At 41.7% G+C, this 288,358-nt stretch overlaps 4 protein-coding genes and 1 long non-coding RNA gene across 27 annotated transcripts; 1 reads left to right on the plus strand and 4 right to left on the minus strand.

Moving 5' to 3' along the window:
* Positions 1-34,820: 34,820 nt before the first annotated feature.
* Positions 34,821-111,403, minus strand: KIAA0586 (KIAA0586 ortholog). Of its 5 annotated transcripts, none has more exons than XM_063333661.1 (31): positions 110,859-111,402; positions 108,997-109,076; positions 107,845-107,911; positions 106,112-106,178; positions 105,261-105,438; positions 104,301-104,534; positions 103,605-103,773; positions 102,930-103,097; positions 101,216-101,336; positions 100,217-100,361; positions 98,711-98,752; positions 96,903-97,129; positions 95,272-95,344; positions 94,691-94,951; positions 94,112-94,286; positions 90,745-90,933; positions 89,620-89,807; positions 88,268-88,375; positions 87,046-87,126; positions 80,763-80,959; positions 80,434-80,552; positions 79,677-79,861; positions 77,024-77,183; positions 76,217-76,442; positions 75,439-75,680; positions 74,884-74,960; positions 72,057-72,191; positions 67,829-68,009; positions 64,481-64,617; positions 60,013-60,100; positions 34,875-35,392 (listed from the first exon to the last, which is right to left on the minus strand). In XM_063333661.1, exons 1-31 carry the CDS (start codon positions 111,169-111,171, stop codon positions 35,247-35,249), a joined length of 4,779 nt encoding a protein of 1,592 aa, XP_063189731.1. In that variant the 5' UTR covers positions 111,172-111,402; the 3' UTR covers positions 34,875-35,246. The 5 variants fall into 5 exon arrangements, with proteins under 5 accessions (XP_063189733.1, XP_063189736.1, XP_063189731.1 ...); XM_063333662.1 differs by having other exon boundaries at positions 34,878-35,392; positions 64,481-64,614; XM_063333665.1 differs by lacking the exon at positions 34,875-35,392 and adding an exon at positions 48,605-48,713 and having other exon boundaries at positions 110,859-111,403.
* Positions 111,404-111,431: 28 nt separating this feature from the next.
* On the plus strand, positions 111,432-119,629 carry TIMM9 (translocase of inner mitochondrial membrane 9). 13 transcript variants are annotated; one of them, XM_063333678.1, is made up of 6 exons: positions 111,477-111,561; positions 112,423-112,534; positions 115,914-115,977; positions 116,319-116,414; positions 116,858-116,953; positions 119,121-119,629. In XM_063333678.1, exons 3-6 carry the CDS (start codon positions 115,939-115,941, stop codon positions 119,253-119,255), a joined length of 366 nt encoding a protein of 121 aa, XP_063189748.1. In that variant the 5' UTR covers positions 111,477-111,561; positions 112,423-112,534; positions 115,914-115,938; the 3' UTR covers positions 119,256-119,629. The 13 variants fall into 13 exon arrangements, with proteins under 13 accessions (XP_063189742.1, XP_063189748.1, XP_063189754.1 ...); XM_063333671.1 differs by having other exon boundaries at positions 111,482-111,561; positions 115,909-115,977; XM_063333674.1 differs by having other exon boundaries at positions 111,492-111,609; positions 112,420-112,534; positions 115,909-115,977.
* A 7,025-nt stretch (positions 119,630-126,654) lies between these two features.
* ARID4A (AT-rich interaction domain 4A) lies at positions 126,655-177,448 on the minus strand. Of its 3 annotated transcripts, none has more exons than XM_063333667.1 (25): positions 177,198-177,448; positions 176,304-176,373; positions 174,631-174,741; positions 171,969-172,034; positions 170,938-171,028; positions 160,273-160,352; positions 160,061-160,155; positions 159,303-159,435; positions 157,325-157,404; positions 155,540-155,616; positions 153,360-153,526; positions 144,877-144,949; positions 142,220-142,314; positions 141,986-142,083; positions 140,265-140,493; positions 138,112-138,362; positions 136,046-136,243; positions 134,702-134,786; positions 134,322-134,523; positions 134,050-134,112; positions 132,045-133,169; positions 131,716-131,820; positions 130,258-130,473; positions 129,887-130,033; positions 126,655-129,396 (listed from the first exon to the last, which is right to left on the minus strand). In XM_063333667.1, the coding sequence occupies exons 2-25, from the start codon at positions 176,307-176,309 to the stop codon at positions 129,293-129,295; spliced, it is 3,897 nt and encodes a 1,298-aa protein (XP_063189737.1). In that variant the 5' UTR covers positions 176,310-176,373; positions 177,198-177,448; the 3' UTR covers positions 126,655-129,292. The 3 variants fall into 3 exon arrangements, with proteins under 3 accessions (XP_063189737.1, XP_063189738.1, XP_063189739.1); XM_063333668.1 differs by lacking the exon at positions 177,198-177,448 and adding an exon at positions 176,688-176,744; XM_063333669.1 differs by lacking the exon at positions 134,050-134,112 and having other exon boundaries at positions 126,659-129,396; positions 177,198-177,445.
* A 3,737-nt stretch (positions 177,449-181,185) lies between these two features.
* Positions 181,186-209,913, minus strand: PSMA3 (proteasome 20S subunit alpha 3). 4 transcript variants are annotated; one of them, XM_063333688.1, is made up of 13 exons: positions 207,427-207,511; positions 205,155-205,668; positions 203,922-204,004; positions 202,718-202,841; positions 201,794-201,895; positions 201,584-201,657; positions 200,915-200,987; positions 199,944-200,009; positions 196,347-196,393; positions 191,466-191,533; positions 191,257-191,321; positions 190,614-190,702; positions 181,186-182,009 (listed from the first exon to the last, which is right to left on the minus strand). In XM_063333688.1, the coding sequence occupies exons 2-12, from the start codon at positions 205,173-205,175 to the stop codon at positions 190,658-190,660; spliced, it is 768 nt and encodes a 255-aa protein (XP_063189758.1). In that variant the 5' UTR covers positions 205,176-205,668; positions 207,427-207,511; the 3' UTR covers positions 181,186-182,009; positions 190,614-190,657. The 4 variants fall into 4 exon arrangements, with proteins under 4 accessions (XP_063189758.1, XP_063189757.1, XP_063189756.1 ...); XM_063333687.1 differs by lacking the exon at positions 181,186-182,009 and adding an exon at positions 182,597-182,787; XM_063333686.1 differs by lacking the exon at positions 181,186-182,009 and adding an exon at positions 209,400-209,913 and having other exon boundaries at positions 190,518-190,702; positions 207,427-207,505.
* Positions 209,914-210,579: 666 nt separating this feature from the next.
* On the minus strand, positions 210,580-219,252 carry LOC134515093 (uncharacterized). 2 transcript variants are annotated; one of them, XR_010070869.1, is made up of 6 exons: positions 219,137-219,252; positions 218,427-218,485; positions 214,391-214,453; positions 213,188-213,373; positions 211,400-211,623; positions 210,580-210,770 (listed from the first exon to the last, which is right to left on the minus strand). It is a non-coding gene; the product is annotated as an uncharacterized LOC134515093 (long non-coding RNA). The 2 variants fall into 2 exon arrangements; XR_010070868.1 differs by having other exon boundaries at positions 210,580-211,623.
* Between the last annotated feature and the right edge of the window lie 69,106 nt (positions 219,253-288,358).

Consider the following 288,358-nt stretch of genomic DNA (forward strand, 5'->3'; position numbering starts at 1 on the left):
GAGGGAAAGTGCAAAGGGAGCGAGCCCTGCGTGCTGGGAGCCTGCTGGGGGATGCAGCTGAGGAAGGGGACTGACAGCCAAGAGGTAGATCCTCAATCTGCCTCCAAGCTGTTGTTTCGAGCTTTCAGCACACTGAGGCAAACGTCACCACATCGCTTTGCTCACTTTTCCAAATGTCACTGCTTCCTCCAACACCACCTTTTTCCTTTTTTTTTTTTTAATTTTGATTTGTTTGTAACAAAAGCTGAAATCCTCCAGAGTGAAGCAGCAGGCACCAGGAAAAGCAGCAAACAAATAAAGAAATCAAAACAAAAACATCTGACCCACATCGCCAAATCCAAGCCTGTTTCCTGTCTCACACCAGGGCCAGTTGCGTCTCAGCGTGTGGAGATCAACTCTTCTCTTGCTCTGGCAAGGGAGCTCCGGGGCTGCTGGCAGGGCAGAATAAAGCTATGAAATAAAAGGCCAGGCTTGTTCCAGGGAGACTGAAAACAAATAGACTGCTAGTTGTCTGGGTGAGAAGGGGAAGTGGTACTCAGGTATCTAAGGCAGCAGGAGGATGTGAGAGCCCTCCCGTAGGCATCGCCAGTTGCCTGGAGGAGGAAGAAAATGAACCTGGTTAAAAAGAAAAGGCAAAATTCAAATAGTCATATCATGGGCCTGCCAGGAAGAGCATCGCTGGAGCTTATTAAATGGTTGCCAGAAGGACAAGAGGAGGAAGGAGCATCCAGCCAAGGGCTATAGAGCCTATAAGGAGGCTGTCACTTTGAGCAACAGAACACCCAGGGAACCGGTGGACCCTTCCTTGCTGGTCATGGCAGTGGGAACACCAGGAAAGTCAGAGCAGGTGGAGGGACCAGTTCACTCAGGCTTCCCTCCACCGCTGCTGGGGACCAATAGACGTCCAGAGAAACAGCTCTTGTCCTTCCCAGGCCGCTAGACTCAAGGGGAGTCTGGCACAAAGACTAAACATGAGACCGGTAATGAGGAGAGACCGGCATGACAACTGCCTTGTGGGTAACACCTGCCTTAAACCTGCCCTGTTAATTAGCTTTCCGCTATACCTGCTCTGAACAAAAGCACGTGGGCTGGAGGCACCAAGCATCCTTCATTTGGGTGGCAGATAAAGAGGCTGCAACAAATGCCCCGTCTTACCAAGCTGGAGGCAGAGATGGGGATATAAGTCACCTGCCCAAGCTAAGACAGAGATGAGTGCAGAGCTGGCACGTGCACATGAATCTTACTAGTCACTGTCTGGCGCTACTATCACAAGATCAGGCTCCTTCACACCGCTGGATGACACACTTAAACAGGTATTCCTCCTGGGAAAGATCAAACTTGGAAAACTTGAAGGAAAAATAAAAATAAAAATAAAAATCAACAACTCCATGCAGCCCAGCAGCACTTTGAGAGCCTGTCATGCTCGGCTGGGCTCAGCCATGTCACTGGGAAGTGGTGCTGTTAGCCCCTTCTCTGCATTTGCCGTTGTGATGTTGAAGTGCACTGGCTCAGCAGATGATTTCCCAGCCTTTGCAAATAGATGACATCCTGGTGCACAAGCTTTCAAAATTACTGCACTGTATTGCAAGAGACAGACACATCACCTGGCACCATTGTGATGAGGCAAGAGCTTTATCTTTTATGGACAGGTATATGATGGCACTGACCACAGCATATTTGAGAGAGCCACACTGATGGGAAGAACTAGATGGCAAGTGTTGGTACAATAACAAGGGTTTGGCTTCTGGGTGTCACTCATTGCCCTGGAGCACTTTCCCTGTCCTCTCCCACCCTGCTCTGTAACCAGAAAAAAATAAAAGGTGGGGAGAGGATGGACCCAGCCCAAGAACCACATCCAGACGGCAGGATGTTGGCTGGATTGTGCTGGTCTGCTCAGACCTTCCCCACCACTCCCCAGATCACAGGTCATTCCCAAGTGGGTACACCAACCCTAAATGTGGGTACAACCCCAGTTTTACCACAGCAGGTGTTTTACCAGCACTTCCAGTTTAATGCACAAAGGGCCACGCAAAGCCCAGATGATTAACACCGGCTTATCCTAGAAGCAGGGGTAAAGCTCCAAAGGCTGTTACACTCTTGTCTTTCCCAGTAACCCACAGCAGCTTATCCAGGGGACTTTTTAACTAAAGTGCCCAAACCCCATCTTTTGTTCCTGTCCCCTGGTACATACACTGGCTTATTTTCTATCCTACAATTAGAGAGACCGTCGGAAACCTGCAGCCCTTGGAGAGCATGCAATGCCTGCAACAGCCACCCTAGGAGATTTATGAGGACAGCAAGCTCTTGGTTTCCCTGGTCACCCTCAGAAGATTTACAGCCCCATGCATTGAGAATGAACAAAGACTTGCTGTTCCTCATCAGAGACCTTATGATTCTGTCCATGGGGAGGAGGCTTCAAACATAGATAACCTTTGCAAAGAGAAATAGCCATTCCTGGATGTAACATGAGAGACAGGCAGAAAGAAAAGCATCCGCAGTGCTCTGGGAAATCTCAGAAAATGAAGCTGGGAGTTTGCGTTATTTGCAAAGGATGAGAAGAGAGGTCAGTTGTGGGGCAGCAGGAGGAAGAAAGGAGGTTGGTAGCAGAGTTTTTTCATGCAAATTTGGCTTCTGGGCCAATTTTCCTTTTGGGTGTGATACAATTAGAAGTTACTTCCGCACAAGACTCAAGTTCCAACTTCTTCTTCTATCTACAGAGCACACAGTGCCTTGAGCGCTGTACCAATAGTCTTGGACTCCCGTTTTTAGTGGCCTGTGCTCTTTGGCATACAGATATGAGACACCTATGGGCAGTTTTTGGAGTACAAGGGCTGATAAACTTTCAAAGGCTTTACTGGAGCCTGTGTACTTTGCCCTTCCATCTGTGCTGGGGCTCTGATCTCCCTGTAATCAAGAAGAGCACTACCAGCAATGCTTTCTAAAAGATTTTTCCTGAAGACCTGTGACCTGTGTGATTTCCCTCTCAGCTTGTTATCCAGTCTTAAACAACTAGCATGAGACTTACACTTAGCCGAAATACTTAATTCTGCTAATGGATCTGCCCATGAATCCCACACAGCTGTTTACTGTACCCTTTGTATTAGAGTCATCAATGAAGGAAGAAGGACAGTAAACAGTAATTACTATGCAGATTTCAAAGAGAAGTGCATCTGTGCCTTTGGTTTCTGCTTGCTTTGTTTGGTGACATATTCACAGGACAAAGTGAGGTTTTTTTCCTTAACCCTTAAACTAGCAAGGGAAGTATGAATTTGTTGTGATACTAATTGTCATATGCATTTAAAAAAACCGCAGCCAAACAGTAACACCATTCCCTGTGACTGAAGGTGCTGCATCTGAGGAAGTGGCTTCCTGCCTGGAGAAATATATCCACAAAGGAGTAAATTCCCATTCTAATTAGAAGGGAATCTCTGAGACAAGCTTTTCCACTTTTGAGCTAGTAGATAGGGACAAGAAGCAGAATGAAGCCTCTGTAAGCCAAAGGGAGACGGTGAGGGACCTGCTCCAACACTTGGACATACACAAGTCTATGGGGCTGGATGGGATCCACCCACGGGTACTGAGGGAGCTGGAGGAAGTGCTCACCGAGACATCTTCTGTCATTTAGCAGCAGTTCTGGCAAATCGGGGAGGTCCCAGTTGACTGGCGTCTAGCAAATGTGACACCCATCCATAAGAAGGGCCGGAAGGATGATCCTGGGAACTACAGGCCTGTCAGTCTGACCTCGGTGCCTGGAAAGGTCACGGAACAGATCATCCTGAGTGCCATTATGTGGCACATGAAGAGCAACCAGGCGATCAGGCTCAGTCAGCATGGGTTCATGAAAGGCAGGTCCTGCTTGACAAACCTGATCTCCTTCTATGGCAAACTGACCTGCTTGGTAGATGAGGGAAAGGCTGTGGATGTTGTTTACCTGGACATTAGTAAGGCCTTTGATACAGTTTCCCACAGCATCCTCCTGGAGAAACTGACTGCCCATGGCTTGGACAGGAGTCCTCTTCGCTGGGTTAAAAACTGCCTGGAGGGCTGGGCCCAGAGAGTGGTGGTGAATGGAGTTAAATGCAGTTGGCGGCTGGTCACAAGTGGTGCTCCCCAAGGCTCAGTATTGGGGTCAGTTCTCTGTAATATCAATGATCTGGACAAGGGCATTGAGTGCACCCTCAATATGTTTGCAGTTGACACCAAGTTAGGTGTGAATGTTCCTAGGGTAGGAAGGCTCTGCAGAGGGATCTGGACAGGCTGGATCAATGGGCCAATGGTGTGAGGTTCAACAAGGCCAAGTGCCGGGTCCTGCACTTGGGTCACAACAACCCCATGCAGCGCTACAGGATTGGGGCAGAGTGGCTGGAGAGCTGCCTGGCAGAAAAGGACCTGGGGGTGTTGGTCACAGCTGGCTGAATATGAGCCAGCAGTGTGCCCAGGTGGCCAAGGCGGCCAACAGCATCCTGGCCTGCATCAGGAACAGTGTGGTAAGCCAGACTAGGGAAGTGATCGTCCCCCTGTACTCAGCACTGGTGAGGCCCCATCTCAAGTACTGTGTCCAGTTTTGGGCCCCTCACCACAAAGAAGACATTGAGGGGCTGGAGCGTGTCCAGAGAAGGGCAACAAAGCTGGTGAGGGGTCTGGAGAATAAGTCTTATGAGGAGCGGCTGAGGGAGCTGGGGGTGTTCAGCCTGGAGAAAAGGAGGGTGAGGGGAGACCTTCTCGCTCTCTACAACTACCTGAAGGGAGGTTGTAGAGAGGTGAGGGTCAGTCTTTTCTCCTAAGTAATAGGCGATAGGACAAGAGGAAACGGCCTCAAGTTGTGCCAGGGGAGGTTTAGACTGGATATTAGGAAAAATTTTTACACTGAAAGGGTTATTGAGCATCAGAACAGGCTGCCCAGGGAAGTGATTGAGGCACCATCCCTGGAGGTATTTAAAAGACGGGTAGACATAATGCTTAGAGATATGGTTTAGTGATGGTTTTTGTCAGAGTTAGGTTGATGGTTGGACTAGATGATCTGAAAGGTCCCTTCCAACCTAGGCAATTCTATGATTCTATGAATGAAACAAAAAGGCAGAGCTGACATGTCTAATGCATATATTAACAGTCACAGCTGCAAAGATGGCTCATTTCTAAGTTTATTTTACAGAAAGTGGTGGGAGGAGTGGGATTTAATAGTCATCTCAGTTAAGCTAATGAGCCAAAACTAATGGTCTCTTCTTGTTTAGAGAGGCCCCAGTTCAGTGGAGCACCTAAGCATGTGTGCAGCTCTCACCATGGTTTCCAAGGGATGCTTTACATCTGCTGGAGTGTTTGTTGATGGGTAGGATGCTTACAGATGCTTGTGGTCTGGGAGGGAGAGGAAGCATTTTTCTGAATGGCAGTCAAAAGCAACTGCGTGATCAGTTAGGATTACCCCATGTTATCATTTCTGTCCAGAAGAGAGGAGATGACTTTCCAGAGAAAAAAAAAAGACAACGAGAAACTCAGTGTCATGAGGAGTTCCCTGCTGTCTTTAAGATCTTAGTGTGCAAACAACAAAATCTCTCCTTGCACTTGCAGGCGATGAAGAGCAATGGAGGGGCTGGCAGGACTCACACCCTGTGCACAGGGCACAGCTACTACAGAGGAGACATCACAAATACAGTGAATTAATTGCATTTAAATTATAAATCAAAATTAAGTAAATCCAGCCTGCCTCCATGGAGGCAGTCCCAGGAAGATGACTGGATCCTGCAAGAAGGCTAGTCACTGAGAGGACTGGGGTTGGGCTTTCTGCAGTGACCAAGTTAAAGACGGAACATCATTCCTCTTTTTCCTCTCTCCCTCTCCTGACCGCAGAGTCTCATCCTCTTCCTAGCCCAGCAAAGCACAATCTTTTTCTTTTTTTCCCCTCAGGTTAGTTTTCTGCTATTTGAACAAGCCAAAACAGCTTTCGAAGGGGTTGGATCTATTCCAAAGGAAAGCCATAGCTACCTTGTAATGGCTCCAGCAGGTACTCCACTGAGACGGGAAGTCAGGAGCCCAGCTGCAGCTCAATACTGGCACAGATGTGTCTGAATCACAGCCCCTCTCTTCTTTTCTAGGCCACATCACTTGAAAGGATGCTGAAAAGGTGCCCAAAGGAGTTTCAGAGATCCCTCCTCTCTTGTAGATGAAGAAAAACAGAAGGTGTTCATGGGAAAGCTGACCATGATAGTGTCAGGCAAGATGGGTGTCATTTGCAAAGCACTTATCTCGCCTCTTCATGAGAGGCTTTAGAGGATTTTGGTAGCTTCCTTCCCAAATTGGAAAGCAATTTTCTGAGGCAAAGACAGGCTGCCTTAGGCAGGGAGGTGTTAGACTAACAACAAAAGGGAAAGGTGCAAAGAGGGAACAAATGGAAACTCATTTAGCACATAATGAAGGTGCTGAGAACAAAATTAATCAAAGCAAAGAAGGAAGTGGAGAGAAATTCTTTCATCACCTATCCACCAAAGGTAGGTCCTGACTAATAAACAGGAATCACTGTTGTATAGGCAAAAATTTGGCCTAGATGGAAACCCGGTGGGAAGCTGATTGGAGCATTAGGAAGGCTGAAGTGGGGACAAGAAGGAGAACTGTTAGCAATAAGATCATGGGTCACTGGACTCCATAGTAAATGAATCTGAAAATTGATGGCTCAATCATCTAAAATAGAAAGCATAAAAGAGACCAACCAGTATCTGTAGTAGAGCACAAAATCAAACCCGCAAACCATCTGAACGTCTCCCTGAGCAGCTGCCAAAGGCAAGGAGAGGAAAAGGGCCAGATTGTCATGGGAAAACTTCAAATGGAGTGAATTCTGCAGGAAAGCTGCCTCCAGTGCTGAAACAGCCTCTGTATTTGTAAAGATGATGGTGATTATTTCCTACCTCAAAAGAACTCACACATCCAACAGGGGAGAATTGTATATTAGACCTTATTTCTTGGCAGGTACAGAGAATTTGATCACAGGACTAAAATTGCACAGTAGCTTAGGTAGGAAGTGATTGCCACTTGAAAACGTTTGTTATGTGCAGACAGGATAAAATCAAACCCAGTAAGACAGAGCCTTGCTGCTCTAACAGGCTGCTGTTACAAACCTGAAAATAATCATGAGCTAAATCAGTTCAGAGAAAGAATTTTAGCAGAAAAAAAAAAAACCCACACCAAAAAAAAGAAAACCCAACTAAAAAACCCAAGAATGATAATTGGGCAATATTGAAGAACATTTCTCTATCCTGACCAAAAGACACAATCCAACAACTGAGAGACTATTACAGTGGTTAAAACAACAGCTCATTCTTCACCAAGAGGAGAATACAAATATCCTTTATGAAACAAATGGGGAACAGGGAAGCTGAAGGCAGTGAATACAAATCAGAAGGTAGGATCTATAGACGATCCATATGGGAAACAGAAGGGCACAAGAAGCAGGAGACAGCCAAGAGAATTAGGGCAATTGCAGCAGTTTTTTTTTTAAAGTACAGGGAAACTTCTTGTTTTCCTTGTGGGGGGCAATAACCCTGCAGAAAAAGAAAGCCTGTAAAAGCAACATTTTTGGTGTGTGTCCTTTGAAAACAGCCAGATGGTAAGGTTACATCATATGGGGCTGATGACATACTTTTCACTCCAGTGCTAGCTAGGGTGATCATTAGGCAGAGGCTAAGTATTTTTAAATAAACAGGTTTGTACAACTTGCAACTAGGCAGAACTCTCTATGCTGGGCTTTTACCTTGAAATTTCCTGCTGCTGTTTTGTTGACATACGAGCAAGGGAGTATTTTGTGTGGAGGCATGGCCAAAAAACTATGTTAGGTAAGAATGGGCAATGCAACACCTAAAACATTGGGAGTAGCCTTACGGTAAATCTCTCCCACATCTCCACTGGTAGATATGAGACAGTTGTACCATTGGCAAACAGATCTTTCCTGTCCTCATAAAGAGCAGTGGTATTTGCCTCCTGAATCCCGGAGATTAAATCTCATGAGGAGTCTGTTGTTGTTGCTGGACATTGCCCTTGGAGCAGCAAGAAAGACCAGGGCATTGGGTGGGACAGGATCTTGCTGACACTCCCATACAGCTCCCGAGCTCGGGAATCACTGTGGGATCAAGTGTTTGCCTTTCCAGCTGGACACTCCCAAACCTACTTCATCTGGGTTTGTTAACAGAGATTGTTTACTGCAAAGCTGGTTTAGAAACTCCATATAAATAATCCTCATCCTCTTCCCTGCTATGTAGAAGAGCTGCAGCCCTCCAGAGAGCTCCCAAAACATCCTCAGAGTTGCCAGAAAGGCAGAGTTAGTCACTGAAACTTTTTACTGATGGAGACAGATCCAGAGGAAGGGTGAGCCCAGGGCAGCTCAATGAGCACATGGCCGGGCTCGCTTCCAGGGCAAGGCGCCTCTCTGCTCTCCACCTCCCTGACTGCGCCCATGCCGACCATCTTCCCATGCGGGTAGGCAGATCCTCTTTTCAGGATGGGGGACTGATGCTTCATGGCACTGCTGTGTGATGATGGTGGCCATCCTCCTATCGACCCACAAAGCTGTTCCCATTTCCACTGCAGCTGCAGGGAAATCAGCCCGTGTAAATGTATCCCGTGGGTCACTGTTGGCTCAACAGTCAATAGCTGAGATGCCCCACTCATGGTACACATGCAGAAGCATGTACCAGTTGGTATCTTCAACTCCCAGTGTCCTAAGAAAGAAGCAAATCTACAGAGAATGGCACAGATCTGTATTTGCACAGCCATGGCAAGACAAATCTCTGAACAATGTCCATACACACCCACCTTCACTTTCCCAGAAAATGCCTGTTACACCACTACAAAAAAAAACCCCTCAGTTATTAACTATTAGTGAAAGCATTCTCCCGAGACGTGGGAAGGAACAGGAAAGATGATGAGACCAACCCATCTTACCAGAGCCAGAGATGTGGGGCATGTAATGCCAAGCAGCAATTGATGCAACGTGAGCAGTCCTGAGCTGGTAAACAGAAGAGACCCGGCCTGATGAAAGAGGAGTCTAAACCCCATCAGTGTATAGCTAGGGCCTGGCTGAAAACTTTAGGACAAAAAGGAAAGAGCAGAGCTACATACCTTGTGTCCACCATGAACCCCACCATGCTCCTGGGTGCTGCTGGCTACAGTATATCAGTTCCTATTAATACAGATTGTTATTTAGCAAGGGAACAAGTCAATGGAATAATATACTCCAGATTCATTACTGTCAGCTCACTCAGAATTATGTGTATTAATGACCAGATTATATCTGTTTATATAATACAAATTACCATAGAGTGACTGCAGGCATTGAAACGCTCCTTGTCTGTTTGACATGCATAAATAACAGAGGAGCTCACGCTGCATTTGGTACACATGACTAACTTTTTATCCCTGGCACCCCGGTGCAGGCAGGAGAAATGACTCAGGTTTCAAATTCCTTGCTCCAGCTGTCATTAGCCTTGCGAAGCATTAGCAAATCGGTGGCTAATTGATGTCCTTATTGGACATTATTTTATTAGTCAGGCCTGGTGAACATCAAGTGGGATTTTAATGCCCTTCTATCCTTGGGTCTGCATGGCCATGAGTGTTAAGGCTTGTAAAGAATCAACTGCACACTAAGAGCAATTTTAGGAAGAGGCAATTAAGTTATCCTGTGGGTTTGGGCTGCTCCAGGTGTTGCGACCAACATATGCTCCTGGCACAGGTGACCTGAGCTCTCCATGGGGTGGAAAGAACAGCCCAGACCTCAGTCCCCCAGCAATGGGGATTCATAGGGTGGTTTATCAATCAGGTCTGAAGTTTACACCATCCTTGGGTGTGGATGGACTTCAGGGAAGCTGCCACGGCGAAAAGAGAGAAGCAGGAGTTTGCAAATAGCCTTGAGAGAACGTTCAAATGAAGGCTCAAGGGATAAACCTGTGCGACACTGCTCATTGCTGCACCAACAATATGCCATTGCATCAAGCTGTCCCCAACATGTGGTGAGGAATAAAGGATTTTCACAAACTGCTGTGAGCTCCTGGCTTGTCTGAAAACCCATGTGCCAGGTCACAGAGGGGTTGGGGCTTAATGCTTGTGTCACTCATCATCCAGGGCACCGAGTGGCAACTCCGTGCTGGTCCTCAGTGCCTTTCGACAGCAAGATTGCAGCTGGGGGCCTCAAGGTGAAATCAAACCCCTCTGGGAGCATAAGGAGGAAGGTTTCGCTTTGGCAGTCTGCACGTAGAGCACGTTGCTTTGAAAGTACTAGCCTTTTTGCTTTAAAACTAAATAACCTGAAAATGAGCACAGATTGATAAACCAAGGACAAAAAAATATTTTTGGTTATGTTGAAATTAAATTTTGGGAATGTTTTCCTTTTTAAAATCTCATCAATTTTTTTTTTTCTTTCTGTGTTCTGACAGCACTGGGAAGTTCACCATAAACCCAGACCTCCCAAACTCACAGCCGGCAATGTCCTCAGTACCACCTCCCCTTCCTTTCCCTCCTCGGCCTGTCTCTCTGTAACCTCTCTGGGGCAGGAATCGTGTCTTCCTACGTGAGTATTCTGCAATTTTTCTCAAGAAGAGCCTGTGATGCAATAGTGCAATGCAAAAAATAAATAATTTAAAATAAAATTTCCATCAGTCTCATGAGATCCTTACTCCAGCCCTGTTTACGTACTGCATGGGCTTTCCAGGAGCCGAGTAAAAATGAACAGAGAACTTGGGCTCACTAGGCTACTCATACATTAGGCAATAATTATAATGTATATTAACTGCCTGGGTGTTGAGTCCCAGCATGAGATTGTTTCTCTAATAGGAGACAGAAGTGATAAAAGACAGTAATAGATTGCCTTTCAGATGTGGAATTAAAAGCAGCAACTCATTAGATTATTTTTTTTCACAGCCTCTAATCGCAAGTAGTTTCTTTTCAAGTCAGATTTCCATTTCCAAGGCTAAGCTCAGCAACACAAACAGAAATTAAAGGGGCGGGGGGGGTGGGTCCTATTCTGACCTCTCCGGCATCACAGGAATGGGGTGCAACTGCTTTCAGCTCAGCAGTGCTGCCCAGCCAGAGTGGGGGCCCAGGAGCCAGCCCACCTAGGCTGCCTTCTGAAGAGACTATCATCAAAAGATCAGGATTTGGCAGCTTTTCTTTTTTTTTTTAAATGCTAGCTGAAGCCACTAAATTTCCTTTTTTTAAGAGATAGCCTAGAAGACAAATAGAGCACTCAATCTAAAACATGAAGTTACTTCAAAGCAGTGGTGGAGATTCTTAAAAACTGACATTTCCACTTACTGATCCAGTTTGTCACTAGCAAGGAATGCTTTCCAGACAATTTTGGCTGCTGTTTTTAAAAGTACAGAAAGCAGGAGAAGAAAAAGCTGGATTTTAGCTGAGCTAGGAAGCACAGTAAATAACATTCTTTATGTTCTCCTGGACAGTTTTAATGACTCAGAGTTTTAAATCATTCATTCAACATCTTTACGGGCCAAAATATAGTATGGTTTCAAACTCAAATCATTTGGCAGGAGTTGCATAATCCATAAAACATTTGAAGGGGGAAGTAGAGGGGGAGAGGAGAGAAGGTATGAAATCAGGCTGGGAATGGTGTTGCTGGTCAAATTGCATCTAAATCAGCTGCAAAGTCTGGTTTTATCTGTATTGATGGCACCTAAAAATAAAGGAGTTCAGAGCACCTCCATCTTCCCACCCCCAGAGCCAGAACGGCACAACCACGTGCACATTTGGGCTGCCAGAGACCCCAAGCATGGGTTAACCAGGTTTCACCGCCCACGTTTATAGTAGCTGAGCTCTTAAATACAGATGGCGATTTGGATCTAGCAGCACAAAAGCTGTATTTTTTTCCACTGTGCTGTCCACCCACCCTGGATGGGAAATAAGCTCTTCAGCAGATGAGGGTTTTCACAAGATTCATGCAGAAAGCCAGGCCTGGGGTTTAGGGCTAGTTTAAGTCTCCCAAAGTGGCATGGTCCGTGTCCCTTGGGAGCAATCCCGCTGCGCCCTCCCATGTGAGGTGCAAATGCTGCTAGACCTGGCAAGGGGGGCGCTCAGGCAGCCGGGACTTGCCTGCACCCCAATGCTGCCCCTGGGGAGCTGGGGGAATTGAAGGCAAAGCCCCGCAGCTTGGTCACAGCTCTCCTCGAGGAGCATGGAGCAGGGAGCACTCGGGAGCTTTTCTAGATCCCAGGTTTTGGGTGCATCCCCATGGGGTGTAGTCACAGCCATATTCTGGGAAGTCCATCCCCTGGGCCAGCTCCACTAGGTTGAGGCTGCTTATGGTGCTTTGTCTCACCCATAGCATGCTCTGATGCCAACTAAAGGGAGTTTTCGGGGCAGTTTAGTGCCTGAAAGGGCAGAAACATGAAGCTCATACCCACGGCCCAGCACAGCTGTATTCCACAGGAGCTTTTCTGGCTGATGGGAGATGTGAGCTCACGTGGCACAGGCCTTGCGGCAGCAGCAAGCAGTGACATGGACTAAGTGACACCAGCTCTGCCACGAGCCAGAGCCCCCCAGACAGAGCAACTGTGGCACAGCTGACTTGTGGCAACCCCCGGACCCCAGCTGTGCCCGCGCCGGGGGTGAAGGGTCAGCGTCCCGGGGGAGAGAGACCTGATACAACCAGGCTGCGCTGTTCCCTGAAAAGGGGTTGCTCCTGCAAACCCTGTTGCACCACCTGGCAGGGGAGAGGGCGGCATCTGGCAGCTGCCTAGGATGGAGAAATTGTGTCAGACTATTAAAGGCAGTGCCAGTGTTTCCCTGGGGGCTGTTTACAGGCATCTCACTGCTGGCCCGGTCCCCAGGGACACACACCCGGCGAAGGGCTCCTTGGGGAAAACATCCTGTGGAGGAGATTTTAAGGAAAGTCTTCAGCATTTTGGGAACTGGAGCACACTGCAGAGGCACCAGCTCACCCTGGGGCAGGAGCCTGGAGCCGAGATAACTTTTGTCATTTTGGTATGAAAGTGCGTGGGATAAGCACGGTCAGGGCCCAGATCTCACCTGAAGTGGTGTAAATCAGGAGGGCATCCACTGCTGTCCACAGGGGCATGGGAGAAAAGCAAGGCTATGCTGTTTGTCCAGATGTGATGAGAAGCAGGGCAGATGCTTTTCTGCACACTGGTTTGACGAACATGGTGTTGTGGTTAAGGTCTAGGAGAGCCCTGTGAGGGGAAGGAAGAGAACATGCAGGATTTCCCGTTTATCAGCTATAACCACCTCTTCCATCTCTGCTGTCGGACAAGAAAGAGTTTGCAGGAAGGTGCTGTGGTCTGGGCAGGAAAGGGATTTCGTCCCTATCACATCACACTGCAGCACATCAGGCCCTGCTGATGTTTTGCCCAGATCAGGCTTGCAGCCATGTGCATTTAATTGCAGTGGCATCGCAGCCATGTGGATTACCCAACATGCTCACCAGCTGGATACCAAAGCTGTCATCAAAACCAAAAGCCCACAAATACAGAGCCTCTTGCCACACTCCAGCTTGGCTCCACTCCCCAACCTGGTTCATTCCTCTGGAGACAAAAGGCTGAAGCCCTGTGGCCGTTTACTTCACAGAAATAGGATCAGGACCTAAGAGTAGCCATTCAAAAAGTCCCCATGGATTAATTTTTGTTGCTAAACCCTATCCCCCTGCTCCCCCTTCCTCACAGTATCCTGTTGCATGGAGAGCTCTAGCACAAAAAAATGTACAGCTGAAAATGAAGCATCCCCCAGACAAAAAAAGGAAACCAACCCAGTAGCGAGCCCTTCCCTTTACTGCCCCCTGTGCTAAATCCATTGGAGACGAACAGTGCAGACGGAGAAACCCCAGGACTTCCCACTCTCTCGCTCTTTTATGATTACACGTCCCCACTACGAGCAGGCAATAAAATCCTCCAGCTGCATCAACAAAATTAGATCAAGCACGGCTACACATCCACATTTAAACCTGATCAAATAACTCCTTGTCCTAAGGAACCTGGGGAATAGCTCTTTATATGGACAGCATGAAAGGAGACAGAATCGAATTAAAGATTCATTCAAATTAAAAGGTTCCATTTTAAAAGAGGCAGGGCCAAGCGAGAAGGAGCTGAGGAACACACTTCTTAATAAGCTCAGTGGCTGGAGTATCTTTAATAATAGATCTGATGGGGGAACCACGTAACCCGGTAACACATGAGGCATTTCCCTCTGCACCACAATAAAATGGGCAGCATGTGTCCCCCCCACACAGGTGGTTGTTAATGGTTTGAGACTGAGATTAAATTTTGGTGACCAAAGAAAAACGTGGCATTGGTTTTATGGACAGTCCTAATGATGCAGTGCCACTAGCACTGGGGAGAAAGTGTCCTAAAAAAAAGGGAAGATAATGAATAGTTATGAAAGAAAATTAATAATTCTAGGGTAGGATGAGAACCCCGGTAACTCATCTGTCCCCCTACCTGGTCCTGATTTGAAAACAAACTCAGCAGGAGAAATGCTGCCTTCTTCCAAGTACGGATGAGGATTAAAAAAAGGGAAGGCTTTTCCCCAGGCTCTGGCCTTAACTGCTGGGGCAACTTCAAGGTTACACTTACAACAAGGTCCACTTACAACATGGACAGGACTTCTGCTTATAAATAGCTCAGGATACATAAGGTGCTCATGAAGCACCTTATGTATCCTGAGGTGCTTCACAGAGCGTTAAAAACATGTATGTATTGCTTAGACACATAATTTCCCCACAATTTCATTTTCAAAATGAGATTTCTCTAGCTTTTTGTAGGTGAGGGACCAGAAAATAAAAGGTAGTTTACAGTTGTTATCTTTTTTTTAAAAAAACTAACCAAATAAAAATGCTTCCACTGCAAGGGAAACACAAGTTTTGAATAAAAAATCTAGTTTAAGCCCCTGGTGAGGGGGCTCTCAGCTGACAGCTTGGGCTGGGGGGTGATGCATCTTCGTGCCCCATTTTGGGATCAGCTCCCCAGAGGCGTGGTGGCTCCTCTGCTGGCTGCAAGCCCCCACCCTCATCAATATCCCTCCTTGTCTGGCTGCCGAGAGCAGGCAATGCTGTGTCACGCAGAAAGGCAAGGCAGGGAAATAGCCCCCAAGAAAAAAAACAAACCACAAAACAAACCACTTGTTTCTAACCCATGCAGGAAGCAGGGTGCAGTTTTAAAGAGCTTCGGCACGTTTCTCCATGGTCCCAAGCCTACCCAGAGGACCCCATCTCTGATGGGGCCCTTTGTCAAAGGCAGTCCCTGCTGGGGACGGGGCGGGGGGCTTGCAGATGGCTCACAGCTTTATTATAGTTATTACAGGCAACTTCAGCTGCATCATTGCAGCTCAGTTCTGCAGCTCTTCGGGCTTTCTTCAGTCCATTGCATCAAAACTGACTGTCCGATATTGCATCCTGAAACAGCGAGAGCTGCAGCCCAGTTGATTGCCGTCTCCAGGCAGGGGGTGCACAGGAGGGGGCAGTGAGAAGAGACAGGCGCTCTTTGTGAGTGGGAGGTGAGATTTATGTGAACAGTTGTGGGAGGGAGGAGAGGGAGGGCTTTGGGGCTCAAGAAAATCTGCAACTGTTTTTCTTCCATGGCTGTCTCCCTCACTGGCAGCACTGCTTCATCGGCAGCCAGCTGCCAGCAGCACCATCGAACTCATCGCTCTTCTGCCATGGCCATGCAGAGGCTTTGCAGGAGGTTCCTGGGCACTGGAGAAGGGAATCAGGCTGCAGGAAAGCAAGTTGGCAGCAAGAATGGGCAAGAGCTTGGCCAGGCAGACAGGCAGGTGGTGAAATGGGAGAAAAACAAAGAGAAGAACAATTCGTGTCCCCACATCTCCAGCAGCAGATCAGTCTATTTTTCCCCCTTGATTTTCTTAGTTGACTTCAGTGTCCCTCTCTTTTCTCAGCAGTCTGGCTCATTTCCCCCACCTAGGGGGTAGATGAACTGCCCATTTCAGCAGCTGCCTGCAGACAGACTGATTGCAACATGTAACACACGCGTACATATGTATGTAAGCATTTATATGTGTATCTATAGATAGTTGGTGCCCTGAGACTCCCTAAGACATGGGTATCCACGGGCATGGTCCCACACCACACTCCACCTCAAACTTCTCCCTCCCTTGCCCTGAATTGGAAGGCATTTCAAGGTCAGGTTTAAGGTCTTACATTGCTCCCACTGCCTTGGAAGACTTCCATGCTGGAAGCAGGGTCTTTGCTGCGGCACCACAGCCCTGGCATTTGCAGGCCCTGCTCTCCCTGACACAGGATCTCGGTACAAGCATTTTACAGAGAAAAATGTAGCAACCCATCTAGGAATGGGCAGGGTCTGGGAAGACGCCCAACCTGGAGCACTGGGGTTTAGATGCTACTTGATGAATAGCAGCCAAATTGGAGCCCAGCATCTCTGTCCTGGGAATGGGGAAGTTCTGCCATGGATGTGGACGGCTGAATGAAGCTAAGAAAAAGCTTAGAGAGACACTGCACCATGCTCAAACCCAATATTTTAAAATGTTAAAACCTGGGATAGCATTGGAGTAAAGGGCCCAGGACATTCACAAAACCCTTCAAAACTAAAGTGGCTTAGGTGCTACCATGCCCTAACGACGTGTCCCGACCTGGGACCATATAGTCACCGGGTCCCACCAGCTGGTGGCCACAAAGAACATCCCGAGTCACTTGGTGCCATCAAAAATGTCACGGTAGTTAGCTGCTGTATTTAGCACAGCTCTGAAGCATTGCCTGCCAGTCTCAGATCACATCACACTAGCTCTCATTAACAAAAGAGAGAAAATCTTTGGCTCTCATAACTGTGGGGGTGAAAACCACTGGATGCACATTAGCCCCCAGATCTGAGAAGCGATCCTGTCTTTACATAGGGATTTTTTTTATCCCAGCCTTACACAGTTTTTCAGCTGTTATTTCTGGAGTGCTACCCTATTTCTTGCTTGGTTTACGATATATGAAACCTGGAGAGTCTCCAAGGAGAGAGTGTCATAATGTCTTTAGGATCTGCCAGGATGGGGACTGAGTGCATAGGATGAATCCTGCAGGATGGCCGGGTCTCCAAAATGCAAAAATCTGACCAGAGCATCAAGGAGCAGCTTTCCCTGCTGATGCTTCACTTTCCCAGCATGACCATCCACTGAGTCCTTGAGCTAAAGGGCATTTTTGTACTTGTTTAAGACTTTTTTTGTTCTCAGCAAAGCACTGTTCAGGGCTCCCCCGTGGGGAGTAGCCACTTCCCGTGAGCTGGAATAGTGCATTCCCATGTGCTGAAATTGCTGCACTCTAAACCAAACATTTTAAAAAGTTTTCGCTGCTGTATGGCAAATGCCCTCAATCCCCACTTGGGGTAGGTCCCTTAGAAAGCAATTTATTATGAGTTTTGTTTTTTTAATTAGAATGTGGCTGCATAAAAATTTATAAAGAGGCTGCTGTTAAACTACACTTTTTACAGCTGCGCCGTGGGGAAAAAGCCCTTTGCTTTAAAGCACAGGGAGGAATCAAGAGGGCAAGAAAGGCGTTAGTTTCCCTGGTGCTCTCCTGATGAACTCCGGGCAGCTGAGCCTGGGGAAAATGCCAAAAGAGGCAGCTCAGCTCCACCTTTCTTGCCTTCACCCACCCCAAAACACCACTGTGCCCCTGCCACAGCCATGCAGCCCCCACCTTCCCTCCTGCAAAGGATCTGCTGCATGTTGACTTCCACTCAATGATGGCTTCAAAAGGCTCGATTTAGCAAGAGGCACAGGTACATGATCAATTGCGCCGTCACCTCTGCACGTGCACCCAATGGTTTCTCTTTCTCTTGCCAGCCCATGATTACCAAGAGCAAACTGAAGAGTTACGAAGAAAAATAACGGAAATTGTTTGTCCCCATTCTGCAAAGGCTCTGGGGGAGTTCAGGGACGTCCATGCAAGTATGGCTGCACTGCTACTGCCACCGGCCTGACTGAAGGTAGGCTTTGCCAGAAGTTAAGCACTGGTGAAAGCTTCAGAAGAGCAGCCGGAGTGCATTTTTCCATCACTGGTCACAGATGCATCATCAGCGGTTCTGAAAAATTTCTCACAGCATTTTTCTTTTATTTTTTTATAGCCTCATAACTACTTAAAACCATTTATTTTGGAGGAGCAGGGGTTTCATTGTTCAAAAGCGAGGACAAGGCAAGGACAACCCCGTTCAAGTGACTCCCTGCGAAGGCATAAAGCGCCTGGATCTACAGCATGATGGAGGCAAAAGTCTTTCTTTGCCGGCTCTCTTTGGAGAAATAAACACAACAAATATGAGCAGCAGCTCACTGCTCAACACAAGGCAGGCGACAGTTCAGCAGTTTCCCTGCTCCTGAAGGTGGGAAGTCTGTTCAGTTACACTCACCCCCTTCCCGAGTTGTTGGTGTATCCCAAGAAAAGCATGATATTTCCGTTTTTCATCTGAACAGCATAATATGACAGAGAGACCTAGAAATCAAGGACCAGCACAAAAGCAATAACTAGCAACCATTCGCCAATTAGCAAAACAAGAGAAAACCAATTCAGCCTTGGGTTTTAACTTACAGGTAGCAACGCCTCTGCTGCAGCCTGGGAAGTTCACAGGCGTTGGCAGCTCTCTAAATTCACCTCCTGTAAACTCAGCAGAAAGAAGAAAAATACTTTCCTGCTCCAGGCAAAGCTGCCGAGAATCTGCAAAATGTCTGAAAGAGGAGTCTGGAGGCAGATTAATGAGGGGATCAATGAAATAGCCAGAGCAGCAAAATGAACTCAGCTGGACATGAGAGCAGATCGATAGGGATATGTGAGCAGCCCCCAGCCCAGCCAGTTAGCGAGAGCTTTGGAAACAAAAACTGCCTGGGCCAAAAGCAGCACTCAGAAAACACTGTCTGGAATCAAGGCTGATCTTATCTCCTGGCTGTGTGAGGAGGAACTCAACACAAAAATCAAAGCACTCAAATCACTCTGGTACTTGGAAGGTGCTTGCATGGCAGACAGCACAGTGAGCACCGCAATATCCTACAAAAGACACACACAAAAGCATGAACAGAAGTTTTTGTGCTAGTAGCTCTCACCCCAGCTGGAGGAAGGTCTTCCAAGTTGAGAATTTAGTTCAGTTCTTGAGCTTCTGCACAGGGAATTCAACATAGAATCACGGAATGGTTCGGGTTGGAAGGGACCTTAAAGATCATCTCATTCCAACCCCCCTGCCATGGGCAGGGATGCCTCCCACTAGACCAGGCTGCTCAAAGCCTCATCCAGCCTGGCCTTGAACGCTTCCAGGGAAGGGGCATCCACAACCTCCCTGGGCAACCTGTTCCAGTGCCTCACCACCCTCAGAGTAAAGAATTTCTTCCTGATATCCAATCTAAATCTCCCCTCTTTCAGTTTGAAACCACTACCCCTCATCCTATCACTCCACTCCCTGATAAAGAGTCCCTCCCCATCTTTCCTGGAGACCCCCTTTAGGTACTGGAAGGCTGCTATAACGTCTCCTCGGAGCCTTCTCTTCTCCAGGCTGAACAGCCCCAACTCTCTCAGCCTGTCCTCATAGCATATGTGCTCCAGCCCTCTGATCATCTTCATGGCTCTCCGCTGGACCCGTTCCAACAGGTCCATGTCTTTCTGGTGCTGAGGACTCCAGAGCTGGATGCAGTACTCCAGGTGGGGTCTCACCAGAGCAGAGGGGCAGAATCACCTCCCTCGACCTACTGGCCATGCTTCTTTTGATGCATGTCCCAAGCAGCAGCTCTGTTTTGCTCTTATTAACTCATAACCAAATAAAAAGTTTTAAATCAGCTTTTAGATGAAGCTTCTGTACCAGTGCTTTTTGGCTGCAGGAGTCATGGGTCTTCTGAAATCCTCTTCACAAAAAGAAGCCATCAGGGACAGGCTCTGCTGCTGCATGAAGCTGGTGGCTCCCCCACTCCAGAAGCTCATGAGAAACCTTTCCTTTCAGTGCGAACATCAAGCCAGCTAGCAAAAAATAAATTATTTTATTTCATATTTTGGCATTAAAGCCAGTCTTCATCAGTAAGAGCAAACGTAATACTGGTGACTTAACGCATCTTGCTGAAGAACAGGCTCCTGATGCTGCTGTCTTTGCGCCTATCATCCTCAAAAAAGAGGGTATTTGGGATTTAAAGAAGGCTGTGCTGCACTAGCTAACTGCAGCCCCAGACTGCTGGGGTCAGAGCAGCCCAAACTGATCTGAGAGAACGCAAAAGCACAAAACCCTGAGCCCGCGTGAAGGAAGGTTCAGGCCAGTCTGAGCACCTCAACACTGGGCAAAGGGCCCAGGGAGCACCAGCACAGGAGGGCAGAGATGATGGCGAACAGTGGTAAAATGGGCTGCACTGGTCACCTAACTACTGCCTTGTGAGAGCCAGTATCTATAACTCCATGGGTATCTGGGCTAGCAGGTAATGGTGACACAGCCCTGGCTTCAGCACTCAATAAAGCACAGTCTACAGGAGATCCCTAATTCTCCAACCAGCAGGGATTTTTTCAGATCTGGGGACCTGCTTTGTTTAAAGGTCTTCTAATGGTCCCCTCTGACTGTTTTCACAGCCAGTTGCCCTCCCATCTGCAGCAGGGATGAGTGGCTTCCTCGCCTTTCCCACACTGGCTCTGCCAGGCTGTGAACGTCAGCAGCTGCCTGCCTGTCCTTGGCCTCTCTTGGCTGAAATCGATAGATGGCTTCACTTTTCAACCCCTCCTCTTGCTTTCAGAAACTCTGGGCCAAACCCCAGCCAAGAACTGGTGTCATCCCTGGATAGCCATCAGCTCCTGGAGCTGCCATACCTCTTGATGGGATGCTGGCAACTCATCCGGGAGCTGTTCTGCCGACCTGATCCATTACGTCTCCAGTATCTTCGATCATGAACTCTGAAATTCAAAATACTATTTTTAAAAGTTGTTTTCCAATGGAGGAGGATATTCTTGTTGAAGCTCGGAGCCAGGCTGGCCACCAGCCTTGCTGTGCAGGGCAATATGTGGTAGCACAGACTCACATGGTGCTGGTCCAGCGGGCAATGGGGGCGCCACTGGGTGCATTAGGCAAGAAACAAGGATGGGTTGCTCCATCCTCTGAGAAAGCACAAACCCAGGGATTTCCAGTTATTCCCCATTACCTCTGGTGATGCCTGAAGGATGCAGGGAAGGACCAGATGATGTTGGCAGGGAGACAGGAGCAGGAGGTCCTTTTGCAGCCATTTCTCAGCTCGGCTGGAGTGGACAGTCGTGGGGGTTTGTCATGTTTGTCCTCCAGACATCACCCGTGAGGGGTGCACAGGGAATGGAGCACAACTCCCTCCTTGTCCCCCAGCACAGAGTGCTCCCACCTGCCGCTGCCATCTGGAGCAAATCCCTCATCTGGGACAGCAGCAGAGGACAGGGAGCGGCAGGAGAAATGATTTTATTTTATCTGCGACGTGAGCATCAGGAATCCGTGTATAAACTGGCTTTGCAGCAGCAGCACCTCTAAAGAAGCATTTGCTGGCTGAGCGGGAAAGCTCTCTGTTAATAAATAGTCTTAATGAAAGACAGCTTAAACCCCATCTATTTCTAATTGAACAACACAAATTCCTAATTTCTGCATACTATCACTGCCCTGAGATGCAGCATGTAATACACCTGTGCATACCGGCATGCAGTCTGAGAGCCGAAATACTATATCCATCCGTTTGTCTGAGGGAGGAAGAGTTATCAGATTAAAAATCAGCAAGATTTAAGAACTGTTTGTGGATTTATCACAGTGTTCTTTGCACTCATCTGCTTTACATACGCAACTGGGATTTACTCGGAGTTGTTACTTTTGGGCTCTGAGGAGGAAGTCCGTGGAGTCTTTCTACGTTTTTCATTCAGTGAGACATCTGAGCCTATGCCTAAATTTATCCAAGAGAAGGGTCTCATTGAAGCCGGTACAAGTATTCATATGCTTAAATGTAGGCATGTGTTTTAAATATCTTGTGAAATTGAGGCTTTGGTGCAGTAATCCAAAATACTTCCACATTTCTAAGCTTGTCCCTGGCCCTGCTCCTTTCAGAGCGTCTGTCAAGTTGCTCAAAACCTTTGCACATTAATATCTTCCTTTTTGTGTAGATACTGTGTCGATTTTACTAGCAGCAGCCCAAACAATTCAAATACGCTCAGGGACAAAGTCACAGTAAAACAGCATTCAAGCAGGTACTTGGGCTGCATCAGAACTGTATGCATTACCTTCATTCTTATTTATTCCTTACTGCAAGAGTTCAGCCTTGCACCCTTTAAACTATCCCATTTCTGAGCATTCTTTTCTTCAGATGTTTCACTTGCCATGCAAAAGTTAAATATCACAGTTAAAAATTCCTGCGACACCACACACCTCTTGAAAAAAAAACCCAACAAAACAACCTTTTCCCTAACAAAGATACCTAGCAAGATACAGAAATAGCTGTAAAAATAACAGATAAAGTGTAACAGCTGTACTGCATCCCTCTAGTTTTGTGTTGTGTTTCTGGTGGTGGCCACCAGCACATGTCCACAGCACAGGAAAAATAAAATCTGTGACAACTATCTCACATTTGCTGAAAACGATCTGAATTTCCAGCTAATTACCTTGTGTGAGAACTGGCCTTCTAAAGCAGCCTACAAAATGCTCTTGCAGACAGGAACTGGGAAGGAACGTTTTAACGCCAGTAAAGGCTTTGCAAGAGCCCCGTGCTTCCCCCACCCTGCCTAGAAGCTCAGATCAGTTTTTCCTCTGCTTCTGTTTAAGAGCAGTGTTCCCAGGCTGCATTTCCAAGAGTTTTTCAGTTTTACAGCTGTCATGACAGTAATTTTCTCAGCTTTGCGAGGTTCCCTCGTATCCTGTTTGAACTGGCTTATCTCTTTTTAGAAGTGATGTTCCTACACAGCGTTCTTCAGGAACAGATATCCCAGATGATTCCTCAGTGCAGCACTCAACGTATTTCGAAATATATCACCCCATTTTGAAATAATTAGCCTGTCACTGTTGAAAGAAACCTAATGTTTGGCTACTTGTGCACTTGTGAAACAAACAAAAGAAATCAGAAGTAACCTATGATTTACACTTTTTCCAAGTCTGCTAAGATGCTCTAAATTTACAGTTCATTAAAATGGCAGCGTGTCCCAGTTCAGTTGCTGGTCCCAAGATTTGTTATCTGGAGAAACAAATCTCTGGGCAAAGCTGCTGGCAAAGAGCTTCCCCAGCCCCACAAGTGACCAAAAAAAAATTAAAAAAATAACGAGAATCTTTTATTTCCACAAATTAAAAGCTAATGAATTAGTGAGGAGTGTTTAGAGCAGTGGCATCCATAGCTTTTGGATCACAGACTGCTGTCAACACATGAAATTTATTGTGGAATACAAGGCAGTCTAATTACTAAGCCTTTAATGGAAGATGGTTTGGAGAAGATTGCAAACACCCAACTGATGGCCACGTACCCGTGGTTGTGACTCCAGTTGTCTGCAGATGACAGCTTGGGAACCATCCGTGCGGGGTGCTAACGCAGACCCAGTAAATCACAAGATGCGGTAAATGGCTGTAGTGCCAATGGAGGTCATGCAGATTTATATCATCTAAGAATTTGATCCCCTATATTAAGCAACAACAATAATACCCACAAAAAAGGAACCTGCAGGCCACTGTAATAAAATGATCTCCCTTTGATCTCATTGAGATTCCTCTAGCTTAGTTCCACTCAGAGAAAGAGATCTCATGGTCATACAGATCCAGACCAAAACGAGTGAGCACCCAGCACAGAGCCCATCTGCTGCCAACACACATCCCCTGCTTGTCCCTATCTGCTTTACACCTTCCTCGGTATGATTTGTAACCCTGCCTCTTGTCATCTCCCTTTTTCCCTGTATCTCCCTTTCTCTTTGGGGTGCACGCGTGCAGCTATGCGGGCTGTTGAGCAGAGCCCAAGCTGGCAGCCCCATCACTGACATTTCCTGGCCAGCACAGGGTGCAGTAACAAGGAATACAGCAAAAAATGAGTTTCCAGCATGAAGCAGCTGCCAGGCCACGTGTCCCTGCTGACATGCAGCCTGACAAGGACAGGTCCAGTCTGCCAGGACCAGTCTGAGCAGGAACAGCATCTCCAGGAGCTGGCTGAGAGCCCAGGAGGGAAGAGCACCTCCGGTAACAGCTCAATAACAGCAGAGAGAGATAGGAGAGAAGCTGAGGGTCAGGAGAGAGCTTGCAACAACCATGAGCTTCAATTTACTGAAAACAGCAGAGGCTGCCTGAAATAAAGCTCCTTCTCATATCAGCCGACACTCAAGGCAACTGCATTTTTCACCATCAAAGCAAAACCAAGAAGCTTTGCTGTCTGCAATTACTCACAGACCTTAGCTGGGAAGTAATCCCGCCACTCAAAATTTTAGCGAGAGAAATGCTTTCTCAGGCTCCTGGAAGGACCACACAGCACAGACATGCCAGAGACGTTCCCAGGTAATATACATGCGTATCAGATGCAAAACTCTTTTCATAAGTACATCTTACTCTTAAGCAGACAGCCCTTAAAATAGGAGTAGCTGAACTGAAGGCTGGGAGTGGAACTGCGAAACGTTTGCAGCGACCCATCCAGGTCACTGCCAACTCCAAATACACATTTAGCAGCCAACATTCCTCAAAGAAAGGTTAGGAGATGACATCTGCTCACTTGGAGGCTCTCAGGCCAATGGTGCTATTGGGAAATAACCCTTGGGGTGGGTTCATTTTGACCACCCCCTGATCCCTGCCATCCAGGGAAGCTGATGACCTGCCTTACCCCAAAGGAGGAGTCTCCAAGAGCAGAGATGACCCGCATCCTGTTCCAAAAACCATAAGGAGGTGCAGAGGGCTAGCAGAGATGTGGACATCTTTGTTGCCTAGCAAACTGACTCCCACCCTCTGCAGAGACACAGCAATAGGACCTCTGTATAGGCTTACTTTTTGGATACACAGAAATAGCTGTTTTGTAATGAAAGGCAAAGCATGGACCCAGCACTTATTCCCCCTGGAATATTCCTACAAGATTCATCAGTGCTTAAAGTGATTTTGTCTCCCCACCACCCCTGCAGGCTGGCCTTTCTGCCTCTGGGTTCTTGCACGTACCCGGGAGTGCAGCACTCAGGGACTGAATTACCACGGTTATAATTCTCGGCTGTGTACTTTTAACTACAGTGAGGCATTGGCAGAGCTCAGCACTCTAATTCACCTCCATGTAAACATGATTATTTTAAATGAACTCCAGATGAGGTTTAACTGTAAAAACATCTCCAGGTTTTGAAGCATTTTTAAGTGTTCAGCTCGGAGTTGTTTTTGTTACGGCAAGAACTTACCCTTTCTTCAGTTTACAAAGAATATTTTCAGAATTAATGACATCCCAACACCCATCCCCACCCCCCAACTATAACATGGTGCTTGAACTAAAGTCACAAGTCTGAAAATTAAGCTGCAGTGGGATTTCACGGTCAGGATTTTCCCTTTCTTAGCTGGCTGTTCCTTTCCTTACAAGCAGGCATGCTTTCTGGTTTCAAAGCCAAGTTGAAGAAGTGAAAACAGTAAGAGGAATTCACTTGGCTGCATTTCTTTCAATGTTTCTGGCATAGGGTTCCCATTATAGCTTGCAAGGAGAAGTGGCAGAAGAACATTGTGTATACATGGTAATGGTTGTACTTTCTCTGAACAGACATGCTTCTAGGAGGCGGCAGATTAAAAACTGGTGTTACTTCAGATAGAGAAAAATAACATCTTGCCAGTTGTCTTTATTTGTAGGGACCCATGATTTATGCTTTCCCATTTGTAGAGGGCTTGAGAGAAATGAGTCACGTGGGCTCTGTTTAGATAATCCCTGAGGAAATTCAGACTACAAGAGGCAAGGAGAGATAGGGTTTGTTCTCGTAGATGAGAGAGGCTGGGAAACGGTAGGGAGATGCAAGATTTCCTCAAGATCCTGGAATGAAGTTCAAGGCTCTGATTTTCTGAAAAGATTGAGTGTGGGTTGTGAGGAGGAAGCAATTAAGATAACAACAAAAATAGTTCAGGTAGGCAGGGATGAGCAGTTCTTTGCTGTTATTTATTGGCCCAGTATAGAGAAAAAAAGTGTTCCTCCCTAAAGGATCTTTACCTGTCAAACAGTACAACAAGAAGACGCAAAACTGTTTCTACAAGCATGAAAGAGGGATCTGTCACCCTCTGACCCACACTCCTGCTCTTTGTTTTCCGTAAGGGTGCTTTTTTGTGGTGCAGTCCCCATCTCATCCATCTGCACCCTCCTGGTTTTAGCAGGACTTGCAGAAACCAGACACTGTCGTCCCTACAAAGGTCTATAAGAACCTAAACAAAACCACTGGCATCCCCTGCCCTGAACAACACCCTTATCGAAATTAGAAGAGGCAAGAGTGCGACTGCTTTGAAAAAGAAAATACTTATTGCAAAGAAGGCTTTAGTTAATTTATCTGGGGAAACAAAACAGAATCAACTGTTCAAAGTTTGGCACTGAAAGAGGCAACGGCACAGCAACCCGAGCACAGAATGGGAAATCCTCCTCAGTCTTGAGCTGCAAAGCTTATCGGCCAGAGGAGTCCCTTACTCTACAGCACCTGGCACCATACTGCCTAGGAAACTGCATTAAACAATCGGCATTAACAGACATTAAGTACTATTTAAGCAGATGCTGGGTTTCACAGCAAGTACCAGGTTTGATCCATGGCTCAGTGCCCACTGCTTTGGCATAGGTGCTGATTAAAGAAACGCAGCAGGGAAGGAGCCACAACTCTGCAGCACGGAAAGGGAAGACAGTATTTATGTGACAGATGCAGGATGCTGAATGCCCTTCTCCAAGGGCATATCACGCAGGAAGAGCACAATTTCCAAGACTGTCAGAATAAAAAGAAGGGGGGTGGGGGCGGTGCGAAAATGACAGGATGCTACTCACCCAGCAAAATCACTGGAAGAAGCATCTCCCAGAACCCATTAAAAATAATCTCTAAGTCATCATTTCAGTGGCCAGATTTTTACATGGTGATGAAACGGTTGGCTATCCAGGTGGTAACAGGCTGCAGGGTAAGTACAACTGGACGTATATTAAGGAACAGGCACCAACTGGGGGAGATTTTTTCAGCTGACAGTAAGAAATCGGTGTGCTGAGACAGTAGAGCAAGGAAGGACCCCACAGATATGACCGCAGTGTGTCCCTGCACGGGGGGCTCTGCCTGCAGCCAGTTAAAGGCAAAATGAAATGTTAGCAACCCTAATTTGCAGGGCTGAGCACTCCTGCCGGGAAAAGACAGAGCCAAGAAAGGGCCTGAAGAGTCAGAGCTGGTGCTCTGCCTGCCCAGGGCAGGCAGGACAAAGACTGCCACTGCTGGCAGTGCCCTGCTTGATGCCTGCCACGATCACTGCCTTCCTCCCAAATGTCCCTCCTGGCAGCTGCCTGGGCTTCCAGCTCATCGGCAAAGTAGACGGCAGTAGCAGGATTGTAGCTTTCCAGTTGGTTTCAGTTTTTTGATGTTTAGTAAAGTTCTTTACTCAGCACCCACTCAACTCTTCAGGTGACTGATTTTTGCATCTCTCTCCCAACTATTTTTCTGAGAACTGCCGTAGACGTGCAATGGCAACTACATGGGCAAGAACTCCATTGGCTTTTAGTTCAAGCTATTTCAGGGTCTTCATGTGTCTTCACGTAACCCATCAAGGTACTCAATGGCTTCAGTGCAAGACCCATCAGCCTAGAAGACCTACAGGCCTTTGGGGCGAAGGGTGCTCAGAACTATGATGCTTCTCTGCCCCAAGCAAGCTCTACAGAGGGGTGATGAAAAAGCACCTCTTCCCAAAATGGCCCTTTCTTGGACTGGAAATACTGGGGAATGACCTTGTCCATGAACAAGGTGCTTCACAGGCTTCTGATTCCACTTCTGATTTAACATTCTGGTTTCTAACCTAGGGAGGAAGCAACGTACAAGGAAGAAAAATAACTCCTAAATCATGAGTCCACTTTCTGCACTCACCTCTGAAGGCAGAGAATGAGACCAAAAGGGGGTTTCACCTTCTACCCACAATACAACAAAAGCTCTAGATGTGGATACAGGATTGTGGGTTTGTATTATTGCCATCACAGAAGCAGGGCCCAGGCCATTATTATGGCCATGTCACCATAGTGAGATCTCAAATTTTTTTGAGATTTCTGACAAAAGCTTCTGTTGAGGTTCCCTCACCTGTTTCTGTAATGAGATGTCAAAAGGACAACCCTGGAGAGGCAGAGAAGAGCCCCATCTGGCTGAAGAAGCCACAAAGAGGTGTCCAGAATTCTTCCTGGCTTAGCATTATCTCAATGCACAAGCACAATAATGAATATTTTAGAGACAACTTTTGACAACATGTATCTAAATCGTGAGTGCAGCAGAAGGGGAGAAAAAAAAAGAAGAGCTCCTTTGGAACACACCTGCCAACCAGTAAAAATAACACAACGCTTATACAACAGCTGTCAGTCCCACACAGAAAACACTGCTAGACACCTGTAGAAAGGATGTCACATCAATTCTGTAGGATACAATCGTCTTGCCTTTCTGTCTTAAACTCTTGTGTCAAGTGTTAACAGCGAGCTGTTAAACAGCTGCAGGATTCCAGCTCTTAAATGGCTACATTTCAGACTGGGATCCAGCAAATTTTTGTACATGTGTAATTTTAAACATCTGAGTCCTTAATTCACAGGGAGGAGGTTGGCACATACATCTTTACCTGGTCAGGACAGAAATAACATCCAGTAGTGATTTGTAAAGCACCTTGCAAGGTTAGCATATGTTTTTAGCAGATAATTTTGGCAACTTCCATCTCTGAGCTATGAAGGGGAACAACAGAAAACTCACTTTATCCGCTTTCCCACAATTCAGGTAAGATTAAGCGTGCACATGACATTTTCTGCTTCCTATACTGAAAACCAAGATAAGTCAGCTGAACAGGGGAAGGGTGACACAGGCATCAGACAAACTACCTACCAGCTTATGGCTGGAGTCCTGTCCCAAGAGCCTGTACTGACCTGGAAGCAGAGATCTCCACTTGTGCCAGGAATTTCATGATGTCCCTGTAGATCCACCCTTTCTCTTTATTGCTGCCACACTCACCATACAGCATCTCTGTGTTTTCTTCAGGGAGGGGGAGAGGATGAGAAAAAAAAACACGTGGATTTTGAGCACCTCACTTCCAAAGCGACAGATTTTGCTCACCAAAGTCAGAAGATGCTCTGCAAATATAAACACTTCTGACATTTCAGTTTTGCACTTTCCTATACTGCAAGTCCAATGTATGAACAAATACTCTCGTTTGAGTGTTTTCCTAGTTTAAGACATGAGCAAGCTTCACCAGGGATTCAGTTGAACCAAAAAATAAAGCCAGGGTTTTGGTTTCCACACTACAATCCTGAAATCCAGTAACACTCTCCTAACCTCTTTGCTGCTGAGAATTACCTGAAATATAGCTGTAAAGAGGTGTTTTTTTAATACTTTTCCTGGATGGAATTCTATTTGATGCTGTTAAGCTTTGATGACATACCCCAATGACTTGCTTGGAAGAAATCCATTTAGCAAGCTTGCAAATCATGCTGTTTCAGTTCTGTGAGTGCCCATGAGAAATGTGCGTTTTCAATCATAAAAGCTGTAGAAACAAAACGGAACTTGGCGAGATGCAGACAGACAAAAGAAAGATTTCTGGAAAGATCGTTCTGGGCATCATCTCAAGGGATGTGGAGGAAAAGAAAGCTATCAGAAGTACTCAACATGGATTCACCAAGGGGAAATCATGTCTGACTAATCTGATAGCCTTCTATGATGGCATGACTGGGTGGATAGATGAGGGGAGGGCGGTAGATGTTGTCCAACCTTGACTTCAGCAAGGCGTTCGACACGGTCTCCCACAGCATCCTCATAGGGAAGCTTAGGAAGTGTGGGTTAGATGAATGGACAGTGGGGTGGACAGAAAACTGGTTGAAAGACGGAGCTCAGAGGGTTGTGATTAGGGGCACAGAGTCTAGTTGGAGGTCAGTGACGAGTGGTGTTCCCCAGGGGTCAGTACTGGGTCCAGCCCTGTTCAATATATTCATCAATGACCTGGATGAAGGGATAGAGTGCACCCTCAGCAAGTTTGCTGATGACACAAAGCTGGGAGGGGTGGCTGACACACCAGAAGGCTGTGCCGCCATACAGAGAGACCTGGACAGGCTGGAGAGCTGGGCAGAGAGGAACCTTATGAAATTCAGTAAGGGCAAGTGTAGGGTGCTGCACCTGGGGAGGAATAACCCCATGCACCAGTACAGGTTGGGGGCTGTCCTGCTGGAGAGCAGCTGTGTGGAAAAGAGACCTGGGAGTCCTGGTGGACAACAGGATGACCATGAGCCAGCAATGTGCCCTTGTGGCCAAAAAGGCCAGTGGCATCCTGGGGTGCATCAAGAAGAGTGTGGCAAGCAGAGATTGAGGGAGGTCATCCTCCCCCTCTACTCTGCCTTGGTGAGGCTGCACCTGGAGCACTGTGTCCAGTTCTGGGCTCCCCGGTTCAAGAAGGACAGGGAACTCCTGGAGAGCATACAGCAAAGGGCTACCAAGATGATAAGGGGACTGGAACACCTCTCTTATGAAGAAAGGCTGAGGGATTTGGGTCTCTTCAGTCTAGAAAAAAGAAGACTGAGGGGGGATCTTAGCAGTGCTTATAAATACTTAAAGGATATATATACAGGAAGGAAATAAATTGAATTTCCTTAAAGGAAATAAATACAGGAGGATGGGGCCAGGCTCTTTTCAGTGGTGCTCATTAACAGGACAAGAGGTGATGGGCACAAACTTGAGCATAGGAAGTTCCACCTAAACATGAGGAGGAACTTCTTTCCTTTGAGGGTGGCAGAGCCCTGGCACAGGCTGCCCAGAGAGGTGGTGGAGTCTCCATCTCTGGAGACATTCAAACTCCACCTGGACACATTCCTGTGCAGCCTGCTCTAGGTGACCCTGCTCTGGCAGGGGAGTTGGACTAGATGATCTCCAGAGGTCCCTTCCAACCCTACGATTCTGTGAACTCCTTATCACAGCTTGGCTGTGTTCATAGAACACCTGCTTACCATTTCAAACTCCGGAAAACTATTTACTAGGATCTGAAATACAAGACTGAATCCAAAAGTAAGAAATAGATAAATTCCTAGAAGATACTTTTTTTTTTCCATTTCAAAGGAAAAATGAAGACTCTGATTAAAACCAAAGCCCCCCAGCCCTGCAGCCTTTACTTTTCCTAGGAATATAAATACTTTTAATAGGCCTATGCATGGGGTGCCAGATTTACAGAGGTCCCCTTTTGTTTATGTGGCAGGATACTTCATTTTGGGGAAGCTTTGGGGAAGGAAAAGCAAATAGTTTGCACTTTTTTCACACCTCCAAAATTCTTTTTGAATGGGAACAGCGGAGGTTGCAGTGGGGATGAACAATTAGCATGTCCCACTGCCACAGTGTAATCCCCACCAGTAGCAGATCTTTGTAGCACAGCGCCAGGCACCCAGAAGCTTCCAAGAAGATCAGTCAGTCATGTTGAGTTGAGAAAGAATGTAACTCTAGGGGGATTTTTAAAATTGATTGAAAATGGCCTTCACTGGGGATTTTCTGACATATTTTCATAAAAACACAGATCATTTCTTCAGGATTCAGTCAACGACAATCACACCACCTTTGACTTAGATGCATTTGTTCCCAAGAAGAGAAAAATAAGAGCAAAAAAAAACTTAGAGCAAAATGTGAGATGCTCAGCACTGCAGACAGTAAAATCTGACACAGTTATATTCCTAGTATGATGAGACACCTGCCTCTCTCACCGGCCAGGGCTGTTTCATCCTTTCCTGTGCACTCTCCTTGCCTGTGTATCCATCTGCTGTCTCCTGTCTCATCCTTAGTTTGTCAGCTCTCCGCATGTCTTTGATTAGATTACTGTACTTTGTTTAGCAAACTGCAGTCCTCATCCAGGCCTACAGCTTTGGACACAAAAACAGTACAGCTCATTTCCTATTTACACTGCAACAAAGGGGACGTAAATTATATATTAGCATCCTAAAAACCTAGCAGATTGACAGAGTGTGTGGAACATAATTTCATGAAGGTTTTCTCTTGCAGGAAAGCTGGTTGAAGAAGCTCTTGTTCTCCCCACTGCATTTCATTATCCTGGCAGTTTTTCTAGCACAACCACTTGATGCCTTGCTGTAGCAAAGAGATGCCGGGTAAAAGAACATCTCCACCTTCCCCAAAAAGGCTACTGTCTTTTAAAGCATTGATTGTGTCAATAGTCTGATTTATAGCGCAATTCCACAGACAGCAGCATCAGCATAACCTCATAGATGCTCGCCTCTGCTTGTGGCTTGTCACAGTGTAAGAATATCTAGAAGCAGCTTCACCACTGCAGATAATGCGTGTGGCATCACATGCTGAAAACCAGCTCCCAGTAATGCTGTCTCACTTGTACCTTTTCTTTTTTTAAAGTGCTGTTGCATGTTGCATGAATCCTGCCATGCTTTTAACCCTCACCCAAAGCCACTATTTACACGTCTGCCAAGACAGACAAGAAATCAACTCTACAACACACTAAAGAGACTCCCTTTAATGTTGAATCCTCTGGATATTACTGACGTGAATGGTTGAAGCCCTTTCTTTTTCCATTTACCTTTGCAGATTCTGCAGCAAGTCAACTGAATCTTGTGGTCAATGAGATCAAAATAAAACCAAGAGCAACTTCTAATCTTTCTCTATTACAGAGAGATTAAATCAGTGCAGGCAGCCTCACCTCTGTGCTTGGGAATATCATGGAACAGATCCTCCTAGAAGCTATGCTAAGGCACGCGGAAGACATGGAGGTGATTCAAGACAGCCAGCATGGCTTCACCAGGGGCAAGTCCTGCCTGACCAACCCAGTGGCTTTCTACAACGGAGTGACTGCATCAGTGGACGAGGGGAGAGCTATGGATACCATCTATCTGGACTTCTGCAAGGCCTTTGGCACGGTCCCCCACAACATCTCTAAGTTGGAGAGATACAGATTTGATGGGTGGACTGTTTGGTGGATAAGGAACTGGCTGGATGGTCGCATCCAGAGGGTGGTGGTCAATAGCTCGATGTCCAGATAGAGAGGGGTGACAAGTGGTGCCCCTCAGGGATCTGTACTGGGACCGGTGCTGTTCAACATCTTCATCAGTAACAGGGACAGTGGGATCAAGTGCACCCTCAGCAAGTTTGACGATGACACTAAGCTGAGTGGTGCAGTCGATCTGCCAGAGGGATGGGATGTCATCCAGAGAGACCTGGATGAGCTAGAGAGGTGGGCCTGAGCAAACCTTATGAAGTTCAACAAGGCCAAGTGCAAGGTCCTACACTTGGGTTGGGACAATCCTCATTATCAATACAGGCTGGGGGATGATGTGATAGAGAGCAGCCCTGCAGAAAAGGACTTGGGGGTACTCATGGATGAAAAGCTGGACATGAGCCGACAATGTGCACTTGCAGCCCAGAAGGCCAATCGTATCCTGGGCTGCATCAAAAGAAGCGTGGCCAGCAGCTCCAGAGGGGTGATTCTGCCCCTCTACTCTGCTCTCGTGAGACCCCACCTGGAGTACTGTGTCCAGCTCTGGAACCCTCAGCACAAGAAGGACATGGACCTGTTGGAGTGGGTCCAGAGGAGGGCCACGAAGATGATCAAAGGGCTGGAGCACCTCTCCTACGAAGACAGGCTGAGAGAGCTGGGGCTGTTCAGCCTGGAGAAGAGAAGGCTCCAGGGAGACCTTACAGCAGCCTTCCAGTACCTGAAGGGGGCCTACAAGAAAGCTGGGGAGGGGCTGTTTGCAAGGGCACATAGCGATAGGACGAGGGGCAATGGCTTTAAACTAGAGCAGGGCAGGTTTAGATTAGACATTAGGAAGAAGTTCTTCGCAATGAGGGTGGTGAGACACTGGAACAGGTTGCCCAGAGAGGTGGTGGAGGCCCCATCCCTGGAGGCATTAAAGGCCAGTCTTGATTAGGCTCTGAGCAATCTAATCTAGTTAAAGATGTCCCTGCAGGGGGGTTGGACTAGATGACCTTTAAAGGTCCCTTCCAACCCAACACATTCTATGATTCTATGGTTCCATAAAATAAGAGTAATGGGAATTGTTCATGGTTATGAGTATCTGCAACAACAAAATGCCTCTTATTAAGTAATGCAGGGAAGTTGTGCAGATGAAGTTATATGCTCTGGTGTCAGAACAAGGTCCAAGTCGACCAGAAAGGAGTACTTTTTCCTAGCTTTTGAGAGATGCCTTCATGCTCCATGTCTTTGAAAGTGCCACAGTATCTCCTCTTTTCCACAGATATCCCATGAAAAGCTCAGACTGGATGAGGAACACAGCAAAAGATGTGTTTGCCCTGTCTGGAGAAGAGCTCCTTTCCTAGTTTTCCTACTGGAACATGTCTAAATTCCTCTTTTTTTGTTCTGCTTAGATGCTGCCTGGGGCAGATGATCCTGCCTTTCCCCATAGCCACTGCTGAATCGACCATGTTGTCCTGATTGAGACAATAAAAAGTTGAGCCATCTCTGGGAGGGTGACTAGAGATTTTCGTGCTTCTGAAGGGTTGAGATTGCAGCAACCAGCTCTGTCTCATGAGAAGGAGAAATTTATATTAAAAAATGTAAACAAATAACCTTACCCACAGAACTGTTCATTCAGGCATGTTTCAAGATGTGAAATCTTTAGGGAAACAAGCATCAAAATGCTGAAAAATTCTTGTAATTCCCCAAAAAGAATAAGAATAATAACAATAATAACATAATAACAATACAAATTCTAATGGTCTCTTTTAGATACAATTTTGAATTACTGACTTGCGATAGCAGTCTTCTAAGGATGAACAAGCTCTGAAGATACATAGAAACACAATTTTCCTGCAAACTTTGGTTTCAAATATATTTCCCTTTGGCTCAACATTTTCACAGTACTGACATTATACTGAGCCAAGCATTTTTTTCCATCAGTGAGACAGACTTTTGCCATGGATTTTAATACTCACCATGATTCTGAAAGAATTGCATTTTATTTGCTTAAAAATATTTGATATATTCACAAACAGAATCATTGCCTAAATTTATAATCATCACAAAATTATAAGAAAAAAAGTAGAAAATAAATAGTACTGAAAGACTGGAATTTTGATGAAACATCCAAGCTATCACAGTGGGCAGACAAATGTACCAATGACAAAATCTTTTGACAGTGACGGACATAAAAAGCCACGAGCTTTAAAATGTATCTGTCCCTGCAAAATCTGAATTGCCACGTATGCTACTCATACTCTGTGTTTCACTATCTATGTCCATGGAAGGCAGCTTCACTGACACCTTGGCCGCAGAAACATGGGAATTCATATGTGAGGCAGCATCCTCTCCTAAAAGAAAAAAAAAACAAAGCAGAACAAAACCCATTATTTGCTGTCTATGACAAACAACTAAACTACACTGAAGTCATCTCCATATTGCATCATTCCATGGAAATACAAAGACACAGATACCCTCACTGTCCACAGTTCTGAGCCATTTCAAAGAGTGCTGTTCTAGCCATTGGAGTTCTCTTTATCAGGTAACAAAGGGATGAATTTCTCTGCATATGTGGACTGGGTTGTATTTACATATAGATACACCATACATACAAACACATGTACATTTATAATCTCCAGTAGGCCCAGAATAATTTCAAATATGTATACTGGTGTTTTCTACAGAATGAAATGACATCCATAGATACTAACAGTATTTCTAAATTCCATCTATATCTGTATGTCCGTTTGCATCAAACTTTTAGAAAACATTCCAATTGTTCAATACCACCTATCTATGTACAATCATAAAGGGCAAAGCAATCCAAGTTGAAGCCATTTGCTACAAGTAGTACAGAGAAAAACACCCTACCAATGCTTCAGCTTCTCAAAACACAGGTGAGAAGTTGTTTTAGCTATTCCCTATCCCCAGTCCATTTCCCTGGCTCATTAAGGGTCCTTCTTGCTGCTCCTTTGTGGTCTATCTCCCTTCTTTCATCCTCTGACAGACTCCAGAGAAAATGTACACAGCCTCCCCCCGGACGTGTGGCTTGCAGGACTTTACAAGTCACATTCATTTTCCAGCAAGTCTGAGATAGTACCTTGCCACTTCCCATTCTTGCTATCTGGATGTCCTGGGAAAGGGACAAGCCCCCATACAGCCCAGCCACCATCCAGCAGCCCCTGAGGGCTGCACAGCTGTGTAAGATCACTGAAATGCTGACAAAGTACTCCTGTCCGGGAAACACTGGAGAGGTAGAAAACAACCTGTAGCCAGATACCAGAGATGGGAATGGAGAAGGGCCATGGGCAAGAGTTACTATATTTAACCAGAGGAAAGACCCAAGATTAATCAATTCACAGAGCAGGGGGAGCAAGACATGAATCAGGATACAGACAGAATAAAGGAGGACAGGAGAAATGGCACTGGATGAATGTTACAACATTCACAAAACATTTTGTGAGTTTTGAAAGAGCATTTTAGCATTTCAGTTGTCCGTGGGACATTTATTTTAAGTGCAGCAGCTACAAGCAAAACAAACATATATGAGACTGTCTGCAACAGCAAAGGCTCTCTTGGATTTTGTTCTTACTCCAATAAGCTGTAACAATTCTCCCTTCCTCTGTGATAGACTAGGTAATTAAAACACTATTTTCCAAATAAAACCAAGAAGTTAGGCTTTCTTTCACCCCAGTTAATTATCTACTATGTCACTGTAGTAGTAACCTGCTTTCATCTGACTTGTAGCAAAGCACACTTCAAATGGCTAATTAAAACAACAAAAACTCACTGCTAAAATAAAATTTCATCTGGTGTTTTTCATGCTAGAACAGCTGCCAACAGCCTAGGAAGTCAAACGTGGATGAGGCCAAAGACAGTAAAGCCCGTACATGCAGCGACCTGTGCCAGACAAGCCTCCTGTCCCTCGGGAAGGCAGGGCTCTGGAGAGTTAGCAAGAGCACAAGTACATTTTTTTGTGTCCCTAGGGCATCAACACGACACCTGCCCGCTACGGTCACTTACGCAGTTTGCAAGAAGCAATATCCATATTTTCACTGGACTATCCTCACTAGTTGGACAGCTTTCGTCACCCCCAGCCCGAACCCCTCTACAAAGCACAGCTGTCAAGTAAGAAGACATGAGAAATCCTACATCTTCTGAATGTGATTCCAAAGGACGTTTATGGTAACACCACAAAGATGTGCAAGCAACGTACATGTTTTGTTTTTCCAGAAGTACTTCCATGAGCTTAGTCTGTAGCCATGTTTGCGTGATAAAAATAGGTTATTCAGAAAGGGAACAGAAGAAAAGCAAAGCGTTTAATTGGTTAGACGTGAAGCTGACACACAGTAAAGACGTGAATGTGTAACGTCCAAGGAAACCTTGTAAATCATCCTAGACGCTAAAGCAGCTCTCCAACACTATATGTAGTTTAATGCTTTCAAAGCTTGACTTTGTTAATAATTTCCACAGTAATGCCACATTCCATGATGTCATTGTTTCAACAGCTGTTTTCAGGTTTGTTAAAGAAAAAAGAAAAAAACGTGTGGTGGTGGTGATGGGGGAAGAATATTCCCTTATCCCAAAGCTCCGTAGTAACTTCCCAAGTATTTGATTCTGGGTTGCTGAAAGAAAGTATCATATTAGTCTACATTCTCCCTAGCACATACTCTAATATATTTTACAGGTATACTATAGTTCGCTTTTATGATAGATATAAAATGTTGAAAGGACAGAATTATTAAAAGAATAATTCCATCTACTTGCTCAACAGAAAAGTTACCAGTTATCTAAATATACCTAAAGAAAAGTAAACATTTCCCTTTTTTTAAAGACAGAAATGTGAAGTCTTTGACTTTGTCAGATGCACACAAAAAATACAGAACCTGGATTTTCAACATTTTAACTGTAAAAAAAATATGGATATCCTATTTCGGCTACAAGGGAGATTCTGCTCCGTGACTGTAACTTTCCAGGATAGAAAGCTGCTAGTCCTGAAACTCTACATTGGCCCAAAGATACAACTATTGAGTAACTTCTGCATGTGCTTTATCATTATCACCTCTTGCTTAATCTAACCTCATGAGTGCACAGTGCATACAACACATTCGTATATACGCATAGGGATGGGTATGTGAATAAATACACAACTACGAGCACACAGGTTTCAATGCTTGTGTTCCTGCTCACATGTATGCTATTTACTGATGTCCGTATTTGCCTTTTGCTGTACATCAGTGATAGCACTTGTATAGTCCCTGGCCTGCTCCTTCTTTAACAATGTGATATTCCATTTTATTTCTTTCCCCCATCAGAGAACAGCTCATAACCAATACTACAATGGTTTCCTCTTAAACATTGAGCTCTTCACCGCCACAACTATGCAAACTGCAATGGTGCTTATAATCTTTTGATATGTCATAAAAACAGAAGGGAAAATTCCTCCATTTACAAAGCTGTGCGGGGCAGGAAGGCAGGTAAACTTCGCAGCTTTTTTCCCCCTCTTGAGAGGCTCTAGAAGTATGCAGTACAATTTTGTAATCATGTACTTAGATGTATTTATAAAATTTTTCCTTGTTAAAATCCAATAAATGGAATACGTGACCTGAGGTGACCTCCAGTTCTCCAAATTCATTGTCACCATCTAATAGAAAACATTCATATAAACTTTGAAAACTGACACGCTTAATAAGTGTGTAAGGGTCCTTGACTGGTAGAAACTCAACAGTGACTGAAAACGTCTTGGTGACCCACTGATGGAAAAGGTCAGATTTCAAATTAGAGATTTTTCCTGCTCTTGCCAATCTATAACAAATTCATGTACAGTATTAAATTTCCAGATCTTTGGTTAACAGAAACATAAAAATGAATGGTGTGTAAACCATCCGGTGACCTGTGAAGGGAGTTTTTCTCTAAGAGGTACCGTCACACAGAGAGAGTATGCTATATACAAGTGTATTGTGAATGTATGCCAAATGGAAAAGGAATTAAACACCCTGAAGGGAGGTTTGGTTACTAATACCATATTGGCAACAGTAAGAACAAAGAAAAATGTTTAAATCTTTCTTTTAAAATTTTTCTATTTAGCAAAATAAAAAGACTAAACGAGGCTGACTTTTAAGCCAAATAAAAATGATGTGCTTTAACTCCTTTGAGTCAGTGTCCCTGCAATAAATAAAACTTCTATTTTTAATCTATCTGGATGTAAAACAGACCCATATCTTATAAGTGAAAAGAGCTATCTTCAAGGGGAGGGATCTGAAGGATCAGGACCCACGTTATTGTTTCAGTACAAGAACAGAACCATAATTACTGTAATTATCTACATACTACTAATTAAAATTTAAGAACAACCATCACTTCACAGCAACCCTGTGACACAGCAACCCTTGACACTATCCTGCACAACATCCTGGTCTCTAAATTGGAAAGACATGGATATGATGGATGGACCACTCAGTGGATAAGGAATTAGCTGGATGGCTGCACTCAAACAGTTGCAGTCAACGGCTCAATGTCCAAGTGGAAATCAGTGATGAGTGGCGTTCCTCAGGGGTCAGGGACCATTGCTGTTTAACATCTTTGTTGGCAAGATGGACAGTGGGATTAAATGCACCCTCAGCAAGTTTGCCAATGACACCAAGCTGTGAGGAGGGAATGGATGCCATCCAGACGGACCTGAACAGGCTGGAGAGGTGAGCCCATGCGAACCTCATGAAGTTCACCCAGGCCAAGTGCAAGGTCCTGCACCTGGGTCACAGCAATTCCAAGCCCAGATACAGGCTGGGAGAATAGACTGAGGGCAGCCCTGAGGTGGAGGACTTGAGGGTGTTGGTTGATGAGAAGCTCAGCATGAGCGGGCAATGTGCACTTGCAGCCCAGAACGCCAACTGCATCCTGGGCTGCATCAAAAAAAAGAGTGGCCAGCAGGTTGAGGGAGGTTATTCTGCCACTCTACTCTGCTCTCATGAGACCCTACTCCAGAGTACTGCGTCCAGCTTTGGAGTCCTCAGCACAAGAAGGACATAGACCTGTTGGAACGGGTCCAGAGGAGGACCACGAAGATGATCAGAGGGCTGGAGCACGTATGCTATGAGGACAGGCTGAGAGAGTCAGGGCTGTTCAGCCTGGAGAAGAGAAGGCTCCAAGAAGACCTTATAACGTCCTTCCAGTACCTGAAGGGGGCCTACAGGAGAGATGCGGAGGGACTCTTTATGAGGGAGTGTAGCAATAGGACGAGGGGTAATGGTTTTAAACAGAAAGAGGGTAGATTTAGATTAGATATTAGGAAGAAATTCTTTACTCTGAGGGTGGTGAGGCACTGGAACAGGTTGCCCAGAGAAGTTGTGGATGCCCTTTCCTCAGAAGTGTTCGAGACCAGGCTGGATGGGGCTTTGAGCAGCCTGGTCCAGTGGGAGGTGTCCCTGCCCAGGGCAGGGGGGTTGGAATGAGATGATTTTTAAGGTCCCTTCCAGCCCAAACCATTCTATGTTTCTATGATAATAAGGCTCCAAGCATATGTAAAAACAATTCCAGTGCAGTGTTCTCCTTTAATAGCACAGGTTGATATGAATGGCTTGTTTCTTCTTCTGCCAGATTCCAGCTGCTTCACTTTGTTTATTACTGACTTCAAAGTTTAAAACACTGTCCTGCCCCAACAAATAATTTAATCCAGATGGCATTATCTCAAGTGTCTGGAGCACTGGGGATAGCACAGCACCTGCAGATCTGTAACTCAGCATCTTAAAACCTTCAATGAAAGTGCCTTTTTTTAAAAAATCTTTGTCATTCCCCCATTTTGCTTTTTCCCTACAAAAAAAGATTTACATCTGGGATACAGTTACAAAGACTGTTAGCAGGGAAACAGAGTTGTCAGAAAATCTTTACGGTAATGACGGTAAAGTAGAAGAATACCTACAAGCCCAAAGGTAACAGAACCGCTATCAGTAGAAACATTTTATCTGCTGCTTTTATGTGTAAATAAAGATGTGAGGTACATATTTGTGCCAATGTGTATCCAATCCATGTCTCCGTGGATATCTATAGGGTACCAAAGAAAAATTCACTCCTTTTCATATGTAGTTGTAACAGGCAAATTACCAAGTACAGCAATCCAAGAAGCAGCATTTTTGTCAAAATCAAAATTATTCCAGACTTACTGGGTGAACATATACTGGTAAGAAACTGATAAATGTTTTGATGTAAGCAATTCTGAAGGCTACACTGAAAGGATAAAATACACTGCAATGTGAGTCATGTTATTAATTATAAGAACAGTATTTCCAGTTCAGACTCATGTCTAGCTATACTTTGTATATTGACTACATAATTCAATGCTTCTGGAATTTAATGGCTTATAGAGTTGCGAGTGGGCATGGTAAGGAACTCGTCACATGTTGGCGATGGTAAAGAATACGACATTCTCAAAAACAAGCATGACCATCAGCGGTGGTTCAAATAGTCCAATTGTTTGGACAAAATTATTCTCCATTCATTAGAAATGATAGCTCCTCCACTTTTCTAGCTCTGGACCACTTCCACCTTGAATCCACGTGTGTATTTATGTTATTGTGGAGAAAGTGTCCTCTCAGCTCTGCTAGAAACGAAGCAAAAATCTTTAAGCACGTGTGCTTTTTAGAGCAGGGACTCTGTTCTCATTATGTAAATGCTTTGCTATGCATAGGGCCCCGGGCTGCATGTCAGACAGCTGCCTTCCACTAGGACAGGAATACAGAAAGCAAGAGCAAAATGGTCTGCAAATGCCTGCAGATCTGTTCTTGTAACTCAAAAACAAGCTGCGCCTAACCAAGCTGGTTTCATGCAAACAGAAATGACTCTAGGCAACCTTAGGCCAAATTTCTAGGGCTGAGTTACATGAAAGGGATAGATTTACAATTAAAACACTTGAGTTCTTTTACAGAAATGGACAGACATCTGTAGGACTTGAGCCAAAAATGTCTGGATTTAGAAGTATGATTCTACTGCTTGAGATGAAAAAGCACAGTTTAATTCTAAAAGGCTTCAGCCAACTCATAAACCTCCATAAGTGGGCCACAGACACCAGTGGAGACAGAAAACTGTATAGTATGAGTTCAGTTCAAGTTTTGACCTAAACTTGGCAAATTCCATCTTCACATGGTGTAATGTACTTACAGAAACTCCGCATACAAGCACACAGAAAATAAACATGCATACACACACTGCTTTCCTTTTTTTGTTTGTTTCTTTAAACCCTGATGTATATCCTAGCTATAAATATTTCTGAAAAGAAAATAAATTCAGATCCTGGGTCAGTAAAGGAGGGCAGGACACAGGCTAAGCAGCCAACAAATTTTTCAAAGCAGAGTATTTGAAAACGATTTTTCCTCCTCTCAAGTCTGAGTTCAAGGTTCAGTGGTTTTCCAAAACATGCTGTATTCCCACCAATAACAACACTAAACAGAACAAAAACTAGAAATACATAAAATAAACTAGAACCAGATTTTTCAAAATCCTAACACAGAGACCAGTAGGGAAGGACAGACAGAAAGCAGCTCCAAAACCATCTAGAAATGAGATTGCAGAGTTTACTAAAATATTTCCTTTTGGTGACTAAAATCTACCCTGCTTCTTTTGATCTGGTGTATTTTGCTCTGTAGAGTATCCCATTGCTTAACAAGTTTGTTCCCTGGCCACAACTCTTGCTATCGTTTCCCAGCAAATCACTTCCAAAAGATGTGTAATGATCTTTCCAAATAACTACAATAATTATTAAAATTAAGAAGAAATATTAGAAGTCAATTTGATATTTCTGTACAGATGCCTGTTAATTTTTGATGTGGAATTGGCTACAAACAAATAGTCTTTTCTTAAATTTTAAGCACTGCTGCTTCTTGACTGTACCATTTTCTTGAGGAGAAATGAGATGTGGTAAACCTTGGAGCAGCAGCTTTCATTTCAAAGTAAAAAAAGGAGAAGGAGTTGGTTCATTACTAGTCCAGAGTCTTTGAAAAACACCAGGAAAATGTGTATCTTGTGTAAGAGCTGGGGGGGGGGGGGAGTAATCTCTAAATCCACAGCTGGTGGAATCAGGAGAATCTGACAAGTGATAATTTAAAAACTGCATACGTAATTGTGTAATTAATATTTTATTTATTCAGTACAACTAAGTGTCACCTACATAGCAATCTTTTTCTCATTTTCTGCAAAATCTAACAGGCAAGTGGATGAGAAAGTAATTTTTAAAGTACAGTTGTATATAATACATTCAAGCTCTGTTATTCACACCTTCATGTTTGGGGATCCAAAAGGCATTTTAATGCCAGTATCTGAAGCAAAATAAAGCAGCTCAAAAAAAAAAATTAAAAAAAATTCAAATGATCAATAGTGGGAATTCATACTAAATTCTAAGATAAAGTTACGCAGACCTCCCTCAGGATGCAGAACTGTTCACTGCAATCCTAGCAGTAGGACTGGCTCTACTGAGACCTCGTATCTTAACAATATTAATTGCAGCAATACCACCTCCAGCTTATCTACATCATACCACAGTGCTAGACATAATAGCTTTCATAGCCTACACGGGGAGTGGCAAGTAAACAAAAAAACCAATCAAAGCATCTTTTTAATTCTTAAAAGTTACACGGCCTGCTTTTACTTAAAAATAATTTAAAAATAATTTACACAAGTAAAGTTGAATGAAAAATTCAATGATGTTTCCTCATAAATAAGGGTTGCAGTGGGTTTGAAAATGAACATCTTTCCAGTTCGCGCTTAAAAAGAAGATGGGTGTCCCAGTGATGGATCCCCTAAGCAAATTATGTTCTTTTGTAAGTTAGTGTACTGGCCAGGATATGTTCTGGGTTACTCTGGAGTCTCCGCCTTCCTGTCTTCAGATCAATTTGGCCCATGCAGCTAAATTACCAACAGTTACTCTAACATGCTGCTCTTAGGCAGTTTTTGATGCGTGGTTGTCCATATCACTTGGGATACACATATAACAATCTCTACTTATCAGACAGGTTCAGTATGTTGCAGATAAAGACTGAACATGTTATCTGCAGTGATGCTTGCCCTGAATACGCTTACTAAGCATCGCACACTATCCAGCCCTATTAACTCCTCAGCTACATGACTATTGAAAAAATTGTTAGGAATGTTAAGAGGACAACTTTCAGTGAATTAGTGACAGAAGTCACAAGCTACTTTCTATCACTTAAAAGTGTGATGGGATGGAAGACCCTGATGAGCTCTCCCTCAAACAAACAAGAGGATTTCCTGGGAAAGGAGGTTACGTACCCTCCAGCCAGGGCAGCGATCAGCACCCAGACTGAATGAAGTCTAGGGGGTAGGCATCAGGAAGAAAACAGAAAACCTTCTGTACTGCACGGCTCTTCAGGCAGTACTGCAGGGCAGAATTTTCTCATTATACATCACTCTTCACATATAACAGGGTCACTAAATGCATTCTTATAATAAAAATTTATATGATATACTAAAAATAAAAAACTGTTCAAAGAGCAAGTGTTTATCTAGATGACCACAAACAAAATAGCTGTATTTCTCTATTCTGAATACTTCTAAAATCTAAATATTCACATGACCCTATTAATTTATTTTGATGATTTTCACTTCCAAAGTCATGGGATTCTCCATATGGAAACAGACTTCTATTACTGTACTACCATTACAAAGATCTGGCATATTAAAATGGTTATACCTACAGCACAATTACTCAATTTTTGTAATTACACCTTTTGAAATGGAGATTATAAATATTTTCCCCAGGAAAAAACAAGACAAGACAGAACAAAACCAGCCCTATATAGTTAGCGTTTTCCAGCAATGTATTCTAATAAACAGTAGGACATCTCTATGCACATTTCTAGCATACATGCCGACAAAGTTGTTAAAAAGACCTCCTTTAAAGATATTTGTTAAACAGCAGAAGATGGCCATTAAAGGTCTTACCATTGGTGCATATCAATTAACTCTGAAAAATGTATTAGGGATAAGCAATTCTAGGAATTTTAGAGAGGCAAGCAGTATTTGTAGTAGTTCAGAAAGAATACCGTTGCAATCTAGATAAGTAAGCATATGTTAAAATAAGGAAAACATCAAATGTCTTTACTGGAAGATATGCTGGTAGCCAGCCATTACGCAAGTGTCCAGACCCTGTTCTGCCAAAGACCATCTAACCTTCTCTTGAAATGAGACCCGGTGTGATGCCAGAACCAAAGACTCTGAAAGGTCTTAAAGTTTATTACAATCTAAAATGTTTAAACTTCGTACAATAGATATAAGCATTCCTCCTTGTAAAAAAAAACCCAAACAACAAAACAAACAAAAACCAAACAACCAAAAAAACCCAAAACACCAATCTAAGAACCTTGGCCTGCTACATGGGAAAGAGTAAAAACAAAATTCCTTCTTAATATGCAGTGAATCTGAGCTCTAAATCAGTAAGCGAACTGCAAAAACATATTGCTCTACATCTATGTTACATATGCAGCACATTACACCACCTTCTTAACTCTGTTATCCACATCGCTTCTGATTTTAATACGACACACACCTCCATCTCTACTGAGCACTATATAAAGAGGGGAAAACACTGCAGACTGCTCCCAGCAACACTATGCTTCTTGAAGATTTCACTACTGACCCAGCGGTTCCCCAGCAGTGACAGTGAAACCGACAACTGTTGTTAGCAATGCAGGAGGTGCTCTGCACAAATCTTCGAGCAGCAGTCAAGCAATGCCTTTTGAGACACTGAACATACTCATTTACATTAAGTTCTCATTTGGGCAGATGTTCTTTACCTCTGAAGCAGTGCACACACACGCAAGTTGAAACTTTGAAGATCCTGACTGCATTAACTGATGGTGGCAACTCTTTCTGGTGTCTAGTGTCAACTTATTTTAGAAAGCATCGCAGCACTTTGACATTCACTCTTCCCAGTTCAAACTATTGATGCCAAACCTGGTTGCACTCAGTTCATCAATAGCTTTCTTCATTGCATTGGGCCACAAGCATGATTAATATAGCTTGTAAGCAGCCTGAATGAAATTCATTTATCAGTTGTCTGGGTTTAAATATTCCTGGCCACAGTACAGGGAAATTTGCACTGGAAGGGAGCGTGCGCAGAAATTCAGTTGGCATGTGTGGGAGCAGCTTCCTTGCGGAGGTGTGTGCTGATGGGACTCGACTTGTGCAGGTGAATGGCACAGATGCCTGGGTCTGTCTGCTGCTCCAGAGCACACACTGCAACTCCTGAATTTATATAGTGCTCAAAGGAAAAGCAATTATGGAAAGCTCCTTAAGAACGCAGCTTTTGCAAACCCTTTGAATACCTGACAATGACATAAACCCAATTATTTAGCACAACCCTAGTCTGTCACAATGACACCCAGTGTGTACCAGTATGAATAGCACAATGGCAAAAAAATCTCATCTTGTGCGTCTCATGGAATTTAAGGGCTCCCCATTATTTTACTTGAAGCAAATTCACCCACATTATATACACACACATGCACTCCCAAGTTCAGGAACACTTACTCTGCAAGTATTAGATAAATCAGTCTGCTTTCTAGCAGTTTCTTGCACACACAGTAAGACCAGAAATTTGAAATGCATTATCCATTATTTTCTTTTTCTTCCTCTCTTAAATATCATGAAAGAGCTGAGTCCAGAATATACTTAAAATTCAATACATATACAAGTTGGGGAATATGTTTCCGCTCATCATTACTCTGTCACTGAGAGTTAGATGGATACATGGCCTACACAAGAACAGAAGAGAACAAATGCTTAAAGATGATATCTTTCCTTATATAAGACAACACTTGAATGTCACTATTATTTGATGCAATGTTGTGGTTTTTTTAAATCTTGGAGGGAGAAAACGCACATGTTGCAAGGTCCCTCGGAACAGGACTGTCTCCTACCATGTAGGAAGCCAGGCAGAAAGGGACCTGGATCATTCCAGGGGCCTCTCAATGATTCTGCAATGCAAACCGTAATATAGTTTTACTGCCCAGGTTACAGAGTTATCCAATCCTTCCCAATTCCTTCAAGAGAAGAAATAAACAGGCTAATGCAGCTTCATTGTCCATTGCTCTGTATTTTTAGATCACTGCTTAGAAAGTGAGTAACGTAGTAGCCAATGTATAGCATTATTCACACAACCCACCTTTATTATGCACAGAAAGTTTCTTGGAAATGTATTCTAAATCTGATAAGAAAAATCCTCATTAAGAATCATTTGCTTGTTTAATTTTCACTTATTGAGCTTTAATGTACCATAAAAGTAAGTAATAACAACAATGTCTTAAATAAGTATTGCCCGTCTTGCACTCATTAATGTTTTAGAAGAATGCAAAACTGCCTCTAGATACAGGAAGCTGCTGGAAAATAAAAACTAACCAATCATATACGCTGAGAGCTTTAAAGAATTTTTTGTTGAACACGGAGTTCAACAAAAATGTATTCTGTTCACTGTACACATGACACCAGTGGGAATAAGAGCCAGTTCAAGTTCTAAGTTACCATTACTTGGGTAATAGTTTCAAGCTGCAAGGCACAGCTGTATGGGCCCAGCCAGACAGGCTATCACAGCAATGCTTTGATAGCATGGGGCCCTTAAGTGTCAGGATATAGAAAAGGCAGCAGTTGTTGGCTGTGAAAACAGTCTGATACAAACCAGATGGGGACTTACTTGATGGGCAACACAAAGGAAAACAATTGGCTCATTCAACAAAGTCAGGCCACTGCCCCAGAGAACTAACAGAAGACAATAACAGTCAACCAGAGCTGATGCAAACAAGAAACAGCCATGTGGTTATGGTTTACGGAATTGTTTCTCCTTAGACTAAACATAAAGTTTTGATTTCTAATTCTTATATTCATTAATTTCAGCCTCATTTACAAGCCCCCTCTTCCTCCAAAGTCTTCCGTGTAATCCATTTATGTAGCACCAGCCTTCACACACCTACTTAAACAAGAAGAAAATTATATGACAAAGGCAGCTATATTAATCTAATGTTTCCTGAAGAATGCCAAGACCACAGACAGCTTTCTGAACCGTGTCAGAACATTACAGATCCGCAGCACACAGCGTGTTATCAGACACATTTGCACGCATATGGCAGTATATTTACTGATTCTTTTTGATTTGAAATGCATAAAGCCCAGTAGGTCACATACTGGGTTACCGGAGTACAGATGTCTTCCGGTTTTGTGAAGAGTTCTTTTGGTTTCTTACTTAACTTTTTTCAAAAGAAAACTTCAGATCAATTATGTTACCACATAACAGTTTTGTTTGGCAGGCTAAAGTTAAAAATCTATTAGAATCGCCATTACCAAACTTTTTTTGAAGCAATCAAAAATTTTAAAATTGGCTATTTCAGCCATAACTCAAAAAATCCCCAACCCATGCATTTTTAGAAGCTTGTAGAAGATTATGGTCCAAAATCTTAATTGCTCTTGCTGTTTTATTACAGGAAATATAAAAGTGACATGTGCAAAGGTATTTTGATTACGAATTACTTACAGAGATTGCACAATAAGTCAGACCTCTAAGGGCCTTCTGCAATTTCACTCTCAGACTCAAAACATCTGAACTTCAAAATATTCCCTCTGGCAGGCTCTGTACTGCAGTGCTCCACGTAAGTGTGAATGGTTGGATGGCACACTCTGAAAGACAGACACATGCTCAGATACCCAAGCAAGTATGTCTACAAAATACAGATGTCCTGGATGCCTTATGAAATCACATTGTCCCGGGACCCATCAGCTTTAGCACACCACCACGCATCCCTGGAGCTTCACTGCTTCTGAGACTGCTCGATGGCTAGTTCACAGATTTTTGAGCTACTAGTGTCGCATGATGTAAACATCTCCTTAATACATGATTCAGACCTACGATGGGTACACATGAAGTCTGCTCTTCTTTATACGCGCTTCACTTTCCATGCGGACTTGCAAAAAGCACCTGGACTGAAGAACTGAATGTATGGCTCTCATGTAACAGCCCACACTGGATAGACAGAACAAGGGAGTTTGTCCTTAAAGAAAAAGACCTACTGAATTAATGAAGTATACAGTCAGGCCCTAATTGTCACCTTAAGTGGTTCTAGCTTTTAGCTGCTTGGGTACTCAAGCAAAAAAAAAAAGACTAAAAAAAAAAAAAAAGATTCAAAACAACCATCACATATTGTAGGTAGAAAAGTATGGTTTTTACTGCAGTTTCCTGCCATAAGCACAGAGCCAACACTCCAGCAAAGCCGTTGTGTGCTGTGCTTTGTCTAAGCTAAAACATCTCTCCAGCTTATTTCCAAACGTGCAGCCAAATTCTTGAAACCTCTGACAAAGGGGTGGGCTGTCACATTGTAGCAGAGAAGATTTTGCCTGCAGTGCTGCTATTATTAATTTTTCCATGTCATATATATCAAGATCAGAACACATTTCTTACATACAGCTGAAATTTTGTATTCTCTTCATTAGGCCATGTCTAGAAGATTACAAATCTTAGGAACAGAACAGCCTTTATCAAGCCTTAACCTCAGAGATACCGGCTGTTGTAGCCTTGCCTTTAAAAGCAAATGAGAGAGGAGCAAAAATTTCTTTAAATCCCAGGTCTGTCTGTAGAGGAAAGCCCCAAATGCTCTTGTAAAAACGGTTTTGGACATCGTTCAGCAGAGAATGCCTTCACAAAGGACGGCATGTAAAGACCAGCTGGAGCAGGGGGAGGCACGACTGCCCAGCCTCCCTTAAAGTAAAGACTCCAACAGGAAACTGCTTCCCCTTTCTTTTCTCTTTTTTTTTTCAATCAGGAAGGAAGCTTCATCTTCAGAAACAAGCATTGCCTGTGTAATCTCCCTGCTTGCCTGTCTCCAGGAGTGGGTCCAATTACTGAAATAAGCTACGTGCACTTTTAAGAAGATAATCGTGTATTTATATTATAACTCAAACTGGTAAATATTTCCCATTTATAATTTTGATTTATGTAACAGGGCACGATAGCAGCTGTTAAGTAAATAAAACAATTGTCTCAAGATCTGTAATTATGGTTGTACGATTATAAAAACAAACAAACAAAAAAACCCAGAAACTAAGCAACTGCCAGCAAATTCCATGCTTTTTACTTCTACTGGTCTGACAAGGACAGAAACTGCATCTGTTATACTGTCTTTAAACAAACATAGCTCTGCCCAAGTCTTGCAATATGTACAGTGCGTAAAACAAGGCCACAATAGGCAACCCTGAGATTATTACTTTATTCTAACATCCCGAGTTTGGATGGAGGTGTGCTGGTCAACCACATTAATTCTAAGCTGCTTTGACTGCATAGTTTGGAGCCAAAACATAAATGTACTTCTACGAGACCCAGAAAATGTGAGATACACATTTTCATTGTTCAGATATGGTTGATGAATTATTATTTTGTACTGAAACTACATGCCTATCTGACATTAAGAAAAAGAAAGAGTTAATGAATGTCAAAGTTGTATCATGCACAGAAAGAGTTAACTCCCTGCAGACAAAGCACTGGGGGAAATAAAAAAGTGCATTTTACAGAACTGCTACATATTTTGTGTCACACTCAACAACTTTCACTCAGGTTGTTTAGAACTGTGCTTAAAAACAGTTCTTCCTGCTTTAAAAGCAAAATACAAGTTTTAGATAGAGAAGAATGGTAACAGAGATACAAAGGTTCTAAATCTAAATTAAGTTTTTCTAGGTGTAGGCGTTTTTTTCCTGAATGACAGCATTCATGATAAAAAATAGAACACAGTAGTCCACAGTCAAAATTTAACCCATCTCCATCATTTACTACTGCTGCTTGCAAATGCAGTCACCAAAAGCACATTTGCAACTGGTATTTCAAAGATGAGGAATTGTTGTATTTTACTTTCAAAACTAGTTTTATGGAAGATGAAAAGTGTTTTAAGCAAGTTTTGCATTTGCACATCTTACTCAACACTATTACAAAACGCAGTCCCGTATGCAACCCCCGCAGTGAGCAACAGGTCACACATGGCAACTTTAATCTTCATTCACCAGTCCTTACCCTATTTTTAAGAAGAAAGCTACTTTGGCAGACTGCATTTCTCACAATCAGCATGTTATCAGAGAGGTGCATTACCATTATTTATATAGTATTCTTCATTTGGAAGACATCCTAGATAACATTTACTCCACGCTGTTGCCTTACTTGAAAGTTTCCTGAGCTCCTAGTGTTAAGAAATTAATCACATGGGCACTGGAAACATATATTTATATTTAATTATAGGCAGTCTTTGTAACACTGTATTGAGAAGCTGGTGCTGGAAAAACCTGACATCTCTTTAGTACATAAAGTAGAAGGTCTCTTTACTCCTAAAGTATCTAGAAAAATAAGCAAATAAAATACTTAGGTAACTACACTGTTCAACACTGAAAACTGCTGGTAAGTCAAGCCCTCTCACAATATAATTAGCAGTTAAATTAAAAAAATAACATTACAGTTTGACTGTGGACACCAATCATCTAAATATCTGTCTTCATTGGCTACTTAGATTTTATTAATAACTTTACCGCTATGCCTCACCTCTGCTAGCAGTGCAAAAATTTACAAAGCGTTAAAAAAGTTTAATAGCTGAGAATGACAGCTCTTGTAAATCACCCATCCCCTTTACAAAAGAGGTTTTGGGGTCTGACAGTCAGAGTCTATGGATTATTCATCACTCGCATTAAGCTACCTCCACTCAGCATATATGCTCCTGTCCCTAGTAATTCCTCTTCTACTCAGCCACTCCCCACACAAACAGCTGTCTCCTTCCAATTTTTATGTAGTGCTTTAAAAAGCTGAATTGAGCTCTTAACAACAGGTAAAGCTGAAGGGAGTCCAGCTGCCTCTGCCCAAGGATAACCAAAACCAACAAAGTGGGGAAAGCAGAAGCTGTTTGTGTTGCTTTCACACATGCACAAGCCACTGAATTATAAAGGCAACAGTTGCCTTCCCTGCCAACCAGAAAAATGAAACAAATGCAGCACATACTGAAGACAGAAAGCCTACATTTCTCCTATCACAGTGCTATATACGTTTCTCCAAGTTGAAATATGTGTTTGTAATACTCCTTGTCTTCACCTGTCACCATACAGTATCCATGCAGTATGTTGCCAGCACCCAAACGCATCAAGACCTCCTGGTCTGATACTGATGCCTTTTATAAAGAACCACGACTTTTACACCAAAAAAGAAATGTTAGAGAAGAGGCCTACTTAAATGACTGTTAATCCAAGAAACGATGATCATCCTAAAAGATCCTATAGCGCATCTGCCAACTGAACTAACACAGAGTCGGTAGCAGGTCTACCTAAGACAGCTGGTACGGTTCCTGATTCCAGCTTAGCTGGCATTGATATACCAGGCTGAAAACAATAGTGACTGAGAAATGGAAATACATTGTATTCAGGAAATCGTCTTTGCAAGCTGCAATCTCTGGCAGAGGCTGTAGCATACTCCTGGAGGCAGTAACTCCAACTAAATGGTCTGCTGAATAAGAAAAAGATAAAGCTATTTCTTACAACACAGCTTTTTATAATGACATACTGACACACAACGTTTAGAACAACTAGGAATCTCAATATAAATACATTTGCCATCGCTACTAATGAACAGGCATGCAAATTAAAGTAGTGCAAGACCATAAAAATCTAAGGCCTCTTTACAACATTATGACGGAAGATGATGTGTAAAGGGACTTCAGACTCAATTATATGTATATAAATGAGTAGCAAGTTCAGGAGAGACTGTTCTGATCATTTTCCATGACCTACCACAACACACAGGCCACAGAACAGCTAAGCACACTTACTTTCTAGATGCACATCAGTTCTTTCTTATTAAACCATGGGCTCAGAGTTGTGGAACCACTAATTTCTGAGTAACACCTCCCTCCAGAGAAGAGCTAACTGGAAACAGCCCCGGGGCTGATGTAAGCATTAAGTACATGGGGAGTCTCTGTCCTTAGGTGGCTTGCCCAAGCCTATTAATTTTTTGTGTGTGTCCCCCATTTATATAAGCAGTATTTGCATGAAAGGGTAAAGCAGGTCAGCCTAGTCAGCTTGCTGCCATCTGCTTTTATTCAGAATTACTCAAGATCAGTGCCAGTGGGATCAGTGCCCATTCAGGGGGTTTATTGTGTGTGTTTAGTTTTTGCTCTTTACAATGAAGGCAACAGCAATTACTTTAAGTTTGTAAAAGTGCATACAAATCATAATACACAATACAAAGCTGCTTCAGTCAGATCCTAGCACGTTTACGAATCCTACAGAGGCTGTGAGAAAGACTGCTTTGGCACAACAATTTTGATAGACTGGTGAACAGTGTGTTAGAATCCAGGAGATATGAGACTGTATTCAATACTTGCTATCAAGATCATTCCCTACTTGCAATGCACAACGACTCCAGCTGATTCACCACCACATGAGAATCTCACACAAAAGAAAAAGCATCACATTCTAGCTTGGTCCCTAGACAGGCTGACAATAGGTGGATTTATACAACTGGAAACTGGAACTGGTGAAAGATCAAAGATAGACTGCAAAAGTGGAAACAGCAATTTGGGGCTCTCAGCCAGTATTTATAACTCTTAAGAGTGGATATGTAGCAGTAAGACTTACTCTCCTCCTAAAGAAAATTCCACTTAGAATATGCCTGGACACTAGAGACACAAGCTACAAAAAAACCCACAACCCCCAAACCAACCAAACCCTCCCTCCCCCTGCCCCAAACCTGCAAAAAGGAAAAAATGGGTAAACATGGAGAAATATGGAGAGTAGGCAGGCTCTACAGAAGGATCTGGATCAATGGGCCAAGGCCAATTGCGTGAGGTTCAGCAAGGCCAAGTGCCTGTCACTTGGGTCACAACAACCCCATGCAAGCCTATCCCTACAGGCTTTGGGCAGAGTGGCTGGAGAGCTGCCTGGTGGAAAAGGACCTTGGGGTGTTGGCCAACAGCCAACTGAATATGAGTCAGAAGTATGTCCAGGTGGCCAAGAAGGCCAACAGCATCCTGGCCTGTATCAGAAACAGTGTGGCCAGCAGGACTAGGGAAGTGATTGTCCCCCTGTACTTGGCACTGGTGAGGCCCCACCTCCAAGTATTGTGTCCATTTTGGGTTCCTCACAACAAAGACAACATTGAGGTGCTGGAGTGAGTCCAAAGAAGGGCAACGGAGCTGGCGAAGGGTCTCAGTAACAAGTCTTCGAGGAACAGCTGAGGGAGCTGGGGTTGTTTAGCCTAGAGAAAAGGGAGCTGAGGGGAGACCTTATGGCTCCTGACTACCTGAAAGGAGGTTGTAGTGAGGTGGGGGTCGGTCTGTTCTCCCAAGTAACAGGTGATAGGACAAAAGGAAATGGCCTCAAATTGTGCCAGGGGAGGTTTAGACTGGATATTAGGAAAAACTGCTTCACCAAAAGGGTTGTCAAGCATTGGAACAGGCTGCCCAGGGAAGTGGTGGAGTCACCATCCCCGGAAGAATTTAAGAGACATGTAGAAATGGCGCTTAGAATCACAGAATGGGGACATGGTTTAGTGGTGGAGTTGACAGTGTTAGGTTTATGTTTGGACTCAATGATCATAAGGGTCTTTTCCAACCTAAATTATTCTATGATTCTATGAAATCTGCATTGTAGGGATGAAGCAGTGGTGCCCCATGCAGCTTAGCAGAACTGCCTGGCAGTCTGGACTGCTTCGGTTCTGGCAGGTAGTAACAACTGTTTGAAAAGCAAATGCAATTATGAATCTAAATTTTTAAAATAAATACTAATAAACTTAGAAGTAAACCCCTTTACATTATTAAGATATACTTAAGAACAGAAGTTCCTCAGAAGCCTCTGGTGTCTGTGTGATAGGTCTGTGTAGGCACCGAAGGAAGACTAAAACGGGAAGTTTTCTGCCTTTGCATACGCCTCCCACAGCAAAAGCCTTAGCACAAGGTCAGAGAGATGTCTTGACAATACTTACAGCAATGACAGAGCACTGTATCTCTCTGTGCCATTTAAGGAGACATGCAGTAAGAGGAGAACTAACTCTCGACCTCTTAGAAGTCGAACAAAATTGCCAATTGAAAAAAACCTAATGCACGTTGATCTGTAAAAAAAGGGCCAGGCAATACATGTTGTGGAACTGGACTCCAGAGGAGAATGACTTCTACTCGAGCACGCCAGTTAGTAGGAAATCCTCAGACTGCGAGGCGATATGAGCTGACTTGGTACAGTTTTCTTTAAGTATAAACTGGGTTTTTTTTTGGTTTTTAATTTCTTCATCTGATTGCTTGGATTTCAATTAATTTAGATGCCTCAAAAAATGAAACTGCATTCTAGTAGTCTAAAAAACATACCAGGGAGATTTCTGCTTCACCTGCTATAAGTTCCTGTTGTTAATTCCTTTTGCACAAATGACTGGGGAGAAATGACAGGTCTAGGAGACCAGAGGATGATTTCTCAGAAACAGATCTCTTGAGAATGGGTGCAAGGATGTGCGGAGTCACGTGAAACCCACGGTGCTGGGTGCGTGGTTTCCCAGGACGCTAACTTGAAGCAGACCACCACACCCACCGCAGAAGGACGTCATTGTCTACAATAACAGTTCTACACAAGACTTTGCCTTAAGCTGTTAAAAATCAAACTTCTGTTTTAACATTTTGTCTGAAAAATAACTGAAGTAACTCAGTGAGAAAAGCAGCAACCATAGATATAAACGGCACTTCTCAACAGATAAATAATATCTACAAAAGCCAAGAAATTCAAAACTGTTCCGAATGTATGGTAACACAGTTAAATATTGACTTGCAGTAATTCAAACTAGACACTCTCAAGTGTGGCTACTGCGGATTTTATGCAGGGATAATATGCAAAATGCATTATTACACAGACGCATGATTTCTAATACATGGTCTGTCATGTAACTGCTATGGTCACATGTGCAGAAAAAGCAAACAAAAAAATCTTTGAGAACTGGTTTTATAAACCACTTGCAGTACCTCAAAGCTAATGACCACTTACAGAAAGGACAGAGTTTCTGTGGGAAATGCAGCTTTGGATTTCCTGACTTGCCCGAATGTAAAATATATTAACTGAATTATGTCAATGAGCCATCTGATAGCACAGGGAGGTAACTGTATAGGAAAACCAGACTCAAAACAGACCAGAAATAAGGGTTCTAAAGAAAAACTGAAAAACTTACATAAACCTCTAACAGGACATTTACTTGAAAATGCTATAATTACAGCTAATTGATATCATTAGTAAAATTTCCAAGGTCTTTTCTTAGAAATTAGTCAAATTCAAGGACCAATGTAGGCTACGCAAACTATTCCTACCTCTCAGGCTGTGGTGGTATTGTCTACAGTGTGAAAGAATAGCTCCGTTTTGCTTCACTAGCTGCTGTTTTCAGGGTGGTATGGACAGTCATTAGCAGAAGCCTTTAGTAAAATTCAGTCCAAAAAAAGAAACAGCAGGATATTAAGGAGAAAGTAAACTTTCAGTAGGATAGTTGTTAGGAGTTTAACCAAACCAGTTCCAAGAAAGAAATAAAGACTCTTAGCCTGCCTCATGCCACAATAGTTTAAAGAAAAAAATAAACCAAAATCTAACTCAGAGCAATGGCTGGCTGAAGAAGAGAGGCAAAAAAGTATTCAGTTATATCCATATTTTCAATATTACAGTTTTTAATACAGCATAATGTCAACGTTAACACAGAACTAGCTCATTTTCGATACCGAGCAGGGACTCTGAAAGCTTTATTTTTTATACAGATTGTTTTCAGGGCTTCTTGCCTTCTTATTCATTTATTGCACAGATCATCTCCTCCCACAGGCAGTTGTGCAATCTCTCTGCGTCAACAAAGTCAATTGCTTAGTGTCCCAATATTACTTTGCCATGTACTTATGGATGCCCAAATATAATTCACTAGCTGGAGATAGAAAAGAATTACTACCATGAAGTTGTGCTCTTTAGGTCATACTTTGTGAGTCTGTGCTGCAGAAAAATAATTAAGAAAAATAATAATACATCTACCTCTTGATTCTGAGCTGCTTATATTAAAGTTTAAAAACGCTCTGCAGTCAAGCATTGCCACCTATTCTTTCATTTTAACTCAAAAATTCTGAATCATGTTAGTGTAAGCCTGAAAATGCTTGTATTCTGGAAATGCGTGCATTCACCAACCACAACAATTATTATCATATTAAATTTATGAAGATATATGAAAGAATGGTACAAAGATTAAAGGGTATTATAAAGCCAAAAATATATATGCATGTGTATTATATACTACAAATATATGTTTTCAAACCACTGTCTCCACTATGTCTACAGAAGGCACACTTTTCAATTAATATTACATTCAGGCTTTATTTTCAGTTGTAAGTTTCAGAAGACATTACCCTTTCAGGCATGATATTGTAACAGCCCTACTGAACTTCAACTTTCATCAGAAGACATCAATCAACTTTCTTTCAGTAAAAACACATGTTCACTGTAGACCACAAAATTTTTTTCAACAACAAAAGAAAGCTCTATCATATATATATTTATGACCATAGACAAAAGATGAATGAAATCTTGTCATGTATTTATCAATTAAATAAAAAAGGCTTCTTTTACATCCATCTCCAAGTCCAAAAGAATTTCCCTTTTCTACCAACATCCTGAATTCACACTTCATGTTAGGGCTCCAGATGTTCTAAGTTCTAATAGCAATACAACTACTTATCCTTTAAACTCAGAAAAAAATACCTAAATGGTCCTGCCTCTGAAATGCTTCTCCATTTTCAGGCAAGTACTCGTTGTCCCTTGCTATCTCGGTAAAGGCAATCGTTTGACAAAGTTTTTATAAAACGGGTGCTTTGAACTTATGGTTACAGATGTGCTTAATTTTAAAATGTTGGATTTCCTTAAACACATGTATACTTATCATGTTGCAAGTTTTCATTTTTCTTTCAAATGATTCTGGATTACCCTCAACTTTGTGATTGATTAAGTTTGCTGTGGTGAAGCTTACAGAGACAAGACCTTCTGGTTGAAACTGACAGACAGTTGTTTCCATTTGCAAATCCTCTAGATTTTTATTGGCTCATTAAATATGTACACTTTGAATGAGATGTAAATTATCCTGGTATATAAATTATAATTCTTTTTTTTCCCCCTCTCAAAGAAAATTGACTACTGCCATCTCGTGGTCAAACATTTTCCTCTGACACACAGACACGGTTGAACTGTGCCCAAACCTTGTATTACAGTATGGGTAATTTTCTTTTTTTTTAAACATAAATATTCCAGAAAACACGAGATTTGATAAAAAACATTTTACTCCATTTCCAGCCCTCTCTAACACCTCACTCAATCACAGAGGCTGGAAGTGCTGTCTTGTTAACACTTTGAGAGAAAGTTGTGGTGTAAAAGCACGAAGTACAGAGTTAAGAGTATCCCCTCTCTCTGCCTTCTCTCTGATGCTTAGTATGAAGTGTTGGGGAAGAAGATGAAGAAGAAAAGAAAAATTCCTACAACCACTATTAAGGAAAACCACTTTTAAAGTCGGGAATGAGTTGATCCTGCAAGGCACATAATTTCCTTTCTGGCAATTTAGAAGTCGTACTCAACTTATTGGAAATTCACTTTCCGTAGGCAATCTGGATTTTCTGAACACCAGAGGAAAAAATACTGTTCTTCCTACTAGAAAAAAATCATTGCAGTATTTTCCACCAATGTTAAATAAAGAGTTAACCCCCATTTTTAAATAAATTTAGTCTTTACCACCTTAAAAACACATGTTGATAAATGTCCCTACAATAAAGCATATACCTGCACTGTGGTGTGCCACTTCAGTTCTGTAAGCTTTTCCACTAATTGTCCATAGAAGTTAAGTTTTACATTATTCAAAGCCTTCTTCATATGTAAACCACAGTTTTGAAATTCAGTTCCAAGTCCCACAACCAATAACATTGGCCCAGAGCTTTTCTTACTGCTATAAATAGTTGAAGCAAAATAATCCCATCAGAATTATAATTTGATTAGATGTTTTAAAAAAAAAAATAAATGGAAGAAGTTCAAAGAATTATTTTAAAAATGGCTTGAAGGAAAAATTTGTCCATACTAGGGTGGAGCAATTATAATTCCATATGTTGTAGGCATGCAGGTATTTAGATTCCTTTTCTTAGCATGTAAGATTAAAACTGCTCCGTATCTCACTCTACCACCTCCACAAACTAATTTTCTGCTAAAAAAAATTAAAGATGGCAATAATGTACTCAGTTTATGTTACTCCAACACTGACTTGAATGACAACAAACAAAAAATATTCTCCCCCTCTCATTTAATATCCTTAAGGCTTTTAACAAACACTGTTAAGTAATCTCCAAAAATAGCATGGTTATGCATAAATAATATATAGTGTCCATCACAAAAGAAAATCACTACCTGTCACACACTACCTTGAAGGCCATCACAAACCAGGCCATTTTAAGATTTAAAAGCTCTATTTTTTTTCACATTTGCATGATCTTAACTTTGTATTATCTTTCAGTTCTCCTCTAGTACCCCTGCATTTTCTCACATATATGAACCACTGACATCTATCACAACATTATGAATATTTTTTTTTGCTAAGCAGCATTCTATAAAGCAATTAAGATTCAGTTGACTACATAATATGCACATTGTAATGCTCTTGGCAAATAAAAATTTAAATAAATACTTAACTGCAAGGATTCTGATGACTTACATACAGATACATTACCAATCCTTTCAGTGCACCCCAACAATACTATAACTATCTACACAGATTTATACACATTATATATAAATGTTCGGAAATTTTGGGAATTTCGGAGTAATGAAAACAAAATTAAAAAAAATCAGAACTTTATTATACATGAGCATTCAACAACATTTAAAAGTTAAGTGCTTAACTGAAAGAACTGTTTACTTATTGACATTGATTTACCTTCTTGTTGCATCTCTTCAGACTTCCTTCTCACATGAATAACTCGGGGTCTCAGAGTCTCAACTTCTACAGCTCCTCGGTTTTCCTCCTATATATCATACATTAAAATCGTATTACAAATCTGACTTTTGATGGAAAAGCTTAGGGAAATCATGTGGAGCTTCAAGAAACATCCAAAGAGGTTTTTAAAGATTCATTAAACGGTATGCACTTGTTCTCTTTCCTTTTGACTTCAAAAGAATTCAGATCTGAATTAGACTATTGTAATGCTATTTCCTTTAGACAAACATCCTAGGAGGAATAGGCATGGCAAAGTGCTATTTAGAACTGAAGACACACAAGACCCTCAATTTCTACTCAAAGCATGTGGTGGAAAGAACATAAGACTTCTGTGTCTTTCTTCAATACCCAGGACTTCTCCCTAGGTATTATCCTCCTGAGTAAAAAGTGAAAAGAAAAAGAAAAATTTCAGCACACGTTGTAAAACTCATGCCAAGCATAAAACTTATTTCGTTGTCCGTGTTTTTAAAACCATTTTCTGCTCTTCCTGAAATTCTCTTCAGGACCTAGGTCTGCAACAATGCCTATGGGAAAACAGTTTCTTAGAAGCAACAAACACTCGGTGCGTTAAAAAGGGAGCCATTGCTATTTATCAAGTATGCTTGTTGTCTTACGTGTTAACTGCAACAAGAATTGTGGCCCAAGGACATTCCACTACATGTAGACTGGAAACATGAGAAGTGCAAAACACAGAATCATGGAGACCTAGAAGACTTAAGCATTCTCTATGACAAATAAATTTGATTTCACCAGTTGTTCTGTTGATCCCACAGATGAATATAAGATTTTTAATGACGATTCTTAAAGAAGGAGGAACATGAGAAGGATCATAAATGTTTGCTTATCACACAGCATTTAGAACCCATAGACAGGATTGCTGTATGACTTCTGTGAGAATTATATGCCCTGAAAAGGTACTCTCTTGAAGACCTGATGACAAAGTACCAGTAGTATTTTGCTCACCAAAAGATAAAAAGGAAGAAAAGGAAAGTTTGCTTCAGTTCTGTGAGAGAAACCCTCCACTACTACGGAGGCCACAAGTGAAATAAGCAGCCAAAATATAGACAAAAAGAAGAAAATATTTACATCTGGCAAACAGTAAGCACAGTTCCAACTATGCAATCAGGGCTTCCCATTTCTTTCACCTAGTAACTATCTCGTATGATAACGGCAATCTCAACAGTAATGATATTGCTTGTCACATACTTAACCATCATTTAAGCCAGTGTTGCAAAAATCAGAAGGAACAAAAAGATAAACGATTCAGTCACTGTCTTTTCCCCAACGGCTGCATGGACTTGTTTACACTCCCCAGTAAACAAAGCATAGAGAGGCCTGCACTAATATATAGCATGTAATTTCTAACACGTACCAACACAACCTCACCAGCAAAGTGGTGAGCTTAAGCTGACAAAAGTGAACATGCATGCATCTGAGATCAAGTTAGCATCTTCACAAGGCACTACATGCTTGGATAGACCAGTTAGGATGGGCACTAACTCGGGTGCCTCTACACACTGTGAGGTTGACCAACTTGGTTCATTTAAAGCTGACAAGGTAAGAAAAAGTTGAGATGGTTTTCTAAAAGCAGGAAGGTCTCATGAAAATGCGATCAAAGGCCACCAATGTTACAGAACATTAAACATAATCAGCATAACAGTATGCTCATGAGTCCATTTGAAGTGTTTTTATTTTGTTTTGGATTTTTAATAAGACAAACCAGAGAAAACCCAAAACAGTTTAAACTGAACTGAGGTGCAAACAGAAGTTGAGATAACATATAGATTCATAACCTACAATTATGCATTCCTGGAAGATTAAAAACAACATGTCTTTTGAAATACTGAAAAGGAAAGCTAATAAGAATACCAAAGTGACAATCCCACTTAAAAAAATATTAAAAACATTCATACTTATATAAGAACGTTATGAAAATATTTGGCAACTAATTGATTTTTTAAGAGTTTAACAATGCATTTGGGACTTCACATTATTTAGATCTACCTTCTTTGACATGTTTAGCCACAGAAATATGACTTTCAGTGTTCAGGTCCATCCCAAGATCAAAATGATTTATCTAGAATAGGAAGAACCCAGCTTTCTCCTAGTCATCTCTTGCTTCTTATAGCTAACAGCACAAGGGCAAAGTGGCCACAAACAACAGTTAATTCATATAGTGTTGCACAAGAATGGACAGAAGGGGTCAAACTGAAGATTCATTCAGTCTGGCATTCTGTCTAACAGTGGCTAAAAGCATATATAAATCTCACAAAAATCCAATGCCAGAAATGAAGGAGCAGCCAAAGAATTTGGGTAGATAAGAAAATTCCTGTATGACTTAAGCCATCATTGTTACATTGTAGAAAGATGCTGTCAAAACAAGCTTTCAAATCATCTGGTACAGGCGATCTTTCTTTCAGAGAAGGATGTACAGATCTAATAAAGGATCTTATAGAGCATGGTTTTGCCCCATCCAAGATAGATGTTTACTGTGGTTATCGCTTATAGGTACGGTAATGTTATAGAAAAGCTAAAAATTTAGCCCATGAGAAACAGTGATTTAGAGTCTTACATCAGGAACACCCATGTACAGGAAGAAATTGTTTTGTTTGGAGGAAAAAACAAAACAATCAAAACCACACACACGAAGTTTTGGGGGTTTGGTTGGTTTTATATGCCATGTATATTGAGTTTTATATGCCAACAGACAAAAAAAAAACACACTAAGGGTTCAGATGCAATAAAAAGTTTCTAAAGATAAGATAATATGTAACTATCTGTATACTAAAGATAAGATAATATAGAATCATAGAATCGTCTAGGTTGGAAGGGACTTTTAAGATCATCAAGTCCAACCATCAACCCAACACCACCAAAACCACCACTAAACCATGTCCCTCAGCACCATGTCTACCATGTCTTTTAAATACCTCCAGGGATGGTGATTCCAACACTTCCCTGGGCAGCCTGTTCCAACGCTTGACAACCCTTTCAGGGAAGAAATTTTTCCTAATATCCAGTCTAAACCTCCCCTGGCACAACTTGAAGCCATTTCCTCTTGTCCTCACTTGTTACTTGGGAGAAGAGACTGACCCTCACGTCTCTACAGCCTCCTTTCAGGCAGCTGTATAACAATCTGTATATTTCCTATGAAAGATACTACGTCAGATCACCTTACGTTTCTTGCACAGGTAAGACTATACACATGGGTAATCTTACATATGGTACATTATCATTTGCCTGTACACAGGCAAACAAAAACGATTCCTAACCACATCAGCTAATTCTCCAGAGCACAAGGTGCAGGTATCACTGCGTTCTTTATCACAGCTAATCATGGTAAAAGAAGGAAACATGGTTTACCCTCTGTTCCTTTAACTTTTGGCTAGTGAAACGATAACAAGGATATGAGCTTCACCCAAACAGACACAGTGGTTTAACAGAACCTAGTTTTGCCTGTGAACAATCATCCCACGAAATAGTATGTTCTGGAAATCTCAATGTGAAAAGAAGTATAAAATTTAAAATCCTCTTTGAAAATGCAACACATCACTTCAGATGACATATTTATGCACTGCTCAGACATTAATGGCACAATACACATCAAGGCTCAAAAACATAAAACCAAAGACAGGTAACATAAGATACTTTAGGTTATTTTTAATATAGAATATCAGGGAAGGACAGAATGCATCCATGAAGATAGCAACCATAGTTATTACTTCCAGTATAACATTACTTTCAAACACACTGTGAAGCTTAACATATTAAAGAGCTATCTGCCACCTCATTTTTAGCTTTTGCCACTTGCTATTTGTATTTATCTTTAGTTAGTAAGTAAACCATCATCTCTAGGTAACAGCACATGGATTAACTCTATAGGTTTCAAGCAGAGATCAATAGGATCTTCCCCTACCTTCAAATATTCTGAGGTACATCATCATTACTGCCTTTCCAACCCTTCCCCTATGAAGATAACTGAAGCTCCTGAAATGCTGAATCAGTGGGTTACAACTGGTGAAGCCAAACCTCTCTTGTTGCTTCCTCTCCCATATACCTATCATGTTATTCTTCTGTATTTGAAGCACTGTGCCCCTAAAACATTAGAATGCCCCATCTGTACTGAGTATAACTAGTATTAGATCCTGTGAGACCAGTGAAGGTGTGAGGAAGTACAGAAAAGGTAAAAGAGAAGCTCTGAACCTAACGGAAAGATATTGTATGGATTCCATCAAAGTAGAAACAATCGTTTTTATTACATACATGTATTTTTTACTTCAGTTTCTCAGATGAATGTGTCACTTTAAATGCACCACTTCTGTGATGTCAGTCAGCAAAGCAATCCAGGAAAAAATTATTTTCCTAGGTTTCGATTTGCAGAGTCACAGAAAAGATCCTTTGAGTTTACCTGGAACAGATCCTCTGAGAGATATGTCATTCTGCAGCTTAGTTCTGTTTGCAGAACAGGATCTGAAACACGTTGCAATTCCAGTTCGGACATAAACATTGGACCACAGTTTGTATCTGCATCTCCAAGAATTTCTGCTGAGACAGAAAAACAAAGAGAAAAAAATTCCTTGATGAGCTGGAGCAATAATCTCCAAGTCAACTCATGTGGCAGGATGTGAAGCCTTTCAGGATTCAACAATGGGACATGCAATGTTAAAGAGAATTATTTCATCCTTACATGGCTTATTGTATATCCCTCGAATTATTCCTGTGGGGAAAAAAGAAATAAGAAATATCTATCTGTGGAAACTGAAAAAATAAAAGAAATAAGAAATATATAGCTGTGAAAATTGAAAAAATAAAATCAGTTTTATCATCTGTAGATTTCTAACAAGGCAAGCGTTTCTGATAATTTAAGAGCTGTATTGTTCATCATACCATTATATGCTTAATGAGCTTTATCACATGTACTGGAAAGAGACTGGAAAGGCTTCTTCATGAAAACGTTTCACTGTTGTGTGAATGAAAATAAACCTGTATAGGGTCTTTTTCAAAGGGATCATTTGCTATATAATCCAGCATTTATCATGCTTTTGCAGTCAGCAAGTGTTTAAAGCACCTTTATGAATAATGTACTGACAGCCCATGAACTAACTTTAGCCTTCTGCTATCATAAAGAGTCAAAGAATGAATTTTAAGCCTAACTGGCTATAATTATTGCCTAATTAACTATAATTATTGTTCACTTTAAGACTACATGTCCACATTTCATTTGCATGGTGGTTTTTATATCCATGACTTTAAGCACTGAAAACAAGGATTTATAAATAAAAGACTGCTCATCAGGATGCTGTTATATAGCTACATAAGCAACACATTCTCCATCCTATAAACAGACATCATGTTTCCATAATACAAATAAAAACTGGTCACAAAACTGAAGATACCCATAGACACCCAATCCACAGAATTCTTACAACTATATCTGTGAGTGACTCATTCTGAGAGAGAAACTGAGTATCCACTGCAAGGTTATATATACAGAGATACACACCCTGAAATATATGAACTTTTACAGTCATTGATGTAACAATTAATTTTACCCCCCAAAATAATTAGCAAATAAAATGATGGACCTGCATTGTAACTGTTGTGGCTATCAGGAAGTAGCCCTTAGTCCTGACTTGCAATAGACTGAAGAACATGTGATCTCACGTACCACTGGACAGATACAAAAAATTGGGAAGAAAAGTGGAAACACAATCACAGATCATTTCACCCAGAACAGATTGTTTCGTATTCAGTGTTGACTTTGCTATCAAAGGGACTTGGAAACAAGATTTTCTGTTCCTTCCTGACACGAATGCACTCTTGTCTTGAAAGCAGCTCCTAGCTTTGATACGATGTTGTTTCCTTAGCAATATCAATGAATAATGTGCTGTGTGTTCAGAGGTGGGGAGGGAGGGAAGCTAAATGAAAAATCATCAGAATGCAACAGAACTCAGCCTGGGATTATTCCAGATAATGTAAAAACACAGGGCATTCCCCTATGGTAGTTAGTCCAGGGCATTTGCCTCCTCTAAAAAAAATACTACAACAGAAACAATACTACAAGATTTAGAGAGATGAGCATAAAAAATTACTAGAGAAACACACTGCGTCTAGATTATCATCGCATGCGGGAGCTGGTTTTGAAAAGTGTTAGATATTTACCGAACAAAGGATGTCCTAAATGGAATTAAATAAATTTTAAAAATAAATATAGAGGAAATACAAACATGTTATGCCAGATACAGCTATGAACGGTCTGGGTAAGAATGAAATATGCCTAGTAGACAGGTTCTCCCTTTAACGTGCATTTGCTAACTCTCTATATGATCCTGAGCAGTGTTTGAGTCTTACCGCAGATTGATCTAGATCACTAATTTATTCCTACACCGCAGTGTTCTTAATGCTGACTGTCCTCTAAAAACACTGCCTTAAACAAGCTACTTGATGAAATGCCTTATGCCACGGAGCCTAACGTAACCAATCTCCAAACAACATTCAACAAACTACTTTCAAGTAGTAATATATAATGGTAATATATAGCAATGTATATTGGTAATATATATAGTAGTAGTAATATATAATGGTAATATATAGCAATATATATTGGTAATATATAACGTACCAAAACATATTTTCAAGGCCAATAGTGGTATAGCTGGTCCAAAATGTTAGGTAACACCTAGCTTAAAAAGCTTACTCTCTGTATAACCAGTTCAAATGCGAATCAGTTCAAAACTAAGCAAATACTCTTATTTCTCTGAGATTATTTTTGCCATGTGTTGAACACATTCTATTTCAGTCCACTTCCTACTGGTCAAGGGTTGATAATGTGAGATATGCTTCTCTTGTCAAATTCATAAATGTGAAAATTAAAAGGACAGAAAACCAGCTGTTTGATCACTTTAATTTACACAGATTTTGATGAATCAGTGCAACCACATTTGTGTTGTAACACCCTAATAATTATTTCAGTTTAATCATATTTAAACCCATAGTTAACAAAATGAAGAGTTTCTACATGCTTGCAGCAGTTTAATTAAGCAAATACAGAAGTACATTTTCAGATAACAATAGAGAAAGTGGGATAAAAAGAGAATGGAGAGAAAGGATGGGCTATTGGTTACAGCACTAGTTTCAACTGAAAAGAAATAAATTAATTTCCCTGTTTTACCACAGCAACTTATCCCTGCACTGCTTTGTGCAAGCCATTACGTATGCACCTCAGCTACTCATCTGGAAAAAAAAAAAAGAATTTCCATATTGTTATAGCAATATATGAAGCTAAAATACATTACCGATTATGAGACACTGCAGTATCACCTCGATGGAGTGACAAAAAACAATGAGGAGGAGTGCTGCGTAAGGGGACACAGAAATAGTCTGAACTGCCAGTGTTAATACCTGTCCTATGGAAATCAATTTGAACAATGGTCAACCTAAGTGTTTTTGAGAACTGAATTTGACTTAAAAGAATAAAATACATACTTTATAAGTCAACTTTTTTATAGGCAAGTGAGTACTTGGCATGATTTTTGTTCCAATTGTAGAATATTACAGACAAAGAAGATTGAAGACACAGCTTGAATTAAATCCAGTTCTCGGAATAGGAATGCTAATCGTTTCATTGCAGCAATTGCCTGTAAATTTTTAATACTGGATTTTGAACGTACCCTCTGAAATTGTTTCAGATACTGTTATAGAAAAAACTCAGAATCCACATAAATATCATGGAGAAGCAATAACAGTCTAATTGTACCTCCAGTTTGGGCAAGCTGCCCTGGTGATGGAGAACGGAAACCCTGGTGTGGTCTGTTCTCAGAAGTCCGAGCAGTTGGATGGTCCATATAAACTGAATGTCGCGTTAGGATTCTCTCTGCTGCTCTGGTCAGCCTCGGTCTTTGACCTTCACTGAGCTCCCCAACACTATCATCAGAATCCTACATAGAACAGCAACATCAGAAGAGCAGGAATAAAAAACACCATGTATTTCTTCCAAAACCAGGCACTGTTATCTAATTACATTAACCCTTAGAGCACTCATAAACTTAAGTCTATACTATTAGCATTGAATAAATAAAACTGAAACTGAAGATATTATCATCTAACTGGATTTGAAAGCAAGACCTACATTTATCAGTACTGGACAGAAAAGAATCACTTACAGCCAAAGAATATCACTTATTTTGTTAGTGGTATGCCAACATGAGCAGAACTTCAGTTATATTTTTAGCACGTGAATTCTTTAATGTCACACATATGGCCATTGTTGACTATCTGACCTTGTAACATTGAAAGCACCTAAAAGCTATTGACTGCCTGTTGTTGCAATTCAAATAGGGATGGTTCTCTGGATTCTGACTTTCAAAGCTGCAGTGAAAAAACAGCTTGCTTCTATGCAGGAAAACAGGTTGAATACACATACACACATGTGCGCAGTATCATTTTAAGGTGATACTAGTAACATCTACAAGAATATTCTTTCTCTTATAAACAAGAAGGTACGCTTGCACACACCTTGCCAGAATCTGGGGAGTTTATTAGTGTCTTGTATGGACAGACTAAGCAGTCTGTGACTATGAGAAAGGGAAAAGGCAAATTAGAGATGCATTTGTGCTGATGAGAAAATATCACTACAGTAACAGTCAGACTCAGAGCTGACACTGTAGAAAGCTTTTCACTGAGTCCATCCACCAGAGCTCATTAAGTAAAATAAAGACAGACAAAGGAACAGTTGAGAAGGTGAGTGAAGTTAGTAATTATTTAGACTAAATTAACCAAGACTGAAGGAAGAAACTGCATGTGTATCAATAAAATCACAAAAAGCAAGATCTGCTGTAAATAAAGTTGTTCATGAACCATATTGCAGTCTTCACAGTTCACTTCACAGAATCACAGAATGGTAGGGGTTGGAAAGGGACCTCTGGAGATCATCTAGTTCGACCCCCCTGCCAAAGCAGGTTCACCTACAGCAGGTTGCACAGGATCATGTCCAGGTGGGTTTTGATTATCTCCACAGAAGGAGACTCCACAACCTCTCTGGGCAGCCTGTTCTAGTGCTCTGTCACCCTCAAAGTAGAGAAGTTTTTCCTCATGTTCAGACAGAATCTCCTATGTTCCAGTTTGTGCCTGTTGCCCATTGTCCTGTTGCTGGGCACCACAGAAAAGAGTCTGGCACCATCCTCTTGATACCTAGCCTTTAGATATTTATAAGCATTGATGAGATCCCCTCTCAGTCTTCTCCAGGCTAAACAGACCCAGGTCTCTCAGCCTTTCCTCATAAAAGAGATGCCCCATTCCCTTGATCATCTTCATAGCCCTCCGCTGGAATCTCTCCAGTAGTTCCTTGTCTTTCTTGAACTGGGGAGCCCAGAACTGGACACAGTACTCCAGATGCGGCCTCACCAGGGCAGAATAGAGGGGGAGGATAACTTCCTTCGACCTGCTGGTCACGCTCTTTTTAATGCACCCCAGGAGACCACTGGCCTTCTTGGCTACAAGGGCGCATTGCTGCCTCATGGTCAACTTGTTGTCCACCAGGACTGCCACGTCCCTCTCTGCAAAGCTGTTTTGCAGCAGATACAGTCCTGTACCGGTGCACGGGGTTATTCCTCCCTGGGTGTAGGACCCTACACTTGCCTTTGTTGAACTTCATTAGGTTCCTCTCTGCCCAAGTCTCCAGCCTGTCCAGGCCTCACTGAATGGCAGCACAGCCTTCTGGTGTGTCAACCACCCCCCCCAGTTTTCTGTCATCAGCAAACTTGCTGAGGGTACACTCTGTCCCCTCATCCAGGTCATTGATGAATATAATGAATAGTGGACCTTGTACTGACCCCTGGGGAACATCACTATTACAGGCCTCCAACTACACTCTGCACCACTGATGACAACCCCCTGAGCTCTGCCATTCAGCTAGTTCTCAATGCACCTCACTGTCCACTCATCTAAGCCACACTTCTATCATGATTTGGGCCAGACTGGCCACAGAAAATGAACGATCTATGAGGATGTTATGTGAGTCAGTATCAAAAGCCTTGCTGAAGTCGGGGTAGACAATGTCCACCACCCTCCCCTCATCTACCCAGCCAGTCATCCCATCATAGAAGGCTATCAGGTTGGTCAAGCATGATTTCACCTTGGTGAATCCATGTTGATCACTCCTGATAACCTTCTTTCCCTCTACATGCTTAGAGATGACATTCAGCATGAGATGTTCCAACACCTTCCCAGGGATGGAGGTGAGGCTGACGGGCCTGTAGTTCCCTGGGTCCTTCTTCTTGCCTTTTTTAAATACTAGAGTGACACTGGCTTTTCTCCAGTCCTCTCCTGTTCTCCATGACCTTCAAAAACGATTGAGAGTGGCTTAGCAATAACATCTGCCAGCTGCCTTAGTACTCATGGGTGCATCCCATCAGGGTCCATGGATTTGTGGGTGTCAAGTTTGCTTAAATGATCTCCAACCCGATTGTCCTCAACCAAGGGAAAGTCTTCCTTTCTCCAGACTTTCTCACTTACCTCAGGGATTCCTGAGAGCCAGCCTTAGCAGTAAAGACTGAAGCAAAGAAGGCATTCAGTAACTCTGCCTTCTCTGCATCCTCTGTCACCAGGGCACCCACCTCATTCAGCAGCAGGTCCGCATTTTCCCTAGGTCTCCCTTTTGCTCCTGATGTACTTGAAGAAGCCCTTCTTGTTGTCCTTGACAACCTTTGCCAGATTTAATTCCAAGTGGGCCTTAGTATTCCTCATTGCATCCCTGCATACTCTGACGACATTCCTCTATTCTTCCCAAGTGGCCAGTCCCTTTTTCCACATTCCATAAACTTCTTCCTTCCATTTGAGTTTTTCCACAACCTCCTTGCTCATCCACACAAATCTCCTGCCTCCTTTGCTTGATTTCTTACTCATAGGGATGCATCGATCTTGAGCTTGGAGCAAGTGACGCTTAAATATTAACCAGCTCTCTTGGGCCCACCTATCTTCTAGAGCCTTAACCAATGGGGTTCTTCCAGGTAGGTCTTTGAAAAAGGCAAAGTCAGCTATCCTGAAGTCTAGGGCTGCAATTCTACTTTTTGCCCTGCTTCTTCTACACAGGATGCTGAACTCTACCATCTCATGGTCACTGCAGCCAAGGCTAACCCCAGCTTCACACCCGCAACTAGTCCTTTGTTTGTTAGCATAAGGTCCAGCAGCACACCTGTCCTCATTGGCTCCTCCACCATCTGTGTCAAAAAGCTATCATCAATGCTCTGCAGAAACCTTCTGAACTGTACGTGCCTGGCTGTGTTGCCTTTCCAGCAAATATCAGCTTGGCTGAAGTCCCCCATAAGAACCAGGGGCTGTGCTTGTGAGGCTATTTCCAGCTGTCTGTAGAAGGCCTCATCAACTTCCTCTTCCTGATCCTGTGGTCTGTAGTAAACACCCACAACAGTGTCATCCATATTGGCCTGCCCCTTAATTCTTACCCATAAGCTCTCAACACGTTCTTCATCCACGCCTAGGCAGAGCTTGATACATTCCAGTTGCTCTCTCCACCACCTTGCCCTGCTGGCCTGTCTTTCCTAAAAAGTACATAGCTGTCCGTGGCAGCATTCCAGTCATGCAAGCTATACCACCACGTCTCTGTAACTGCCATGAGATCACGGCCCTGCGACCGCACACCTCCAGCTATGGCAGTTAGAGTAGACACCCAGTCCAAACTGCAGGACAAATGTGCTACACTGGAACAGTCATGTACACACCTTGAAAGCTAGGTACATGTGATACTATGGACAGCTAACTTATTTATAATGCTTAACCTTCAGTGTTTTTAAAAAGTTTTACATGAGAACACAGCTAACAGAAGCGTGATCACTTCCAGCGGGGAATGAAGTGTATGAAACTGTTCTCTAGCCAACAGCAAGGATAAGTCTGAAATATTTTATCTACTTTTGAGTAAGAAATTATCACTTCAAAAGTACTGTATTGGAAGGAAAAGGACTGTAAGTTACCTCCAAATGGTACCTTCCTTCTTTTGCAGCAACAGGTGCTTGATTTAATTTGGCTAAAAGAGTCAGGACAGGATCCCTGTGATAGCCTTTACCCAGTCTTCTCACTACTTGCCCTTCACTGGGAGGATCATAATCCTAAAATAAAGAAACAAAATCCACATAATACATGATATAAAAACTGGTTTTTGTAGGAACTTGAATCTTCTTACTTTAGTTCACAATTAAGCTTTTTTCTTTTATAAAAGCAGTTGTTACAGTTTCCATATTGAGAACTTGTGCTATAAAAATCTAGGCATTTAAAAATAAGCAAAATGATGCACTGTTTTCTCCTTTTACCCACAGACGTGCACAGTCTTCATCTGATACGCAAGACTGCAATGCTTAGAGAAGAACAAGGTCATTTAGGCCTTCAAAGTTCAAGGAAACAGCTAAATCCTCAAACATACTGGTTGCTAGCAATGATCTGGCCGCAGAGCTGGTCTCCCCAGCAAGGATTTAGCTTCCTCAGCTAGAGAGCCTCGTTTGAGGATGGAGGACTATTGGAAGGAGTTACGATCCAGCTGACAAAGACAGGGAAAAACATATATCAAGCATCTTCATCCAACCTGATGAAGAGCACTTTAATTTAGGTTCACCTGATAAAAGAATTTAAAAGAGGAAGCACAGCAGACAGAGGAGGTATCCAAAGGGAAGCCCACAAAGGGAACTTTTACAATCTTGATCAAGAGGGAGCGTATTTTCCTCAAGTGCCTATACACTCAGATGGCAAAGTCTGGACAATAGACAGAAAGATAAGCAAGTTCAGGGCACAGTCTCAGAACTATGACATGAATTAAATCATGGATTTTCAATGGGAAAGTATGCACAAGGAGGGTATGGCCATGTACGGGTAGAATTGTTTAGGAAGGATAGGCAGGGAGAAGAAAAGAGGACTCCTACTCTAGGACATTTAAAATTTGCATTATTGAAGTTGGGAAGGACCTCTGGAGATTGTCTAGTCCAACCCAACTGCACAAGGCAGCACCAAAAACTGTGTCTGGCCACCCCCACAGTAAAAACATTTCTTACATTTAAACAGAATGTCCTGAATTTCAGGCTGTGTCCACTGCTTCCTGTCTTTTCAGTGGGCACCACTCAGAAGAGTCTGACTCTGTCTTCCTCACTCCTTCACACCAAGTATTTATCCACATTGATAAGATTCCCCCTGCAAGCCTCTTCTCCAGGCTAAACAATCCAAGGTCTCTCAGTCCCTCCTCATATGACAGACGCACCAATCCCTTAATCATTTTTGCAGCCCTTTGCAGTACTTACTCCAGTAAATCTGTATCTTTTTTGTACTGGAAAGCCCAGAACTGGACACAATACTCCAAATACTATCTCACCAGTACTGATTAAAGGGGAAGGACCACCTCCCTTGACCTGCTGGCAATGCTCTTCCAAATGCAGCAAAGGGTGACAGTGGCTGCCTTTGCCACAAGTACATATTGCTGGTCCATGTTCAACTTGTCCACTGGGATCCCGAGGTTTTTTTCTACAATGCTGCTTTCCAGATGGCCAGCAACCAGCATGTACTGGTGTGTGTAGTTGCTCCTCCTCAGGTGCAGAACATGGCGTTTCTCCTTGTTGAACTTAGTGAGATTCCTGTCAGCTCATTTCTCCAGGCCAGTGAGGTACCTCTGAATGGTCACACAGCCCACTGCGCATCAATCAGTTTTGTATCATCTGCAAACTTGCTGATGATGAGGTCTGCCCCATCATCTAGGTCATTACTGAATACGTTGAACAGCACTAGCGCTAGTATTGACCCCTGGGCATACACCACTAGTGACTGGTCTTCAGCCCAGTAGCTCAGCCAGTTTTCAATCCCAGGTGAAATAATTCCTTGAATTCACAGACCTCCATGAGCCTATTGATGGTCTGAGTCAGGATGAGAGGGCAAAGGAACACTGGGAATGTTGTGGTCAGGGTCTGCTTCAGAGCACCTGTCCAACAGAAAGTAAGAGGAGGCTTTCTACAAAACATTAAGAGGGGTCTGATGATTGCAGGTCTTCATCCTCATGGCAGATTTCAACCATCTGGATATCTTTCAGAAGAGCCATACGGCATTGTGGAGGCAGTCCAGGAAGTTTTTAGAAATCTCTCTGGAAGTCCCTTCCAATCAATACTATTACAATTTCACTATCAATTTTTTTTTTTTATTCTTTCATAAAGAAAACAGTTTGGTTTAAGCATAGTATCACTTTACCTGATACTATTATTTATATGACAGTTATGTTCTACCAAGAGGCATTACACAAAGTCAGAGAGGGAAAATCCAGGCATTTGAGGAAAAGTACTAAAAAAGAAAGGGAATGGAGAATACCTTCACTTGGGAGGCTTCCAGGACAATGGAGTAAAGTAAATGTCAGATAAAAAACTATTCTGAAGTTTTAAGCAGCTTTATCTAACTCCAGCCTCAGCTAACCTACTTTTATGATTTAAGCAGACAAACAATTAAAAGATGGCTCAAAGCAGAAATAGCTCAGAGCATAACAATGTTTAAGACGTCTTAAAATTAACACAATAAAGAGATGAAAAAGCTTACTAGCTATGTCTCACCTACAGAAGTAAATAAATAATTCAAATTTTTTTTTCAATACAAATTAGGTTGTATAATGTGGGTTTTTTCTTTGGCGCTCTGAAATTCTAACATTCTTTACAAGTGTACAGTTTAAAAGAGTAAATTTAAAAAGTTTGTAAATCAAATGCTTAAAGCACATCCAATTTATCAAAATGCTCAAGGCAGAATACCACACTAACTCAATTTCCTTGTGAAACATTTCCTTACCATTTCATTGGCATCTTGTAAAGTACTCTCTAAGCTCTCAGCAAGGTTTGGAAGAGACGGTCCTCCTTCTGCTAATGCTGAAAAATATTTTAAGTTACAAATACTAAAAACCATGCAAGATATAGGAAAGAAAGCCAAGGCCACATTCTTTAATAACTGCAGCACGGTGCTTTAGTAAAGTTGGAAATTCCCACTACTGGATGTGTATTACAAAGACATACTTTCAGCTTCCAAGAAAATCACTCTTATACTTTGCTTTCAATAAAAACTTAGTACCACATGCTACTTGTGCAAGACAGTTCCAATTATTTTACAAGTTGATCTTATGACAAAAGAGCAGATCTAATCTTTTTCATTAGTAAGCAGAAGCATTTTGTTCAGAGACAAGGAAAAGAGCAATGAGGTCTCTAAAATCCAAAACCATGAACCAAAAAGTAAAGGCCCAGGTTTATTAGCAAATGTATGAGATCTAACTTTAGTAGACCGGAAGAGAAGTTTATAAAAAAAAAAAATTAATCAGAATTTTAATTTCCACAGATTTGTCTAGTTAGTTACCTCTTGCAGCCAGAATCTGTCCATAGCTGAAAAGTACCTCCCCTTCTGAGATGGGTCTGTCCGCAGTTTCTGTTTCTGTGAGGATAAGGCTGCTTTCCTGTGTGGACTGCCCAGAACTAACTGTAGGTACAGGTGGTGGAACCTCTGGATTGCAAGGAAGCGATTCGAAGGGCCTCGCTGACAACTGCTGAGATGGGAAAATCAAGGCCTCTGGTTCTTCATCATTAGCCACTGACATCTCACTATAATGTAAGAATATGCATTATGAACACACCAAAATGCACTGAACAATACAGACTGAAGTTTTAAATCAATACTGAAATTGATTTGCGAGTATTTTTCAAATGAAAGAGGACAGCATTTTACAGAATGATCCAAGAATCAACACGGTTAAATAATATTTTATGAATGAATTTCTAGTTATAACTAAAAATTATAACATTTATTCCCACTAAGGTAATAGGAAATACAAAATGCTAATAATACAATATTTCATTGTCGCTACATTTATTTCTGGCAGGTGTAACAATACCAGTTTACCAACTACAATGTTCAACAGGACAATGAATGCGGACCAATACATTCTGAGAAAGGTCCTGATTTCACATTTTCCCCCAAATATAAGTCAAGTAATGAAAAAAAAAAGAATCCTGGCTTATCTCAATGCCTCCTGATATACACATTAATCATTTATTTACTGACTTTTTGAGGATATATCTAGAAATAATATATTTGGTTTTTTAAGAAATGAGAAAACCACACAGCCTGTTCAACTCACACAGCCTTGGGACAGAATGGTTCTTCAGTTAAAGGACTGGGTTTCTCTTCTTCCAGAGGAAGCTCTGCATCATCCCATGGGTTTGGAGGCTTTGTACTTTCCACTTTTGCAGCTTTGGAGACCCATTCTGAGGCAGGAGGGCTTGGTGTGGTTGTGCTAGGAGGCGTATTGACAGGTGTAACCACAGGTGTGCCAACACAGCTAGTGACAGCTGGAATCTCAACTCCTGCATATGTGAAGCCAAATTTCAGACCAGTAAGGAAAGCAGGAAGTAAATCTCAGACAGAGAGTTAGTCAGTTCCACTAAGCACTTGTAATGTTTGTGGTATATTTTGATAGTTATGGAGAAAAGACTAGATTAAGACCAGTTTCTTTTAAGTACACTGTTGGCACCTGAAGGAGCTAGAATAAAACTTCACTTCCTTACTTCTTTTAATCAGGGAGACTGCTCCGCATTTTAAAAACTAAGTTGCTTTATTTGGAGAGTGTAAATTTGGCTTAATTAACATTAAGAACACAGGAAGGAGGAAAAGACAGCTATGCTTCTGATGTGAAAAAGCATGGAGGGGTAGAAATCAGACACCATAGAAATGTGCATTAAGTCTGAAAATAGAACTGTTACCAAATAGAAGATGTTTGCTTTTTATATGAATTAGCTCCTAATTTTTGTATTATGTGGGTTTCCACTTGACTTACAGCCTCAAGAATATTTATCCTGAGAGATAATGTGTCTTTGAAGAAGAAAATTAGAGCCAGTAGATTAAAGCATATTTGCTACTTCTAAACTTCAATTATTATTTTCACTACCTGTTTCTTTAATTTTTTCATGTTCGTGAACATCCCCACTCATTTCTGTAAGAGACAGAGAAGACTCTGGAGTTTTGACTGGAGGCAATTCTTTTTCTGAAGGTGGTGTTTGTGGTGGTGTGGCCTGGGGTGTTGGCAATGGAGTAGGCACAAGAGACTCCTGAGGGAAAAAAATTGTAATCACACTTATTTATTATCTCAGTGCAAAATTCCTATCTCCCAAGTATCTCCAGAGATAGCTGAGGAAGAAAGAGAACGGCAGGTTATCACAGAACAGGAACAGCTGTTGCTTAGATACATGCTTCATGGATCTAACTCATCCATCTAAACATGAAGTTGCACCAGGCTAAATGATACGCCTGGACAAAATAAATCAAAAACCAGTAAATTATGCAGTAGAATTATTACATTTGGAAATCATTAGGAATAGAATAGAACAGAACAGAACATTTCAGTTGGAAGGGACCTACAATGATCATCCAAGTCCAACTGCCTGACCAGTTCAGGGCCAATCAAAAGTTAAAGCATATTGATAAAGGCATTGTCCAAATGCCTCAAACGCTGACAGGCTTGGGGCATCAACCACCTCCCTGTGAAGCCTGTTCCAGTGTTTGATGACCCTCTTGGTAAAGAAATGCTTCCTAATGTCCAGTCTAAATATGAATTATATGATTATATGAATTTTAATAAAGCATTTGATGCAATCTTAAGCAAGAAAATATTCTGTGACTTGGATAAAATTGAGTCAGTATGACAATCTCATGGTAAGAGACTCAATTAAAAACAAGATTACAAACAAAGCAATAGCCAAGACAGTAAAGCAAAAGCCAATTCATGAACATGAATAAAATAAACTCATAAAATAAGCTCAAACACAGTTGTGACATTCTTTAAAAACTGACGATGGAGATAAATCTGACAAGCAAATATGATGGAGTTTAGCTTGCTACAGAGGCATATTATCAAACTTTTCAGGTTTTTTCCAGCCCTGTTCTCTGACATTTCACAAAGAAAACAAGATAATGTGGCTAAAGGAAAGCTTCCAGGCTAAAAACTCTTATGGGAAGTGGAACATGCTAACACATTTGGCAGTTCACACACAACTGTGAGACACCATCAACATCAAAGAACTTGGTAACTGGGCAGCTGAAGTTCTAGATAGGAAACTTCACATTAAGAAGAGGTAGATTAAGAATGCATAGACTACATATTCGAGAACTTCTGCTATAAACTGTGCAGAAATGGAAGAAGAAGAAAAAACCTAATGAATGTACAAGTTACCCAAGGGGTAACTATTATCCACAAATGTGGAAAGACTTAAAAAAAAAATATAATTAGCTACCTGAGATTCCAATAAAGGCAGGAGAATATCATTACTGTAGCACAAGGCACTGAGGAAACCCCATCTTGCATACTACAATGTATATCAACATATTAGTGTTACCCATGGTCAAGACCAATCTAAATGGGAAAACGTGCTGTCCGTCAGCAGAAGTGAAAAAATGGTATACATACAGACAATTGCTTTATTTAGCCTAATCAAACAGAGCCCAAAAAGGACAAAACTAATCTCCTGAAGTGCCCAAATGAATATATGTAGTAAGGAGAAAGCAACCGCTTCAGCCTAAAGACATTTCAGTTTAAGCTGGTACAGAAACAAGAAGCCTTAAGTGGGCTATTAGTAAATGTAGAATGGTTATTAGAAGAGGTTTCTAAGTATCAAAAGAACAACCTCCAAAGAACAGTTCCCTTTAACATCATACCCTCCTTAACCTGTAATGGAGTGGTGAAGAGCTCTTTAGATGCAGGATGGCTGTATTTAAGCCTGCAGCAGTGAAATGATTACTTTTGACTGCAGAATAGTCTGTCGGTCACTCACAGCAGGCACTAGGTGGTATTTCAGTATATATGCACTGTAGCAGAATAGAATAATTGATCTCACTTTCAACAAAGCTTTGAATAGTTGGATTTCTAAGTGCAGCAATTTCCACATTCATCCCAAAGACATTATACAACACCAGACTGTAGCACAGCCATGTGGTTACCAAAGAGCCAGCTGTCATTTGACTATCAAAGGGAACAGAGAAAATTATCCTGTATTACAGGAAGCTCTACTAATCATTTAAGCATTTACTGAAAACTAATGTTTTCAGTATGAATTAATATTCATTTTTACAGATATTAAAGAATGGCTGCAAGCCCGTAAGACTAAAAATATCATCGCTCTCAGCTTCTATTTCTTCTTGTAAGAAGAAATTAGTTTCTTCATATTTCATTTCTTTGCCAGAAAGAAGCACAGCTATTTTTGTTGAAAATAACAATCTTTTGACAACATGAAATTAAGTATCAAGTCTTTCCTTTAGAAATCAGTTTTGTGCTCAGCCTTAAAGTACACAAATAAATATAGCAAGTTGCAAGTAGCACAAAGGAATTAATTCTTTTTTCTTTTCAAAATTTTTTTTAAAGTGAAATAGGTTTAATCTTATTGCTTGCTGGGATATAGTAAGAAATAATAAAAAAATGCAAATCATGCATGTTCAATTCATCAGTTTTTTTCTGTCATCTTTGTCTTGCACATAGTTAAAGAATCATGCCACGAAGAAATGATCTGTTAGAACTTCAGCAGGGAAGTTTAAACAAAATGGACTCTTACCATCATAACTGTTGCACTTGGAAGAACGTTTGTAGCAGGAATGGCTTTCTGAGGCTGCCTGTTACCCAGCATGGTTGCAATTGTCTCACTGAGCACTTCATTTACAAAATGACTTATCATTTCCGAGTCCACAGGCACACCAGCATTGATAAAGAGTTGAAATCCTCCACCACCTGCAACTTCAACTGAAAACAAAGAAACACAAAACACATATCCAGGTCTCACTACTTAAAATGCATGTACTGTACAGCAGCATCATGAACTTTTAAGCATTCCTTTGCAAAAAACGATTTTTTTGATTTTACAGATAAACAACATAGAGAAGCAATTCAGCATCATAAAAGAAGGGGGCAGCAAATGGCAGCGACATCACAGGAGAAATGCATTTGTCTCCCATTCTCACACATTTATAAGGGAGGGAATTGTCGATGTATCTAATAACAAAAGAAAGGCAAACAAACATTACAGGCTTAGCAAAATGCCAAATCTGATTTAGATGGCCAATAACAGAAGCTGATTTATACAGTTGTGTCTTTCATGTGTTCTTTTTCTTTTTTTTTTTGGATAATTTATTTCAATGGCCTTATAATTCTTGCTCTGTCTCAACAAAAATTAAAGCACGCACTTTTGCATTTTATAGTTTCACTGGTTCAGCCTTACCCACTCTTAGGGTCAGGCAGCAGCTACCTACACAGCTTGTTAAAATTAGCCAAAAATTGAGATAACCTATCTGCTGAGAACAGTAACTCCTACTTACCAATGTTAGATGTTGCAGTCTCACTGTCTTCACTCTCTGAGGTGCTAGCATTGGGCAGTGTTTCTTTCTGAGCTGTGTACATCCCACTGATAATTTTTGACATTATTTCTTGTTCCACCCTAGCAGAATAAAACCTGTTTAACTATCAGCAAACACCAAGACACCTAAAAGTATACATAAGCATAAAACAAAAGAGCGTTCTTGACATAAAATGTAAGGCAGCTCAAAGGAAAGAGAAGAAGGGAAGGAGAAGAAAGGAAAGGTGTTCTTATGGAGTCATTCCTTCTTCCATATATACGCTCTCACCACTTTGTTGTATTGTAACTCACCAATTTATCAACCTGTTTTCTGTAGTTTCTCTCCTTTCAATCAGTTCATCCAAAACATCAGAAGACTGCTGAGGAGCAGAAGCCACTGGAGGAAACAAAGGACCATTGTATTTTGGCAAGGCAACTTTAAACTGTCCATTAAGCTCTAGAAGAGGCTCAAAGAATTCTGGAATTTCATCCCCCTCCTCTTCCTGATCCTAATAAATAAGAAGTAAATTAAGTTATGGTGAGTTTCTGGAAGGTAATGTCATTGAGGTAACCAATAATTTTTTTTCTTTGAGAAACATTTGTAGATGTGTCACGGCACACAAACCACATTCTCCTTTCTTAGTACGTTGACGTTAATTGATACAATTCTAAACTTGGCAAATCATAAATCTGTGGAGGTATAAGGCTATAGGAACTGCTAAGTAAAACATGATTTGGCTCATATTTCCTGCCTGTGCTGCACAGGACAGGGAGTCAATAGTAACGTTAGTACTTGAGAAATTTACTTGTGACATAAGTCAGTTTTTTTTAATACATACTCCAGAAATGCTCCTCCTTTTGAAAAAAATAGGTTAGGAAACTTCCTACAGTTACTTGTTGGGTTAGGTAGTTTGGTTTGGTTTTTGTTTGTTGGGTTTTTTTTAGAAATTAAACTTCTACTTTAAAGTCTTCTGTCTGAAAAGATATATTCTCAAAAGTTAATGAGCAAGCATCCAGTCAAAATTCTAATAAAGTTGCCAGCACTACACATTAATAGTTTACACATACTTTACATGTATGTTTACACTTTCATTAACTTCAGCTGCTGAAAGTTAAAAGGTATTTCTGGGTAACCAATTCACAAGATCCTTGCAGACACTTTGAATTTAACCTTAATGTGCTATTTCTAAAAAGTTATGGAAGCTAGCTGGTGCGCGTTACAATGTTTGACTGTTTCCAAAGATGCCACCCTCCTTTTCCCCCCTGAGCACATACGCAGCATTAAGTCTCTAAAAGCAGTCACCATCCCATATCATAATGTACCACTTTAGAAATGTCTCCCGATGGATGAGAACCTGCATCTTTCCCTCATAATATTAAAAACAAATGTCTCAAACAGTAATATGATTCTCTAAGAAGAAAATTTGGCATGCCAGAAAGAGATGAAGAGCTGAGCCCTAAATTACCAGTGAGAAGCATGCAATGATGCATAAAAGAGCTCACTGTAAATCTACGTTTACTAAGATTAATCTCCAACACTGTGAAAGGAAAAAAAGGTCTTCTTTTCCCTGACATAAATTAAATTTCTTTTTAACCCATAAAATAAAAAGTTATATATATTTTCTATGAATAAAATAACAAATCACTAAACCTAAACCCAGGAAGAACAGAGGGGGGGGGGGAAAGAAAGAAAAAAAAAAAAAAGACAGTAACATTTTCCTGTCTCCTTCCCCAGCCCAGCATTAATACTTCTCTCCTACCTAATATACTTTAAAATTGAAAAGCCAGATAGGTCCATAATGGGTATTACAACAAATAGCTATTGGGGAACGGGATCCGTCTGGATCTTTAAACAGAAAGCTTTTCTTCAAAGAAAAGCTGTAACTTACAAAGCAAGCAAAAGAGAATATGTATATTTGGTTGACAAACAAAGATCTCTAAACCATTCCAGGCATAGAAATAAGACAGTAATGTTAAACTTAGAATGGCACTGGATGCTTTATAAGCTGATAAGCAGTTAATTCTGTTAGGATATATGTATTCATAACCATAATTCATTCTGACAGCAAAAGTAAAGATGTCTCAGTCTAGTGTTTCATTATCCATTTTATTCTGACTGCATTACTCCGTACATTTTCTTTGATGTTGCCTATTTAATACATTTTCTGAAAGTATGCAAAATACAAACATCTGGATTAAATAAACCAAGTACATACAAGAAACCTTACATATATTTAGTAACTTCTGACAAACTTCTGCAGTTCTCCTGTATTTCTAAGTTATATGCAAAAATATTTTATATTTAACAGTGCACAAATCCAAAAGAAAATTATTTTCATTTTGGGGCGATACGTTATCTCTGCTGAAATAAAAAAATAATATAATAGTCAGTATTTAATTATACAGATTGAACTTGCACATAGATCACTTTGTAGACCAATTCTGAATAATGTGCACTCAATTCCACACTGTACCTCCCTGGAGACTGTTGAAAATATCTATCATGGCTCTCAAACAAAATATGTCATAAATTAGAAAGTCTTTCAGATATGATTGGAATATGAATCATTGTACTTTATTATAAAGTATCAAGCTGAGATTCTATTTCCCAAATTACGTTCAGATAATTAAAAGAATGTTTGAAATTGTTAGGTGGTATAGATTAATTTTGTTCCATTACCAAACACGTATATGCACAGTCTTTTATTAAAGCCATCTAAAACTTAGTCATTGATTTCTTCCTGACAGATTTCTAAAGCAATTTTCATGGGCAAGGTCAGGCTGCATTGCAGGTACCACCTATGATCTTTTGTCTGAAAAGCTATATGTTTAAAAAAAAAAAAAAAAAAAAAAAAAAAAAAATCGCTGCCCCAAAGACCATTTATGGGAAACCAGGGCTGAGGAAAATATGTTTGCTCTGATCTCTGCAGGTTATATATTTTGTGGCGGTATTCAAAATGGAAGGAAAAATTCTGAGAAACAAGTCCCCGTCTTGCAATTAGGGCATATTCAGAGAGAGCAAAAAGCGTTTCTAATCTTAAATCCTAGTAAACTTCTTGAAGGTATTGCAGGATGTACCTGCTCATAAGAGTTGGAGAGTAGACTCATTAAATCTGAGAGTCTGTTCTGGGCTCATGTTAGCTGTGCAAGTTACTCACTCCGGAATAAAGCAGGGTCCATGCAAGTGCTGCCCTTACAAAACCTCTTCTGAACCTACTTTGTTGTAGGTGGAACAATTGATCAAAAATAAAGAAGTGTGTAAATCAAAGCTGTAACAGCCTTTTCTGCTTTATTCCAGATGTGAATTTTCTTATTGAAAGAAATTTCTTACAATGAGGGTGGTGAGAAACTGAACAGGTTGCCCAGAGAGGTGGTGGAGGCCCCATCCCTGGAGACATTCAAGGCCAGTCTTGATGAGGCTCTGAGTAATCTGACCTAGTTGAAGATGTCCCTGCTCACTGCAGGGGGGCTGGACTAGATGACCTTTAAAGGTCCCTTCCAACCTGAACCATTCTGTGATTCTATGATTCTAAGAGCACCTGAATCAACTATTTTGGAAGATGGAACTCTGGGTCTTTAAACATTAGACAGCAAGGTTGCAATGGGAGAACAAGGCATATCACCTCTTCCTATGGCAGAGCTTGTGTTGTGTTTTACAGGTTGGGACATGCTGCATTAGTCCACAAAACTGTTAAAACAAATTACTGTTAGGTTAAGTGATAAAAGGCTTGTCTCCACTCATACAAAGGAGCACAGAGGAGCAATGATAGGTTGTAGAACCCAGATAACCTAATATGGCAATCAACCACTCCAACCCAGCTACTCCTAGGGCTACCACAGGAGAGGGCTCAGCCCCAGTATCCAGGAGTGAAACCCAGCAAGATGAGCCCATGGAAAGATTCTCCATAGCACCTTTCTTAAGGTTGGGCAGGGCCATTTGGATGAGGTGATGACATGGTGACTTATGATAGGATGCAAGATAGATAGAGTATTTTGGGATGGTACACTGTTTATGTAGCGTTTACAGGGAGGAACCAGAGATGTGGGAAAATAGCGAGATAAGGGGACAAAAGGGGCTGGCTGTGCATAAACAAGCGGCTGGTCAGCATGCTTGCCTGGCCTTGCCCTATGCCTGATCGGTGCAGTCAGTCCTGACTCCTCACTGAACTTCATTTCCAATCATTTTCCTGAGTAAGGTGCTTTCAGGGGATTGCGTATTCAGGTGCCAGAGTAGGGGAAGGCAAGGACCCAGGGCCAGCTAGTGGGTAGAACATCTAACACCAGATACCAGAGGGATCTGCGCTGTATGTGTGTATGTCTGTACATACACGCAAGCACTCATATATCCCAGACCTCCATCCTGAATTGCCAGCGAGGGGAAGTGGATCAGCACGTTGGTGCTGTTTGAGTACTGATCTGTGCGGCCACTCATGTACATGTATATAGCCAGTAGTGGCTATACATGCTCAGTCTCTCTGCTGGCTGGACCTGACAGCAGGCAGCTTGGCAGCCTTGCCTCTGTTGGGCTACCAATGCTAACAACTAGCATTTCAACTCCTAAATATATCGTAAATGTGTATCCTCTAGTAGAAAAGGTAAAGCAAACCCAAGAAAAAGGAAATGCCTGGGCCAGGATCCTGAAGACTTTTTGCAATATAAACCGTGGAAGAAACAAAAGACAACAAGCAATAAATAAATAAAAAAAAAAAAAAAAGAAAAAAGAAAAAAGAAAAAAGGCTATTTCACACAAGTACTTATCCTCTTCATTTTTAACAGAATTAAGTTTTCATAATAAAAGGAGTGAGGGGGAAAGACAACAATAAGATATCTTCCTATACAGCATTTTACGCACATTTTTTCATTAATCTGAAGCGCCTTTTAGAACAATAACTTCGCTTTCTTTCGATGTCTTAAATACCCCTGCCACTCCAGAAGTTGATTTTATGCTTCCACATTGTGTTTGTCTTGCACATTTTTAAGAACACAGTCTGTGTGGTCATAGGTCAAACACATGTTTTACTTGAAACATTTTTGGTATTGTGGTTAAAATATATCCCATTGCCAAAAAGGAAAGATAAATGCAATCCAGGAGAAAAATTAAAAAAGAAAATATGAATAACTATTTTTTGCATATAAAAAATTCAACATTGCAGCATTTTTTTAGTTCATAAACTGATTTCTTAAATAGATTTCTTATTTATTTTTATAATAATAAAGCTTCTTCGTGCAAACAGAAGAAAGTTGTACAAATAGATTTAACTCCTCCGCTCCAATAACATAAGGTAAGTTTGCAACTAAAAATGCATTTCCCTACTTTTGAAAGGTAGACCACCTCTTAAGGACTGTTTTAAGTAACTGATAATGTTAAATGACGAATTAATTTTAAAACTATATCCACTATACTGATCTGTAGGCTATACAGTTAATATTTAATGTACACTCTAATCTGGGGACCAGGAGAACACAGAACAGGTAAAAAGCATACATTTTTGGGTAGATTTTTATATCCATACAGCAAGTCTAGCTCACTGGAAAGAAGCTTGTGGAAAAAGCACTTCAAGAGAAATACTAGCCATCAACAGCAATTGCAAGCTCCTGGTATTTATTGAGTCCTAAACGCAGCAGGAGGTGGAAGCTGACATCTTTCACAGAGGCAAGATACTACACAACAGCTGGGTGGCAGCATCTTGCTTTCTTCAGAGACAGCTTCTCCCAGCTACCATTGGGTTTCTGCTTTTGCACTTAATCTGGAGACGTGAAACACAGCCTGGATCACCAACCTTGAGAATTTGTCAGCCCCAACTCTGACTGACAAGAGGTTAGCAAAGGACTTGCTACCTAAAAAAACTGAACTGTAAAAGATTATCTCCAATAAACCCATGTTATCACAATCCAGTAATAAAAAAAGTTAAACGTGCACAGACACACATTAGCTAGGCACCAAGCAAAAAAAATAGTCTTGTCAGGTCTTAGTGGGATCCATGGAATGAGTAGTACATGTTGTACACATATATTTGCATATACTGCTGGCCAGATCTTTTTTCCTTCTAGTTGTATAATTTTTGACTGACATTAGACATTTTGCTAACGCATTTTAGTATCTCAAACACATATACAAATTGCTCTACACTAAAATTTTCTAAAAGGGAATACTCAGAAAATACTCTCACATTTTAAAATATAGGTCCCCTTATTTAAAATCTGAAATATTACATATGCATTTTATTACATCATATTACAACATTTCACATCTTACACATGCATTACAATTAGATTTTGAAAGTGTGTTATCTAAGTGCTATAATCACCACTGATTTTAGAGAATTACTTTCATTTCTAGTGGACTCTAACACATCCAAACAAAAGCTATTTTTTTTAATTGTAATTTGTCAAAGGTTCTTTACTTATTAACACACAGTAATTTCTAATATTGTTTATAGCACTGTAAACAGTTCACTATTGCTCACAATATGTATTTTTAAAGTTGCTAGTAAAGCAAAATTATTTTCTACGTTGTGTTTTCAGTTATGACACAATATTATTAAACAAATGTAAAAATGTTTAAAAAGAAAGGATACCTTTGCAATATAGTTACCTGCATGACATCAGTAGCATCAATGAAATTAGTTCCTGGCAACTTTCCGCCTTCCTCCTCACAGTGTACATCGTCTGGAGTCTATTTATAGAGACAGATTGAAATTGTTAGGTATTTCATATGGTGGGGAAAAATGCATTAGCAGAAAAACTTCAGGACAAGAATGCAATTAAATCATGCCTTGTCAATAGCCTGAATCCAGAAAAAATGCTTTATCTACCTTAAAAGTTAGGAGGAATTTCTTTGTGTAGCATAAAAAGAGATTATTAGAACTCTTATGCTGAAAACTAAAACCTGCTCTAATAGAATACTTCGCCATCAAAAGTTCTAGGGCAATACCTGTAACTCTTATTAAAAAAATCAGTATGACAAAATATTGTAAAACATAGCACAAAGAGTCTAGAAGTGTCATAAGAAATTTACTTGCATGTGATTTCTACAGTGTTATTTAATAATGTAATTTTTAAATAATAATTGCTATTTTAGTCCATGGTGTCTGTCTTAGTGAATACCTTCACCACAGGACTCTGGAGGAGAATGGCAGCTAAAACACGCAGGGAAAGCAGAAGGTACAATAGCTATAGAAAAATAATCACTGCATTAACATGCCTGTCCAGCCTGTGCAATGCACCAAGACAAAAGTCCACTGGAAGAAACAATATGCTATCCCGTCAACATACGCCCTAGTTTACAACCTTATCATTCAGCACGCAGCAGTTAACATTTTAGTTGCATAAAAACTTTCATTACTGCTTAGATTATATTAGATTAAAAACACTTCTGAAAAGCTATGTGGAAAGAGAATAGAGTAGACCAGCCGGCTCCACACACACCAAGCTAAACATACATGCCACCAACCACTCAAGTACAGCCAAGGAGCAGATAGACGAATGAAGAACATCCTCAGTCTTTATGTCAGAACACTGAAGCCAATATAAATAAGACAGACATGGATCAATAAGGGATTACAACTCTTAACAGGACAGAGAAACGCTGTTTTTCTTAGGATTTTGGTATGGTGATTATTTAATCTTGGAAGAACAGTGTCTTGCTGCAATTTTTTATTTTCTTAAACAAATACCTCATACTATTCAAAATAATTACTCAGTTTTTCCTGGAACCGTCTAATTTCTCTAACTAAAACAAGATAATGAGATAACTTTGTAGTAATTTAACAAATTTTCTTTTTTAACAATTCACAGACATTTAGGCCAATCAATACCTGTATTACAGCATTGACAGGAGGCAGTACAGGTTCAGAGCCTGGAAGAACATGGTTTACACTCACACTGTCACTTGAAATACTGTCAATATCTACATTTGGTAACACCTAGAACAGAAAAAAGCACCAACTTGAAAATCTATGTATTAGCTTGGCTACTATCTTTGTAGATAGTACTTTGTAGATTCTTTCTTCCACTTGTTACTGAGCCACTAAATTTCAGTGACCTCCTTTTCTCATACTTGTATCTGATAATAACTTGGTTCTGAAAACCAAAATGCTGTAACATACAAAAGCTAACCCCAGAAACGTTCACCTCTTTTCTTGCAGTACCTGATTTTTCCTGCTCTGTAATTCCCTAATACTGTCTTGCATGTGACAAAACGTGAATATATCCTTAACTATTTACATAGCACGTGTGTGTTTGACATGGCAATTCATTTACACTAATTTGGCCTACAAGCCACTGTGTAGGCTGGTTTGTGGTTTCGTGTTGTCATACATTCGGTTGTATTACAATATAATTTGTAATAAAGGCATGCCCATTACAGCATCAAAACATTTTTGGTTTGGGGTTTTTTTTTTAAGAATAAAGATTTAAATGCTTGCTTAATTCTTTGGGGGGAAAAAATAATAAAAAAAAAAAAATCACCTTAAACGTTTAAGAACTGTGAGAAACAACAGCAAAATGCACGTGGGTGGAAAACTGTGATACAGCAAACGAACAAGCCACATACTCTACCTCTATTTAACTTTGAGTTCCATGAATCATTTGTACCTGAAAGGTGTGTGTAGGAGTGTGTATATTCTCAACAATTTGAATCCAAAGCAATGAACATGTAAGAAACATTAACTTCCTTGACAACAGGCTTGTGTAAAAAATTTTTAAAAATACCAGCCAACCCACTAGGTACGGACTGCAATGGTTGACTAATCAGGAGTAAAATTCTTGGGTTGACTATCATGCTTGAAACAGAAGTCTTAAAGGCTAAAGCATTCATCCAAGAAAACTGACATTTATTTTAATACTTCTTTTAATTCAAAGTTCGTTCTGTCTCAAAAATCTCATTAAAAAAAAGAAAACATAACAGAACTATTTTACAAACACCCCACGTAGGTGACTTACAGAAGAAATAATTTTCTATTTTGGTTAAATAATAAAGATAATTGTTAAAATATGAATAAAAATACTAGCATAGCATGACAACTTTTTGGTCACTCCAGTCTATATGTCTCTAATGCTTACCAAAAACCATCCACTGATGTCAAAGTAAGTTACTGATGCATGAGACTGTCTTTAGTTAGCCTTTATTAAAATAAACAAACAAATAATCATCACTATTGACATGTACCTGCACAGACAGTTGAGGTGCATTCTTCTTCTCTGATCTCATCTCTATTACAGCTATGTTTGGTTTTTTTATCTCAACCGGTAGTTTTGGTGACACTTGAGGAAGAGAGGTTGTAACTGTAACAGGGTGCGGTTTACCTATAACTACTCCAGCAGGCTGCAGTGAGATATCGTTAATTCGGGTTTGACCTAAGGACAGTTTAAAAATAATTAAAGATATACATAAATCTCCAAAACCAGTAAATTAATTAAATTTAATAATAATAAATACAATAACCCCCCCCCAATAAATTAAAATTAAATTCTAGATGTCTGTGTTTCACACAAGACAGACTGTGCAATTACAGACCAGCTAAAAAGTCCCCTATTAACACTAGGTAAAGTATAGCACTTCACCAGTTAGTTTTAAGGCTTTCCCAGCAGACAATGTAAAGTCAACACGGTCATCTTCTGAAATTAGTCATTTTCCTTGTCTATGGTGACACCTACTGCTGAAAACGAGAATAACTACATTGTGTTTGCCATTCAAAACTTAAATGCTTCCTCCATCTCACATTTTCTTAACCATATTCAAAATACCATTACACTTAGCATAGCATCCCACAAATTCTTGTTTGAGACGCCTTTTCTTTTTAATAATTATCTTCTTTAAATGCTAATATAATATTAACCCTTCCCGAAACAAGGCCTGTATAAAAGTTTTGTTGAAGGTCCAAAAACACAGAGGCCATGGCAACCAATTTAATGTGTTTGGCACAATCCTACTGAAATCATTGGACTGAAGTCATCATAAATGTTGACTCCAAGGGCCAATGATTCTGTTCCTGCTTATGTGGATACCAAACTTAAAGCCAGAACAAGAACCCTAGAAATGTAAAGCGTACCAAAGAAGGTATGGACAGCTACGCAAATAATTGCTGTCAGGATGTCTCCAGACATCCAGCATGAAGAATAAGGAGAAGCAGAACATTTTAAACTGTTCCCCCATGTAGATTTCCCACAAGAAGGGCAGCTGCAAATCTTATGGGCCAAGGCAAATCACTGACTTAAGAAGATGTAAGCTGTATTTCTATGAAGTAGCAGGTGTTAACTTTCACACATCCTTCTATAGGTTATTTGCTCCTACCTAGCGGAATAGCCATAGGAATTAGGTGACCTTCAAGTGGACCGCAAACAGCAGGCACATCTCTACTTGGACTAAAGAGATACTGATTTTCTTGGGCAAGTGCACATAAAGGATGCTGTTTCCTCAGGCTGGTTACAACCTTCTGTGTGCGAGAACAAGTCTGTGTTCTTGCTGACTTTACCTTTGTACCTGAAACAAGAGAAGATAAACTGCGTGTCATCAACAAAACACACTATACTGATTTAAGCCCTTCTACTGAAACAATAATAAATTTTTGCTCTGGGGTGGAGGGAACAAAGGAGACAGGAAGGGCAGAATCTAGAAGTGCTAAGTTAGATGTCTCAGTATTGACAGCAATGAAGGAGTTAAAATTGTAAATTTTTAGCATCTGAATCTAGCAAAGGCACAGAAATGTGAAGAAAAGGACACAAGGATGGTAGTAGGTTTGAATGAAATGTGTGATTTATCAACTAAGAAGAAAACCACGATTAAGGTTTGAAATACAGCATTAGAAGAGCATGCAAGCCTGGCATAAAAAATAGACAGGATATAAAATATTGCCAAACTAATCTCTTGTTCATCTGATTAACTGCCTCAGTTTTATAAACATGCATTTTGTCTCCAGCCAGAAGACTGACAAGGTACTGAAAGGAACAGGTATAATCTACAAATTCCTGGTTTAGCAACTCACTGCTACCGGAAAATAAAGCCATAACTAATGCCCGTAAGTCTTGACTTGCAACATCAAGGAAACACTGATTTTTTGGTCTGGTTTTGAAAAATGTATTGTTAAATAGCTAACCATAAGTAATTTGTATGCAACAAAGCCTAAACATACAGCAGAGGAGATCGTTTATCACAATGTTGCATTTCTCACTCTTGTAATGCAAGGTCTTATTCACCCTATATTCTTTGCAAACAATGGATGTTATTAGGGAAATTATTGACTTCAATCTAAATGGATAAAAACATCCACAAAAAAGAGGAGTCAACAATCCAGAATCAAATAGAAGTGCTTTGACTGCTATTTTGTAGGTATTAGGAAAATGAACGTGGAAAGAATCACATTGGTAACCTACTCCATATTTTCACTACAGCTAAAAATGTTATCTTACTCCTCTCTTGTTTATAATCATCACCCTTCTTCTGTTAATGGCCAGTTAACACATGGCAACAGCACTTTTTAGCTCTGTTCACATTTAATAGCTTCCTAATTAATTGAAGAATAAAAAAGGCAAGGATTGTAAAATTGAGGGATAATTAGGATTGATAATGTGACTTCTAACAAACGCAGACAGCAAATAAGGCAATCCACTCGAGAAGTGGTATTTTTGTACACACATATTATGGGTTATAAGCACAGAAACAAGAACAGCAAGTCATAACTCTTCAATGAGAAAATACAGGTCAGAAAGAAGTGTCTCTAAAAAGGGTCTTAAGGTCAGGCTGGATAAGCAATGCAATAAGAAATCACGATACAATGCCGTGGACAATGGGATAAATGTAACCCTCAGATGTCTCAACAGGACGTCAGCGAGGTGGAACAGGAGAAGACTTCCATATATGGCAATACTGCATTCACTACTAATTCTGTATCTCTGCAAATATTGAAACAGATTGGACATTAAAAGGCCTTTTTCATTTTTTAAGGAAAATCACCTGGAAACTGAAGTAGCTGTAAACTGAAGCCAAAAATTCACTATAAATCACATACTAAATTTGAAGTGTCCTGTTTACTTCTGAACCATAGATATCTAGCCATGGGAAGAAGTAATTAAGAGCAGAATTTCTGATGTCTTTAAATGATGAGCATATGCCTTTCTGCAAAGCATAGGTTAGCCAGAAAAATTTTCTTTAGTCAAAGACAAATTACTGGACTCAGTAACATAAACAGATAGAGTTCAGTGGCTTGTCATTTAGAAGAGGTCATACCACATGATCTAACAGTCCCCCCGGCCTTGAACTTTTGAGTAAAAGCAGAAATTGGCAACATTGGCAACATATCTGTAATACTGCCAACTTGTAAAAACAAGGTTCTCACACTAAGAATGATTAAGTGCTGTATACATACAGCACCTCATTTTAATTGCTTTCAACTTTTCATTTACCCCTGGAAAGTTTATTTGCACTGGGAAGAAACTAGACATTTAATTAAACTTAGCTTTAAAAAAAACCTCACGCTTTACGTATATTTATCAGTTCAAATTATGCAAGAAAACAACTACAACTTTTTTTTTTAGAAATGCTCTCTTACTCACAAAAAAGTTAGTTGGATTTTTTTCTAACTTCCCAGAAGAAACCAAGCATTAGTCACCACAGTTTATTTGCAAAGAAAATGGCTGAGGAAGTTATAAAATGACTGAAAAGAAACTCTCTAGATGGCCATTTCAGTCTTAAACAAACATCCTTATTCTAACACTAACTTAAAACAAGTTCAGTGGACTGCTCTAACAAAATAGAGTCACTTAGTAAGTCTGGATTTTTCCATCCAGCCAATCAAAACCACGGCCAACAACTTCCAATAATTTTTAAGCCTTTATCATCTTCACACCCATAAATTTAAATTTTCCTATTTCAATTCATGTATTAGAAGTGGGAAATGGAATATTCGGCTTCCTTCATTTTTTAAATCTCAGTGGATTTCTTAACTCTGAATGACTCAATCATTTCAGTGACATGACTGGATAAACCTGACATGAAGAATACATCTCTCAGCAACCTTTATCAAAAGCTGAGTTAGTTTTCGAACACACTCAGCTTTCAGTTGCTTATGTCATTACTTCCAGCAATTCAGCTGTTTAAGATCTGGGCAACAACAAATATCTATTAGTAAGTTTGTAAAATTAATGCTTATTTCTAAATTTAATAATCTAAAATAAGTGCAATACACAGTAAGCAAATGTGAAAACCTACTGGTATTTTTTAGTTTTGAAAAGAGCACATTTTAGAATAGAATAGAATAGAATAGAATAGAATAGAATAGAATAGAATAGAATAGAATAGAATAGAATAGAATAGAATAGAATAGAATAGAATAGAATAGAATAGAATAGAATAGAATAGAATAGAATAGAATAGAATAGTCCAGTTGGAAGGGAACTACAATTATGATCTAGTCAAACTGCCTGACCACTTCAGGGATGACTAAAAGTTAAAGCATGGTAGTAAGGGCATTTTTCAAATTCCTCTTAAACATCAGCAAGCACCAGGCATCGACCACCTCTCTGGGAAGCCTACTGCAGTTGCTTAAGCTTTAAATTGAAGCTACGACGAAGCTGAACTACGATTAAATAGTTTCATCTATACAAGGAATTCCCAATAGAAAATCTGGGAAGGAACACCCTGTTGACATCAAAGAACTACTTACCTCTAACACACTCTATCACCTTGGGTCTTTGAGGTTTAGATTTGGGAGAGGGAGAGCTGAATCTCAGATATGGTGCTTTTTTAAGTGTGCTACGATGGCCCTGGTAAATTGGTTTCCCATAAACTTGATACAGATAGTCTTCATTTTGTATCATTGCACTTCCATTCACAGGTCCCTGACACACACCAAAAAAAATAATAATAGTTTACAATTCTTCATGTATGAAAAGTTGAACACGAGTAGTGTTGCAAAAGTCTAGAGAAAAAAATAAGAAGTTCTGCAAGAAACAGTACAAGTTACAAGCACAAATGAAAGTTTATGCATACATAACACATAAAAGAAGCTTACCAACAGCTGAATAAAATAGCAGGTGCTGGTTAAGACAAATTGATAACATGACAATGAATTCTACGTTGTTATACACACTCAGCTTAGGCTTTTACAGCACGTGAAAACAAGGACAATTCTGACAACAGAAATGCACAGGACAGGGCTACCATTTTCATTCAAAATTATTACAGTTACAGATACAAACATTTTTTCACGTGAATACTGCAATCTAAAGCATAGGGAACTCACAGCTGCCCTTTTTTCTTTCCTCTGCAAACTTTCAGAAGAAAAGTAAGTTCTAAACATCTGTTTGCTCATGTTATCTTCTCCTTGCCTCTGCAATGGCTTAGCTGCAGATAAAGGATTCTTTGTCGAGCATCCTTGGATTTTTTGAGTTTTTGCTTTAATTTCTTTATTGGTTTTCATAGTCTTGATGTTCTGCGTTCTGTTGATCCATGGGACCTTTTGATGATATTTCCCTTGTTTCGAATCATTTCTTGTCATTTCAGCCTAATGATAAAATATAAACATAATAAAAGCAGATTTTATCTTCAAGGCTATCAGAAGAGTCTGCGTATAACTTTGAAGTTCTGAGAAATGGCCTGTTTTTCATGTTAGCCAGCAACTGTGACCAGTGATTTTCATTAAGCAATGGAAGTTTAAGAATAGAGGTAAATATTTTATTATAACATAGTACATGTTAGTAATAATAAGCAGTCTTCTCATGTTTTCAAGTTGTTAGTGAATCATGTTTAACTATTGACATGAAAGAACAATGTAAGGTGGAAAAATATAATGCAAAAACCTGAACTCATTTTTTCCAGGCATACCTGGATTTCTATACTCATTGCCTTAATCCACTTATCCACAGTCTTTCTGATACGAATCTCTTCCAATACGTCTCTGAAATAGAAGAAAGAAGTATTTTAGGCCACTGCTTCTTAAATTGCACAGATTTCATCCTGGGAAAGTAGTGACCTATAAACACTACAAAAAGAGAAACCCAGAACACAGGGACAGTAAGATTATATAACCCTACAGCCTCCAAAAGGCACTAAGCATACCCTATCCGAGTTTCCCAAATCTAAATCTGTTCTTACATAACGCCACCTGCAAACCCCACCCTCCAACTTGTATATTCTATCATTATTACATACATCTACAAATAAATGGCAGCCCCGTGTCAGTTCCCATTTTGATCAAAACCTGAAAAAACAGCGCAAAAAACCCATCCAAACTCAAATGACAAAAAGAAGATAACAAAAATTACTACTTCCTCTAAAGGATAATGATAGCAGCTTTCATGCATGAAAAAATATTTACATGAAGAGAATAGTCACCTTCCTTTAAAAACACAAGATTAAGGAGCATTTTAATAGGTAAACTTTCATTATGATTCAAGCAGGAATATTTAACTGTGATGGTTTCAGTTGGTATAGAGTTAACTTTTTTACTAGCAGCTGGTATAGTGTTACATTTTGGATTTGGGATGAGAAATACTGTTGATACCGCACTGGTGTTCTCACGTGTTGCTAAGCTCTCAAGGCCTTTTCTGCTTCTCATACCACCCTGACAGCAAGCAGGCTAGGAATGCACAAGAAGCTGGGAGAAGACACAGACAGGACAGCTGACCCCAACTGGCCAAAGGGATATTCCATACCATATGATATAATACTCAGCATATAAAGCTAGTGGAAGAAGGAGGAAGCAGGGGGACGTTTGGAGTTATAGCATTTGTCTTAAGTAACCGTTATGCATGATGGAGCCCTGTTTTCCTGGAGATGGCTAAACACTTGCCTGCCAATGGGAAGCAGTGAATGGATTTCTTGTTTTGCTTTGCTTGCGTGTGCAGCCTTTGCTCTACCTATTAAACTGTCTTCTTCTCAACCCATGAGTTTTTATTCCTCACTTGTACTCTTCCAATTCTCTCCCCTGTTTAAACTGGGGGGAGTGAGCAAGCAGCTGACAGTCAGGATTAAACCATGACATTAACACAACTAACTAAGCAAAAGTTCGAAAGCCAGTGATCTGCTGTACGATGTCTAATTCTGTAGCATTTACAGGATAACGAAGACGCTTCTGTTTAGAATTATGAAATTACTGCTTAATTTTCCTATTAATGCAAGTCTGTCTATAAAAAGCTAAATGCCCTCTTGTCATAAGAGCAGAGCAGTTTGTCCAGATAACAGGGTCTCACAATTCAGATTTAAGTTCTGGAGCATAGATCATACCAAGAAGTAACAGTATCAGTCAAAACATTCAATTCACATCAGAAGGGTGAAAAAACATTTGACATTCAAAAGAATCATCTCATGATTGCAAAGAACAATCAATAAATACTTTTTCCAGGGAACTGCACTAGTTCTTCAATGCGCAGAATTAAAAAAATTGAAAGAGAGTTGATAAAAGGTAAGCACATACAGTGAGTAGCCAGACAAAGCACAGAATAATATGGTCTAACCTGTTTGTAGTCAAGACGTTAATAAAAGTATACATGGCATCCCCATCTTTTGCACGAATAACAGCTTCCAAATTGTCTTCAAGAACTTTTTTATTGTTTTGAACTCCTCTCAAAATCCTTTCAGCATTCCTCAGAATAGATTTTGGCACTTTAACATTTTGAAGAATGAATGGTTTATTGAGCTGATGATGTTCAGGAAGATTAGAGGCAACAGTAGGTTTTTTTGACTAAAATTAAAAAACAGAACCACTAGCTTTTAATCAGAGATTGTAATTTCAATGTTCTACACACCGATCAGAATTCCTATTAATCTATTATCAAATCAATACCCATCATTGAAATACCATCCACGTGCATTATCATCAGCTTCAATTACTCAACAACTTTCAGTATGATGCAAATATATTTAGAAGTTAAGAAAATGGAAAGACATCCAAAAGCTCTCAAATGCTAGATGAAGTCATGTATGAGAAGCAATGCTAATGATGAAAATATGCATGTGAAAAAATGGCAATTAGATACAATAAGTAGGTAATACATGCAAATCTCTCCATGTAACAGTATTTAAGTATAATTCAAAGCATAATAAAAGCCGAAGTCCTCTAAATATATGCACTTATCCAAGCAACCTGATATAGTTGAAGATGTCCCTGTGCATTGCACAGGAGGCTGGACTAAATGACCTTTAAAGGTCCCTTCCAATCCACACTATTCTATGATTTGGCATCAATCTACCCAAGAAACACCAGGTAATATACATAAGTTTTAACAACAACACAAAATAAACGCCCTCAACAGCACCACGATCCTCTCCTCCTTTCCCTGATTTTTACTTTTTATAAGAAACAATGAAGTAACTATCAGCCTTTAACTTTGCATAACCCTTTTACAGAGATAAAAAACGAGTGTATATTAGCTGCTAAATACAAACAGAAGGGATACAAGTACATGGGAAACAAGGAGCCATACAGCTATAGTTCTCACATTCATTCTCACGCTCCTGATGAAATCCAGAGGGCCCCAAATAGAGTGCTTTGTTTTCCAGAAAGGAAGAAAAAAAAAAGTAAAAAGTGATAAAAGAAAGAGAAAGAAAAAAGTAAAGAAAAAGAAATCCCCAAACAAAAAAACCAAAATCCACAAACTTGAGTAGACTCCGAAAGCATCAACTGAATGAACAGGAAAAAAAAACTCACAGAACAAAAATCAGTTTGGGCTTTAAGGCTACTCTTTTTTTCAAATCAGAATTAAACAACAGTTTATCTTCTAACAGGTGTACTGCCAAAGCAAAATGGACATAAAATAGAAATCAACACACTGATCCCATGATTTTGGTTTTGCCTGGTGAGAAAAGGACAATATACCAAATTATTTACCAATTTTATATAGGTTTTCATTTTTAAAATGAAGCTTTTTGACAAATACCTCAGTAAGACAAGTGAAATTTGTGAGAAAACATAAGCAATACAGATACATGTTCAACCACAACATGATGCAGACTTGCCAATTAAACTCAGATCATGAAATGGTAATTGTATTAGCAGTCCATACCATGCCCATCTTGAGGGGGCAGCTTTCTGCCAGACGTTTGTATTATTCCCTCAAGATAGCTTACTAACGTTGAGTAAAACTAGCCAAAGAACACGTTAAATCTTGCTTTGAGAAATGTAATCTGTACATAAGAGCAACTTTTTTTAAAAAAAAAAATACAGATATGAAATACTTATTGTACTATTATCTTATTGCAAACCTATTAAAAACTGTTTCGGTATTACAGTATTTTATAAAAAGCATAAAAATTCAAGGTATACCTTAATAAGATCATTCATGTCTGATTTCCATAAATTTGCTTCCTAAAAAGACAGAAGAGATGTTGAAACTTATTTAAAGATAAGGTAAAATCTAGAGTAGATATTTGATCAATTTAAATGAGCACAATGAATTCCTTGTGAACTACTAAATCTCACTGTAAACTTCTTCTGGATTAGAGCACCACCTTCTGTTCCATCTCAGCTTGTCTCAGTTAATTCAGGCCTTTCATTTGCTTGTATGACAAAGCTATCAGTCATTTATCCCAAGCATTTGTTTTCTCACTCGATCTGTCTCTTAATAATGAGAAGTCAATAGCTAAGTATCTAATTGACTCAATTCCGCATTTGCTGAAGTCACCATCTCTGTCTTCCTATTGACTTTTTTCATAAGAAAGAAGATATTTGAATCCGTTTATGTCAACTACGTCTTTCTCACCTGCCAATCCTTCTCCCATCTTCTCCTGTTCCGTGCTACCTATACTAAGGTATGTTATTCAAGTAAGATTTTAGCAATAATAATAAGCAAATATTTGCAAAATAAATGGGGCACATGACATTGGTTCTCTCAGTAGTAAGAACAGTTAAATGTGCAATCTACTATTATCTTACAAAGTCTATGAAACAATGCATCAGCTATGCTATAACAGACGAAGCTATGTTTTCTGAAGATACGGTAACAAATAACTGGCACATAATACACAGTATTTTTAGGGAAATATACAAGCTGAAACCTTCAACCACAGAAGCAAACCAACAGAACCCAATCTATTATGTTCCACGCCAATTCACAAATCTGCAGACATTCAAGTCTCTCTTCTTTCCCACAGCTTACATTTACGCAGAGAGGACCACAGGAAACAGGATAAATGATCAGGTATACCTTGCTTCCACATGGAACCAGGTTAACAAACAGATAAAAGCCTCAGACACATTACATGTTGCCACACAGAACCATTCTAGCACCAAAGATACAAAATCATTAGCATGAGAAACAATACAATGATATACGCCAAGCAATTCTTTTAGAAACAGCACTCCTTACAAAAAGAAATGGCAAAATGATAAGGGAAGTAGCTTAAGTCATTCCTAAAGTTGGCTGCAGATAAATAAACATTATTCTTTCCCAAATGGGAATGCTACATCAGCTCTGTAGCTGTAGAACCACAGGAAGACAGCAAGCAGAAAACAGACACTGAAAATATCCGAAACCTTAAAATAAACAAATAAATAAAACTTTTTTTTTTTTTAAACCAGTTTATGTTTGATAGAATGGCAGTTAAGAGTCTCTACAGTCTAGTCCATTGCATATTCAGGCACTACTCAGGCTCAAAGCCCTTCTACATACAAAGATTGCAACATTTCAAGTAATTGTAAGCAAACATCAGTCTTTTTACAGAGGTAGAAGCAAGGGCAACACTTCTATTGATACCAGACCTCTAAGTTTTTCTCCACATTTTCTATTGCCCTTATTCAAACTCTTGGCCATTCTGATGACATGGACTTTACCTGTAGCACATCATGCATTTCTCTTCTCAACTGGCCAAGATCTTGAAGTAAATCATCTGCTTTCTTCACTGTTTTCTCAACTGAATTGCAGTTTTGGAAGGAGCTTTCAAAAGTTGGGAGTGAGTCTGTATGCAAAGCAGTATGCCTGATGGGAGAAAGACTCCTAATAAGTCTCACGGCTCCTCACATGGCCCAAGAAAGTAGCTAACTTTGAAACTAAGCATGAATTTAAAATGCAAGAATACACAATCTTTATATGAAATGGAATTGGCTTTTTCACCTGAGGTTAAAGACAGGTTATTGGGTTTTCTCTGTTAAACACTTAACACCTTGAGCTGTATCCTTGTATTTTGAACAGTGAAACTACATCTAAAATTCAGATCTAGCAGAGCAAAATTTAAATTTTGGATACCTTTCCATTTGAAGCAATTAACATTTTTGTCTATACTATCATAAGTAAGACAGTATCAATGTAGTTGTCTCTCATTATATTAGCGAAATTATAACACCAAACTATTGCCTGGGGAAAATATGTTTCAGACTGGATGGCTAAAAAAATTTCCTAACTCACTCTAAACCTTAGAAACTGTTAGACTGATGCTGCTCCATAAGCAGGCAGCTTGGAGTCACACTGACAAGGGCCATTCCACTTCAACACAATGCCTGGCTCCCTGACACTACCCCACAACCTGCTGCAATAGAATAAATACACTCACAAGAGACAAAAGCACTTCACGTGAGACCCACTGACCTCCGAGAAAGGTGTTATGAATTATCCTTAGCGACGAGCTTTCATCTACCTTCAGTACGACAGAAATGCAAAACTAGCATAGAAGTACCATTGCTCCAGGGTTTTACTTCAAGCACAGCTTTGTCAGGCTCAAGAACCACACCAGTGACTCCATTACACCACCAATATCTAATACACCTTCCTCAATTTTATTAAAACAAATAATAAAAAAAAATCTTCCTCAATTTTGGATTGCTACATTTATTTACCTGTCTCTCTCAGAATGCCAGCTCCTTTTATTACTATTTAATGTTGTCCTCTCGGAAAACTCTGTTTGCCTCAGTGGCATTTCTTGAGAATTCAGAATATGCTCAAGAAACCTCCCTTCACCTGAGGCAGAAAAAAGGAAAGTTACATTTACTGTTAAGTTTGTTCAATATATTTAATACTCTCTTCTCTCCAGGTATTTCACCATTTTATAAAAATCACCAAGGACAGTAAAAATAATTTTTTAAATTTTAAAATACAGATTTACTTCAGATAAAGTACCCCGCCTGGAGTATTGTGTCCAGCTCTGGAGCCCTCAGCACAAGAAGGACACAGACCTGTTGGAGCAGGTCCAGAGGAGGGCCACGAAGATGATCAAAGGGCTGGAGCACCTCTCCTATGAAGACAGGCTGAGAGCGCTGGGGCTGTTCAGCCTGGAGAAGAGAAGGCTCCTCCAGGGAGACCTTATAGCAGCCTTCCAGTACCTGAAGGGGGCCTACAACAAAGCTGGGGAGGGGCTGTTTGCAAGGGCACATAGCGATAGGACGAGGGGCAATGGCTTTAAACTAGAGCAGGGAAGGTTTAGATTAGACATTAGGAAGAAGTTCTTCACAATGAGGGTGGTGAGACACTGGAGCAGGTTGCCCAGAGAGGTGGTGGAGGTCCCATCCCTGGAGACATTCAAGGTCAGGCTTGGTGAGTTACTGAGCAATCTGAAGATGTCCCTGCTTACTGCAGGGGAGTTGGACTAGATGACCTTTAAAGGTCCCTTCCAAACCAACACGTTCTATGATTCTATAAGACAAGGCACGTAAAACCATGCACCCTAATCTATCTTACTATGATTGCTTTACATTAGCAAAGTCAGAAAACAGATAAATGAAACCGTGACAGCACTTCAGCGAGTCACAGAGAAACATTCTATCCATAATGTCACAGATTTGTTCTTTTTCCTTTGTCTTATCTCATTTATTCCTGGACTCATGGATGGAACAATAGGAATACGTGGCAGCTTTGTAAAAAAAAAAAAAAAAAAAAAAAAAAAAAAAGAGATAGAAGCAGCAGTCTGAGAAAGATCTGAGGAAGACATAAACAAGCATTTTGTCTGGGACAGAGTACAATGGCTGGATCTTTTAAATGTTATTCCTCAATCTTAGATCTTCAAGCAATTCTAAACACAACCAGCTAAAAAAAGATGCCTTATGTTTGATGAAATCTTCAAAACTGAGTTTCATCCCACTAAAATGATCAAAAGCAGTAAAAGAAAATTACTTCCTTTGCTTTACAAATGCTATTTTCATTATGATGGCATAGAGACCCTATGTATGCATGTTTTTATGAAAAAAAAATAATAATCAATTCAGCCAATTATAATGACTAAGTTATTGAGTACATTCCAAGATTTTCATTAGTCTATATAATATTCCTTAATCCTGGCAATGAACAGTTATTCAATTTTTCACCTGAGAAAACATTTCAGTCAGCAATCATGTTAAGACACTATAGGTTAGATCAGTACTGTCATTAAGTCTTTAGTTAGTTAAGAACAAGAGACTTATCCACAAAATTAACCCTTCCCAGAAATACTTTCAAATACTCTGAATATACATATTTAATTGGCAGCAACCCAGCAGCTCACATTAGGTGAAGACCAAACAAAGTAAACCTCAGGCCATACTATTCATGCCAGTGGAGGACAGGAGTGTCTTACAGTACCTTCACGCCTGGATTTGGGAATATTTTCTTTTTCTGTTACAGAGTTTTCTTTCTTTGAGATTTTCACATTTTTTGATACAGGTTCTGGAGCATATCTCCGAGGAACTGGTGTCTTTAGGGGAGATTTTTGTGTATGAATGCCATGCCTTTGAAATTGGCTTGAATACTCTTCAGGGGAAAAGAAAATTGAAGTTATTTAAATGTTAACAATTTTCTTCATAGGAAAAAAAACTAGAAAAAACCATGCCGAGATTATGAATTTTTCACAAAAACGCAAAACATACAGAACTAGTTAAAAAGTAAAAAGGAAGAAAGTTTCATATTTACAAGTGCTATTATAAAGGGATCAAAAAAACCACCAAACAACCATAGTATGAGCTAGTTCATTACAGGCTTCCACATAGGTTATTTCTCAGTAAGATTATTTTAGGTTAAGTCTAGGCCTCTCTTGGTGCATACTAAACAATGAGTAAATACCAAACTTTCACTTTAATTTAAACTGGAACATTTTCAGAAAAAGTGGTACATGTTAGACAGTATTTTAGGTAATAAAATCAATTATACAGAAGAAATGCTTACTACTTATTACCAATGCGATGTATAATCCAATATTAATGGAAACAAAATTAATGCAAAACCAATACTGGAAGTAAGATATTAAAAGTTTGTGTTCACCTTGGGCAGGTGGACCACTGGTAGGAAATAAACTCCCCTGACATGAAGACATTTCGCTAGTAAGAAATTGCTGTTCTGGCTTCCCAGACTGTTTTGTCATGAGACTGGAAGAAGGTAGCTGAATTTGCGGTAAGCCACCCATGTTGACTGCAGAGCTAATGAGATGAGACTAAGAGACAAAGTTACAAATTATGCATTAGTTTCCCCCAACTAAATCTCTAAGCATTAATACTTGCCATGTAATCATATTAAACAGATTTTGACATGCTATTTGAGAGAAGTCATTTACAACAACCTTGGAACACAGATGTCCTTGGATATTATTCTGCCTTTCAAAAAAGCATGGAGGACTCTACAAAGAAACAATTTATAATGGCTCTTAAATGTTTAGTCTGACTGGCTACTTATTAAATGAAAGTTTCTTCAATAACAAACCTCTAAACAATTTTAGTGGGAACGAGAACATTTCACAATTTTTGCATCTACTTTCCACAGAGACAAAAAATATGGGGGGAAGGGGAGCAGGTATCTGGGACAAAGACAGAAATAAAGTTTTTCCCAAAAATCTCTAAGCTCATGTGCTGGCCACTGGATCTTTCTTTCTAATACTAAGACACAACACAAATTATTATAACATTAACACCGAGATACAGAAAAAATGATTAAGCTAAAGGTTCTGCATTGATACCTAGATACCTGAATATTCATTTGTTGCTCCTGTAACTTTTCCAAATGTTGAATCCGTTGTACCATGAAAACATTCATTTGTTTTGCAAGCTCACTGAGCCCTTCATCACAGTGGGGCTTCTCACATCGAGTCTTTGTATTTGTTTGCTGTTCAGCAACACGCTGCAATTGTCTGTCTGTCTCCTGTAGTTTATGAAGTAATTCTGAAACTGAGTTAACTTTAACTTCCAATTCATTTTGAACCTGGGAGGAAAAAAAAAAAAAAAAAGGAAAACCACTCCTTACTGCAAAAGGGGTGCAAGCATGCAGCCTTTCAGTACTTAAAGTGGTCTTATAACAAAGATGGGAACAAATTCTTTAGCAGGGCCTGTTGCAACAGGACAAGGGCTAATGGATTTAAAATAAGAGAGGGTAGTTTTAGACTAGATAGAAGGAAGAAATTTTTACATTGAGGGTGCTTAAACATTGGAACAGGTTGCCCAGAGGTAGATGTCCCATCTCTGGAAACATTCAAGATAAAGCTAGACGGGGCTCTGAGCAACCTGATCTAGTCAAAGATGTCCCTGCTCATTGCAGGGGGGTTGGACTAGATGACCTTTAAAGGTCCTTTCCAACCCAAACCATTCTGTGAGGAGAACAAAACATCCTTCCCACCACCGTGGAACTATTTGCTTCCCAAAAGAAACAAAATCCTAGTTACCCCTAATGTCTGGTGGTTTAGCAATATTATGAAATTACTCTAAAAGCTAAATCAAATGGTGTCTGTCCATTTGCCCATTTAGCCAAATTCAAAGTAGTTCTCTCTGGTACATTGCTTAGTAAGACTGAGAAGATCAACACACAGAAATCAGTAAGCAGACACATTCAGTCTACTGAATGTAGTGGCTCTACTACAAACAATTTCAGGCGTGCTTAAAACATCTACTATCTTAAGTGGACAAAGAATTAGTGTTACCACAAGCTACTTACTTTAAGAAGCGGAGCTGTAGTAGCAATTGCAGCAGCAGTTGCTGCTGCGATGGTTGTTGCAGAATCAACTTCCCTGTATGCTGACCTGGTCTCATGACCAGAACTTTCCTTTTTTTCTGTGGAGGCATTTCCTAAGAGTTGTACCTTCACCTCCTTAAGTACAGGAGCATTTTGAGCTCTATAAAAATAAGCAAGTGCCTGTAAACAGCATTGTTTCACCCCCTCCAAGCAAATGATTTCCCACATGCAGCATTGATATCACCAGTTGTATAACCGTTTCTCCTTGAAGCTCTTGACATCCAAGAAACTATTTTATTCTCATCTTTTAGCATGACACAAGAAATTTCTCAGGATTGTGTTACAGATTCTAATATAAAAGGCATTTCCCTATGATGACTACAATGACAACAAAGACTATGTTTACAGGTTGTATTTTGCAAATTTCAATGTACCACTAGCAAAGACCAACTAGACTTCTGATCTTCAAGACTTCCAGCTTATGGGTAAACAGCATGTGTCCTTACCTGTTTTTAAAAATATTATATGGTTTTGGCACAAAATTAATTATCTACCAGAGCAGATCTTGCCTGACTCTTGTATCATTAAATCATTAATTCAAATAGCCTAAACGCATTACCAAAAATATGCAAAATAAACAAGATACTCCAGCGAGCTCTGAATAACAAAAACTGAAAACACCTTCATAGACAGAAAGAGAATACTAACAGAGAAAAATAAACAATACCTTTTCCTTACCAGCTATGCATTTTGGCAGAAACTGAAAAAGTAGTATAGTAATACATCTGTACAGAAACAGAACATCTGAGACACAAACACCACCACATACTTACTTTTGCTTTAATACTGCTTTCAAAGCCTCTTTCTGTCTGGTAGCATATTGAGAAATAAAAACATCATCTGTGGGGAAGGACACAAAATATACTTTCCCGAGTTAACTAACACAAAATGTCTATTTTAGAAGTAGACACAAAGCATTATTTCAACTACATGCACAATTTTGATGCAAACAATCTGTTGCCTGAACAAACCACATTATCTATTCCAATAACAAATTGTTTCCCTTCACTAAGTAGCAGACTTGAATCATAATGAGAGTAAGAGTAGGTTTCATTTAACACAATTTTATATGGTATTGAATGCTGGTATCAATAAAATCTATTTTGGTATTGAAGTAGGGTTTGATATATTGAAGTAGGGTTTGATATATTAAAGCTGTAAACTAATTGAAGTCGGAGTTTAATTTAGGAGACTGGGTGCCTTAAGGCTGTACAAAGAGCAGATGCAACAGTTGTAGTACTAAATGTCCACGACACCAGATGTAAATGACCACCAGATGTCTCTGAAGACCACCGAGAGACTCTAGTGTGCATGCCGGAGTGGGCAGTAACCTGTAATAATGAGGTAATGAATAAGTACTCATTTTTTGGAAAAATAGTGAATATGCATACATAGTATGTATTTAAACTGTACATCTAAATCAGTTGGCGCGCACATTAGGTGGACCAATCTCCTGTGTGCCCGGCGCTGCGATAAAGAATACCTGTTTAATAGTCACCAAGGCTATTGAGTCTCAACTTCGGCATTCCACTGCATCAGTTCGCTGTGAAAATCACAATACCTTACTTCCATAAAATTTGGGGGAAAATGTCATATAAATGGTAACTTGAGCTCAGACAACCCATTCAATAAAACCTCGTAAATTCTAACTTGAAAAAAATTTAATTAAAAAAAAATAGAACTATGATATGAATTTTTCCCCACAGTCATCATAAATCACAACAAATTTTTGTAATAGCTTTAAATTATGCTAAAAGGATTGTAGGCTTTCCTTCATCTACTGTTTGCTGGGCAGATGTGGCAGGTTCAGTGTTTCTCTACTGCTAATTACACACAGCTAGTACACACATACTGGTAAGTCAGATAGCTGCTGCCTCTGGGAGCATCAAAGAGGAAACTGAAGTATTGCTTTTTGGCCTTACATGGGGGTACAGATTTGTGTTTCTTTCCTCTACACAGCCACAGATATCCAAGAAACCTGCAAAAGTGTATTTTCTTTAAAAAGCCTTCATTTTCCCAAACCTGACTGAAACTTACTGGGAGATTCAGAAGGAAAAGGCATTGACAATGTGATTTCTTAGATTTTTAAGGATTAAAAATATACTTTTCATGGTGTAGGTTGCTTGCAGAAAAATATCCATTTGCAGTACAACACAAAAATGAATGCAAACAAGGTGTGTGGCCCCCAAATTCTTTGTTCAGAGACACGAATAGGTCAATTAGGAAAAGGAATCTCAACATTCTTGTGCAGTGGTAGAAGTCCCTCTCAGTTAATCACGAGTTACATAAGCTAGTGTAACGCCAGCAAGACTGAAATAAAATTTGCAAAACTTAAGAATACAAGTTACAATTATCATCTTTTTATCAAAGAAATCTTTAAATATTTTCACTCAAAAGTTCCATATTGAAGAAAAATACCTAAGATAAAATTAAAACTCCTTTTTCCTCTAATTAATAAGTTTTCTTACAAATAAAGGGGCTGTAGCAGTGCATAAATGAGTCTCACCTTTAAGTCTGCTGCTGTCTTCCAGTAGCAGTGAAGGATCTTCTTGTACTGTAGCTTCTCTAGGATCCTTCAGAACAAGAAGAGCAGAAAAGCATACATCAAAGCCTCTGGTATGAGTAGCCAAAATTTTAGCAGCAGATGGAATTGCTGAATACACAAATCTAAGCATCTCCACACACTAACACAAGGTCTTGGAACAAAACACGTTAAAACCTCTAAAACAAAATCACCTGGACTTTGTAGTCAAGAACTCGCATGACACTTTAGGGACAAAAGAATTAGAAACACAATTCAACTTAACAGTAATATTGTAAGTGCTGATTAAGTGTATTCTCCTCATTTATGGCCAAAGAAGTAGTAGTGAAACTACATGCTTAAGTTTATACAAGTTGCTAATCTCAAACAACGCAGGATTACCCATGCACACAGAATTAAGCACATATAACATTGCAGAACTGAAGGGACAGAGCTGAATTTTCTTTAAGTGCAACCCATGAATAATCAAAGTCTGTGAGGCATCACAGAGGCAAGTTAGGAAAGTAAAAATCTCTTACTTAAACTTATTTGATGGCGCAGCACTCCACCATCATTTTGAGACTTTTGCTTAGCTCACTAGTTCTACTTCAAGCCATGCAGAGACTCTGCTGCAATCCTTTCACAGCATGGGTTAATTTTATCCTCATGCATACTCATCACAGTATGGATGTCCTAGAGACAAGTCTCCACTGCACGTAAGATACAATAAACAAATCACAAGGAAATAAACCATTTAACTGTAAGTATTAAAGAGTTCCATATAAACTAATGTCTATTTCATCTGTAATATGAAGAGGAAAAAAAAATCTACAAAGAGTTTTAGGGTTTTTAACAAATACTGTGCCATGTGCAACCACTTTTTCAAAGTAAGAATCACACTAAAATTTAGAAACAAATCTTGGTATTAATTATCTAGCAGTACAGTAAACAAAGCCCCTCTAAACATTTCAGTATTAATATCACATTAGCAGCAACTCAAAGAGGAAAGCAGCTGCATAGTTATTGTACAGAAACTGAGCCAAATATTTGCTAGGCTTTTACAGGACCTACAACTTTTTGAGAAAAATGCTGTTCTCTTAGTTCAGGATTGCAGGAAGCAGCAATAACTTTTCTTACCATTTGTGATAAAAACACGGGCTCTGTAGACTTTCCTACTGAAAGCAGGCATTCTGTATGTCCTTTAGTACTCAGGACTCCTAAAATAAAAGCAGTTTTACTGTGGTCATGATTTGTTATGCATTTTCAGTATACCTCGACTAACCCAAATCTAAATTTTTCCTCTGCCTGTATCTTTGCATATGTAAACATAATGACTTTCATAACACAAATGACTACAGCCATCAAGCTGAAGCTTAGAAACGTTAATGAATTCTGTGAGCCTACATTATAGGCTTGTTTTACAATATATGAAAAAAATCTCTGAAAAATAGAGCATTAAAAAAATCAACAATGTCTAACTCGAATTCAAGTCTAAAGATCACAGGAATATAGAAGGCTACTTGTCTAGAGAGACAATTATAACTATATGGCAACATATCGTACAGAAGGAGGACACTGAGGACAGTATACATTTTAGTTATGTCAGAGACTAACATATCTTTCTAACACTATAAAAATAACATCTTCTGAAGCTGTTTGAACTGTGACCCCAAAAACTCCACAAACTCCAAAGATCAACTGATATGTATTTTAAAGAAACAAAATGCATATTCTATTGGACTGGATAAGTAGCACAGATTGTGTCAGGTTTTAATTTGAAGAGTACATGGTACATCACTACAGTCTCATTCTATTAAAAAGACTTAAAATTATTTACTTAATACTACTACAAATGAGTGGCGTTCTTTTAAAGTTACGGAAAAGGATGCAATTGTGGGTTTTTTTTCATTTTGTTTCTTCATCTATGTGAGCTTCATTGGTACAGGTAGTTGACCAACAAACGTTGTTTGTGTCAAGCAGATGGGGTTTAGAAGGGGTAGGGTTTGTTTACTTTCCAAGACTACAAAGGAAGAAAAAGAGTTTTAACAAGTAAAACTTAAAGTTATGGTAGTTAGCAGGGAAACTTGTTTTTTCCTAAGAGTTTTTTTGAATAGTTGTTTAATTGACCAGCTTTGAAACTCATTTTGTTTTATAAAACCTACAAAAACTCTACAAATAAAAAAGATTAGAGCTGAATGACTTTCTCAGAATGCCTACTTCAAGCATTTAAATTGTATCATGTTTCAAATGCCTAATAAATTCTTCCTTAAAAAGGCAAGCTTGTATAGCTATAGCTTGAACATCTACTAGCTCAAGCTCTCCAGAAAAAATCACCTATAAAGAAGCAGAGAAAAGGAAGTGTTTAAAACACTTTGGTCTCTCTTCCAGCATAAAACCACAAATTAATTCACAAAATTCCATGAAAACACAAAGACGACCCAAATATTGGGTCTACTCAGAGCTGTCTCTTGGCAGGAGCAATATTCAGTTAGGCACAGATCTGCCTGCTGACTATACTTAGGGTATAAAATTGAAGAAAAACATATAGCGTCTAAAAAGATGAGCTACAAACTGCATTAAAAACTGTGACAGACTGGAAAGGCATTGATCTTTTTAACATTCTTTAGGGCCCTGCATGCAAACACTGTTGTGGTTTTTTTTTATCCTCTGATGCTGCCTAAACTCTTTCTGCCTAGTATATTTGAAATGTCTGATGACAGTCACAATTTTTCTGATAAAGATGATTGCCTAATTTAATTGGACTAGGAATCTGGAGTCAAGACTGTAGTTCTGACTGACCACCTCACCCTGCTCAAGTCGCTTTTCATGTGCAAAAACACAGTTTGGGAAAACAAACGCACACAACTTTTGAAAGAGTGGTGGTATTTGCAGTACCAGAACACAAAAACTCCTTAATTACAGAGCTGCTACACGGCTGAAAACACTACACAGCAATTTTACCTCAAACCGAAGCTGAACACGCACGGTAAATCACGCACCTGGCGCGGCGCTGCCGGGGGTGCCGGAGGTACGGGTGGTTACGCCCCCGCACGGAGCCTCGTTGGCTGTCAAGGCTGAAGGAACGCAGCGTGTTTCGCCTCCAGCCAAAACCGCATCAGCTCCCCGACAGGGAAAAGCCGCTTCACAAACCTTCTTGACAGCGATCGTCACTTTTTTCACACGGTCACCAGCTCCCGCCGCAGGACCGATGGGTTTCTCCCTGTGGACACTAGTAGAGTGAACGAGCACGTCCTCCGCCGTGAGACTGGACAGGGAGTCCTGGCTGAGGCTAAAATTGCTTTCCACTTCCATGAGGACCTCATCACACAGTTCTAGAAGGAAGCCCAAAAGCAGCGCCCCGACAAAGAGGCCGACTCTGCGGGCCGGACGCTACGGCGGTAGGTGCCCCTATTGCCCCACCGCCTGCCCCCACGCAGGGAAAGCAATCCGAAGGCTCCAGGGAACGGCACCCCACGCGTCCCGCAAAGACCTACCCTCCGCTGCGGCCTGACGCGACTCCCCACCGCCCGCAGCGGAAGCGCCCGCCACTATAGCAAGGGCGCCTGCGCGCGGTCCGCGTCTCAATAGCGTCCGCAGGGAAACCTGCTCCCGAGCCCCGCCCACTTCCGGTAGGGCGGTGCTGGGGGCGGAGGAGGGCGCTAAGCTCCGAGGAGAGCCAGGCCTGTGGTAATTCGCTGTGCGGTGAGTCCTCTTCCCCCTTCCGCGCAGTTCTGGCTTGTGGGGGTGCGGGTGAGTGCGCGCGCGGGTGGCTCTGAGGGGTCTCCGGAAGGGGCTGTTGCGGGCGGGCGGGCGGGAGTGGCCGCCCCGGGCAACCCGGCGTGGCTTCATGGCAGGCCCTGCGGCGGTGTGAAGTACAGCGATGCGTGGCGTGTGGGTTGTGAGGGCGTCAGGCCGGCGTCAGCCGCCAAATGTGGCCGACACTGGGAGAGGCGCGGCGGGACGGGCAGGAAGGACGGAAAAAGGTCCCCCGGATGAAGAAAATCCTGTCCCTTGGGGGGCATTTTCCAGTGCCGGGGCCGTCTTGTCTTTTCCTTGGTGTGGGTGGAGAGGAGGTGGTGCAGTTGGTTACGTGTACCCGCACTGGCCTAGTGGGCTCTGGGCCTGCAGGTTGGGGCTTGGCTTGGTTAGTATCTGCCTGAATAAAGAAACTCAAGGTGCCCTTGAAAGCAAGAACTGAAGGATGTAGTAAGAAAAAAAAAAAATCAAGGTGAAATTGTTTTATCTCCAGCTTCGGTTTTGATCTTATTGGGTCACAAGTACCTTGGGCACCTAAATAGTAGACCAGTTATGGAAAAATACGTATTTTCTCCTAGGGCAGATCCCCTTGCATGTGTTCAGTCTGTTCAAAGGTGCTCTTGGGGTGTCCGGTTTCAGACTCGCAGTGTTTACTCCTTAGGAGACCTTTTCTATCATTGACCTTTTTTTCTTCAGAGCAGGGTCTAGCCCACAGCTAGGAGATCATGACTTACAACAGCGTGAGCACCATGTACAACTTATGATCCAGCAACCTTCTGACCAGTCCCTTTCTCATTTCACCAGCAGCCCCTGAAGACAGATCACTGTGTACAGAGTGAGAAGACCTTTGTGTAAATGCATTCGTAGCACCAGTCTGAAGGAGAGCAGCAGAGCCGCTCCGGGAGTGGGGAGAGCTGGGGTCAGTCGTCTTGGGAGGGGAGGAGGGCACAGTGGGGTCAGCACTGCTGCTTCGTTGCGCTGGTGCAGGACAGAGGGTTGGTTGCCCGGGCACACAGCACCCGGAGTTTAGTGTTAAATTGCTTCTTGTCCTGATTTTTACGTGATTAGTTTAGCAGCCTGCTGGTTTCATAGGTATTCGTAGTTCAATTAGCTTCAGTAAAAGAGCATTTTAAATCAATGAGATTTTTGTTATCTGATGTCAGTCAGGTTCTAGCCTAGTAATTCCCAATTATAAAAAAATCCCCACTCTCTCTACAAGCTGTGGGTGCTTTATCTGGACACATCCCTTCGACTTGGTATTTTTATTCTTATTTGTCCCTTTTATGCACATGCAGAAACACTTGCGTGGTGTTCTTTATGTACAATTAGAAGTGAAGGTTTAAAAAAATTTCAGCCTTGTACATATGGAGTAGGTTGTATCTACACCTGATTCAGATTGTTGATCAGGGCAACAAGCATGATGGATTTATAGTGTCTCTCCAGAGACACCCTCTTCCCCAATAAAATGTATCTCCTTGCAAAAATGTTGGGAAAAAAAACCACAAACCCAAACGAAAAAAAACAACCTCAAAACACAGGTTTTGTTTAGTTTCTGTGGGAAAGGATACTGTTGATTCAAGATTAGGTAATAAACATTAATATTGATTATATTAGTGGGAAAAACCCTTCTTCACTGCAGTCTATGGTGCATGTTTCTCCTGTAAGAACTCAAAGCTGTTAATCAGAGGCAGGCTTTTCAGCCACCCAGCGGTACAGTAATAATAATCAAAAGCTCTGTTCCAGTTATTAGCACTTAGGAGTTACATTCATGAGCCTTCTACTTCTGAAGGTCTGGAGGTACAGCTGAGGAAGCTGTATTCCCACACATAAGAAGTTTTAGAAGACTTCTGACTTCTGTAGTTCTGGCTTCTTTTCCTCCTACAGAAACAGGTAGATGATTGACCCAGGTTAGCACGGAATCCTTAACATAATCACTGTTTTTAATAAGCAAGCTTTAGCTTTTTTAAAAAAAAAAAAGTCACTCTCTAATAAGTCCGTGTTACCATGGCATTGGGAATGGCATCCGCAGCAGAATCAAGTATTAGAAGCATTTTCCAGATTCTAAACCAGGTAGCTAGGGTGGATCTTGCATAAAGAATAGGTTTCAATAGGCTAAAGCCTATATCTGCTTTTAAACATGTGTGACATGTTTAAAAGTGCAATACCGAATTTTCAAATAACATTTATCACAGAGGAGAGTAATCCAGGCTGTGTAGGTTTAAATCTGAAGCGTGCTGGAGTTATTTGAGCAGCTATGTAAGAAGCTCTGTGGTGTGAAGGTGCCAAGCCCCCTAATGGGCTCTTTCACCACTTCTTTTTTTCGTGTTTCACAGGCTGGAGGGAAAGGGGGCAAACAACAGGAAAACTTGAAATAATACATTTAACAGACTTTTAAGAACAAACCAGATATGCGCATCTCTGGGAACGTTCAGGTAGCACATTTTAGATGTTAAGGCAACTGCCTGTAACTTACAGCTACTGAAGAGGTGCAGTAGAACCATATAATTCCACTGCCTGCTGTGTAGGAAGTATAAAATACCTGAAGAGGGGCAAGTGCTTTAGACACTTAAAAACAGATAGTGCCATTGTGCTGGTGTAAATCAGAGCTATTTCTCAAGCTTTGTGGAACTGCAGTTCAGTAAATCTGTAATTTTAAGCTTGCCAAACTAGTTACAGAAGAACAAAAGATCAGGCTCGTTACAAACAAGTGTCACGAAGCAATACTGACTGTGAGAAAATGACAGTTGAAGTTTTAGCTTTCTGTGCTTGGGAGAGGACAAAAGTCTTTTCTGTTCTATTTAATAATCTACTTACACTGACTTCATAGAATTGTCAATGTTTTTTCTTGAAACAGGCTGAGAAATAAGAGAGTGGCTTGCTATCCACTTTCACTACTTGTTGACCCAGCTGATAGTCATGTCCACCTCTCTTAAAACAAGTTTGAGGTTTACGTTAACCTGAGTAATGCCTTGTTTCTTCGGAGCAACCATATCCTGTAGGCTCCCCTTGAATATAACCTGTGTGACTTATCTGCCCAAGAGAAATTCTTGGTTGTGGGGGTATGCGCCTTAAATCCAAGAATCTCTTTACCTCCAATCCTTGAATTGGCTTCCTGTGTCGTGGTGAAGTGTAATGTTAAGAGGCAGATGTTATAATTACTCTGCTACTGGGAGGGGATGTAGGGAGAAGGCATGCTTGTGAGAGCTCCATAGTGCTATTTTTAGTTCTCTTTCTGTTGCAGAAATAATTAATGCCTTTTTTTTCTTGTTCAGAAGGCTTGCTTACACTCTCCCTTCCCCCTGCTGAGAGACTAGAATTGTTCAAGCTTTCTAAAACACGCATGTCTTGCTCAAAACTCGGCAAAGCATAATACAAGATTAATTATAAGTAGCCCTTGCTAAAGGGCTAAATGAACTTATTTCACAAAGGGATTACACTTCAGTACTAAATTCTTTTCCACAAGTGGATGTGTATTAAACTGAAGGATCTTGTTCTTGTCAATGTGTAATATTAACTTGTGTTAATATGTAAATTAAGAGAAAAGGAAGACTAGCTTTCAGTATTCTTCTAGGAAACCTACAGGGATGCTTTCAAGCCTTAACATATTTAGTGTGTTGGATTAGGAAAGTGAGTCTTCCTTGAGGATGTTTGCTTAAATTCTTGTATCTGTGATTGTTCATTATTCCCTTTTTTTGTTTCACTTCCTTTAAGGCCATTCTCGTTCTTCTATACTTTCTTGCATTTAATTCACTACATTAAATGACCAGAACATTTGCTCTAGTTTTAAGTGTTTGGTGAGAATGCAGCTACATAGAAACCAGGTGTCTGCTTCTCTGATGCAAGCTGGCTAATGCAGTGTCTATTCCAAGTGGCTACCATTTCCTGCTTGCCTTTTTCCGTACTATTTTTACAGATGACATCCGAAGTCACTATAACTATAAGGCTAGAAAATGTTACTGCTTGTTTCTCCCCCCACTCCTGCCCTAGTTGAAAGCATTTATAAAATACCTTTTTTTTTTAAAGTCATTTTAACTGTTTGAAATGCTTAAAAAGTGTTTAAATAACACCAGTTAACAGATGGGTCTGGGAAGGTTTCATACCTGTAATTATCTTGGATGTTCTTTTAACTGAATACATTTCCCATAGATAACTTTTCTTCAAGTGGATGTCTTTAAATGCAACTTTGCTAGCAAACTTTCAACACACCTCTAGGACATATAAAATTCCATTCTGTTGTAAAATGTGGCAGTTCATATACATGCTTTTTGTGTGAAACTTGGCTTTTATCTTCAGAATAGGTGAGTGAATCACAGGCGGTAGAATATGGCTGGACAAATATCGGAATCTGATCAGATCAAGCAGGTAAGATGCTGTATTCATGAGTGGTGACTTTGAAGATCTTGTATTACTTTGTCACATAGAGTAAAAGGTTCAGGGCATGGAGAAGGACAAAAAGTTTACGTTGTCATCTGAGTTAAGACTAATTCTGTAAGCAACCAAAATTTAAACATTTGACTGTTGACAGACACAGCATAGTATCTGAGTATTACCAGCATTTGGTGCTGAAATCTTCTGACTGATACTAAATTTTTCTAGTGACTTGTCCTTTAAATATTAGTGTCACCAGATGGCCCATGCAGCTGTGTGTAGAGAAACTAATGTAGAATTTTTTTAATACTCATCTCTTCAATTTTTATTTGTAGTTCAAGGAATTTCTTGGAACATACAATAAACTTACAGAAAATTGCTTCCTGGATTGCATAAAGGATTTCACTAGCAGAGAGGTTAAACCAGAAGAGGTAGGTAAATGCTTTTAATGAGCCTTTAGTAGAATTGCTGTGCGGCATTCAAATTTCAGAAGCAACTTAGGCAGTTTTGATCTTTCAACTATGTAAAAACCTAGGTAGCAGTCTTTAGTGGAGTATAGGTGTCTGGAAGGAATGTTTTGTGGGCAGAAATAGCTTGTCTGTAGTTATGCTTCTTCAGGTATGTCCAAAGGTGATGACAAATACTTCTTTGCACCCTAACAGTCTGTTTACAAAAAGAAACCAAACAAAGCCAAGTGCTTTTGACGTGTTCGATCATCAGCTACAGACAAACTATGGGCTAGGACCTCTTGAGGTTTTGTCATTGTCTTCTTTTCAATATTTCATATTTCAGTATGTACGCAGAGAGGGAATCTTCCTGATCTCACTGTGAGTATTGGCTGCTTATTGCAATTCTGTGTGTTTCATACTCTGAGCTATCCGTGGAGGTTCTGGTGCCTCAGCTACTGATGGGTGGTATCTTTATGGACATGGAAGTTGCCCACCTACAGCCTGCATCTCATTCTTTGAAGGTAGAGTCCTACTGAAATACTTGTTTACCTACCCACATGCCCTGCATCGTAGTGAGTCACAGAAACATAGGCCTCCAAAGCTCTGGCTGTTAAATCCACTTCTCTGCACTGCAGGGAGCTCCATCACAGTCATCTGCAAAAAAAGATTAAGCTCTTGATAAGATCAATTGTGTGGGTTTTGCCTCTCCTGTTAAGAGGCTATTTCAGAATCGTGTAATTTTATTAGAAAAAGTATAGTAACCTTTGCTTGATTCTGTTGGCATGGGGAGGGGAAAAGAAAAACTCAAAGTTTTAAACTAACCGCAGCTGTTGAGCATTTTCTGCCTCTTTTAACTCCTCAACACAGGCAAAAATCATGTCTCCTTTCAGCTTTGCTTTTGCTGTGCTAAAGAAAGCTCTCTTAGCTTCCCAAGGCAGATTCCTAATTTCCCTGATATTCTCTGCATCTGCATTAGTGGGATTTTTGACTCTGAAGGTCAGAATTATTCTAGATAAGGTCTTGTTACTGTCTTTTACCAACTCATTTTAAGTTCCTTGAACAAGACAAGAAGTGTCAGTTAATAGAACTGACAGAAGTGTTAGCAGCACAACCTCTTTACCTTTCTGGTATGGCATTTGATTTCTAGTAGAGAATTATTGTTCTTTCTTCTGCTACCCAAAGTGTTACAAGAATTTCTTTAAAAATAATGGTTTGTATAGTCTTTCATTAAAGACTGGGGATCCAAAACCAAAGAATGCTCACTGGAGGGGAATTCAATTTAAGATTATTTAGATATAAAAATATTCTTAGATTCTGATCTGCCTTTTTTTGCTTCTGTGATCTGCAAAGGGGCCACATCTGTCTGTACAGGAGCCATCTGTTAACAATGGAGGCTAGGAAGAAACTGGTTTTATGGGAGGTTTTGCCCATAACTATCCGTTATGGGGTTTCTTGCAGAGTATCCCACTCTGCTGGAAACAGGACACTGGTCTAGATGGACCACTGGTCTGATCTGGTATGGAAATTCCTATGTTCCTATTTAAAGTTGTAGTTTCTTATTAAATAATTAAGAAGAATACCCCCATGAATCTCCTTTGAGATTCTACATTTAAAAAAACAACTTCTGACCTCCTTCCATACAGCAAGTCTGCACTGCAAGTCTAGACTTCCCTGGGCACCATATCACAAATACCATGCCCTCTGGGAGAAGTGGCTTGGAGTAGTTCCAGAATTTGTTTTCTAGTCAGACTTAACTCCAGCTTAACAGGTTTTGCTGTAGCCAACGCGAGGCCAAGAAGAGCGAGAAGGGTGGGTGGCGTGCATAGCTGCATGATGTTTTTTTGTCTTGTTCATTTTCAGACCCCCTGCTGTTCACATCCCTTTATATTGAGCAGAATCAAAGCAATTTCTGGTTTTCTAGTAATCATGCAAAGTGGTCATCTTTCTTTTCTATCTAAATTGGTTAACTTTTACAGTGATAGCAAGTTTAGAACCATGATAGAACTGTTGGTTGTTGTAGAACTGTTGGTAGAACTGTTGCTCAGAAATAACCTCATAACTCTTTCTCTACACTTAAAGACACACACCCCCTAAATTAAAAAAATAATACCATGGGTGGAATAGGCCCTGGTATTTCTTTCCCTGTCCGGCTGACTTGATAGAACTGCAGAGGGTACTCTGGTTGCTATTGTGAAGGTTAACCAAGCAGGTACAAGAAAACTGATAGAGCCAATAGGAATAAGGTCAAAAAAAGGTTGAACTAAGCTAGCACACAGCAGACCATATTTGACTGTCAAAAATACTATGTGTTTGTAAAGAGAATTAAAACCAGAAGATTCTAATAGATTTAGTATTTATTGCAAAATAAAATGCTTTATATACTTTAATTTCACAAGAGGAGCCCAAGGATGAAATGGTAAAATCTACAACATCTGAGATACCTTCCATAAAGACTTTCATATGAGGATGAATATTAAAAGATATTTCAGACATCTCTCAAAAATGAAACTTCACGTTTTCCACAGCATATAGAGGCTGTGCACAATTATGCCCTCATCTTGAGGCATAACATAGAGTATGAGAGGTAGTCACCTAATCATTTATCCTTGTATATGATTATGTTTTGGGTCCTGTTTGGGGAAGTGGGTTTAATTACTGTTTGAAGCCTTTGTTTCCCTCTTCTTCTAGATGACTTGCTCAGACCACTGCCTACAGAAGTATTTAAAAATGACACAAAGGATCTCCATGAGATTTCAGGAGTACCACATTCAGCAGAACGAAGCTCTGGCAGCTAAAGCAGGACTGCTTGGCCAACCTCGTTAGACAAGACCACTCTGTTCAGAGTTTACAAGCAGTGCCAGTGTTCACCGGGCAAGAACACATTTTGGATTTTCTACTGTTGGGATGTATGTCCAGCAACTCAGAAGAGAGTTGTAGATGCTGTTCAGACAGTGGAAGCCATGAAGGGTTAAACAAGAAGTTAGTCATGGTGGACTGGCAGTGGAGTCTGCTTCTGAGGTCCTTTTCACTCCACAATGGAGTAATACTGATACCAGTCTGTGGCCCCTGGAAAAGTTTGTCTGTTTAAATTTCAAGGGTGGTGGGAGGGGCTATACTTTCTGCTAGGACTGGTTCAGATGAAAAGGTGTAATATGGGAAATATACTTTTTTAATTCAAGTAAAATAAATGGAAAGTCTACACTTGTATGTATGTTCTTTCCAAAGATACATTTTTAGGACGCTGCTTGAGAGCAGTGTTTTTTTTTTTCTGTGGCCTCAGTCCTTGGCTCCTACAGAGTTTTGTTCATTCATTGCTGCTTTAAGTTGCTGATAACAGAATTAGTGACTTTCTTTCAGCGCCTGGGGATTTGTGAATGTGTTATTTCTCTTAATTTGGGAAGAACTTCTGTTGAGCCACCCTCACAGAGCCTCACGATTGTTCTGACGCTCCTAGAGTGCTGTATGGTGATTATTAGAGCATCAAGCCAAGGGTGGTTATAAATGGCAGACAACTGCTGTAACTAATGAGTTCAGGTAGGCAGAGATGCTCTGCCATCTTATCCCTAGGTTATCTTTACCTCATGCTTCACCAGGTCATTTACATGGTTATGATGTGGGTCATTAGCAGCACTTATGGCCAAGGCAACTTCTATGCACTCCTTGTTCCTTCAGACAACCCCAGCGGTCCTCCAGACCCAGCTTGCTTGTCTGATGCAAGCATGATGCATTCCAAACACTGAGCTTGCTGGCAGTTTTCTCCTTTAATTGTGAAAATGCCACCAGAAAGTACAAGGTATGCACAAAATGATGGTTTTTTTCGCCACTGGATGAGTACAGAGAGAAGTTTGTGGAAGCTAGCTGTTCTGATGGTGTGGCTTTGGTTTAGAAAAAAACACCAGTCCTTTGAAGGGATCTTGACAGCTGAAATCCTGCTGTCAGACTGTTTGTACAGTAGAATGATAGCTAACAGGCACATTTTACTGTAGTTATACAGTAACAAAAGGAACTGAACATCAGAATTACCATATCTATTTTGATACTTCAAGCAATGAACACCGAAACACAGCTATTTCATGTCAGCTGCCAGGTTCTGTTGTTGGGTAGAAAGGCAACAATAAGGAACAGAAATGGCAGGAAGCCTTCCCACATGCTTTTTTGTTGTTACCTTCTCTGTTGCTTTTTATTTCCCATGGCAGTTTGAAAGAATGATTTCCTGCCTGTTTTTTTTCCTTCACTACTCAAAACTCTCAGCTACCCAGGCTGTGTATTATGAGGCCCTGACTGCAACACGGTACACCTGCCACTTGCACTGGACACTGCTCTGCTTGCTGCTGTTTAAAGCTGCCCCAGCTCTCCCCAGGAATCTGTTCATATGCCTTTCAAAGGTGGAAGAAACAAGTATGTTCCTACAGTCTCATTTACGTATGTTTTGTACAAGCCCTATCACAGCTCTTTCCTACAGAGCCCATACTTTGTTACCTTGGAGATGGCTAAGAGCTAACTCTAAAATAGTAAAGGCTAAAAGAGAACCCAAATAAGGCAGCAAGTCTCCCATGTCCTGTTTTTTTCAAAGGAAGAGCAGGCTAATAATGTCTAGATTGTTTGGTACAATTAGGCCATAAATGTTATGGCCAATTAGAAATAATATATCCATAGTGAAGATTTAAGGCTTTCTTTAAAACTGTCTTTGTTAAACACTACACTTGAAAATAAGGAATGATTGAAATGATGCAATTTTCCATCTTAGCATGCCAAATGAACACAAGTGTTCAAAATGACTGAAGAGTTTAAGTGATGGGACCTGAGGATCTTCATGTCTTCTGGGCAAAGCTCCTTGGGGATGAAGTGAAGGGGCGTTAACAACATGGTTTTCCCTCATGTTTCAGTGTTAGGAAGATGCTTAAATATTTAAGACGGATTTACCGTACAAAAGGTTAAGCAGTTGTTTAAGGGACTTAATAAATTACTCACTTTCAGATTCCCCAGTTTCCTCTTATTGCAATTTTAAAGTTGCCTTAACCCACTGTTACCCAGGGAGAACATGCATTCTTAAAAATCTAATTAGATGTCACATCCTTCTGTCTCTCACCATGCTCACTACACAAATTAGCAGGATGAAAAGTGTCACTGCAATTACGGGCATCGAGTTGATAGCTGCTACCCTGATACGAAGCTGGCCAGACAAAAACTCTTGACTTCTGCGGAAGCAATGTGCTTATAGCAACTATAGTTTGTTTACAGATGTGCCCGTTAATTACAACTATTTCAAAGCTAACTAGAGTGGAAAATAAGTTGCAATGCTACTGCACAAAGGTGCGGATAAAGATGGAGACACAGGGCTTGCTCTTCTGGATAAACCAGTTTTGTCCTAGCTCCATTTCACTCAAACACTACTGTAATCTTTCTACATCTTTCACTCCAGGTGACTGATTGAAGAAGGATGATACAAATATATTTTATCCTGGAAATAAATTGCATCTACCTAACTAAAGCATCTGGGTGGTGCAGAAAGCAACAGCGAAAACTTTTTTAAAAGGTTAACTTGCTTTGCTGAGCCGTGGCTTCCCTTTGCTTCCTTGATGAGTTAGCACGTCCTGTATCCACCCGGCGGAAAGCCTTGGCCTCTCCAGGCCCTAGCCCCAGCAGGACTGAGGCAGCTTCCCAGCCGGAGCTCTCATGGGAGCAGGCAGCCACCCAGATGTCAGGCTGCAGGGTGTGCCCTACCCTTACGCCAGTATCAGACGGCAGCAGTGAGCATGTCTGTGGGAGATGTGCGCAGGTAGAGGAACTCCTCTATCTAGTGATGGAGCTCCAGGAGGAGTACGTAGATGAAGAACCATTAGGGAGTGTGAGAGGGAGACAGAGTGATGGAGTCACAGCCTACCCCTCCTGAACCAGGCACAACAGGCAGAAAGGCCACAAGGTACAGAGGATTCCCTGTCCTCTCTCTGCCTAGCTGAACAAGGTAACTTTAGAGGGTAGGGGGCTACGGGAACATGTTCCTGCCAGGTGAAGCAGGCGTGTCTCCCCAGGAACTCCCCCCACCTTCACAGGTACCCTTAAAAAACAGGTATGAGGCTGTGCAAGGGGAACCCAATCATGACAAGGAAGATGCTTCAATGCCCACATAGGTGTCAGAAAGGTTAAGTCAAACTACACCCCTCATCAAAACATCTTCAGTTCAGAAAAAAAGACAAGTCACTGTTGTAGGTGACTCCATCCTGAAGGGAGTGGAAGGCCCGATATGCAGACCAGACTCACTTCTCAGGGAAGTCTGCCTCCTCGGGGCCCGGGTTAAAAAGATATAAAAAGAAAACTTCCCTCCCTGGTAAGCCCTTCAGACTACTACCCACTACTAATTTTTCAGACAGGCAGCGATGAACTGATAACAAGAAACCCAAGGGCGATCAAGAGAGACTTCCAGGCACTGGGATGACTGGTTAAGGGAGAGCAAGTAGTGGTCTCTATCATTCCAGTTGCAGGGAAGGATGAGGGAAGCAACAAGAAGAGCCAGCACATCAATACCTGGCTCCATGCCTGGTGTCAGTGGCAGGACTTTTTGATCATGGGTTGGTTTATACGACACCAGGTCTGCTGGAGACGAATGGGGTACCCATCTCAAAGGGGGAAAAGGATCTTGGCACAGGAGTTGGCAGGAGTCATCGAGCAGGCTTTAAACTAGATTTGAAGGGGGAAGGGAACGAAGCTAGGCTCTTTAGAGGGAAACCTGGGAGTGGTGCACCGAAGTCTGTGGGATGGGATGCTAGTGATGTCCCTTGGTCTGCTGACTCAGTGAAGGCAGGGGATAGAGAGTCTTGCAGCAACAGAGACGCAAGGGTCATTGATGGGTTAGAAACTACAGCTGTGCCTGACAATTAACAGGTAGGAGTTAAGGCTTCTCCCACCAAAAAGGTGGCAGGACCAGTAGCCCTACCGAAGTGCTTCTATACTAATGCACACAGCATGGGCAACAAAGGCAGAGCTGGAAGCCACTGTGCAACAGTAAAACTATGAGGTAGTCGCCCTCACGGAAATGCGGTGGGATGATTCGCATGACTGGAGTGCTGCATTAGATGGCTACAAACTCTTCGGAAAGGGACAGGCAAGGAAGGAGAGGAGGTGGGGTGGCTCTGTATGTTTGGGAGTGTTATGAACGTCAAGAACTTCATGATGGTGACAACAGGGTTGAATGTTTATGGGTAAGAAAGAATCAGGGAGGGCCAACAAGGCAGGTATCATGGTGGGAGTCTGTTACAGACTGCCCAACTAGGATGTAGAGGAAGAGGAAATACTCTACAAGCAGCTGGGCAAAGTCTCAAGATCACTTGCCCTTATCCTCATGGGAGACTTCAGCCTACCGGCTACCAGCTGGGAATACAATACAGCTGAGAGGGAACAGTTTAGGAGATTCCTGGAGCATGTTGAGGATAACTTCCTAACACAGCCAGTGAGGGAGCTGACTAGGGAAGGAGCCCTGCTGGATCTGTTTGTAAACAGAGAAGGACTTGCGGGGGATGGGACAGCTGGAGGCTGCCTTGGGCACAGTGATCACAACAGGATAGAGTTTTTGATTCTTAGAGGAGCAAGGAGCGGGGGTCAGCAGAACTGCCACCACGGACTTCCGGAGGGCGGACTTTGGTCTTTTCAGGAGCTTGCTTGACAGAGTCCCTTGGGAGGCAGTCCTGAAGGGCAAAGGTCTCCAGGAAGGCTGGACATTTTTCAAGAAGAAAGCCTTAAAGGCGCAGCAGCAGGCCATCCCCCTGTGCCGAAAAACGAACCATCGAGGAAAAAGACTGGCCTGGCTGACCAGGAGACATGGTTACAACTCAGGGAAAAAAGGAGAGTTTACAGCCTTTGGAAGAAGAGCCTTAGGATAAGCAACACCATAAGGGTACTAACTGATATAAATGGCAGGACCAACCAGCACCGCCCTGCTCCAGAACAGAAACTAGGATTACTCTGAAAATGGGAAGCAGCAGGAATAGCAACATAAATAGGGCTGAGATAATTCAAAACAAAGAGGAATCCAGGAAAAGTCCTATTAGAAAGGGTGAGAAAGTCTGCTTTCACAATTAAGATTGCCTTATCTTTTCAGTTTTCTTTAAACGACAATGTGGTACTTACCATTGGGCTGTGACCGGTCACGAAATCCACCACTCAACCACATTAAAACAAGCACATATTGAGACTAACAACACTAACACGAAAAAATGAATTTACATATTGCTCCAAAGCAATGGATGAGACTAATAATGCTTGTGGAATTTGGGGAACTCACAGATTTCCAAAGCAAACAAAAGCTCCCCAGTAAATACCAGCTACTAAGTAGTAAGTAATAAAGGTGAATAATTTTAAACTCTCCCAGAAACCTCTTTAAAAATCACCCTATTTGGTGGAAGATAATATGGTAGAATAACAGATCTTCTCAAAATTTCAGGGCAATAGCTTGATAAATAGTGTGAGCTAATTATAAAACATCTTTTTCCTAAGCCCTGGAATTACAGTGAGTCAGTCTCTGGCAACATCCCCGTTAGTTCCAATGTTTTATTAAGTTTCTTACATCTCATAGAATCTTCATGGTTGGAAAGGGCCTTTGAGATCATCGAGTCCAACCATACACACACACAAAAAAAACCCCAAAACAAAACAAAACCCCCTACAATCTCTGCCACTAGAGCATGCCCTGAAGTGCCACATCGAGACATTTCTTCAATACCTCTAGGGATGGTGACTCAACCACCTCCCTGGGCAGGCTGTTCCAGTGCCTGACCACTCTTTCAGTAAAGTCATTCTTCCTAATATCTAATCTAAACCTCCCCTGCCGCAGCTTCAGACCATTTCCTCTGGTCCTGTCATTACTCACCTGCGAGAAGAGGCCAACACCCACCTCTCTACAACCTAGACGTAGTCTTTGTCCTGCACATTGTAGTAAATAATAAAATCCCGAGTACCTGCAAAACACAAGGGCACAGTGAAGTAAACAGATCAATGTACTTTTGTTAACTCACCTTTTGTTTTAGCTTGTAAATCTGTCTTCCGGCTCATCTGTAATATTTGTTTCAAGCAATCAAACCAAACACACTCTTTTCTTAAAAAAAGCTCAACAGCATTTCTTAGACTTAGTGCTCTTAACGAATTCCAGTAAACACTGCCAGGAAATCCATTTGGCTGCCTCAGCTATCCAAGAATAAAAAGAACATTTTATAAGTATATTGACTCTTTTAATGTGAAATTCCATCTGATTGACAAACCTGTCTGGAGAGAGAAGGCTCTTGAGAGGATAGTCTGACTGAGACACAGGAGTTGACAATCCTAAAATTGAGATTTTCTTTCCAGTTTCCCATCAGTGCCATCCTGGGTAATTTTAAATTAAATAAATTTAAATTAAATAAATAAAAAAAAAAAAGTAGCCATTACTATGTGGCTCCCTACAGGTAAAATGAGAATATGTATCCATTTTAAAAATTTTGGCCTAGATTATTCTAATACTGCATCTTTAAAAAAAATTGGATTCAAGTGGAACTTGCGCAAAATACCACAAACAGTGAAGCAGTGATTTAATCACCTTTTGTCTTCTACTGCTGTCTTTCAAATTAAAGGTCTTCAGTGCTCCCTGTGAAGGTCACATACATTATACTTCGTGAAGATACATGCCTTTATTTTCCCTTGTTATGCTTTTCTTTCACTGATGATTACTACTGTCAACCTGTTAAACCTCTGTTGAAATAATGGCTTGTTATATTATTGTTCCGACGTCTTTGCTTCTCCTGGTTGATCTGTTAAAACTGATTAAGCAAGAGAAGGTTTCTCAAACACAACAATCTGCTGGAGGAACCAAAAACAAGTGGAGATTTAACTGGGTATTGCTAAACTTACAGATTTAAAGAGAAAGTGAAAACTCATTAGTATTCATGGAAAGAAAGTAAAAACTAAAACAGGTAGGGAAACAAACATTTTCTTATGTCCTGGCATGCAAATGTTTCAAGTTTTTTTCCAACTTTCAGATATATGCTAATACAAAAATAATAAATCTACCAGAAATCCAACAGTTCTTCATATCAATTGCAGGACATGGAGGTAGAGTCTGAATTCCCTTACAGCCCTTTTCTTTTTAACAATTCTAACATTGTTTGATCCCATAACCTTATGATTATTTTTTTTTACCTAACTAAGCTTGAAATAACACATCATTTTGAGAAAAACTGTAAAAGATTAGAAGGCAGGAGAACAGCATGAAGACTGGAAAGAGGGCGCTTTATTTTTGCTTGCTCTTGCAAACATGATATTTTATCAAACGTGATATTTATCAAACACGATGTCTCTTATTAAAAAAATAATTAAAAAAATCCCAATTCAGTATAATCGTAATTACTGTGTCCTCAACAGCATAAACTTCCATTCAAGGCACTGGAAGACAATTTGGAATTTATTTTATGTCAATAAAGTAGAAATAAGGGGATTATAGTAAAGTTAGAAATAAAAGACCTGTTAGGGTTTCTCGTTGATTTCACCTTTTCTTGCAGGTTTAATTTTCTGCCAGAATAGTGACATTAGCTGGTATTGGGGGAGCGTGGGAAGCATGGGTGGGTGTTCCTCTGTCTGTCTGATGAGTACTAGTGCAAGGTAAGCAGGTGGAAAGAGGAAGTAAGGAAGCCAGTTCTCTAGCAACCATCTCTTGGACTGGATTTCCATGTTTCATGGAACCGTCTCTTCAGTCTTCCATGCAATATTTTAAACATTCATAAGAGATAAGGAGCAGCAGTCAGTGTACACTCTGTGAACATCTATCCTGACGTACAGACGGTTAACAGCTCATCCATCCTCTGTACATGCTGAGTATGTGTATATACCTGTTTAAGATATCACAGTTTGTAGACAGAGGTTAGGTAGCTGCATAAGATATAATTAATCCTATTATTTCACTGAATTTATTTACTTCGGCAAGTATTAAACATGGAAGATAATCTGAGAAAATGTGACCCATGTTATTTCCTTTTAAATGAGTATTGCTTTTTATTCATAGCTATTATAAGATAAACAGTAAAAGTTAGCTCTGAAAAAAGTCTTTACAATTTATGGAGATAAATTTCCCTATTAGGAAAGTCCAGACATTTACAAGAACAATCACTTAAAAATAGAATATAAAGCCTATGTTTAAAACATGGCCTTTATTAAGCTGTCTAGTGAGCTCCATATTTATCTTACATGGAAATAGTTCTGCTTTGCTTAAGAAAAGACAGAAGAAGTGCGTTTACAAGAGTACTTTTTCTTTAATTTTCTGCAAAAATGGAAGGAATTGGAATCACAAATTGACAAATGTTGTGAAATGAAGTTTCAAGAAACATCAACTGTAGCAATGATACGCCATCACTAGTGTTTCTTTCTGACTTTCTGTCGTGTGAACCAGAATATCCTGATATACAGTCTAGAGCATCTATGTTATTACTCTACAGAATATTAAACACAGAAAAAGGGGTTAAGAACCCCTTCCAATGTACAAACATGAATTTAGAAATTGATTTAGAAAATCACTTTTATACATAACGTATATGCAAACTGTTTTAAATACATGGTTTTGGAAGAGTTATTTATAAACTGTATCTGTCTGTGGGACAATCTACAGACAAAGCATACACAGTGGCTTTACTTTATTGTTGCATCTCAACTTTGGGAGATATAAACTCATTCGGCAGTATAGCAAACATAAGAACTTGTGACAAAATATCTTAAGGGCAACCCAATAAATTTTGTTCCTCAAAACAATGTAAGTACTAGGACTGCCAAAGTTTCCAAATAAAGTCATAGCTTAATCCAGATGCCCGCTTACAGATCTACGTTGTAGACAATAGACCCATTTGAAATACAGGCATGGCTACTGGATAAAACCTCCTTAAGAGCCGTAACTGGCAAGTATGTTTTATCGAAAGAGCAAACTAACCTAGAGGGTTTTTTTTTTTTCCAATTTTATTAATATTTTAAAAAATACATAAAAATACAACATCCAATGTCTGAATAAATATATTTAACAAGTTGCAAGATACCTTATTTTACACAAAATTTTCAGCTTTAGAAATCTTGTTAAATAACTTCATTGTTGTTATATATTTCATTTTTTGTCTTTTTGTAATAAAATAAAACCTCTGAAATTACATAGAAAAAAGACAAAATATTTTTGTCAAGGGATAAGATAGTCCACTGAAAACCTATTCACAATTCCACTGTAAACATTAATAAACATTAGAATATTTGCATAACTGTGTGCTCAAAAATCCTATAAAAAGTGGAAGACTTATTACAACTGTAGTTTTCAGTCAACTACACTTCCTTTCACAATTTATTTTGTCCCATTTACACCTTTAAAACTGGGCACATTGCTGAACACATACTTTGGCAGTTCCGTATAGCAAGTGCTTCCACAAAGAGGAACTACTGACCAAGAGTTATGTACAGCTCGGTGAAAAGTGCAGCAGTTACTCAATTCTTTTTGATAATACTCTGATGTCTGCTTGGTGCACTTGCTTTTCTAAGATCTCCCTAGAACACCTGAATGCTTCATCGGACATAACTTTTCAAATTTGCTAAGTGCCCTTTCTCTGCATTAATAAAAACAAAACATAACCAAACACCATGACAACCATGTCACATTGTGCCTACAAACCTTCAGTTACCAATAAGCTTAATTTCTCTGAACGGTAAATTAAACAAAAGAAGAGGGTAGGAGGTGAGAACAGGTACAGTCCAGCAGTGGAAGTGTGTACAGAATATACTTGGCAATGTCAAACCAGTTGAGTGCTTTCTGTGATTAATTTCAGGATTTATGTCCATGGCAGCAAGTTGCTGGCAAGGCAGAGAAATGTGTATCACCTGCATTCTACAGCAAGCACATTTTGTGGAGGAGAAGATGATGATGGACTCATTCCAGTGTCTGATGAAGCAGATGACATGGATGCTCCTGTATGTGACACTGAACATAGAGAACAATAGATCAGCATCAGATCACCAAAGCACATGTCAGAATGAAGGTCTCCTTGGTTACTAGGCTGTTTAAAAGACCACAAAGAAGTGGCACAGTCACAGAAAACCAATACGGACTTTTTTTGTCAATTGCTTTCATTGCTATATTCACATAAACTGGATGAGTAACCTTACCCTTTCTGCATCACAGACCAATTGAAAAGATAAATCAGACGAGTCATTACATTGATTGAAAACTCAGACCGAACTTGCAATAGGAAGTCCAAGTTTCTAATAAACAGTTATAAAATAGTGAATGTTTTTGTTAGGTTCGAGTTCTGAAAAGCCATAAATATTCTTTCTAAATATGTATATACACAAACAGGATAAACGGACGATAACACTTTTTTCAAAAATACTGTCAATTAAGTTGCTTTGAGTTACGTATTTTCAAGAAAATTAATTTCTTATGGGAAGCATAAAGCAAATCTGAAATTTACCTTCTCTGTCTTTCTTTTTTAGTCGTTTTCTTCTCCTGTCTATGGTTGCTACTTCTGACTTCAAGGACATGTAGTATTTTCGTATTTCCTGTAGTTTTTCTTGCAAGAAGGAGATCCTTTCAGTGCTGCTCATATTGTCTAGTTCATCTTAAAAGTGGGAAATAAGAAAAAATAGCTTCATCAAGGTGATTTTAAACAAATGAATGCAATTCTTAAGAGAATACAAGACGCAGCACAAATGATAACACACTTCCGTAACTACACCGTAAAAGGCCTATACCCGATTTAGAATCCCAAAATTTGCGCATTTCTCTTTCAGAACAAGTTTTCTTGTAAATTCCCTCTAATCAAGTCACTTAAAGAATTCTTACTGAGCTGAAAACTCCATTTGTATAGTCTAGGCGAAGTATTCTGGTGATGGTGTTTTTCTCTGTGTTTATCCTTCTCTCCATCTTTGATGTGAGGTGAAATCACTCTTGCAGGTGATCGAGAAATCTTCTGTGGTTTGGACGCATTTATGTGTTTCACAGGAGTACATTTACTTGAACTGTCCAGGACAGGAAGGTCTTCACTGTCACTACTTTGTCCTGCAGTAAGAGAAATGCATTTGGACTTAAAAAAAAAAAACAACCCCAAACCAAACACCTTGACATTTAAAAAATTGTAGTTATAGTCAGAAAAAATTAAGAAAAAAACGCTCCTCCTTGCTCAGAAGGTCCTAGAATGCATACAAGGAAAGACTGTACCAGGTTCAATGTAAAACTTTATCAGACACAACATGCACTAAACTCTCAAGTGTACCGATCGTTAACGCAGGAGAAGTCAAGGGCTGACTAAGCCTTCAGGCAAAAAGCGATAGTCAAATGTTTTTTTACAGAAGCAATAAAGCAGTTTATTAAAATAAGAAAAGATATCAGTTCTCTAACAGTCACGTATTTTGGTGTTCTAATATAAAGCAGACACTGAAGTATTTTTCTTAAGGATTAATAAAGTTAAACTGTATTAATATAGGTAGGTAGCACAGGATTGTGTATATTTACGAAATTGCTTTATACATCTAAAGGAACAGTTCTGAACCATGACTAAAAGCATAAAAGCTTTAACATGTAACAGAAAATTTTAAGCTGATATATGCAAATATTTTAGACTCCCACAATAATTGCCAAGTTTTACACAGGCATGTTAAATATGGCTGAATATTGTATGTCAGATAATTAACATTTTAGTGTGATATTCAAAAATTGTAATAATGCTGCCACAGGGCCTGAATGTATTGACTCATTCAATACAACAATCACCAAAGATGAACTACAGAAACAAAAAAATCCAGATTTCTATAGCAAGTTGAAAACTAGTCACATACTTGAGGTAGAAACACATAAAATTCCTTTTGCTGAAAAGATATTTTTTTAGCATCCAACATTTTTTCTGTATTTCATAAATGCACTTTTTCCCCTGATAAGAAACACTTATTGTAAGACTTTGAAGGAGATATTTCTATTCAGAACAAATTCCCCTCTCCCAAATTAATACCCAAACAAATATATAAAAAAATCAGCATAATGGTAAATATTCAGTAACTTCTAATATACACAGTTATTAGAAGTTTTCGTAGCAAAGCAATTAAAAATAGACAAGAGATTTCCCAGTAACATTGCTACCACGCAGCTGCTAAGTTCTCTCCAGTTAACAGCCAATAATCATGACGAACAATAATGAAAAACCCTGACAAGGAAGTCAAATCCAACAGAAATAATGGGTAACAGTGGGGTCTAATACAAGTTTATAGGACAGCATAACCTTCACCCTCTCACCCCCCAGAAACGTACCTGTTCCATTCTTTTCATTTTTGGCTGCAGCACTTGTTCGCTTTGGAGTACGCTTTTGTTTTTTTGACATTGTTCCACTATTGCTATCACTGGGTCTTTTTTGACCTAAATGAGAAGTAAAAAAAAAAAAAAAAAAAAAAAAAAAAAAGAAGAGAGACAGATGCCTCAAATATTTCTGCTATTAACAAGCTTTTTTAATATGCCGCAACAGGATTTAAAAACAGAAGATGACAAAACAAACACGCAATTCTTAGCAAAAGTAACACCAGACTTAAGACAACTTCAGAAAGCATTACATCAGAGGATGACTTTTCACAGGAAGCGCTCACCTTTCTCTCCAATCTCTCTCTCTTGCACGGCTATACTACAATTGCTTGATGTAGTACTGGCTTCAAATCCATTCGCAGACTCGCTTTCACAGAGACCTTCTTGAGACTCTTCTGCCACACTGTCAACTTCAATAGTCATGTCACTTTCACTCTTGATACTGCGCGATTCATCCTGACTAACAGTAAGAGGTGAGGCCACTGAAAAGCTTGACTGGACAGCGGAAGGTAAGGCAGATGGATTTGAACCTGAAGCATTAGGGTCTGGCTTTTCTGATATTGTTTCTTCACTACTGCTCTTCTCCTTTTCATCCAAGTCATCCAAGTCTACTTCATGGCACAGCAAAGTTTCAGGACCAATCTGAGGCATTGCATCATCCTCATCTTTTAAGGAAACATTCTCATTTTCTTCAGGTGGATGTTCGAAATTCTCATTCCTCACCTCTTGACCATGCTGAACCGATTCCGCCACCAGGGATGGCATTTCCTCATTTTCAGTTCTGAGGGACTCTTCAGCATTCAGCCCTCTACATTCCTCTGCTCCAGTACATTCATTGGTCCTCTCTTCAGATATTATATTTGGCACTTCCATCTCACTTTCTCGTCGATTTCTCTTCTCAGGTGATGCCTGTTCCAAAGTTTTCCTTTTCAAAAGCTTCTTGTCTTTTGTAGAAGGTTCTGTTTCAGTAGTGCTGGAAACTTCTTTACGGTCCAAGGAAGATGTGTCTAATCTTTCAGGTTCTGCAAGAGATTCATTTGCCACCTCTTCCTGGCTTCCTGGTGAAATGTTTGCATTCTCCAAAGAGGCATCTTTTGTCTTGCTCCTTCTCCCTTTTCCTTTAGGCGATTTTTCAGCCTCTCTTTTGGTTTCTTGTATTTGTTCTGTTTTACTTCCGAAAATCTGGACAATTTGTTCACTTTCTTCGACTTCCAGTTTCAGTGTTTCTAATGGCTGTACTTGAGTCCTGTCATTTTCTTTCAATGCATGAGGAATCTTTGGGTTTTCTTCATCTAGCTTCTCATCATGTAGTTTTTCACTTTTTTCCAGTTCTGAAGTTTCTGGAGAAAATTCCTCATTCAAATTTTTTTCAGATGGTTCATCTGCTTCACTGTCAGATGAGGCAGAGTCTGCAAAGATTTTTTTTTTTAAAAAAAGAAAGAAATGGCACCCTAAATCATCAGTTTCAGGACAATTTCTCTTTTCAACCACACAAAACCTTATTTTTCAGTCATCTATGGTATTAACTTCAGTTTACAATAATCAACTTCAAGCTTAAAAATTCTGCATTACTTAACGCAGTTCTTACTTTTTCTCAAGACTTTTATGAAACTACAATAGTAATAGCACTTCTATTTCCCAAATAAGCCAATATAAACAAATTACAGTTTATAGTAGCAAAAATACATTTAAAGATTTACATGATCTACCTGTGGATAATACCTCCTCCCCTCCATGTACTCCCAAACATTAAAAAAAAAAAAACCACCCACCAACCCTTCCACACCACAATATGGACATTTCATTGCTAAACTATTGCACGAATCACACTGTACACAGAACAAGCATTGTTACATTACCAGAAGATTATTCAGAGACCTGTACTAACAGGAGATAATGGATTTCACTTCAGTTCCTGTTCACAGAGGCTTAGAAATACCAAAAATATTGCTGTCATTCCTGTATAATTAACAGCTGTGCTAGATGATGTAGTACTGAGGTCAAGGACTTAATTACCAGAATAAAGATTATCATTACACCACTAGATTGCATCTGTTCAAGATGAGGACTGAAAGGCCCTGGCTAAAGAATATGCAATGACTTGCAGTCACCTCCATGCCATAGCTCTTCTGTGAGCAAACTGTGCTCCTCAGCAGTGCCAGCTCAGCTACTTCCTCAATAAAATTCATGGGGGGGGGGGGGGGGTAGTAAAAAATAAAAACCAAACCTTTGTTTAAAAAGGTACTAAAAAATAACCTCAAAAGCATACACAGGACTCGGATCACTCACCGTTTGATCCTCTATCAGAATCAAACATTCCTGAGCTACATCTTGTCTGCCTGCGAGGTGTTGCTAAAACAAAAATTGAAAGTATTAAGTTTTATGGAGTAAAATCTGCACCAAAAATTTGTTTTGTTCTATTGCTTATTCACAGACTGACTAAGTAGGACTTTAAAGCTGCTGACAGCACTGTGTTTGTTGAAGTTGTTGTATTAACGCACCGCATGAAATCACTGTTTACATGCAGTTCCATGCCAGAACGCAAGTGCAACCGGATGTACCTTCTCTTCCATTTGGTAATGGTGAGGAATCCGACAAGTTGTTCCGTGCACTTCTGGCTCCTGTTTTACCTTCACTATTAGGCATTTTGGATAAACTGCAAGATGTATTTGATGGAAGAGCAGATTTTAGAGGGGGTCGCCCACGCTTTGATTTTTGTTTCTCCTCATCCTTCTTCTCATCCTTTTCACTGTCTTCTTTATTCTGAGGGGAATACAACGCATTTTTATTAATGTGTTTCACTGCTGATTGTCAAACCTCTTACTTTACACTTCTGTTAAAAAAAATAGACTGTGGACTGGGTAACTTTTTTTTCTAAAATAAGGAACAGTGACAGTCATTAAGTATTGTACTACAAGAAACTTATTGAAATAACCATTACTTTTGTTTTTTTCTTCTGTTTTCTCTTTGGTCCTCCTTTGTCCACAGGCCAGATAATCCTATCAGCTTTCACCCATTCATCATATCTAGAAGTAAATAACAGCACACTTGTTACTGCATATAAAGAAGTTGTTTGCAATATGAGGATTAAAAGACTGAGTTACAGAAAATATTTATTAGGAAGAGGTAGGAAAGCAGAACATATATTACAAACACATGCAGTATCTGGCATTAGAGAGATGAATTACATTTCCAGCCTGTAAAAAAAAAAAAAAAAAACAAACAAAAAAACAAAACAAAAAAAAACAACAAAAAAACCCCAAACAGGATAGGGGAATGGAGGTGCAAATTTCCCTTGTCTTGCTAGCAAAGCACTGGAACTCAGGGGACCGAGCCAGCTACAAAGTCTGCCAATTATTTCACACCACATACAAAAGGCAGTTTTCACCACACCATACTTCGGTAGTAAAATATATTTTTTTTAAAAAAAAAAAAAACAAAGAGGTTTTAAATTATAGCAACAAACCGGATGAGATTCTGAACAGCACAAATACACTACTAGTGCTCCTCAAAATCTCTCGAGTTATTAATAAGGTAAAGGGACACATGTAAGTATTGGGGGGATACCCCCCCCCCCATCAAAGTTTACGTTGCCACAAAAAAATTTGCTTCATTTACTTAGAAATGTATGGATTTGGAACATCTCAAATTATATATCAGAAGCATTCTATTTTTAAAAAGAATCAATTTTGTGATATATTTGTGTACGTGATCACACTGCTTTTAAGAACAATAACAAAGACATTTCTACAGCAGTACTGAATATAAAGCATGGCTGCCAAGAGAAGCATTTGATTAATTTTTTTCTGAAGTTCTTTGTTGCTTAGCCCCTCTCCTACTCTCTTCACATGTAACAATCGTTCTCTATAATCACAGTCAACATTCAATACTAGAATAAATATTGTTGCCAAAATTTCAGTGCTTGATATACTTAATTGTAGATGTCTTCACCATTACCAATGACTCCCTTAAATAAAAAAAAGTCTGATAGTGCTAACACTAGCTGACACAATAAATTACAGGGATACTTGAGTGAGGATTACTCACTTCAAGACAGACGGAAACTTGGAAACATGTAAGTAAGTCTATTTGAGATTTCAATGCAACAGTGTCATACCATGAACAAAATTACTGACATTAAAAAGTGTAAGAGAGTCAGATCATGATGATAATTCAATTCGGAGCCAAGTCACTGATCATCTCTTTTTTTTCTTAAAAACAAAAATTCTTCTGCAAATAATCCTTTTAACAAACAAATAAATGAAAGGCAATTTTTTATCCTCACCTTACATTCCAACCGTAGTAATGAACTAAATATAAAACTTCCCCATCATCAATTTCTGTGCTTTTAATACTAGCTTCATAAATTTTTTGAGTCTTTCCACGTCCATATTTTACTTTCACTTTGGTTCCAGTCAAGCAGGGTTCTGCGTCCTCCTCATCCTCTTCACCTTCTGATTCTCCTTTGTTCTCAATTTCCTCACTGCAGTAAAGTGTATTTAAAATACCCAATAATTAGCGGCAATCAAAGTTGTAACATTTAGCTAGTGTAGCCAAGCTACTACAAAAGAAACCAGCTGCAAGAAAAAATTTTCTCATTTTCTGTGTCCTGCGCTGCCTCTAGCTTGGACACAGCTTTTTAAATCAAGAACAGGACTTAGAGAGAATAGGGATAAGTGCCAAAAATATCCAGAAAAATTGTATTTTAAAAGCAATTTATTAGGTGCACAACTACGTCAAAGCTTAAAAATATTTTTAATGAATATTTTGATACTACAAGAAGAAGAATAAGATAACTCGGTGTCTGGCTCCTAAATAAGATAGGAAGAACTAACTTCAGTTTTTAAAATAGACTTGATTTTGACACACTATTTTAAAAAAAATAATTCTGTCTTCTGCAGTTTGCTTAACATGCTAGTTTACTAAGAGCGCACAAATTCTGAATCGCCATCATAGTGAACCTCTCATGGATACAAATACCATTCCACTGAAAAAAAAGAGTTGATTACAACAGTATTTAACCAAGATTACAAGTGTCTAACACAGCTCTTACTAGCAGTACCTACCTCTTATAGCTATATCTAATGTTTTAACATTCTACTTAAATGTATTTTCAAAAATTACAAATCTAACCTATTTTTACCTATACTTCTCTCCCTATTTCAGGGTGAATTTAGCATAATGTAAAAGTTAAATTACAAAAAAGGTACCAACAAAGAAAATACTGAAGACAACCACGGGTTTGCTTTTAATGAAATATGTCTGGTAGCCTTCAGTGAGAGATGAACTATCTTGTCGTGGCAAACAATTAAAATGAAGAGGACAAGCACCATGAGCACCATTTAATGAAAACTCTTCGACATGCCTCTGCAACCTGCTGCACACCCACACTGTACCTTCATTTGAGGCATTTCTGCACTGCAAGATTTTTTTTTTTTTTTTTTGCACAGTGACACTTTCTTTAAAATAACTGTGTTTTTCCCACTCCTCAAAGCTCTTTAGAGTAAAATATGCAACACCCCTATCAGGCTTTATTCAGTATTACCTTGTGTCTGCACCACTTAGCCACATGGACAAGAAAAGGTAGGCAAGCCAGCTTAAACAGGCAAGACACTGCCCTTGACCACAGCCAAAGTTAGCTAAGAAAAGGTCTACTCTTGTGATCACCTAACTAATCACCTGCTCACAACTCATTTGTAACCAAGACTATAAATCCAATTCAACTTGTCAAGCTTAGTCTCTGGATGCTATTTTGCCTGCCGCCCTTCCATGTCTCCATCCCCTCCTCTTCTACCTACCTCTAGGTTTCATCCAAACTCCTTTTCGTTCTCCTTTGCTTTATTAGCTGATCCCCTTCCTGCCTTCAATACATCAGGTAAGAATAAAAACAAGCAAGGTGCAGGTTCATCAGCCATCACTAGGCACTTAAACAAAAGCACGGGAGAAGAAGGGCTCTCTTTTCCATTTACATTGCAACTTCCCAGAACAACCTGCCCAAACAGTTGCTGCCGGATTCCATACAGCACCTGGCATAGTTGTAGCCTGGTCTACTTGGTGTCTGTACATACTAGTGTGATAAAACACCAACACAACCTTGACAAGACCTTCAAGAAAATGAAAGTGAAAAACGCTGTCTGGATCTACCAGAAAAATATGCTTCCATAAAGTACAGCAGACTCTACAAGCCTGAAGCAAAGTTTTCCCTTCCCTGTTTGTCTGAGTGAATCAGGTCCCCGATTTCCACATTTCAGTTGGTAAGAATCTCCAACTGTGTGTATACTCCTGCTTGGAGTACAGCTCAATCATGACACAGACATACTCGTACGAAGGCAATTACAAGTTAATATTTACCTCTCCCTCTGCCTCTCTTCCTCTTCATCTGACTCTTTATCAGAATCCTCTTGTTTTTTAATTTTTTTCTCTTTTTGCTTTGGTGTACTTTTTCTCCCTAGTGGAGTTTCATTTCCTTTCTTTTCTGCATTCTCGGGTGTTTCCTCTACATCTTTGTTTTCTTTGTTACCGTCTTTTAATTTTTCTTGTGTTTTATCTTCTTCACTATCTTTTTTAGCTGGGGTTGCATCCCGGGCAAGTCTTCTTCGTCCCTAGGATAGAAATAATATCAGTTTAGTGACTGTTGTCACTTGTTCTCTGTATAACCTCTCAAAATCTCAGCTAAAAGTGAAACATACTGTTGCTATACAGAAGGAAGACCGGAGAGAAGATTTTAGAATATTTTGCTTTTTGGTGTTAAGGTAATAGCTTAAAGTCTTGTTACTGAGGAAAAAAAAAGCAAAATAAAGCCATTCTGCTTGGTTTAGAATAAAGAGGACGAGCTTCCAATTAACTTTGGAAGGATTTCAGGACATTTGTTTGGACCTGTAAGGTCTGTCACACAGATAGAAAGGGCCAAAATGCCTTGCTCAAGTACAGCAATAGCATTAATTAAAGTGCTTGTGTAGGACTACTAAAAGAAGGCATCTTCCTTTCAGCATCCTTAATCCTGACAGCCATCTGTTGATTTCACAGAACAGAAATTTGTCAGCATTAGAAAAATAGTAAGTATCGCATTTTTGAAAGGTACTTTAAATAGCCAGACAATTGCTGTTGGGGACTATTTGCAACTGGTTCTTGGGGATCTAGTACAGGTTTACCATTTTACTATTAAAAGTCTCTTGATAGGGTCATTGCTTTGTAATCAGAACATTTACAATACATTATGAATGCAAGATTAATTATTTGGAGGCTATCCAAAGATAACAGTAGTGAAGGCACTATAATAATTAAAATGCACAGTAGTATAATGGTAAATACTTTTGGGGAAAAAATCATTCATAAATAGATTGCTGATGGCTGGATTAATAAAGTAATAAAATATGTAGCCAAGTAATATTTAATTATTAAGAAATTAACATAGACAGCCAATGATAAAAAGACAAAAAATTATTCCATTTATTATCCTTTCACCAGTTTTCTCCAAACCCCAAAAAACCCCCAAACTGAACAAACTAACAACAAAGCTGATGTCATGCCTGGAAGTCCATTAAGACTGATACAGCTTGGAAAAAAACCACTTTCAGTTAGGTAGAAATACAGTATGTAATACAAATCTAAACTTACATTTACACTATGTCATCTATTAGTTAAAAGGTCATATACTTGCTTGAAAAGCTGGTTTGCAAGAAGTACTTTAACAGAATTACATTTTAGTTGAACAGAATCCTCGTAACTTGAACAATTTAAGAAGCAGCAATTCCTTGTCCTTCAGTAATCATGCTCTATTAAGAAACACAAAATGTCCTTTTCACAGAATTAACAGGAGTGCTGTAGTCTCATATACAAATACCGTAAGAGTATTCTTATATTCTCCATCGTGTTCAGTATCCACTAGCTGATGGGTCACTGGTCTTATCTATGTAACTATGTAACTAACCCTCACCTCTACAGCATCCAAAGGAAGACAAAATGCAAGTGTTCCTCCCTTTACTTTTGTCTATCTACTGTAAAATTGCAGTTGTTTCTTTTATTAAAAGATACCGTGATAAAAATCAACTGAGAGAAATGTGGCTTCCTTTGATTCTTAAAGCTGCAGCAGTCCCTTCATATTCTTGTTTCTTGCCAGAAAGCTCCAGATTCCATGTGCCTGTGGAAATTCTTGCCCACAACCAAGACCGTCCTGCTGAGTTCCACTGTTCAGATGATACACAGGTCTCAGTAGCTCTCAAGCCATCCCTGAATCGAAACGTGTCTGACATACAACACAGGCTGAGCGAACCCCATGGATGGTTTAGAATACAAAGAAGTAATCAAAACTGATTCTGTTCACAGGTAGAACATAATCAACAGTTAACACCAACTCCTCATTCACAGAACCCTGTTCTACGCTTGTATGAGTACACTAATTCAAACATACAATCACTCCACAAGAGAAAACTCACTATGTAAACGGTTCACTACACAAAGGGGTTTTGTTAATTACTAAATAGAAATCAGTTCAAACCACTTACCCTTGGGGATCTTAGTTCTATTTCTTCTTTTTCACTTTCACTGCTGGAGTAAGTTTCTTCTGCTTCTTTTTTAACTTCTGTTGGGGGCATTTTTTCTTCCTCTTTTACACCTTCCTCCATTGGTTCCACGTGTTTCTGTATGTCTTCTACCACTTTTGGTTCATTGTGATGGATGGTCCTAAACTGAATGTTTGCAGAACGGCAGTACTCTTCAAAACCATAAAGATACCTATAGATACAAATAACGTTTCATTTATATTTCATGTTTAATTTTCTATTTACTGAAGTGCATAAAACAGTTTTTCCTGCTCACAGAAAAGCAAGAGAAGAAATAGCTTCAAGAAAAAAAAAAAACAACCACCTAACACCAAAACCCAATAAATAAACCAAAAAAAAGCCAGAGAGATTTTGAAATGAAACCATTATGCGTACAAATCAAATGGTGAGAAAGAATACACACAGGTGCTTCCCACAAATTTAACTTCATCCCCATTCAATCAAGAAATCATGATAGTAAGGTCTAAGAACAGGTACACTGTTTTGCAAATGCACAATGACAGCTACAATCAGCCTAGTGTTAGAATATGGGTGTACAAACAAGTTACCACATGGTAACAAACTGCCATGCATCAGCTGCCTGTGTTCACACTCTAATCCAGTTATAGGCGAGAGAAATATGAACTAGCTTATTCCGCAAAGAATAAATACACAAGTTACAACATACTATATTGTGTCCATACAATGTCGTTATTTCCATTGTAAGAGCAACTTATTACTTATTTACCAATTACTTTTTTAATGATACTCTTCTCTGTAAAATACAGACCTTAAATATGTGCCCAGTTCAAATCCCACTGAAGTTAGTGTGAATATTTTCATCTTCATCAACATTAATATGAGCTGAGTCATTAGTCATCCCTATTCAGTCAAATTTCCTTAGGTTCGAGTCAAGAGAACCTCATTCTTCCCTTTTACTCAAAAAGCCCAATTTGTTTCTTGTCAAACTTCCAGGAGAATAAATAATAAAAATAATCTTTATTTAGAAAATGAGCTTGAAAAGTGACATTCCTAAAAGGTTTCCATTTCAAAAGTTAAAACACAACTAAAAAACATGTGTCAGTTAATGTCAGAATAAAAAGATTTATGCATTTTTTTTATTACAAGCAGTGATTTTACTACTTCATACTGTCACATGCACCACAGCAATGTATGAAGTTATGCCCTAAAGCCATTATTCTACAGATTCCACAAATATGATATTTAAATATGCAATCTGAAACATCTCTACCAACGTTTTTCAGGAAGTTAAAGAAAGCGGTATAAAATTTTCCTCGCTGCACGCAGCATCTACAGACTGAAGACAGAGTTCATTCCTGTTAATCACCACACACTGCAAAGATGAATTTTCCTAAGCTTTTTTTATAAGTTTCATTGTTGTACTCTGAAGTGGCACCATTGCATGCTCAAAGTGAACACTTCTTGACAAGAAAATTAATGGAATTCTAATTATTAGAGCAACGGGAACTTACGCAGCCCTGAGCACTCCCCTCCTTTCACTGAAACACTCCAGCGTTTCAGTCCTTGGCACTGGAAAATGCTCAGAACTGCTTGTTAGCTGAAGAACTACTTTTTCACTATCGAAAACTGCTTGAATATTTTGCATGCTACTAAAAAAAAAATAAGGAAAAATGTTTTCACCATTATACGATATGAGAACTTACTTTCTATAAGCAGTTTTTACATTGTAGGAAGCAGCCGAGTTCAAAATAGGAATGCCAAGGTCCATATAAATTTGCTTCCATACAGCACCACTCTCAATCTTTGGGGGGGGGAAAAAAAAAATAATTCAGGTTTTGTTAATGAAGAACATTAAGGAATGACATCTAACACAGCCACAAGCCACAACCTTTAAGAACGAATAGACATATTTAGTTCAGGAAACATCCGACACTTACATTGTCACACCCACCCTGCTGAAATACCAGTCTAAAAAGTTTGAAGAGATTAAGGTCCTTGTAGCCCAGAACAGGTGGTTTATTAATAGGAGTACCTAAATAAAACAAAACCAGAAATAAAGAGTTACCGCACAGAACAGCAAACTGCTTCTTCCACACATTCGATGACTTTAGCACACATTTGATGACTACTATCTTTCTACATTTCAAAATATGTATTTAATAGTTCTAAGATATGTCACAAGTCAAGTAGTCTCCAACCAGCAATTTAGGCTTTACCCTCCTTTGAATGCAGCACGTATTTCTGGGTGGTTTATTAGCATAATGGCACCAACTACTTGATAACTATGATTTCTCGACCTCCTTTTCAGACTTGTGCAATAACCCCCATCCAATTGGCTGCATCCCATTGATCCTCTTTTGAGTGGGGGGACAGCCAGAACTGCAGCAAGCTCTACAGAACACCTGATGAATTCTGGAATATAGACTGTGGTCTGTGGTCTAAAAAGAATGGGGAAGAAGCAGAAATGCTGGATTAAAAAAAGGTACACAGGCAAATTGTCAGAACGTGAAAAAGCACAAGGCCCTAACAGGACATGAATATTTGCAACAGTTCCGCGAAAAAGAAAGAACTCAGATCAGATGAGTGGCAATGATATAAAGAACAATAATTAACTACAAAAGGAGAAACCAAAAGTGACTTGGGGCAAGTGGCTGCGTACGTAGACAGTACTCCTCCCAGCAAGGAAGAACATCAAACCTCTTCCCTGCAGCTTCTCATCTTCTTTCATCTTCATGCAATTATATTTGGAATCATTAAAATAATTTTATAAGACTTTGGGAATACTGTCATGATTACTCTAACTGTCATGATTAATCTACTGTCACGATTACATTCACACTGAGAGAACAGAATGTAGAACAAATCTGGTGGGAACAGAAATCTTGCTATCAGGACAGAGGGGAAGAAAAACCCAACCAAAAACATAAACAGGCAAAGGGAAAGACCTAGTCCCCCAGAAAGTCCTGTACATTCTTCAGTTGACATACTACCTTAAAGAATAGTTTCTGGACTGAGTCTTCAAATTCAGTGCACACATGCTTTCTTCTTTTGCCTCTACAAGTCCCTGACATGACCCCTACTTGGTTTTAGTCTAAGAATGCTTAAGAAAGGGAGTGAGGAAGGAGGAAAACACAAGGGAAGAATCAGGCTACCAGAAAAGAAAGAAAATTGTGGATTAGTCCACCAGCACAGGGACTTCTTTTTCCCCAACATAGCTTCTTATTCCCCTCAAGGCAGGTTATTCTCCAGAAACGCTGGTTATACATAGGAGGCCTCAAAATTATATTGGATGAACTCCAGTATATTTTGCTATAATACATGATCAATTTCTAAACCTGTGATAAGAACTAGTAATACTGGACAGACTTGGAACTGTTCTTTTACAATTCTGTGGTCTAGAGCACACCTTGTTAATAGGGATGCAGGGCCTCTTTTATAAAGGTAACTTGATTTCCCCCATTTATCCCCCCCAATTTTAAAACCCAAGAAAAAGAGGAATATTCAGGCACTACATGCACTTTACATTTTACTCTTAGCTCTGGTTATTTCGAATTCAAGTATATCAACATCTGCTGTACTATATGCTGCTATGGAAATATCATTCAGGTAACTTTTGTCAAGGAAAAAGAAAGAAAGAAAGAAAAAAAAAGTAAAAAGGCAGTAGTTGCACTTGTAATCTACCTCCACCAATGTTATTGCAGGATTAACACTTAGAATATTCAAATTGAAATAGTGAATGCATGAGTAAAATTAATAAAACAAATATACTTAAAGATAAAACTTTTTCCAGGCTTAGATATACTTAAGGAAAAAAAAAAAGAAAACAGAAGGAGGGAGGGTGTACAGCCAAGGAACAGAAAATCTTCCATTTTAGTGTCGGTCTCATCACAACTACAGACGTGAATGGTTTATGCAACGACAGTTCCCTCAAGTCAGCAGGTATATCCTGCTCTATATACATAGTACATGCACTTCCAATATGTCTTGTGCTAGGAGTTTAACTACTCCAGTTTATAGCAGTCTTACCTACTTCTGTAAAGACAGACATTTAAAATATGCTATTTTCTTGTCCTAGCTACAGGACAAAGTAGAACCTTTAAGTTGTCTGTTCAGGTGAGTATCACTGCTACGCTGGCGTATTATTAAGACAGTTCTGCAAGGAGACTTGCACATCTCCCATTCTCTGCTGGTTGAATTTCACCATTCATGAATGGCCTCCTCAGGTTCCAGCCTGAGATTAGCAGCAGCAGAACTCCCAGCAATGGCTGTCACAACAAGAAATCAACCAAAAGCTTATTTAAAAGGGATGGGTAACATAGAAAAGGTTTTGTGAAAGCAAAACAAAAAAAAGAGCACCTCAGGGAAGATTTCAGTTTCCTTTGTGCACTATGCTTTAAAGTACTGGAAGCAGACTGCCACATGTGAAAGTGGGTAGAAGTGTTTTTCCAAGCACCAGACTAGCTGTTATACTTTTTCACTCACGTGAGAATACGCTCATAATAACATCCATACATTTAAAAGTAATTTTTAGAAGCCATTAAAAGAGTGGACAAGAGAGTAAAAAGAAAAAAAAAAAAATTAAGTTCAGTGTTACCTCTGTCTTCCATAAACTTGTAAAGCTGTTGGAGGAAGTTGTCCCTCTCTTCAGGATCAAGCTCTTCCTCAGGCTGTGAAAACATAAAATATGCAAAGGAACAATTTAGTTGTACAAAAGCCTAACAATAAGAGCTAAACCCAAACCACTTCCCATTTGGCCCTGCGCCCATATAATGTTGAAATATGCAGAAAACAAAATTTACTCAGGAGACTCCAGTGCGCACCTCAGGAGGAGAAAAAGAAAACGCAGGTCAGGAAAAGCCTCAATCCACAATAAAAATAATGTGTGACCCTCAAAATTAAAACAATAATATACATAACATTGTTTTAATACAAAAAAAAAGGTCTGTTATTTACAAGACTGAAGCAATTAACAAGAACTCTAGGCTTCTTGGTTTGTTTTTTGTTTGTTCAGGTTTTGGGGTTTTTTTGTTTGTTTAACTAATCTTCCTTATCCCAACTACAGCAGAGGTTGCAGAACAATTCCTTCTCCAGCTGCTCCTGGTTTTGATACTCCAGGCAGTATTAATTTTGTCATTAAGCTCCAATGCTCAACTTCTGCTCGTATTTGGAAACACTTTTAGAGTCACTTCCATAATTCCCTGAACATGTATTTCCACAATTTATTATTACAAATTCTTTAGTTTTATCTTTACAACTTCAAGTTTCAAAGAGATAAACACTTATGAACTTTATGGTAAGCAGTCCACAGCATGAAATAAAAGTTTTCTTTTATTTAGGTGGAAACAATGAAAATACAGTAAATTTACTGGGGAGGTGGGAAAGATGGAATTATGTCTACATATACTTCATGGAATTCTGAGATTCTAGCAGAGACAAAAAAAATAAGATAAAATAAGAATAATCTTTTCCCTACAATACTTTACGCATGCCCCTTTCTTCCTGCCAGCCTGGCAATCACAGGGATTGCTGGTAAGGCAGTTTGCACACGAAAGACTGCAGCTATCTTGAAGGAAAGACGTACAGTACATGTCAAAAAATCTTATCATTACATTATTAAAAATAACAGAAAAGTCACAAGCAGTTCCAGAAGGAAACTAGAACAGCAATTTCAATTTCAGTTGTCTGTGCATTCAGTAAACTTTAAGCTTCAAGGCAGGAAGATAAGCACTAAAATGTGAATGTATAAGCTACTGACTTGTTAACCAGAAAGCAATCTGCACAGCATCAGAATGAATTTCAGCCCTGCCTGCTTCACTGAATTCTGAGCTTCAAAGCCCAACAGGGAATCACCTACAATCAGGCAGAGACAACATCTGTTTCTTATTTTCCTATTTTTTCCTGGGAAATAATTGGAGGAAATTAAATGAATAATCACAACATTGTACAGCATCAGTTACCACTTGCTCATACTGCATGTTATAGGGACTATATAAAGAAAAACAGTTATCTGTAGAATTATTGTGTTCTTCCAGGTTAACAAACGAATTACTGCTATAGAAACCACAGTTTTTTCTCTCCATCTAGATTGCGAACCAACTTCAAGATCGAGAAATTTCTACCATCTACTCTAACGTTTACTGATTAAAGGCAATACGACTCAAACCAGGCAAACTAAATATATCTAAATAACATTAAACATTCAGGAATATTTCTGAATAGTTGAATTGAAATTCTTCTTTTTTTTTAATGCGGGCATAATGCCAAACCAGAACTGTAGGTCAGAACAGCAGAAACATAGGTTAGAAATAGCACTTGTGCAGACAGAATGTTAACCAAGTATTTTCAGCTGAAGAAAAGCAAAAACCTAAGATGAAAAGCTTTTACATGCTTACAGGACCAGGGCATAAAACCTGACTGCAACATTCATTCACCTATGAGAGACATCCTGTACCTACTTCTCTCTGTTGATGGTGTATGAGCTAGGTTGACACCCCTTGACAAAGAGAGTCTGAACCGTGTCTGGTACTAATGCCAGGGTAGACACCAAGTCCTTCTGATAGCTGACTTGAATAAGACCTGAATAATTGTGACCAAGGAATAAATCATGTATCAGCTATTTCAAAGTCGTCTTTTTTTTTTTTTTTTTTTTTTTGCTGCTACTGGCCAAAATTAGAAAGGCCAACCCTTCATGGATATGCCTATTGCAACATTAAGATATATGGACTTTTGTAAAAGGTTATTTTTCATCAAGATTATCTATTTGTAATTGGCTACAATGACTTTGCAGGAGTGTCTACTGTTCTGAGTTAGAGCTGAGTTTTATTTTAAATACATCAACCATCATCTAAGCTGCTGTATCAGCAACCTTAAAAGCTGCACCCAAAGTGAAGAAAACACCCGATAAACGTTGATGCCACAACCTGCCATCATCTGAGAGCTAAAATTCCCAGCACTTCTTTTCAGCAGGCACCAGGGTGACACTGCTACCCTCCAAACCTCACTTATCCTATCCAGACACTTATGACCATTTTAGACTGGGGATAAGTGAGTTCACAGTGACAGTCCTTCAAAATCTGGGTTTTTTTAAGAGTTCTGTCTCTGCGTTTCATTTTTTTCCTATACAGGTGTTACATAAAAAAGGGAGGCTGTAGCCAAAGGTAAGTCCAAGTGAGAAGCAAAACAATATGAAAATTTTAAATGCCGGGAGTTCAAAATTCAGACCTTTCTGTTGTTTATCCAATACCCATAACTAAATGCAACATGAGAATTTTTTTATTTTTTTTTTGTCTCAAGGTTAAGAGGCTGAATTTCATTAAAAAGAATCTCCAAGATGTCCTTTTTTGATTATTAATTAAAAAGCTGAAATTTTATGGGTTTGAGATTTTTTTCCTCCTTTCTGACTAGCAGGTCACTTCTGTTAGAGAATATTGTAAACAATAAAACAATGAAATCAACAATGAACAAAGGATCTCTGTATAAGGGACATACTCCTTTCCCAAGTTGATTTCTTATTGCCTTCCAAGAAACACTAACAGTGTTCAAGTATTTTGTAAAATTATTTTGACAACAATAACCAGCAAATAAGCACAATGTAAAACCCACAGAAAACTTGTAGAAAATTAGTAGCTGGCTTTGCTTCATTTGGTTTAAAGCCACTTTATTCACCACAAGTTTTGACTCTGTTTTTAGCATGATTTTAAACAAGAATATAGCTCTGTTATTCTGACTCATCGTTTCCTCTACAGAAAGATGTTAAAGTTTCTGTGGATAACAACCTGTAGAGCTGAGTGGGAGCACAAAGGATTAAATAGTTTATTTTACAAAACAAAGAATGAATCTCTACTTACAAGCACGTACGCCATATACCATACCAATTCGGGTTAAGGTACCAGGGATGACCTTTCTTTTATGTTATTAACAGACTTACAATACCATAAACTCTTCTGTGAAATAAACAGGATTTGGAGTTCAGAAGAGTATATGATCAAGACAAGCTGACAGAATTAACGTAATTTTGTTGCTTTAGAGTACTTAAATGCATTTTCATCACTTGCACATTTGCTTTCTGATGCCAAGTTTGAACACTAATTAAGGAAATTAAAAAAATTAAACTGATGGCAACAAGTTAACAGCTTTACACCATATGGAGATGAGAGTGATCTTAAAACATTAATTTCTACCAAGATGACCCAGGAATTCAACGACCCTCAACTCGCTCTAGAGCTGGGCCTCAAGTTTGCAACTTCTTTGCTCCTCTTCGAAGAATATTCTGAGAATGCCTGTTCGCATAAAATTGTGAGGAAGAAAGTCTTTGTAAAGAGCATGATGTAGGCAATGCTTTACAGGAGTCAAAGCTCCTACAAACACATTCATGCATAAGAAGGATGATTAGCTAATCAATGTTTAGGTTTTTTTTTTAAAGGCTATTCTGCATATTACGCATCACAGTTGCTTACGGTTTGGGGTTTTTTTTGTGTTTGTTTTTTTACCAATGTAAATAAACCAGTTGTTTCTGGATACCATGCTTCATTAACTTTGAAATTACCGTATTCCTGTATTTAATTTTTATAGTCAGCTTTTTCAACATTATCTTAAAATACACATAGGTTGCAAAGAAATGGACGAGTCAGGTAACATTTTATGCTGTCTCCCAGGGACACTTAGAGAAAAGACTACATGGTAAACAAGAACTACTTTGAAGCACAATGTAAATATTTTAATAGATGACTACTGATCATTTGTAGGAATCTCAAGCCTCCTACAATACATCCCTGGATTTCATATACTCATCCTTCCTTTATGAACTTAGTGCTAATAAAATATATGGTAATGACTTATCATGAGAACTGAAATCCTTCCTTATTTGCAGAATAGGTACATTGAAAAATGCTTCTGGCATTTTCCCTGCTCAACCATGTAAAGCAACTCTGACCCTGACCAATGTTTCTTGATGCTGTTGTGGTGCAACAACCCTAAAAGCTTTAAATGAATGCACACTATTAAGCATACTACAGATACATCCTTCAGGTGACCGTCAAAATGAAGACTAAGAGAAAATTCCTCTACACCTGGAGGTCCTACAACTCTTTCTTGAACGAGGCATGGAGACCAGCTAGCTAGAAGTTGAATTTTTTCTGAACAATTTTTTGCATGTTCCATTCAGGGTGGGGCGGGGGGGGGGGGGGGGGAGGAAGTGAAAGAACAAGGAACTGCTGTTAAAGTGACACAGGTAAGTTGGAAGCGTCTCTCAAGTATGGTGTTATAACCAGTTCTACAGGTAAGATAGAAATCCCTTTTTCCAGCTCTTGATACCATCAAAAGATACAGTTCTGCAACTTGCAAAATTCAGACTCCAAAGAACAAATTCCTTACTTTCATGCTGATCTTATGTGAATGTATTTATTAAGAACACGTACCGAAAATATAGTTCAAAAAATTGCATGTTAAAATCTTGATTCTTCTGGAATCAGAACAGCCTACAGGGAGACTTGAGAGGCAAATGTTGCCTACGTGTTCCCTTGTAAAATGGGGAGTACTTGACTATTTAATCCTGAGAAACAAATACATATGACTTCTTCCCTGACAGAATAACTTAAATACAAGCAAATACAGTAGTACATACTATCTAATTTTTAATAAAAAAGTCAGGTAATGTTCCAAAAATCTTCTATTTCTATGTGGAGATACTGGAATTTAGAGTTTCTCCTTCCTTTTAGCTGCAGTGCATTCTCTGACTGCCAAATGTACCCTCAGAACACAGTTAATTATCTTATTTTTCACACGTTGAAATCTGGATAAGAACCAAAAGCAATATCCAGATTTTTACGTGGACTCAAACCAATTGCATGATTCTCTAAATTTTCATTTGATAAATAGTTTTTTCTATAGTACCTCCTGATTTTTTCACTTCTGTGACATAAACAGCACGTGGTCTGTTATTCAGACCTCACACTGAGAATGAAGTTATCCAGAGTTGCACCATATACTGCAATTATTGCCAAAAAATCCAACAATTTGAACATGCTGAGCAACTCAATGTAACATAATCTCTGCTGAAGTCAATGACAAGCAATTTCCACATTTTTCTCCTTCATAGTCAACTCAGGACCACACAAGTGATCCATCACCAACGAGGAGGATTAACATCTCACCACCACCATATTGGTTCCCACTCCTTAACTTACAAAAGCCATCAAAGAAGAATTGTGTAGAGCCTGGAAACCCGGTTGTACTAATTTTACCATACTCTTTAAGATGTCATTAAAAGCAGCACAATTAGCAAGACAGTCTCTGTCAAAACAAAGCTACAGATTTTAACCCAGCTACTGGAAAAACGGTAGGATCTATTATTACCGGCTACAGTAGGTCTCTCTGCTCCATTATCATTATAAAAGATCTTACTTCAGAAAAATAGGATCCTTTCCATACCCAGAATTAGACTCTTCCGACTCACTTTACGTTCTCATTATATATTAAGTAGGTCTGTGTCATTCGATTGATTTAATGAAGGCCTATCATGGCTGGTCAGCAGCTGTCCAGGCCTTGACAGCAAAGCTGCTGTGCATTTCAGAAGACAGAGGGGTGGAGGGAAATAATTTTAAAAAATCTCCCTCCCATCTCCAGTAATATAACAATTTGCAGTTCTAAAACAAAAGGTCCACTGACAATATTCTGGCAGAGGATGGACAGAAGCTATTTTGACCTTGATTAATAAAAGGAGAAACTCTACAAAACGTAAATGCAAAAATTGAGTAATCAACACTTCTAGACAAATAAACACAAGGCAATTATCATTCACTTGTCAATTCCCTCTGCAACCAGTACTACTGCCTTTCAAGGGAAAACAGAAATTACGATAAATTCCCTAAATGCTCTCTAATTGTAACACCTAGGATGGCCCACAATTAGAATATGTATAGTAACAGCTGAATCAGGAATTTGTTTTAATGGGCTGGAATGACAGTTCTGCTCTGACATAATCTAAAAAGATTAATATCTATCCTCTGCTACGTAGCTTCAGCATGAAGATGCCCACCTTATTTTCACATGTCCACTTGTCACTTGGAAATAATGGATTTTACAGCTCTTCCTACCAGCACATCTACCTGTCTGTAATCCTCGCTCCACTACTCTACATTTAGAGTATTTCTTAAAAACAATCTCCATTTATTTTACAGGAATGCCTTTTTTTTTTAAAAAAAAAAAAAAAAAACACCACCAAGCTTCCCCTCCCCCTTCTTTGTTTAAAACACGTAACACTTTTCTGCAATAGCCATAACAAATTATATTAAAATGCATACCAGAAAACTAGTATAGCAATCCTTGATTTTTAGTATCTGATAATCTGCAATTTCAACCAATGTTAATACGAACAGACCAATAAAGACTGCAACAGTTCACACCCTGCAAAATGTGGCCTATTCAGTCCTTTTCACTGCAGAGGAAAAAACCCAGAGGATTTTATATTCTGCACACATTCATCCTTATATTTATCTAATCGTACCATTCTTCTCATACAGACATCTCCATTTTCCAGAACACTGTTATCAAGGCATAAGATTAACACCTAAAAATAGATTCTTATTGTCTTTTTTTTTTTTTACCTGGAAAGATTTACCCTGGCTGCACGCTCCACCAGTTCCCAGATCAGAAATCCAAGTCAAATCCACATTCTTAACAACCATGCTAACATTACAGATTAAAACACAGAATCCTTACCTAGGAGCTGCATTCTTTCAAATGTAAAGAGGTTTTACTTCCCTTCTATCTAAGCTGCCCACTGCCTAGACATATTTCAGCCTGACTTCCAAATATCTGCCAGCTTTCTCTCTCCCTGCACGGCATCCGCAGTTATACGGCATTACTTACATTCTCTTCCATATACAAAAAATAATAATAATAGAAATAACCAGACATTACATGAGAGGCGAAGAAAAGCGACAGCCCATTTCAAAGCATCTGGCAAGCCTCCCCCTGGCCGCCGGCCAAGCCTCCGCGCCAGCGCCCGCTCCCCCGACCCCGCCCGCCCCGCCCCCGCGCATGCGCGCTGCCGGCCAGCAGCCCGTTACCGTGGCAACGCGGCCGGCCGCCGCCGAGCACGAACGGCCATTCTGTGCCCGGCCTGACAACACCGCACGCCGCGGGGGAAGCCGGAGGGCAACGGCGTTTCACCTGCCCCTAGAAAGGCAAACCTCGCTCGATTATTTCCCCACCCCGCCCAGGTAAAGAAAGTTTCCGAGCGTATTGTGAAAATCGCACGAAAAAAAAACCAAAACCCAAACGAACAAATCCCTCAACTAAACCCCACCCCCTACTTCTAAATAGATCAAGGTTAAAAACGGGTAGCAGAAATAAAAGCAAATTCTGTAAAAAGTTTTGATGACATGAAGAAACTGCCTACCTTTGCAGAAAAGGAGACGTTCAAAGCATTCCAATGCAGCGCAAACCTATTACCACGAGCATTAGACAGAAAGTCCATCCATGATATCACATTCCCAACCCCGAACACCAGCGGCGTTCAGGAAAAAAACTAACACACGCAAAGGTAACTCCTGTACTGCTCTTAAATACCCTCTTCGGCAAACAGCTTTAACAGGGACTGTGCGTTAGCTCATACTTTCAGTCAGCCTATTGCTTTTGCTTTAATAATTCTTTTTTTTTTTTCCTCAAATCAAACTACTGTTTTCAGAAACAAGTTACTTTTTATATAACCTACATATAAAGTACAAAAGAAAAATATAAAGTTACTTTTATTTAAGGTTGGATTACTACTGTTAGGCTAGGCATCAATTTCTTGTTTGTCTCTCCTTTTGACCCACATTCTATCACTCTTCTCTGACTTGAATTCTTAATTTCTGAGATTGGTCTCCAATTTCTGCTCTAGACAATAGGAGGCAGTCTGGCACTGGTCACAAATCCCAGTAAAGACAGCTGTAGCAAAGGGAAGATGAACCGGTCTGAAGAGATGTTGAAGTGAGTAAGCAAAGTCTGAGAGTAAAATGTTGGAAAGTGCAGGATTTTTATGCATGCAAGTTACTCAATTATCTTTGGATAATGACTGAAATTGCTCAGACTTACCACTACTTCTTCCATTTTCTCTTCTCTCTTTTCTTCCTCTTCATCAGTTTCTGCATCAGCTCCATCTTCCTCATCACTGCTAGAGGACTCCAGAATTTCACTTATGTCCATTTTCCAGTTCCGAGGAACACCCTTTGTGTCACGAAACGTGCTTGCCTCCTGTAGCCCTACAGAAGAAGAGGCCCTGGTTTTACCTCACCTGCAGTATTCACAGTCACAACGTATTTTTAATTTCCTTTTCACGCTCTCGTAAATCACAATGCCAACTTAAACCAAAAATGGAATTAAGTAATAAAATAGATACTTCAGCTTTAAACTCCGAGTCTACACACTTTACATTTTGAGACTGTCAAATTTTTTAAATCAAGTATCAGCAACTCAAGGAGCTTAGAGTGGAGAACATCCATCCCACACACAGCATGCAGCTGTTTTCTAGGGATAGGTCTCCACAAATACCACTAAGATTTACACCTATGTATGTGAACAGCACCAAAGATAAGCACCTATACTTATCCACATCTATTCTGTGGAACTGTGAACTCTTCTGTTTCTGTACGAAAGAGATATAAATACTGTAATAAAGCTATTAAAAAAAGGAAAGCTGTCACAGTTAGATAAAGTACCATGACTTGCTTCATTCTTTTCGAAGTATCTTCATGTCTTAAAGTTTAGATTGAAAAAAAAAAAAAAAAAAGGCATATGTTTTAAGAGCACTGCCTAAAGAGATGTTACATTAACGTTTGGAAGAGAGGACAAATGGGACGGGGAGAAGTCACACTTCTACAGTGGGAATACCTCAAATTCTCTTCCTTGAAGAGGTGCTCCAAGGGGGAAACAACAAAGCAACACAAACCTAGATAACACCAAAACACGCCCCCCAGGCACAATAGAACATCTTAATAAAGAGGAATCAGAATACCCAAAAAAGGGACGTATTCCAATGAACTAATCACAGTGTTGCTAGAGAAGAAAAAGCACCAGATTCTAATAGGTGTTGATAGAGTAACCTCCAGAAAATTGTCTAAACTATTTTTCAAAACCACTAGTACCTTTGGTTCCACAATATTCCCTTATGGCAATGAATGTCACAAACCAATTACGTTCTTCAAGAAAAAAAAAAAATCCCTTTCTTCAGTTTATCTTAAACCTGGCATCTGATCATTTTTTTGGCTGCTCTAAAGTTCTTGTACTGTGAAATAGTTATTAAAAAGAAAGTGTAAGAGAAATCATTATGTCCATTTTCCAGTTCCAAGGAACACCCTTTGTGTCAAGAAACGTGCTTGCCTCCTGTAGCCCTACAGAAGAAAAGGCCCTGGTTTTACCTCACCTGCAGTATTCACAGTCACAAAGCATTTTTAATTTTTTATTTTAATAATTTAATTTTAATAATTAACACAAACCAATCAAAACCTTCTCAAGCTCCCCTTTGTTGAGTATCATGTTAAATCTTTACTTGTTAAGGAGCTGTTTCAGACCTTTACTCAAACCCAAGGAACTACTGTTGTTGAGTGGGAGTTTTTTGTTGCTGGGTTGTGGTTTTTTTAAAATTATTTTTAATAAACAGATTTTAAATATTTCTCCTTAACAAACATCGTAGTTTAAGGTCTGATTGGGAGAAACAACACGAAAAGAATTATTTACGTTAGAGTGAAAATCTGGACTTTTATAAGCTCACTAAAACCACGGGATTATTGTAGTCACATCACCCATCCATCCAGAAATCAAGTTCTGTAATTATACTTTTAAACCAAATATTAATCACAGGCAGGCCGTTCTAATAAAGTTTACACCTTGCTGTCTGGGTATTTTTGATGTAAAGACAAAGCGGTCTGAACAACAGCACAAAACTTTGTTGTTGGGAGAGGTAAATATATTCCATTATTCAATGACATTTCAAATACACTACCTTGAAAATACTCTATTCACTTTGCATGAATTCGGAGTGGATCAAATGAAGGAAATAAAAAAAAAAAATCAAATAAACAAGACTTCTACTAGGTGCTATTTTAATAATAAGGCAGCTATATCCAAACTTTCTTTAAATTATTACATTTAAAAATGCTTGCAAAATATCCAAGACAATTATCAGAAATCAGCAGACCACCATTTATCTGCAAAAGTTAAAAGTACTATTGCACGAGATTACTTTTTTGAAATACATAGAATTTATTCTAACTTACCTTTTTTAGGAGAGGACTCAGATTTTGGTAAGTTTTGAACATCTAGTTCTTTAATGTCTTTTCTTGCTACTGAGTAACTGAAAAAGAGAAAGGTTCTGATATTATTTTTAAATCACAGTAAAGCAAGCATTTGACTTAGAAAACCAGCAATTTCTAAAGTTTTCAAGATTTATCATTCACTTTCAAGTTCCTTTCTAACAACTCAATTCATAAGGCATTTGTTATTATAGGTCCTAATACAAAATTCAAACACAGAGTAGATTTCCAATCTTTTTGTGAAATTCTGACACTAAAAGAACCCTTGTAATTAAATAATTAAGTTCATAAAACTTTAAGTGTTTAACCTGCACAAATTTGCAACAGTGAAATACTCTATGTAGGCAAAAAACATTTTCTAAATTGAAAATATTCACATCAATCAGTAGTTGCTACCAAAATAGCAATCTAGCTGAGATGAAAGAAAGAAGCCCTCTGTTTTCCGAATGCAATGCTACTAGCACAGAACAGTGAAGCCAAATTCACCTATCTGCACTGATCAATAGCTGATTTTTATTTTTAGGTTACAAAAGTGTTCTCACAGCAAAATATATGGCACTTGCTCTGTTCTAAAGTTACACTGAATATTCAGTTACTGAATTATTACAACAGAAATGCTAACCAACCTGCAAGGAAAGCCTTACAAGTGAGTTATTATAATAAGATTTTTTTTTTTTTCCTTCTTTCATTATTTCAGAAAAACTGGAGTAAAACCTCAGGAATTGGAGGCCGCCATTTTCTGAAGTTAAAGCCATAATACTATGGGGAAAAAAAAAAAGTAAAACAGAGCAAGTCTGCATGCTTTTCCAATAACATTTTACCTTCAGCATATAAAGAACCAGACTTATCTAGACGATACAAGTCTACACTAAAAGGCCAGAATGAATTAAGTCTCCGGTTACTTGAAATACATTTCAGTAATCAATTTTTTGCACCTTACTCAAAATCATGGCTATTAAAAACATCACAAATTGTTCACTTTGAAAGAAAGAGGAAAAGACGGGTGACAGCTAGCCTTTGGCACGGAAGTTTTTAGTTACAATATGCTGAGACAGATGCATTAGAAGTAAGAATTAAGAGGAGTAAAGGCAGACACCTTTAAAGAACAGTCTTAGTACTCTTGAATATACTATTTCTTAAGACACACATCTATGTCTCCCTCTCTCTCCCCTCTCCCCCTTTTTGGGGGTGTGGACTAATAGGACCTTTCTTTCTTTTTATAGGAATCTTGGTTCAGATTCTGTAAAAATTTTAAACAGTTACTTTACTTTTTTTTTTAATTAAAAAACATAGACTAAACACTTTTAAAACTTTGCTATTTAAACAGCCATGGATATCTGGCCACTGGAGGTAATTAATCAACCAGATACACAAACTACTACAACAGACACCCATAAAGGCGTAATAATTAAGACATTAGGGAATATACTTAGAACCAAAACTCATACTTCAAAGAACAGGAAAAAACCTGTATTTTTTTAAGTTGGTTTGTTTGTTTTTTAAATGAAGAAACAACACAAATTTTACTAATCAGATGAACTCTTATCAGTACCCACAATGTAAAGGTGGGTGAGTAAAAGCACAGAAGTAGTTAGGTGGACATGGACTATGAATGAGAAATGTGTACAACCAGCATTACACAAAATTGTATGCTTTCCTTTTGGAAGAAATAATGTCTTCAGAAGCAATATACAATTAGTTTTGCATTTTTCTCCTATATACATCTAACAAAAGTAGGCTATTACTTACAATTTGGAATCTGCAAAGGATCGAACTAAACACTGGTCCTTTTTCACTATGACGTCATCATTACAGCTGGGAGACACAACCTGAAGTTTCAAATAAAACACTTTTTTTTTTAAGAAGAAGAAAAAAAGCTGATTTTGAAAGGAAAGAAAGATGGACAGCAGGAAAACTGCTGTTTTCCTGTTTCTTTTATTATAATTTCCAGTTCTGAGAAAAGAAGCCTACTCCAATTTGTATTACTAAGGCCAACAATGACAAGTTTCAAGCAGCAGCTTACCTTAGACAATTAACTTAACTTGTTATGTACAAGCCAGAAAAGTTTGCAATTTCATTTCTAAACTCGAAACTAATCTACTGGGGTAACACCATGGGATCCTGTTTATTCACTTTGCTTTTTTTCTCTTCTTCATACAAAACCTGTTGAAAGCATCTATTTAAAAAGCCACAGACCCACTTTTTTTATACCAGCTTCTGATATTTGGCGTTCACACTGAGAGGTAAGCAGTACAGGTTTTTTTGAGAAGTGGATTAATATAAGCTAGTATGGAATCCAGCGCATCCCTTCACAGCACTAGCATGTCTAAGTCTGAAAAGATGATAAAAATGCGTTTGCAGTATTTGTATTACCACAAACAGAACAAGTTTACATTTTGCTCTAGACCACATACAGACAAAAAACGTGAAATGTAGAGGAACTTGTGGACCTATCAGGACTCAGTGGAACCTGTGCCATCCCACTCAGATGAGTCAGAAGTTTTACCCCAGATATCAAGATAAGACATTGCTGTTTCTCAGGTAGCAGAGAACAGGACAGGTACACTGCCTCCAGTAACTTAATTCCCTAGTTAGAACCATGTTAAGTTAACATCTGCTGTTAGTAAAGGGATATACAACAATCAGAACATGTACAATACCACATTTCACATTTTAAATAGATACATACAGCTGGATAAGTCAGTGTCAACTATTCAGCCTACATTACATCTTAATGTTCTTTCAAGGAGGGGAAGACAACTGGTCTGTGTCAGTTACCTTTTGATCCTGGATTCACACAGGAAAATAAAACGTTAAACTAAGTTAGAAGACTGTAACAGCTGAGCTCTTTCCAGCTAACCCTGAAGACTCAAAATAAAGGACCACAGAATTTACAGTTAAGTAAATAAAATCTGCAAAAATTAGTGATCCAAACCTGCCTGTTTAATTCTCCAAATGATTTTTTTTTCAAAAACAAACACATCAAAATAACAGAATACGTGTATTCAGCTTGTCTGACAATACCAAAAAGTTTACCAAAGAAAGCAACTTTTAAGATGCAACTCTGAACTTTTCTGTGTGTATAAAGAATCTGCAAAGTGTCCACCTTTACAGTACAAGTCTAGTTGTACTTGAATTTATTTCACATGTATTTATTATCAGCAATGGCAATGAACACCGTATCCTATACTGACAGTCAAATAAAAATAACCACCAATCTCTACCGCTAGAGTAGCTGGCCATTTATGTAAATGGTAGCCTGGAAGAAACTAGTATTACATAAAATCGAAAGTCTAAGGAAAAAGGTAATCATTAAACACAAAAAGATAAAAATTCCACTGCCATTAAGATTCATACATCTAGTTGTTCCTGAATTGCCTGGGAGAGCAAATCCTAACATATCGTATTTATAAAAGAAAAATATTGTTACATACTGACCATTTTACGTGCAGTTTTGAAAGACTTAAGAGTATAACCCTGTAATTTACACATAAACATTGATCTTTGCTTTCCCACTTTTCACAGATACTGTAGAATATTTCTATTTTTAGAAAATAGGGGCAGCAGAGCTTAGCCTGACTACATTCGCAACTTTTCTGTAAAAGCTGTGACATTTGCAAACCATTCTATCCAGGAAAACCACCGTACAAGTAATGTAACAAGTCAGATGACATTCCTGTCTAAAAAGATAGTAGTAGTAGAGTTGTCAGCATCTTAAGTAACTTACCAAAGCTGGATACCAGTCTGCCTTCTCGGAATTACAAGTCACACTCACAACTTTGCCAAGCAATTCATCATTGAGGCGCCTTTTATCTTCATCCTCTTCTTCACTACTTTCTTCTTCCTTTTCATCTTCAGCGCTAAATTATTAAAACATACAGTATTTTAAAGTTTTTTTCTGCAGTTAATATTTGAAAGTAAATACGGCTTACAACCAATCTTTCTTCCTGTTCTGCAAAGCTTAAAAAACAAAACTAGTTTTTAGGACTGAAATTGCTTGAAATACACTTAAATATTAAGTGCACTTACTTAGTAAGAGGAATTTTGTAGAAATTCTTTCCAAGTAGTAGTATTTTACAACAGCATCATGTTGGAATTGGAGGCATGAATCAGGATTTGATTGTGCAGACATGAAATAAAGAGAAATTGTCTCTAACGCAGAAATTTAAAAGCATCTTTTTTTTTTTCTACTTTGTGCAGTATAAAGAAGGTTAAAAATCCTACATTTCCTGGCATATGAGTTCCTATTATATGAAAGAAGCATGAACATTCTTAAGGCTACTACACAGAAAAAAACCCATCGATTTCATAATACTGCTAACATATGAACATGTCTGCATGAACTGAATTACTTAAGTCCATAAGCTGTGCATACAACTTACGTGATAGAGCATTTAGACCATTATACAGCTTCAATGATACAACTTCGGTTTTAGCAATGGACACTAAAGGAAAGGAAAGCAACAGAGCACTACCAAAACTCACACAGGAAGAGATGATCTTCTTCCTCTATTAGATTTCTTGCCAATAACTGGAGTTCCAAAGTGCTCTGGATTGGTTAGTGGCAGTTGATCAAGTGTCTACGTAGAAAAATAGGAGACAAAAATAGTTTACAATTTCTTCTTATTATAAAAAAAAAAAAAACACCCCCCCCCACTAACTCCTTAGTTTTCATTGCATGTCTATCATTGTCTTACCTCACTTTCTGCAAAGTGCCTTTCTCCCTTCAAGCATAATGAAGTTCGTCTCAAGGTCCTTTCATCACCATCATCAAAAACTATTATGAAGCCAAGAAAACACATTGGCACAAGATGATCAGATCTCTTTTCCAAGCTGACAAAACAAGTCTACTATTTATCTGACAATTTAGAATAGTCTCTAAAATATAACTTGCAAGATCGCCATTTAAACATCTCTTTCATTCACAAGCAAAATAAAGGGTGGCATTCAAGATCCAGTCTAAGAACCGATAACATTTTCACGCAGTAACAAAAGTCAATATAAAGTAAGGCTTTTGGATGCAACAGTCTCAGTCTAATTTAGACAACCTTCTTATCAATACAGTGCACATTTCAAACCATAGCTACTGGCTGCATACCAGTTGCTATTATTTAACAATCTTAGGGTTTTGTTTGGTTTTGTGTTTGTGGGGTTTTTTTAAACCTATCCATTTATTCCTTACTTACGCTACTTCTTAATCCTCACAAAACCAAAAAATGAATAGAAAGAAAAACAAGTGGGATAGTTTTTTGCTCCACTATCAATACTGTGCTAACAACAGATTGGGAGTACCGGAAACTTGCAACCGTAAGTCTGACTGATCTATAAAAAATACTTAGTAGACATCATGTTACCTTAAAACATGTATAAGTGAAAGGGAAGTTCCATCAATTTCCATCAATACACAGCTGAAGAAAACTAGAATGCTATGAGGCTACTGCAAGCTTTGCCTGAGAAACATCTACTCTTTAGTCAGTTTAAATAAAACCTTTTCAAGAAAACTTCCTTGAAGAGAAGGAAAGAAAAGTTACTTCCCCCCACCAGTGCTTCAGATCCCACTGTCTGAGTCATGTGAACAGACCCTTTTCAAAGAGCAGAGACCAGGTGGCTGCAGTCTGGCATTCCAGTAAGGTAAAAGTTTATGTGTATGGGTCAAGGTGCAAAATACTACTCCATATTTAAACCACTTTAAACATGCTTTTTCCAGTAGTGAACTTCCAAAAAAAATTTTGAAAGTGTTGTGCATATCAGTATGATAATTTTGGCATACTTCTATTAAAAAAAGAATAAATCTCTTGAGCTAGCATGTATAGCAAATACATGTGCATTGTCAGCAAAAACACAGATTGGCTGCAGCAAGAGAAGCACTTGTTTTATTTGTCAACTAAATAGAAGAGTCACATTCTCATAATCTTAGATTAAAATCACAGACTGCAATAACAACTATATAAAAAGGTATGAGTACAAATTTAATTAAGCTTAATAAGATAAGCTTTAAGGTTCCTCCAGCTTTAGAGCAGAGATAGTGCTGTGGTATGCTCCACTACTGAATTATCTTAATGGTTTATAATACTTGTACACACAAAGCAACTAACTTTCCCCCCTCCAAAACGTAATATTTTAAGAATGGCAGATACCTCTATGCCTAATTAGCTATCCTAGTTAATAATATTTTCAAAACTTTATAATATAAATATCAGTAAGATTTATCAACCCAACCACTCAAGGACGCCACGACTGTGACACTTCGCACTAACTGGGAAAACAAAGTATGAGCTCTTCCCCTCTGCATTACTAACTCAGCATTGGTACCCACTGATCAGCTAAGTGCAAAGACCAGAGTGCTCACAGTAATTCTGAAGTTCAGCATCGTCATAGGTTTCATTAATTAAAAAAACCCACACATTACAGATTGCAAATGTATTTGAACTTATATTTCACTTCCATGGACAAAACAACACGGAAGAAAAAATAATTAATGCTGGATAATTACATTTTCCTAATCACTCCTCAGACCGAGAGACAAGGAAAGCATGAATATGCTTTCAGAGCTTGGCAGTCATGCTTTCAGAACTATTCCCAGTTTCATACCTGAATGAAGACAAGTCTACCCCACACCTCCAAAGCAGCCCTCTTCCTCCCAGCCATTTCCTGACATTTCTCTCTGTTTTCTCTAACTGAAGGTACAGAACTGGACTGTTCTACAAAAGCTGCTTGTCCCTTGCCATACAGGGAAAGAGTATTAGGCCACTCCACGTTTTCCAGAACTGAAACACATGGATTACCAAAAGAGAAAACAAACCCCAAAGCCCCTTCTGAAACCCCTCTCCTGCCCATAAGAGGAAAGCCACTCGTTCCAAAAGGATAGAGTACTTTCTTTCATGTGAGAGGCAGTTATCACACAACTTCAGGAAAGGACGGTGGAAAAGCACAAATTCTCAGACCTCCTTCCTGAACTGCAGCAGGCCAAAAGAACTGGCATAACGTAAATGCAAGCGTAGAAAAAACATCTCTGTTCAGCAGCCATGTGAGAGTGTCCTGTCCCAGGGAAATGAAAATGCATGGCAGAGCGTAAGAATGCATGATTCCTTCAAAGTAATCAAGTCCAATGTTCCAATTTACCTGGGTAATTTTCTTCCAGGACTGAAGTTTCTATCTTGATGGGGACCAGTAAGGGCAGAGGTAGAAGGACCATGAGGGGCAGAAACAGAAGGCACTAATCTCTCTCGTATTTCAAAGTCATTTAATTGCTTCAAGGACAAACTGAAAATTTCTTTGACCACGTAAGAGTTTTTAGATAGATAAGCATTTGTTTTCTCATTCTACAATGATTTATGTTGTAATGACAGCCTAGCTGCACAACTTAGTACAAAACAACACCTTTGCAGAAGATCAAAATATGTAACAGGACAGCATAAAAAGAAAGATTTCCTTAGCTAAATTAGTGATCACTTTATACAGTGTCAATGGAAAAAGGAGAGCACCACTTTTCATATAAAAATATCAACTATTTGAATTACTAAAGTGGGCCCAAGTAAGAAGTCTCTCCAATTATTCACAATGCATGAAATATTCTGTAATTGTAGTTACTTTAAACTTGCTTCTTTTCTAGGGAAAATATTTGTTTGCACATTACTGAAATGTGTAATGAGAAACACACATTGATTGTCTCAGCACTTTTAAAAATATATAACTTTCTTAAACTAAGTAGGCCTTGTGGTTTCCATCTCACTTTTAAGAATAATCTACTTCACCAAAGTACTGTTCGTACTGCTGTCACCCTACACATGACTTTTTAATGCTAGTCCTAGAGGCTTTAAGAGAATGTCTTTTTGATGTACAGCATCATACATCAAGGATTTCATAAATAAAAGCAGTATGGCAGATGGCACATTTTTTGGCTACGCAATACTTTGATACTATGATAGCAGTCACGTCAGAAGAACTTAAGACGCTAAGTTGCAAATTCATTCCTCTTTTTAACCTCATCCAGAACTAAGACTGTTCAACTCCTGTTAAAATGCCTAGTACAAACAGACAAATTAAAAACTGTTAAATTAATGTTGAATAACTTGTATTAATTCCTTAATAAGGTTATTGTTACAACTCCAAATTCTCCAACAGCAGGAATTCTAGAGGTTGCATTCCGTAAGAATTCACTGAACAGTATCAGTTGTGTTAAGGAGGGAAAGAAATAGGAATGGAAGACAGAAAGGTATCTCCCCCATACACATGTAATGTAGTCATCAAAAGATGTGTCTACAGTGCCACAGTATTTATCTTAGAAGAGGAACTTACAATCCTGTCCTTCCAAAGAAACAAGTCTGAAAAAGCAGAAGCCCGTGAAGTATTACCATCGCCTAATCTTGTAGTGGGCATGTACTTGTTGAGGAAACAGGGCGTACCATACTTCAGTAAATACTTCTGGAAAGAGAATGATACACACTACCCAGGAACTTATATACTACTATTTAAGAGTCAATATAACAAAGTAGGAATGACAGAAAGAAAAGCAACGTTTCTGCTGGCTGGAGGCTTTTCTTCCACATATGTTGCTTAATGACGAACACTGACAAAAGGGAAAAAAATACAACTAAGCAGCACAACCTGGAGGAACAGTCTCTGGCCAATGTGCTCCACAGAGAGCATATTCAAATAATGAAAATAAAATGGAAGTTTTCAGAATTTTGCTGCGTCCCAATCTTTTTGATAATAACAGGAAAGAAACAGAATTGATTTTTTTTCTGTTTGTGGAAGTCTAGGCAAGTCAAAGTTACAACACAAAAACAAAGCTTCCCAGTGGGAATCAATACAATACTTCCCAAAAGTTAGAAAAAAAAAAAATCTCTCAATTCAAAGTTGAGTATGTCAAAAATAAATTAAACAGCACAACTTTCAACTCACTACTGATGAGCAGGTATCTTCCATTCCCTGTCTGAAGCAGGCCTGTATATGCCATTAACAAAAATAATGCTAACACTAACAAAAACACTGTCTCAACATTAGTTCTCATTTATTTATGGAAGAAATATTAACAAGACGACTAATCAAAATCATTTTAGGAACTGTGAAGAAGCTTGCCACAAAATACTGCAGATCAATTTAACTACATCGTGTTTATAAACATCACTAAGATTAAAAAAAAAGCAAAGAAAAAGGAGAATATAGCAGGACACTAGCAATAATATCCTTATAATATTTATCATATTACTTATACACAGAGCAATCAGTGTTACCAGAACAAGGCAGTCCTGTAATAGACAAGTAAACAGGGAAAACAACCCTCAAAGCTGCATCTGCTTGCTAACTTCAAATCCAACAAGTTATGTTGTTCAAACCCAACAAGTATGTTGCTGCCCAAAGGAGGAGAAATTCTACACTGCACAGCAAGCAAACATTTTTTCCCCTCATTTCCCACCCCATTCAGAAACTTTAAAATTTAGCAAAACAATGAAGTACATACCAAGAAGTAGAAACTGCTCTAGTGTCACTATGCACACTGAATTATTTTCAGTGGCTGCCTGACAAAGTAGTAATTTGCGAGCTATCAGAAATGCTATCTATGAATGTCTTGATAAATGTATGCAAGTTTTAATGATTTTTGTTTTTCAGCTGTGGAAACAATATAGAAAGTACAAAGAGTCATGCAATACTTGTTGAATGACCTAATAGGCAAGGACTGTACTAACTACCAATTCATCACTGTAAGAGGGCTTAAAAGCAAGATACTGCAGTGTATTGTGCTACTGAAGAGGCAACAGAACTCTAATTGGAGGAAAAAAAAAAAAACAAGTCGTTTTAAATGAGCTTCAGTTCCTCTTAGAAAAGTACATTAAATATCATTGAAACACAGAAGCGTGACCTCTGAGTCTACTCATAGAAGGTTATCACCTTAGAAACAAAAACCCGCTTTCTGAAACTGCTTTTTTTCTGAGCTGTTAGTCATCTTACTATCTTTACATATAGATTTTTTAAAAAAAAAAAATCTCCTTCCTTGCTTTCCCTACAGTATTCTTTGTACTTTTTTTTTTTTAAACACTCAGTCCACACTGTAATAAAGATGGTTTTATAACCAAAGGCTCTATGCAGTTGAATTGCAACAAAGTTCAGTTAATACACTTTTTCACTATCACATCTGCTCTTCTACCTGCATGTTGCCTAAACATGCGTAAGCACAAAGTGTGGTGCTACTATTTTTTCCTAGATTCTCCAGAAAGCTATCAACACAGCTACTGCAGAGTTCCTATGTGCCACAGGTGCACTTAAACAACAACATGTCCTACTGAAGGACTCCAGGTAAATACAGTGTTTCCTCAAAATCCACCCAAGCAACATTTTGAAGACAGAAATAACAAATCTATGGTGGGTCAGGGTGGTATAGAGCAAAGTGGGGCAACCGTACACTTCCCCTGCCACACTTGTTTTGGATTCCTGGATGACACATGCACAGCCAGGAGATGAAGTGATGCTTCTGGGATGTAGAACTCAACAGGATGCTGGGAAGAACTGTCAAACCAGCCACACAAACATGACTAGCGCCTTGCCACTTACTAAAAGTGTGCTGTTCAAGTTATAAAAAGACAAACCGACAAGCCTGTGGCATGGATGAAATAAATTGACTGTAGTGGCACTGATAGCTTTTATCATCATACAGGAAAAAGGCATGGTAGGATCTTAAAGTTGTAGTGGAGCCAGGATCAAGTCAATTTTTCCTGTTAGCATAGATATCTCCATACAGCATCAGAAGAGTAAAACTTATTTGAAAAATAGGAAAATGTGACTATAAATAGCAATCCTGCTCCTGAAAGTCCTCAGGAGTTGGTTGGTTCGTTTTCTGATAAATATTCTCACTTAATGAATCAGAATTTTCAAAATCCATGCAACATGAGAGAGGACTGGAACCAAATACTTTTTTACCTTTCATTTCTGTCACCTGCCTTCCCAAATGCAGTACCCCAGAGCGATGCAACTGGTGGCTGAGATTATACTTCCTTTTCAGAACAACTCAAGCAGACTACCTAAAACCTCGCTGGCACAAGGATGAGCACTCAGCATCTAAATCCTCTCAGCACACACTCTCTCACCATTCCCTGCAAACTGCCACAGCGACTGCATGAGAGGAGGAAGTTACGACCATGTGAGGCCGGAGAGCAGAATAAGCAGAGGTATGGGGCTCACAGAGGTGTCTCAAGTGGTGTCTGGCTTACAGCACAGGCAAAGTTGGGCCATGTTAATGTACAACTCCGCATTAGAGCCAAAAAGGAAAAACTCTGTTGGCTTTGCAGACTCATGCAGTGTTGAAAAGAATGAGAAAAATAAATTCTTTACTATTTATGTTAAAATATTCTGCCATTTCATGATAACTTTTAGAAGGATAAAAGACATGTCTTCTCTTATCTAAAAATACTAGATGAAGCCCAAAAGCCATAATTCTAAAAAAATAAATCCTTTTCACTCTAAACAGTATATGAAGTCCTACTGTTGACAGCAAGGTCTGCTAGAAACCGCAAATGCCTCTCACTGTTCAGTGTTTTTTTCCTATTTCCTACTCATTGCAGAGCAAAAATTCTTAAAGTTAACACGTTTTCTCTTTCTCTCTTTAGAAAAACTTTTCCATGATTTTATCTAGCAAAATAAAAGGCACAAGGCTCAAGGTATTTATCTGGTTTTTTTTGTTTTGTTTAAAGTTATAGACAGGTTAAATTACATACACTTAACGAGATCTAAGCATATACAGATTATTGACCTGAGTTTTGTCAAAAGAGAGACAACACTTTTGTTTTGATGGGGCAATAAAAAAAAAGGCAATTCTAACAGCAACTCTTTGGATGCTTGTTCAATTGAAATACTATTTCTCACTTCTATATAGATATTACATTGCTTCTAGTTCTGTACAGACGGGATACAAAAGTGTTTCCTTAAAGAACGTATACATAAATATTTCTGTTTTCTGAAATTCTGGTAATGCTTGTAAGATTCCAGATAGAATGTGAAAGAAGAAAAATACAACTATGCACTTTGTAAGGTGCGGTCTGGATTGCGGGTTTGTTTTTTGGTTTTGGTTTTTTGGGGTTTTTTTTTGTGTTTTGGGGTTTTTTTTTTTTAGTCATTTCAGACATTTCAGTAATTACCTGAAGCACTTTACAAGTTAACAGAGAATCAGGTGGACGGTATGCTAAATAAGCCATAATTCAAACCTGGCTCAGCTGAAAGCAGATCTGATGGACATTCTAATGCTATGCAATTATCACCTAGCAATATATTCAGTACTTCAAAAGCATCAATGCAGCACTTTAAGATTTGTAAATTAAGTTCATTTTTAAAAAATTGCATTTTAAAGATTAAAACATCCAACTGAGCCATTTGCTACCCAAAGAACTTAAAATGCCATTACTGTCATCCCACTTCAGATGCAACTGAGCAGATGAGAGGGCTGACTTGTGCCATGACGTTTCTAGACATTGTTAAACTTTCACTCCAAACAGCATTTTTTCTTCACCTGCTTACACTGAAAAATTTGTTTCAAAAGTATTTCCAAATCACAGCTGAAAATTTCAATACAACTAAATGGCTACAGTAGCATCACTATTATGTAAAAATAGGTGAAAAAGTGATTCCATGGCAGCTACAATAAAAATAAATCCTTATTTATTTTGGGTACATGAACACCACCAATATACAGGAGATACTTTTAAAACAGACCAACTGAGCATCATTGGGGCTCTTTCATTATGTTGGTGGCAAACTCAGCATTTCTACTGTCTCACCTTACTGAACAAAGCAAAGTTGTTTCAGCTGACTTTTCTTCTTCTTTAGATACCTATCTGAAGCAGAGAACCTGATTTACAAATGTGAACATCATTACTTCTCACTAGTCATACATGCAATTTGTTTTGGTGGATTTTTTAGATATTTGTACTTAATACTTTGAAAGTGTTTGTCTGTATCGTTTCCCTATCCATATCAGTCTACTTTTAGATCACTGAGAAAGAGATGCTACATAACACAGAAAATAAATAGTACAGGAAAAGCACATATTACTGAAACACCAGCTTTGCTGTGTACTTTCCATCTCAAGCCTGATCACATCAAGAAGACATTCTAGAAACCCGAAGGCTGTTTAATCCACTTCCTTCTCAAGCTTTTAGCTTTGACTGAATCAGTCAATAAGACCGCCAGGTAGCATGGCCCACCATCTATTAAAAGGGAACCAATTCAACTCTGTTTGCTTCACAGCAACATAAACGTACATCTAATATCTATCCACAACTTAAAACACAATGGAAGCAGCAGGCAAAAGATAAGGCTTATTTTTCACATCTCAATGTTTCTGTAGTCAACCTAGAACACTTCCCCAATTTTAAAGTAAAATTTTTTTTTTTTTTTAATGACCCGGAACTTTACAATCTGCTTAGTTCGGTCAATGTTACCTGTGCTTTCAATACCAATAAGCACACCACCACACACAACTCACAAAACCATTCATAAGATCTAAATACAATTCCAATATATTACAATTGTATTTTCATAGTCATAGGTATACTCTACATGCCATATTACAGTACTGCATGTTAACGTACCATAAGATTACTTAAATCCCACACACCCCCCCCAGCTCCAAATTTTTACGAAATCATAGCCGTCTTAATACATTTGCATATGGCAAACATGAGTTTATTTTCCCACCTGTCAAAAAATATTTTGGGGAGAAAGAAAATGACAATAAATTAATCCACTGGTTCAAGTTTCTGAGGAACTGCACTTTATTTAATAAAGTAAAAATCATGGCATGCACTATTTATCTCTTACATTAGTGGGGAAGAGTTCAACAACTTACTAAATCTAAACAACAATCCACTAATACAGGGCAGAGCATGTATTCACCGTACAAATTACCTGCTCATCAAGTAAAGATTTTTGGCAGAAGTGTACTGATCAAAAGAAAAAAAAAAAAAAAAAAAGAGACAAATATGTTTTTTTTATCAATGAACAGTTTAAAGCTGTTTTTAATCACTGAAGCAGGAATATGTAGGGTTAGTTTATTGATGTACATCTTCTGGTCCAAATTCAAACAGAATTAGCTAAAAATACTACTTCAAAACTAAAATAAGTAAGAGTTTTAAAATTGAAATGATAATTCATAAACCATGAACTTATTAGTGCAAGACTGTGTTTCTTATCTCTTCTGTATCAGAACCGTGAATCTTTAAGTCAATATAAACCAAAGTTGAAGGTCCAGTGTTCTTCATTAGGTATGTTACCTCATAGTACTAAACCAAGTAGATTTTACATCTTCTGCATTCCAAAATAATCCTGCCTTTCCTCCCTGACCTGACGTATCCTACAATTTTACAGCAATGTTAAAATCTTGACAAAAAACGCAAAGAGCAGTGAGCTTTGTCGACCGGTAAGTCAACCGGTTTATATTTAAAGCACAAGATAACAATAATAATCATGAAGTAGTAAATCCTTCCAAATTATCTGCCTTATCCTGATCCCAACAAAGATGACATAACCTCACCTACTGCAATGGAAACATTGGATTACTGAAAATATCGTCTTTATATTCTAAAAAGAGGGGTTCATGAATCAAAATAATTGACACTTCATCTAATGGAGGACTTCTCAAGAGAGTACAAAAGATTATGAAGTAAAGCTGAATACATTTGGTACACAAGGCAGCTAGTAAGAAAGAAAGTTTAAATTTGAGAGTACCAATCTCAGAAGCAATGCCAAAGAGCAGCATGCACAGGACAATTAAGAGGAGCACATTCCCTCCATGCTATTACTGAATACAATGCTCCACTGGTGTAAGAAAATTGTGCAAAAAAGGACAGGTGCTTGCAAAGCTCTTTCTGTTGTTTCATACAAAACACAACCGTCAACTCTACAAAAGATGGAGGAATGACTTCAGAATGCATAGTGGTGCTCCCCATGTTTTTCTTACGTATAAGATTGCACATAGTGAAAGAAGGCTTGCATTTCAGTCATTCATTACATGCCACAGATTTTCAGCTAGAGGTGCAATTACAAGGTTTAGTCTTAAAATCTGCAAAAAACATTCTGAATTCCAGGGAGTGACACTAATATCAGTATACAGACGTTGTGCCAAATAAAACCTAACTGCTCAGCCCTGCAACCTTTGCAGGTTGCAACCTTTGCAACAGCCCCTCTGAACATCAAATAATTATTATCCTACCTTAAAAGAAAAGGAAATAAGACCTGAAAGACTTTAAAAAGTTCCCTACAAAATCTAGCTCTGATTTTACAATACAAAATATAATTGCTTACATTATTACCTATTATTAGAAACATAGTGTTCAAAGATTAGAGACCATAAATGAAAGGAAGTGTTTACTCACCTACAGTATACCAACTAGCATCTGTCAACTTGCTGATAACAGCTTCTTGAAAGGATCCATCAGGCATTTTGGTTTCAACCATTGCACCAACCTGCAAAGGAGCATCTCAAGGTTACATGTAATCCCAAACTCACATAATGGGGAAACACACGTAGGCATTAATTCTTCTGGCAAGCTACTTTTTTTTTTTTGTTTAAAGACTCATTTTAATTAAATGGTACTTTGTAAAGTTTAGTTACTTAGGGGGTAAGAACAAACATTCTTAAGTATGAAGGCTGAATTGCAAGTAAAGCAGTAAAACTCAGAAGATCTAATTTCAGCATGACTTACATCATCACAAGAAATAACAGAAGGCTAACTGGAAATAAACATTCAAATATTCAGTCAAAGTAATTATTATTCTATTACTGATATGCATTCAATGACTACTATTTCTTATATTTTAACATTGTTATACTGTCAACTAAGTCAGTAGCTGATTTCAGCAGCAGCATACAACATTGGTGTTCTTGCAGTAGCTAGGGAAAAAACAAAGACAAAAAAAGATGATCTGCTCTAGAGCTCTATTTGCAGTCACCGTTTTATAATGCAGCTATGTATTTTAGCAGACAACTGTTACATGTAAAAATACAAACCAACATATATTTTTATATAAAATACATCAAGTCTTTTAAAACACAGTTAGAGCAACCGTATGTCTATCAGGCTTGAACTTAGCTTCGTAATCAAGCTCTCCATTACTTATAAGAAGTTTCAAAGTTTCATTACATAAAAGAAGTTTTGTATCTTATAGGAAGATACAAAAACAATTGTGTGTGCAAAACTGTTTGCATATGAAGTATACGACATGGAGAAGCACAGCCTCTATAAACTAGAAGAGTTAAGACTAATTACTTAGGATCAATCCAATCTAAAGCAATAGGCCTCCTCCTGTTGATTTAAATTCTGTAGAACAGGTACTCACATAAACGGCATCAGAATTTTACAAATTAATTATGTGATAACAAGAAAAAGGCAAGCAATATACATACTCTTAGAGGTCCTTTCACTTGGTCATCCTGCACTAACTGAGTTGAGTTATCCCCCTTAAGGACCACCTGAAAGACATTCATAAACATTTATATACATATATCTTAATAGCATAGAAAAAGCCCATGGAACTGTATATATAATAATATTTTGGAAAACAAGATCTTTATCAATCAAATGGACTCAAACATTATAGAACACAAAACACTTAGCATGAATACTTTTACAGTCAGGAAGCCCCAGGTATCACATTTAATATTTAATCCGAAACATTCACCAACGTTTAGTAACAGGGCAAATCAAACACCAGCCATTCCAAGGAAAAGAAAATACGTTTTGCTGTGAGTTTGGATATTGATGCAATCCAGGGCACACCTGGAACTGGGCTTCCAGATCAGAAGATTAAGCAGGCTTTTTCTCTCTTCAACCATAGCACTTTCCGAACAACACACAGAGTATTAAACTACAACCAAAATAAAAAAACCTCTTTATTAAATATATATTAAAATATATATGTATATATAAATAGAAATATATATTTTTATATAAATACAAATATATATTTTAATATATATATATGAGATAAATATGTATCAAAAAATCACCGAACCGACCACAATACCACCATTCCTGCTACCTCGAGCAAGAGAAAGTGTTTATGGTAAAGATGTGGATCACTGCAAGTGTAATGAAAATAAGGATCAGTTACAGTGCAAGTAAATTGTGCTTCTCCTTTTAAAAATCCTACGTTTGAGAAAGTCACAGCGATGAGACAAAGTGGATGTAAACCTATACAATGTGAATGACCGAGTCTGCAGAGACTCGGTTAGAAACAAAAAAGATGAATATTTAGATGTCAATGCTACTAACGGTTTCACTGCTGTTTGTTATAGCAAAAACTTCTATGGTGTTTTAATAAAAAAAAATATCCAAAATTCCTTTTTTTTCCAGGAATCAAAAGTTCCAGCAGCTTCCTTGCCACCTAGAAAGATGTCCAGTTTTCTAGCTCCCCCAATTACCCCCCAACCATAGTCTACAGTGTAGCTGCCTGTATTTATAAATAGAACACTAATGGTACGCTAAAATAGTGCTGGTATTAACACATATATGGGTTAATAATGCAGTTTATGCAATTTTTATTTAAAATTTTGTATCGGCATTGAGGTGAATACAAATTGTCCTGCTACTCAGGAAAGACTACTGGACTTTTTCAACTCTTTGCACTCTTGGCAAGCATGCCAGGGTCTTAATTACAATATCAGGCTTAGCTTGTTAAAACTTCAATTGTTAGAATATAATTGAGATACAGTGACAGGAATTTCCACCAAGTCACAGCAGCCTCATATACTCCAAATGTTACAAAGGAGTAATAAACCATATGATTTTAACGAGAGAAAGAAACTCACACCTATCAACAGTCTAAATAACTCTATCAGACCAAAGTTGCAGATACAAAATCAAGGACATCAGACCAGGAAGGGCAGCACGCTGCTTCCTACGGAGCTTCTCACTAACACACGTTTCACAGAACATCACAAATTTCTAAAAGTACTCATTAAGAGCAGGGAAAAAGACTCCGAGGTCTAAACTGCGGGTTTTTTTTCTAATCATGAAAAGCACTCTGATAAAGTGATACGATCTATGCGTGTAACTGAAGAGGCTGATAGCTTGTTCTATTTGATCTAAGCATTAAAACACATGAAAACTTAGATGTATAGTTATAAGAAGCAGCTTTCATCTCTATTCGTTAGGGGTTTTCAAGTCACTAAAGCATTATTTACATATCCTGGACAGTAGACAAGAAAGTAGGAAGTGGGAGGATTTTGACAAAACAGAGCAGAACAATTTCTGTATATACTATAGAAATTTCTATATATACTATATATATGTCTATATATACCCTTTTAATTCTTAACTTGTAGCTAATTACATTTTAGTTTTGTTTTCCTATATTAGCATCAACAACAGTACTGCAAAATCAAAATAATTATTTTCCTTTTTGTTTGTTTTGGCCTAAGACCTGTAAACGTGGATGAATATTATGCATCAGTACTATGCATGTGCAGAAACTCAGCTACAGCCAGAGCACAGTTTTAGAAGCAGCGTCAAGATGCTGAAACTTAACAAATTTTATCCTGGACATTTCTAAAACCCGGTCTAAGAAACTAATTATTGCCACCATTTTTGCTCTTATGTTGATTTATTTTGGCATTGCCTCTTAAATTCAGAGCTATAAAACTGAGAATGTCAGCTGGAACGAAATGGAACTTTTGCATCTGAAGAGGTTACTCTTACTCATTATTCATGTAAAGTCATAATTCTCTCCCTTGTGACATCAGAACTGACTGCTGTGAAACTGATGCATTCTTAAACAGAAGACAACCATCATCAGGAAATAAGTAGCAAGAACAGGTAATTTGAAAGCTCATTCTTGTTCCAGCATGCTCCTAGAAAAATAGAAAAGACACCAGCCCCAAGAGAACAAAAAACAAACAAAACCCACCCCAAACTCAACACCAAAATATGAAAAAAAACATTCAAGTGTTCTTTAAAACCCATACAGTAGGGTGATGAACATTTCCTAATCTTCAGGACTACGATCTCCTCTGACAGTCCTCTCAACACAGTGCTCTAATAAAATCAGCAACAACAACAGTACACTACCTTGACTTTCACAAGCCTTTTCACTGTCTTAATCTTTGCCTCACAGAAGGCACCACGGTACTTGGCACTGACATCAGTTCCCACTGTCAGGTAGGCAGGCTCATCTGCTGCCTATTAAGAAGAGAAAATAAGAACAAAGTTTAGTTCTTCTCATTTACTTTTCCAGCTACATCATTATATATTTAATTCTCCATCTATACTTTTAAACCTATTAACTCTTAAGTGATACAACACCACCTGTACTCAGAACTACAATCAGACTGTTCTTGAAACCAACAAGTTACAGAAGTTTTGTTTTACCAGTGGTGACCACCACCACCCAGCCGATTTTGTCAGGCTATGTAAGCTGTACTCAGAGACAGTGAGAAGAAACACAACTTTTTCCTCCGGGCAGTTTCTATGTGGGAGTAATTGCTATACATTTGCTGCTTCTGAGCCCAGCTCTGGGATGAGTGTTTGTCCCAGGTTTAGACGGGCAATGCAAGCTATATCCAGAGACAGTGAGAACAAGCACCACTTTTTCCTTTTGGCACTTTCTATGTGCAAGGTATCTCCAGACCTATGCTGGTTTTGAGACCACCTCTGGGGAGAGTGTTAGCACAGAGCTTAGTAAGGCAATGAAACTGTCCCCGTCATCCCCCCAGCCGATTTTGTCAGCCTAAGTACTCTCCCAGAAGTATCTCTGAAGGTATTGAACCCACATGTGGAACCACCTCCTTACGAAAAGGGTAATAACGTATAGGAGTGACTGTTAATTCACATCATTCTGATACAGCACATACAGAAAATATTTCAATTGCAAAAAGGCAGTATAAAAGATAGTTGTACTTTTTTTCAGGTATGAGCAATGAAACGATACCCGTTATTTAAAACATTTGTGATTGCTCTTATCCCAATACTTACAATTAAGTATATAACATTCTATAGATAGGATTATTTTTTTTTCTTTCTGACTAATAGAAGATCTCTAGAGAAATTTGTTGTAATCTTTCAAACAGCTGTTAACTAGTATTTCTCTTTTCTGAAATGCCTTTATCAAAGCTTAATTGCTTATGCATTTTAAGAAAAAAAATGGTTTTCATCATGTTTTCCTTAATCTGGACTTTATTACTCAACATTCCACTTTATTACACTTGGGGCAACTGATAAACAAGGACAAAATTACCACATTGAAAATGTCTATCAAGACAGGAAATCAGCTCAGAATATTAAATAACTGTTTTTCTGTTATGGGTGTCGGGGTTTTTATTTAATTGTTATTATTTCTTCAATTCTAAAGGCAAAAACGTTTTTCTCTCTTGTGAATTATACTGTAACTCTTAAGCCTTTGTACTGAAAAAAAAAACAGCAACAGCTAAGGCAGGACAAAAGTTGACGTTCTGCAAACTTGAAAAAGCAGCTGCTGATACAGGAAGTATTTAAAGACCGTAGCCCAAAGGACAACAACTCAAAGACGTTATGAATTTTAAGACGACTTCTGCGAGACGGTAAGAGCTCCGCTCACCCACACCTCGGCTGGAGGGCAAAACCAGGATTTGCAGCACGCACCGAGACCCCGGCCAGCGTTATCCTACTGTTGCTTTGCCCAGGCAGGCGATTAAAAAAATGAAAATGCCAGAGCAGCCAGCCGCGGGGGGGAAAGGGAGCCCTTCCCCGCTCCGGAGTACACCTACCTTCATCTTTAAAGGTTATTTGAGGGATTCCAGCTCAGTCTTCTCCTCCCCGCGAGCACACGAGAAAACACTGCAAAACATGAAGGGGGTCGGGGGGGGGGGACGACGGTGAAGGCTGAGCCGCGAGAGCGTGGGGTCTCCCCGTGAGGGGGCAGCGGGCCGCAAGGAGAGGCCAGCGCGGGCGCGCGGCAGCCGCCGCTCCGTCCCAGCCCCGCCGGGCCGCGGAGGGAGGGAGGCGGACAGGGCCCCCGCCCGCCGCTTCCCGCCCGGCGGCCCCCTCTGTATGTCACGTCGCCATTGCTCCCGCTCCCCACCTCAGGGCGGAGAGAACGGGGCAGGCGTTCAAGCCGGGAGGGAAACCCGACGCAGGCCCGCCGCCGCTACCTTTCCCGGCACTCCTCGGCCCTCACAACTTTCTGCTGCCCACGGAGGGACGCCCCGCCACCCCCTCCTCTCCACCCCCCCTCAGCCGCCGGCCAGGCGGACTTCTCGCTTCCACCGCCCCGCCCCCGCCCCCCCCCCCCCTCCGCCCCCGGACACCCGCCGCAGCCCCCGGGCCGGGGCAGGGGGAGGTGGAGCGAGGGCGGGCCGGCGCCGCACGGCTGAGGATGGAGGGCGGCGCGGGCGGGCGGTCCCCAACGCCAAGCGTCGGGGCAGCGACGGGGGGAAGGCAGCCGGGGCGCTCAAAAGGGGCACGGAGCGGAGTTCGGCGGGAAAGGGAGTCCCCGTCCCCGCTGTGAGGAGAGCGGCGGGCGTCCCCGTTCCCTCACGGGATGGTGCGGGGGGGGGGGCAAGTGATGGGGGAGCTCCGGGCGCCGCTCCACGTCCCCTTCCCCGGGACGGCGGTGGAGTTGCAGCTGCTGAGGCGTTCCCGCCACCCTCGCCGCCTCCTACCTGGAAACTCGGAGCGAAGTGGGCAGCGCGGGGCTCCCGCGGCGCCGCGGCCCCCTCCGAGACGACGACAGCCCCGCGAGCGGCGGCGGCTGAGCGCGGCCCCGCTCCACCCTCTCCAGCCCGGACTCGCACCAAATCAGCAGCGACGAGCCCAATAACAAGCTGTTGAGCAGAATCTGTCCTGCTTGAACTCCCATTGGCCTCCTCGTGACGCCCCGGGTGCTCTGCCCCACCCGGATTGGGCGCCGCGGACAGCACCCCCATTGGACACAGGGCGGCCGACAGAGGGCATTGGTCGGCTGTTGACGCAGGTAGGGTTACGGAGCCTTTTAATTGGCTCTCCTTCGGAGCGCTAGGCGATTGGTGGAGATTGAAGTGAAGTCAGCGTCCCCCTGCGGGCGATTGGTAGGAGTTGGATCCGGATGTAGCTCTGGGCGCGGTGATTAGCCACGATCGGGGGACAGGAAGAACAACAGCACTGCCTGATTGGTGCGGGCCGTCTCTTGGAGACGCGGTGGGGCGGGGACAAGCGGGAGGGAGGGGGACGACGGGGGGGGTTGGCCACGGCGTTCTGCGGCGGCGGCGGGGGTCCGGGGCACGCAGGGCGCATGCGCAGCGGTCAGCCTCCCGGCGCCATTTTGTGTGCGGCTCTTTCCCATTTTAGGCCGCGGGAGGAAGGCAGTGGGAGTGGCCAGCGCCTCTCCCACGGGGGGAGGCTGGGGAGCTGCCAGCAGCGGTGACGGGCTCGTCTCCCTCCTCCTCTCTCTCCCTCCTCTCCCGCGCTCCAAAGAGGCGGCGCTTCCTCGTTTCTCCCCCACGGTTCAACCACCGCGTCGTTCCCTCTCACGCTCGGTGGCGGCGATAGACCCGGAAGTGAACCGGTGCCTATGGAGGGGTGGTGGTGGCGCCTCTGGCGGCGTCCGGCGGAGCTGTCCGCCGAGAGGGCGTGGAGGAGCCGAACGGCCGCGTGAGGTGCGGGCCTGCCGGCGGCTGTTCCCCGCTGCTCTTCCCCCGGAGCCCTTCGGAATCGAGCGGCGGCGCTGAGGCGGCTCGTGGCGGTCGCGGCCGAGCGCCCCAGCAGAGACACCGCTGAGGCTGCAGGTAGGGGCCGTAGGCACTGCCCGTGCCGCTCTCCCCTCACACCGGTCCCGTGGGCGGGGCATGGGTGGCCGCGCTTCCCTGGGAGGAGGAAGGCGTTACTCTCTCGCCATTAATCATCCCCTGCTGCCCATGACGCATTCGGGATGAAGCCCGGCGAGGGGGACGTGACCGTCTGTCGCTGCCCGGTCGCTGCTGTACACGGTCCTGGCGGTTGTGATGGCCGCCGGGCTTCTTGCCAGGCGGCTGAGGTCATCTCTCCCCAGGAAGAGCAGCAAGGACAGGGGAAGACTAAGTGTTGACGGGGCTGAGCGCTTTGCGGGGTGCGTGCGGGGGTGATCGTAGCCTTGCCCAGCCCTTCCGTCCCGATGACACGCTCTCTGAAGGTGCGGTCTCGCAGGGCAGCACGCCGGTGCCTGTCAAAGGTTCTCTAAGAGAGCTGTTCCCAGGGGCTAGCTTGGACACTACTAAACAGTAGTTACTAACTGGAGCCTATCATAAACTACATATATTTTTTTTTTTTAACGTTAGTTTCACATTTTGGCATCTTGTATAAGGCTTTATGCATGGTTGAATGTAATGCAGATCTGTTATTTTTCAGCAAAGTAATAAGCATCTCTCTGATAGTGCTCACTCTCAGCTACGAGACCCATGTTAAGTTTATCCAAAGCAATAGTGGAGGGACCTGTCAATATAGTTAGGACATCCATTGTGCTAATTTGACAGAAAAGGATTGTTAGTTTAGGTGTAGTTCCCGTGCAGGTTCTGGTTTGAGGGTGGGGTTTGTATTTATTTTTTTTTAATATTAAATCCGATGCTTTGGAAAGCAGCAGGCAAAAGGACAGTTCTCTAGGGAGTTTAATGAGTAGTGATGTATAGTATAGATAAGCTGTGAAGGTTTAATAAGGCATAATGCATACTAGGTATGTTTAGAATTGACTGAATGAGATGTCTGACATGGGGGAAGGGTAGCTCTAGATTTCTGGTGTTTGGATCTGGGTTGTAAATACAAAGATGCTCGAAGGTGCATTTAGTTTCAAGGTTTGAGGCATTTAGTGCTGAGGGAACTTTGATTCTGTTCTGTAGCTCTGCTTTATGCAGCGGATAAACTGAAGAGCAAACTATTCTATAGAATACATTAAATCTAACCCAAATGTTAACAAAACTTCAAAAATTCACTTTGAATGTGAACTTCTCGTCTCTCTCTGCAATGTATTGACCAAATCATGACTTAGAGTGTGAGTTTTTCTTGATGCACGATTTGTATCTCTGTGCTAAGTATAGTATCATTCAATAAATAACAGTTTGTAACAAAAATAATCAGTCTTGTTTCTGATTTCTAGCAGAAAACTCCTGTCCATCTGGATGTATCTGTTGCAGCCGGCGTGCTTAGGAAGTTCATGGCACATCACCCATCTAGCTATCGTGAGCGATAGGACTCTCTTGCTATATAGCCAGTCAGCAGGAGGGGTGACTTGTTCTTTTATGGTATTTAAACCACCTAAGAATGCCTACCTAGGCAGCTCAACAAAGAGTGTAAACATTCTCACACAACTTAGGGATGACGTCTAGTATAATGGAATGAAAAGCTGTGCTTTTGGCAAACCAGAGGAAGTGTCTAATTTTGGTTTAAAGTAACTTTTTGTTGGAATATGAACTTCAGGACTCAGAGTTACACCATGGTAATGAATTTTTACATCCTAAATGCATGTCAGTGTTAACTAGCCCCGGGACTTCAAGATAGCTTGCTTGTACTGTATCCTCGCAGCTGTGCCCCATCCCCCAGCGCTACCCCTAACAGGGAAACAGTTGAAATGAGTGGAAGAAATGAGCAGTGGACTTTTCTGTTGTGAGCCACTTTATCGTGAGCCTCTCTGTTAATTTTACAGAGCTAACGCTTTAGAAGCTCTAGAATGAGACAAATCATGGTAAATCCTTTGAATATCTAATCTCTCTAGACGTTCTATAAGGTACAAATTTTTTTAACGTCATCGTTCAAAACAGTAGTGCTTGTATTATGTGTACTTTGTTAGTACCAAAGTTCTTGCAGATACAGTACAGAAGATTCACCTGAAGATATGCATTTTGGTCTTAGCTTGTGCAAATTAGCACTAGGCTTCTTACTTTTGTGTTTACTGTTCTTAAATTATCAAGGCACTCTTAAGCATGACACCGGTCTTTGGTAATATGTAACTTTAGAGTTTAGGTAATGGCTGTAGGTAAATTAGAAAAAATAATGTATTTTGGTGTATTAGTTGCAGAATGTACAGAAATTTTGCCCAAAGTCTTCCACGTACGTGGTGCTTGACAGGACAAGGCAAGTATAGGAATGTCTCTGTCTTACAGCATTCTTTCTACGAATAGGAGAGTAAGTAGCAGCCAAATAAAACTGTTGAATGTATCATGTGGCTTTCTTGAGAAGAGAGATTTCTGGGATAAATAAGATATTTTAATTCTGTTCAGTAGTCACATACTGTTCTTGACATACTGCACTTACACGTAGATGAAAGAACTCGGAATACACATACAATCACAGCCAAAATATTTAAAAAACATTAAAAATACTGATTCTTGTTCTAACATTGAGCTTCTTTGTATGTAATGAAAGGGAAAGACTGCTGCTTTTATGTGAGATTTTACAGATGTTCAGGAGACTCTTGGCTTCTTTTATTTCTGTCTCAAGTGTTTAGTGTTTGGTTTGGTTTGGTGTTTTTTTTGTTTGGTTGGTTTGTTTTTGTTTTTTAATGCTCTTCCTCTTGGTGTCTCTATTTTGTAAGTAAATAGGCAACGCTTTTACCAGCGCTGGTTGAGAAAGCATCTGCCTTGCGGTTCAGAACCTCTGCCTGTGTGGAACTGCTCTATTTCTGTAAAAATGAAGGAAGCAAAAGTGTGCGTCCCACAGAGCTTTATTATCGAAGTGATTGCAAACTGCTCAGACAAGAGTGTGTTAAGAAGTTGTGAAGTACTAATGTGCAGGTAGAAAGGAAAAAAAATCCCAATGAATGTGAAGTTAACAACAGAAAGTTAATTCAGTAATAGCTGGATTATAAAAGTGAAAGGTCAGACCTTCTTTCCTAGTCATGGATAAAATTTTGCTTTACTGTTAGCTATCAGCAATAAGTTCCTTCATATTTATTATTGTGTGTGAGAGAGAGAAAACAAACAAAAACATCTGGTAATGCTAAATGCTTACCTACAGTTTCCCCAGCTCTGGTAGATTCCTGTCCCCATGTTCAGAAAAATGGATATTTAGTTATTCAAACATAACTGTGCATGCTGTTTGTATTGCGATTGTTGCTGCTGGAGAAGACAGGAAGTCCGGCAACCCCTTAGGAAGCCTGAATTAGCACATTATATCCACTGAAGTTTAGTAGTGGTTTCTTGAATCTGACATGGGTATGTTTTGCAGCAGTGCAGTATCTCTTCTTGATATGAATAATCATAAAAATACTTGCTGCATAGTATTTTGTATGAGAAAAATCTGGGAATTGGGTTTCCTGTCAGCTCTGCTGACTCACCTTGTAGTTGCTTTTTCCAGTAACGCTTGTAAAAGGATGTTATGTGCTCAGCTTGTTGAAGTAGAGTAACTCTTGTTAGCAACTTCAAAGATTGCCAGGCAGAAGTAGTCCCGTTTTTACTGAATAAACTACATCCAGACTTCGTTATACTTTGTGGCTGCAGATGTTAACTACAATCCCACGTGTTGCAAAATGCCTGCAGAAATCAGTGATGCATTAACTGATGTGTGTTATTAGCAGCCTAGCAGCAAGAGAAGAGGTTTTGGTTTTCAACTGGTGTAACTGCTGCTTTCATCCCAGCCTGGTGTTTTGGCATGTATCATGCAATCTTTTAATTCCAAACGTAAAATGTTCCTTTTTTAAGACTGATTTGGTAATCTTGTGTTTGGACAGAATAAATGCTGTGTTATAAAAGCCTGGTTTTATTCTTTCTGGTAAGTAATTTTCTATTATGATAGCTAACTTATTTGTATTAAATGTTAATGCTAGCTAATTTAGCAACTATGGAAAAAGGGTGCCTATTGCCAGGGTTTATTTAAGATTGGATTCTAAAGCCAGATTTTGCATGTTTTGTCACGTGCTGTTAAATTATCTGAATATAGATGTTTAACTTCTCTTCTGTTGCCTCGTAAAGGGATGCAAGATATGGAATTTGACTACAAATATACTTAAATTCCTGTATTATTTCTAAGGACTACAAGTTCACATTGGTGACAATAGTGAGGGTATTTACAACTACATTGGGGAGGTCATGCAGTGTCGCAAAACAATAGCGCACAGTACTATAGAGAAAAGCAGCTTTAATTTAGATGTGGCAAAGGACTTTTGTTGTCATCATCTGCAATCAAATAATCAGTCTGTCTTTTAAAGTTTGAAGTCAAATGAGAATTTAGTTGCTCTTCTGGATGGTAACGTTACTTCACGTGACTGCTGAAGGAGAGCATCCTTACATATTCTTCAAAATAACATTGTCTCTGAATGCAAGCAGTAAAGGCAAAGGATTAGATCTGCCTGTCATTAGTGAATAATCGAACCTTCTGTTTCAGACTTTATAAATATCTTTTTTTTTGTGACAGGCACAAGACACAAGTTATACTAGAAATGTATCCTATGCACATAACACATATGGCCTATGTTAGTGCATCAGTCATTGCACTATTGTAAATTTTAACTTTTAAAACTCTATTTTTTAACTGGCTTCTAAATTCTCTCTGCAGCTTTTTTCTGACTTCTGAGCTGTAGATGTTATTACTGATGTAAACATTTTATCTGTGGAAGTTTTGATCTTTCAAAGTGAGAAGAGATGGCTTTCCTACAGGATTGGACAAGTGGTTTTCTGTGTAAATACAGTCAGTCACCAGTCTACAGAGCAGATACGGTTTTAGTGTTCCTAGAATAAACTTAAGTTTAAAACATTTAAACTTGCATCTGAATCTCTAAATAGTCTGTATTCTTCCTAACAGACCACCTGAGCTTATTTATAAATAAGCTTGAGTAACCTTCCACTTAAAGCAAACATACAGGGTAAAACTTGAATGCAAAATCCATGTGTTCTGGGGAGTGGCAATTACATACTTCATTGCTATGAAAACTAACAGGAGAAAAAGTCTTTAAAGTTTTAACAATTAAATGAGGTTGCATGTTGAAGAACCTTACTGCAATGTTCTGAATAAATTAAGCTTCTGAAATACTTAAGAAGTACTTCTTAAATGTTTTAAGTTCTGATACCTACATTGGAGCAACAGCATGGATACTTTTTCAACCTTTTGTGATACCAGACTGGGAGTAAATGTATACTGAATAGCTGTCTAATGCTATCCATATCTAAGATGTTGATTGATGCTGAAGCTAGAGAGCTGAAACAGGCTGTTGTTTCACTTTGGCAAAGAGAACAAACTCCAGGTGGATTAATTTCTCAATACCTGTTTTAATAGATTCAGCATTTTCTTGTTTTTCAGAAGTAGTTTTGAGTTATCTGTTACGACCAATCTCAATTAAGAATCTTCCTTGCTTATGCTATGTTGCTAGTTTGTATCTTGGAAGGCTTCCCCCACCACCACCCCCCCCCCGCCATCTCCTGACAGGACTTCTTGCTGCAGAAGTATCCATGTTAAAAAGCACAAGAAGGAAATAAAACTGTTAAAGAGTTATGTTCTCATATATACAGGCCTTTCCAGACATTGGTAAGTGGCTTGTTCAGCTTGGATTTTTACTAAAATATCTTTCCATACTTGTAGAGATTAAAAAATAGGATTCTAATACTGATGGTGAGTCCTTGGACATGGTCCACCTGCCAGCAAAGGTGTCACTCTCAAGCTTGTCAACACCGATAAGGTGTTGATTAAAATGATGGATTATTACAGATGCAGGTTGTAGAGCAACGTGATCCAACTGAATTGGGACTATAGATGCACGGTCTTTCCTTGTAACTAGTTTCCAGAAAGCAATGTGTATGCCACTATAGTATGCAGCCTAGCACAAAGAAGCAAGAACTACTTCTGCAAAGCATGGCTGCTCAGCAAAAGAAAGCTTGTGAAGGCAGTAGTTCCATGTGGCCTTTCTTCTAAAGCTTCTGCTTGTCCAAATTACTTTTGGACTAGATGACCTTTAAAGGTCCCTTCCAACCCAAACTATTGTATGATTCTATGATGCTTAGCGTTAACTTGCTTTTCATCCTCAGCTAACAAGACAGCAGCTGGTCAGTACTGATTCTTTTTTAAAAGTATTAATGCCCTCAATCTTTTCAATTTAATAACATTTAATTATTTTTGGATTTAATAACATTATTTGCTGTAAGTAACTGCTGTTAGTGAGAATCTACTGTTTGGCCAGTGATTATATTCTGATTTTTTCCTACTTTGCTGCCTTTTTCAAAATATACTTTTTATTTGTGTATATTGTTCGGAGGATATTATTACCAGTAGCTAATTTCCACGTGGTTAGGGAGTTAGCTGACCAATCAACACTGCGTAATGCACGTTTAACTTGTGAATTAATTGCAAGAACATACCGTTTGCAGGACCTTCAGGGATATAGAATCACAGAACGGCTCGGGTTGGAAGGGACATAAAGATCATCTAGTTCCAACCCCCCTGCCCTGGGCAGGGACACCTCCCACTAGACCAGGCTGCTCAAAGCCCCATCCAGCCTGGCCTTGAACGCCTCCAGGGATGGGGCATCCACTGCCTCCCTGGGCAACCTGTTCCACTGCCTCACCACCCTCACAGTAAATAGTTTCTTCCTAATATCCAATCTAAACACCCCATGTTTTTTCTAAACTCTTACTTGGCTTGTCTTACCATGTCACCTAAAATGGTATTTTCAGTGGGTAGTTCTTACACTGTCTTTAGGGGAGACTTCTGCTTTTTCTGTATGTGATTATACACACGTGTTTGGACTATGCTGCTGCCTGCTTTATTCTAGTTGTCCATTTTTGGTTGGCACAGCAACTTGTAAGAACCATTTTTAACCAACTGTCTCAGAGTCCTTTAACAGCTACGTACTGAAGATGAAAGAGCATCTGGAAATAGGAAACTTGGTTTGAGCTTGGTTGTACATCCCATGTTCTCAAATACTAGAGTGTACTTACTGGACAAAGAGTAAGGCTACACCCTTACCTTTTCTACTACCACCTGTTTTCTGCAACTCTGTATAATTAAACATAATAGGTAGCAAGACCTTCTACGATGGAAAGTTACAAGCAGTTGGCGTCTCAAAATAGCTCTCAGTTCTGAAGTAAAAGTAACTTCCTTGTTGCATGTAACTTGAAAAACTGGTGGGTAGAGAAAAAGCTAGTCCATGTCTTACAGGCATACGCAACTGAAGGAAGAAAATGAGGGGGAGAGAACAGTCTCCATACTGTATTTTTGGTGCTGTTAGAGTCTTAAAATTGTAATGACAACTAATACCGTTTTTCTCTTCAGAATCTTGAAATTGTGCACTTTATTTTAAGGTCATGATTATCTTCCAGCTGATAAATGCTTAAGATGCATTGTTGAATTTGCTGTTTTGTGTTTCCTTCTATGGTTACAGTTTTATCTTAAGGAAGAGACTTGCAAAACAGCGTATGTAGGTATTCCAAATCTCCCTTAAGCGTGACTTGGACTATATAGCCAGATAGCATCCCAAGCACTATTGTGTCTGTACAGTCACACTTTCAGCACGTGGGGCTTTTACCTCTGGCCATCCAGCTATTTTTGGTCATGAGAAGGAAGTAACAAGTGACTTGATGCTTGGCATACTTCAGATCTGCATGAGACAAATTCTGTTTGAAATGTTTCCTTTCTGAGAGTCAGTACCAAATACATATTAGTACTATTTCTTTTGGAGGTACCCTTATGGATATCTGCCACACAGGAGATTTTACATATGCATTACTTCTATAAGCTGTTGTTCTATAAGCTTCTAACAGCTCAATCATACCATAATTTCATCAGCAGTACTGGTCAGTTGTAATGAGGATACTATCCAAACCAGTACTTTTCATGGCCTTCTAAAGGTAGTACAAACAATGAAAACTGATTAACCTGATGCAGTAGCCTAAACTTGACTTTTTGAACTCTGCAAGTCCAGTTGCACATTCTAAAATCTGTCATAGAGATGTATGTAAGTAAACTAGATACTGGAACGTGGTTTTGGGTTTTTTGTTTTTTTTTTTTAATTTGTCACCTGCAGTTCACCATAGTCCCCTTCTTAAGTCTTTTTAACACAGCTTCTGTATGTGGACTTGCTGTCTAAATAATTATAACAGGGTATGTGAAATATCCAGTCTTATTAAATATCAGAGTAGTGATTCATCAGGCACTAAGTAGCAGTCAGTGGATGTATGAGACTTAAAGGGAGAGGAAGCATCTTCCTGTACATCCTACTCTCGTGCCATTATTGGATCTATGTATAACACTCCTTGGTGGAGGGATGACTAAGCTAAGAGATCAGTTTGTCTATGCAGTCTTACTTTCTAGTGTTCTGTTAAAGTCTGTGCTTTGGGTCTTAAGCAACAGCATATGCTATTAAAACTCTGAGCTTTAAGCGTTTCAACATGGCAAGAACTTGTTATGCGTTCCAAGTGTGTATTTGACTTTCTGCTCTATTATGTATTCTCACGCATGGCCAGAACCTGGACTAAGTAGGTTACTTGTGGAGCTCAAAGCAAGAAGTGCTGCTTGGTATGGGCTAACTATGCTTCCTTCTGTTATCTTTAGAACTGAAACTTCCCAGTGCTTTGGACAGAAATAATTAAAATGAGACTGTTAAGAAGAACCTCCTGCTCAAATCTCTAATTCAGAAACTCTCACCTTGCCCATTTATTAGCGTTGCAATGCATTTTCACATTTCAGTGTTAAACTGAAGTTATAATTGACCATTTTCAAGCCAATTATAAAAGCTAATTTTAATTTTAGGGAAGGGGATCTAAGCCCTACTTTTGTAAGAAAGCATGTTGCCTCTGCTGCTGAAGGCCAGTTCTGGGAGCCTTCAGAAGTCAATGTCACAGACTGCTGCTATTAGGTCTGTCATATTGGGCCTGCACGTGTTGCAAGCACCTTTGAATCAAGTCAGCCAACTGGCCTGTCCTAGTCCCTTGGCATGTTACAAGACTCACTGCTCTCAGAGTGAGCTTACTCAAAAGTAGTAATATTTAAGTAGGTGCATGTGATATTGTCTCAAGGAACAGCTCTTCTAGAGCTTCAGCTCCACAGACTCTGAGCATACATACTTCATCCAGATGAAGCTACAAGAGACTGACTGGTGAAAGCTTTCAAATCTTTGTTTTATCTGATCAGTCAGTGTTCTCTGGGCTTAAATCAAACTCTTCCTGCTAGATATTTTTTAAGACTGGAGGGTAAGGGATTATCTACAATACAGCTAGATAATTTTTTTCATAGTCCTGTACTTAAAAGAGAGCCTCTGCTAAAAGTAACCTCTTTTTGTTGAGATTTAATATTCTTTTCTCTTGTTCTATAACAGATCTAGTCCTCACTTAAATAATAATCTCAGATCCAGCTTGAGCCCTTCTGGAGCTTAACTTTCACCAAGTGATTTGCCTCAGACAGCTCTATATATTTAGAAGAAAAACCCATGGTCTTCAACACCTAATCAAAGTTTAATGATGCTGTGCTGTCCCACTGCATTTTTAAGTTTTTATGTGGTCAGTGTTGCCATGAGTAGCCACTTCTTTTTGGAAGATTTCTTCCATTGTTCGACACAGCAACACGTAAATACTAATTCTCAGCAAAATTCATTAAAGTTGGCATTTAGCCTATCAGATGTGGACTAAATTAGTGAAACATTACGATGGCTACTGCACAACTGTATAATTAAGCATTAAGTAACTAGCTTCAAGTTAAATGCAATGTGGTTGTCGCATTGGTTATCCCAGCTGGAACTGCGACTAGGTTAAGGCTACAAAAATAGCTGTAATGGGGAGTTTGCAGCAGGTTTTCTGCTGAAATGAGAGTCCTTCTGGACTAGAAATCTATTTTAATGGGCCTTATTGTTAAAAGTTACCAATGCTTAATTTCAGATCAAATAGAAGCCTGCTAGGTTTCAGTTTCTAAATTTAAGGGAAATTTCAATGTTTAAATAGCGCACGCAGAATTTTCCTGCTTTTTTTCCTCCTTGACCCACCCCTGCTCCTGAATAAATGCAAATATTTTTTCCCCACGTTCTAATGCTCACTTTTTTTACTCTTTCCCCATCTGCAGTCAATGGAAATGGAAGTAATAGATTATTTTTTTCTTTACCATAGATAAAGATCAGTTCTCATAAACAGGTTAAGCCTATACTCTGATAACTTAGTGATTTAATTTGGAAAAGAACCTGACAGTAATAATCACCTTGGTATTGCTTAACTCAGTATAGCCACAACAGGCAAGACTGCTGTGCAACACTTTGTAAATTTTGCAGTAGGTAGTAATACATACATACTCTTGAACTGCTTCTCATTGAACTTTACTATACACCTTTACACAACAAGTGAAAAATCAGAGCATGGTTCCTCAAAGGAGCTTTTTGGCTAGCTACTTATTAGAGAACATGGCAACCTGGAAATGCTGAATAAGTAACTACCTTGCTCTGTTCCTACCTGTATCTTTTCACATATTGTAGAACATAGTCCTTCTACTTCATCCGGTAAACACACAACTATCTTGCTCTTCTCACTTAACCCTGAAACTGTGTAACTGTTTTACTTCTGTCCCTAATTCCGAACAGCCGTCACTGAAAGCTCTGGATGGATATGTGTAACCACACATGGGGATGGCTTTTAACTTCCATTTATCAGTGTGTCGGCAACACTTTCAGTACAGACTAAAGACAAAGTGAACAGGATCGGGTAGTTCTGCTGTCATATACAGTAAGTTAAAGATTATCCCTCAGCTAATGCTTAGAGCGATGATAGGAGTTTCCTGACTGGCACTCACTAATGACTCAAACAGCTGAATCAGCAGTAAACTTCAGTAGTAAATTCAGTTTGAAGAAATGCAACATAGAACTAAAGGCTGCCTCGGTGTAACTGCTGTATTATTACCTCACGAGGAGACACTGAAGGAGGCTATCTGGCATGTCATGATTAACACTGGCTGAGGCAGGCCTGATCAAGAGTTCTAGCAGCCTTTGAAAGCTATGCCCAGCTTGAGTGGAAAGAGTTCAGGTACCTTGACTCCAGCTACGGCTTAAGCCTGAGACAGTCACTAAGTATCAAGACAGATCCATCTATATCTGTTGACTTTCCCTTGCCGCAAAAAGTAGAACCTGTATCTTGTAATCCCATTAGAAAAGAGACTGCAGAGGCCAAGGGTTGTTTTTTTCAAAAGGAAAAAACTGTATAAAAAAATAAACCTTTAAAGGAAAGCTTTTGTTTTAAGGGCTGGTGATCATTAATACTTAGCATTAAAGCTGAGGAGTTTAATTCATTAGAAAAGTATGCATTTTTAGATTAAGATGACTATTTTAACTGCATGTTCAAATAAGACTTCAATTTTAACTGAGCTTTAAGTTGGTGAAGTTTGTTACTTTGTCTTTCAAGACTTAAAAGTGGCTAGAATAGACACTCTTTCTTTCCTAGGAAGTGGGGAACGAAAGCAGGAAAGCTTCTTTTCAACTCCTAGGAAGGTCAACAATTGATAAAGATGATTCAGAAGTGGTTTAAGAAACTACAGCTGAATGAAGCTGTTTAAAAATATGTTAGCTCTTCAAGCAGTTACATAGATCTCTCAGCTTTAGAACTTAACCCAAGCACTATTTTAAACTGAATTAGTTTTTAATTTCTCCTACTCTTCAGATGAACCTAAGTTTAATACGTCAGAGTAAAACTCCTTTTCCTGAACTCTTGCTTGTTATGTAGGCTGTAGCTATGCACATCACCTTAACTGTAAAACAGCCATTTACAGGTTAAGTATGTTCTCATCTCTTCTCCCAAGAGCAATCACAGAATATGGCTATGAATGAACCACAAATTGTTATACTGGTTAATCAAGGAATAACCAAGTACTAGTTTTTAATACTAAACTCTGCAGTATAAACAAAAGGCTTTCAAATTTCTAAGCAGATTGTTTTTCTGTACCTAGCCTGGCTCAAATAGAGTGCTGTAGTAAGAGAAAGCAACAAGAGCCTGATAATATCTTTCCTTCTTAATGTCTGTTTTGATATGGAGTGCAGTTGCTTCTTTATGATGCTGGCCTATACTCTTTTGAAGTAAAAGCCAGTAGGCAGTAAAATGGAAAATTTATTAGTCACTCAACTGGTCACTCAGTTTCTTTCAAGTACATAATAGCATCCCATGCTTAATACATTATAAACAAACCTGTTCTAAGTTAAGAAAAGTTGAACTTGTCTTGAAGTAACATGTTACATGTTGTCATCATCTGATTCATCTTCCTCTTTCAAAGATTCCTATTTTAAAAAGAAGTTTAATTAAAAATAGTTTAACAGTTGTTTTATAATGTGGGCTATAATTAGCAAAACTAGTTTTGCTGTAGCTCTCAATCTATCCAAAGCCTTGTATTCACCAGCTAGTTCATATCTTTAGGAGGTAATACTGAGCACCATCATTACTTTTAGAACAAAAGCAAAGCTGTTAAATGCTGTAAGTCTAACTTAACTTAGTCCATATAGTCTTTAAAAACTGATCTAGGCAACATGACTTACTACCTCTCCTACTCACTTACATAATTGTTGAAGAGTTAATACATTTACTTTTGAAGGAGAAACATGCCATCTGTGCAAGCCTGCTGAATTACGCTGTTTTTGAAAGTAAGATCTAACCCTGGATTACACTAAACTTCACAATTCTTCCTTCAGAATAACATCAGCTAGTGCTCAAGTGATGTGTGTTTTAACTATGCATTTTCCAGCCATCCCAACAGTTAGTTAGTTCAGTTAGTTCCTTCTACTCTAGACTTGATTGTCAAGTGAAGCACTGAAACACTGCCAAAGTCAGACCTTACCTTGGCATATTTTTCTGCTTCTTCCCTGATGTCTCTGGGAACAATTTCATGTTTTCCATTGGTTACTGCCAATAAAAAGAGTACACCTTAAGTAGAATTCAAACAAAAGACTTGACATACAGAGTGAAGTTAAGGAGCAATGTTTTACTTTAGTTACAGAAAGTTATAAGTTTTATATAGTGCTTATAGAAATTACAGAAATGCATTACTTTCTCCAACCCAGCTGAGTTCCAGCTCAAAAGCTTTGTCCTTTACTTCATCATGAACTATGTAGATTCTGGAAGGAACAGAGAAATCACAGATTAGAAAAGATTGATCAATAGGCTAAAAATACTTTCATCCTTTCACAGGTTGCTTCTGTTGAAGTACTCTTCTTACGGTTAACAGAAGCTCTCCCCATGCTTTCTCCCCTGCCCGTACACACACAAAAACCATCAGAGAATTTTTCAGTCTTAATTGCTAGTATAACAATACATTAAATGATTACAGCTAAGATGCAGGTTGAGATGTTCGAGTTATCCTAATCAGAACAAACATTAACATTCAAACACTGCAGAACCAAGGCTACATCATCATTGCCTGCTTCTGCTAGATTAGGTGTAATACAGTTAAGAGTGTCCTATATTTCCCCTGTAAATCTTATTCCCGTTTACACTTAAGACTAAATCTCAACATCATAGTATCTTGTGTCTAATTAGAAGCCTGTACACAGATCTCCATATAGACTGCCATGCTTATGTCAAATATGATGGTAATCAGAATTTAAACTACAAGTGGTATTAGCAGCATACACAGTACCATCCAGACTAGTAAAATCCCTCCTTAGTCTGTGGGACAAAAATTTTACGCTATAATAGCAATACTGATTTGACTGCATCATAGTATTCAGTACTCAGTGGCAGAACGTGTAAACAAACTGTAACAACCCTCAGTTGAGACATACACTGAAAACAACAGAACTTACAATAACCTGTGGCTTCACTTTTTGAGAAGGTTGTATTCCTTAGTTTGTTTCGGAAAGTATTAATAAGTCAAAATCTGAAAAATACCAGCTGCTTCTAGCCAACATAGAAAGCTTGGCAATAGTGGAGGAAGGAAGGACACCTTCAGCACCACACAAAATGCTTTCAATTAAAGTTGATAAAAGTTAACATTGGTGTCCAGGGAAGTATCACTATATGCTTATGTTCTTCTGACACCCTTCTGTCACCGTTACACTGGACTTACTACTCATCATCGCTTAAGATGATCTATAGGCCTTTCTTATGTGTTCAGCTGGGTACAAGCTTTTTGCAACAACATGTACCATTACAAGCTCTTGAAGAAATCGTTACTCTGGGCTCTGTCTACTATTTTAGGGTTAAAAAAAAATAATTAAAATCTTTGCTATCTTGCTAAATGCTCCTAAGGAGCTGAACTTAAGCTGAAAAACAGAGTTATACCTAGAGCTGCTGTTAAGTTTTGAGCTGAGGCAGAATTAAAGAACAGAAGCCTTTTTATTACTTGAAAAATCCGTGCCTTACTTGAGCCATGACTGCTGTGAGGTCCTTGCTGGGTTTCAAGAACAGAGATCCTACAAATTTTTTCCTCTAGCTGCTGCCTTGACAGCCTCAGACACAAACTTTGAAATAAACTCACATGCTCAAACACCAATGATAGAAGCACATTTATTACTTCTTTATAATCTTCTAAGCAATAGCCATAAAATAACTGGAGAATACAGTTTTGCAGCTGCAGATTATTAAATTTGTGACAAGCACAAGACATGTCCCTAAAGCATTAAAATGAAGTGTTGTAGATACCTGAAAGGATGGTTGTATTTGTTTGAAGAGATACTAATTCATAAAGTATTTTCAAGTTAGATTACTACTGGCCAATTACAGAATCACAGAATTGTAGGGTTGGAAGGGACCTCTGGAGATCATCTAGTCCAACCCCCCTGCCAGAGCAGGGTCACCTAGAGCAGGCTGCACAGGAACACGTCCAGGCGGGTTTTGAATGTCTCCAGAGATGGAGACTCCACCACCTCTCTGGGCAGCCTGTGCCAGGGCTCTGCCACCCTCAAAGGAAAGAAGTTCCTCCTCATGTTTAGGTGGAACTTCCTATGCTTAAGTTTGTGCCCATCACCTCTTGTCCTGTTAATGGGCACCACTGAAAAGAGCCCGGCCCCATCCTCCTGACACCCATCCTTTAAGTATTTATAAGCACTGCTAAGATCCCCCCTCATCCGTCTTTTTTCCAGACTGAAGAGACCCAAATCCCTCAGCCTTTCTTCATAAGAGAGGTGTTCCAGTCCCCTAATCATCTTAGTAGCCCTTTGCTGCACCCTCTCCAGCAGTTCCCTGTCCCTCTTGAACTGGGGAGCCCAGAACTGGACACAGTGCTCCAGATAAGGCCTCACCAAGGCAGAGTAGAGGGGGAGGATGACCTCCCTTGACCTGCTGGCCACACTCTTCTGGATGCACCCCAGGATGCCACTGGCCTTCTTGGCCACAAGGGCACATTGCTGGCTCATGGTCATCCTGTTGTCCACCAGGACTCCCAGGTCTCTTTCCACACAGCTGCTCTCCAGCAGGACAGCCCCCAACCTGTACTGGTGCATGGGGTTATTCCTCCCCAGGTGCAGCACCCTACACTTGCCCTTATTGAATTTCATAAGGTTCCTCTCTGCCCAACTCTCCAACCTGTCCAGGTCTCTCTGTATGGCGGCACAGCCTTCTGGTGTGTCAGCCACCCCTCCCAGCTTTGTGTCATCAGCAAACTTGCTGAGGGTGCACTCTATCCCTTCATCCAGGTCATTGATGAATATATTGAACAGGACTGGACCCAGTACTGACCCCTGGGGAACACCACTCGTCACTGACCTCCAACTAGACTCTGTGCCCCTAATCACAACCCTCTGAGCTCTGTCTTTCAACCAGTTTTCTGTCCACCCCACTGTCCATTCATCTAACCCACACTTCCTAAGCTTCCGTATGAGGATGCTGTGGGAGACCGTGTCAAAAGCCTTGCTGAAGTCAAGGTTGGACAACATCCACTGCCCTCCCCTCATCTATCCACCCAGTCATGCCATCATAGAAGGCTATCAGATTAGTCAGACATGATTTCCCCTTGGTGAATCCATGTTGAGTACTTCTGATAGCTTTCTTTTCCTCCACATCCCTTGAGATGACACCCAGAACAAGCTGTTCCATCATCTTTCCAGGGATGGAGGTGAGGCTGACCAGCCTGTAGTTCCCTGGGTCTTCCCTCTTGCCCTTTTTGAAGGCTGGAGTGACACTGGCTTTCCTCAGGCACCTTGCCTGTTCTCCAGGACCTGTCAAAGATTATGGAGAGCAGCCCAGCAATAACTTCCGCCAGCTCCCTCAGCACTCTCGGGTGCATCCCATCAGGACCCATGGACTTGTGGATATCTAATTGACCTAACTGATCTCTCACTTGATCCTCCTCAACCAAAGGGAAGTCTTCCTCTTTTCCTGTTAGTTTCTCCCAAGTCTGGGACTCCTGAGGGCTGGGCCAAGCAGTAAAGACTGAAGCAAAGAAGGCATTCAGTAACTCCACCTTCTCTGCGTCCTCCGTCACCATGGCTCCTATCTCATTCAACAGCGGGCCCACAACTTCTCTAGTTTTCCTTTTGCCTCTGATATATTTGAAGAAGCCCTTCCTGTTGAGTTTGACATCCCTAGCCAGGTTTAATTCCAAGGAGGCCTTGGCTTTCCTCGTTTCATCCCTGCATACTCTGACAGCATTCTTGTAATCTTCCCAAGTGGTCAGTCCCTTCTTCCACTTACTGTAAGCTTCCTTCTTCCACTTGAGCTTTTTCAGAGGCTCCCTGCTCAACTATGCAGGCCTCCTGCGTCCCTTGCCTGATTTCTTGCTCTTAGGGGTGCACCGATCCTGAGCTTGGAGGAAGTGGTGAATACCAACCAGCTCTCTTAAGCGCCCCTGCCTTCCAGAGCCCTCACCCACAGGATCTCTCCAAGCAGTTTCTTGAAGAGGTCAAAGTTAGCCCTCCTGAAGTCCAAGGTTGCGATTTTACTTCTTGTTGTTTTGTGAATACCGCCCACGATCCTGAACTCTTATCTTCTCATGATCACTACAGCCAAGGCTGCCCCCAACCTTAATGTCCTCCACCAGTCCCTCTGTGTTTGTCAGTACTAGGTTCAGTAGTGCTCCTCTCCTTGTTGACTCCTGTGTCAATTCATGCTCTACCTAGAGATACTAATTCACAAAGTATTTTCAGGTTAGATTACTACTGGCCAATTCGTGCTCTACCTAGAAGAAAGTCTTCTCTCTTCCTACTATCTTTTTTCTCCCTCATTAATACATGACTTACTGAATGGTACCTTCCCCCCGCCCCCAAGTACACTATACTCACATAGAGTTTGTGGAATAGTAGTAGAAACTACAGGCGATTCTATCACTGATGTGCTGTCCTAAATTGCGTCAGTAAATTGCAAATTAAATATCTCCGGTCTTTTTATGTGGTATCAAGCTTTATCATTTAAATGAGATGAGCTATACCTTATATATATATATATATATATATATATATCTTTAAACAAAGGGTTATGCTTTGCTTCTTTCCTAAGCACTTGAGTTTTTTAGGCAAATAGGAAGGCTGGGTCAAAGACCTCAGCTCTGTTTCTGGACTGCTACTTGATGTCTAAAGCATCAGTTCATTGTGTAATCTGCATAACAAAAGTGTACAGCTCTTTCTTCAAAATCAGGACACCAAGGAGTTTCCCCCATCTGTCACCTGGTTTATATATTTTAAAGCCAGTGACTATATTCAGACAGTTTAACCTTTAATCCACTGGTGCTACAAGTTGCACCTATAAAAAGTAGCAGATGACATCAAAAGCCATATTTTTCACATCCTTTGGCATTTTTCAGTACTGAGTAGCATATCCCATCTCACAAGAAGAGAAAAAATATTAATAGCAGAAGATACTAGAGTCTGCACGAACACTCATCTAGTACAAATGAAACCTGGTACCCAATTTAAAAGGAATAGCTTCAGTTTGAAACCACAGTAAGCTCACCAGTACAGATTTTTGTCGAGTTGGAAAAACAGGCTGGAGACTTACATTTTCGCAACCTCTTTAACAACATCACGGCACGTCATGTCCTTCATCTGCAGACAAAAAATACACAGCTAAAGAGAATATACTGTTTTCCATTTTCATAAGGCCAGAACAGGAATGGCTGCACACATGCCTAATGAGCTTACTGTTTAGTAGTGATAAAAGTGACAAAAAGTTAAAAGAACCAAATTTATTCTCTAGTATGTGTCTTTCAGCCTGATATATGCAAGTCATTCTTCCAGTGAAGAATTCTACAACTGAAAGATTCTATGAAAAAAAACATTACGTGGAAACTTCCACAGTTTAAAGCACTCATCAGCTGGAAGCTGAGAAGCTGAACAGATAAACCTTGGCATCGTAAAAGCTTGACTTGTTCTTAGATGCTTTATGATCAACTGACATAAATTAATCACATGCACAGTTGAGTATGGGGGACGCACCGTACCTTCATGTATAATATTCATGTTCTTTCTAGGTAGTATAGTAATACTTTTGCTCTTAGCAACATTTTAGGCAAGCAATTTTGACTTAAGTAACACCCCTAAGAGGAGAATATTGTTGAGTGTTAACAACCAATGCGTGCCTGAGCAAGGTATCAGCATCTCATTTTATATTTTCTCACTGTTAAATCACAGTCTTCTGACAGTTTCACAGTTAGTCAAAACAAAGTGGTGCCAATTTCCATGACAAAATAATCTTATGTTTTATAGGTCAAATCTCTTGCCAGTCAACTATTCTGGACTACAACGCAGTAATAGGTACATTTCATTAATGCAGGTTCAAAACAAGGTTAGCCTCATTTCCTTTCTCAAGGTCTCATTTGCACAAAAAAGATGGACATCAGCCTTTGATACTGCACTCACAAAAATGCACCTGTCATTATTCATTGGAACCAACAGGATATCAGTCACAAAACACAGCCCAATACATTACACATTTTACTGACACTTCCCCTAGCATAAAATGATTTTCAAGTTCAAAATAAGTTACAATTTCTTTCTTTCCCTATTATTTACACTGAGCTCAGAATGTAATGCAGTAATTATATATGTATTTTACCATCTCTGATTCTCAAAATGTTTTCAAAACCTTAATATGGAAGCTAGTTTTGAGACACTGGTGAAGGAATTAAGATGACAACAGTCCTTTGTTCATGTTGAGTGTCACAGCACTTTCTGGGGAAGCAGTGGGTGAGAGAAAAAATGCCCATGTCTAGTTAGACATGCCATCACAGTCCCATCCCAAGAAGTTTCCAAAACAGAGACCTATTGCCCCAGTCCCTACATTTCTGACACTGGACCCGTAACACACACAGCACAGGCTGCTGTGTACAAATATAACTTGTGTCACACAAACGTTTAAATTGCTGTATGTATTTGTCCATACAAAGTTAGTAGTGAAATACAAAAACCCAAAAGTCTGCTACTATCACACATAATTCCAAGAGAGAAAACCGATGTAAATTTATTTTTTGCCATTACCCTTTTCCCATCCCAGGTATGTTAATTCTGCAGACAATAAGAGTAAACACTGTAACAGTTTATCACAGGAGTTAATTACGATTATGTTCATATATCAAAAAGTCGTATGTAGCATCAGAGCTGCACAAGCAGCACTGTAGAACAGATCAGGAGATTCAGCACTCTCCACAAGACTACAAGTTTTCCCACAGCTGAAGATATCAGACATCTGCAGAAGAAGTAACAGATGTGATTCATGCAGTGTTTTCTGCTTGCACCCTCAGCTACATATGAGGGGTTTGCATACTATGGCCCCTCCCAGATACAGCATCTGCTTTGCAGTACCTGTAAGGTGGGTTTAAAGTTTTGACTACCTGCTTGCCTCTTACTTTCCACCTGTAGTCTTCTCTTCCACGGGAAAAATCTTAGTTGACAGGCTACCGTAGGCAGTGTCACCCCACAAAAGCTTTTGTACTTCTATCTTTTTCCCATTTCAGTTTTGACAAATTCATCTTGTCAAAATTAACTCTGACCTGGAAATCTGCCCAATCTACGGTTAACAAAAAACAACGGCACGCAATACTTGACTTGTTTCACATTCCCGTGACAAGATCATACACGTTACTGAAGACATTCTGCAAACAAGCCATTAAACAAATAAATACAGTTAGGCCATATGGCACATCACTGTTCCCACGTACTAAATTTTACAGGGTCTACTGTAAAGTTAAAGCAATACGCATACTTATTATCTGTACAAAAATCAGTCAATAAAACAGAAGTGCTTGAAAATCCCAGCACTACACAGAAAGTAGATTATATGGAGTAGATTATGTGTTACCCAACATACCACTGTTCTGACAATTTGTACACATGGAAACTGAAATTATGATTTCTCAGATGCCACAAGATCAGATGATCTCGTAGGTTTCTTATACATTTAATTTGGTATTCAAGCATCTGACCAGATTCAAGACTGAACGAATCAAGTCTAGGAACATTTTAATTTTTCCTGTAAGTTTTCAGTTATGATGCTACAGCACCATAAACAGACTACTCTTAAAAGCATGAACCATATGAACTCTGAACCTTTCCATGAATAACTGTGATGCACTTCTCCAGACCAAAACCATAAGTGAGATGCAAGCAGAGTCTAAAGTAAAAATTACATGAGGCAGACCATAAGTAGGCTCATCCCCTGTTAACTGTCTCCAATTCCAAGAGTGTCAAATAGTAAAACACAAGAGAAGGACAGACATCTTTTAGGATTCTAACATAGTTCTAAATCAGCTTAAGGCACACTTTAGTCCATTTCAGTAGCCTTCTCTCCACAGACTAGTTTTGCACAGCCAACTGTTTGCATGCTCATTCAGAAGGCTATAAACAACTTCTCGGTGTGCTCTCACGGAACTTCCTTGTAACACTTCATAAGTTATAATATTGTGCAAGCAGGAAATGCTGAACAGAAACAGCTCTTTTTGGTCACAATGATGGTGTGCCATATAGTTGTACTCTTCCAACATTCACAGCAGTAAAGTCCTTTTCATCAGACATGTAAAAACGTTTTGAAAGGTGTATTACAGCCAGCAACAACAAACTACTTGAACAGATCTTTTGAAAAAAGGTAGTACCTCAACACTAGCCAGCTGTGAAACACTGTCTTACCCGGCAAGGACTTTATTTCTTGCCATTTCATTTTCAGAGTCATAATATTCCAGAGGTTCAGTATTCTGCAGTTCCACTCACTGTCCTTAACAAGACCAGATTTCTCAACTTTTTTAACAAAAGGATCATCTAAAACCTTTGGAAAAAAAAATAGATATACCACCCTGTACAATGCTGCCCTAAGGTTTTCATTCACAACTAAAAACTTATACTTTTATATTAACTCAATTATTTTGCTTGCTAGCATGCACAGTATATGTTTATGCTTCCTGTTTTAAACATCTGCATTCCCTATGAACAACCCATTGCCCAGGGGCAAGACTTGAGGAATACTGCTGTTATAGAGGCTAAAACAGCTAGAATGCACAAAGAAGTATTCCATCTGCTTCTCCTGTATTTTATGTATACAAAAAGGTAACATAATAAGCTAGGAATATTTGTCTTTAAACAGCACCACAAAACTGTAACATCATACCTGAAGTTTCTCTATCTCTGTTTTTGCAGCCTGCCTGGCTTTACCAATGGCACATCCCCAATAACCCTAAAAAAAGAAACAAAACAAAACAAAACCACCACACAATAAAAATTATGCAAATTTCATTAAATACTAAGCCCTCTGTAGTTCTTACTGTCACTTGCATACGACAATCCTCACCCTACCCACATAGCAAGAAGGCTATAATATACAGTAAAGCTTGGTATTGTTGTCTCTTGGGGCACATTCCCAAATTGTTTAATAGAACCCAATCACTATATTAAGTACTACCACTCTTGACAGAAAACAGAGATGCTCAGTAGTTCCTGGAGAGAAATCTACCTGCTCAATTTGTTATTCCAGTGAATGGAAGAACAAACTAGAATTAGAGAAGTTCGCCTACTATGAAAATATATTAAAGTGTAAACCCATAGAAATTAAGCACTTCTACTTCCCTCAACAGCTATGGTATTGGATATATTGAACAAAAATTTTTAAAAAAAATCAGAACAGTTACACTGTGTATTGTCCTGTGCCTAATACAGGGCTGAAGAAGCAGCACTAGCAACAATTAACAAAAGTATCTATTTTGATTTGACTTGCTGTTAGCAGCCAGCGTCAGAGTAAAAGCCTTCTCTTATCTGAAGCTCTCTTATCTGAAGTATTTTGTGAATGGGTTATCGCTACAATACTTGCCCTTTTAGGGCAGTGCATGGGATTTTTAATTGGATATAGCCAGGTGGAATGAACTCCCAAATTTGTGACAGACAAGCTTTAACTAGTTTCTCAGAGACTGTACTTCTAAGAAATACACAATGTGTGTTCAACAAGGGTATGCAAAACCCAGCTCTGTTCATTTTAAGCAGCGATTCACCAGATAGCTCTTTTGGAATGACATTTACTATTATCCTAAGTAGGAACTTTTAAGAGGGGAACTTATGCCAAGCTGGAAATACTTTTGACACACTCACATATGAAACTCCCGATGGATCAATCATGTACAGTTGTGCACCATCATCATCATCATAGGACCCTAACATGAAACTGGAAGGGAAAACATGAAGTTAGAAACGTTTCTTTTACCAACTCACACAGAATTACAGAGACTACAACAACTCAGGTTTCCTACGTTCTTCTTGGAGCAGAGCTCCTCCTATCTTACTACATTCTATTAAGCAATTTATCTGAACAGTTAGGTGTTAACCATGACAGCCCAGCACCTGCAAGTTGCAAGAAGAGTTTCACTTATCTGTAACTAGACAGCAGATCTCAGTTTAGTAGTCCCTTTACTAGAACCGTACAGTAATTGTAACCTAGTCTTTAGCTAGCAGGGCAAGCAGGATGATTGCAGAGGAAGGTTCTGCTTTCGTCACCGTCACAGATTTAATCGCATCAAATCTTCAACTTTAAAATTCAGGGACAAACTGGCAATCTATCTATGTAGAAGCCTGGCATACTGTTACGCAAATACAAATTCTTCACCTCACATTCTCCATACACAAAAAAGGAGGGGAATCTGTTTATAAGATGACTTTTAGGTTACTAATTCCAAGTTTAAAAAAGACCTCAGACAACCTAAGGAGTTTCAGTGATTGTTAAACGAAAGATCCTTACAAACAGCGTATGTTCGAAAGACTTACCTGCAACCAAAAGGTCTGACAGCACTGTATAATGTGTACGCATGCACATACATAGCCACTCTATCTGCAAGATGCTAGGCAGGAAAAGAAAAAAAAATAATTCAAAACCTTTACTTACAGATATAAGTAAGCCTCAAGTAACAGAATTTAATTCTCCATGTCAAGACTAAGAAAGCCAGAAAACCAAAGTGAACTGTGCCAATTTCTTACCTTCAGTGGAATATCATAGCCATAGTTAGATCTAAAGTTAGAAGCTTCTTCTCTAGCTATGTCTGCCAAAGAACGAGCGTCTGCCAGAAGTCCTGCTACTGCCTGAAATGAGAATTGTCATCAGCTAGGCCAAAATACCTTGCAATAACTTAATAAACTTAGTGGACAAAAGTCTAATTACGTGACTTAACCAAGATCTTTACTGAATTCTACATACTACTACAAATGAACTCAGTCAGACTATCCATCTGCTAGCAAGCTCAAAACATGTCAATATAATTATATATTGATACAGAATAGAATTTTTCTCTAGGAAAATCAAGAACCAAAGTTATCTTCATGTTAAATAGTGTCATATGATTTGCCACGACTACACTAACCTAAACAATACTTCATATAATATATATTCAACAGATAGCTTCAGTCATTTCTGTCACACAGTAACCACTACTTGATATCATTCTGACATCACTATTAAGGATTAGCCAGTAATACGTACACCAGTCTTTAAAGAATTCAGCTGACTCCCACACTATTGAGAAGAGAATCTTTTACGTGGCATGTTTTCCCCTTAAGACACGTTATTTGTTAAGTGTGTAAAAAAGCACCACTTTAACACTCGCATTTGTGTTTGCATTTGAGTTCGAACAACTGGAATGCCGAAAAGCATTTTAAAAAAATTAAAACAGCCTCCAAATATGTGTATCTTCCATTTTAAATTTGGATTTTATTCACATATGTGTGCAATCAAGAATAAATTGCAGAAAACAGTATAAAACCCCACTGACATTTCTGACTCTGTAGACAGAAACATTAAAATTACTTTCTTAATCTACTTATTACTGATTCTCCGATTCATGGATTTCTATTTTTGAGGGGGGTCCTTTTCAATTTATGAAAAACTAATATTAAGTAGCACCTTACCATTCCAACATGTCGATCGACATTAAAGAGACGTTTATTGGAACCCTCTTCATAAAGCTTAGACAGAACTAGTTTTTCTACTCCAAAGACAACACCATCCTTGCATCTTATCCCAATTGCTGTACTGAAACACAAGATAAATGTAAGTTTCTCACACAGAACTGTAGTGTAAAATACATAGCAGAGAATTAACAAAACATGAGAAACAATGACATAATTTCCACTGAAGTAGATCTGTTACAACTCCACTTTGGCATTGAAGCCAACAAGGGTGGGGGTGGGAGGAAGCCAAAGCTCACTAAACCTACAAACATTTTCTTAAACAAAGAAGGACAGGGCTGCCAGAAGTCACTACCCAAATAGCTTTGGTGGCATTGTTTGGAGCTGTCACATAGCCGCTGCCCCATCACTGAGCTGAACAACAGTAGTATGAAAACCATGGACTGTTTAACCTCTCCTTTTGGTAAATTCATTGTTGATCTAGGAGATGTGACAACTCTTTCTCTAACCCTCAAGAAGTGCACCGTCAGGCATAATTACCAACCATGGCATACATGAAATACTTCTTTGGCAGCCTGTAGCTACAATGAGACACTTGGGAGATCCAGTCCATGCCTTGCTAATCGATCATCTCACTGCCACTAGAGCACAGTTGGTATTTTCACTTTACAGCACTCCTTTGCAACATACTCAAGGGAAGACAGATACTCACAGAGAAGCTGATGTGCCTTTAGCAGAATTTGGATTCCTCAGTTTCTTGATAATGGCATATGAACTTATAATAAATTTCTGAGGCCCTAAGCATGTCAGTCTTTCAGTGCTTCAATTAACATCTATAAAATGGATTTAGATACTGCCACAGCAGCTCTACTACCATGACAGCTGAGCAGCTTACACAGGGAAATGAGACCTACAGTCAGATTTTGCCCTAAAGCATAATTTTTTTTATTGCCCTTAACACACACAACTGAGTTGACTGCCTTCCTATGCACTCTCCACAACGTAACCGTTTCTAGCAAGCAAAATGATTATACTACTTTTACGCTTAATTTGAAGCCTCCTAAAATGACCCTAGGGAGACAGTTGCTCGGAACTAATTTTAACAACATAATTTTATCTGCAATGCCATCATGCTTCTCTAGTCCAATTACGCTCTTTCAAAAAGTCCAGCCAACAGACAGAGATGCAGATACTTGTATCTTACCTACTATTCTCCACAGCTTTCATAGCGTATTCAACTTGAAATACTCTGCCATCTGGAGAAAACGTGGAAGCTGACAAGTCATACTGAAGAAGAAAACACAATTCAGAAAAAAAAAATTATATCTCAGTATTTTCAGAAGTTTATTTACTTAAAAATGCAAGACTCTCACTGCATGATATCAATGGCCATGAAGTACCAGAAGCAGGCTGCCCTCTTGCATAAGATGCATGAACAGCAGCAAACACACACTAACAGCTACAAGAAGTCATTGCGTCACTACTGGATATACTCACACTTCAAATCTCATCAATCCAGATATTGCACAGGTCCGAAATCACCATGCATTATACAATACTTAGAGCCTAAGGGGGATTTCTGTGTGCCTTTTAAATTTATTTTATATTTTTTGGAAAAAAAAAAAGATATTTAATAACAGGAATATACTTGAAATGTTTAGAACTGTATTATGCACAGAGGCAGGCTCACTCCCTACTGGACAAGCACCACACGAGTGCACAGCTGCCTGTGGGGCAGGACCAAAGGCACGAGAGTGCAGGAGCTCCATGAACGCCTGTGAACGACCCACCATCTAATCCAAACATGCAGCCCTGCTTTATTCCTGCTGAACTCCCCGGTCCACGCTCGAGGTGGAGGGCGGTAGGAGACCGCGGCTCAGCAGCCGCTCTCGGCAGGTAGCAAGCCCTAGGGACAGCCGACAGCCTGCCCGAGGGCCACCAAGGCGGTTCGGCCAGACGTCCGCCAGCCCCGTAAGGCCCGTGCGAGACCTGGGCCGTCACCCGCAGAGCGGAACAAAGCGCCACTCTGCAGCCACCCCCGCGCCCGGAGCGTGGGCTCGCCCCGCGGCCGTTGCAGCGGCGGCAGACCCCTCCCGGCCTGTTTCATCCCCGCACCGGCCAAGACCGAGTCAAGGGAGGCCGATCTCCGCCCGGGTCCCCACCGGCAGCCCCGCCCCCGACCTCTGATTCCCTCGGCCTAGCGGGCCACAGTGACTCAGCAGCGGCTCCGGCCCCAGCCCCGCTGCGACGAGGCGACCGAGCTGATAGGCCGCCCGCGCCCCGCCAGCCTCCGCGGCGGCCCACCGGGGGCGAGCACGGGAGGCAGCTGCTCGCTCCAGGGCCGCCTCCCCCCCCTCACCGCCAGCACAAAGCGGACCGCTGGGCGGCGCTGCACGTGCTGCCGCCAGGGCCACCCGAGCGAAGAGGCCGCACTCACCCCGGTACCGATAGAGCTCATGGTGGCGGCGGCTCAGCCACAGCTGGACGGAGCCCCCCTCCCGCCTCGGCCTCGTTCACGCTCTGCACGGCCCAACAAGACGCGCTCCCATTGGCTCGCACACCGGCCAACCAGCGCCGGCCAAGAGGGGAGCGCAATCCCCAGCCGTTCACAAGCCGGGAAGGGAGGGGCCAGTGGGCGGGACCACGCGGCAAGGCGATGACGTCAGCCCACCAGGAAGGCGGGCAGGGGGAACGCGGAGCGCCGGGCCGGCGCAGCTGAGGGAGCGCGGGGTTTGAACCCGCGAGCGACCCCGCGTCGCTTTGCTGGGGACGGCGGGCAGGGGGTGCCGCTCAGCTGAGCTAGGCCGTTCTGCGGAAGGGCTGGTGCAGGGGGCTCGGGTTTCGTGATTCCCTGGGCTTCGGCTTCCCAGGCGTTGTGGGTTAATCCCAGTAGGCAGCTTGGCCTCACACAGCTGCTCCAACTCTTGTCCCAGGGGGATGGTGGAGAGAACCTGAAAAGTAAAAGGGGGGGAAACTTGTGGGATCATCTAAGGCAGTTGAGTAGGTAAAGAAAGAGCTACATATAATAAATAAAGAATTCCTTCACTACTCCCCTGTTCTGCCAACCAGACCTGCCTTTCTGGGAAGCGTTCTGCCTCCCTGGGGCTCAGGCTGCCATGAAACTTCCTAGCCTCGTACAGCCCTCAGAATATTATCGTAGAATCGTAGCATGTCACAGCCTGGAGGGGATCACTGAGCCCAACTCCCTGCTCCTCGCGGGACTACTGAAAATTAAGTCTTATGACTAAGAGCATCATCCAGACGGTCCTCGAACTCTGCCAGGCTGGTGCTGTGGTCACTTCCCTGGGAAGCCTGTTCCAGGGACTGACCACCCTCTTCGTGAAGAGCTTTTTTCTACTGTCCAATTTGAACTTTCCCTGACACAGCTTCACTTCATTTCCTCCTGTCCTATCGCTGGTCACCAGAGAGCGGGGACCAGCGCCTCTCCCTTGAGGACGCTGAAGACTGCCATGAGGTCACCCCTCAGCCTTCTCCAAGCTGAACAAGCCAAGTGAGCTCAGGCACTCCTCCTATACATTGTATAGATTTAATTATTTTCTTTTTTGATATTATTATTATTATCTTTTTATTATTTTTATTTTTCTTTAAAGTAGTTTAGTTTCTTTTCAACTCATAAGTTTCTTTTCAACTCATAACTCTCTCATTTTCTCTCCTGTCCTCTGAAGGGAGGTGGCAGAGGGAAAAAAAAGGAGAGGGAAAAAGGGCAACAGGGGAGGGGCCGGAGGGAAAGAAAGCAGACAGAGGGACAGGGGAGGAAGAAAAGGGAAAGGGGCAACCAGGCATGGCAGGGGTGGGAAGCAGAAAGAAGGAAAGGGGGGGACAGAAGATAAAGGGAGAAGGGGGGGAAGAGAAGACAATGGGTGGAGAGGAGTGGGAAGAAAGGTGGAAAAGGGGATGGGGGGGAAGAATGGGGAAAGAAGGAAAGAGGTGACAAAGGATGGGGGCAAGGGGGAGAAAGGGAAAGGTGAGAGGGGGGAGAAAATGAAACTGGGGAAAGGGGAAACGAGGGGGAAAGAAAGGGAAAAGAGAGGACAGGGGTGCGGGGAAAAAAAGGGGAAAGAGGGACAAGGGAATAAGAGGGAAAAGGGGGACAGGGGAGGCTGAAAGAGAAAAGGGGGGAAAAGGCGACATAGGACAGAGGAAAGAACGGGTAAAGGAAGTAGAAAGGGGGAACACGGGAGAAGGAGGAACCAAGACAGGGAAAGGGCCGACAGGGATTTATGGGGGATAATGGGGACAGAGAATGGGAAAAGGGGAGGTAGTGAGTGAAGCATAGGGAAAGGGAGGGACAGGGGACGGAGAGGAATAGGGGCAGAAAAAGGAAGAAAGGCAGCGTAAAGATGAAAGGGGGAAAGGGGAGACTTGGAACGGGGGGAATAAAGGGTAAAGGAAGTGGAAAGCTGAGACGTGGGAGGAGGAGCGTCAAAGAGAGAGGAAAGGGGTGACGTGAAACAGGGGGGGAGAATGGGGAAAGAGTGGAAAGGTGGACAGGGGGAGGAAAGGGGAGGCACGGGAGAAGACAAGGGGAAACGGGGAAAGAGGTGACAGCAAGCAGGGGGGTTAGAAATGGGGAAACACGGGATGGTGGGAAAGTAAGGGGGAAAGGGAGGACTCGAGATGCTCACCCTACCCCCTGCAAAATACTTTCACCATCACCCAAATAAAGAAAAACGATATCACCAACTTACACGGTACGCAGCAAAACCCTTGAAAAAAACCCAAGTTCTGTCTTCAGTCAAGTTGGGAATTCCTCAAAATGCAGTACACCTGGAATAAAAAAAAAAAAGCCTCCTATTCAACTCCTCCCCCACAATACTTCCCAGAGGCACGGTGGCTCATCTGGCAGCTCACACGCACAGCCAACGAAGGCAGCGAGCTCCGAGTGCTCTGTGCTGGTGGTGCGCTCTGTCAGGGATGGCTGGGAGGGGTCCTTCCTCGCTGCAGGGACCGTCTGTTCCCGGCTGGAGGCACCTGCCTGGTGGAACCCCTTCGTTTTCCTCCTCAGCCAGTGCTGGCAGGCGGCTGTACCCAGGCACCCCCTTGGAAGCTAGAGACCCTTGGCAAAGCAGACCCATCCCCACTGCAGCTTTTTTAAGCCCTTGGCCCAGCCCCTGCTCACCTCATGGGTCCCACCTGGGCTGCCTCAGCCCCAGCTGGAGCCCGCTGGGAACAGGGACCTTTGCCGAAGCCCCACAGCACATCACCCCCTCACCTGAGCCTGTCCCCCCCATGGCCACCTCTGCATCATCTTCCTAGATGCTCTCTCTCCGCTTTTAGGGGGAACCCCATGTGACACACACCGTCCCCCCCAAAAAAAGGTCTTGTTTTGACTTAAAAATACCATCCAGAGTAACACTACAACCTGCCGTTAAAAAAAAGAAAAAAACCACAAACAAACAAAACAAAAAACACAAAACCACAAACATTACACCCCACACAAAGCAGCCTTAGCATCGCAGAGATGCAGTCTGCTTCACTGCTGAACAGCCCCTCCCACATAGATCTGCTCATCCCAAGACAACCCCACTAATTAAAGAGCTGCCCACACCACCTGCTGATAGCTACTTGATGGGAGTTGACTCTACCACCTTTGCCTCAACAGCCTTGTTAGATCCCGAGGAACATGCCGAGCCCCTTGAGTGCAAAGAGCAACAAGGACGTCAAAACCTAAGGAAAGCCCAAGACACAGAAGACAGAGCACACAAACTACGCGAGGGCAGACACAGGCCGGAGCTGCCCTGCCCAGCACACACTGGCTTCGTGCTGAAGAGGCACCCGCTCCCGTTACCTCCTCAGAGGAGACTGCTCCCGCACAGCCCTCTGCTCTACCCTGACTTTAAAACTCCTCCCTGAAACCCTCAACCTTGGCCCCCTGACACAATCTACGAGGGGCCTGCTACAAGCTGCAAAAACCCCAGCGACACCGTGGCACTCTGCGGGCGATGGGGAAAGGTGATGAGCCATGCCATACCCTGAATGGCGCTATGCCTTACATCCCTGCTGCTTTCTTGAGAAACGCTGAAGTGCCATATATGCAGATGCATACAAAACGCTCAACCTAACCCCTACAAGATATTTTCTCATCATCAACCCAATTAAGAGAAACAACATCAGCAACTCACACAGCACACTGCAAAACTGATATAAACAGACCAGCTGCCTCTTCAATGCAGTCAGGAATTATAGGAAAACGCAGCGCTCCTAAAATAAAGGAAAGCGTACTATTAAACCATCTGGGCACCCCTAAACACTCATCACAAAGTTACTGACCTGAAAAAAAGGAAACAAAAAAGCAGCACACCAGTCAACTTTCTACTATCCAGGTGGCTGGAGGTTTACTGGTTCCTGAAGGTCTTAGCTCAGCCTTCTTACCCTCACCTCTGCCTCCCTAAACGCCGAAACACGCCGGCCCAAACAGCTGAGCCTGCCCCACGGCTGCAGCCAACTGAAGGCCCAGCAGAGCACGAACCCCGGGGGGGGGCCAGCAGCAGAACCAGCCCCTCTGCCGGGGCTGCGGCTCACGCACCCCGGGCCCCGCCCTTCCCACAATCCCCTGGGAAAGGGGCGGGCCCAGAAGACGCGCAGGCGGCCCCAGAGGCAGCAGGCCAAGCGCCACCCCTTTTGAGTTCCATTTGGGACTCGTCTCTGGTGATTCTCTTACCGCTTTTGTTGCCGTGGAGAAGGGAGTTCTGCAGGGGTGGCTTTATTTTGGCGATCTTCAGATATTTTTGTGGTTAACTCTTAATCGTGCTGTATGGTTTTGTAAGAGTGCTGGAAACATGCGATTTCCAGAATACCGAAGAGCACTTCCGGGAACCTGGCGGACCAAAGTGCCATAGAGACGCGCGTCGGCGGACTGAGGGGGCCCCCTGGAGGACCAAAGTGCCATAGAGACGCGCGTCGGCGGACTGAGGGGGCCCCCTGGAGGACCAAAGTGCCATAGAGACGCGCGTCGGCGGACTGAGGGGGGCACTTTCCGGGTCCTGGAGGAGCCGGGCCATGGAGATGTACAGCCGGAAAACTGCCGGGCACTGCCGGGGACGTGGTAGCGCATAAGAGCCGATGTTGGAGCGCCGCCAGCCACTCCCGAGGCCGGGCGGGCGGCACCGATCGCGCTCCAGGTGGCGCGGAGCTCGCCGGAGTCCCGGCGGTCCCGGTTCGCCCTCCGGCCGCCGCTTTCTCGAGACCGTCGCCGGACCGGCCTCCGCGAAGCCGCGGCTGCGCACGAGCTGCGGAGCCAACGCACGGCGCCGCCGGGGGCCAAAGCGGGCCCAGGGAGGGCGGGAGGCGGGGCCATAGCGCAGGCGCGGCTCCCCAGTGCAGGACCGGCCTTCAGCCGCTGGGCGGCAGCATCACCTCCATTATTTACACACGTACGTACAGGGCATTTATCTTATCTGTTTACACTTACATAGGAAGTCTGCTTAGACTTATACATTAACACTTATAATACCGAATATATATTTAGACTTTCTGCTTACACATCTATTTTGGCACTAATATCTTTTTATAAATACAGTTTTTTAAGTATTTTTATATTGTAGGATCTTTTATATAACACAGAATCATAGAATCCTTAGAGATAGAGGTTTTTATTTTGAACTTATTTTACATACATAAATTAATATTATTTCTCCATATATATTTCTCATGTATAAATGAGAGAGCTTGTTCTCTATTTCAATGCCTCACGCCCATAGTTACAGGTTCTCACGTTTGTTAATGCATCCCAAGAATTTTCAGATGTTTTGGGGCTCTGAACCACCTCTTTTGGGAGATACTCACGTAAACCCCCCCAATCCCCCACTCACCTGCTCCTCCGCTGCAACATTGCTGCCCCGGTTACATCACAGTGTCCCAAATGACACCATCACCCCCTGAGACACACACACAGACTTCTATTCCCCCCCAAAAAAGGCCCAAAACGCCCAGACCAACAGCTGCCCCCTTCCCCTCAGGGGGGCTCTGCCAGCGGCTGCAAACCTGGGCTGGGGCATCTCTCGAGCAGCACGCGATGCCTACAACGAGACACCTGGAAAACAAAAATCCCCAGTTATACCTCAGCATCTTAAAAAATAGCCCAGAAGAGAGTGGAGGAATTCTGTCAGAGGGACAGGAGAGGAGCTGAGCTACAGGAGGATTCTGGGGAAACAGCTCAGCTCCAAACACAGCACAGCCTTCAAAAGCCAGCGCCAGCTCAACTCTTGAAGTCAGGGTTAAGGCTAACCGATGCCATTTGGAACACGTTCTTAGCGTAACAGTAAACCTTCTCAACGGTGTTGGGAAATGCCTTGTCCCTTCCCTTTCGGTGAAAAGGTGTGCATTACGTTAATATACATCAAATAAAAATACTTAGCTATAAAAGTATCTGACTTTCTTTGGGCACTAATTTCACTTGCATAGGCGTGAACTGATACCGTAACACTATCTCTCTCCAAAATACACAGTTATAATTGGACTACAAGGTTTTTTGTGTGCTACACAATGAGGAGGGACATCTGGCCAGTGGCACTGCCTGAGGGAGATGCTGCTGGGCTGCCAAGGAAACGCGCCACTGAAAGCCAGACAGAAATAAGTACTTCAGAGCATGCTGTCTAAATATCAGGGGGAAAAAAATCCGTTACATTCAGTTGCCTCTTTTTAAAGCTTTAGAGCAAATACCTTCCTCCAGCTCCAAGGCACCTTGTGGCACTTCATCTCCCTTCCCCTCTCTCTCGTCCCATCAGAGCCCCCGTCGGTCTCTGCTCCGCAGCTCCTTTATCCTCCTCTCTGCATCCAGGGGCTCCCCGCTCGGTTCCTCTCTCACTCACTCACTCCATCTCTCCTTTGCCGACATGCTGTCGGGCTCCGGCGCTCCCAGAGCATTTGGCAGGAACTGGTGTCCCCTGGGAGAGGGAAGCAGGTGTAATGGCGGTCCCAGTGGGATGCGGGAGGTACCGGGGGGACTCCAGGGGGTCACAGAGGGCTCTGGGATATCCTGGGGGGACCCAGGGGACTCTGGGGTATTCTGGGGGGTGTGTGGGAGGGTCCCAGGGAGAATGTGGAGGGGTCCCAGAAGGCTCCAAGGAGTCCCAGGGGAACATGACGAGTCCTGAGGGAGTCCTGGAGGGCCCTGGGGAGGCTCTCAGGGGGTGTGTGGGGGGGTCCCAGGGGGACGTGGTGGGTACCGGCAGGGGCTCCAGGGAGTGCCAGAGGGCTATGGGGTGTCCTGGGGGGTTCCAGAGGACTGTGGAAGATCCTGGGGGTGTGTGGGAGGGTCAAAAGGTGCTCCAGAAGGTCCCAGGGCATCCTAGACGTCTCTAAGGGGGCTCACAGGGGGATGTGGGGCATACCATGGAGGCATCCAGGGAGTCCCAGTGGGGCATGGGGTGTCCCAGGAGGGTCACAGGGAGCTCCAGGGGATCCTAGAAGGCACCGGGGGTGCTCTCAGATGTGGGGGGTCCCAATGGGATGTAGGCGGTAACAGGGGGTGCTCCAGGGGGTCACAGAGGTCTCTGGGGCATCCTGGGGGGCTTTGGGGGGGATCTGTGGGGTACTGGAGAAGGTATGGGAGGGTCCCAGGGGGCTACAGGGACTTCTGGGGGAATGTGGGGGGGACCCATGAGGGTCCCAGAAAGTCCTGGGGAAGACAAAGGGTCCCAGGGGGCCCTGGAGGACTCCGAGGGGCTCTCATGGGGTTGGGGGGAGGTCACAGAAGGGTCCCAGGGGGATGTGGGGGATACCGGGGCCAGGCTCCAGTGGGTCCCAGAGAGCTCTGGGGGGCTCTAGGGGATCCTAGAGCAGGTGTCAGAGTGACCAGGAGGGCTCCAGGGGATCCTGGAGGGCTTGGAAGGGTCCCAGAAGTCTCCAGGGAGCCCTAGGGGGAACATGAGGGGTCCCAGGAGATTCTGGGGGGCTCTCAGGGGGTGTGTGGGGTCCCACAGACATGTGGGGGGTACTGGGGGGAGCTCCCAGAAGGCTCTGGGGGATTCAGGGGGGCTCAGCGAGGTCCTGAAGGGTGTGGGGGAGGGTCCCAGGGGTCCTGGAGGCCTCTGGGGGGCTCTCAGGGGGTAAGAGGGTGGTCCTAGGACAGTCCCAGGGGGACGTGGTAGGTACTGGGGAGGAGCTCCAGGGGGTCCCAGAGGGCTCTGGGGTTTTCTGGGGGACTCCAGAGGGGATCTGTGGGGTCCTGGAGGGGGTGTGGGAGGGTCCTACAAGGGTCCTTGGGGGAATGTGGGAGGTCCCAGAAGGCTCCACGGAGCCCTGGGGGGAACACGAGAGGTCCTAGAGGGTCCCGGATAGTCCCAGAGGGGTCCTTGGAGAACATGAAGGGTCGCAGGGCATCCTGCAGAGCTCTCAGGGGAAGCAGGGGGTCCCAGGAGATTCTAGGGGGTCTCAGGGGGATCCTGAGGGGTTTGGGGGATCCCAGGGGTTGTGAGAGGGCTCTGGGGGGTCCCAGTAACCCCATACCTGTGATGTGGACGGTGACGGTACAGGCCCCCAAAGAACAACTCGTGTGGAGGAGGCAGCCTGCACTGGCGGAGGAAACGTGGCAGAGATGGAGGACGCTCCCTTGAAGACAAAGACAATGACCTTGGAGGAGTCAGTGAGCCCCTCGCAGACCCTCGGCTACAGCTTGCTATAGTGCTCCTTGTCCTGCGGGAGGAGGCACAGTGGAGGGGAGGGTCACAGGGACCCCCAAATGCCGGGGGATGCCTCGACGCTCCCCTCCCACCTCTAGTCCCCCTGCACACCCCCATCACCCCTCAGACCGTCCCCATCTCCCTCTCACAGCCCCACTTCAGGCCATAGCCCCCCTCCCAAGCTCAGGTTTCCCCCAGCACCCCCCCACACCCCCCAGCTCAGGGCTCCCCTCATGCCCCCCCTCCCCCCACCCCGTCCTCCCCAAGACTCCCTTCAGCCCCCCACATCCCCTACCCAACCCCCTTCAGTGCCACTCCCTCAGACCCCCCCCGTTTGCCTCCATCACGCTCTCAGGACCCCCCTCCCCACCGTCGGGGCCCCATCAGCCCCCCATTCCCCCATCCCCCTTCAAGCCACCCCTCACCCCTCGGCCCCTCAGATCCCCCTCGTTACCCCCCCGAGAGTCCCTTCAGCCCCCCCCATCATCCCTCAGTCCCCCTCGGGGACCCCTCAGGACCCCACAGTCCCTCTCAAGGCCTCTCCATCACCCTCAGGACCCCCGTCCTCCCCCTCAGCCACTCCCCAGCGACAACTCAGCGCCCCCGTTCCTCCTCAGAACCCCCGTGTTCCCCCGCCTCAGCTCCCTCAACGACCCCTCGGGGCCACCACAGCCCACCTGCTCCCCCCAGCCTCCCTCAAGTCCCACCCTCAGCCCCCCACAGTCCCCTTCGGGATCCCCCCAGCCCTCACAATCACCCCTCGGGGCCCCCTCAAGGCCCCCGCCACGTTCCCCGCCGCCTCCCGCTCACCTTCACGCGGTCCAGCTCCCTCACGACGTGCTCGCGGCGGCAACGGGGGCCGGGCCCGACCCAACCGAGCGCCCGCCCGCCGATCCCCACTGTCTGTCCGGACCACGCGGCTTCGATTTCGAGCCGGCCGCCATTTTCCCCCAGCACCCTCTGCTACCAGAACGCCCCGCCCACGATGCGCGCCCATTGGTCGCCGCTCCGCCCCCCGCCCCCCACTCACCTTATTTGGAGCAGCGCCGCTCCATTGGTCCACCCGCCGTCAATCCCCACCGCGCCGCAGCCCCTGCGAGGGAAACGACCAATGAGAGCGAGGCGAGGCGATCCGACCTATGGGAGCTCTGATTGGCCCACCCGCCCGTCCATCCGCCCGGCAGCGGTTGCAATGGCTCAGTAGAGGTGTACGGCGGAAGGGAGCGCGCATGCGCAGTATAGTCGTACGGCGGAAGAAGGGCGCTGTACTGCACAAGTGCGGTGCGCATGCGAAGTAGAGGTTTACGGCCCAATTGGGGGGCTCGCATCCCCAGTAGAGCTATACGACGCAATGGGTGACGCGCATGCGCAGCACAGTCTTACGCCACAAGGGCAGCGCACGCGCTTTCCAGCTACAACGCAGTACTGCGGGCAGGACGCTGCGCATGCGCAGTAGAGCGGTACGGCACCGGGGGTCGCGCGTGCGCAGTACAGCCGTACGCCAGCGCGCTCACTGCTGCCACACTGCGGCCACAATGCAGTACAGCAGGCGGGGAGGTAACGCATGCGCAGTCCAGACGTGCGGCAGAACGGAGCGGGCATAGCATCCTTAGGTTTTTTTTGTTTTGTTTTGAGCTTCTTTTAGATACAGAAATGATTACTTTTCAATAGCTATAAAAAGGAGAGCTTGTTCTCTATTTCAGTGCCTCGCCCCCGGAGTTACAGGTTTTAACACCACACCACACCACCCCCCCACCAAACTTTCAGGCAGTTTGGGGCTGTGACCCGCCTCTTTTGGGGGGAACTCCACGTAACCCCCACGTCCCCCACTCACCTGCTCCTCCGCCGCATCATCGCGGTGTCCCAAATGACACCACCACCCCTCCAGCCACACACACACACACACACCCTTTTTTTATTCCACCCAAAAAAGGAAGACAAGGCCCAGACCGAGGGCTGCCCCCTTCCCCTCACGGGGGCTCCGCCACCGGCTGCAAACCTGGGCTGGGGCATCTCTTGAGCAGCACGCGATGCCTACAACGAGGCACCTGGAAAACAAAAATCCCCCGTTAGAGTTCAGCGTGCTAGGAAAGTAGCGCAGAAGAGAACAGAAGAATTCCCTCAGACCGAGGGACGGGACAGGAGCTGAGCGACAGGAGGATTCTGGGGAAACGCCTCAGCTCCAAACACAGCACAGCCCTCGAAAGCCAGCGCCAGCTCAACTCTTGAAGTCAGGATTAAGGCTAACCGATGCCATTTGGAACACGTTCATAGCGTAACGGCAAACCCTCTGGCCGGCGCTGGGAACCGCTTGGCCCCTTCCTCCCAGCGCAGCCACAGGGAGATCCGTCACCCTGCGTGTGGGGCGGCAGGACCAGGCTGGGCCGTAACCAGAATCCACACTGACGGACCCACCGCCGCAGCTATAGCCCTGGTGCTGTTACCTGAAATAAAAGCCCTCGAAACCAAAAGTAGTTTAGAGAGGAGATATTGCTTTATTCAACGTCGGGTGCTAGGGGGAAAAACGCACAAGTCTAGCACACCTTACCGGGCATATCCACCCATTATTTATACACAAAATATTCTCATAATTCCACCTACCTAACAGATAATTCCACCTAGGCTTACCTATTCATTAGGATGACCGCATAGTCTTTGCACATGCGCATCAAATTTTGCTGTGTCAGCAAAACACTTCTGCGCAAGCGTGAGTGTCTCAGTGGTTGTTTGGGTAAGGAGACCCTTCCTCACAATATCCTTTTAAGGTATTGAGTCATCTCAGGACAGTGAGAGTTCACTGTAAGTTTGCCAACTTCTTGAAGATAATAAGGATGTTCTTTGAAGCAGCCCTACCTCCATCCTAATTGATATATGAGTACATACTTGACACAAAGAAGAACGTTGAAGTGATTAACTACTTCTGGTTGTCTCCTCTTTATCACTATCTGTAACATCAGCTCAGTGACTAACTATTTTTACACAGTAATCAAGTCAGTATTTAGCTACTTTCTCACACAGTAAGAAACAAATATTTTAGGAACAAAGCAGAGGCCTGTCTTTGGTAACAGCGCTGCTGCTGCCATTCACCTCGTTTGCAGGGTCGATGCAGCCGAGAAGGATGGGTCAAACCCTGAAGAGCCAAAGGAGCAATAAAGAACAAAGCTTGGTCATTCGCTCCATGCTGAAAAAGGTGTGCGCCTACGTTTATATACGCTCATTAAAAATACTCTAAAAGTATTTGACTTTCCTGTGGCACTAGTTCAATTTGCACGGCTGTGAACTGATACCACTAAACTACCCCTCACCAAAATACAGAGTCATCATTTAACTGCAGGGTTTTTTGGGTGTTACACAATGAGGAAGGACATCTGGTCAGCGGCACTGCTCAACAGAAATGCTACCGAGCTGCCGGGGAAACACGCCACTGAAAGCCAGACAGAAACAGAAGTACCTCAGAGCACTCTGTCATAATAGTGGGGAAAACTCGGTAACATTCAGTCGCCTCTCTTTTTAAACCTTTAGAACTGACAACTAACAGCTTCGCTCCGCCTCATAAATTGTATGCTACAGCTATTGGGCAGTTGCACTTTAAACAATGCAAGTCAGTGGGTAAATTATACAACGTTACCTTTTTTGGTTTTTAAGTTTAATTTTGCATAGAAAAATCAGCAACAAAAAAAACCCAAATGGTTTTACTTTTGAGGGATGGGGGTAAATCAAATCCCCGGTGCCACAATCCATCAGGCTACCAAAAAGCACCAGCAGATGGGCGAATGCTTTTGGCTGCATGACATGCCCCGGAACAGACCTTATGTTGTTTTTAGTGTTTTCTTAAAATATTTCATACAAAAACTATGGAAGGAGAGCTGACAAAACCTTCCCGTTAACTTCAAAGTCCACACTTAGGAAAAAAGTGGACGTGCATCGCAGATGTACCTCGTACTCACAGAGCACTCCGGATCCTTTCCATCTGTCCTGCACTGTCACAGCACAACAAAAGGGCGACCACAGAGAAACGCTGGCAGTTGACACATTCTGCTGAGAGAGGGGAAAAAAAACCAAAACCAAACAACTTGGAGCACGAAGCTCGGTAGGAATCTAAAGCTTCCTTCTTTCGCGAAGGTTTGTGAAGACTGCGGCCAAGTGGAGGAAAAAGTATTCGGCACCATCTCTGGCACAGTTGTCGATACGGGTCACTAGATCTTTGCATTTTTTTAGACAACCCTGACTTTTTTGACTCACTGGCAGATTTAGTTGCACTAAACTCAATTTTAGTCACTGGCATGGTTGTGAGGAAACTAATGAACTTTTAAATATAGCTTCTCCCTGGGGACAAAAAAACACGTTAGAGACTGGCTCTCACCCATGAGGGAGCTGCAGGGACATTAGCGAAAGGGAAGACCAACAGCAGCAACATCCAGTGAAGTTTGGCTTTCATTCTAACCGCTTACTTAAGAGACCCTCCGAGTCTACACCTCAGTCCTAGGAAGGACCAGTCCTCTTCTGTAACGACAAACTTTTTCTGCTTGAAAGTCCAAGACTGAAGGCTCCATGGAACAATGTGGACTGAGCCACAGAAAAACACGCCCTCCACAGCAAAGCAATAATAATAATAAAAAAGAATAAAAATCAAGCAACACATTGGCTTCCATCACATTTCAGTCAGTACTTTTCTACTAGCACCTAGGTGCTCAAACATGAACTAGACTGACACCACAGACTAGCCCAAATTGAGTTACGCGTAGGAAGAGAAAAGGCTATTTCCCACTTGCCCCTGGAACCGGTTGGAACACACAGAAGAGAAACACTTGACCCTAACGAGGGTAACAGGCAGCTCTTAATCTATCCTAGCTGAAACTTCAGACTTTGACACCAAAGGAAACCACTCCTAACTACCAAGGGCCCTGCTCAGGCAGGAGGCATGCTCTGTTCACTGCAACTCCTCCTCAGCTTCTCTGCGCTGGCAGCAAATGTGCCTTTTCTGCGGCTTTGACGCGGAGTATCTGTAGCATCCCTGAACCTGCAAATGTTTCTCCCCGCTCCCCCAGCCCCACGCGTGCCATTACCTCAGCAGCAAGCGGAATCAGCCGTGCGGGATTCTCTTGCCACACCGCAAAAGGTGACCCTGGGAAAAGAGGAGGCAAGAAATAAGCCCCCTGGTTTGTCCCACCCAGCCAATGGGGACAAGCCAGGGGACCCCCATCCCACCTCTGCCCTCAGGAGTGGGGCCAGGACGGACCCTCCGCGCAGAGAGAGGGGGTCTGACGCGCATTTCATCTCGAGCCCTCTCCCTGAGCCCAAAGCGACACAATTCCCCCTCTTTCTGAGCCCCCAGACCAGCCACGTGAGCCCGTTTGCCAGCCCCGGGAGGAGGAGACCTGGTCTCCGTGTGGTGCCCCAAACCAGCCCCCGCTCTCCGCGTCCTCCCCCCGTCTGCAGTCTCCCTGGGCGACGCTGAGGGAGCGCAGACACCCCACAGCCCGCCATCCCCAGCACCCACAGGCACTTTGGGGAGGGGGAGCGCTGGGGACCTGCGGGTCCGGCACGGCCCGGGCACCACTTTCTTACCGCCCTGCCGGGCTTTATTTCTCCAGCATCGCCGGCACCGCACCCCAAACCCCCAGGCCGAAGGGACCCCGCGGGGAGCCGGGCCCAGCCACTCCCCTAAGACCCGACAATGCCCCGCCTCAGACCCCCTGTTACCCCCAGCCCCATACAGGGCCCCCCCTCCCCCCATCACACCTCGTGGCCGCCTTAGGGGCGCCCCGCCGCTCACCTTCACCCGGTCCAGCTGCCTCACGACGTGCTCGCGGAAGCCCGGACCACGGAGCTCCAACCTCGAGCCGGCCGCCATTCTCCCACCGCCCCCTCCGCTTCCGGAGCGCTCGTGCCCGACCCGCCCACGACGCACGCCCATTGGCCGCCGCCGCACCTCCCTCCTTGGGCAGCGCCACTCCATTGGCCCGTCGTCGCCGTCAATCCCCACTGCGCCCCACCCCCGGCGAGGTGATCCGACCAATGGGAGCGTGGTGCCCGCGCTCTGATTGGCCCACCCTCCCGCCCATCCGCCCCGGGGCTCTTGCTTTGGTGAAGACGCCCCGCCGGCGGGGAATTCACCCAAACACGGCTTTTTCTCCTTAAAAACTTTATGGAGTTGTGGGCGGCACCACAAAATAGACCCGTTGCGTGGCCCGGCCCTCCGGGAGCGCTCCCTGGGGTCCGGCACGGCCGGCACCTGCGCGGCGGGGCGGGAGGCGCGGCCGGGGAGGGCGGGGAGACGGGGCCAAGGGGACGGGAGGCGGTTCGGGGGAGGGCCGTGAGGTGGGGCTGAAGGGAGCGAGGGTGCCCAGGGAAGCTGTGGCTGCCCCTTCCCTGGAGGTGTTCAAGGCCAGGCCGGACGGGGCTTGGAGCAACCTGGTCTGGTGGGAGGTGTCCCTGCCCAGGGCAGGGGTTTGGAACTAGATGGTCTTTAAGGTCCCTTCCAACCCAAACCATTCTGTGATGCTACGGTATCACTGCTCTATTCTCTGGCAGCTCCGGGGCAGTGGGAGACCACAAGCGTTTTAATAGGGTCAGTACAGACAGAAAGACTAGGAATCTAAACTCTGGGCATCTAAACACCTAGACACTGCAAGAGCAAGAGAAAACCAGGACTGTTATTCTGGTGTTGCAAATGGAGAAACGAATGTGAGCCTGACAAAGCCCTGTCCCATCCTTAGGGACCAGACCATCCCCTTCTCTTTTGTGCTTGGACCACAGTGGACATGTGTTACCAGATCAAAGCTTGGTGTGCAGGCACTTCCCCAAATACAAACGTACCTGAAAGGAAAGCAGACTGTGCACATGACTGAGGTATAGATCCTGCCTTCAAAGGGAGGGAATAATTTGACTCTGTCATGGACCGGAGAGGTTAGCTATCCTGCAGGTGACCTCCAAGGCTTGTTCAACTCCCTCCTGCATGTCTAGCAACATATACATAAAGTATGCGAGGTACTGGAGGAGGTAGAACCATGTTTAGGATAGTAATTCCTGTGTCAAGCTGGCTGCAGATTCTGTGACTCTGCAGAGCAACAGGAATTTTCTTAATGCAGGTGCAGTTTAGATACACGCGTTTTTTGGAACAGCCTCTTCCTACATTTCAGACGGATTTAGATGGGGACCAGAAGCCTGCCAGCCTCCAAGGCAGCCAGATGCCAGGCTGCCCTGCAGATGGCAATCCTGCACTGTCGCAACCTGGCAGAGCAGTGCTCCAGAGCTCTGGCTTTATGGCATAAGGGATATTTGGCTTTTACCTTAGGTTTGCTGTGAAGCAGACTGTATCGCCGCATTTTATGGCTTCAGTAAAACACGCTTCAGAGAAGGAGATTCGTAGCTGTTATTTACTTTTGTAAAACAAATGCACAGATTTACTGTGCTGCACAGTCCTCCGTTCCAAAGGTGCGTTGAGAACATCACAACGTTTGCACGCACTGCAGTAGCCCAGGTCACATTTGAGCCCTTGCTGACTGAAGACTTTGTCTGGTGGACATTGCACCCATGCTTTCTCTTTGGTCCAGGTAGTAAAGAGCAAGCAAATGAGCGTTACAAAGAAATACATCCAGCTCTCCCTCCAAAATATTTGTCAAAACAACTTTCCCTCAAAAAATACCCTACTGATGAAGAAGGAATGGACTGAGAAGGGTGGAGATGGATGGGAAGGAAGAAAGGAGATTTCACACCAGTCTGTCTGGCATCCTACAACCATGTGGCCCTGTGACACGGCATTGCCATTACTAGCAACAGGCCATGAGCTCTGTACTGAGTTTGCAAGGCCTCAGCACCAAGGCTTGTCACGCCTGCTCTGTCCAAACTTAGCGTGACCTGCCTGCAGCTCCCTCTTACTCGGTTAAGCAAGTTTTCTAATTCAGCAGATGTCTGTACCTAATCAGCTGTGCTTTTGCTAATCTTTGTGTGGTACAACCACAGTTTTACAGAGCCCTGGAACTCTTGGTGCGCAGCAAGTTGAAAAGCAGACACATCCTGGGCTGCTTCAGCACAACTGCAGTCAGCAGGTCCAGGGCACCCCCTTGTATTCAGTACTGCATCTGTAAGCCACTAGTACTTACTACGTCAGTAAACTATCAAGAAACCGGGGAGAGTGTAATAAAGGGGTTTTAAGGTGGGGCTGAGCATATGACATAGGAAGGGGGACCTGGGCTTGATTAGTTTGGTGACAAGATTGCTAATAAACAACCTAATAGCTGCCTACAGGTACTTGCAAGGGACTTAAGATTCTGTGATCCAGATGGCCCATCAGCATAATACAGAAAAGGTATAAACTCACCCTTTTCTTGCCCCATTGTTTCCTTGTTTTCCCCTCTCTGTATGCTCCATTTGTCTTATTCTCGTATTCAGCGTCTTTGCTGATGTTTTTGAGCAGAGTCCTTTCTGGTCTGTACTTGTACAGCAAGTAGCAGAACGCGGCTGCTGTTCATGCCTGAATTTCCTGGATATCACGCTATCAGAGCTGGCAGCGATAATAATAGTCTGTTCTGCATGTACTATAGGTAACTGCGTATAAATAACCACAAAGATGTAAAAAGAACAGAAAGGATGGGAATTTTCATGTTACCTAGAGACAAGACAAGAGCTGCTCTCTCATGTATTCAGCTCATTAACTGCAGCTGTCTGAGGGGGGAAAATATACACGAATGAGCTATGATGTGTAAGCCCCGTCCTGGCCGATACTGGGCCTGGGAACTTCTTCAGTGCTTTCTTCTTCCATGTCAGTTAACAGGACAATTCCTCTCTTTCACACAAATTTACAGAGACAGCAAATTATCTTCTACAACTGATGTGCAAAGCGATCTATTCAGCCTTGATAAGAGTAAGCACACAAAAGTGAATGAATCCTAGTTGATTCTTCCACTCATCCCCTGAATACACCTGGTTCTAGGATCATGGACACTGCTCAGCCCATAAATGCAATCTGCCTGGAAACAGGATTCTTGCACTTTCATGGGTTAAGTCAGCAACAGGTTGGGGAAGGAATTGCTACTAGAATGTCAGGATGGGGCTAAGCCCCGTAATGGGTCTTTCTGACAAAAGAGCTAAAAAAATTTAAAAATTGAACCTTCGCTTGCATTTATTAGGAGGAGAAAATGGTGAAGTAATGATGTGTGTTTCTCTGCCATTTAGGTGTTACAGAACAGGCAGCCATGAAAAGCTTGAGCCCTGGCTCCAAATACTGGCAAATAAGTAAGGGTGCTGTTAGAGTATGATATAACAAAATGAAGGAAGGTGTCATTTTCTTTCCTTCAAATTAATTAAAGCACAAAACTGTCACCCTTTTCTCAACAATATCTTATTCTAAGTCCCCAAAAGAATCTTCACATTTCAAGTTAGTTTGCGTGTGTCAATATAAAATGCCGCTTCCAGAAACAACCATGCGGTTGAGTAAAAGCAGGAGTTATCTTGAATGTAGAGGAATTCTGAAATAAATCACATACATAGAAATTTTTTTTTTCTCTGAAAAATCTCCTGTATTAAAAAAAAAATAGTTTGCAAGTACCAAAGAAAAATTCAAATGCACACCAAAAACCCCCCAGCCAAGAGTCCCTTGGAGCGCTTTGGACCCCAAAATAAATGTGGGTCTTTAGGTTTTTTTATCCTAACAGGAGAATTGATGGCAACAGAGGCTTTTCTCTATCCAGTATCTTTTCTTTCATAAAAATTAGACTCCTTGCAGAAGTAGTATCCTCATAGCATTTTCGGCAGTTCACTTGGGATTAACAGTGAAAACTGAGATGATTAAAGTTCAGGCTAACTGAAACTGCTGCTCTATGAACAGTGCTTTCCACTGTAGCACACAGACAAAAATAATGGTTTTCATTCTTTCATGTATCCTCTGATTCTAACATGTTCATCTGTCGCTCTTGGGATTTCAGACTTGTCTCTCCTGAAAAAGAAAGAAAGGGAGAATGTTTGGTCTCTTTACAGAGGGAGGAATCAGGGTAAAAGCAGAGCTAGATCTAGAAACTTGAACTTAGTGGCATCTGCCTCCACGAGAAATCTGTTGGTGGCATCATGACCTATGCCAGCTTTAATCATGGGCACTATTACTACAAGAAGGAGAGAAATAGGAGAAGAAATGTCAGGTATATACAAAAGAAAGTCATCTGGAGGAGATAATTTGGAAATATATATTCTCCCCATCTCCTAAGAGAAAGACGAAGGACAGTTAATGAACAAAGGCAAGAGTTTAAAATGAAAACAAGGAAAACTGTGTTAGGCAATATATGATTAGACTGAGGAAATTATTGCCTTAGGAAGTTATTGAGGTCAAGAAGCTAACAGGATTCAAAATATGATTGGCTGCTCTAAAGAATATTTAAAGATATGACCAAACATCAATAAGAATTTTGGAAAGTATATTCACTTTTCTAAGTCAGGCCATAACCTTTATGAGAGACAAAGATGAGTTAAAGCAGTTAACATAGTTCATAATGAAGGGCAGATGAGAATATCAGATTATTTCCTTTGTCCTCGTCTATCATGGTGCACAAAATTCTCAAGTAGGTGCCTTGTATCAGAATCCCAGAAGCCTTTACTGGGCTAAAGCATTTCAGACTTCGGACACTAGAGTGTAAGCCTCTGAAATCAGGAAAGGCTTCAGTTCTAGCAATGTCTGAAGTCTCTGAAAATGCCAGGCAGTTAATTAAGTGAAGCAGGATTGAGTATTCCCAGTTGCTGAACCTGACAAATGAGCAAGAGATAATCCCAAAGCTGCCAGTCAAACTGACCTGGGTTGCGGTGAGGTTTTGTGGGGGCCTCCTTCCTTTCCAGCTCCAAATGCACAGCACAGGGGTAGAGAAGAAAGAGGCATCTTCACACTGCTCAGGACAATTACTCAGGTCATCAGCATCTCATGACTGGCTGCAGCCAAATGCTGAGAATCCTTGTGCTGTAGGAAGAAATAGATCTTTCTCCTCTACCTCCCTTAACGTGCTTGGTTAATTGTACAATGAAGGAAAATGGCCACCTGAGAATTATAGTTGTCCAGCTGAAGTGAAAAATGTGACATAAAGCTGCAGCCACTGACTCAATGTAGAGCTGAAACTGTTAAGCCTATGTCAAGGTTGGCACTTCTGTGCTCTGCAAGACCCAGAAGCTGGTGAGAAAGGGGACTTGGATGCACAGTCCAAGACCAGGGTCACCACTGTGACCCTCTGATCAGGTAGTGCACAGAGGCTGATGCTTGTGTTGTCTGAAGAAGCATTCAGGTCCAGTCATGGTCAGAGATGGGGCTCTGGGGAAGCAGACCACCAGTCTGTTTCTACTAAGGTTTTTTTGTTGTTACCCAGTAGAGCAGAATAGGGGGTCTTTTCGATTTCTGTGAGATGCTCTCCTGAAACACAGGGCCCTCAGTTTAACTTTCTTGGTGTGTTTGGGCACACTGGGAATTGTCTAAGTCAAGTGACTAAACAGAAACAGAAACGCTCCCTGTCCTGCCATTGTCTCTACACTGGGCAGTGATCAGCATCTGGGGAAGAGGAAATGTGCTGCTATGATGTTCTGGAGTCAGTAGTTTAACATCTCTAGAGAAGCAATGTGTCTCATAAAGATAAGCTCCAGGCTCTATGCTCCCAAAAACTGGCTGGAAAGCCTTCCGTGTGCAGGCAAAAAAGTCATTCAGCTTCACACTGTCCTGGTGTCTGCTTCATACTTAAACCTGACATTCAGATATCTGTACCATTTTGTTGTAAATGGATACTAATTTGTCTACAGATGACATAAGTAAAAGAGAATTCAGTAATTTATTGGTATCAAAAGAAAACACATTTTAATGAACCAGGAAGAGACTTTCGTGTGCTAATTATTCCCTTCTGATGAAGTTAGAAGCAAGAATCTTGTGAATATGGAAGAATAGCTACATGGTCACTGCTTCCTGATTCTGCTTGTGCAAACTGTCTCAGCAAACAGGGAGCTTAGCAAAAGGGCAGGTTAGATTTCAGTGTGATTCAAGTGCCTGAAGAGAGTGCTCATGACTGCTCACAATTGTAGTGAGTCATGGAGTGGCATGATCCAGCTCTTATCTCCCATTTGAATCTGATAAAAGAATGTCCCCGTGAACTGGACATGACACCCAGCTCGCCTAGGCGTCCATCTCGTGTGAGCAAGCCGTAGATGCTCACAGAAGGAGCATGTGACCGTGCAACCATGTAGGTACATTCACGTGGATGTCCAGAAGCACACAGCTGCCAGCCATGCAGGGGATGGGAGTTCCTGAGCCAAAAGAAGTGTTTGCATCACTGTATTTAATCTGTCTCATTGGGCTTCACTTCTTTGAATTCACTGAATTTGTCTAGTCTGTTCTTGAACACGTTTGTACAACTGATATACGCAGGTCCCTGTGGTGAGGTCTGCTGTTTAACTGTGGTCTGTGTGATATCTGTCAGTGCCCTAATGGTCCTAACCTGCCTCGCCGGGAGCATCTCCCCACACCCATGGACCCAGGAGCTCTATTTCAGCTCAGCCCTCGGCCTCAGGACCATGAACCATGTTGGAGCAGTCTCCAGCTTAACAACAGCCAGGTCTCTGGCTGACCATGGAGTCCTTTTGTCCTCGTCTATTCTGAATTTCAACCTCTGAGATGACTTCTTGGCTTGACCTCAGCTCTTCCTTCTCCCTGTGGACCTGCCCTATCGTCACTGGACCTGATCCTAATCCTGACCTGCAGGTTTACTTTCTGGCTTGACCTTGTCACCATGCTATTGCTTTATGCTCTGGACTCATGGTTGGACATGTCCTGCTCCTTTGGTGGTGTACTGTGGGATTGTCCCTGGCCCATGAGGGCCCTGCTGGCTGTGGCTCCCTGGTGGCTCCAGGCTCACCTTCCCTTAGGGAGTTGTCCCACTCTTGCTGCACCTTGACTTGAGTATGGATCTAGCCTTAATGGCTACAGATAGATAATTTCAAAGGCTTTTGTTGTCTACTCATACTAAGGGCTATTTTTTTTTTCTGTGTGCTTTGCTCTACATGAACTCTTATTTACATTGTAATTTAGTACCATGAGATTCTTCCACAACTTTCTGCACTAATTTTTTTTTTCCTCTTTACTACTCTGAATAGTTTTGGGTAACAAAAAAACTATGTCACCTCATTCTCTTTTCCATCTCATTTGTTCATATTTGAATATCAGAATTTAAGATCCTCGGCAATAAATAAAAATGTTTTTTTTCTCAATGTGAGGATTGTTGATGAGAGCCTTGACTGTATTTTGGAGGGAAATGTAAGTAGCTTAAGTGATCAGCATGCTTTTCCATCCTTGTTCACACCTTCATTTCTCTAATCAGTGATTTGTGAGGAATGTCTCTAATCCACCGGGGCTAGATTAATTTTCTCCAATATATCATATTTATCCATATACCATTCCAGTTCTGTTGTTGTTTCCTATTTTTACAGGTTTGCCTGGTGCAGATATCAAACCTATGGACCTGTACTGCCTTGCATCCCTCAATTTTGCATCTCCTTCCATTCCTTTGATGGTGAGGCTGATTTGTATAACCTATTAATTAACACTTTGGAAGTTCACACTGGCGTTCTGTTAGTTTCTGGGTAGATACCAGCTCATCCTTGTGATTTACTAATACTCAACTTATCTATTTCAACACATTCTACTAACACTTCTTTCTGAAGCGGTTCCTCCTCTGTGGAGAAATGCTCTGTGCTGGAAGCTGCTGCACAAGGAACACTGTTGTAGAGAGTTAATTTTATTTTTCTACTACAGCCTTACCTTTGGTGGGTGCTCCAGGAACCTCTTGGTCATCTGTCAGCATTAAGACTTTCCGGTAAGTTTCTTACTTGCAAAGTGCTTGAGAGAGTATTTACTATTACTTTGAAATTTTTTAACAAAGATTACTGAGGAATAACTTTCTGACCTTATTAAGTTTTTCCAGATAACTTGAGAAAACTTACGTTCTCTTCTGTTCTCATTGTCTGGAAGACCATCCGCTTCTTCAAACATTTTCTTCTTTTCATAGTCTCCTTTACTCCACTGTTAAATTACTTCACCTTTTTCATTGTTGTAGTTTTTACAGTAAGGGGAGTTTTAAAAATCTACTTTGGTCTGTTTCTATGGTATTTTTACCATGGTACATTCTACCTCCCAGTAACTTATCCTTTTGTCTGCCCTTTTTAAGAAACATCTTCATCTCTGTGTTCCCTGCTTTGAAGAACATGTGTCTGTTGTGGATCTAGGAAGGGTTTTGAAATTGAAGATATTGCGGTTGTTACTGGAGAGTGGCACTTTGAAAATTGCATTGTAAATCAGAATGTAGTGGTTTAAATCCTAGCATTGTCAGAGACACTTGAAGATTTACAGTAAGAGACCTAGTTTTATCAGATTTTAACAGATTTGTGTGTCTTCTGGAACACTTGCAGTAGCAGTCTTGCCCAAAATCTTCAGGAAGACACCCTACCCGATGTTTTTGTATGTAATGTGCATTAGCATAAAATTATGAAAAATACTACCTTTAAATCACAGTAGAAAAGATCCTGAAATAACACTGTATATAAAACAAGGTTTCAAGAACCTTAAGGGAGATTTAAGCAATACAAATGTGTTTAACTTTTGTGCACACCTGTTCACTTTGTATCATACCTAAATGATGGTGGATTGGAAAAATGGTAGCTAATATGTCTTAAAAGGTAATACAAACCAATCAGTCTTCAGTGCGTAAAAACTTCTGTGATTATTTAATGCATTAACCCAACACATATGTGACCAGAAACATGTTACAAAGGATAACTTGAATTTCGAGTGACAAGTATTTCTCTCTTTCCCCTCTTTTTCTTTCTCTTTTTTTTTTTTTTTTTTTACCTTCATGCTTGAAAGATGCTGGATCTGGGTCTACAGGCTCAGCTCACCCTCCCCCGGTGGGATGGGGTGAAGAACTGGATAGGTGAAAGTGCGAAAAGTCCCAGGTTGAGATAAATACAGTTTAACAGGTTAAACAAAAGCTGTGCACAGAAGCAAAGCAAAATCAGGAATTCATCCACTGCTTCCCACTGCAGGCAGGTGTTCATATCGAGCAGTGATTTTAACCTGATATTAACCCTAGGAATGATTCCTGACTGCATGAAGCTCTCTTTGAAGTTGTGTTTTAGCAATATTTAAAGATTGCTAGCAAAGGATTCGTTCAGCCGTTTAGCTATTTCCTGTGTATTATCTTATTAGCATTTGTTTGCATAATACCTAGTCTCTTCAGTGTGTTACTCTGCTTGAGTCTAATGCTACTGATTATTTACCGTAGGCTTAACATCACACAGATTTGCAGAGGTTTGCGCTCTGGTGTGTGTTGTTTTCTGTCAATCTTTGCAGAATTCAAAAAACTATTTCTCAAACAACTTATTAAAAAGTCTGCACCAAGACAACAACAAAAAAACCAAAGGCCACCAGTTTGGTCCTGGAATGAGACAGTTTTCAGCTGCGTAGATCATCTCTGGGCAGGAGCTCAAAGCTGGGAAATGGAGAATAAGCACAGTCCTCAATCTCTTTTTGGTGGACCTCTACTAGCTGTTATACTGAAAACATCATACCCTAATTCTGAGGTAAAAAACAAAACAAAAAAACCAACCCAAACACCAAAACAAAACTTTGCTGCTTTGAGCATTCCCACCCCCCCCCCCCCCGCCCAAGAATCAGCATAGGCTTTCTGTTGCTTCTCTTCTACAAGGGAAGTAATATCTATGTTCGCCTTGGATGACAGACATCATTCCACACTTTTAGTACAAGTTCACAGGTGAACCCCAGCTCTCTTTCTACGTGCATCATTAACTTGTCCATATGCATGTCTTTAACAACTGCTGTCATAGTAAATGGATATAATAGTCAAGCAATAAAGTTTAAACACGTAAAAAAATAATCCACAGTTCAGTGGTAGTGCTCAGACTGCGCAGCTATTCTAATCGGGTCTTTACTAATTGAAACAGAACCAATAGACCTTTGAAATGATCTAATCAGTAATGGAAATAAAAAGAAGGAAAGGTGACCTCTCAGCTGACTGTTGGTGCAGAGCTGAAGAGAAGCTGACACCGCATGGGGAACAAGGCACAAAGAGGAGCTGCGTGTTACAGGAATGCGCACGGCAAAAAGGAGAGGGATGCTGGCACGGGCCAGCCCGGGAGCAGCTGATAACGGAGGAGTACATATTCTTCCCTCTGCTCCCATAAAGAAGGAACCAGACAAGGAACTTGTTACAGCTTCTTCATGAAAACTTCCTCATTTTTATTTGGCTGTGAACTGTGCCCTTCAAGACTTTCCTGACTGAAACAGAACTTTATCACATGTATGTCACACAGTATGTAGGGGTATGTGGCTAGAGTTCTGGAATCCTCTTTACCCCTAACATCTGATCTGTTTACCTTGTGGGAATTCATTGTGCTTGATTCAGGAGAAATTGAGTTTTATGTTATCTTTCTAGGCAGGACTGGAGATATAATTAATAATGATATTAAAATGAGATGAATAGGAACAATTGTACCCTAAAGAAAACTGTTTTGTGAGAATGAGAACATGCTTTCTATTTTCTAAGGAAAGTGAATAAAGAGAAAGGGAAGAGACAGGGATAACAAACCACTGGAGAGAGAAGCATTACTGTGAGAAAGATACCATAGTATAAGACATACAACAGCATGTTGTGTTAAGCTTTAACTAATGAAAGCTACAGGTTTAGAATACATTACAAAACTCTCTTGACATTGATTCTTTGAGGCTTCACTAACTCACAGCAACTTCTCGCAGTCAAAAATGCAGGGTTATTTTTCATCGTATTTCTCCAGTATTTGGCAATTAGTCCAAGCAACTGCCCTGCAAGGCAGCGGCTCTCCTCTCCCCACAACTGTCACTGAATGGCTCAGGAGCTGAACATCCACCCAACACATGAGACTGCTGCAGGGTCTCCTAGGATCCCAGCACTCCCCGGTATGATACTGAGGAGAAATATTCACTGATTCAGTGTTTGAACTTGATCCGAGTCTTAAGCTTGGACCTTGTCTGAGTTCAACAGAGCAGAGTCCCGTGTCTGGGATGAAATAACCCTGTGCACAAGGGTAGGTAGGGCTGGCTGCCAAGAAGGCGGCTTTGCAGAAAAGGATCTGGCAGACGTGGTGGACAAGTCAAACAGGAGACGTCAGTGTGCCTTGCAGAAAAAGCCAACTGTGCCCTGGACTGTGCCAGTGAGATCACAGCCAGCCAGGTAAGGGGGTGGCGCTTCCCTCTGTCATCACTGGTGAGGCTCCACATGGACACTGAGTCCAGTTTGGGGTTCCCCAGTACAAGACACTCCTGGGTGCACTGGAGTGAGCCCACTGGATGCCATTGAGCTGGAGGTGGCTGGAGCCCAGGATGGGAGAGAAGAGGCTGATAAGGTGGTTGTGCCATGGCAATTTAATGTCACAGTGTCAGGTTCTCATCCCTGCCTTTGTCTTGTTCTCCTCTGTGATACCATACCATGATGGATAATTTCTCAGTCACATGGCAGTAAGTGCACCGTGGTGATTCCTGAATGGTGGACCATGCCTAAATTTAAGTTGAAGACTGTGAATCAGTTCTTTCTGCTTACCGTCCTCTTCTTTTTTAATTAAGAGAGGACGTTGCTACCAAGAACTGTTGCACTGAGGACCCTACTGACCAGACCAGTCATCCCAAGGACCATGAGAGTGCACAAGACAAAGAAAGAACAAATCGAAGAAGCAAAGAGACTAGTGACTGATTCAGTCAGCCAAAGGATGAAAGAGCCTTTGCGCTGAGCCGAGCTGTTTTTGTGCCTAAGTTAGATTTCACATTGGTGCCATAAATAACTGCGACGTTTGTTCACTGACAAGTACCAGAGTAATCCCAGCCTTACAGTTGTCTAAGAGAGAGAGAGAGACAGGTATAGAGATAGACTGTAGAGAGATAGACAGGTATTTTCTGGGTATTAACACAACAAATGTAATGAAAATAAACGTACTGAAGATTTTATCTTTGAGACAGCAGAGCTGAGAGGTCAGCAAGCTGGAATTTCCTATTGCTGAGTTTTGGGTTTAAATGCTTTATCAACTTTGAATCTTTGCTGTTCATTTACACCGAACCTGTGATCAAAAAACACCTATGAACACTACGTGAGGAAAGAGGAAAGTAGCTTTGCTTGGCTGAGGTTGTTTAGAAATACTCTGATAGTCTACAGTGTAACTGTATTCAGGAACGTTAAAACACAAGGCAAAGCATGGAAAAAATGCCACATGATTGTACAGCAAAGTTCAGAAAAGAACGCCCCCATTAGATCTTAATTTATCTCAAGGCAACACCATTTTCAATAACGTTTTTGTTTTAAAAGCCACTGTGAAAATGAAAACTTTTTTTCCTGCTTGTTGTATGGAGAAAAGCAACAGTTAAAGGGGAAAAAAACCAACGTATCTGTGAGTTTTCTACTAGCATTCAGTTCACTTAGACTTTTTGTTGGCTACAATTGCAAGCCTCCCATGCCAAGGCAAAACTCTTGGTCCCGCCTAAAAGGGTATGTCCCCTTGGCTGACCCATCATGGACCCATAAGAACATCGTAGCCTGGCTGCTGCAGAGGACTAGGGCCAGAAAACTGTACACCTTTAAATGAATGATATAACTTGATAATATGGGGACAGGCAGAAATGATAAAATGTCAGTTTATTGCTGCTTTGTCCCTCTCTTGTTATAAGAATATACTTCTTAAGCATATCTGTGAATAAAACCTGAAGACTTTTTTAAGGTCTTGTCCCTGATACCTTTTTTTTTTTTTTGCTGAGAAATCCTTTACAGAGCAGCATTACAACCTAATTCTACAATCTGAACTGCAGAAGCAGCAGCCCAGTGATTATTCATCCAAATGAATTACAGAATCACTGCCACTTATGTTTTATGGTTTATGTTTTAGTTGAAAGGATTCCCTAATAGAATAACCAGCTTCTTTTTGAGAAATAAAGATTTCCAGTATAGCTGTCTCTGCATGGGCACTTCAGATTTCCTTGAGTATAGTCTATGGCTTTACAGACACAGGGTAATTGCTTTCATCATGATTAATATAGTTTGCAATATAATGATTATCAAACTTTCATGAAAACTGATCTTGTTAGCTCCATTTCAGATAACAGATTTTTATAATAGCTTAAAAAAATGTGAAGGCTTGAGTTTTCTTTAAAAAAAATAATGAATCCCACTACTATTGTTGTGAAAATTTGCTACTCATGTTGTGGTAATCAAAATCTTTCTAATTATCAAATTCATAGCTTCATTAAAGAAATTTCAAAACATAAAGCAGGGCTATTACAAGTTCTTCGTGACAGCCATTTAGTCATAAAATTATTCTGAATTTATTTTTAAATTAAGAAAATACAAGTTATGGGCAACAACAAGGAGTTACAAAAACAAAACCTAGAAAATACGTAACCAGAAAGATAAGCTTGTACACTTTTCCTCATTGTTGCATGATATCACTTGTAACTAAACCCATACCAAATTTACAGGCTCGTTCTTTAAGACTTCATGTCATTAAGCAGATGATTCATTTTGTGGTGTGTTTTGCTTGGTGATCTATTCATTGCATCCCTTGCAGTGCTGAAAATATTGTAATTGTATTGAAACAATGCAAGTATGTCAAAGTAAAACCAGCTATACCAGCCCCGTTCCTCTCACAGAAAATTACTTCTCACTGAATTTCTACAGCCTCACTATATAATTTTCTAGAGTAGCAATTTTGACATGGCGCTTCATGTGCTACTTCAACATGTTCTTTGGAAGTAGCTCTGACAAGTGAGCATTTTGTCCTCAAGTTAAATGGGCTATACAGAAGCTTACCCCTTCACTGGAAAATGCATTGCGTTAGTCCATAAATCTAAAATGATGGCAAAGAACCCAAATAGGGCTCTTGCTCTGCCTTTTCCTCAGTCCTCTATGTGCCACCCCTGCTTGCTTTGTCAGAGTCTCTCTAAAGCAGCTTCAAATTGGACTCTGCTCCCTGCTCCATTGACATTTCCAGTAAGTGACTTTTCTACTGCAGTATTCTGGTGAAGCGCCCACTTAGCAGCTCAAACATCACCGGCCTTTCTAAAATAGCTTTAAAGGAAGACTGATAATTTACAATTAAGCGTGTCAGTTTAGGATTCAAAGTGGCTGAAGTTCAAGGCACGCAAACGGTTCAGTTTGTCCCCCAGCTCAACAGCTGTAAAATTGCTTCAAGTTACAGCAAAGAGTATGGTTTTTTGTGAGCAGAGGTCCCCCCTTCATACCAGTTGCCCCTGACAGAGGGAGCTGCTGAAGGCCAAGCTGGGCAACGGTCAGAAATCCTGGCTTAGAGGAGGTGGGAGGACGTGCAATATTCTGCCTGAAGAAGGATGGGCAGGGAGAGAAAGCACCACAGAGCCTGAGTATATTTTAATTGCACTTTGTTATGTATGAGCAGAGGAACCAGTCCTGGGACAGAACAGACCACAGACTTCACCGCTGCCCTCCCTCCTCCATGGATGCTGAAAGGAGCAATGGACCCTCCTGAGTGGAGGCTGCTCTGAGACGCCGGCGCTCGCCTGCATGGCCCTTTGCAGGCAGACACTAGGGTATGACAAGAGGAGCTCGTTAGTTCAAGCACATCACACCCTATTCACAACTACGGGATCTGGCTTTGGAACTCACCAACACATGAGTAGCTTAATGCACGGGCTGAGAAAACTCCTTGCCAAAAAACGTGCAAACCAACTCTAAGGGAGAGAGGAAAAGCTTTTTGCAGTTCACACTGCGCCTGGTGTACTCATTGGAATGATCTGCAGTGCCATTTTTTTCCATGCCAAGTGAAACAACTTGACGGACAGCAGCAGAGGCACAGTGTCTGGAACACAACAGTTTGCTGTTTGTGTATCATGCATCTTTACTTCCACTAATTTTGCTGTGATCCTTTACTGAAAATACATATTAAAATATCAAGGTCTAAGTATGTTCTGATAGGTTAAATATGGAAACACTGCTCTAGGACGATGATTTTCCTGGATTGTCATAAAGGCTATTCATTGTTTTGAAAAGAAGGAAAAAAGTTTGGAAAAAAGTAATTGGAATTACACAGAGTGATGCCATCATAACTGTGACAGGAGAGGACAATGAAATGTGTTTTAAACCTCCGATGAAGTCATATTCCTACCAGATGAGGGGTGAACTTTGCTCAGAATTTGAAACAGGTCACTTTCTGACCTACAGTTCTGATAGTATTGCTGTTTTAAAGGGAGAAAGGCACTTCCCATTTTTGTTTGTTTGCCCACCCCCGAGAACTTGCTTCTCTCTGTTCTCTGACGAATGCATTTTCCCGCATACTGACTTAAAAGTTTAGGGAATGAATCTTGTCTTTCATTTTAAGGCTTCATTAGCACTATAATTGTTAAGAGACTGCAAATGACCTTGCTATTTTTACTTCTTTTTATTTTCCCTCAGATTAATTAGTCTGGACCTCATTAAGGGTTGAATGCATTCCTCAAGTGACAACCCAATTGTGCAGAGTGAAGGATGCAATGAATATTCACTAAGCAATGTACATGGAACAAAGCAATACACAGCTCTGCCTTGAACACTGGAACACTTTTTTAATACCCTTTTGGGTATCAGTAGTGGAAAGGAGGAGGAACGCTCAGGTGAGGTGTGCTTGGGAGGAACTGGGACGTGTTGCCACTTACCTGTAAGGTAACTGGCTGTGGGGGCTAAAGGCAGACACCAGCGTTAGAGCACTGCAAGGCACATGAAACCGTGCGTCTCCTGAGAGGAGCAGTAATATGCAAGACAGATCCTAATCTTGTCATTATTTTAACGTTTCAACAAGAGTGTGGCCAGCAGGTCAAGGGAGGTCATCCTCCCCCTCTACTCTGCCTTGGTGAGGCCGCACCTGGAGTACTGTGTCCAGTTCTGGGCTCCCCGGTTCAAGAGGGACAGGGAACTGCTGGAAAGGGTGCAGCAGAGAGCTACGAAGATGATTAGGGGACTGGAACACCTCTCTTATGAGGAAAGGCTGAGGGATTTGGGTCTCTTCAGTCTGGAAAAAAGACGTCTGAGGGGTGACCTTATCAACACTTATAAATACTTAAAGGGTGGGTGTCAGGAGGATGGGGCCAGGCTCTTTTCAGTGGTGCCCGGGGACAGGACAAGAGGCAATGGGCACAAACTTGAACATAGGAAGTTCCACCTAAACATGAGGAGGAACTTCTTTACCCTGAGGGTGGCAGAGCACTGGAACAGGCTGCCCAGAGAGGTGGTGGAGTCTCCAACTCTGGAGACATTCAAACCCCACCTGGACGTGTTCCTGTGTAACCTGCTCTAGGTGACCCTGCTCTGGCAGGGGGGTTGGACTAGGTGATCTCCAGAGGTCCCTTCCAACCCTATGATTCTATGATTCTATGATTCTGTGATCTGCAAACAATGATTAAAAACCTTGACTAAAAAGAATTAACTTTTTTACAAAGGCAAAAGACTGTTTTATGCAAGAGAAGACTTGTGGTGCCTTGTATTTATTTGTAGCTTTTATTGCCAGGTAGAAGATTGTGATAATCAATGTTTTAAGATGAATACTCTCTGGATTCATTCGCATTCCCCAGGCACAGACTTTTTTGCCTACCTCAAAAGATATCCTACTATACTACATTAGTGCTGGTGCTACAGATATTTCTTAGATTCCCAGAATGCTGAACACTGTGGAACAACATGAATTCCCCAACACTATGAACTGCTGAACAAATTTAACTCTGATTTTTATCCCCAGGCTCTTGCACTGCCTTTTGGTTACAGATGACATTCATACCTTTTTGATTATGGAGCTGTGGCAAATGTTTTCTTGCACTTAAACTTACATAGAACTTAAATTGCTTAGGGTAGCACGGTGAATGTTGCCCCAGAGATGGTTCTAGACTCACATTCCCTTGTACTCTTGTTCCCAGGTAAGTCAGTGGTCTTTCTGAGTCCTTGAGCTGCATGGTGGGGTTTTTTAATCTTGTCTGTGAAAAGCTGCATAGTATTGTAACCTTCTCTCATTTTCTCTTCCTGCATTCAGCATCAAACACGGAAATATTGTTAGTTTGTGACTTTCAGAATCCCTGGGAGATATGTACAAGGGAAAAATTCTGACTATAGGAGTTCAGCACTATGTGCCCCAAGAATGTGTTCTCAACCGCTTGGAAATGCAGATACTGACTTCTGAAGACGATATAGCTGGGAGTTCCTTGGGAAGTTTTATAGTAGCTCAGTCTCAGGAGACACCCACTTCCACACGTTCTCAAACTGTTGTGCAAAAATGGGAACTTTGCCAGCTTGGAGTGATTCCCACTGTGTTTTTAAAAGCTTGGATTTTAAAGCTGTTTGGGCTGGGAGTCTCTGTCAATTTACTTAGTACGGTCCAGTGAGTCATAATTATTCTGTAGCAAAACTGCTTAAAGCTTGCAAAGTCCATACAGCTTTTTTTTGGGGGGGGCTCCATTATTCATGAAAAATGTTAACCATTTAATTCAAGTGTCTAGCACAAAATCAGCCACAAAAAGGCATAAGGATACAAATTGAAGCACATAAAGAACACGCTAGGGATTGACTTAAACGTTGATTAATTGTTTTAAACTTCTAGGCCAGAAACTGTTTTCCTATAGCATTCTCCTTCAGGACCCTTAGCTGCCCACCCGGCACAAAGATCAGCATCTGTTGAGAAATAATGACAGTTACGTGACTGTGACCACTTGGCTGCTGAGACCATGTGTCCTGCAGAAGTGAATAAAGATTTTTTTCTGTTTACAACTCGGTTGAGGTTTATACACCACAGAGGTATGATTATCTATTAATATATGTACTCCTTTAAAGCAAAACTCTCTCATGATATTGCCATTCTCATTAAATTCTACAAGACTTTTCTATAAGAAACACACACACACACCCCTTTTTTTCTTTTTTTTTCCCCTTCCATGCAGATGCTGCCCAGTTTTTTTGGCAAAATAATTTTGGTAAATATTTAAATTTGAAAGCTACAATAGCTGTGAGACCAAGATGGTAAGGAATGCCTCCTCTATACAGATACATTTTCTTCTTCTGAAATTTCCATCGTTAACAATGATGAGGCAACTACTGATTTTTCCCCCAGCAGTTCACTTACGGTTTGTTGAAGGCAATTAATGTGGCCGCTTTTGTACCAGTTACCTGAGAAGTACTTGAGAAGAATGAGCAAACTCTTTATGTTCACAACATAGTAAAGGGTTGGGTTTTATCTGTGAGGAAAGAGAGTCCTGACAGCAGGTCTTTCAGTCTCTCTAAAATGTCCTCAGAGGCCATTCACAGAAAGCGTCAGTCAGGGAAACAAGTACAGGCGGATTTACTGCTGTTGGCAAAATATTCAGCAGCCTTGAACTCAAACATTTCATCTGGCTACAGTAGTGCTGAGAAAGGGAGGAAAAATACAGGGGTGAAAAAGTCATTGTGCAGGGAGCCTGGAGTACTTTGGAAGGTGGGATGGCACCTGGCTCTGCACAGCCTGCAGGAAAGGGTCCGTGACCACCACAACCCGCACTGGGCAACCCGGCGAGGAGGTGCCATGCCTGGCCGCGTGGATGCTGGACATGTGTCTTTGGGATGGAGACTCTGCTGATCTCGCCTGGCTGGAAGTCCTCTTTGTTGTTGAGCCTCTAGGTATACAGAGGCCATTCACACTGACAAGGCATTGTGTGTTTTTCACAGATATTGTATTCTTAATTAGCAATTAGCTTTTGACTCCACCATCTAATTAGGTAAGAAGTTATCTTATTAGATTTCAGGAGACTAATTCAGAGTATTTTGTGTTGTGCCTGACTTCTTGTTTAAATGTGGTTCGCTTTAATCTACAGCTGGAGAGTCCTGCCCCAGATTTCTGCACTGGATTATAAATCCTTTAGTTCCAGTGTCCTCTGCCAAGAAAGACTTTTGTACTGGCTGACTTTCATGCCCATCTTTTATTTGTTTGTGTTTTAAACTAAACTAAGAGAACTGACCTTATTAAATCACCTAGTTCAAGGCATTTTCTGTAGATCTTAAATATTTATTTGTGACCTTTTTCAAATATCATTTTAATAAGTATAGAGGTCACATTTGAACCAAGTAATTCAATTCCAGTTTTATTCAACATATTCATCAGCAAGCTGGATGAGGGGACAGAATGTGCCCTCAGCACGTTTGCTGATGACACAAAACTGGGAGGAGTGGGTGACACACGAGAGGGCTGTGCCACCATCCGGCAAGACCTGGACAGGCTGGAGAGCTGGGCGGAGAAGAACGTGCCTGGTCCCCTCTTTGTGGCCCAGAGAATCAAAACGCTGGCTGGACGCAAGCTTGGGTTCCCGCTAGTAGCTGGGATGCTGCTGGAGACAGCCATCCCCTGGTTCTACTTCCAGAGAGCTCCACAGAAGCAGATCTATTTTCATTCCCACAACAGCATTAGTATGCTAATGTAGTGACAAATAGCCATGCTAATAGAGTGCTCCATCCCATCCCAGTGTCCGTCTCAGGCAATATCTGATGCTCCAGTTACCCCATGGACTTCAGAAGCTTCTGAGCGAAACAGCACACAGGGGATCAGGGTGCTGATGCCACATCCCAAAGGTTCATACAAGTGGATGGAGTCACCCTGGAACTGCAAGATCCCCAGCACTGCAGTTTTGTAATACCTGGGTCATTTTTACATTTATTGCAGTGTTTTGAGCCAAGTTAACAGTGATGGCAAGTTGGCAAGTTCAGGGTGGTGGTGGTGGTGTGTGTGTGTGTGTGTCACTAATGAAGGCAAGCCTTAAGTTCTTAAATCCCACCAGTGCCATGTAAGGACATGGCTGCCAGTGAGCGTACTCGGCTTTGTCTGCGCATGGTCTCAGGTCATGGGCTGACTGGGGTGACGGCTTAACCCTGCTGGACTGGAGTGTCTTGTATCCCAACACCTTTTCTCAAACCTCCTGAAGAAAAATGCTCCCAGCCAAGGAGCCACCCCTGCAGTCATCCCTCCTCTGCACCATACCAGGCTGCCATCCCAGCATGGTACCAATTCCCTGGTGTTTACCTGGGGGGGAATGGTGCTCCACAACCAATTAATTGCTGGAATATGTAGCCAAAATAACGGGAACACTACTGTATTGCCCTGTGAAGGGAGCTTGTAGAAAGCTGTCTGTTTTGACCTAGGCTTGTGCAAAGACATACTGTCCTCCCTCTCCTACAGATGAAAATATTTATCCACACTTGGTCGATACACAGTGGATGGCAGCATGAGCCTTCTCTCTTGAGGCAGATTTAGATGAACTGAGCCTCCTTGCTCTAATTTAAATGGGGAAGCAGTATAAGAATTTCCAGCTATTGTAATGCTTGGTGGACTCTGCTTGTCTTATGTTGTTGGATTTTATCCTTCCTGCAAGTCTCCTTCACTCCTTTATCTCAATCTTTTGAGAGTGGCTCATCCATTGTTTCATTTTAAGTCAGTTCAGTGTCTAATCGTTCTACTTTTCCTTTGTTCAACATTTAGGTTTCGAAAGTCAAACAGCACAGGACAGGCTTGGAATCACTGCGCTGTCAGATTATTCATATTCTTACATAAAACAGCTGACTGCTACTGCTACAAACATACAGTCTACAAACTAGAATGCTACAAAAAGGAACACAGGAGCAGGGAGAGACCAGGGAGGTGAAGAAGAAGAAAGAATTTGAATAATTAGTGTACAAGTCTTTACTATAATCTCTTGTCTGCCACAGTACCTCCTCCATGCTTATGCAGTACTTCTCTAAAATCTGGAAATCTGTACTGAAATCTGGTACAGTGTCTTAACAGAAATCAAGAGAAATAGCTCTCAGCAAAAACTTTAACCATATTGCAAAAAGCTGGTAAGACCATAAATATTATTAACCAGCTTTTTCCAGAAAGATCTACAATATTCTAGATGCCAGGCAAACAAAAAAATATCAAAGTGTTGTCCCTGAAGAGAGCATAGATTCAATTCTATGGAAAGGCATACCAGTCCATACCAAAATGTAGCTGCTCACATCCCACAGTGCTCACTTTGAATTTCAGAATCCAGTTGCTTGTCTGAATATTTCTCTAGCCAGATAAATATTTCAGAGTCTCAGATAAATGCATTCACTCAATTTTTTATCTGTGCTCCTGCCTAGCATCGGATTCCTAGATTCTGTATTTATTTATTGTATTTGTCATCGCAGTGACCATTGGCCTTTTGCTTGAAAATAAAGTGTAACCATAAAGAGGTCTTGAAAACAGAGCGGTGGCAGATTTGTAACTCTACAAACATGCCAGCACAGGGATCTGACATTACTGCTGCTCAGGGGCAAAACCTGAGCTCACCATGCAGACACCTTCTAAGGTGCAAGAGCCTTCCTCAGTGCTGTCTATGAAACCTCCGCTGAATCCCACCATGTCTTGCAGCCACAGTGCAAATTCGGAAAGCTTAGTGGCAGGAAATGGCACAGATGAGAAATAGCAGCAACTGAATGCGGAACCACAGGACTCCTCATAGTCACAGACTTCAAAGTGAATTTCTTGAGCACGCTTGGGATTAGGGCAGTCTGCAGTTACACCTTAGCAAAAGTAATGCAGAGGAAACAGCAAAGACTCAGAACTCAAAAAGGAACAAGGACTTCACAACAATCAAACTAAACCACCATAATTTTCAAAAGGAAAAGCAAAGCAAAACAACCAACAAACCAACCTAGAAGCCCACAACAAAACACAAACCAGAGTTTATGCTGAATTAATGACCTAAATATGACATCAGTCTTGCATGGTCTGTATACTTCATCCCGGAGAATCCTTCTATTTCAGTAAATACACATGGGATGTTCTTAATGAATAAGAAAAAGCATTTCCATTTCTGGTCTAAATTTCAGTTGTTAATGAAACTTTCGCGCTCTGTTTTCTATCCCAATGATTTTTCCTCTATCCTTTCTCATTTTTCCTTCTATCCTTTGAGAGATGAAGGAACAATGACATCAAATACACTTTACACCTAACAAAAAGAATCATTCTGGACTTATTTTGAGAAACCGTGAAGTGGTTGGAAAATTTTAAATGCAACCAGCCTTCAGCATGTCACAGTCCCTTGCTTTGTGCCCCAGAGAGAGATGACTTTTGTTTCACTGAGTGGAGGTCCTTTACTGCAGAAATCGTCTCCCAGGAACAGCAGTCCGATAAGGAAGCACCTTATCTCTGTTTACATAGCTACTGCTGAGGAGTAGTAGCAAAAATCTGGCATTGAGGTTTCAAAAGACCCAGTCCATCTGATACCTTTAACAAAGGCTTTGCTATCATGTTATTCTTTGCAGAATGTTGGCAAGGCACAGTCTTATCCTATGCTTTCTTTAGAAATACGGTCTCAGCTTTGAGCTAATGTTACATATAAACTTCCTTACATCTAAACTGTGTGTTTTATGGCAGTGTTCTGACTCATGTCCACATTAAAAAAATCAGAACATTCAATGAAAATTATTTATTATTATTATTATTATTATTCAGACTGGAAAGGAGACCGTACAACTCAGTTCATGCAAATAGTCCCAGTGAGTCAGTTATGAAAACCACATCGAATCAGGGTGGCTTTTTGAATGACTAATTACACAAACAAGTTAACATTACAATCACGAGTCCTTAATATAGACAGAGAATATGGAAAGCAGCACTTGGCCTGCAAAGGTTTGAAACACTACCTAACTCAAGACTGCTTTTCAGCCTCTTTGTACATTTTAAGCATTTATTTTTGAATAAATTAAAATGATCGGTTCCTCAAAAAAGAGGAAAAAAAAATCTGTGTTTGTTAAAGACAGATCTTCACCTCAGTTTTATCAATTAGGAAAACTACAACCCAGGATAAAATTTTTGCATAATTTCTTCTTACATTGAAAGCATGATAATGAACCTAGAGGAAAGTCAAAAGGGATATATTCAGGCATTATGGGTTCCTTATTGTTTTTTCCGTACCTTCAAGGCTTCATGTTGTCCGTGTAGTAGTTGTAGTTGTCACTTGGATGTAAACCTTAGTCAGGGAATCTATGCGAACAATTGCATCAGGAACAATTTAAAAAATTACATCCTTAGAAAGGATTGCCTGGCTCAGAAATCTTTACACTCTATTGACTGTGTGCAGGTACACTCCAGCTGGTCTCTTAAGGGCTTGGTGAAAGAAGTGTTCAACAGTTATTGGAAAACCAGAAAGAGATACAGCTAAATAAACCTGGAGCGTCAAATAGGTATAAAAGAGCTCATTCTTACCTTGTTGCTCTAGACTAAAGTGCACAGAAATCTTTCCGTGCAACCCTGAAGCCTCATAAAGAAGCTGCTCATCGGAGCACAAGGACAGCTGGAGCTTGCGGGGAGCAGGAAACACAGCCTTAAATAAGGGCCCACCCTGAAACTTCCAGTCCAAACTATTTACAGCCCACCTCTATGGTTTCATTTTATTTTTACTGTCTGTCTTGTTCTTCTGCATCCCAGAGCAGGTGATAGAGCTGTACTTTGCTGCTTGAATGTGCAGCCTGACAGGGAAGGCAGAGCAGCCTTTGTTTGTGGTCACCGGGGTGAACGCGGATGCCTGACACCCAGCCCGGGGTGCTCACCCAGCTTGGGCAGCCCCCCGAACAAGCCCCTCACTTCACAAGGTCCTCATCGCCGGGCGGAGGACACCAGGGATAACTGTGATTCATCACTGCTTCAGAGAGGAGTTTTACCTTACGTTTTGGACACGAGAATCCAGGGCTTGTGTTGTTTTGCACAGAGGATTGTGTTGTCCAGTGAAACTGCAGATTTTCGCCAAGGGGACACCCCTTCAAACACCACACTCCTATTTCACTGCCTGGTTGACAGGGATGGATGTGTCTGCTCCTCCGAAATAACTAGGGTTGCAACTGATTGCCAAATAGCATTGTTTTTCTGTTAAAGGGGCCTTTAATTGCTAAGTTGTTGATATTACAGAGTTTTCAAGAGCACACATTCATTTTTCACGAGTGTTTCAAAGTGTTAGATGCGTGATTCTCCAGACCAAGGCAGCTTTCTGCAGCTGGGAAGGGTATCCTTAACTATTGGCTGAAAAAGTGAATGCCATCTAAGGCAACTTGGGCTGCCAAAATGAAATCACATGTAATGCAAAAACGTGCTGCTCGGAGCCTGTCAAAACCCATTTGCTGTTTTGGGTGGCATTCAGCTGCCAGCAGTAAGAGTTTGATGGGCCTTTATTTCACACCTTCAAAGAGCTTTAAACAGCTCAAAAGCCTGAGGAAAATATTGGAGGAAGAAAATATAAACAAGTGGGAGTGCAAGTAAGAAAGGAACAAACGCCTGGAGAGTAGGTTTCCCTGAGGGTCTATGGTGGCCAGAGAAGAACAGTGGAAGCGCTTGGAACATATATTTTTTCCAGTCCTCATTACATTCAGCGTTACCCCGTAACTCTTTGTAATAATCAAACTAGGGCAAAATAATTACTGTGGTAGAGCAACTGCATGTGGATTCTGGTGCTGCTGTGACAGATGCTAAAATGACTGTAAGAGTTTAGCACTGATCATCAGTGTTGTCCAGTTATGCCTCTCACTGAATCAGCCACATGTGGAGTCTTTAACTGTACTATATAATTTTCCAACTGCAAGTGACAAGAAAGAAAAACATATATTCCTTTATTATAAGATTATTTTTTTTTTGTAGTGGGCGTTAACTTGGCTTGCAGTTTCACCTTTTTTTTAGTAGGAATTCCCTTTATATAGAGGATTTCTCACGCACCTTTGATGTGCCAGCATGACCTACTTAGCTGAAGAAATGGCCTGCATTTCCCAAATGGAGCTACTTCCCTGTAAAAATTTTCTTTGGTATTTTGTGGTGGGGTTTTGGATGGGTTTTGTTTTGTTTTGTTTTAATTTCTACAACTTTTCATTTTGCCCTTGTTCCTAAATCTCATTTATAAGCAGAATGCTTCCAGCTGACCTAATCATCAAACAGCCATATTTTTCTTTTAGCTATAGCTATCTGGGTCAGGCTCTGTCTAGCCCATACAGGTATTAGAGATAGCACATCCTCTGGTGATCAGAGCCTGTTCTTGGACGCTTTCTTTGCATTACAGAAACTCCAGTGGAGCCAGCAGAAATAGCAGAGATCGGTGTTCGGAGAAAGGGGCTCAGAATCTGCTGTCAAAAGCCATTTTCCATGTATGCTCCTGACCTCCTTCATTCTGTGGAAATACCCACCAGCCTTATGAATCCTAACAAAACCGTCTGAGAAGTGTAGGGGAACGGGAGCTGGGCAACGGAGAGATTAAATAATCTTAGTATTTTGTCCATAGTTCTTTAGGGTTTAACTAAATGGCATGGCCTGACCCCTTCCTACCGGGATTTCTAAACGTCTCTGCTGCAGCCACAGTGCTGAGAACTGCCCAAAAGCTGAGCCCAGGGTAGGAACGGTGGGAGCAGAGTGGGGGCCAGGCTCAGCTGCAGCAGAAATTGGCCCTTCCTCCACAGCGCTGGGGAGGCCCTGGGCATCACGACTTCAGCTAGAGAGAATTCTGGCAGTATATTGGCATACCACTTTCTCTGCATGGAGAGATGCAAAGGTCTCTTTAAAGGATGCCTTGAGCATGAAATGAGACTTCTATCAGCTCTTGGCCAGCTGATGGTCAGTGACACAAGGGAAACCTCAAAGTGAGGGGCAGCAGGAGGCACTAGAAATCACCTGCAATTCACAGGGATTCTGCTGTAGCGGCTGGTCCTCGAGTCACCAGAATTTTGCTCTCTCTCGTAATCTCCTCCCCTTCACAGACAGTTCTTCCCTGGGAAGAATAACCCCAGTGGATGATTATTTGTTTTGAACACAATATGAAGGTGGATTTCCCCAGAGTCTCCTGTGCTGCAGCAAAGACAACCATGTGCCTTAGAACGACTGTCGTCCTGCTACAGGATGGTTCTCATATTGGCCAAGCCTTGGTCATGAAATACACAGCGTGAGCTTTGGCTGGCACTCAGGGATCCATGTTCTATGATATGACATAAAAAGGCCAGTATCAAAGGAATCGAAAAGGAAAGCTCCATCTGTGGAAGTCAGGCGAACCACTTCATACATTGAGCTTTGCTGAGCTAAAAATGATGCTGTCTTCATTATTGTTGCTGCATTGCTGTCTTCAGCAACTGATTCAGCTAGAAGAGCCTTCCTTTCGTGACAGATCTTTCAAATAGTGGAAGATGAGGAAAATGTAATAAAAATAACCCTCCTGTTCTGAGAGTTCCCAGGAGAATTTTTGTGCATTTCCATAGGTAACTCCCCCCTGTGCAGGCCATGCACTTTACAATTGTCTGTCCCAGGGTCACTTGCCTACTGCAGTGACCTTCAAGTGCTCTAGTCACCCATCAAGCTCATACTTGTTGTTAGCAAAATATAAAATTGATTATAAATAACTGAGATAAATAATTTGAAATGGAAATGTAATTGAGATGAGAAGATGAAGAAATTAATATTGAATCTAATGAGATAACTTAAAATGTTTCAAATTAAGATTACTATGGTTCCTTATACTAATTGCCAAAGTTTAAATATGCAACAGGGTTGTAATTTAGGAAGACAATGTTGGCATCCTTGAAACATCTTTTAATGCTTGAATTCTTGTGGCCGTACAGTAACCTCCATAAAAGACCTCTGAGCCTCCACAGCCTCGTTTGGGTGGAAACTGTAGAGTATTGAAAAGATCATTACCAGTGCTGAGTACAGGGGGACGATCGCTGCCCCAGTCCTGCTGGCCACACTACTCCTGATACAGGCCAGGATGCTGTTGGCTGTCTTTTTGGATTATCTTACCCAGTGGAGTGTACGCCCATCTGAGCCACGAGCAGCCAGTTTCTCCAGGAGACAAGGTAGAGGAGGAGCAGACTGACCACAACCCTCGGTGTGCATGACCTCCCTTGCGCAGCACATAGTGAGGCTCTCGATGAGCCGTGGAAGCCAAAAAGATTAAAGCAGGGACAGAGAAAGGCCTCGAGGACAGGCTGTCACACACAGGCAAGTCACAGCCTGGCAGAGGGCAGTTTGCAGCAAGTCAGCCTGAGATCATCCGGCTGCAGACAGCAGATCCCAGCTGCGTTGTCTGCTGGAGGCCACCACTGCTGAGCCCTGCAGAGGTCTGTATCACCCCGCTGGAGCCCCGCAGTAGGGACATGCCCGTGGCTGTGTCCATGCTCTCTCTTCTGCCCTGAGGAGCCATCTGATGGCTGGGCACAGCCTTGCTCTCTGGTGGCGCTGGGCCAGCTTGCCCTGGGGGGAGGTGGCCATGCTGCTGCCTCCGACCAAGCTGAGCCGAGCCGAGCCGAGCTGAGCTGAGCCGAGCCGAGCCGAGCCGAGCCGAGCCTGTCCTCTCCTCTCCTGTCCCTCCTCTCCCGGGCACCTTGCCTACACTCACTCTTGGTGGTCTCCACAACTTGCTGTCTAAAATAGCAATCCTCATTAATGCTAATTAGCACTAATTGGGCATAGAAGCCTTAGGCCTTCAAAAGGGCAATCTGTGCTACCAAGGAATGGATGCGAACACACCTACAAAGCAATGGCTCTGCAACCTGCCACAGCGGGCTTGCAATATGCTGTCCTTTGCATTCCCCAGTTCAGAATACAAATCGTCAATAAATTCTTCCCTGTTTTCCCCAGGGAGCAACTTTTCCCCTCTCCCAGGGGATGCAGGGCTGCTGCTGCTGCTCCTAGGCTGGTCCTTCTGCAGGTGGGTGGTGTCCAGCCCAGCAGAGCCATGGAAACATCCCCTTGGTGGCTTGTACAGCTGGCAGGGACGACGCAATCTGACCCTGATATTGTTGTTTGATTATTTGTTTTGACTTAATTACAGACAGCAGAAGAGATGCCTTGGGGATTTTTCTGTAAAAACAGAAAATGTACGTGCTTTGGCTGACATTGTGAGCTCCTGCTTAAGGAAAATGCGATAGACTTTTTGTGGGAAAATAGGTCCCTTGCATCATAGTTTTGCAATTCATTCCAATGTGATGTTTGGTTCGCATCACTCACAATTCTGACTGAGAGATGCATGCCGTGGTTTTATACACCTTATTCCTTAGCCTTTTACCCTTCTATCCTACCTTGTTAGGAGGAGAGAAATTCCTTTGTGTATTTGAACTACTGTAAAGTTTTTAGTTCACTATGTTTCCTTTTTCCTAACCTAATACTCAAAGGCCCTTTTTTAAAAAAAATAACTTTATTAATTAACAAATTGCTTTGGTAGATTTGATGTAATCTTATTATTTTCACAATTAGCTACTTCGACAATTTGTAGTAAATATCTGCAGTCTAAAATCTTTCTGTAGAAAACGATGGAAAATCACAGCAGCCATCCCAGGCTGGCAGCTATTTCTTTACAAATAGTAATCTTTCCCTGGTACCTTAAGGACTTTTCTAGCTGCCTGAAGAGTTTGGATTACAATAGCTGATATTTTTGTCCTATCTTTCCCTCTGCAGATTCCCAGAGCTACCATGCGCTTTGCCTCTGGGAAGCAGAGGCAAACAAGTGTCTGGTGGAAATCAATAGCTGCTTAACCAAATGTTGTAAAGAAGGCTATTGAGCCCTTCTCCTGGCACTTTATTAAACACTGAAATGTTTATCTTCAGTTCTTATGTGAAAAGCCTCAGAGCCACCCTGGGGGAGCGCGTGGATCCGAGGGTCGCTGCAGCAGCGGGTGGCCAGATGCCACGGGGGCTGCTCTCACCCGCAGCCGGCATAACCCCGGGAACTCAGCAGGGTTCAGCAATGCTCTCCTGAAGAGGGGGAGAGCTCTCATAGGCGCAATGTCACAATAAAACCAGTATATTGCAGGTGAGACAGGTAGGTTCTGCATGACTGAAATGGACGAATGAGTATCCTGGTTTCAGCTGGGATAGAGCTAATTTCCTTTCTAGTAGCTGCTGTGTTTTGGGTTTGGTATGAGAATAATGTGGATAACACATATTGTTTTAGTTGCTGCTAAGCAATGTTTACATTAGTCAAGGACTTTTTCAGGTTCCCATGGAAGTTGTGAGGGAGCACAGATAGGACAGGCTGGCCAAAGGAACATTCCATACATAGACGCCATGCTCAGTGTATAAATGGGGGTTGGCTGCGGGGGGCAGGAATCCATGATCTCTTTTCAGGACGGGCTGGGCCACTGATCATCACTCAAATGACCTACCTGTTGTCAAATAAACCTTGGTCTCACCCTGGGCTAAAGGGCGGTTATCGGGCTTGCCTCTTCTGAATTACCTCCCCACAGGAAATTCTGGATTTGGGACCACAGGGGCCATGATGTCCCATGTGGGATAGAGCAGGGCAGGGATGCTGACGTCCCCACGGTGTGTGGGCATTCTCCACCAGCACTGGAGTACAGCTAGCTTTGAGCTGTGCTGGTAATAATAACAAACAAACAAACAATAATAATAAAGCATTTAGTCCCTGTATAGGCAGTAATGTACATCTAAATGTACAGCCAGCAGTGTGCCCAGGTGGCCAAGAAGGCCAACAGCATTCTGGCTTGTATCAGGAATAGCGTGGCCAGCAGGAGCAGGGAAGTGATCGTGCCTCTGTACTCGGCACTGGTGAGGCCTCACCTCGAGTGCTGTGTTCAGTTCTGGGCCCCTCTGTACAAGAGGGACATTGAAGTGCTGGAGCGTGTCCAGAGGAGAGCTACCAGGCTGGTGAGGGGTCTGGAGACCAGGTCATATGAGGAGAGGCTGAGGGAGCTGGGCATGTTTAGCTTGGGGAAGAGGAGGCTGAGGGGAGACCTCATTGCCCCCTACAACTACCTGAAAGGAGGTTGGAGAGAGGTGGGTGTTGGCCTCTTCTCCCAGGCGAATAATGACAGGACCAGAGGAAATGGTCTGAAGCTGCGGCAGGGGAGGTTTAGATTAGATATTAGGAAGAATGACTTTACTGAAAGAGTGGTCAGGCACTGGAACAGCCTGCCCAGGGAGGTGGTTGAGTCACCATCCCTAGAGGTATTTAAGAAACATGTAGATGTGGCGCTTCAGGGCATGCTCTAGTGTCAGAGATTGTAGGGTTTTATTTGTTTTGTTTTGTTTTGGTTTTTTTTTGTGTGTGTGTATGGTTGGACTCGATGATCTCAAAGGTCCTTCCAACCATGAAGATTCTATGATTCTATGATGATTCTATGATCTCCTTTTACATTTTAAATGTTACAATCATTCACAAATGCAACAGCCTGTAGGTGGATCCCACTCTTGAGTTTAATTCAGATTTTTTTTAAAATTGTGCCTAATAGAAATAATACCAAAGACTTTAATTTTGAAGTGAAAAAAGCAATTAATCTTTTACTAAACCATATGATGTTTCCAAAGCTTAAAAAATGCATTTAAAATTTTGTTCATTGCCATGTTTAATCCTAAATTTCAAAGAAAGTAATATCATGACGCACACCTGCTTGTAACATCTAGCATTATTCACAGAAAGACTAATCAACAGATTTGATGTAAAAGATGAATTACCGTCCTCTCGGGAGACAGTTTGTTTACTAAACAATCAGCCATATGCAAATTATTGACATAACGTGCCATGTTTAATGGCTGCTTGAGGGAGTGTAAGTGTTTATTTATGTTTCCATACAATTACCTCAGCTAAGCACTTTGCTTTTTAGGGAAGAGTTGGAAGTTGGAAGTTGTTAAACTTTCTCTTTTGTCCAATGCACTGTAGGGAGAAAGTTTCTGTGAAAGGAAACAGACCTGCCTTGTGTCTTGGCTTTTAGGGAAAAGCCACCGCAAACCTTTTTTACCCTGTTTGCAATGAGCTTTATGCTGTACAGATGCTGTGTAAAAGTCTGTGCATGAGATTGCAGCTGGGGGGCTCCGCTCGGTAAGTGCAAGGGGTTTGCCAGTGTTGAGGGGTCCTGGGGCGTGGGTTTTCTATGCAAACCAAACGGGCGTAAGCCGATGAAGTGAAGGAGGGTGAACCGGTGTGCACGGGCAGAGGGGTGGTTCTTTTTCTCCAACACCCAGCCTAAGTGGGTGACTGCACGATTACCAGCTGCTGAAGGCGTTGTGGGTGCCTGGCAGCAGTGGTCCTGCTGACTGCGGTGTGCAGATGTGACCCGCAGAGACCTGTCAGCCTTGTGGGCTCTGCTGCTGTGCTGCCAGGGCTTACGGCAGGGAGCGTGGTGGGGACGGTGGCTGCCAGCGCGCGGAGGAGCCCGATGCCATCCTGAGCACGAGGGTGACCTGCAGGGCAGAGCCTGTGGCAGCTCTGCGGGAGCCGCTACGACCATCAGGGCTCCATGCTGGCGCCAAGCACCCAGTGCCACCCTTCAACCCCGCCACAAAGAAGGGGTTCCCTGGGCTTTACTGAGGTTCCAGTGCCCTGGAGGTATTTTCCAAACTGAAGATGGAGTGCCAGCTTTAATGAATACTAATAAAGCTTTCCTTCATGGCTACTCCTTTGCTGAACCCATTTGGGTTTTACTTCCCCATATTACATTGGCCTGTTTTGACCCACTTTTTTGCCTTTCTCCTGGCTGGGTTTCCTCCTACTTGTCTTTGTCTTGCAGAAACTCATATAAATAACCCCAGGTCAGTCACCTCAGTGAATTTCAATAGCTCTAGAGAAACCAGTAGCCAGGTTTTCAAGGAGGTGTTTGTGGAAAGAGGTTTTCATGTGTAAGGGCCAAATTCTTTTGATCGTAAACCACAATTCATAATGAGTGGAACAAGATGCATTTCATGAAGTTTCCAAAGGAAAAAGAAAACCAGTGCTATCTGTCTTAGGGTGCCTAATCATACACTGAAATTGCGATTGTCCTACAACACAAGGATTAGACACAGCAAACATCTTTGAGGGCAACATGCAAGAAATCTTTATTAAGCCGCGGCAAATAGGAACAAAGTCCAGAAAATCCAGCCTGTCAGCAGACAACCTTGCAGAGAAGTATAAAGTCAACAGAGACTTTTTATAAATATTTGTCTCCCTCCCAATTTTAGCCTTCTGTACAATTAATTTAAAATTTAATTTCACATGAAAAGATAGCTCACGAGATAAAGATGGCCAAGAACTAATTCCCCATAGCAGTGTGGGACTATATAGTAGAATAACAGCTCATTTTAAAATAACAGATACATAATTTGATGCATTATTCACTTGTCTTTATCTGTAGTTTATTGTGTTACAAATCATCGTATCATTCTGTTTTAGGTCATTACACAAATATTTGATTGTACTTTCTGGCCTCCCGGGGGGAACAAAAACCACAAACCAAACACATTGTTTGCATTTTAATGTCAGTTTTTCTCCCGTGAAAGATTTTATATAGCAATTCATTAAAAATTAATTGTGAGGGCCTGTGTGCCAGTGCTGGCAAAGGCTGTTGGAGGACATGGGAGGCAGAGGCTCAGGTTCTTGGCCAGGCAACACAGGACAGGGAGAACCAATGGGCTCACGTACCCTAAGGCATTCTCAGGTGAGGGTCTGAGGGTCTGAGCCCTGGATTTGGCACCATGAACTCCAAGCATCGTGTCCTGTGGCTGTGCTGCTCCCGAAAAGCTGCGTGAAAGGCACGATGCGTGGGGGAGTGAAAAGGAGGAGCAGATCAGAGGAGAGGACCCGCCGCCTACGAGAGCTTGGGCCGTTCATGTGCCGGACACCAGGATGCGGCTGGGCTTTCCCAGGGCTCAGAGGTTTGATTAGAGCTTGTCACAGCAGGAGGGCTCCTGACCGGGAGCAGTTTTCCTGCTGAGGCCAGTTAAGGTGCCAAACGGAGGTATGTGAAATGGCAATATTGTGTGTGATCCACCTACAAAGCCATCATCGACAGCGCAAAATTGTGAGACCTCCGTGTACCAACTACAAATGTCTCTACTGAACTATCCAGCTGCTTCTCCTCTGCCCATGCTAGTAAGGCAGCGTATGAAATCCAGTGCCGCTTATTTGGAATTTGCATTGATTATCTGTAGTGGAACAAATTTCACCCCGACTCATGTAAGAAAGACCATTGCACATCTCTTTCCATTGCTCAGTTTTTGGCTAATCTGCTAGTAGTTCCTTATTTCGTTTCCTCTTTCAGTCTGGAGCTGCGACACTGAATGCTGATGAGATAATATTTGCACTAAATGCTGGTGTTCATTTTGGATAATTAATTTGGGTTGCTAACCTTACTTAAAAGCACATGTTACAGCTGCCTTATTTAGGAAACATGACTGGAATGGGTTTTTTAAAAACCTCTGTGTCCTTGCATAGTATGCCTTTACTCAAATTAACTCCTAGAATATTTAAGCTCTGAAAAACAGTCTGTGATTGTATCAGTGCAGGAGCATACCTTTCACTGCTTTGCATGATAGTAATTATGATTAAAAATGGGTAGTTTTGATCCTCTCCTCTAATAACTTTTAATTGCTTCCCAGCCAGTAGTTGTTAATATTTCAGATACGTTTATTCTCCCAATATGACCCACCTTTGGGGGACATCCTGGTACTCACTTAGTGGATACTGACAACTCTATGCCGTCAAAACATCCTGAAGTGGAAACCATCCTGAAGTGAGGTGGCAGGAGCCTCAGCACCCCTTTGGGGTGGTGACGATGCCAGCGCTGCTGCGGTGTCTCCAGCAGCTTGGAGGGGACCGCCATGCCTTTGCTTCTCACTGCAGCGAGGAGATGCTGCTTGGGCAGCCATTGCCGTGCGAGCTCAGGCTTTTGGGAAAGGACGGCTCGGGATGGGATGCTCCTGGAGCAGTGCTGGCCCCGCTGTGGGCTGGGAGCGACCATGGCCTCAGGAGCTCTCTGGGGCTGCCACCCCACGGGGATTGCGGCATTAGGCCCAGGCAGACAGCCTGCTCTCCTGTGGGGACCGAGGCTGTGGTCCTGTCCCTGGCTACCTGTAATGACCACCCAGGAGCACCCTCGGTCACCTGCATGGTGCTGGTGTCTCAGGAGCTGTGGTACGGTTTAGCCTCATCCATGGAAAAGAATTCACTTTATCATCTATTGTCAGGCTAGCAAACACTGCACCAAGTCATTAAATAAAACACATCTGACCCACTTAAGGAAATACATTGGTTCATTTCTGAGCTCACGTGCGTGGATAGGTTATGTCCCTCTGAAACCAGGGGCTGGATTGTGAAGACAAAGCTGAAATGCCACCACACCGTGTTCTAGCACACCCTGAGGGCTTGCGGCCCCGCGGACACTACACCAACGTGGCAAAGTGTCTGACCGCAGGGTCAGAATGCCTCCCTGCCAAATAACTCAAGTGGTCAATGCCAACAAGTGTCGTACCACACTATGTAATAAAAGCTGACTCCTGGAATGGACGTAGGGAATTAATCTGGGACTGACCAGGTGGTTGTTTCAGACAAGTAAAATTACAGCCAGCCATTGTCCTCATGTCCTTACATGAGATAGATTGACTCAGTATTCATTTCATCAAAAGGTAAGTTTAGCCCTCAAAAAATAGAAACCCATGAAACTTTTGTAAAGGTAACTGAATAAACCAAGACGGTATTTCCTCCTTGGAAAAATAATAGCAGAAATCAAGTTATAGAAAACCCTGTGATGAAATTTCTATAGCTTCAATTTTTAAAATTGTCACAGCCACTATGCTCACACAATTTACTCTGCTCCAATGAGCAGGGTGTTATTTCCTGTTCATTATTACACTGCAGAGATTTAGCACCAATTTGTCTTTAGTAGACTGCGACGCTTTCAGATATGTATTGACAATGCAAAAGGCCTGGCAAGTGTGGGGTTTTCATATGCTTTCTAGTCTATGATGTATAATGTATTTATGTCCTATTAAGAAAAAAAATCAAGAACCTTCCTCACACCCCCTTCTATTTCTGTCTACTTTTTTGTAGACTATACATAATTTAAAATGAGAAAGTTAGAGGGAGAGAGAGATCTTGAGATAGATACTGAGACAGAAAGAGAGTAACAGAAGGGAACATGAGGAGGTTTCCTGAATTTTTCTTAACAATATACAAAAAGCAAAATGTTCATTATATATATTTACATGCATATGCAATGAACACTACAGGTATATATTACGTATTATGTAATATTCTGTTATATATTTTCCTTGCACATATATAAAATATATACTCTTTGTATACATATTTTTGGATTAAGAACCATCAGTCAGAGGTATTTTAACTGTAAAGGAAAGATAAAGGCAATCACATTGCATAATGTAGTTAGCAATGGCCTAGTAAACCAGTCTTTATTCCCAGCGTTCTTTCTTTGCATGCCTGGAAAACACACTTTATTTAACATTTAAAAGGCAGGACATTTATGACAAATGGCATTAATCTCAAGCTGCTTAAAATGCAATTTCAGTGGCACAGCTTAACATTTGCAGCATCACAAGTGACAAACTTTCATATGCTATTAATTCCTTAACATTCTCTACCCCATGGATGTTGGCAATATTGATTTATGGAAACCATTCGGAAGACTTTTAAATTTAATGGTGGAAAGGGGATTCAGTGGGTCTGGGAAACAACTTTAAAGATTCCAAACTGTGCAATAAATTAGAAAAATATGCACTGTAAAAAGGGTATAACCCTTCCTTCTTTATTGGCTCAGAAACTTTTTAACTTTTCTGGATGAAAATCACTAAAGTTTACCGTAATTTACTGTATGACGTAACAGCAATAGCCTTCTGCCTCTCTAGAGACAGGGCATGTACAGAGAAAAAGCTCTGTAGATACAGTCTGAGAACCTCTACAGGATGCATTTTCAAATAATGCCAATGGTTTCCCACATCCATCCCAAATATTCAGGATGACCGACATATAGTCAGAGGCAAAAACTGCAGATGAAAAGTTTAAAGTAAACTTGTGTGAGACAATAGCAAAAAGTCTGTCTGTCCTCAACTGTGTAGGGTAAACCCAGTGCCATTAGTGGGAAAATGCAAGAAATACCTTAAAAGAATACATAGTGGTTTTTTCGGAGGTCCTTTTTGTCCGTAGAAGACTATTTGAGGTAAGATCCATACCTGTACAGAGGTGGTGGAACAATGAGCAGGGAAAACTGACAATAACCATAAAATTGTTACCAAAACTTTTTTCAGCTGTTACCAGAAAGTGTGAAGGTTGGTTCCTGCATGTTCATAGACTTTTTTCTCTCTGACTGGCTTACGTTTTTCCAGACTGCCTTACTGTTCTGTATTTTAGCCTTAGAGCCTTGTTCTGAGCTCAGAGGTATTGTTCCACTGCAAAGGAACAAAAATCCCCTCTCATCTTGATGTGCAAGTAAGTCCATGTATCTTCTTTAACTTTTTTTTTTTTTAATTGTTTGGTTGAAGGGAACTATTAGATGTGCTGTAGATGTGGTTTGGTTTTTTTTGTTTGTTTGTTTGTTTTTTTTTCACAAAAGCAATGGTAAACAATGTTTTAAAAACATATAGGGATGAAGAAGGAAGTCAACTTGAAAACAACCACAGGTATCTCCTGGTAGGAACTGTAGTGTCTGGAACTGTCAGACATTGGAGTGAATGTACAAAGATGCCCTAAAAACTGAGCCAAGGGCAAAGGAACTCCCCTGCGTCAGTGGGGACAAAAAGACTCTCATGAAAACCGATGGCAAAGTGTCCTCCTGACCTGGGTGCCAGGAGACACTCAAAACCCGCCTGGACGCGTTCCTGTGCAACCTGCTCTAGGTGACCCTGCTCTGGCAGGGGGGTTGGACTAGATGATCTCCAGAGGTCCCTTCCAACCCTACGATTCTGTGATTCTATGCCATCCTGTGTCAGTAACTGAGAAACTAAGGAAGAGATGTGAGTTACTGTTGGAGGGGGGGGAAGGCTGAGTCAGCAGCAAGGAATGACCCAGACATCTGTATTTCGAGCTTCTCCTGTCTTGAAAAGAAGGTTCCCACATCTGAGTACGAACTACAAGTGTGTGGAGATGAGCTGTAAATCACAAACCACCTCAAAGTGCCAAAGGCACTATTCCTGAGAGCTGTTTCAAACAGAGCAATAAATTTCACCCCACTGATTTTATTCAATGCCCAGGGTTTTTACTGAAATCACTACATAATACCTGAATTAGTTACTGATCATACTTCAATCCCTGGGCTGCAGCACCTTCCTGAGGACTCTGCGGGTGCAGCATCCCCAGCAGAGCTCCCTCCCAGGGCAGATGCTGGGGGCTGTGCATCCCACCCTGGTAACTCTCCTGCTGCCCAGGTGCTCCTCGCCAGCAAACCTGCTGCTTTGCGCTGCAGGCAAACAACTCCAGCCTCTGCTCTGGGCTTTGGGTCTCCGATAATTCACTCCAGGGGATTCACACAAACTTACAGCCTGCATAGCTGGCACCGTGCCTTCCTGTTTTAACAAAATACGGTCAAAGTCAAAGCTAAATATATTATTTCACTTACGGGGACAGTTATATTGGCACTTTTACATGACAGTTTGACTGCCGTCTCAGGAAGCGTCATTTTAACATAATATAATTGCTACTCGAGTAATATAAGATGGTTGCAAATACATATTATGTAATCACAGAAAAGCATTAATAAAGTGGCTTTATCCAGCCTTTTGAGGGATTTCTTTTTCAGGCAGTGCAGGCTCACCAGAGCTAAGCTAATTAAATGTCAACTTTAATATGGAAAATATTTTTTAATCAGTTGCTTTGATACCAGTAAACACTATGATGGATTTTCTTTTTTACCCTAAAGAAAAATTAGGTATCAAACTAATTAGCTAGTCAGAGATACGAAGCTCTTGTACCAGTATTTGTGGTTTGGCTAACATTTTACGAACCTGGATGTGTATAGATAGCTTCTAGAGCCTTTACTTGTTATATTTCTCATCATTCTCTTCACCTTCCCAAGGAAAAGTAGATAATTACACTGTTTAATTGAAAAAGCAGGATGGGACTGAAATAGGGAAAACGGCTGATTTATGTAACATTCAGGTAGATATTTTCAACACATAAAGTGTAACACCTGCTTCACAGAGCACAGAAACAGCAAACCCCACATAATGAGACTAATTGCTCGCAGTTAAAGTTTGGGAGTTACTGATCACTTCTTCCATAAATGACAGACGGAACTTTTCAAATTCGGAATCTACCTGTTCATATCTGCCTTGTATGTCCCCAAGTATGCCACCACACTTTGCATGTCAAGGTGTGCCCACCTGTATGTAGACCGTGCTATTGGTGACTCTGGTCTCTCACGTCAACCTAAACCTTCACATGAATATCACCACATTCAGATTTGGGAAAGAGCTTGATCTACTCATGGGCATGAGAAATTAGGTAAGAATTTCACTGATTCACAGTGACAGCAGGAATACATTAATATCACTGTCTCTGTGCACAGCTATAGGTGCGTGTATAAACACACACAGGCATGCACATAGACAGACAGACAGACAGACACACACGCACATGCTTCCTCTGCAAGAGCAATCTAACCAAGCATCCAGCTTTAACAGGCCACCCTCAATCTGCAGAATATATATATATAAAAAAAATATGTCTGGTGTCATAATACTCTGATCTTGTACGGAGAATATTTGAAGAACAAGGATGACGCTCTCGATGGCTACAGGGACAGGTGAGGAAGGGGGGGTGGTGGCGTTGCTCTCTGCATCAAGAAATGGATGGAGTGGGAAAAGCTACCTCTGAAGAACAGCCACAAGCAGGTTGCTGTCACCCTTTGAGCTTTGATTTACAAAAAGCTGAGTGCCTTAAAAATCTCATCCAGTCTTGGCAACTGCGCTCTGTAGTTTGCGCTGTGGCCAAACAGCCTTGCAACTTTACTGTCTGTCTGCAGTGAGGGATGCTGACCAGAGAAACCATGTGAGACCAGAGAAACCATGTGAGATGATCCTGCCCAGGCCATGCATGGGGCAGCCTTGGTGCCTGACATATGCCGGGAGGCAGGACCTGCTGCCTCCCTTTGCAGGTGGGACACTCGCTAGCTGATTTGCCCAGAGCCTCAAAGAAAACCTACACCAGGCAGAAAATTTAAGTATATTGCCAGTGTCAGACGATTGGCCTGACCCCACCATCAGACTGTCAAAACTTTATTTCTAGTAGGCTTGGTCAGGAAAAATGTTTTGGCTCATGGCTTTTGCTTAAAGCAGAGTAGGCTGACATTAGCAACCAAGGGTCAGAGCATCACATCAGGCTCCTCAGCCTCAACCAGGAGCTGCTGCTGGGCAGCGTTTGTGCCTGTGGGACTGCGGGCACTGCGTTAGTGCTGGAAGATGTCCTGGTCACCCTGGTGATGGTTGGGAGCATGATAGGAAAAACAAGATGCCTGGCTTTGGAGGTTTACCCTGTTTTCACTGCAGGTACGTACCTACTGCATCCTGGCCTTTTGCCTGCTAGGAAGGCTATTTTTAGATACTGTACATTGGCTGAATATGGCATATTTAAAAAAAAAATAATCTTAAGAGGTGAACCATTTTTTTTAAGGTAGTGATATTCAATATCTTCTGATAATCCTTTATTTCATGCCACAAAAGCTATGTTTTCAGCTGAGATTAAGCATTGCAATGCTTGCTTGTTTGCAGTGCCTTATTTTGAAAATGGTAAAAGAGGTAGAAGTTCTGGACTTTCACAACCACCCTGGTGCCATGAGGCAGTCAGGTGCCACACTGGAAATGGAAGAACAGTTCAAGGGTTCAGCATGCAGAGATGACTCCCTACCCACCACGGCTGAACCTGTTGCAGGATGAGAAAAGCCCATTTGGCCTAAAGCTGGACACAGGCTGGGAGATCCCCTGCACACAGTGCTCCTATCCTGCATCCTCTTCAGAGGCTGATGGTATCCCCCGTTTCATGGAAAACCATTTTTTCCATCATCAGGACTGCTTACCCTGGCTGGGACCAGTTCTGACTCTTCTGCACCTGCCCAGAGGCACAAGCTGGCCTTGAACAGCCTGCCCCAGCGCCGCCATGACAGGCCTAAAGGCCACAGCACTGGGCCTGAAGGGTCTTGGGCCCGAACGAGCCTCAGTGAGCACACTTCATTCTGCTGGTTTTGCCCCCAGAGGGGCTGTTTTTAATGTGACTTGCCCTGTGTGCACAGCTGGAGCCTTGCCGTGGGCACACCGGGTGCTGCCTCAGGACCTGCCGTGGAAGCCCCAGCACTGCTTTCCGAGGCCGCGGAGCAGCCGGAGGGGTTGAGCGGCCTGGGGGCTGGCGTGGCTGGAAGGTGCCACCGAGCTGTCCTCTTCCATGTGCTTTATTAATGAGTTTCACCATCCCACCTAACCTGGGACTGATTAAGGAGCAGCTGCCATTTGAGTGAGACCAAGTGCTTGGCTAAGGTGGGTATGTTTATTTGGATTTATAGGTGCTGGGAGTGTATCAATATAATGTGGAATGGGCCATGCAGCGTAATCCAGGTGTCTGGGAACAATATTACTGAGTGAAAGATAATAGCGTGGGTAAGGTTTGGGAACTAGCAACACAAATTACTTCTGCAAAGTTTGCCATTTTCGCCAGCTTTATTCTACTCTTTCAGCACCTCACATAAATCTCATTGAAATGTGATAGACAGCTAGGGGATCAGATGACATTACGTGAAGATGATACAAACCACAGAGAGAATAAATGTTTTTCTAGCTATCTTTCTGTCAATGGCCTTGGGAAAGATCAAGTGCAGATAAATAACATTCAGCTCAGCCAGGCCGCTGACTGCATCACCACTTCTATCAGAGGAATATGAATTCCAGGAGATAATGCAGTTTGGGATAACCTCATTTGATGCACTGTGATATTGAGGTGGATGGGTTATTAACAGGAGCAGGATCCAGCCTGGTTCCTCTGAAATCGACCAATTCCACCTGTTGGGGAATTGCTGCTGGCCATCATGCTTTTGAAGCTACCAGTCCTTGGAGAAAAGTGCTCTGCTGCTGAGCCTGGAGGTGCCTGTGGTTGCTGACTGATCCCTTATGTGTGGGGTCTGGGGTCCAAACGGCTCAGAGACGACTCCAGGTTTCCATCCAGTGTCTCACAGATGGACCTTTCCTACTGTCACCATTGGGGATGTGGTGGTCAGAGAGTTGGTGTAGTCTCCACCAGCACGCCAGGTAGACATCACTATTATCAATATATTGTTTGTCAATATGTTTCTGTCCTCCAGAAATTTCATTATTTTCCATTATTGTATGGCCAGGGAGAGGGGGCAGTCAACCATGTAATGGCTACTGGACCAGTATAGGTATCTACTGAGAAAGGGACGTAGGGTTGCGTCTTAGCCTTGGTATGTGATATCAGAGTGGGGTCTCACATTGCAAAAAAGGACTTTCTTTTTTTCCCAGGCAAAAAAAAAAAGAAATCATTATTAAAGCATATTTTGGGTATAGATTTTTTAAAGAAGGACAATCAGGATTTAATTCAATTAAAATAGCTGCAAGAGTGCAGAGAAATATTGGCATAATGACTTAATAGCAGAACAGAGATATGAATAGGGTAAATTCCCAGAGGACAAAAAAAAAAGGCAGTAGTACTGGTACTCCTGATCTTTCCCTTAAAATGTTGAATTTAAATGACTTTTACAACAACTTCTTTCAGGAGTTATTTGAAACTCGGTTTCTGCTTACTGCATCTCTCTCCGTAACCCCCTGCTCCTCAGTGGTAAGGAAGCAGAGTGGAGTGGCACAAACGCTGCCAGGAAGTGTCCTGACCCATGCGGGAACCTCATGGGGAGGTTTCCAGCATGACCAGCAGCAGCAGCCCTGTTAATCCCCGTCACCTCAGTGTGCTGCGCTTGCTGTGAACTACGTGAGGTGCAGGGGTGGCCAAACCTTGATGAGTACCTGTTCCTGGGCAGGCCCCAGCAGCTCTTGGCATCTTACAGGAGTAGCACAGAATTGCTTTCAGCAGCAGGTGAAGCTGTAGAAAAGCGGTGACTCCATCGAGTACTGCCAGCCTCTGCTGCCCTGGTGTGTGCTCTAACTGCAGAGAAACATCATCCTGTGAGTGTCATGTACAGAGATAAACCACCATCCAGCCATGGATGAACTCTATACAACTTCATCCACATTGTCACTTTAATTTGGAGGCAACTAAAATCTGTAGGTGTGCAACATTTCTACTAGTACAGACCTCCCGGAGCCTTGATTTCTGCACTACATTTTCCAGACAGGTGAGCCCCAGGGAGCCCTTTACAATGCAAAATATTAATCTGACTGTTCTCTTAGGAATTTGTAATTGTCAAGGAAGGATTTAGATATAAAATACTTCTGTAACAAAAAGCCTATTTTAAGGTCAAGAATGTATGTCACATGCAAAACAAAAACGCAAGTTAAAAGTGAACACACTTTTACTTTTGGATGCTCCATTCATGTTTATAATTCATGTTTTTCAGGAAATGATTCAGTACTCACAAGTTTTCTGAATAAGACTTTCATACAAATACATTCTCTTTGAACATATTGCTCATTTTTAAAAGTTACTCCAGTAATGCAATCTAGTCAAGTGGACTACAGTTCAAAGAGTTCAAAAATTAAAAAAAACACAAAACCACCAAACAAACCAACCAAAAAAAAAACCCCACCACCAAGTGCTCAAAGATATGCTTTGAATTTTAACTTGCACTACTCACCTTTTTGTGGAATATATTCTTTTGTGGTGACACTATCTTCTTGTTTCCAAGTCTCTAGCATTGACCTGCTGCTTGCAAGAAGAAAAAAAAATCAATTGTGAAAATCAATAAAGGATAGTCCTGCTCCTCGAAGAGCTAGAGCAGAATGTAAAGTTAAACCGAAGAGCTAGAATTGCTTTCATAGGCTCCAAATTTTCAGATATATCTTCTGAACCTTGAATTCTAAGAGCTTGCTATTTGCTCTCGTCTCACATCCCTCCAAATTCATCATCGGCTCCTCAGGATAAACAAAAATTTATTTAATTTATATACTGTCAAAGTGAAAATGAAAGTAAGACGGTGTGATGTGAGAGTCGGGGTCTGCTTGCGGTGGGTAGACCCTGCAGCACCAGGGTACTGATGGGCGCAAAAGGTTTGGTGGCACTTGGTGCTGCTCTGGTTACCGGAGCATAGCTGGGACCCACTTTATCAGAGACTTGTCTGGGCTCATTACAAGAGCCCTGTAGTCTTCACCACCATCTCTTTCAAATTCAAAACAAAAGTATTTGATTTGGAGTTGGCTCTGGGATCATCTTTCTGCCCTTGTTCAGACATAAAAATAACCATTAAAAGTAGGTTTTAACTGAGACACACAAGGAATATTTCCTTAACAAGATTTTTTAACTGCATGATTTCTTTAAAAACCGTGTTCCTTGAGTGAAAAAGAATGTGTAAAGTATAATTAAGGCTGGTTCAGCTTCTTACTAAAGTTTGGATGGCCTGTATAACTTAATGACACGGCAAGCATATTTACCTGACTTTTGAAAATTGTAGACAGCTGAAAAGTTGTGTCCTAATTTACATGAATGTGAGTTTATGCCATGTATGAAGTTCAATAAATTAGATAACTGTTTCTCCCATGGCATGGGTTAATTACACAAACTAAAAGCAGTCGTTACTTTGTTAACAAGAGATCACTCCAGAGGTATGTCACAAATTCAGTAGCAGAATTTGCAGTTTGAATAGCATCTAGAGAGGAATCAGCTACAGGAAAAAGTCAAAAGAAAATTATGAGTAAAAACCAATTTTTGTCATCTATTAAACCAGTTCAGATAAAGAACAAATGGACTGTTTTGCAGATGAAGTAGTGGTTGGGGCTGTCCCCATCCCACCCCTTGGTTTGTCGATGTTCTTATCTTTAAGAGCTGAAATGGTGTGTGTGCTCTGCTGCTTTATGCAGCATAACATCTTCTCACTCATCTCCTCGCTCTGAACCCGGGGGAGCCACTGGCAATTAAATTGTGCACGTGGAAAAGTATTGGTATGCTCCTGTGCCTATTACTAATCCTTATTTTCAGTCCTAGTAACAATGGTTTGTGTATCCGTAACAGCACATGCAGCCATTGCAGTGCCTTGCCCCAGCACTCATCCTGGGCAGTGGGATGCTCCATGCCGCTCTGGATGGCCTGACGGCCCCCGGGGGTCCTGTGCCCGCAGCCCCTGCAGCCTGGAGCTGAGCCCGCAGCAGGTGACGGCCTGTGGTGTGCAGAGGGATGGCACTCCTGAGCTGTGGTTTATAATGCCTGTGTCAGGAAAGAGTCATCTGGGTATGGAAAGAAATAAGTCGAGGAGCTCCTTGAGTAATTTTGGAGTTGCCCAGATTTGAAAAATATGGCTGTAAAAAGCAAAGTCAGAATCTCTCTCAATACATGAGAAAAAGTGGATTTTAAATCCTCTCTGCCAGTCAGATCTGGTCCCTAAATCTCTCCTGATCCCACTGCCATGATTAGCCTAGCAGCTTGCCCATTTTAATTTCATTGGCATTTGTAGTAAACAGGCTTCAGGACTGTCTCCTTCTGCTTCTCTTTTAAAGCAGTTTTCCTTAGCCTCCGTGAGAAGAAGGAGGAGGAGGAGCAGAGGAGGAGAAGGAGAAGGAAGAGGAGGAGGAGGAGCAGAGGAGGAGAAGGAGAAGGAAGAGGAGAAGGAGGAAGGCTTCTCCTACATGCCAGAGCCTTTCACAGGACTTTCAGACTGTGATTTCCCCCTGATCCAGGTGAGCATCTAAAGCTGCAGTGCCTCAGCATACGGGGACACCTCTCTGGGCACAGGTGAGGCTCACAGAGGGAGTTCCTGAAATTCATGAAATTTCTGCGAAAATTTTTGGAACTTTGTGCTAAGAGTGTGCGAGCTGAATTCCTACTCAACCAAACGTGCACCTTAAAGCTTCATCATGGACTCCAAAGAAGTTTATAACAGCACAATTGTCTGCAGGACTGTTTTCAGTGGTGTTTAGCTGGGGAGAGGCCAGTGTCAGAGGACATCTCACTATAGTGGAGTAAGTGCTTTCAGACGGGGACAAATAAAATGCCTTATGATTAGACAGCAAAAATGGTATTGAAAATTCATTGTCAAATATCTGCAGTCCTTAGAAGACAAAAAACACGTATTTGTATGGCCTTTATGGAGCAATGGCCTTAATTGCAAAGTGAGAAACACATTACAAGAAGTCCAATGAAGATTATTTCATGGTCTATATTTTACATTATAGCTAGTGAATGACTGAATGACCCCAGCCAGAGGTCAGACATTTAACTGTGCTGATTTTTGTTAAGCTGCTGACCCAGAGATGTGTGCACATCGCACAGAGATTTTTGACTCTGATGGGCTAATAATAAGAATTTCAGTTGTATGCTGAAAGCTTATTAACCGTAAACAACTGAGGAAAATGTACTAGTTGATCATAGGTCAATTATGAGAGACTAGTCTGATGGAGCCACAAAAGCAGACGTGATGTTACACTGTGTCAGGAAAAGCTTTTTCCAGAAATAGACCTGGAAACTAATGCCATTGCAGAAAGTCCAGGGAGTGATGTATCTAAATTCCCCAAAAGGATGCAGGTGCTTAATTTACATACACATACACATAAACACACACACATAAACACACACACATGTATTTTGCAAGAGAATATTAACAGAGGAGAGGCAAGAAATGCAAACCACACAAAAATTATTTAGGCCAATAAAGACCAGAGGTGCCTGTGATGATCTTCAAAGGGTACAAAAAGATGCTGGAGTGAATGGGTAACAAGATGACAGGCAAAATTCAATTTTGACAAATGCAAAGTAATGTGCACAGAGGAATTAATCTGAAAAATTTATACTCCTGGCTAGGTTCTAAATTAACTGTAATAACCCAGAAAAAAAGTTCTCTGCATCACTGGGGAAGCTCAAAGACTCAACATGTAGCCGCTTTCTAAAGAGCAAGCATCATTAGAATGCAGAGGCAACAGGATAAAATAACACTGGAAGTATTGGAAAGCTGTCATAAATCAGAGTTACATCCTCACCTGAAATAACGTATTCAGTTCAGGTCACTGTGTCTCAAAAAGGACATAGATGAAACAGCTGGATTCACAGACAAGTTCTGGAAATGACTAAATGCTTGGAGAGAATTCTACAGGGTCTGCAGGGCTGGGATGACTTGGATTTATTTTCAGATGAGATGATTAAGTTGGAGACCTGATAAATATAAGAAGTAATGAGCAGTGTTGTGAAATCAAATTGTAGGTTTCTGAAGACCTTTTATCATGCAACAGAAAAGAGGAGGTCAGTCACTGAACAAAGGCGGGAGCACTTTTAAGAAAACACACCAAGTGGAATACTTTTTCACACTATTAACTTGTGAGACTCATTGCTGAGAGTTATCAATAAAGTCAAAACCTTCGCATCAGCGATGGGAGATCAGACATTTATGGGGATAATAGGAACTTCCAGACCTAGTCCAATGAAGATTAAAAAACCAGCAAAAGAAGTGCCAACAAATAAAGGTCTTCACGCACCAAGGCTTGAGCTGGGATCCAATCAGTGTTTTGAGGCACCTGCAGCATTCGCCGCTTCTGAAGGTGCAGCATTCTGAGGGGGAGAGGACAGTCCCTGGAAGTGCCCCGCTCTGCACAAGGTGACAGGAACGACCTCAGGAAAGCCGAAATGTTGAAAGTCTTCCAGGGGCAATCTTCTTAACGTGGGAAATTCTTGGGTTTTTTTCAAGCTTCAGATCACAACCAATAATGACAATTTGAAAGCATGCTGAGAATTCCCCTTTAGGTAAAAAGTCTAACAACATCTTAATTTGACTTTTGTGTAAACTAGAGTAGTCTCAAAAAATTATTCTGAAGATCATTTCTTCATTTCCTTTAATGTATTTCATTGCATATTTACTTTAAAAGTAATTAATTACAGTACAACATAGAATGATTGCCACGAGTAGTGCCTGTCATCACCACAACCCCTGTAGAAGGGACCGCCAGTTGGTGGGAGTATTGGTTTCATCAGACTGTAGCAGGGAATGGAAATCTCAGAAAGAAGATCTATTGTCTGAAGTGTTTCCCTGTACAGAAACACTCAGACTGGCATTTAAATGTAAAAATACACCTGGTGCCTTGTGTGGGAACTGGTGAGGCGTAAAAGGACAGTGTCAGAAAGAATACTTGCTCTCCTTTGTACACAGGTTATAGACTCAGCACTATCAAAATGGAAATCATCAGCTTCATCTTGTCATCTTCCATGATTGATATTGTGCTTCAGAGTAACAAAGCTTTATTCTTTCTTTCTTACTCCCCCCCTCCTCCCCATCCTTAAATGTCCTAATTAAAGCCCCATAGTCCAAATTCCAGCTTCCTTAGCTGTCAGGTTGCGATGCAGCCCTGTGTATGTCTGACCAAAGAGGCTTCCATCTGGAATGATACTGAGGAAATACTCATCCCTGGATTGTATTGCCACAAGAGTGCTCCTGTGTGAGATTGTTCATTTTTCCCTGTGGGAAGTACCTTTTTTGCCCCTAGTCCCAGTGGAGGACAATGAAGTGGTCACTGGTGCGTCTCTGCCTCTCCTTACACTCTCCGATCTCTCTGCTATGGCACAGAGGAGAAGGCAGGACTGTGTGGGCTGAGATCTGCTCCCATTCTGCATTTGGGACTAAAGGAGTGACAAGCAGAGCAGCCACGCAGCAAGGGGAGACATAGGGAACCCTGTCCCTGAGCTAGCAGTGTACAAGGGCTAAAGGGGAAAGAGCAAAATGGACTAGAAAAGGTGCGGCTTTGGTTTGGAAATGGCTGCTAGAAAATACGGGAGAAGAAAATTGAAGGGAATTAAGCCAGTAGGTCAGACCTGTTGTAGGGAAGAAGTTTAAGCTGGTTTTTCAAATAACACGTTCAGTGGTCTTAGAAGCAGGGGGAGAAGGGAAATGCCTGAGGGATCTAAGCTGAAGCTGACAGCCATGAAAAGCTCCTAAGGCACCTGGAAGAATAAAATAATAGGCTCCTGTGGAGGTACAGCTTGTGATATTATTGCCTTGAAGTTGCCTGTAGACTTTTGTAGTGGAGATATTGAAATGCTAAAGAACGGATCAAAACATTTTAAAAGATTCCCATTTTTTTGCAAAATTACACAGGCCATTCCTGTTATATGTAAATTACATGTTTTGGATTGTGGTAATGCCTAAACCTCCTGCCTGTTTTGCAAAAGAATGAGTAAATACAGACATGAGGTTTCAAAAATGCCCTCTGTTTTGTCTTTGACATATTGCATATGGAGGAATATTGGTCTCCTGTGCAGTGTATTAATTAGAAAATCAAGATCAAAGTCTCTCCCCAGGTTCAGATTTCTCTCCTATCAGTGCAACCTATTTCAGACAGATTTGTTGGACTGTTTTTTCCGAATTGGGTTTGTCCCTGTTGCTCCAGCTAATGTGCTCTCCTAGCTTCTTACCAAACGTACGTTTTAAGGAAACTAAATGAGTTCGCTTACTTGGACTCTTCATGCTCCCTTTTCACTGCATTACAATCCTTAATATTTCATTTGCACGTCTGTTTGGAAGACAGAAGATGGTGGAGCTCTGAACTTTTAACCTTACTCTTCATATGTCTCCAATGCAGGAACATTACATCATTTTAACTTGAATGATTGATGGAAATTCATGCAGGCAAAGAAAGAAAAATAAGCTTCCTGGGTTTTTTCCCCCCATTGCTGCAGAACATGACGTGTTAAGCCAAAGCATGTCTCTGCCAGACTATGTGGAAACCTCAGAATTTTTTAGAGAGCCTTTTGGGAGCACAGTGTGGCCACTCTGGTCCTGAAGCCAGGGGAATAAATGCATCCAAACAGATATTCTCTGCCAGACTTCTGATCTCCCAACTCAAAATTTGGTTTTCAGAATAGGAGTTCACACTAACATATCTTCTACAGTTTTTCACTGTGGCTTTTTCTCTTGAGTCTGGCACAGATCACCTCTCGTTCTATCAAACTAATAAAGCTGCCTCAGATGAAGCTAAGCAGTTCAATGACTTGTGTGCAGGAGTGCAGGGACTTGAAAGAGCTCACTATCTGCCCAGGGCACAAGGCAAGAGGTGCAGGTAGCCCCCTGTGCCAGGGGGGTCGAGTGCATCTGTGCAAGGAGCTCTTACGTGACAGCACTGAACTGGGCAATGAAGGCTGTCGGTACCAAATTGTGCCATGTAATTGTGCCAAAAGGCTGAGGAGTTGCCTCTGGCGCAGGTACTGGGGTGTCTCCAGGAAGCAAGGAATGGTACAAGATTCAAGAGATGTCCCGGGAAGTCGTGACAAACACAGAAAAACTTCCTGAGGAAAACTTTCCTGGATGAAAAGTCTCTATTTATGAAATCCAAACTGATGATTCAATCACAAAAGTTGATAAAATACAGATGCACAAAGCTCTCCTAATTTTTTCTCGTCGCCAAATCAAAAAATACCTTTCTCTCTGCCGTGTGCCTAGCTGCCGACCTGTTAGTATGTACTGACCCTGCATGCATACATCCTTGTTCCAGTGCATTCCCCCTGCCCTGTGATTGCCTTCATGGGAGAGGTCCTTGGAGGATGAGGGGAGGAGAGTTGCTAGCTTTTGTAATACAACCTGTGCCGCTTTTTTCTTAAATGCTCAGCTGAGTTCAACCAGAAGGACATAATTTTGGCATCCTCTGCCTTAGGAGAATAATGTTCCTGTGGTGTGAAATCTCTCCTGACAGGCCAGCTGCACTCATCCCTGCTTCACCAACCTGCAGAAAAAGATCTGTGCGTCCTGGTGGACAGCAAGCTGATCATGACCAGCAATGTGCCCTTGTGGCAAAGAAAGCCATGAGTAGCCTGGGCTGCATCAGGCACTGTGTTGCGAGCAGTTCGAGGGGAGGGATCCTGCCCCTCTGCTCAGCACTGGCGAGACACAACTGGGGTGCTGGATCCAGTGCTGAGCTCCTCGGTGCAAGACAGACAGGGACTTACTGGAGCAAGTCCCACAAAGGGACTTTGTAGAACTACCTGAAAGCTAATCTCTCCGTTTTATGAAAAATGTCGTTGTTTTAAAATATCTTATTTGTTCTTTCATAAGTTTGGGAGTTGTAATGAGACTGCAAATTTTGTTATATCTTATGTTTTAACATCAGAGGAAGACTTAGATCAGAGCAGCTGCAAACCCAGAGCACTGTCACTGACAGGAGTCACAGTACAAATTCCCAGGCGAGACTCCTGATGATGGGGCCACAGGATGACTTTCTTTCCCTGGGGAAACATGCCGTGCGTACAGAGAACAGCTCCAACACAAACTGCTGGAAAGTCTCTCTCAATAACTTTGCCCACAGCTGTTTTTCACGGCTGGTGGCTCCTGGGTCGGTGTTGGGGGAGCGGGGGCAGGATTGGCAAGAGCCCAGGAGCTGGCAGGTGACGAGACCGAGCTGTGATGCATCTTAGGGATAGTTCCAGATGCTACAGCATAAGAGCTTTTCTGCGGCTGATAATCACAACAGACATTTCTGTTATAAATAAATATTTTGCACATTTATCAGCAAAAAGTTGTTTAGTCTTTATTTTGCAGGATTAAAAGAAAAGCATTAATTTCTCAGCTGCTCTTTTCCCCTTTTATGTCTTCAGTCTGATGGCACCAGGAAGGATCAGTATCGCATTTCTCTGAGTCAGGCTTTCCCCAAGGGTGCAACTCAAGCATGTCAGCATCAGAAGATGTCTATTCTGAGTGAAAAACTGACATATTAAGGTTTTAAAACTTAACTTGAATATCCTGACAGTAATACAACATTGCTTGAATTGTACCATTTTACAAAACCATTGTTAAGAAGAATATCTTTTATGTCTATATTCTCTTTTAAAAGTCTGTTGTTGCTGTAAGAAAATAATGATTTGTTATCATTCTAGCTCTTCCTCTATTTGAATAAGTAAGTTCTGCATCTTCCTATTTTTCAGTTTACTTGTATTACTTGCATCTTAGTGGTGACTGAGTTTGAAGTTATACGGATGCAAGAGAACCAGATAGTGAAGTGGAAAAATATCTTATATTTGTGCATTTTGCCTTCAAACAAAGCAGATGATATTATTTCTCTGTCTTCCTAGATCCTGACCATCCTGGCTAGGGTAATAATCTTCAAGGATGGTATCCTGAAGGAACGATTGTACTGGCTAGGTATGTTAACCACTAATACAGCAGCAAAGGCCCAGCTCCAGTTACAGGTTTTCCACTTCATACACTAGAAAAATAGAGAACAGAATGAGTGAGATAAATCCACAGTTTTCTTTGTGTTTCTTAAAGCAATCTTTTAAAACTTAGGAAATCACACATAAAAGCATGACTGTCATCTTCCACTGTGCTTACTGAGAAATAGAGATACCCTCCTGATTACAGTAGATGCTACTGTTGTTAGTATTTATTGTAGCAAAGACCACCTATTCCCTGAACCTACCAAGGATGTATGAAAAAGAAAGGGAAGTTCCTCATCTCAGATGAGTACAGAAATTATGCAAATTAAGGCACATATGTGGTACCAAAATGGATTGACAGTGCACAGCAATTTACTGCTTTGCAAGACTGAAAACTGTTTCTAGTAAATCAGACATAAAAAGTGTGACATTTACACTTTGAGTAGTGGGAGAGAGGGGGAAGCTGGTCTGTTTTTTTTTTCTTTTTTCCCCTCCTTTTACAGCATTACTGTTATCTTTGCAACGTGATTATATGAGCAAGCAATTGGGTTACCGAGAGCATCCAGCTCACATTGCCTCTGTTTAAAAGAGCTGTGGAAATCTTTATATCTATGGCAGGAAAGAAATAGAGATAACATAAAGTAAGTGTCTAGCCTGATACCTCTTCAGTTTGATGATCCATGTGAATGCAATTATGTTCAAAAGCAACATATTTCCCATTTCTTTATTTCGCAATTTGTGAGCAAGGCCTTTCTATTCTACGTATTTGAAATATCTGCTGACGAGAGATTTCCTTCCTGGCAGGTAATCTGCTGTGTTTGTGAAATTCTCTGCTTCATCTTTCTCAGCACTCTGTCCCTGTTGGTCCCCCTGAAGATGTCAGGGGTATCCCTGGACGAACCCCTCGGATCACCCCTCCATGTGCCAGAGACATGGGAGTTCCTGAGAGCAGGAGATCTGCTGCTTTCAGCATCTGTGGTGAGGGCAGTGAATGTCCATGTGTGCATGCATGGTTTTGTGCATCTGGATGTGGATTTTTTACCAAAAGACAGCAAAACAACAACTCTGGTAGGTTTCTTGGAAATAAACTGGTTTGGATGACAGTACTTGGATACTGGAGAGAGGCAGACTCCTACCAAGATCCCTAGTCACACATCATTATTCACTGAGAAAAGGATACTTTTCTGTGTTTATGTTTCCCTGGCACAAACTGAAGATATTTTCTTCTTATTATTATTTTTTATTGTACAATCATTTCTGCCCCTACTCTAGTGGCTTCTGTATTCAAGAGAGAGCAGCAGACAGCAGTAGCCAGGAAGGACACTTGCGACTGTAAGTGTAATGAAATATGTTATATGCTAGGGCTTGAAAGAACTATAGGGGTTGCTGCTGCAAGCCAGACAGATCAAATAAAAAGGGAGGACTGGAAAAGTAGACTAACGATAATCTTGTGTGGCAATATTGCAGAAGACGACAGGAGCTAAAGTTATCGGCACAGTAAATAAAGCAGATGTGTAGATTAACAAAAATATTCCAACAAAAAAATGCTTCTTCAGAAAGCCTACTGAAAATTTTTAGACAGACATAACAGAGAGCTGAGGAGAACATAATCACAAACGAACACATTTTTAACTTTTTTAAACCTCATGATTCTTTGGCAAAGTGAAATGAGAAATTAAATATTTTGATGAAGTTCTGTAGTTAACCATAGGGAAGTATTGACCAAAGCTGAGGAGAAACAGTGAGAAATGGAAGAAAATGTTTTTTCTAACAGGCAAAATACTGGAAGGGAATAAAATCTATAGCTTTTGCTCAGAGAGCTAAGTAAACCTACAACCACGACACAGAATAAATCTGGAGTCACTGCTGGGAAAGATGTACCCAACTAGATGGCGGAACGAAGCACTGTGAACAGTAAAAATACCATAGGAAAAAAGGACATGATGTCTTGTGGGTACAGCACTGACAGCATGCAGGAGCAGCAGAGAGGGAGCCCTGAGTACCCTGTCAACAAAGCAATTGAAATGTGTGAATGCTTAATAGATATTAACTTTAAACAGTTGGTGATAACTATTGGTTTGCTTCATTTAGTGTTTTAATTGATAAATAGTTTCATTTATTTCTCCTTTATTTGTCTATACCTAGTTGAAAAGGATGAATTTAGCAGTACAGATAATAAAGGTTACTGGTCTGAGATTATTATGCTAACTATGGACCTCATACTATTAGAGCCATGGGTTGAGATTCATTAACTTCCTCCGCTTGAGCAAAGCCAAAGTACACTTCTTGCATGTGAATTGACTCAAAATGAATTCAAATTTGTATTTCAAATTCCTTGACTTTCATATACAGAAAGGGAATTAAATGGATTTTAATATTTTCCTTAAATGTTTGTTACAATTCTGTTTTATCAGTCTCATGAATTCCTTTCCACTTTAGACGTGCACAGTTTCTAATTTGTTTCAGTTTCATTGCAATAGCCCCAGCTGGAATAAAACCAGAAACCAGAAGAACTTTTCTCATGCTAAACTGAACTGGAAAACAATAATGTTAATCACTCACTGAGTCATGACTGATCTTGTCCTTGCTTCTGAACCATCGCTCTGCAGAGAGATGCTCTCCTTGCTGTGTGGTGAGCTGTGCGGGACAGGAGATTCAAGGTACCATACAGTGTGTGAACATGTCAGATGAGCTCGGAGTGCCCTCGTCCGCGTCCCCACAAAGCGCAGCTGAAGGTCCCTTCCTGGGCAGAAGCCAGCTGTGCTGAGTGGCACAGAGGGAGGGTGAGGTGCAGATGTGCCAGGATGATGCCGCTGTTTAGCAGAGCCTCTGGTGGGACCAGGTGCTGCATTCAGAATCAGACCCCAGCAGCACGGCTACCGGGCACACCTGTGGGACCAAGCCTCCCCCCAACTACCCTATGGGCTGGGGCTTGCTCCCAGCACTAGTAGCGGTTGCTCCTTTGGGGCATGCCAGAGGAGAGGTCTGGTTCTAGAGGGCAGTCCCAGGAAGGACACGGCTTCCCAGGCACCCTCCGGGGAGGTCTGATAGCACCACACTCAGGAGCTCAGAGGGCTCCGAGCACATCCTGCACCATCGGCACATGGGATAGCCTGGGACAGTGGCAGGGAGCTGAGCATTAGCACCTGCCTTAAATGTGCCCTGTCCCCAAGTCCCAGATTACAGCAGTCAGCTATTTAGACTGCATGCCTTTAAACATTCTGCTACCCAAAAGTAGTGGAAAGTAATCCTTTTTACAGTTTACTTTAAACAATTTAAATAATGGTGTTTTTCTCCAGGATGGTTTTTGGCTTGTCAGTAAACATTACAGCAGCACCAGCCTGCTCTTCTCCCCAGTTGCGAGCAGCGTTACACAGCTTGTGACAAGTGATGCTCTTGCAGGTCATTTGGTATACTTTGAGAAACTGTTAAAATGCAGTTCAAAAGATACTAACAAAGCAAGAAGCAGAGAACAATTTTTTTAGATATTATTTTAATGAAACTGTATGGTATTTCTATTTCTCATCATGTTGTGGGATTATTATCAGGGCAATAAGGTGGAATTCAGCAAAGAGGTGTCAAGGAGAAGGGGCCAGACTGTCCCATTCCTATCTAAAAACCGTCAGCACAACTGACCTTCCTTGGGATTTAGTTGCAGAGCAAAAGAACTCTGACAAGAGAACAGCTGATACCCCTTAGCAAATTAAAATACAGCTACAAGCAGAAGTTTTATGTTTTGGGAAATTCCAGCAAAAGTGCTTTTTAAGTACAGATGATTGGGGCTACAGCTTGGCCCACAGCTCTGCCTGAGGGCAGGCAGGGAGGCAGGACCTCAGTGCCCTCAGAGATGTGCTATGGAGGACTCGCCTCTGCAGCCAGGCAGGGTTATTCCCTCATTGTGAGGCAGTTTGAAGACTTTGCTTCTTTTTCATTCTCTCGAAAACTCGTGGGTCAACCCAGTAACCTTTCCGTGGCCCTGGACCAAAGCTCCCTGTCAGAAAAGTTAGCCCCACAGCCCTAACATCCCTTCAACTTTCTCCTTTTGCAAAAGAAACAGCTTAATGAGAGGTGTTATAGGAAACCAGATGTGTCACACTCTCAGGACTGTTGGAAGGAGCAAGGGCCAGGTGCTGGCTCGCAGGGCCTGACTTTTGGTGACGTGGCAAGCGTCATTTCATCAGCCAAATGGAGCTGAGGCGAGCCGTCCTGGAGCCCTGCTCCCCTGCAAACTGGCCATTAATGACAGGGCAAGAGGAAACGGCCCCAAGTTGTGCCAGGGGAGGGTTAGGATGGATATTAGGAAAAATTTCTTCACAAAGGGTTGTCAAGCATTGGAACAGGCTGCCCAGGGAAGTGGTGGAGTCGCCATCCCTGGAGGTATTTAAAAACCTTACTGGGCTGGCTTTTGGAAGTAGAGCTCACTCTGGAGGAACCACTAGGCCTCACCATCCAGAAGCTCTGCAAACCTATTAGCTTCCTCTCCCAGGGAAGGTTCTTCCACAGATGTTGAAGTGTCCTAAACAGTAACTAATTTGAACGATGAAATGGAAAAATATTTATGGTCTGTGAGGTACAAAGCTCCATGGAGATCCCAGACAAGCCTGGATTTATTTTTAGTGCTAAGAGCTATTTGGGCTTCGGGTTGTTTGTTACCAACTCACAATTCTGAATTTTTTGATTAGTGCTTGAAGTCTTATTACTTGGTTTGCAACATTAGTGCCTACAGGAACAACGACTGTGCTTTGGAAAACTCATGTTTATAGAGCTTTTAAAATATACAGTCTGCCTCAGAGAAAATTAAAGTGTTGCTCCATTCCTTATCCAGGAATTGCCAGAAAAGTAACAGAACGTATTTCAGGAGAAGAAGTGGCAGAAGAAGCAAATATTATTAATTTCAGAGCCAAATATTATGATTTTTTTGTTCTCAGGTACCTATGAATTTTCCAGACAGACGTGTGTGCCAGGCTTCCCTGTGACACTATCAGTTTGAATGACTCATTTATGACTGTTTTAAAAGACTTTTAAAAATAATTTTTCTTCTGTCCTCCTTGTAGATGGGTAGCGAAGGTGGCTGTGGAAGTTGCACAGGCAGAACACCACTTATGTGAAACGAGAAGATATTTTGGACTGGTATGTTGATGGAAAGGAACTAGAAACAGAGGCTGAGGATGTCCCAGGGGATGTGAGAAGCACTTATTGAATCAGGGCAAGGCAGCCCCTTTGCTGCACAGGTTAGGACTTCACCCTCCTAATATTATGGGTAGCACTAGAAAAGGAAGCTACAACACATGCTTGGCCAAATGTCTTGACTTTCAGTTGCAAAATGCTAATAGAGTGCACTGGGCTTTGCTTCAGTTACAGGCTTATTCAAGTGAGACCTTAAATTATAATTAAATCTAGGATGCACTTGTCCTGTGTAAATATGATAATTGGTTCATAAATGTATAATGCTGTTAATTAGTGTGTGATCTCTTGTAACATAGGAATGTGTGTTGCTGTCTCCTGAGCCCCTGAAGACAGAATAATAAATCACAATTTGGTGTTTTTGTAGCACTTGGAAAGGAAAGAGCATTCATTCACTCAGATCAGGCTGTTTGGAAACTTTGGCAGCAAAGTAAGGAAGGTCTTTGCATGACCATGTCTTTCTTGCTGAAAAGCTAATAATCGTCTAGTAATAAGACAGAAATATTTTTCTGTTCAAAAGAGGGAAAAAGTCTTTTCTACTCTTCGCATTACTCTCTGTCACATACAGTGCTCCATGGTCGCATGAATATGACCGAGGAACATTCCTGCTTTGTATCTCAGCACGAAAGCTGTCAAATAAACAAAGTAATTAAGAGAAGCTGGGAGGAAAATGTACTAACATACACACACATGCAGAAACACATTTAATATCAGCTCTAGTTGCAGGAATATAGAGTAAGTCACATTGGAAGCATAAAATCATGGGCTCCAAGAACAAATGACTCCATCCAGAGACCTGTAACACTCAGTGTGGTTTCGTTAATTATTAATTCAGCTGTTCACTTTGTTTCTCCTCAAGTTTGAACAGTTGTTTTCACTTGACAGATATGCTCAGAAACAACTGTAAATAATTGGACACTACTCAACATTTTCAGTATAACAACATCTTGCTGGAGACATAAGGGCTTTCACTTTGCTTGGCTTTAAGGTATCAGTTTAAAGTGGATTTCATTCACAGTTCCCTGGTCTGAACTGACATAAAAAAGGTGGCTTAGATCTTTCTCAGCCAGTCCAATTCTTCTTTCCTTTTAACAAATTTGGGTGCAACCAAATACATTGATGGAAAAAATAGAGAACTCAACTTGATTTCAAAGGAAATACAGCTTTACGCAAACCCAGGGTACATCCCCTTTCTCTCTGCTTTGAGTTACAGCAAAACATCCTTGTTTTAGAAAGGTTTTTGCATTGCAAAGCTGCTGTCAGCCCGCTCTCCCACCAGCTCCTCACCAGCCCTGTGGTCTTGGGCTTTCCAGGTACACAGAGGAACGATTCCTGTAACCCATTTACAAAGAAAGTTACATTAGAAAGTTAAAATACATATTGTTCTCAAATTAACAAACCATGGTAAACCAACCCAAACCTCCTTAGAAGAAAGGAAGACTTGGATGTTGCCGGGGACAAAAGTGTTGAGCTGTCTATCCAAAACTCAAGGAGACTGCAGGCACTGGTGATAGTTTCCAGAGGGTGCAGAATGTCCCTCCTTGAGGTCCCCATGGCACAACGGGGACAATAGTTAGGGGGACATATGGAGCAGAGGTTACGTGGCAGTGGTCAGTATCTGAGCAGGCAGCTTTGTGTCTGAATTCCGCCCCCCCTCCAGACCCTGGCTGTGGTCAGAGCACTTACCCCAGAAAAGCACTTGTGGTTTTTCTTTAGTGACAGGAGAGTGGGTATGGCCCATGGTTGTTTCTCTGACAATAGGTCCAGGTCAGAAAAGAGAAGATACAGGGCACTTTTGCCGCTAGTTGGTTTAAATTTACTCTTTTATTGCCTTTGCACTCACTGTAAAAAATAAGTTGTTGTGATGCTCTTAATCTGCACTGTGATAGCTGGTATTTGTCAGCTTTACAGTTTTAATTTCATTTGTTGCTTCCATTTGTATAAAGAGAACAAATGGATGAGAATGGATAATAAAACAGCTGGCTGAAACAAATAGTTGATTTAGTGAAAGATTTTCTATTACAGGAGAACTAGACTTCTGAGAAGACATAAAAATATGACCTCTGGAAGCATCATATAAAATGAAAGTAAAAGCAAGAGAAGTCGCTGAAACAATTCCAGACAGACAATGGCTGAATGTCTCCTCCAGAAAGTTACTGCGTCAAAGACAGAAAAGACAATATTTCTCTGAGACCAAGGACATGGGAAGAAACCAGATAAAAATAAAGTCGGGGGTTTTGTGGGTTTTTTGTTTGTTTTCTTGACTACAGTGCATGTATGCATCCCCGACCAATCTGCCACATACAATATCCCATGGCATTTCATTGCCTCCTAAGTAAAACACCATTTATTTTTAAGTGAAAATTGCAGGAAAACATTTGCAAAGGTCTGTCTTGGTCTCTGTTGGCACAGAAATCAGAAACAGAGGAAATAAAATAGAAAACTAAGCAGAAGCCTGCTTTCTCCTGTGCATTCCCTAAGAATTAATTTAATAACACCTTTCTGGTGTTATTCATAGCCTGACTAGGTTCATTTATCTCACTGACCAGTGTGCTCAGCATCCCTACTCACACCAGTTTTTAATGCCTTCAGGATTTTCAGATAAATCCTTTTTTATCTGGGAGACAGGTCAGAATGATTATACATAAATGTGTGTAGTTTTAAGAAAGACTCATACTTGTTTTTCTTGAGACAATGAGGCTTTTTTATTGCTCTGGAAATTACTGCCCTGAAAAAATCCTGAACTCAAAGCTGAGACCTAGTAGCAAATTCGGGCTTTCGCTACTTAGACACATCCAGGTTAGGATGGAGGGTTAATAAAGGGAAGAAACATGCTATTTATTTCTGCCTTGTTTTCCACACTGGTTATGACTCGCCTGCGTGCTGTTGTCCTGGTGGCAGGGGACATGGTCCCGCGCTGCCCAGAAGTCTGCTCCCTGCCCCATGCCCTCGGCCATGAACCCCTACAGCTCCATCACATCTGCGGTGCCATCCCTGTGGCCAGGCAGGGGAGTTGTGTGGGAGCCCTACGAGGGCCATGGCAAGCCCAAGGCTGCAGGTGCTGCGGGGGGCCATGGACCCCCCGGTGGGTCCCAGGTGCTGGCTGAGTGATGCCAGCTGTGGACCAGCCCCGTGGGCTGGTGGATCTCAAACTCCTTGTCCCGGGAAGCGGTAAGGGTGTCCCAGAAAGCCCAGCTGGGCAGGGGGTGCAAAAGCCTCAGGTATGCAGGCAAGGGAAGGTCTGGGTCTCATTGTCATAGAAAAGTTCAAGAAGAAAGTTTATTAGATCTTAAATCTTATCAACACTGCACAAGAAAACAGGTGAAGAAGAATGAGATTGTCCAAAAGCGGATGAGAGCACCCATGCAAACAAAACCCCTGTCTGCAGGTGAGTAGAGGATCTGCAAGCCCAGTGTGATTCCTATGGAGTCTCTGGGACATCCGTCTTGAGCTGGTCCTGGACAACTGACTTTAACTGGCCTTGCTTGAGCAGGGAGGTTGGGCATCTAGAGGTCTCTGCCAACCTCAACCATTCCGTGATTCTGTGATTCTGTAACCGTCACATGTGATGGAGCCTGGCTGCCCTGGGGATGGCTGAACATTTGCCTTCCCATGGGAAACAGTGAATGAATTCCTGATTTTTCTTTGCTTTTATTGTACGCAGCTTTTGCTTTGCCTGTTAAACTGTCTTTACCTCAATGCACCATTTTTTGCACTTTCACCCTTCCGATTCTCATGTCTCATCAGACATCATGTGTTATGGTGTCTGATTTAGTGATCAGTGTTCTGGGAAGCACAGTGTTTATGTTAATTAGTGCAACAGAGGTTAAGGTCCCTCCAGGCATGCACATTCACATGCAGACACACAGCCTTGGGTAGACAGCAGTTATGGACGCTGGTTGCCCCTCTCAGGCTGGACCTTCCTGATGTGGTCGAAACGTTACTGGTAAGTGTATCGCAGGGTGAGCTGGGTGTTGTGGACACTGTCCCTGGTGGGGAGCGTGTGTGCCTGCAGAAGATATCTCAGTAATCATCTGCGTGGTGCTGATCTGCAATGACTATGATCCGACATCCGTGTTTTTAATCCAATAGTCCTGGAGTCTCACTTTTTTAATGGCTTTTCAGAAATTCCTAAAAAGGCTTTTTCAAAATTCTGTCAAATTAAAGGATCAGGAAAGGCAGGTGTGGAGACATCGGCAGAGAACCATGCACTTATTTAAAGGGCAATGAGGCCAGTGACCGACATTTGGCTGGCTGCACTGCCGCTTAAATGAGACAAATGGGTAAAAACCACTTTCATTAAATAGCAGTCAGTTGTTAAAAGGCTTTAAATTATCATGTCCAGTTTTTTGGTATTTTTTTTAGTCTGGCTTTAGCTCACTTCATGCGTGACATGTTTCCGACTCGTTACATTCTGGGCAAGCAGAACTAACTCCTGAGTCTTGACAGCCCCCAAGTACTCCCCTTCTTGCCCAAATACTTGGAGCACAATCAACAGACTTCAGGATGGGGAGGTGAAGAAATTGTGCTGATCAGCAAAAAAAAATTTCACTGCATTATTCATGTCTTAACTGGAGATAAATGGGCATACGGGACACCAGCAGTGATACATCATCTTCTGAATTCAGGCTTTTCTCTCCAGAGGCTCAGCCATTCTGCAGCACCAAGGTCTCTGTCGTTGGGAAAGATTGGAACTTTAAAACAATTGTCTCAAAGCTTACTTAAGCTTCTGCAAATCGACGGCAGGCTTGCAAGCCGATAAGAAGCTTGCTTGTATCTATTTAGCACCTTCTGCAGACCATCCTCTTGCTTGCCAGTCACCACCCAAGAGTGCCATCAGCTGAAGAGGGTGTGCTGTTCCGGAAAGGGTGCAGGCCTCTGGCTATCAGAGTAGCCAGACCCTGCCTAGCCCAGGGCTCACCCGAGCCTGTGTTGTTAACTCTAAAATTGCTGAAGCCAAGCACTGCCCAAACAGCAAGGGGGCAGGAAAAGCTTATACGGCAACTGTGTAAAATAACAATTAGCTGGGCAAAGGCCACCGTCACGCTGATTGGTCAAGCTACAAACCGACCTGGGCTACCTGGACTATAACTGGCACGGCGACCCACCACAATTTGGGAATTGGGACCGAGACCCCCACCACCATCAACCACGGATCAACAGGATGCTGCTGAACTTCCGGAGGACCGCTGAGACGTCGTTGGGCCTGTGGTGGTGACTATACTCTTGCTATGCTCCGTAATACTGCTTCTCTTTTCTGCCTTTCCTCTACTTCTGCCATTACTCTATCGCTCATCTCCGTGACTTTTGCTGGGGAATAACAATAAACCTGCAGTGAGTGGCATCTGACCTCGTTTGCGTCTTAATTTCACACTTGGAATCATTGCGAACCTCTCCCGGGCCCAATTTGGTTGGACTGGGACATAACAGTCATGCAGTCAGTAATTGGCTGTGACCTAATTTAGATCCTGAATAATTCTGGAGACACGCTAGTGTGGCCTTCCAGAGAGCCTCGCTGAAATGCAGTCCTGTCCTAACGCTGGAATGACTCCCTGCCTGCCTTGTGCACCAGGTTGTAAAGATTCCTGTCTGCCAAAGCCGAAGGGAGAGCAGGGCATGCTGCTGCAGGGTTTGGCCATTCCAGCCCACCGAAGCCCTGTCTGAGCCTGTGGGACTCAAGAGGTGATGGGGGCTGAGATACCCCCTGCCCACTTTGTGATCGCCCAGTCCATCCCAGCTCAAGGGCTGGGGCTGTGGTGGGGGCAAGTGGGGACTCTGGCGTGGTGGCCCCATGGTGTCACAGTGCCTAGCCTCGGCGATCATGGGGCTAACAAGGGATGAAGCCCTTGAGCGAGCACGTCCAGCTCCACGCACCCTGGGATTACGCCACCAGGTTATTACAGACCTGTAAGAGCCATCCCTTAACCTTTCATTCCCAGGTTTGCGCAGGCAGCTGATCTCTCCTGCTGCCTCTTGAAGTGCACACACACAAATCAGCCCCAGTCCCTTCAAAATCCCACTTATTTTCTATGCACGTCTCTACAAAATTTTTAAAAATCAGTGTTACGAGCATCAGCGATGTTAAAGAAATTACTGTTTCAGACTTGGAAATTGCTTTCTTGCCTGCCAAAAAGTGTTTGGCGAGATGAATTATTGGAATTCTGTCTGCTGGAAAAAAGACACCTTTATTGATAGAGACAATCCAGATTGCTTTACAGAAAACTGATCCACCTTGTTAGAATTCTGTGAAGAAAATACCCTGTTCTTACAGCAGCGACAACTTTCACTCCAAAGGTTTCCTTTTTTATCTACTGTTCTTTCTCTATGCTTTGTAAACTAGCATGTTGTTCTGTGTGCCTGCCCTGGAGTGCTACTGTGCAACTTGTGGAAATTAATGTCCGTATCCTGAAAAACAAATAATAAAAAATCATTGCACTTCTGTTATGCAAAACCTGTAGCTTATACAGGGCCCTAAACCAGCTCCCAAGAAGAGCATCACCCTTTCTTCACTTTGCTGCATTTTGTTTAATAAGCATGTGGATGAGTGTGTGCACAGTCTCAGATTCCCTGGCATCTCCCTTGGCCAGCAGCACTCAGGAGGCTCTGGTTTTGATCCTCTGTCGTGGGCTGGAGGAGGGATTTATCTCATCTCCAGCCAGCCTCCCTCTGTGCAAGCCCCCTGTGCTCACAGATATTTCAGTTTTCCCAGGGAAAGCCCTCTCGGTTTCTCCTCCTCACAGGCACTGTCTCAGTTTTTCGTCTCACCTCTGGCAAATAGCCACAGTGCTAGTTTGGGGTGCAAATTCTTGTTACTACTAGAAGGGATGATCCAAGAGGAAATGGCCTCAAGTTGCTCCAGGGGAGGTTTAGGATGGATATTAGGAAAAATTTCTTCACCGAAAGTATTGTCAAGCATTAGAAGAGGCTGCCCAGGGCAGTGGTGGAGTCGCCATCCCTGGAGGTGTTTAAAAGCCGGGCAGATGTGGTGCTGAGGGATGGGGGTTAGTGGGGGTTTTGGCAGTGTTGGGTTAGTGGTTGGGCTTGATGACCTGAAAGGTCTTTTCCAACCATAACAATTCTATGTTTCTATGAAATATCATCAGTGATTCCCAGACTTGTGGGATTCACTTTAAATGACTACGGAAGATTTTTCCCTGTTTTTTTTTGTTTTTTTCTGAGGACAAATGTCAGTGTCAGAGTCATCATAAATAAAAGTATTAATCGCAGATGCTTGTATGCCAAGGGCAGATGAATAAAAATGGATTTGCTGAGTGCTGGAAGGAGAAATAACAGATGTGTAAATTACTTCTGAAATTTTCATTCCACTTTAAAACAGAAATATTTATTTTAATGCTTTCTGCTTTGGCTGGATCATATTTGGTGCAGAGCAGTGACTGTTTGGGCGCTGAAGACAAGGACCCTTCAGCTGCACCCAGCCCCAAGGCTTGGGGCTGGGGAAAAACCTCTGAGCACGCAGCAGAGCCCTCCGCTCCCAAAACACCACTGCACAGGACCTGTCTTCCCAAACAACGACCATTCACGGAGAGGGGACATCTTCCTAGGGTGACTGAGGGGTCTGCGTGGGACACGGCTTCAGTGAGCACCGGCTGCAGACACCGGGCTCTGTCCCCCAGGGGGACCGGTGTCTCCCAGCACTGCCTCAGCCTTAGCCATGGGACGGTCGCATGGCCCAAGAGAGGGGACGGAAGAGCTGTGCGTGTGGCTGGGGATGCAAGGCAAGCAGGGACAGGAGTTGTGGTGGGTCAGTGGGTGCCCTGCCCTTGCTCACACCCCCGCCCCCAACCATCAGCAATGCCAGGGCTCTGTGTTATGCAGGGAGGCAGTCAGCAATGGGGGGGCACATCAGCACGTTCAAGGGCAGGGATACAGCATTTCTCGGTAGGGAAATCCCAGTGACTGCAAACTCCAGGCTCTACTTAGCTTCACTGGATTAAGGACAGTGTTTTTCCCCTGAGAGCCCTCGTGAAGGCCATTGCCACCTCAAGCAGAAGTGTCAGAAGAAAGACGGAAGGGAATATCCTCAAAAATCAGGTTTGTCAAAGACTGAATGCTTCCCCAGTCCGATTTAACCCCTGGCAGCACAGAGAGACAAATCTCAAAATTACCCATCCAGAGAGACAAAGCTCAAGTCTCTGAAATACATGGTTACGAAGAAAGATCAAAAGGAGCTGTAAGAAAGGCTGGGAGTAAGTTTCTTTCACCTGACTGAGTTCCCTAATAACAATGGAGAGGAAAATAACAACAACAATTCGGGTAGAAAGTGAAGATTTTATTAATCTTTTCCTGAGCTTGTCTGACAGGCATACTCAGAGCATCAGTAATAAACCAGAAAGAAATGTAATTGAGTCAGCTATCAGACAGGACTTACTGGGGTGAGTCATCCAGCTGCAACATCCCAGCATCGTGCAAGAGACATGAACCCTCTCTGTGCCTCGCTCCAAGAGAAGTTTCAGGCAGAAGAGCCAGCCCTGGCGGGGGGGGTCAGAGGGAAGCGTTGGTGCTAAACCCCCATCTCAGCTGCATCAGTGTGCCACTGGTGGCAGGCAGAGCAGGGAGCAGGCTTCTGGTTGTGCTGGCGGACTTTGGCAGAGACCACGGTCGGGGAGGAGCCGTGGTCGTGCGTTTCACTGTGGCGGGAGGAACCCCTGGACATGGAGACCCCCTTGGGTGTGCATGGGCTCCTGCCTGAGATGCCCTCGGAGCTCAGTTAAGACAGTCGGACTGAACTCCCTGTTTCACAGGTCCTCTCCCACAGAAAACATAGTGCGTGTGATAGGACCTGTGCCAACAGAAATCATTTGGGCTCTGCTTGACGGCCAGACCCATTCCAAGTGTCTAAGAACTGGAAGGCTGGGGCTTTTCAACCGGGAGTGCCACCCAAAAGATTCATTATGTGTCTAAAATCCCTACAGGAGATCTTGGGTCTCTTTGGAAGGACATCTCCACCAGCCAGAATGTAGATTATCCTGAAACTAAGGCTGCAATGCTCGACATGCACCCACTCCAGAGAAATCACCGGGAATGGTGAGGACAGTACTGTCATGAACAAACACAAGCACAACTCCATCATGTGAGAGCAAAGCCCTCGTCCACCTGTGTTCTGCTGCTGACAGAGGCCAGTCTCAGGTACCTAGGGGGAGATTGCTTTTGTTTGTACACTGAACAACTCCTCAAAAAGCATAGAGTGATCATGGTTCCCGTCCTCTGCAGGCTGGAAGAGCAGTGGCGGTGGCTCTGATGTCCCATTTCAGATCGCTCTGCTGCACCTCTGCTTGGAGCTCTGCTTGGTATACCTTACCCATGTAAAGAGAGTCTCTTCTCTAAGAGCATTCTCTGCACATAGATGAATTAATTACAGCTGACGGTGTGCCATTGCCCAGCTCTGTGGTGAGGAACACGGGTCACCAGATGAACGGCATCTCCATTTCCTCAGTAATATTAAGAACTAAATCAGCAGATCTCAAAGACAGACTCTCAGACAAGGAAAAGGTACTGTGACCCAAGAGGACATTCACCTAGCGAGGAACTGAAGGTGCTCGCAGGACAAGCAGGCACCGACCATGCAAAGGGCAGCCATTGGTCAGCCCACCCTTTACTGTGGGGGATTTGCTTGGCCGATGTACTGTAGGATATCTAAACCCTGCCTTCCACACCACTGGGGTCCCCCAGCATTAGGCTGGGGCACCGCATGCACTTTGCTTAGGACAGAGCTCCTTTGTAATTCTGTGCCTTGACTGTCTGGGTCTCTCTCCTCCGTTGTCAGTGGACTCGCACGGTGCAAGTGTGGTTTTGAGTCCCACCAGCACAGGAGCTGCACTGGTGGGTTTGGGTCCCACCAGAAGGGAGGGGGGTTTGAGTGCTACCAGGACTCCCTTGACAGTTTGGTCTCAAAACCCCAGAGGTCAGAGCAGTGCAGCTGGCTTGCTGCATTTGCCCCCTGGTCTGCAGCGCTGGGGGCACGGACAGCCCAGAAAATTTGTTTTGAAAGGGAAACCAATATGATGGGCGTTGGTGCAGAGCTCAGACCTCAGTGGAGGCAAGATCCCCCTCTTCTCCCTCGTGCATCCTGGCCTGAGCTCTGGAAGGGGCAAAGCCCAGGTGTGCACGGCAGGACGGCTGCAGCACAGGGGCCAGCCGCTGCCTGAACATCAGCCGTCCCACCTGCCCAGCAACCTGCCCCCAGGGTAACGTGAAACAGCAGGAAAGGACGGCAGGCAGTGGAAAGCATCGCAATGCACTTCTACAGTCAGTCATGTTCACTTGTCCTTTTGTTCTTGTCTGGCACGTTCGGTGGGAAAATATGATTATCCATTATTTAGTTAGTAGGTGGAAATTAGCGCATAATCTAACTTTATTATTTTCATCATTTCTTTATCTTTCATGTTTTAATCTTTGTAGCCTAAAGCATGAGAGTATTATTAATAATTCCATATCCAATTTATATTTCCATTTTATGTGCTAAATGTAAATTATAGAGAAGAAAATCTGTAGACAAGCCTTTCCATGAGGCAAATGTCCTGGAAAAGGTATAACCGACTGTCCCAGAACATTTCTACCAGTTATATCTGCTGCATCATGCGAAAGCGACACCTTCTTCTCAGCGTGTCACACAGCACCGTGACGGGGCACCGGCCTGGCAGCCCAGCGCCGTTCCTTTGTGCATCCCAGTTGTCGCACTGGTGGCCACTGGCCACAGGGCATCACCAGGGACTCAGACACGCAGGGCCACATGGGCATGTGGCTTTGGAAGCCTGTAAGCTCCTAATCGCTGTTTGCTGCTTTGGTTTCCAAATAGTATTTGCTCGAGTCTCCCAATGAGTTGGTGATTTGATGATTACCCCTTCACTTGCTTAGAAAACACAAGGCAAATTAGAAAGGTATGTTGAACATTGGTTAAAAAAACATATTAGTAACAAAAGTTCAGTATTCAGGAAAACCTAGGAAGGTCTGGGAAATATGGTGTACTACTGTTACAACGTAGTACATTGTATTTATGGCTACGATGTAACAGCTATGGTATAATACACATCTTAGCAAATATTTTTTTGCAGTTTTGTTACCCTTCTGTGTATTTCAGTGGGGTCAAAACGAACATGAAGTTTTCATACCCGCTTTGCAAAAATGCCAGCACTCCCATATCAATGCCACGGCTTTTTAGCTTCAACTAGATGGTTTTACCTCATGGCTTGCTTATCTCACGCTCTGTCCCCAGCTGATTTACAGTAATCAAAATGCATACTCCTCGTGTGGCTTTTCTGTGAGAAGACCCTCAGAAGCCAAAGGCTCCCCCGCTGCCGGTGCCAGCCCTGCCTTCTCTGTGATGGCAGATCACTTGCTGCCCCTCACATCACCCTCTATCTCAACCGCCAACGCTCGCTCTGGTCTTCAAAAGAAAGAAAGGGACCACACTAATGTGAAAGATTCATGTTGTGTCCTCTTGCAAGGATGAAAGGGAGCACCGTGAGGGGCAGGAGGGAGAGTCTGCACGGGCTCATCGCTCTGGGTGTTTTCTCGCATCGTCCCCCTGGGCTGCTCGCCCGGCGTCTGTCCCCTGCACCACGTAACAGGAAAACCGAAGCTGTACTCAGAGTGCACCCACACCCAGGTTTGTTGGTGTCATAAAAGGGCCTGAAGTCACTGCTGACATCTGCCTTCTGTGGCCTGTAAATATTTAATGTAGAGAAAAATTCAGCTGCCAAACACTAGTAAACAGGAATAAATGGCTTTGATTGCTACCACACTCTATTCTGAGGCAAAATGCACCAGAACACACATGTTCCGTGCTCAGCGGTTGATGCATGCTTGAAAATAAATTTTATAGACAGTCAAAAGAGGAAAAACTTGTTTCTTTCTAGGCTCACTAATTGACAGGATGATTAATTGTTTGTTAACTGGGTTCAAAAGCAGAGGAACAGCCAGCAAAATGTAAGCAACTCTTATACATTCAGTTAATATTTTTCAAATGTTTTGCTATAGACAAAGGAAAACGTATTAGTACTATTCATTTATAATCATCTCATGGGCCTTGCCATGTTAGTGGCTACAGTTGGTCAACGTTTGTAATAATTATTAAGAAAATAAAGGGTTGTTGTCTCCATCCCTCCAAAACCTTTTGATCTTTTATAACTTCTCCGTTAGCCAGCGAGCTGATTTCATACAATGCTTTTCAACTTCAGCATCAGACAGAAAGCTGTTCAGGAGGCCACAAGCAGCCCAGAAAGCTGTGGAACCATGCAGGGACACCTCTGGTTCCACAAGGGGAGGATGCTGTGGGAGCTCTTCTCTGTCATTAGCAAGTGGCAGTTTTCAGGCTTACGTTTTCTAACTTGGGCTTTGAGTAAGAGAAAATTCAGGTGAAAACTGATGAGTAATCTTACCTAGGGGAAGATATGGACACAGTGGTAGAGTATGTTGGCAATTGCAAGCTATCTTGTTTTTCTGGGATAAATCCAGGGGTTGGTGTTGCAGTGGGTGTGGTGGTAATTTAGTTACAGCAGAGTATTCCCAGATCCTTTGATTTTCTGTGAAACACTCCTCTCCTGGTGCAGCCTCACAGGGAAAGTCAACAGTGACCGGGCTGGGAAGCGCTGAGCTGAGCTGTCGTGTGTCTCCTCACTGGAGTGTTAATAATGTGACAAAATAAGCCTCACCAGATTTTATGCTGTCCTGGATCTCTGGGATGCAGCCCACGCTCTGGGATGGTGGCAGCAATGTCCCCTTCCCCCCAGCTGCTCCTGCAGAGCC

The sequence above is a fragment of the Chroicocephalus ridibundus genome, chromosome 4 (genome assembly GCF_963924245.1).
Source record: "Chroicocephalus ridibundus chromosome 4, bChrRid1.1, whole genome shotgun sequence".
Taxonomy (NCBI): domain Eukaryota; kingdom Metazoa; phylum Chordata; class Aves; order Charadriiformes; family Laridae; genus Chroicocephalus; species Chroicocephalus ridibundus.

Bases quoted from the DNA above. Each gene is read 5' to 3' on its own strand.
- ARID4A (XM_063333667.1), bottom strand. The intron at 159,436-160,060 runs GTGAGTTTTGGT...TTAATAATTTAG, and splicing joins AGAAGATCATCTCTTCCTGT to CGCTGAAGATGAAAAGGAAG. The intron at 155,617-157,324 runs GTAAGTAATAGC...TCTCTTTTTCAG, and splicing joins TCCTTTGCAGATTCCAAATT to TTACTCAGTAGCAAGAAAAG.
- TIMM9 (XM_063333672.1), top strand. From the start codon at position 115,939: ATGGCTGGACAAATATCGGAATCTGATCAGATCAAGCAG. The intron at 115,978-116,318 runs GTAAGATGCTGT...TTTTATTTGTAG, and splicing joins AATCTGATCAGATCAAGCAG to TTCAAGGAATTTCTTGGAAC. The intron at 116,415-116,857 runs GTAGGTAAATGC...TCATACTCTGAG, and splicing joins GAGAGGTTAAACCAGAAGAG to CTATCCGTGGAGGTTCTGGT.
- KIAA0586 (XM_063333661.1), bottom strand. From the start codon at position 111,171: ATGGAAGTGGAAAGCAATTTTAGCCTCAGCCAGGACTCCCTGTCCAGT. The intron at 94,287-94,690 runs GTGAGTTCCCTA...GGTGTGTGTCAG, and splicing joins GGAAAGAAAAAAGGGCAGCT to GGACCTGTGAATGGAAGTGC. The intron at 76,443-77,023 runs GTAGTGAAAATA...TCACATATGCAG, and splicing joins TGAAAAAATTAAAGAAACAG to GAGTTGAGATTCCAGCTGTC.
- PSMA3 (XM_063333688.1), bottom strand. From the start codon at position 205,175: ATGAGCTCTATCGGTACCGGG. The intron at 200,010-200,914 runs GTGAGTGTGTCA...TTCTTTTTTTAG, and splicing joins ATCCATCGGGAGTTTCATAT to GGTTATTGGGGATGTGCCAT. The intron at 190,703-191,256 runs GTAAGGTCTGAC...TTTTTAAAATAG, and splicing joins AAGCAGAAAAATATGCCAAG to GAATCTTTGAAAGAGGAAGA.